Here is a 227,475-nt window from a genome sequence, read left to right as displayed (position 1 = left end):
GCACCTCATCTACCCATCTTTTAAACACCTCCAGGGATGATGACTCCACCACTGCCCTGGGAAGCCTCTGCCAGTGCTTCACAACCCCTTCCATGAAGAGATTTTTCCCAATATCCAATCTGCCCCTTCCCTGGTGCAACTCGAGGCTATTTCCTCTCATCCCATCACTTGTTACCTGGCAGAAAAACCAAGAACCCACCTTGCTACAAATGCCTTTCAGGGAGTTGTAGACAGCAATGGGGTCTCAGCCTCTTTTTTCTCCAGGCTAAAGAACCTCAGGTCTCTCAGCTGCCTCTCTTGTTCTCCAGCCCCTTCCCCAGCTCTGTTCCCCTTCTCTGGATGCGCTCCAACCCCTCTGTGTCTTTCTTGTACTGAGGTTCTCAAAGCTGAACCCAAGATTTGAGGTGCAGCCTCACCAGCACTGAGTCCAGGGGGACAATCCCTTCCCTGCTCCTGTGGTTGTCCCCATGGCTGATCCAAGCCAGGACGCTGTTGGCCTTCTTGGCCAACTGGGCCACTGCTTGCTCATGTTCAGCCACTGCTGACCAGCACCCCCTCATTCTTTTCCTCCAGGTCCAGACTCAGCCTGGCTAGAGCAGAGGAGAGCAGAAACAGCGTGGGGGTCTGTTTTCCTCTCGGCACAAAGACGGCCCCCATCACAGCTAATCTCAACAGTCCTGCCTGCTGAGAGAGGTCAGGACGGACCTTGCCGCGGGTAAAGAGCTGAAGTGATGGCTCAGCCCTTTACCAGCAGCAGCTCCTGGGATCTGTGCAACATCTGGATGTGTGACAAGTGCTGTTTTCTACCAGAGCCCCTGAGTCACTCCCAGATTTCTTGTCTCCATTCCCCGGGGTTTCTGGAAACAAACGGCGAGTATTTTTTGCCTGATGTTTTTAGCATTCACATGCCAGGAACTGACAGGAAAGACTGAGCACACTACTTTTAATTTTTTTTTTTTTAACTCTCAGGGAGACTTTTTCTACAGTAGGGTAATGACTCAGAACACCAGAGGAATATCGTTTTCCAGCCCGCTGGACGCAGCGTATCGGAGCCCAGGGTGGTGCCAGCATTTTGGTGGTGTGAGAAACCTCAGACGTGGCCAGACTCCCCCAGCCCTGCCAGCACCTCTTGTCATCCTGACCTTATGTTCCAGTTTGAGGGAAAAAGGGCCTATTTTTTCCTTTCTGTTAATTTTAAAGAGATAAATATAGCCAGCGAAGTGACCTCCTACTCCCGCGGACATCTTTAAGTTTAAAGCTGAAATTGTGAAATTTAGCAGTAGCTTTTTTTTGTTTATAGGCTCACTGTTTTGCTTAGCATGAGGTTATGTTGTGTGCCTTCAAACATAGTTAAATACCGTGAGGTCAGCTAGCTTTGCAAAACAATGTCACGAGCCTTTATCTGGCTAAAACCCCCTGTTTCCTAAAACATATATACCATCACCAAATCATAGAATCATATAGTTTGGGTTGGAAGGGATCCTAAAACCCATCCAGTTCCAACCCCCCTGGCATGGGCAGGGACACCTCCCACTGGATCAGGTTGCTCCAAGCCCCATCCAACCTGGCCTTCAACACCTCCAGGGATGGGGCAGCCACAGCTTCCCTGGGCAACCTGGGCCAGGGCCTCCCCACTCTCACGGTGAAGCAATTCCTCCTTATGCCTAGTCAAATGTTGAGCTGTCCTTGAATAACGTTTTGAATAAGATTTCCCAAATGCATATTTTTGTTTGAATAGACACCTAGCTAACTCTGGCCCATGGAACTTGCTGGGGCTGGATTTTGCCCTGACTCTGATAGGATGCCCAAGCCTGCACTTTTTTCACCCAGGACATAGGATCATAGAATCACCAGGTTGGAAAAGACCCATCAGATCATCGAGTCCAACCATTCCCATCAAACACTAAACCATGTCCCTCAGCGCCTCGTCCACCCGTCCCTTAAACCTCTCCAGGGAAGGTGACTCAACCCCCTCCCTGGGCAGCCTCTGCCAGTGCCTAATGACCCTTTCCATGAAATTTTTTTCCTAATGTTCAGCCTAAACCTCCCCTGGTGGAGCTTGAGGCCATTCCCTCTTGTCCTGTCCCCTGACACTTGGGAGAAGAGGCCAGCTCCCTCCTCTCCACAACCTCCTTTCAGGTAGCTGTAGAGAGCAATGAGGTCTCCCCTCAGCCTCCTCTTCTCCAGGCTAAACACCCCCAGCTCTCTCAGCCGTTCCTCATAAGGCCTGTTCTCCAGCCCCTTCACCAGCTTCGCTGCTCTTCTCTGGACTCGCTCCAGCTGGTCACTCGTGCAGAAGATGTTTCCCATAAGAGTACCTCTGAGGAGGACCCAAACAAGCACCACTGACCAAACCTGGACTGTGATACAAAACTGGCTTGAAATTAAGAGCCTTCCTAGAACTGTCCAAAGTTTTTTATTTCCCCTGTGGTTACTGCAGGACTAATAGGACACGTGTTTGTTAGCCTGCAGGAGGTTATTGTAGTGAATAATAATGGATGTGACAGCAACCCCAAAGTAACTCAGTGACTCTGAAGCAGCTTCCCAGTTCTCCCATGTCTTGCTTTAGTCCTCTCTGATTTCTGCCACACACAGAAGAATGAAAATAAAATATGATTGGAGTTTTATTCAAAAAAAAAAAGAAAAGAAAGAAAGAAAATTAAATATAAACTAGGCTGCTGTTTAGAAAAGACCTTGCTTAAAGGTTAGAGAAAGGAGCACAGGTTTCATGCTTCCTCGGAGAGAAGCTTTTTCCCAAATCTCAATGAAAAAGGCTGTGACAGCATGTCCGTGTGCTACCGAAAGGTGAATGGGCAATTCCTTTCAAGGAAGTCACAATGATGGTTTTGGAGGAGATGAAACAGGTAAAGATCACCAGATCACAAAATAATTGAGATTGGAGATATCTCCAGGTGGCTCTGGAGTTATCTAATCCTACCCTTCTACTCAAAGCAGGACTGGCTGAAGCAGGTGGTCAGGACCCAGACAACGCTTTAATTTCTTCAGGGTTGGAGACTCCACAGCCTCTCCTGAGAACCTATTGCCGTGTTCATCCACCTTCACAAAAACAAGTTTTTCTTATGTTTAAATTGGAATTTCCTGTATTTCAGTTTGTGCCTGTTGCTTTTTGTCCTGGCACTGGGCACCACTGAGAAGAGCCTGGCTGCATCTTTACGCCTTTCCATCTTTTTTTAGGTCAGACGGAGATAGGTCTCCATCACTGAAGATGAGCCTGAAGGTTGGACCTGAGGAGGATTTCTGTGGACAACCAAAGTTCAGGTTGCTAAAATGGGAACCGTCCCTGTCCCCTGATTGCACTGAAGCGCACAGCTTTTGCTTTTTATACAGAATTGCGTCGAGTCTGTGTAAGCAAAAAGGCAGTTCTGCTACCCAAGGGCTGCTCGCTGCCCCTCTGGTCACTCCTGCGACAGATTCAGCAGCAGCCACTGCTGCCAGAGAGCACAGTCGTGTCCCCAGGCTTTAGATCTCGTCTGTGACTCCATGAGAGCCCCCAGCATCGTCTTTTACTTCAGAGGGAAGCACAAAAGCCTTTTTGCCAGGTTATCTGGAAGAATGGTACCAGTGAGCCAAAATCTGCTCCTATTTCCTCTGGTAAAAGCAAGAGCAGTTTTACCTGAGTTTGGATTCACCCCAAAGCTGCTGTAGATGGAGGTGATCCCAAGCTGCAGCCCAAGGTAGGAGGTCCCTGGTCCCCTTCTGCACCTTCTGCTCCCCTCTTCATCTGGGAAAGGTGATCTGAGGGAGCAGGAGCTCTTGGCACCAGACAGAGCTGTCAACACAGCCTCCACATGCACCAGGGAGCACAGAGATGTGTGAGGGGAGACAGCAGAAATCAGAGCTGTTCAGGGACTCTTGCCAGAGCTTGGATAAGGACAATAGGGGCCGATGGCTCTTCCCAAGCTGAGCCCACGGAGGAGCTGCACAGCTTAGTGAACGACTGCAGTGCCAACGCTAACCACGAGGAACAGTGTGGGAAGGAAACAAGAGTCTTTTTGAGGATAGAGAACCGATGCTAGGCTGCAAGTATCTCATCATGCAAAGCTCATAGAAAATGTCTGCTTGCGTAGTGTCCTACTACCTCTGGAGAAGGACAGTTCCTCCATCCATCACCTTCTCAGGTGAGGCTGTGCAGATGAAGGGATGTTCCTGGTGAAGTAGGTTGGACCACCTAGGTGCTGCTTACTTTGTTTTAGTGCTTTCATACGGGGCACCTAGGTGAGGGAGAACAAAGGGACCCAGGAAGCTCAATTTATATTAGTTTTGCATGGATCCTCATATTCAGAGCGCAGTCATATTTACTCTGGACTTTCATTTCTTTGGAAAGAAAAACATTAGGTTCTGAGACAGCTTTGAGCAGTACTTTATCTCCTGGGTGGTTGTTTTTTCTTTGCCACAAGAGGCAGTTCTGTACTCCTAAGTGACATATCTTGTTCTGAGTATTTAGTGAAGTTCCATACGTTATGGAAAATGTTCCCTCAGCTATGATACACAGAAAACATGGTACGCAATTCCTGCTAGACCACTAGTCAAAATGCTCATTTGAGTCACCACTATGTCAAGCTTTGAGCAAAGGCTGGAGGATTTGGTTCCCGAGCTGAAAAACTGGGACTCTATTTTCCAGCTAGGTATAATGAGGTGTACCATCCCAGAGCTGGTTAGCAGTCTTGTGCCTTGCAGATCCAGCTTCTCAGGAGGCTTATCTATGAAACGGGCTCCACAATGACTAAACAGACAAAGAAATCACGAATGTATGAATGCTCATGCTGAAGCATCATGTAAGAGAGTCAATATAGAATCATAGAATCACCAGGTTGGAAAGCACCCCCTGGATCATCGAGTCCAACAATTCCTAACAATCACTAAGCCATGGCCCTCAGTGCCTTGTCCACCCATCCCTTAAACCCCTCCAGGGAAGGTGACTCAACCCCCTCCCTGGGCAGCCTGTTCCAGTGCCCAGTGACCCTTTCCATGGAAAATTTTTTCCTGATGTCCAGCCTGAACCTCTCCTGGCAGAGCTTGAGGCCATTTCCTCTCGTCCTGTCCCCTGACACTTGGGAGAAGAGCCCAGCTCCCTCCTCTCTACAACTTCCTTTCAGGTAGTTGTAGAGAGCAATATGATGCAGCCTTTCCAGACTCTTTGGTAAAGTAAGAAGTTCAAAGCCACTATCTGCTTGGAGGAGGTTCTCCACGTGAAATTAAGGACTGAGCAGCGTGGCTGCAGATCAAAATCCTCTCTGTAGGCAAATGTGCTCTGCTTCTACCCACCATGGTAAGCCCTGGATGGACACGAGTTAAAGCACAGCTCAAGCTCAGGAACTTGGTTTCAAGTGCCCTGCTGCGAGTTCTGGCTTTGTGGGGTCACCGACTGCCATAAGTACAAGCAAACCGATTACAGAGCCTGGGAATTAAATGGAGTCAGATCATCACTTTGATTTCCATGAGGGGAAAAAACTGCAGCCAGTTTTATGTAGTTTTTGAATATTTACACAAAAAGATATATTCCAGACATGGAGTTGGGCTTGTTCAGCTTTTCAGTTTGAGTCAAATTCCAGGTCAGTTGTAATCTTGAAAAGTCTTTCACCCCCATCTGCATTAAAGGCTGAACATACAGGTTGTTTCTAAAAATACTTGATATTTTCAAATAAATTAATCACTGAACTTTTGTATCAACAGTCAAAACCTATTGAGCAGCATCATTGCCTGGTACAACTGCCAAAGCCCTGCAATTTCAATGTTGACTCTACCACAGGTCATTTTAAAATACACAGTATGCTACAATATCCTTGAAGCTCACATGGGTTTGAGATGGCTGTAGCTGTCCTCTGGAGACAGAAACTAAGCACAAAATGTACCAGCCTGGGATGCACCAAAGTAGATCTGTATCAGAAAAATATGTTACTTGCTTCTATGACAACATTAGAGACATAGAAGAAATAAGACACTGTGCATCCCACACACTAAAGATATGGAGATGCCTGCTATCCCAAAGCGACCGTGAAGCTTTCTCATCAGCTTGAGGACTTAAAGGCTTAATGTTCCTTATTCAAACGTTTGCACGACTAAGATGTCTTAGTGCAGAGCACCATTGAGGCTGCTGTCGCTGCTGCTGCAGACTGACACCTGCCACCATGACCCTCAGGGAGTCTGGAGTCAACTGTAGCTGTGGTGTTTCTGATCTGAATTTTAAGATCCCATGAGCGTAGGGAGGCTGGGAGGAATGATATGATGGCTGAGGAAGCCTCTCAGCAGCCTTATCTTTGCTGCCTGAGTTATACAGGGAATAAGAAAATCTACTCTGCATTATCCATCAACATTATCCATCATTACCCATCAACATCCTGGTGCTCCGAAGTTCAAATACTATCTCTGCCAAAGACGGCCCTAAAAGCAAGGTCCAACTGCTTCACTTCCCCACCTGGAATGCAAAGTCAAGAGGTTTGGAGTTTTTCTTCTCCCCTTCCCCTCCTGAATCAGGATGCTTCGAAGATCAACTGGTTTGCTTGAACCTCACATACAGCATTAGTGTGAGAAGAACTTGAGGTAGGACTTCTGTGCCTGTGGGAAGCTTTGGTTTGAGCCTGACCTTGTGCAAAAACTGTCTGCAATTTTCTCAGCCTCCACAGGTGATCCCAGTGTCAGGTCAGGGAGGCAATACACCACTTTTGCCTCAACAGCATGGACCCCAGGCCCCTCAGATCCACCAATCAGCTTAAGGTTTCTCACCTTGAGGAGCTTGTCGCAGATGGGACTGGCTGAGACAGCAGGAGATGAGGTTCCTGGGCTGCCTGGATCAGGAAACCTGGCAGAGGTACTGAGGGCAAAGAGGACTCAACATGCTGCAGGGTGGCTCTAGACCAGCTCCATGTGGGATGCCACACTGCTGCTGCCCACAGGCCTGGGGGGGTCCTCTGAAGCTCTTAGAGCTTCCAGGGCACTACAGGCTTCGTGGTGCTCAGCTCAAGGCTTAAGATGACCTCAGCTGATGTCAGGGAGCAGCAGGAGGTTGCCTAGGAGAGGACATGAGACAGGAGACAAGAGTACCCACAGTGAACAACCTGTACCTGAGCAAGGTGGCAGTATCAGGTGACCACAGCAACAGCTTTCAACAGCTTCACGGTCAAGCAGAGCAGCAGGTCGAGGCTGGGGTCAATGCAGGAAGGGCAGCAGACAGCAAGGAGCACAACCTGGGGGCTCCTGGGCAGGTGTCTGTGTGACCCAGGTGAGAGCAGTCAGGACAATTAAAGCCCATTAACACCATCAGTCCTACCTGCGGAGGAGAAGATATGTGACTCCAGGTGGGACTCCAGCAGATGTAATTGGATCCCTAACCCACCCCGACACACACAGGTGTCAGCAGGAATTAAGGATGGAGTCCCACATTTCAGAGATGCTGTGCTTGCCTGACTGGGACCTGTCTTGTTAGTTCAAAGGACTAGGAGCTGTTTGCTGCCCTGAAGGCGACAAGTGCGTGGCTTGCTTGGGATGACTTCTCATTATCCTCTGCTGCTGCCCTCCAGGAGCTCTCAAGACGGGGAGGTTTGAAGGTAATGTACTTAATCGGTTTTCTGCCTAGTCAATGCAGTGAAGTGGAGGGTTAGTTTGTTATCGCTGTAAATCTTCTCCTTAGTTCTCTCCTTCCAACTCCACCTGAGCCAGTGGGAGTGGTGGGAGAAAGCTTCCTTTTAGTGGCACCTTGTAATTGTGAGCTTGGTATCTCCTGGACTGGAGAAGATGAAATCATTTGTGTTCCTGTCTGCACAAGGCTAGAAGCAATGCAGAGGAGGCAGCTTTAATTAAAACCAGCCGCCATAGATCATAAAGCAGCCTTATCGACTCACGGGCACAGTGCATCATGAAACAGACAGTGCTGGGCTGTGAGAAACAGGGATGGCCCAGAGTGTGACTTGTAATAACAGGTGAGGAGCAGCGTTATCTGGTACAGCATAAGCCTATTGACCCTGCTTCTTTCTTCCTCGCATGAGGGAGAGACCCCTAAACTCACCCTGCTCAATGATGTGGCTGCTGGCACCACAGATGAGTCCGTGTTTCTGCTGCAAGGTTCATCTGCTTGTCTTGTGGTTGTTGTATGTGGCTAAGGCTTTGGGTGCCCGAAGTCCTGGAGGCTCAGCTGCTCTCAGCCCAGTGCGTACATAGGTCTGAAACCCCTCTAGACTCCTGTTGTGTATGCACTAAATGATCCTGGGCATTTGCAGTGGTGCAGCAGTGTTACATATGAAGATATGCTGCAATCGTGCTGAAAGATAGTATCCAACAGTGTAAGCCAATATATGAAAATCACATTTTAAGAAGTAAACTGGCCTTTGGTTTTCTCTGCCTTCAGGCTAAGCCAGGCTGGAGGTCTATATTCCAATCCCGGCTGCAGATTTGCATCGCTGGGACCTGACCTGATGCTCAGCAGAGCTCAGACTGGGAATACGCCTTTGCTTTTCATTAGAGGTTTGAATTTGCTGCAAACAGCTAGATGTATTATTCACGAGTATCTCCTGTAGAAGCTACAGACCAGCTTTTCCTGGACTGCATTCAGTCAAACAGATTTCCATGTAGAAGGGCTATGGGGCTGAAAGGCTTGTGTGAAGCTTCTGTTAGCTCCACACTAAGAAACTCATGAAAGTCCCAATCCACAAAAGACTATGGAATTACTAAGTTCACGGCCTCCAGGAATTTGAAAATCATGAGTCAGGCCTCAGTCATATGTTTTATTTTCTTTTAACTACAAAGAAACCTCAGGGTCTTTATTTGCTTACTAGCTTCTGAACATTGAGTTCTTGTTCTTTAACACTCAGGCCCTCATAGCTGGGGCAAGAAATTTTCTAAATGAAAAGCCAGATTCTCTTGCAATAGCAGCCTTGTGGAAGTTGCTCTTTAGCTGCAAGTTTCAGAACTTTTTGGGGGTGAGCTAGATCCTCCTACAGTCTAACGCTACCACCTAATGTGGACCTTCTCCATATGGACTTGTATGGAATGCAGGTCATCAGCACTGATGTTAGGAACCAGCCACTGGTTTTAAAAGCTTCCTGAACTGAGCTTTCCAAAGCACGTCAGAGGGAATAGCTGTGTGAATGTCTCTGAATCACAGTTGTGAAAAAAGGGTGTTTCTTGCCTCCTGCTTGATCAGGAAGAGCCAGACCTCATGCAGTCTATGCCAGCAGCAGGGGCAAAGTGGCTGGTGAAGCACAGAGGTGCCCTCTGCTCCTGCTTTGGGATGACACGAAGCAGTTATTTTAATCCTAGGTCTGAACTGCTGCCAAGCTTTATTTAAAAATACATATATAAATATAAAGGAAGGCAAGCACGCAAGTCATGGGAAACTTCCGGGTACATTTTAGCCATGTGAATAATGCTGCATGTGTTTCCATTTATCCTTTGCTCCTCCGGTCCCCAAATATGATACTTTGGACTGATCTCTTCACTCTGCCAGAAGCGTCATGGCACGTGAGAGTGCAAGTGCCCAGGGACTGTATTTTTTTGGAGTATTGAGGTGCTGGATGAGTTGTAGCAGGGAAAATCAGGTGCTAGCACACATAGAGGACTCAAAATGTCAAATGTAGTAGTTTCCTAACACAAACCAACAGCTACATGGCTTGCGTCCTTCCCTTCAGCCTGGAGGGCAATATAAGCAAAAGAGGTTTTTCAAAATTCATCTGTTTCTCTGAAATGCTGCCCTTAAAGGTCCTTGTGGAAAACTTTGGGCTTCAAAGTGCTTTCTGGAGAAGGTACATTGCACTCATTTAGACCCGATGTTGGATCAAGTTCATGAGCCACCACAGTTGCATTTAGCCCTCCAGCGCTTCACTTGTCTTAATGTGAATCTCGCTTGCTGAGATTTTGCTTGAAAAGCTGATCTGCTGAAACCATGTCCCTGTTTGTGAGGAAGTGTTGTACCTCTAGACCAGTGTGAGCTGGGGTTCCTCCCGGGCTCACCTGGGTTTGGAGGCCAGTACCTAAGCCTTGGGATTTGCCAAAAACATCCAGCTTTGCTGACAAAGTTTTCACCTCAACAGTTAATCTCTCCTGCTGGCAACCATTACTGTTTATCCATCCAAATTGAATGTCCCTTCCTGGAGCATGTCCCTGCTAGAAGAACCTGGTTGGATGGGTCAGATGACCCTGAAAAACTGAGTTAGAGCTAAATCTCTGTATTGAAGGCTCATCAGGCTTTACCTCCAATGCGCAGCAGTCATGTTGTCAGAGACCAGGATCTGCATTTACCTTCTCTCAGAACTAAGCCCCCCAGCATTCAGCTTTAATGTTCCTCTGTGCTTAAATAGATTTAGGGTGTGAGGATCAGGAGTGCCACCTCTTTCAGGGCTGGCCTGGGTGTTGCAACTCAGGGTTTATAAAAACTCACCGTGGTGGCAGGTTGCCTGTTCTCAAATGACTGTGTGGCTTTTGGGAAGGATTAAATAAAGGTTGTGTGTGACAACAGCAGCATCACTTGGCTGTGGGGTTGTGAGCAGCTGGGCCAAGAGGAACAGGATTAGTGCCCGTGGGAAGCTTTCATCTGGAAAACCAAGCGCTGACTCAAGCAGCTGTAATGACTTTGTGCACTGACCTCTTGTTGTTGCTGACGGCAGGCATTCAACAGGCTGGAGATGCTCCTTCCGATGGGAGATGTTCCCTTCTTGCTGAGGGCAAGTGTAAGAAGAGACAGAGATAGGACAAGGAGTGGAAAAAGAATGGATGCTCTGTTAGCCTTTCCTCCAGTGCTAAAAAGGTTAAAACAAAGTTACGTGAGCTTCATGAGTACTCAGGAGATTCAGGGAGGGCACGTCATCTGGGATAATACCTTTCCTAGCTCTCAGGTGTAGTGGAGGTTGAACTCTTCTATATCCATGGGTTTGGAGCTGCTGTAGTCGGGCAGCAGACCGAGTTGCTGGTTGTTGAGTCTTAAAAGTGTTCTGTCTTTCTTTCATCTCCTCTGTTCACGTGCTTGGATGCTTCACAAGTGCCTTAAGGCCCTTTGAGGTGAGCAGGGACACTTACACTGTTTGAGTTCTCTCCAGTGTAGTTACACTTGATTTCAAAGGTGGAGTTTGGGTTTTGTTTTCTACTTCTGGAGGGGTTTCGTCCTCAGTAAAGGAGCTAAGTTTCTCATTTCTTTAAGAAGACAGCTTCTTCAAGGTGACAATTATGCAGATAGTTTCAGAGTTGTGAGGTTCCTTGTTCACTTCTAATGGTTTATCTGGCCAATGTATGACCTGTAGTGCTTGAGATCCCCTGCTCAAGCATCAAAAGGAGTCACTTTCATGCAACTCATCATCAGCGTGGGATTTGGAGACAAGTGAGGCCTGGTGCCACTTCCCTCTGTACAATCACAGTTTGTTACTCAGTTTGTGATGGTCAACAAGCAATACTGCTTTTATTCTGCCTTTTTAAAGGTCTGCATACCTTGTGTGAAAAGTGTTCTGTGCACATGTATTTTTATTTTCTCTGATCAGCCACTTTCTGGCCTTCACCTTTAAAGGGCTGTAAAATGAACCCATGTTTACAAGAGTGCTGAGCCGATACAGAGACACCTGGGTTTTGTTACCTTCCTATTTTAGGGACCTTTGGCAAGTTGCTTAGTTTCCTTTGACCTTCCTGTCTTCCTTGGCTTAAACACTTGGTGAACTCAAAAAAAAAAAAAAAAAAGTGCTGCAAGAGACCCAATTGTGTTGTAAATTATGAATGAAAAATGGGAATTACTTTAGTGGTAGTAGATGATTAGCATAGTGGGAATGTCTCCTGGAAATTTAATGGCAGATATCAAATGTAAAGTATAGTTAAAATGTACATAAAATTGGCTTTTCTATTCTTGCAGAAGTTTTAAGTGACTCCTAAAGCTAATGAATGCATATTGGGGGGCATAGAGACTTGCCTGGAATATCTTTAAATATTCTTGGTGATTGTGCATGTTCATGAGGCATGAAATCCTGAATCAAATATTTTCTAGTGATAAACAGCACGTTTGTCTTGGTGACCGAAGCAACCATGTAATTCTCCTGCTAAAGATAAATCTAGAGTAGGGCAAAACGGTGATATCATACTCCAGTTAGGGACCTGTATAACGGGCTGAGAAGGGCAGAGGACAGCCTGTTCTGCCAAGCAGGACTTGCTGTATCTCTGCTCTTGGACAGGGCTTGCATAGCCTAGTGACACGGATTATAAATGGTAAACAAGCCTCCAAATTCACAGGGTGCAAGCTTGGGTATCCCTTAAGAAGTTCTTTCAGGCTAGGAAGCACTATGTTTCAGGCTGGAGCACCTCCCATCCAAGGAAAGGCTGAGAGAGTTGGGGTTGTTCAGCCTGGAGAAGAGAAGGCTCACAGGAGACCTTAGAGCGACCTTCCAGTACCTGAAGGGGCTACAAGAAGGCTAGAGAGGGACTGTTTACAAAGGCTTGGAGTGATAGGACGAGGGGCAATGGGGATAAACTGGAGAAGGGCAGGCTTAGACTAGACAGAAGGAGGAATTTCTTTACTATGAGGGTGGTGAGGCCCTGGCCCAGGTTGCCCAGGGAAGCTGTGGCTGCCCCATCCCTGAAGGTGTTCAAGGCCAGGTTGGATGGGCCTTGGGCAGCCTGATCCAGTGGGAGGTGTCCCTGCCCATGGCAGTGGGGTTGGAACTGGGTGATCTTTAGGGTCCATTGCAACCCAAACTATTCTATAATTCTATGTTTAATGTGTAATTGTGTCCTGTGAGCCATTGTAGCTCACCTCTTCTTGCAGGACACTGAGCCATCCTGGGGGCAAGGACTGCTAGTCCTGCTGCAGTCTGTCTGGAGCTATCATTTAAGGGAAAAATTAGCAAGGGCTTTCAGATCCAGTGGCAAAAACAACTGTTTCCAGTGTTTGTTCTGAGCAAAGGTAGGAGGACACCATCGAATGCTGAGTATTCATTACTGGACCTTTGCTTTGCTGGTGCAGAGTTTAGAGATGCCTGAGAACAGGCTCAGCTTTATTTCTACATTTTGGGCACAAATTGTTTCAGAAAGAGCTCAGCCCCGTGCTTGTGTAATGAAACACTGTGCTGCCCTCGTTTGGTGTGAGAACCTTACTGGATGTCCCAGTTGCACAGCCCGAGCAGCTGTGCCTTCCTGAAGGGACTGCAAAACACAAACTGCTTGCTGCCTCGGTCTCCAAACTTTGGGCTGCAGAGACGGCTGTTATTACTGACAGTGCCAATTAGGCTTCCAAATAAATTATCCTGTATGGATGGTGAACAGCGCCACTAGTTACTAATATATGGCAAGCTGTATGGATGTCAATATAGGCTTTAAAGAGCCATTTGAGGTAGGTGTTTTATTCCTGGTGGAGCTGTTTCCCCCATGGACGCTTGGTGTAAAGCCTCTGTTTGCTCAGAGATTCCCAGTGAGATTTTTAATGTCAATATTTAATAGGGACATGGAAGGTGCATTTGATGTATGCATGACGAGGTGCTCGATTTGTGATACTCTCTAAGGAATCGAACAATTATTTCCTACCCGTAGCCAAACAAAACATCAGAGCAACACAATACTAAAATCTTGATGTGACCCCACTTCATAACAGACCCTAAAAGCCATCCACCTTTTCACAGACCAGTAGTCACAACTCTTGCATTATTTTATTCTAACTTACCTATACCTGCCTTGCCATCTCTTACTTTGCATGCAAGCTAAAGCAATAAATGAAAGGTGTATTAACAGAAAATCATCATGTGGGGATTTAGTTAAAGAACGTTTTCAATATTCAGCTAAAAAGAGCAAATGGGTTGGAAAATCATCTGAAAACTGGATGGTTTTACCTTTACTGGCATCAGTCAGCTCTTGAGTCAATAAATCAAACTCTCGCCAGCTAAGTATCTCATCGGGAGTGTCAGTAGCTAAGGTGCGAGGCTGTTCTTTGTCAGAGGCTTGATTTATATGTGTGGTGGGATTGAACTGATGACTTTGTACTCGTTAGGCACCAGAAGTCCCCTTCGGACAGTCAGATCCATCTGTTTTCCCATCTCTGCTGTGGTTTCCGTACTTGGTTATGTTACTTACCCTTGAGAACATTTCCTCTGAGTATTGTTCATAAATATTTCCAAGAAATCAACAAACTTTTGTTTGGCTTCTGTCTTTTCTTTTCTTGGTCTTTTTTTTTTTTTTTCTGGATAGTCTTCTAGCAGGGAACGTTCCTGCTCTTGGTCCTTTCAGCAGATTGAGAGGGAGGGGGTTATTGTTTCTGGGTCTGGGTAGTTTGCTTGGATGGCTATTGACTTTGTTGTTGTTGTCTTTCCCCTCCATTTTTGGCAGTCTTGGGAAATGGGTGGTTCTCTATTTTGTTGTCGGGGTTTTTTGACTGTTTGTGGATTATTTATACAGACAGGCTTTTGCAGGGGTGAGGTTTTCTTTGGGGTTTGCTGTTTGTTTGTAGGATTTGTTATCTCTCGGGCTTTTTTTTTTTTTTATCGGCTTTAGTTATTCTGAAGTTCAGCTTGCTCTTGGTAGCTTCCAAGCGGCTTGTGTGGCTGGTAGCTTCTGTAGTCTGATTTACAACCTAGAAGTGTTTTGCCTTTCAGTCCCAGGCTGCCCACTGCTAAGGGAGAATGGGGCTCAGACTTGCTTTCGTTCTTGAGAAACTCATGGACTGAGTCTATATTTCTGGGCAATGGAAGAAGGTGGTGGTGACTGGCACTTACAAAAGCTTTATTTTGCTTAACCAACCTGATTGCCTTCTGAGAAGAGGTGACCGAATCTGTGGGTGAGGGAAAGCAGTGGATGTCGCTTACCTTGACTTTAGCCAAGCTTTCAGTGCAGTCTCCCTGAGCTTTCTTTTATCCAAGTTGGAATGTTATGATCTGAACGAGTAGACTCTTAAATGTGTGAGAAAACTGGCTGGATCATTGGATCAAAGCACAGTGGTTACTACTGGAAGGCTGGTTACAGGTAGGGTTGCATAGGAATCCCTCTTAGGACCTGTCCTGCTCCTGCTTTGGGAAGGAGGTTGGCTAGAGACCTCGTGAGGTCCCTTTTGACCTGAATACTCATGTTATTCAAACAAGCCTAATTGGATTTCAGCTGAGGGGATGGAGATAGACTTTGATTGAGTAGCTGGCTTTGTCATTGTGAGGGGGGCCGTGGTGTTGGAAGATGTGCTGATGGACCTCATTGCTCTCTACAACTATCTAAAAGGAAGTTGTGGAGAGGAGGGTGCTGGCCTCTTCTCCCAAGTGACAGGGGACAGGACAAGAGGGAATGGCCTCAAGCTCCACCAGGGGAGGTTCAGGCTGAACATTAAGAAAAAATTTTTCACAGAAAGGGTCATTGGGCACTGGAACAGGCTGCCCAGGGAGGTGGTTGAGTCACCTTCCCTGGAGGTGTTTAATGCACGGGCGGACAAGGCGCTGAGGGACATGGTTTAGTGTTTGATAGGAATGGTTGGATTCAATGATTCAGTGGGTCTCTTCCAACCTGGTGATTCTGATTCTATTAACTTGGACCAAAGTGGAGCTTGAAAATAAATCTATCAAGGATTGAAAAGAAGAGGCTATGGGCTCACATGGGTCAGGATGTCAAGCACTGTTCGTGCCTTGCAAGCTGGGATCCTTTCCTCACCCATGCTGGGATCTCCCAGTTTAGAGACATTGACTTTTCATTTCCCTGGTGTTTATCAAGTCCTTATTCTGCTCCCCTAAAATACGTGTTAAAAAAAGTAAAAATAAGCGGGCAGTTACTTCAATACCTCCACAAATAGATGAAGAAATTGTATAAGCTGATTTGGCTCCTCTCTCCTTAAAGGGAAATAGTCCATGGTATAAATATGGAATTAAAAATAGTAGCAATTAGAGAGTCTCAAACAGTAAACTAGGAGTTTGCTGTGAGGTAGAGCTGGTTTCCCTTTTGTCTGTGCTTCTAATTTGAAACTTTTGCATCGGGATCTAATCTTAATGGTTGATGTTCAGCTTCTGGTTTTGTCATGCAAGTGAAATGCCGTGGGCCAGACTCTGGTATAAACTCAAATCTGCTTCAGACCTTTGCTGTATTTCTGTGGTTTATGTCTGTAAACTCTTTACACACGCAGCAGTGAATGCTTTTGCATTAATTGCTTCATTTGTTCATGACTGAATGATAAAGATGCCTCTAATGCCTGTAGATGCCTGTGTGTATGCAAAGAGGGACCTTGGCAGGTTAGAAGGTGTTTTCAAGCCCATCCATTCCTGTCACAGGCATTCTGGTGCTGCAGAGCACTGTGAAGGGTCTGTTTCTAGTCTGGTTTTGACACATTCTTAGTACAAATATGAAGGTTAATGGGTGGCTAGAGAAGAAGCAGCAGCCAAGCTCTCTCTTGAGTGCTTTCTTGTTTGGGCATCAAAGCTTTGTGCAAACCATGAAGGTGCCCAGACTTTCTAAGCACTCTCTCATCTACAGTCATCCATTATATTGGGTGCAAATCAGGATCTTGTGCCCCCAACACAGCACTTCCCTTCTGTGGTGGAGTCTTGAGCAGGGCTGAAGAATTGCTGTCGCCAGACTCATGTCTGGACCTTGTTGGGTTTTTTTTTTGTTGGTTTTTTTTTTTGCATTAGTAGTTGCTCAGTCAGATCCTTTCTAATGATAACATTCAATCAGGTACTTGGCTGTATATAGAAGACTCTGGACATGTGCATATCTTTGCACATTCATGGCTGGATGAATAGTAACCAGGCAGCCTGGATCCCTCTTTACTTGGGAAACACTGCATGATTTTTACTTACCTCCAAGCAGCACCAATTCAGTTGGGTTTAAAAGCAATTGGGCTTGGAGTGCAGTTGGCTTCTGAAACAGCTATTTTGGTGTACCCATTCCCTACGCTGCAGGCTGACTCAACCCTCTAAGCAACCGAAGTGTCTGTGTCTGTTATCATTATCATCTTTCCTTAACTTTTGCTTAACATCTGTGCTTATTCCCCAATGAGAAGGCAACCTCCTTGGGGCAGGGAATGCAATTCACCCGGAAGAGTTTAATTACCCCAAACACATTTTTCAGTGCTCTCCATTGGTGTTTGGCTTCCACAGCTCATGTTGGATGAAGCTATGGCTAGGGGAAACGGCTCTACCAACAGATATCATGTGTCTGGGTTGAAGACAGCACCTGCAGCAGTGCCGAGCTCCAGTGCTGTTCCTCATCAGTGATAGGACTGCAGATACTGTCCTGTGACCTTGTGAAAGGAAGAAGAAGGTCAGCTATGCTCTGGTGGATTTAGAGGATGCAGCAGAGTAAGCCAACAGTAAATGGGTTGCTGCAATTTTCCTGGCTGCCAACAGAGCCAAGGTGGGCTGTTCTCTGGTCTGCAAGTTGCTTTGACTATTGCCAATGCAATGTTGAAGCTCCCTCTGTGCACACAGAACAGACGTGGGAACAAACCAACCTTACGTGCTTTTGTTTCCTCTGGTCGTCCTTATTTCTGTTTGTAGGGTGGCCAGTCTTTATAAACAAATGTAGGAGGCAGGCCCCCCAAGCGAGGTCATGCAGAGTGACCCTGAGCGTGGGTAATGACCCTACGAAGAGATGTCCGTCCTCGGCTCCTGCCAGGAGCTGGGAACAAACTCATTCCCAGGACTACAGCCTGGGTGGGGACAACAGAAGACAGCACAAACCCTCTGCCCTCAGCAAAGCCCAAGGCAGCGCTCTGACTAATCTTGCTGGCATGCCAGGACAGACCCAGTTAAACCAGGACATCAGGGCACGTCAGTGATTCCTCAAGTTATGCTGTAGTTGAGCCCTATCCATTCTCCAATGCTCTTGGGGACTTTGCTCCTAGCCTTGAAGAAATTATGGACCAGTTTAAAGGCTTAGAAGAAGCATATATATCTCCTGTTGTCTCATTCTCTAAAGGGTGTGTTTAACTGACCGTGAGGTGGGCTAGAAAGTTCAGAAGATTTTTCCTATTGTAGATCAAAAGGGAAGAACTGAGTTTTTATTTAAAGCCTTGTCTCTGTGTCACATAAGACCAGCAAACATGAAGAGGCAACTCAGCCTGAGGTCTGAGGCACGAGAGATGTCTGGAACTATGGTCTTGATCCATGACACTACCGTCAGCCTGTTTTTTGATAGAGGCCTCCTGCACTTTGCAGCCTGTAAAATGTAGAACCAGCCCACCTCTGGGATGACTTTACCTATACTCTCACACTCTCTAACGCTACTTGCTCCAAGAGCTCTTGCAATGTTTTCCCTGACACTTAAGTCCTGTGCTCTTCATGCATCTCCTCCAGGCCTTTAGCTGAAAGCACAGCAACATCTCCTGGAACTGGGTGGCTATTGCAAGTTTAGTTGTCAAAGTGCTGTCCTTAAATCAATTCACTTAATTTGGGAGATTCTGGATTTGCAGGTACTGGAAATGGTGCAGGCAGAGCGTGTGTCCAGCACATCTCCCCAACTCCATGAGGAGCAGGAAGGGACCAGCAGCTGGAAACTGCCTGGTTATTATTCAGATGACCCTTGGGGAAGTTTGTCACACCTGATGAGTCAGACCACCATGACATGTGTTTAGAGGGAAACCAGGGAGAGAGTACTGGCTCGGTGACACCACACCGAAGGAGGCAGCAGGGATCCGCCCCGCCTAGAAGTGTGTGAGCTGCCAGATGTCTGGATTTACTTATCAAGGAACTGGCCTCCTGTAAAGGAAAGCAACTGGGGATATGGACCATGGGTATCACTGAAACTGGAACAAGAAGCCACCAAAGGAGGTTCTCTGCTCAGAAATAAGGAAAACTGCTGTCCTTTCCAGCTTCCAGCACTGGAGAAAAAGTCAGTTGTCAAAAGGACAACAATTGCAAACTCTGAGGAGATGTGACAGACAGCAGCGAGGTTGGGTAGGATCCGCATCTCAGCTGCACGTTCACTCTTTCCAGTGGCTGCACATCATGGTACAGCACCTCAGTACACACAAGCTCTTGGAGCAGACCCCAGCTGAATGGCATCCCAAACCCACCTGCAGGTTCCCTCCCTCCTTCTTCTTATAGAAAAAGGCAGAAAATACTGGAAGGGAGCTGTTGCTTTCATGGCTGAGAGGAAACTGGAAGTCCTGGTTGTCATGCGAGACCTGCATGGTAAAGAGGAGGACAGAGAGTGAGGGAGATAGGGTACTGTGAGGTGTACTCCGGCTTAGGAAGAAGGATTTTTCTGCTCGTGTAGTGCATCTGTCATTCTGCAACATCTCCTGTTGTCATGGAAAACTTCATTTTTCCCTCGGTATGGCTGGTCAGTGCCCGTCTCCAAAAGGTAAAGCCTTCGTTCATTTGCTTCATGGTATGGCTTCACTCATCATACATCGGTCACTGATGATTTTGTATGGTAAATGGTCCAACTAACTCACTGCCTATCCTCACTTTTTCCCCACCCCGACCTTATCAGAGAAGCTCTGTTGGCTGTGACAGCTCTTGTTGAAGACGTGCATATTAATAAAACAGCCCATGAGAAACTGGACACTTCCCCATTGAGTCAGACCAGCATTGTTCCCATTTTAATATCCTATTAGCTGCAATAAGTAGGATGAGGTATCTCCAAAATAAAGGTATCTGGAGGCAGCATGCGTGGGCAACACATACAGAAGCTCTCACCAATCTCCAATTAATTGGGGGATAAGTAAACTCCTGAAGCAGGAGGTGCTAGATCTTTACACTACCTTTGCCACTTAGGGTGCAATTTTGTTGGACTATTTGGCCAACATAGGCGTGAGAGGGGCAGCAGGTGGTCTTTGGTGAGACCACAGGCTGAGGTGGTTCAGGCAGCCAATACAATCATAGAATCATGGAAAAATTTGGGTTGGAAGGGACCCTAAAGATCACGCAGTTCCAACCCACCAGCCATGGGCAGGGACACCTCCCACTGGATCAGGCTGCCCAAGGCCCATCCAACCTAGCCTTGAACACCTCCAGGGATGGGGCAGCCACAGCTTCCCTGGGCAACCTGGGCCAGGGCCTCCACACCCTCATAGTGAAGAAATTCCTCCTTATGTCTAGTCTAAATCTGCCCCTCAATACAATGAGGGTGATTTTTTGTGATCTGGTGGCAAAGTTGGTGTTCAGACTGTGGTGGTCTGATGATGGGATCCATCATGCTGTGAACAAGCAAATCCTTCTTCCTACATTATGTCTGAAGGATGAGGAAAATCATTATTGCTTTCTACCTTTCTGGAGTCTTCTCCTTTTTTTTCTCTCTGTAAAAAGAAAGAAAGGTACCAAAACCAAAATATTATTAAATGAAACTTTAATTTTGCTTTTCTGCTGAAATTCCAAGAAATGTCATCATGAAGGCATGGACTTGGCCCAGGCTGGGTAGCTGGAAGCTGCCTGACCAGCAGCTTGAGTTTCTCGCTTCTTCTGTGCCTACTGTGTCCTAGGTGAGGGAAAGGAAGGGCTCTGTGTTATTTAAACATAGCTGTGTTTTTCTTGGAGAGCAAAATCTTTCCCCTTGTTCTAAAAATTAACCAACGGGATCTTGTTGCAGAAAAATATAAGAACTGGGGCAGGGAGAGCGAAGGTGGACGTGAATGTAGATTCCTTGTCTGATGCCATACAAAGGCGCTGCTTGTACTACAGTAAGCCCAGCAGCATAGCAGCCAAATTATTTGCTTAATTTTAGCTGCATCTCATTGCATCTTGACTTGCTAATTAGTATTTAAAGTGCTTGGAAAATAGTTTGGATGTATTCCTCCAGCTTTCATACTTGTCTCTGTTGCTGTTTCTCCCTCTTGCCCTGTGTCATCACCTAAGTAACATCCTTTCTGCTTCCAGATGGGTTGACTTCTCTAAAGCGGCAGGAAAACACAATCTTCTTTGCTTATTCATGCACACGGAGGGCTCTTATTTGCATGAGAAGAGATCAGGCTATGAAGTAGCTCTCTCTAAAGGCTGGGGAGAAGGGAACCTATGCTTTCAGGCAGGGAATAATGAGGCACAAATGTAAATAAGCTGATTTGTTGTTGTTCTGCAGTTACCTTGGGTTTTTATGCCCCATTTTCAGCACTGAAAGTGCTCTGTACAGCTGACGTGGAAACAGTGGGCTGGGAACACCATGGGCAGTCTCAGTTGGGTTTCACCAGGCAATTTCCCTGGTGATCTATGTCGGGACTAGCACAATGCAGAGGAGGATCTTCTGAATGACCGGATGCAAAAAATAAGTCTGGATTTCTGAATGAACACAGCGAGCAGCGTGGCTGCTGAATTGGGTACAGCAGTGACACTGGCAGGCACGGACAGGACAGCAACGGGGAAGGAGAAGACAACCCTATGCAGTGCTACAGACTAGAAGTCTGGCTGGAGAGCTGCCTGGAGGAGAGGGAGCTGGGGGTGTTGGTTGACAGCAACTGAACATGAGGGGGCAGTGGCCCAGGTGGCCAAGAAGGCCAGTGGCACCTTGGCTTGTATCAGAAACAGCGTGACCAGCAGGTCCAGGGAGGTTCTTCTCCCTCTGTACTCGGCCCTGGTGAGACCGCTCCTTGTTCAGTTCCTGTGTTCAGTTCTGGGCCCCTCACCACAAGAAGGATGTTGAAGCTCTGGAGTGAGTCCAGAGAAGAGCAACAAAGCTGGTGAGGAGGCTGGAGAAGAGGCCTTATGAGGAAGAGCTGAGAGAGCTGGGGCTGTTTAGCCTGGAGAAGAGGAGGCTGAGGGGAGGCCTCATTGCTCTCTACAGCTACCTGAAAGGAGGTTGTGGAGAGGAGGGTGCTGGCCTCTTCTCCCAAGTGACAGGGGACAGGACAAGAGGGAATGGCCTCAAACTCCACCAGGGCAGGTTTAGGCTGGACATTATGAAAAAATTTTTCACAGAAAGGGTCATTGGGCACTGGCAGAGGCTGCCCAGGGAGGGGGTTGAATCACCTTCCCTGGAGGTGTTTAAGGCACGGGTGGACGAGGTGCTGAGGGACGTGGTTTAGTGCTTGATAGGAATGGCTGGACTTGATGATCCGGTGGGTCTTTTCCAACCTGGTGATTCTATGATTCAACCATTAGCCAAGCGATTCATCGAATTACCTCTGTGAGCAGAAGAATTTTGAATTACACTGACAGGGAATGTTAAATAATGTGGATTTTTTTCGCAAGTAGTATGTGGCAGTTGTACAAAGAGTCAAAAAAACCCTGTTATTTCACAGTTCTTTTAGGTTTTTTGAATGTACCTGTCTGTGAGTATGCAGATAGTAACTACTAAAAGCCACTTTCAGAGGCAGCGGTTCTCAAAGCACACAGTGGCTCAGTTGCTTTTTCTGGATGATGTTTGTGAGGTTCTGCAAATGGAAGAAAAAATACTTTTTTGTACGTGCACAGTTCTAGGTATTTACTACACAGAGGCACTTCCCAAATGTTTTGTGAGAACAAAAAGCCGTTCCCCTGACTGTTTACAGATGGCTGACAAAGAATAAGTGAGAGGTCTGAGCGCGGCTGAACAGAGCAGCTGCTGAGAATTCAAATAAATGGTCTCAAACTCTGCTTTTTCCGCAAGCTTTGCTTTGGAAGGTGCAGAAACAAGACACGTCACACACTCACGCAGTTCATCAAAGGAGCAGGATGAAGGAAACCTCATCTCATTTCCATTCTCCCGCCTCGCTCTTTGAAATTTGATTTTGTAAGCGTTGTCATAGCTGAAAGCTTTTTAGTGTTTCAGTTCCAGCCACGGTCTCTTGGGCTTTGATAAGCTTTTTTTGAACTGAAAGGAGGTTGTGTGAACAATGAAATGAAGATTATTGCTTGCATCTGTGAGCCATGCGCACTGGGATGTGTCAATCTGTATGATGAACAGTGCACATATCAGCACCTTTGATTTTCCCAACATTGATTTTCATCTCTTGTGTATCCTCAGTGGAGTAAAGTCTGACTTTCCAAATTTTCAAGGCTTTCCAGATGTATGTGGAGATCACAGAGTAGATTGTCATGAAAACTCTGCTAAGGCATATGGAAAATAAGGAGAGGATTGGTGACAGCCAACATAGCTTCACTAAGGAAAAATTGTGCCTGATGAATTTGATGGCCTTCGACGATGGAGCTATGGCATTGGTGGATACAGGAAGAGTAAATGACATCACCTACGTAGACTTGTGCAAAGCATTTGGCACAGTTCCACACAATACCTGTGTCTCTCAGTGGATGAGGAATTGGCTGGGTGGTTGCACTTGGAGAGTTGTGATCCACAGCTCAGTGTACAAATGGAGACTGGTGATGAGTGGCTTTCCACAGGGGTTGATATTGGGACCAGTGTTGTTTAATATCTTTGGAGACATGGACAATGGGATTGAGGGCACCCTCAGCAAGTTTGCTGATGTCACCAAGCTGTGTGGCATAGTCAACATGCTGGAGGGAAAGGATACCATCCAGTGCAAGCTGGACAGGCTTGAGAGAGGGGCCTGTGTGAATGTCATGAAGTTCAACAAGGTCAGGGGTGAGGTCCTGCACCTGTACCAGGGCAATTCCAAGCACAATTACAGGCTGGGCAGAGAATGGATTGGGAGCAGCCATGAAGAGGAGGACTTGGGGGTTTTGTTTGATGATAAGCTGGATGCGAGCTGGCAATGGGCGCTCACAGCCCAGAAAGCCAAATGTATCCTGGGCTGCGTAGAAAGAAGCATGACCAGAATGGGTGAGGGAGGGGATTTTGTCCCTCTCCTCCACTCCTGTAAAGCCACACCTAGAATACTGCATTCAGCTGTGGAGCCCCCAGTATAAGAAGGACATGGATCTGTGAAGTACAGAGGAGGCCATGAAGATAATCTGAGGGCTGGAGCACCTCTCATACAAGGACAGGCAGAGAGAGCTGGGTTTCTTCAACCTGGAGAAGAGAAGGCTCTGGGGACACTTTAAAGCATCTTCCAGTACTGAAAGGGGCTCCAAGAAAGTTCCCACTGCAGTGTCCACTAGAGAAGAAAGAAAGAACAAATGGTGGTTGTACCCTACCACCTTGACACAACAATGGAGTGGACTAACAAAAATCTTCAATTTCATAGAACCATAGAATAGTTTGGGTTGGAAGTGACCTTAAAGCCCATCCAGTTCCAACCCCTTCCCTGGGCAGTGGCACCTCCCACTGGATCAGGCTGCCCAAGACCCATCCAACCTGGCCTTGAACACCTCCAGGGATGGGGCAGCCACAGCTTCCCTGGGCAACCTGGGCCAGGGCTTCACCACCCTCATAGTAAAGAAATTCCTCCTTCTGTCTAGTCTAAGCCTGCCCCTCTCCAGTTTATACCCATTGCCCCTTTTCCTATTACTCCAAGCCTTTGTGAACAGTCCCTCCCCAGCTTTCTTGTAGCCCCTTCAGGTACTGGAAGATCACTCTAAGGTCTCCCTGGAGCCTTCTTTTCTCCAGGCTGAACAACCCCAACTCTCTCAGCCTGTCCTCGGATGGAAGGTGCTCCAGCCCTCAGATTATCTTTGTAGCCTCCTCTGGACCCACTCTAACAGCTCCATCTCCTTCTTGTGTTGAGGATTCCAGAACTGGACATGATCCTCCAGATGAGGTCTCACAAGAGAGGAATAGAGGGGCAGAACCACCTCCCTCAACCTGCTGGCCCCACTGCTTTTAATTTTGATTTCAATTTGCATCCTCACTGTAAGAGGAATTTTTTTGAAACATTGTGATTCACTCTGCATCAGCTTAATTAATGTCTTAGGACAGAATATGACTAAATTTTGTCCAGCCTGCTGACATTTGGGTGAGAATGGGTGCCACATCAATCTATGTCCTGCTCAGAGAAGGGAGATCTTAGGGGTTTTGCTCTGCCTTTTGTGGACAACCATGGGGATGTGTTTCTTTTCTTTTGATTTCCAGGCACAGTAAATAACCAAAAAGTATGTTGTTACAAAAATCCTCAGAAGCAAAGGAATATATAAGCCTGAGACATGGTAAGCACCTTTCCAGACTAAAAGGTCAAGCAGGGGCGGGGACAGGGTCATCAGGCCAACTTCAGCTTGTTTGTGGGCAGAATTAACTGAGCTACAAATAGACAAAACGTTTTCATTTGTTGCATTTGGTTTGTGGACTTTTCTGTAATTCAGTACCAGCAAAAGGAGGATTTCTGACCTGAAATCTTGGTAGGGCTCCTGTCTGTTTTCTTGGGCAAAACCAGTTTATCCTACAGCATCCAGGAAGCCTGTGCTCCCATGCACAGCAGCGTGCGACTGCTGCCCATGCACTTGGTCAGCACAGTAGCCAGACTTCTTCAGGAAGGCGTGCATGTGTTTGGTGTGTGAGTTTTGAGCTGACAGAGGATGGCTGGGCTAAACTAAACTCAAACCCGCTCACGCGGTGTATCCTCGTGTCATCCATTCTTCGGATCTAAAGACTGATTGCTAAAGTGCATAATAATAAATTAATGGAGACCTAGGGGGACTTGGAAGTCAACTGTTTGATAGCACTGGTCTGCTTGCCCATTTTTCTGACAGTTTCCCTGTCAGGCCTTATTACATAGTCACTTCCAAGTCTGAGGGATGACAAAATGGATTAGCATATCCAAGCTAGACAATGTTGAAAACAAACATCTTTCATCTGCTAAGTATCCCCTTTTGGAGCCATCACCGTGCTGATGGCTGCAAGGACCTGTTGGAAGCCACACGCTTTCTGCTGCTTCCTTCTGCAAAAGAACCAGCGATGATGGCATTCCAGAGCTGAGACAGGTGCGTGCCACTGAGCTCTTACCCCGCGACTGTCATCTCCACTGGGCTTCTGCTCATGACCTTGCAGCCTACGTGCTGTACAGCTGGAGATAAGCAGCTTGGAAGTGCTCTAGGGCTTACACATTGCCAACCGTGATGACATGAATAACTCATAATACGCTGCAGTGCATTAATCAGCCAAAGAGGTAGAGGCTGTCGAGTCAGAGGTACGGTGCTCTGTGGGCATGAAATGCTGTTGTATTACATCCATGCTCCCCCTGAAGATAATAGGAGCTGTCTTGTTATACTGTTAAATTTTTCTTATATTTGTCTTGGATGAACTCTAAAAAATGGGGTTTCGATATCCATGTTCCAAGTGTCATCTTTGATGTGTGAAAATCTAGCCTTGGAAAACAGTCACGTTCAGTGGCAGCGCTGTGGATTTATAAGGACAGGGCAGACTCAGTGCAAGAGTCGGTGGCGTCTCCCAGACCTTCCAGTTTTACAGTTTGGGCTTTAAAACCTTGCAAGGTGCAGCAGAGGTGGCCAGGTTTAAAGAAGATAAGATTGAGCAGTATCAGAAACCATAGATTCACTATGAATATCAAGGAATTCCTACCTTGTGCAGCTGTGCAAGGTCAACCTAGCCTGCTTTGCTGTAACCTTGTCTCTGTGCTGAACTCGTCTTTCCTTCTCGCTTTCATGAGGCTTTAAGAGGATAGTATGACCTGGGAGGTATTTCTTGCTATTTGCCTTTCCACAATGTTAGCTGCAAGGGTGTCAGTGCCCAGCAGCTTTTCTTGCTGGCCTGTACTGTCTTATTCTTTCAGTCTTTTGTATTTATATGGACTTTTCAGCTGTCATTGCCAGTTCTTTCTTTCAAACAGATTGGGATTAGAACCTTGGTTGAGCACCTAAGAGGTGTATGTCAATACAAAGAGTAACCCTGCAAGCATTTTTGTTGACTCCATGCAAAACACAGTCTGGAGATTCACATTGGGTCCATAGTGCCTTGGCCCGCAAACAAATGCCAAGGAGCTTCACCTTCAGTAGGATGTGAGCTTTCCTAGACCAGCCCTGGTCTGCAGACAGATCTTCAAGATTTATACGCACGGGGTTGCAATCAAAGAGACAGGCCCCTCATCCTGTTCCCTCGGTGCAGTCAGTGGTTTTGAAGCGATCCAGGCTCAAAAAAGGAAGCCTACGGGCTGCTGGAGAGCACACTGGCCTGAGGGCTTGCATCAACACAACTGAGCAGCGAGTGACTTAGTGAAGGACCGGCATGACCTACATTTGCCGATGGTTAATCAGATTGAGGTTTCTCCACCCCAGGCTGAATATTGACTAAATTAGTCATGCTGGAACTTGAACTAATTCATTGCCGACCAACATCTGTTAATAAACACAACTGTAAATGCAGATTAAGACCCAAACCCACCTACAGGGTTCAAAAATAAGCCACAACTTAGAAGACAAGTCTGTCTAACATTAGATTGATTGTCAGTTGAGGTGCCATCTCTGTTCACTGACCGTTCCCAGTTGATGAGTGGGCTAAATCAGCTCGTTTGCGACAGCTTACATGTGCACTTCCGCTGTCCATCCTCCCCAAAGTGCCCCAGCCAAAGGAAGCAGACCATCGCCCACAGTAATTCGGTGTAGGTCAGCAAAAACTCACCACCCACAGATTTATGAACAGAGATTGGGAGCACAAGGCCACAAGTGCACTCGTATTTGTTAACACCATCTCTTTGCTGACTGTTGCCACATCTCATGTTTCTGCTGTGACTTGACATGTATTTGCAGACGTGTGAGCTACAACAGAAGTGATTTGCTGCAGGGTGCTTGGGGCATTTCCAATAGCCAGCTCTATGTGTGTGATGCTGGAGTATCCTTGTGTGTTGGCAGGCATTGGGATGGAAATGCTGTGCCTAGGAAAGGGCTGGGTTTGACTCTTGTGTCAAGGTCTTATGTCCTCCCCCACTGCTGGCACAGATATGCCAATACCGTGTTGTAAAGAACTCATCCAGACAATGTCTAATGCTCCCTCATGATAATACTTCTCGATACTGCTACCCACAGCACCTCAGCAGCAATCGAACATCGCAGAAGATGCATTTCAGCCCACTTGTGCAATTAGGCTTGCTCCAGCACCAACAGTAACAGACGTTTTTCTAGACAGAATTGACATTATAAATGAGTTGTTGGTTAATTTGCTGCTTTCTTAACACCATTGATCCTGTAACTACGTCCTTTGGCAGCAGTACCTGAATATAAACTACCCTGTAGTAAAATTGTAACTCTATTTGGATGCAGAGCACAGCCTTCTTATTGCCAGAATTTCAATCCTGTTAGGAGTTTCAGGGTTACTCATGCAAAAATAGCTTGTCTGGTTGAGTGAGCAGACGAGAGCTGTTCATCAGTTGTATGCAGAAGCGTAAGAACCCACCACTGTGAGCTGGGGAGCAGGAGAGGAAAATCCATCTTTTCAGAGCTGTACAAACCTGTCCCACAAGGAACTCCTCCCAGAGCTCAGGGCAATGCAAGTGGGCTCGTGCGTTAGCCCCAACTCCCATCATCAGCATTGGCTCAGCTTGGTCAGACCCTCACCCTGCTCCAATGAGACAAAGCCGAAAGACATCCACATGTGCTGCTTTGCTGAAGTCAACTAGCAAATTTATGGCTAGCTAATCATTTTGAGGACATTAAAATATCACGTTTTAACAGTCATAGTAGCAGGATGAGCCATGAGGGTGACGGTCTTCAGCTCAGTGGGTTTCAGTCTCTCTTTAAAAGGCTCTCCTCCAAAATTTGGGCAGCTATATTGGCTGAGTCCCCATCCCCAGAGGTGTGTAAAAGACAGGTACATGAAGTGCTCAGGGACCTGGTTTAGTACCAGATAGGTACGGTTGGACTCAATGATCTCACAAGTCTTTTCCATCCAAACAGTTCTATGAATTTGTGTTTGATTGTACCTGCTGCCTCTCCCATCCCAGCCCTACGGAAACGCAACCCATCCCCATGCAGATGTTGTAGGGAGCTACTCTTGGCCAAGCTTCTGGGTAAAAAATTAAGGAAAGTGGGTAAAAAGTACAGAAATATCCTTCACATGGAGAGTAGTCATGCAAAAAAAAAAGCAAAACAGGGAGTGTGAATTATAAAGCTGAATAGTGAGAAACAAGCCAAGAGTCCGTGTGGTGAAGCTGTTGAAGCAGATAGCAGAGCTGTAACACAGTGATGATTTTTCTCTTGAAGAGTTTGCTTTGCTCTCCAAGGGAGAGCATAAAGACCTTTTCTCACCTTCTTGTGACAAGTTACAAATGGAGGTTAAGAGGATTATTAAACTTGGCCACTCATGTCCACTTGAGGAATAAAAAAAACCCTTTAAAAACAAATCATTTCATGTAAGTAGGACAGTCCAATCTTTCTTCTTTCCCAGGGGTTTGGTTAAATAAATGCTTTTCTCTGTGTGGAAAAAAAAAAGAATCTCTCAGCCAGAAATCCCTGAGCAGCTGCAGTGAAACATATATACTCAGGTATATATATTTTTTCCTAATAAGTGTCTGCTTTTGATATAAATAACCCCCTCTCATCTATACCTGTGTGTTTTCATGCACACTCTCACACATAGAGACAGATATATATATATGTAAATATATATATATGAATATAGGAGTATTTGCTCCTAAAACTTAATGCAGCTTTTTAATTATGCGATGAGATGTAAATACTCATCTCCCAGGCTCATACCCATGGCTGAAATACCAGGTCTGCTCCCACTGGTGTAGTTGCGAATATTGAAAGGCACCTGCCTTGGAGCTGGTGCTGGACCTGTCTATGGATAGATCTTGGTCTTACACACTTCCAAGTCACTCCAACGAAGTTATGTTTTCTTGGGAGTGGAGAAGTGGGGGAATGAGATTTCTACTCCAAAGGAACATGCTCAGAGCACCAGGCCTTTAATTATGCAAAGAACCAGAGCCAGCTTCCTCCTGCCTTTTCAGATAAGTGGTTTCACTGAGAGATTACAGTGAGCAGGATTTGGCACCTGGCTCTGCTGGCATGAATGGGCTTTTTTTTTTTTTTTTTTTTTTTGGCCCACACAGACTCCTACCATGGAAATTTGTGCTTATCCAAGGATTCACTTTCCCATCCACAGTTGCCATGTCAGCAGATTAGTGCCTACAAAAGAACAGCAACCCTGAGCAGAAATTTAGCATCTCCCAAAGCCCGTGTGCTGAATCATAAGGATGCTTATTTGTCCTCTTCATCCCACATGGGAAAAGTTGGCTCAAGCCCCATTTCAATCCAGTCCCTCTGGCTTCAGAAGCTGGAAAGGCAGCAAGCGAACCCTCCTCCTGGGCTGAGTGTTGCTGGAGGCTGTTCTGCTGAAGAACGAGCCGGTTCTGTGTGTGTGAGTGATAACTGGGTCGTGGCAAGCTGTAGAAACCATCAGAAATTCAGCGGGCTACCTAATACCAACTTGGCAGCCTCAAAAAAACTTTCATTGCCTGATAATTAGACAGAAATACAATCTTGTTTTCCTTCTTTCACAACCTTGTAGTGGCTGGTTGTAGCAAGGCAGGTGTTAATCACAGCAAGGGGACCTTACAAGGGGACCCCTGCACTCACATGAATATGCGGAATGAGCCTTTGGAGACTTTGGGAGAAGCACAATCTAGTCACAGAAACTTGGGTGGAGGCTTTGGAAATTGCCTCGCTGTTGGGTTAATGTTGCTAATTGAAGTGAATGTTAAAGCTAATACAGACTTCAAGGGGAGCAGCTACCCCAAGGGTAAATCTTGAAGATAACTAGGATGCTTTCTCTGTATTTCAATGTTTACACGGCGGAAAGACTTCATAGCTGCGTATTTACTGTGACTGTACAGGAGGGAGAGTGACATCTGAAGAAACATATGCAGGCTTTCTTCTCCAAAGAGAAAATTGGATTGAGACAAAAATGACCTAAATAAACATTGGAAGATCATAGGAAGCTGTTCCTTGGAGGTAGAGAGGAGGAATATATACATGCAGATAAGGATTGTATGTGAAAGTTGAGTATTGTTCTTTGGGGAATTTTGATGCATCAAAGGAGCCTGATATTAGTCCTGGAATAACATCAGAAGAAATGTTGTCTGATGACAGTTTCTTCACGATGAGGGTGGTGAGGCCCTGGCCCAGGTTGCCCAGGGAAGCTGTGGCTGCCCCATCCCTGGAGGTGTTCAAGGCCAGGTTGGATGGGGCTTGGAACGCCTGATCCAGTGGGAGGTGTCCCTGCCCATGGCAGGAGTGGGACTGGATGATCTTTAAGGTCCCTTCCAATCCAAACTATTCTATGATTCTATGAAATAAGTGATGGAATTTGGGATTACTTAAAGGATATGTACACCATGGAGCACTGATCTCAGAGTGCAATTCAAACGGATAACATAACAAGACAGGTTGAGGCTAAATTTGGGGTTCATTGCAAAAAAAAGAAAAAATAAAGAGGCTTCTCCCTGCCTCCATTTTTCTTTGTGGGTTGGTCAGATTGTAAGGGGGAAAGTGCAGCTTCTGAAATTACTGCAAACCATCAATGAACCAATGGAAGCTGGTGATCTACTTATGGCTGAATTCTGACAGAAAGTGGATGGCATCCTGAGCAAACTGAGCTCTTTCCCGTGTGAAAATGGCATAAGAACTAAATACGGTGTCAAGATAGTGCTGGGTTAAACATATCACCTCGAGAGACACCACTGTGCTTTCTATGTGAATGAATTTACACTGCAAGTTACAAAGAGCGAATTAGCTTTTAAAAATAGGCTGGTGCACCTGAATTCGGCTCGGTTGCTTCTCCCCTTCAGCTTGGCTGGATGCTAATGCTGCATCAGGCAGTGGCTTGTTTTGTGTGTGCTGGTCCCATCAGTCTAAGAGGGCTTGGAGGAATCACTGAGCTGTATTTTTAGCTTCAGGTTCCTCTGGTTCTCATGCCCAAGCCTGACGGCACTGCTCTGTTTGCATACTTTAAGTGAGTCACTTGGTCATACGGGCTGAATTACCCTCCTGTGGGCCAGCAGTTTGGCTTCAAAAAAATGGAGGAAGCAAGCAAAATCTGCCCTGCATGGAGTTTCCTTTCATTGTGGCAATAACCTCTCCACCCCTAAATTCTGGCCGCACACTGATGCTGCGACACCTTTTCAATCGCGCTCTGAAGGCAGTGCTTGTCGTGCACATCTCTTTGGATATTCAGAAACAAACCAAAGGGTTTGGATGGCAAAGGTGTTTTTGTGATCTTTAAGGACCCTTCCAACCCAAACTATTCTATGATTCTATGCCCCTTTTTTTCTGAGCAACTGTGGCTCCTGCTTGGCCAAGCCAAGTCACTGAACATTTCTCTCAAATTCACCTGTGCCAGTGTCTCACCACTCTTATAGAGAAGAAATTCATCCTCATGTCTAGTCTAAATCTGCCCCTCTCCAGTTTATACGCCTAGTCCCTCGTCCTATCACCACAAGCCTTTGTGAACAGTCCCTCCCCAGCTTTTTTGTAGCCCCTTCATGTACTGGAAGGTCGCTATAAGGTCTCCGCAGAGCCTTCTCTTATCCAGCCTGGCCTCAGACGGGAGGTGCTCCAGCCCTCGGATCAGCCTTCTAGCTTCCTCTGAACCCGTTCCAACAGCTCCATCTCCTTTTTATGTTGAGGATTCCAGAACTGGACACAATCCTCCAGATGAGCTCTCCCAAGAGAGGAACAGAGGGGCAGAATCCCCTCCCTCGCCCTGCTGGCCACTCTGCTTTGGATGCAGCCCAGGACACGGTTGGTTTCTGGGCTGTGAGTACACATTATCAGCTCATGCCAAGCTTCTCATCAGTCAGCACCCCAAGTCCTTCTCTGCAGGGCTGCTCTCAATCACATCATAACCCTGTGCAGCCTAAAACTCTTGGTCTGCCAAAAAAACCTCAGCCAGCCATGTGAATGATTTTTGCATGGTTATGCCCCTGCTGGATTTATTTGCTGTTGTTTCCCCATCACCTTATTGTAGTTTTTATATATTATCTTCATGTTTATGTGCTACCTCCATCCAGCCCCCCATGGGCAGTGTGAATGTTCTAGCACCCTGGGCCGAGCAGGCAGTGTCCGACTGGGCAGCCAGAGCCAGGATGGCATCAGGGAGGATGTCAAGGAGCAGGAAAACCTTTCCATTAGTGATTGTAATGAGGAGATGTAGGCAAGGAGGAGAAATTTTCCAGGTGCCATAAGGGAAGGAGGATGCGCTGTAATAAGGGAAAGAGAATGGGCTGCACATCAGCATCTCACTATGGGCAGCGGCTGGACCAGCACCAGCACCCCGAGCTGTGCCCAGGACAGGAAGAACCACCATGACCTCTGTGCAACACAGGTGAAATCATCCATGCACACAACAGAAATACAGCTCCTGCCTCCTGGTGCTCGCACAGATCAGAGGCAGCTCAGCCTCTTTCCCCTGAAATGGCATTTACAAAAATAGAAAGCTGGAAATGCCGCTGCACGGCAGCTAAATATAGCCCCACCAACAGCCCAGTCGCAGCGCTCGCTCCAAAAACAAAGGCGGCAGAAAGGGATGCCCACCTTCCCACCAGATCCATGTGGGATGGAGGGAGAAGTGGCAGAAACACCGGACACAGCAGGAAGCTTTGCCAGGAGGACATTAGCTGCAAGCATGAGATGCACAAGCAGGGGAGTTGCTCAGAGCTGAAATCCTGGCTCAGTCTGAAAAAACAACTACAAAATGTCCCAGCTTTCCATTATGATCATATTTTCTTCCCTAATTCTTCTACGATGTGACTACAATCACTAGGGGTTTTTTTTCCTCAAGAATTATGGAAATGTATGAACCTTTGGCTGAATGATATGTAGTTTCTTGCCAGCCCTGATGCAGGGAAACAGTGCTGCACCCCAGATCAAATGTTGGTTGATGCTGCTGGCTAGGAGCACACCAGGATTTGCTGGGGCCAGGATGCTGCCACATTTTTTCCTCTTTACCAGAATAAAATGGGGGACACAGTTGGGCTGCTCTTCTATAGGGTTGATAATTTTGCCACCTTTGAAGAGTTCCCCTCCCAAAAAAATCCTTAATCATGGTTGTATGTGTGCCAAACGCTGATTTGGGGGGCTGATTCCCTGGAGGAGCAGAAGTGGAGAGGAGTTGATGTGATGTGACTCCCCAAAACGCCAGTGGAGGAGCTGGGACTCACCACATTTGCTGGCCATCGGCTGTGGTGGCTATAAGACATCTCCTTGAGTGAGGTCCACCTCTGGCTTGGTATCACACCACAGGAGGGACTTTGGGTCTGTTATAGGAAGCTTTAAGTTTGCAAAATCAATCCCAGAATTCAGTCTGCCTGTGCATGCCAGGCTGGATCTTCTTGTCATCTTGGGCTTGACCTTCTTGAGGATAAATGTTAAACCAGTCTTTTGTTATAGGTTTTAATGCTGTTTTATTCCATTCAGTAAATAGGGAGTCACTCAAGTCCTTCTTATCTTTCTCATCAGCCTGTTACTTTATGTGTTATTAATCAAAGAGCATCGGGACGCAGAGCTGAATACAGAAGTCCTGCCTGTGGGGTGCTTCACCAGAATATCAAAATTATGCACAAGCATTAGTGAGCTGTAAGCATTGTAATCCTATATAATTAGATCAAGAAATTTGACAGGGATGCTGCTCCTTTTTGCAGCCACAGATCTGAGAAACAGAGATTAAGGCCATGAACGTCTATTCATTTCCAGAGCTTAGTTTCAGCTAATGAGAGCTCAACTTTTCAATTTAATTCAATTTAATTGCTCATGCCTAGCAATTCAACTCCACTTCACTGGTTCAACCTGCTGTGGAAGCAATAGCTAACCCCAAAACTCTCCATACTTTGAAGAAAACCTCAATTTATGGGGCTGAACAGGAATCTGAAAAGGAGAACCTGTTCATAGCTCACCTGTGTTCCCACCACTCTCAAATGCAATGTAGCTCTTCTCCTGAAAACCTGAGAGTCTTTAAGTCCATCTTGAAATAAACTCATCACAATGATAAAGCTTTGCATCTCCTCGCTATTTGCTTCATCTCAGAAGCAAACCATGTGCATTAAGCAATGTAAAGATAGCTGTGAGTCAAGGTCTCCTGGCTGGGGCTTAGCACAGCTCCCCAACACTTGATGTTCCTGGAATGGAGAGCTGGGTGTTGACTGAGCGTTGCCTCTCTCAGCACTTGGCACTTCAGCCCAGGAAACTGGCAAAAACATTTACTTTTTTTTATCCCAGGATCATTTTTCTGCCAAGATATTCAGATCTTGTTGGGTTTTTCAACACCTTTCCAGCTTTGGTGGTTTTCTGCAGGATTTTCTGTACCCTTCTCAGATGGTGGCTGCTGTGGGATTTGCGCACACACAGTTTTGTTTGGGTCTGTTATTGATTCTGGCCCAAAAGATATCCCATGCATGCTAAATCACCTTATAGTGTCCCAGGGGGATAAATGCTGGGTTTTTAACTCCCTTCCTTTCATAGAAATTGCTTGGTGTAATGAGGGCATGGGACATGAGCGACAGGAAAGGGGAACAGCTTTTTAGAATCATAGAAATCATGGAGTGGTTCGGGTCAGAAGGGACCTTAAAGCTCATCCAGTTCCATTCCCCTGCCATGGGCAGGGTCACCTCCTGCTGGATCAGGTTGCTCAAAGCCGCATCCAACCTGGCCTTGAACACCTCCAGGGCTGGGGCTGATGCTGTTGTAGGGCACCTTGGGCACCCTGGGAAAAGTGCAGGGGAGAAGACCTGAAACTTCTGCAGAAAGCCGAAGTAGAAGGCAAATTAACTATCCCAAACCTCAGCCTCCATCCAAATACACTGTAACTTCAGACATCTCCTATTGGAGTCAACTTCTGAGCCTTGGACTCACCTCTGTTGGTGATGTGCATTGCTTTGATATACATCTCCGCACATCTATGTGTATACATAAACCCTGTTCTCTAATACCTCTTACAGCAGCAAGCTGTTTCTCTTTTCCCAGAGTCTCCAGATGGTGCTGAAATCTTCAGAGCTTTGGGGGTTTGTTTGTTTGTTTATTTTTAGATAACTTCCCACACTTGGGCCCTAATCAGGATGGCTCAGCCTTTCCATTTACCAAACAATCTCACTTTTAGCTCAGTTTTCATCCTAGCTGCCGGCCCCCTTCCCAAGTGGGTCTGCAATTAATCATCATGGTTTATTAGTAATGTTGGTACTGGAGTTCATTTTCTAAATCTCTGCTGCTCTTCCCCTTCCCAAAATAATTTGCAGTTTCCTCTGTGTTGCGATTTCAGTTATTTATTCACCTCCACATTGGATCGAGACTGAGTTTGCTAAGGAGTCTCAGCTATAAAAAAAATAAGAGAACTACTGATTTCATGTGCTGTTAGAAGAGCACTGCATGAATGCATATATTTCTCATTATTTTGGGGTTTTTTTTGTTTGTGTATTTTCTAAAAAACCATAACCTCATATTGTCATCGAATAGTTTGAGTTGGAAGGGACCTTAAAGCCCATCCAGTTCCACCCCCCCTGCCATGGGCAGGGACACCTCCCACTGGATCAGGCTGCCCAAGGCCCATCCAACCTGGCCTTGAACACCTCCAGGGATGGGGCAGCCACAGCTTCCCTGGGCAACCTGGGCCAGGGCCTCCCCACTCTCATCAGGAAGAAATTCCTCCTCATTTCTAGTCTAACTCTGCCCCTCTCCAGTTTATACCCATTGCCCCTCATCCTGTCACTCCAAGCCTTTGTGAACAGTCCCTCCCCAGCTTTCTTGTAGCCCCTTCAAGTACTGGAAGGTCACTCTAAGGTCTCCTCAGAGCCTTCTCTTCTCCAGGCTGAACAACCCCAACTCTCTCAGCCTGTCCTCGGATGGAAGGTGCTCCAGACCTCAGATTATCTTTGTAGCCTCCTCTGGACCTGTTCTAACAGCTCCATATATTGTTGAGTCTCATTTGGGGTCTCTAGAAATAAGTTGATCTCACCTCTGTCCTTGGAGCAAGCTGGGGTGGGGTTGAGCCCCAACCATGATCCCAGCTGCCTTGCAGCTCCTCTGAATGCAGCTGGGAAAAAGAATTTTTCCTCAAAACTTCCCTTTAGATCAGATGCCCTTTGGGTTTGCAACGAGTCCTCCTTTTCCTGATTGAGTTGTTAAACAGAGTTAAGAAGTCACAACCCTTCAGCTTTTCATATCCTGACTTGTCCTGCTGAAGCTACGTTCCCAATTATTTTCACATATCCCATTAAAGTTTTTGTTATCACCTCCTTGATTCTCCCCCTCTACTCTGCTCTGGCAAAACCTCACCTGGAGCCCTGTGTTCATTTCTGGAGTCCTCAGCACATAAAAGACATGGATCCATTACAGTGAGTCCAGAGGAGGCCATGAAGATAATATGAGGGCTGGAGAATCTCCCATACAAGGACAGGCTGAGAGTGTTGGGGTTGTTCAGCCTGGAGATGAGAACAATTCAGGGAGACCTAACAGCAGCTTCCAGGACTGAAAGGGGCTCCAGGAAAGCTGAGGAGGGGCCTCTCATCATGGAGTCCAGGAATGGGATTAAAGAGACCAGTTTAAACTGAAAGAGGGGAGATTGAGACGAGATCTTAGGAAGAAATATTTTCCTGTGAGGGTGGGGAGATCCTGGCCCGGGCTGCCCAGAGCCGTGGTGGCTGCTCCATCCCTGGAGGTGTCCAAGGCCAGGTTGGATGGGGCTTGGAGTCCCTGATCCAGTGGGAGGTGTTCCTGCCCACGGCAGGAGGTGGAAATAGATGGGCTTTAAGGTCCCTTCCAACCCAAACTGTTCTATCATTCTGTGAATAAATACCTTCATGTCGTGTCATCCCCAAATTTTTCTCAAAGCTTTTCTGTAGATTAACCAGTTCCTCTCATTAGCCCTTCTTTTTCCTTGCACAGTTTTTGGCTTGTGAGCTGACCTTCAGTTTATCCTGGTCCAGACCGTCACACCATGCTGATGAGAATCATATCACTTGCTATGGTGTCATCTGATGCCTGTGTTTCCATTTCCATGTGAATTCATAGAATCATAGAATCCCTAGGTTGGAAAAGACCTTTGAGATCATCAAGTCCAATTGTTTCTGATGAGATGGAGAAATGCCTTTGGGCATTTTTAGCTCTCTTCCAGGAGGCATCTACCTCTACCCAGCCTGGTGAATGGACCTCGGTGCCCAACATTGCGTAGTGTCTTCAGGATAAAGCAGGGGCCTTATTCAGAGTTGGGACCTACTGGAATACCCATCTCTGCTGGAAATATTTTGCCTGAGAGGTCCTAGAAATTGCATTTGTCTTTTCACAGTCACATTATTTGGTGGCATTTCACTGAGAGTGGAGCCTGGTTTCCATCAGTCCCAATCTGCCAGCCAAACTGGTACCTGGATGTGCAGCACCGCAGGCCAGACAATGGTATTCCTCCCTGGATCTCAGCGTCATTGGCTCCTTCTCACATGGTATTCTCTTCCTCTTTCACATCTTTTGCTGCCTTGACGCTTAATTAACTCTGTGCTTGCATTTAGTCTAACACCATCAATTAAAATAGGGAACAATAACATAGCGAAGATCAACCCTTGAATAAATCCATGAGTAACCTCCTTCCACCCTGATGCTTCCCTTGATACGGGCATCTCATGATTTCTTTCCTAAACAGAGTCTCATCTATCAGCCTATCTCATCTCCAAACCTATTTTGCCAGTATTTACAATTTCTCTCTGTTTTGATAATTTTGCTTTAGCAATAGCTTGGTCAGAGTATCAGCTGAGCCCACCCCATCTCAGGACAGCAATGATGATAAACCCCTGACTGGTAGCAATCTGGTTCTCAGGAAGATAAGCAATATGTTTTAAACGCCAGAGATCAAGTGATTTAATACTTTCCTTTGACCTTCAATTTTGGTTTTTCAGTAAATGAAATTTTCCTGGGAGGATGACCACTTCCTCTCTTGCTTTACTCTTTTCTGCAGAACGTACCATATTTTTAAGTACAGCAAGTATTTCTAGTCTCTCTTGGCCACTTCTTCTGGATGATACCATATTATTTATGTCATCTTATGTTCTTTTATATTAACTATGATCTTTTATGGCTAGTTTCAAGCTGGATTTTCCCCTCTAGCTATTTATTCTAAGCTTTCAAACAATGCAGGTATGAATCTAGGTGGCAGGCTGCAAGGTTCTGTGCAGGAGGTGAGCAGTTGGGATCGCCTTCAGGGGTCGACTTTCTACACAGCAGATATGATTTTATATCTTACAAGGTGAAATTAAATGAGAGTGAGGAGTGTGGCAGGTCTGGAGAAAACCACCGTGCTGGCTGTTCAGTTAGAGGATAGCTCAGTATCTGCTACACTCAGGCAGCAGAAGCAAAGCACAAGGGCCATCTAAAAGACTCTTTGGTGATGTTTTGCTGTTAACACTTGGTGAAGCTGCCCTTCCGTCACACCCTGCCTCCCTTGCTGAGGCACTGGGCTGGAAATACCAGCTGTGGAGAATCTGGACAGAGGGGAGGGATTTAAACACCCCAAAGGACATGGAGCTCTTGGAGCGAGTCCAGAGGAGGCCATGGAGATGATCCAAGGGTTGGAGCACCTCCCATACGAGGACAGGCTGAGAGAGTTGGGGTTGTTCAGCCTGGAGAAAAGAAGGCAGCGGGGAGACCTTAGAGCAGCTTCCAGTCCTCAAAGGGGCTTCAGGAAAGCTGGGGAGGGGCTCTTGATCAGGGAGTGCAGGGATAGGATGAGGGAAAACAGTTCTAGGCTGAAAGAGGGGAGATTAAGATAAGATGTTTAGATGCTAAGATTAAGATGAAGGAAGAAATATTTTCATCACAATGAAGGTTGGTAGGCCCTGGCCCAGGTTGCCCAGAGGAGTGGTGGCTGCCCCATCCCTGGAGGTTGAACACCAGGTTGGTTGAACACCAGGCCAGGTTGGATGGGACTCGGAGCCCCTGATCCAGTGGGAGGTGTCCCTGTCAGAATCACAGAATCACAGAATCACCAGGTTGGAAGAGACCCACCGGATCATCGAGTCCAACCGTTCCCATCAAACACTAAACCATATCCCTCAGCACCTCATCCACCCGTGCCTTAAACACCTCCAGGGAAGGTGACTCAACCACCTCCCTGGGCAGCCTGTTCCAGTGCCCAATGACCCTTTCTGCGAAGAATTTTTTCCTAACGTCTAGCCTAAACCTCCCCTGGTGGAGCTTGAGGCCATTCCCTCTTGTCCTGTCCCCTGTCACTTGGGAGAAGAGGCCAGCACCCTCCTCTCCACAACCTCCTTTCAGGTAGTTGTAGAGAGCAATGAGGCCTCCCCTCAGCCTCCTCTTCTCCAGGCTAAACAACCCCAGCTCTCTCAGCCGCTCCTCATAAGGCCTCTTCTCCAGCCCTTTCACCAGCTTTGTTGCTCTTCTCTGGACTCGCTCCAGAGCCTCAACATCCTTCTTGTGGTGAGGGGCCCAGAACTGAACACAGGATTCGAGGAGCGGTCTCACCAGTGCCGAGTACAGAGGGAGGATAACCTCCCTGGACCTGCTGGTCACACCGTTTCTGATACAAGCCAAGATGCCATTGGCCTTCTTGGCCACCTGGGCACACTGCTGGCTCATATTCAGTCGGCTGTCAACCAACACCCCCAGGTCCCTCTCCTCCAGGCAGCTTTCTAGACTGTCCATGGCAGGGGAGTTGGAACTGGATAGGCTTTGAGGTCCCTTCCAACCCAAACCATTCCATGATTCTATGATGCTACAGCCTTGGTTTTGTGTTTTCTAGTACATGGAGAAGTGGGCAACAATCAGTTTCCTGAACCCTCTACTGTTCAGCCTAATTAAGTCATGCAGTGCTATTAGTATGCAGGAAGGCTTAGCTGAGCCCCCGGGGAATTCCAAATCATGTTCTCTTTCACTCCATTACTTAAAAGTCAATTGTGATGGAACATCACGCCCCCCCAGCTGACCTGGGATATTGTGAAGCAGTCATATCAGGAGAGATGCTCCCTTGTCACAGAGAAGGGGACACCTCAGCAAACATCTCCAGAGGCTGCACTGGGCTGGCTGGGAGTGTGCCAGCAAGAGAGGATGAGGAGGGCAGGGGGACCTCGGGTCCATAGAAGGGTTTGGTATCACCTGCTTCTGAAAACCAGTGGCACGGGTAGAGAAACACCTTCCAATGCGTTTAGTTTCCATGATTTTCAATGCGTTCATCTGTGAGAATACAAAATTAATACAGCAAAGACATTTGCAGACCTCTAAATTAATGAGAATAACTGAGTTCTTGTGGCCCGTGTAGCTCAGGGCACAGAATTTCAACCTGTGAGACAGCATCACGCTGGGGAAGGGACATAAACCCAGTCCCCCACCAAGGACTGGGGGGGGGGGTGTCCCACCTTCCAGGCAGGAGGGTAAGGGTGGCCCCAGCCTCCGCAGCCCTTTGGGCCAGTTGTTTCAGCAGATCCAGGTCTGAATCTGCCAGCATCCATGAGCCCAAGTCAGGTTTTCTGATTAAACCACCATTTCTTCAGCCTCAACCGAGGCTCACATTTTTGCAGCATCATTTCAGCGTTCTGGAAGGGAAAACTGCCATCGCAGAGGATGCTGCTTACAGGGCTTCCCCCCCCCCGCCCCCCCCCTTTTGTTTATGAGAACCAGACAGAAGAGAGAAAGGGGAGTTTTGCAAAGCTCTGGCTTTCCCAGAAGTGGAAACCTCCTGCTCAGCAGTCTGTAAGCGCCCTCTGGTGCCTCTCTGCCCTGCAGATTATCCAGCAAACATCTGTGATTGCAGTTTGCTTGGGTGTTTCGGATGGTGGAAAGGGGGTTGACTGCTACCTTGCACCAGGAGGGCATCACCTTCCAGGAGAAAGAGCCTCCTCCGTAGGCTGGACACAGAGCTCTTGAGACCTTCTTCAGATTGTCCCAAGGTTTTGCATGGTCAATGGGATTGGGCTGGTGGAATTGGCTGGTACCAGTCAGTGCCTGGACTGGGGAAGGGAAAGGTATAGACAGCTCTTTGGAGACCATCTAGGCACCCCAGGAGAAGAAAGGGTGGCAGCAGGAAGGTGGGGAAGAAAGGGGAGGAGGGCAGATGGCACGAAGAGAGAAATTCGGGAGTAATGAAGAGAAGGGGCGCTATGTATGAAACACAGGCCAACAGCAGCAAACAACAGCAAAAAAATTGCTAACAAGATGACTACAGCAGTGAAAAATGGGGGGGGGAAAGCAGGAAAAAAGATGAGAAGAGCTGTTCAGGTTTTGCAAACTGAGCTTAATGACAAGACAAGAAACATGAGGAGAAGCTTGTAACTAGGTGGAATGCGAAGAATGATTAATGAGATGATAAGCCACCAGGGCAATAAATTATGTCAGCTGGGTGCAGAGAACAAAACAAAGAGCGTGTAGCTCATCGGGAGTTGGAGAGATCATTACCTCAGCCAAGCAAATGGGCTGTCAGTCAGGTTTGCTGGAGGTAGGGGCTGAGCCCAGGGTTCCTGCTCCCAAAGTGGGAGCATCTGAGAAATGAGGGAAAGAAACTGGAAGAGAGATTGATCCCTTGGGATACTCCGATATACAAGGCGCAGCTGCAGCTATTTTTGAAGAGTTAGGAAACCCCAGTTGTTCGTAATTACCTTCATTTCTCCCTGGGGGGGTACGTGCCAGCATAGCAAATTGCTGTCGGTTGACAGATTCTTTGTAGTCCTGGCTAGTGGTGCTTTGCCTGCCACGTATCTGCTGTAGCTGAGGGTGACGAGGCAGGACAGCGATGAGGGATGCACCAAATTCCTCCCAGCTCTGCAAAGTTGGGGTGGGATGGGGTGTGATGCAGCAATACAAAAGGCAGTGAGAAAACTGTTGAACAAGGTAAAACAGGAGGGAGATGAAGGAAAGCACACGTTGTTTAGTGGAAGGGATTGAAAGGGCTGAAGAGTCCAATGCTGTTGCTTTATCCTTGCAAAACTGTTGGGGCAATTAAAATGGAAGCAGAATAGGTGTAAGAAAAGTAGAGGTGAAAAGCCTGTTTCATTTGAGAATGTTCAGTTTGCAGGGCATGAATTTATCTTGGTTTATTTGCTTTGGCTAATGACTTAAGGAGGTTTTAAACTATCGGGTTATAACGGAGGACTGAAACATCCCAGAAGGACTAGAGATTAACAGGATGCTTGTTTATATAACAGCTAGTTGATGGAGTCTAGATTCCTGAAAACTACTAGGACAACCTATTAAACATGTAACTCCTACAGACCTGCAATTCCAGAGGATGATTGATAAATTCATACGACTGCTTATTAGGAAAAAAACCCACAAACATTTTACACTAAACAAAAGATCTTTCTTGGGTTGTTAACCCAGAAAAGAGAAAGATTCAGATCGTTTGGCTTTAGTAACATTATAGATATTTCAAAGTTGTGTCCTAACAAAAGATCTTGTGGAAAACCTTGCCTGGCTTGAGAAGGGGTTACAAGAGGAGACCCTGTGTTTCTTCCAGAGAATTCTAAAAACCAGAACTGTTCTGTAGGGCTGCTGAGGGCTTACTCAGCACGGGGAAAGGGAAAGTTCCAGTAGCTGCTTGCTGTCTGCCGCACCCGCGTGTTTCTTGGCCACTTCTTGCTACCACAGCTCCTCTTTATGCCTCTGACAAGGCTTCCAACTTCTTGGCTGGTGTTTTTTCACATCAAGTGTTCTGTGTGCATTGCAAACAGCCCGGCTGAATACAGGACAGTCTGGGTGATGGTGCCAGTAATGCCTCAAAGAAACATAGTTTGCATAAACCAAAGCAGGACACTCGCTTACGTAACCAGCATCGAGTCTCACCATCAAATCCACACCAAAACACCACTTTGCTTTTCTATCATTCTTTACTCAGTGGGGAAGCTTCAATGCAAATATCTCTCAGAGGAGAGAAAAGACCTGAAACAATAACCTACCAGAAAATTATACTCTTAAGATTTTTAAAACACACTTTTTGTTGGTTAGGGGTGATCAGTAACAAAAATCAAGCTGGGTTTGGCAAATAACGCTTGGAGAAAAAAAACCAAACTCTTTAAAAGATGGAAGGGTGCATGCTGTGAAATCTTCTGGATCGAAATAAGAGATAAAATATAAGAGTTCAGCTCTGGACTCCTCAGCACAGGAAGGACATGGAGCTGTTGGAGTGAGTGCAGAGGAGGCCATGGAGATGACAGGAGGGCTGGAGCACCTCCTGTACAAGGACAGGCTGAGAGAGTTGGGGTTATTCAGGCTGGAGAAGAGAAGGCTGCAGGGAGACCTTAGAGCAGCTTCCAGCACTGAAAGGGGCTTCAGGAAAGCTGGGGAGGGACTCTTGATCAGGGAGTGCAGGGATGGGACAAGGGGAAATGGGTTTTAAGCTGAAAGAGGGGAGATTTGGATGAGACCCATCCCTGGAGGTGTTCATGGCCAGGCTGGATGAGGCTTTAAGCAACCTGATCCAGTGGGAGGTGTCCCTGTCCCTAGCAGGGGGTGGAACTGGATGGGCTTCGAGGTCCTTTCCAACCCAAACCATTCCACGATTCTATGAATTTGCAAAGGTGTCAAGGCCAGATGTCATAGCTCCTGCTTCCACAGATGTCTCATAAACCCTTAAAGCAGAGTCACACTTGAATACTCCAGGCACAGTACCAAGACACTACAGATTTAGAAATGTTAGTGCACCACTAGTTCTGAAAGGATTCACTTCCAAGGGAAATCTCTTCCCATCTTTATTCAGTGCCTGCAACACCAGAGGCTCTGGTCTGTGTGCTGTTGACTTGACACACAGAAATACTTCAGTGGAACGTAAAGGAACAGCACAGCCAGCTCTGAACTCACTTACCATCCCCTTGTTTATACTGTAATACATTTGGGACAAACAGGGCAGAGATATTATTTATCCTTCTCTTTTTTTTTTTCCTCAGAAATAAAGAACCACCACAATCTACGGAGGCTGGAAAAAGGCCCGTATAATCATTTCTCAGTGGGATGCTTGGCTGAAATCAAAGCCTCCAGACACGGTTTCTCCAACTCGGCTTCTGAAGACTGGGTAAGCAGTTTTCAGTATACAGAAAAGAAGGCTTAAGTTATGCTCCTCTTTCTGTGCCTAGAAATAATAAAATGAAGATGAAAAGCCAAGCATCAGTCATGCAGCAAACTGCAAAATGGCATTTTTCTCCTAGAGACTGAAGCAAAAGCAAAAGAATTTGCTTCTGGGGTTAAGTGTGTGTCACTTAAATACAAATTCTGCAGCATACAGCATTTCTTACAGCCTTCTTCGCACACAACCAGCTCTTTCCCAGCACCTGCTAATGCTAGGGGTGAAGTATTTAACAGTTTATACCAAGGACAATTTACCTGGAGGTATGCAGTGCAGGAAAGTGTAAGATTTACTTTATGGAATAAGCAGCAGAGTACACGAGGTATCAATGTTAAAGTCAAACACAGCGTGTCAGGAGTCAGCACACAGGTAACCTTTGAAGGCAGCATGGCACTGGACCAAAATAAAATTACTTTTTTCCTCCATGAGGGGAGCAAGACTGAGAAAGAGAGAATTTTTCTTTGCCTTTCTTCATGACTGAAGCCCACTGATCCATGGTGTCCCCTTGCTGTATGGAAAAAGAGCAACTATTATGTTTCTGACTGTATCAGAACCTGCGCAGCCTCACGAGTGGCTTGTCCAACTACTCTAACGCATCCAAACAGTTGTCACCCATCCAAGCTCAGCCCACGCAGGATCAAAGTGAAAACTGCTAGAAGAAAACCTTTCTAAGTTGATAGCAGCTGCCATAGCTCTGACCCCAGTGAGCCACAGCTCGCTTGTGAGGAGCTGCCTGTAAGAAATGGTGCTTAACACACAGCACTGAGAAATATGACCAACAAAAAGATAACAGCACTATTGCAAGGGGCGGTATCAGAGGTGCTTGCATGCTCAGAGTAGCTTCCCAGATCAGCGAGGCTGCCATGGGCTCAGCAAATCCACTGCCCATGCACAGCAGCGTGTTCCCCACAGATGAACAACTTCCCCAGGCCAGCTTGGGCCCCCAGGTGATGGTGAAACCGAAAGAAATCATCGTCCCCTTTGCCAAAGGTGCCATGCAGAGCTCGGGGTGACAGCACACCCTTCTCCTCCAAGTTTGTTGTCAAAGCTACGAGGGCTGAGTGCATGCTGCAAGCCCAGAAACAGCCCAGGAGGACAAAGCAGTCACCAGACCAAGTGCCTGCAGAACATTTGCAGGATCAAACACTCAGCATCACACAGGATGCAAGGACCTTCCTGCCCTGGGCTCTCCCCACTAAGACCATTCAGCCTCCTAGTGTACTTGGCCAAATTAGTTTCAAACTCTGCAACCATGAAAACATCCACTCCAGCCACAGCGATGCTGGAGCTTCAATGGCCTTTCACGCCCAGCTTGGTTTTTTGGATTCTCTTGCATTCTTGCACCCACACTAAAAAGAGCTCTTGTGCTTCCAGTTTTGAAGGTGTGGTCCTTGGCCATGCAAATGTCATATGGACGGTTTTGTACTCCAGAGGCTGCTTCTGGGATGCTATCTGGAGACCCCTCTTTACTAGCCTACACTCCTTCTAGTAGCCCCTGGCACTGCTTTAGTTAACTTTCCCTGCGCAGGAAAAAAAAAGTTAAAATAAGGTATTTCTGTGGAAAAGCCTTTTCTCCAAAAGCAGGAGAAGAGCAGCAAGGGTTCAGAAATATAATGTGGGAGCAGCACAAACACTTCTGACAGGGTTAAGACAAAGACACTCTGTACATAAACTACAAAGCCCTTAAATTAGCATCAGCATTCTTGGCAGAAACCCTTAAGATGTACCCTTAGACAGTATTTACAACAGGGGTAAGCACGGGTTTATTCTGTTAGGTGCCTGGATGGATACAAAGGAAAGACTAGCTTTGGAAGCATCTCACAAGTACCTTTATTAGTCAGGAGCCATCTGTCTCAAAAGCGTGACCCATTTCATACTTAAACGGCATTTCATTCCAGTGCAGCTGCTCAGGCCACTGCTTTCCCTGAACAGATGCTTGGAATGCAGAAGGCAGGCTTTAGCACACGCCTTATTTACATACATCAGTTCCTGGATTTGTTTAGGTTTGAGGACAGTGTTCAAGAAAAGTCTGTTTGTCTCAATCATTTGAAAAGCTTCTTTCTTTTCTTTCTCCATTTTTTATTGTCCACGTCTTCAGTATCATCAGGAGGATCTGGAAACATGAGGCCATCAGTGATTTTATAGTAGACTATTGTGGAATCTGTCTCAACTATGGCCAAGGTAACTGACAGTGGGGTGTCGGGATCGTCCTGTGGGAGAGACGCTGTCTTCAAGATTTCTCTTATCCTAAGAGAGGAAACAATGGGTTAGAAAGGAGGCCACGACCACCTAATGGTGGCACAAAGCTAGAAGCACACCATTGCTATTTTTATTCAGCCTGGTTTTATTCCGCAGATTTGTCTTCCCTAAAGAAAGTATGAAATCCATTCCAATAAAAATCCAGAAGTCATATAATTAAGCAACAAAATCAAATAACAAAGAATCTTATAAAAGTATCCTCAGTTACATACACCTCCACTGGAAATAGTTCCAGACAAGCTTCTAAGCTTTGCTTAGGTGTACTACTGTGCGCGTGCCTCAACCACCTTTCCACTACCCCAACCACAGCATGGCAATATCTAATGGCCTTGTTTTCATTAGATTAAAAAAAAAAAATCTAATTAACACGCTGTGTTCAATTAGAGAACGAAATAATTAAGACTTGTTCCATTTGTAGGGATAAGCCTTCCAGTCTGCGTGCTGCAGTCCTCTGCCAGTCTGTGGAAGACCCAGGAACTGAAGCCAGGTTTCTCTACCTCCCTGTCTAGACTAGAAGCCACAAGACTAATGCTCCTCCTCAAGGCAGTCAGCATAAATAATGTCTTCCTTAAAAATTCAGGACAAAGTTATGCAATTTTTCCTGTTCAGCTTACTTTAAGACTAACACGCCAGTTGTTTTTCAGTTCAGAGCTGAGGACAACACTGACTCCTGGAGTCCTTGTGTTATGGTTCCACCTGGGGAACAAGTACTGAGGAGCAGAGTGCCTGGGGCAGAGGAATAATATTCTACATGTCAAGTGTTTCCACGGGGAGCTTTCTCCTTCACCCAAAGCTTGGGTGCAAGAGAACCCATCTGGGATTGCCAGGACAGGTTACGCTCTAGGGAGAGGCTGTCTGCACCACAGGAAAATATCACCCCTCGCTTCACGTGCCCGAGATCTCATTCAGCAGAAAACATGCATTTCTGAAGCTGGTCACTGTAGCTGAAAACACAGCTCTTTCTGAAAGCATCAGCTTTCAAACTTCAATCGTCATCTTCCTTCCAGACCTCTTTGATCCTTTAACAAAAGCCAAATGCAAAGCGGCAGAGAATAAGCAGCAGCCTGGAAAGCCAATGCTATTAAGCCCGTGAGCCTCTTAAGTATCCATCTGTGTTCTGAACTGTTCATAACTCAGCTTGGCTAAGTCGGTAGTGCCTTTTCTTTTGCTTTCACTACTGTCCCATAGATAATGTAAGGCAAGGCGATACAATACAGTTAGTCATTTCATGCAACAGGGATACAACGGCTGTGAAAAGCCATATTCTGGTCCTCATGCCATCAGCACTTTTTGTAACAAGAGAACAAATAAGCAAAGAGATACCGTACTGGCCACTGACAGAAGAGAGACACCTGCAAAAGACCCGTATTTCAACCAACGGGACATTAACTTCTCTGCTCCCTGCCACCTCGGCACTGCTTTGTCTGCATGTTTTCTTGGCTGCTACCCCAGCCCAAGGTCCTTGCTGTGGAAACGCTAACAGCACCGTGGGTAGTCAGCACAGTGGAAATGCCAGCTGGCCTTCCAAAGCTGTAGGTAAATCACAGGTGGAGGTGCTCTGCAACAATGCCTCCAAACCAGCAAGGCCTCCTCAGTGAAAGCTGCCTAGCAAGAGGGACCATGTGGGTATTAATATCTCTCTTTCTCCTGGGATAAAAAGCTAAATAAGTGGGCACAGCTACCCGGGAGAGATATTTTGGGACCCAAATAATGCAAACTTGTATTAGCATGGACAGTCCCCCATCTGGAAGCAGAGTCAGACTGTGGCTTGTCCTCATCCATCAGCTAGGGCAGAAGCTCCTCACATTTTCTTCAATAACTGTCATGGTTTCTCTTCCTAGTCTATTAGGGGATGGATGTAACAGTGAGGCCTTAGGTCTAGGTTTCCTGTCACTCGTGATTTCATCTTAAACCATCAAGCACAGATATCTGAACCTTTCTTTACCCCTATTTAACACTTGGAACTAGAAGATGCACCATGATCCCCAAATTGGCTAGGTCTTGAAAATGACACTTCTCAGCATCCCTGACTTACTTCTCAGAAGACCAAGTTTCAGGCTCTCTGTAAAGAGCAAAAAGACATGTCATGATCTCAGGATGATCCACCAACACTGCTGTCCAGAGAGCCAGCGCGTTCCACTGGGCACGAGGAATCGGCCTCTATCACCATAAAGAATTACAACTGCAAATGCACGACTCTGCTCCTCTCCCTTTTGTCAACATAGGCAGCCTCAAAAGAAGAGCTCCTATTCATTCATACCACAATGAGTCATAATGCGATGCAGCACATCTGTGGATAAGGAAAAGGGTCTTTTTCAAAATAAGCTTTGGAATTCAGGAAGTCTGTATCGGACGCCTGTGTTTCCTCTCTCCTTCCCTGAAGGCATCACTGTTAGCCTCTGCATCCAGCATGTTCACAAAGCTTCTCTGCAGCAGCAGACATTTCAAAGGAGTCAGAGAACATCTGGGTTTGTGCTGCTTTCACTGCACTTGTTACCTGCCATGAACAGAATGCTGAAATACTGCAGGAAAGGTACAGCTTTATTAATCTTTTTGATGTATCTTACACTGTCTATGGAAAGCAAAAGGCAAAAGGTGTTCTTGGCCCTCTAAAATTCAAAATAATGCATGTTTGACCTCATAAACAAGGCAAGAAGCCTTTATTTCAAGAAACACAGTCCCCTAGGCTACCCATCTCACACAACAGCTGCATTCAATGACTACAATGAAGTCCCAAACAAGAAGCCCATATGTTAACACCTCCCCCCAACAGAGCCAGCTGACTTCATTTACTAAGTTAATGGTTACAGATAAGCTCCTTAATGACCAGTACATCTGCTATGCCACGCAAGTGATGTGAGTTATAAAAGATGGCTTTTACTTAAGTAGAGGTGGATTTAATGTTTCTGGAAGAGTCAAATATTAGAAGCCTCTAGAACAGAGGAGCTTAAGACATCGAGTATGTTGGCATCCTCCACCAACAGCCTCAATAACCTCCACCCACCAGCATCCTGACTAGCCTTTTTCTCCTGAGTCACAACTGTGTCAGGATGTATTCTACAAACATTGGTCCCAGTGATATCATGGGGTCCAGAATGACTCTGGTTTTGGTTCCCCATTTTACAGGTTGTGCTCCAACAGTGTGAACCACACAGGAGCCCTGATACCAAGCATTTGGCATGGACTGGCTCCACCTGGTTCCTCCTTTCCACCAGGCACTTGGGTATGCCCACTCCACTGGCTAAACATCAGGTTTTAAGTAGGACACAGAGACTTGACATGAGAAAAGATGCAGCTGAGAAACAGTTAATACTGTTCTGCAGTGTCTAAATAAAAGCTTAGCACATTTTCAATACAGCCTCAAGTAAAGCCTGTGGTGGAAGAATGCACTATTTCACTTTGCCACCTCCTGAAGGACGCTGTACAACACAACACTTGATCACCTTTGGAGAAGTTCATCCACAGCCTCAGCCTCATTCCTCACCTCAGCCTGGCTGATCCTCAGGCACAGCCAACCCCATGCACGCCGCCTTCTTGGGATTTATGCCAAAGACTACCTGGCAGAAAATAAAAGGCATCCAGAGCCCCAAGAGAGCTCACAGAACAATGAAGCATGTGTGCTGCTGCATGCGCAGTGGGAAGCCCGAGACCAAATACCCTGCAACCACTCCTCTCCCTTCTCTTCCTCCTCCTCAGGAATAAAAGACATTGGATATTAAAACCAGCAACACCAAAGCTTTAGGTTTCCCCCACAGAAAGGTACGTCTCGAACAAAGGCACTGTGACAGGAAAACAACATACATAAGCCAGGGGTATACAGACACCAAAAGAAACACTAGAAATATTTAACTCCCATCAATAGAATAAGACTAAATATATTTTTAATAAGAATTCTCTGTTGCAATTCATACAGACCAACGTTTTCAGAATAGCTTGAAAACTCATCTTTAAGAACTGATGGTGTCCACGTGCTCGCTGCCAGATACAATCTGGTCCCTCTGTGCCCAATGCAAGAAGGATGAAGCCCTCAGTTCCACGTAGGAAGCAACCTCACATTCACCTCACATCACTGGAGACGAAAAGGATTCTCCTTCACATGTTTGAGATGAACATCATTATCTAAGAATAAGAGCTGAATTTCTAAAGCCCTTTACATCAGAACAGGGGCTTTTTAGACACCTACAGACTACAGTCAGTAGGGATTGCTTTTTTCTACCAGAGAATTAGTCATAAGAACAGGCTTCACTTACTTAACATCACACAAGGACCGCTGCAGCTAAGGTAACTGCACTATGAATGTCATCCTGCATGCATCTGCCTTTACTGCCGCATTCAAACTGAATGGTGACACTGAACTTACCTGGTCCTCTATTACTGTTGCAATTAATAGCTTAAAAACAGAACCAAGGAATCCAGACAAATCCACCCAAAGAAAGAAGGGGAATGCCCCATTTTGTCCCCTCTTAATTTTTTATTAACAAGTCTTTCGTACTAGGTAGGCCTTCAACACATCAGAAATCCGTACCATCTTGCCTAATGATCCACTCCTAACAAAATGCTTTTGCTCTGGAGAAAGAAACAGAAAACGACCAGTGAACTTCAGGCAGCTGTAGCTTGAGGTTTTAACTGACTGTCCAAAAAAACTAAAAAAGAACAGCATCATAAAGGAAAGATAACATGGGCAGAAAGCTTTGTGAGGAAAAAAGAAAAGAGTATTTCAGTGACCTGTCCCATGCAAGTACCTCTGAGAAGCAGCAGACACACTGAAAGCTCAGAGCAGTTTTATGGAGGGTGCATAGTGCTCCATTGAGCAGAAATGGAACTACTGCCTTCCCTACCATAAAAGCCAAAGGCTTTCAATCTGCCCTTTATACTTGGATGAATAATTCATTGCAGGCTTGGCCAGCCCCAACAGCTCCCTCCCCTCTATGCAAGGCAGGGCGGGAGAGTCAACACAAGCTGGTCTCTGTACGGCTGCAGAGATCATAACTGTGCAAGCCAAGTGTGTCATTGTACCAGGCTTGTTCAGACAGGCCCTGCAACAAGAGGACCAAGGCAGAGGGAACCTCTCATAAAGTACACCACCTTGAATTTAGCCAGCACTACAAAAACAGGGCAGCACGGCTCACTGTCAGGAATGCTGCTCCAGGGATGGCTGCAGGGCAGGTAGCAACTCAGGGCCTTGAAATATATGGGAAGGAGCACATGTTGGTGGTGTGAGGTGTAAGTGGACACCACTGTTTCTTGGGATTTGCTTCCAAACTACAGGAAGGTGGAATGCGAGAACAAACTCATGTTTTTGTAACAGAAAAAAATAACAGCAAAGAAAACACCACATGCCTCACTGGTCAGGAAAAAGAATTCAAACCCCAAGAAATATAAAGTCCTTTTATTCCCCGGAAGCTGGAAAAAAAGGAAACAAGACAAATTATGCAGAAGGAAGGAATCAGAATCCAGCAAAGTTCTACAAGATAGACCATCTATAGGACGTTCACTCGTAGTACCGTATAACCAAGTCAGCCACTAATTCCATTTTCAATGTATGAGTAAATTCAAACAATGCTTACAGCAGAAAAGCTACTGACAAAGCTGTGAAGAGATCCAGCCCCTAACTCTCTGGTCCTTGAAAGGATTGAGGCTTTCAAGGCTATCTAGAAAGTCCAGCTGTCAACACAGCGTGCTCTCCCTGCACTTGCTGAGCCTGGTTTATGTAAGTCATTTCTGCCAGCTTTGAAGCAGGACTACCTGCATTTACCTGCTTCATCCCCTCTGGGGGACCACAATTCTGGAATGGACTGACAATTAGGTACTTGGTGTGCACGAAGATATCGTCTGCAGCCCTGAAGAGCAAACAGTTCCCCGCCAATGGATCCGTGAATTCCTCCTGCCAGTATGAATCGCTGCTAAATTCAAAGGTGTACAAACACAAGGTTCTCCAATCTCAGCCAGCTCTGTGTGGTTGAGAGCGCGGTCCAACACAGACATAAGTTGCACCTTATTCTCCAGGTCTTGACTTCAGAGAAAATTCAGCAATCTTCATTTTAAGAGCACACAGGCACAGCCTGAAGCCACAGCTCAGACTGTACGGGACTGCTGTTTGCATTGCTGGTCACTTGGCCCCAGACCCTGTCAGTCTGTGACTCGGTGAATTACTGAGCAACCCTACCCTTGCAGGGCAGGATGATCAGCTGCCATCAAGCTTTTTGCAGAAGTGGACAGTGAGCTTTGGCAAGCAGAACAGCTTTTGCCCCAAGCAGTTAACTGTCACGCATAAACTTGGTGTGATGAAACCTTATAATAGGCCAAAAAGCATTGAGCGGATTGGTTTGGTTTTGTTGGGCACTCGTATTTATCGTTTACTTCAGTGCCTCACTCGTAATTTCCTCAGCAACTTTACTTCAGGCTTTTAAGGACACACTCACTCTCAGCCGAGCTGGCATCTTCACGAGACACCTGGGAAGGCAGAGCTTGGCTGAAGTGGCTTTGAGGGGAAAAGGACCCCTTGCAGCCCCTACCCAGGTCTATTGGTCATGCAAGGAAATGCTGCCCATAAATGCTGCCATTTGCAAGCAGCTTTTGCAGTCCGCACACCTCCAGGCCCAGCAATGAGGACAGTTTCCACCCTCCAGTGGCTTATTTTCAACATTAAGTGAGCTGCACTCACTTATAATCCTACCTCTTCCTCTGCCTTCAGCAGGTAACAAAAACCCCAAAGCACTGCTTTAAACAGAATGGCAAAGTAGCTAAGTACACAAGCTTCCCTGCCTGCCTATAGCTTGGTAAGTTAAGTGAGAAAATATCATTTAAGACAGCAGGAGGCTTCTTAGGTAGCTGATATCAACAACAGCAACGACAAAATATTCATCACCGTCAGCACAAAGAGGCAGTGGTACTGTAATACTCTTCTCAACTCCTTTTATAGGATGCCTTTTTAACGGCCTCCCTCCACTCCATGCAACTTTGAGCTACAATTATTGTCCATAGACCCTGGTTTCTGCCCGCTCTTCCAGCAAAGCAGCCAAGGAGTTGGTGCTGTCCTTTCTCTACGAAGACAGACCACGCCCCTCTGATCAGTGGTGACCTGCTAAGGAAATGCCAAGCGTACATCTGCACACGCACGTTCAATAACACAAACACAAGCGTACACGATCTTCCTGCCCAACAACTTTGATGGATGTTGAGCACATAGAGGCTTTAAAGGACTCGCCTGGCATGACAACCTGGTATTCAGCTCATTTTAGTGCCCATACGCTCTCTGCTGTTGCTCTGTAGCAGAACCTAGTCACAAACTGTACTTTCAATCAATGTGATGCATTCACTCTTTGCTTCTCTAACACACATCCTTCCAGTAAAGGATTCCATCCTCACTGGTGCCAGCAGCAGAGCAAACAGTATCACCACAGTACAAACACAGTCAGAGGCTCCAAATGAAAAGCTCCAATGAAACAGTAAAAGATAGGACATACATGCAGGGCAATATCTCACTGTCATTAAAAGCCAACTAGAACACACTGGCTGGCCTTGATCCAAAGCCAGGAATCAAAGTTTCCAGTCTAGGTGGAAACCTACTACATTCAACAAGCACAACAACTCAGCATATAGCCGTAATTTCTCAAAGATACCACATCTTAATTTGCTGCCTTCTTTTCCCATCTAAAATCTAGTTTAAACCATGAATACCAGTGTGTCCCTTTCACACACATACGGTGATCTGCTTCCTGCAGAGAGGCCAAATGACACTCAGCATTTCATCCTGCAAGACCTCTCAGCAGCTTTCCTCTGTTGTGGAGATCGCACCATATTTCTCTGTTAGCTCACAGAGTTTCTTCCCCTCACAAATTAATTCTTCTTTAAGATACTCTCCTAGGAAAACACAGAGCAGAACTAAGACTGTTTGCCAGAGACCAATCTGTCATTTCTAAAACCTAAAACAAAGCAAAACCACATTTAAAAATAAAGCACATTTAAAACATCATTCCTGGACTGCACACACACATCTGCCGAGGGCAATTCATTAGCAACTTACTGCTGCATCAGGCTGCTGCCAACAGAGCAAGAGGAAGGAGCAAACATGAGCAAGATCTGTAATCCAGCCTCGAGCTTACGCTCCTACCAAGAGCAGGGACAGAAGAAACTGAAAAACGCACTACCACTTGATGCAGCTGGAGCAGCTCAGCTCTTCATAGGCATCACAGTAAGTAATGGAACACACCAGCAAGAGAAGTTGGCCATTACCAGGGAGTAAATCATACTGGGTGCTTGAGGCTGCACCAAGGGCCAGTTAAAATACACTGTAAAAATCGCTGAAGTGGAATTTCTCTAGGCTGCAAATATCTGTAATAGCACAAAGGCACAGCTGTGTTGTCCTCCATTTGAGAATACTACAAAAAAGCAGCATAAAAACGTTCAAAATATAAGCAGTGAAGGTCTCGCGTTCTAACTTTATCTCTCAAACACATACTTTGTTATCCATTGTTATCTCCTAGAGTACATGCAACTTCTAAACAATAGGAAGCATTTATCAGCAGGAGTCAGTTGCTGCGGGAAGCTGACATCAAACCGTACCGCTCCCAGAGAGGGAGAAGCACAAACTGATGCAGCTTAGAAAATTAAAGAAATCTCAGCCTGGCATGTATGTTTGCACCACCCAAAGTAACTCAGCTCACAGGCTGAGCTACTGCTGCCCTCTAACCCTCCTTTGTTTCCTCCCCCTTCCCCTCTTGAGCAAGTCATCAGCAGCCTGTTAAATACATCTGTTCTTTGTTTTATCGCGTTGGTAACGTGAGCCAAATGCTGACCACATCCTCACCTCTCATGGCTTAACGATACGTGCACAGGTACCGGCACCATCACTTCCAGACTGTCCTGTTCTCGTTGACGAGCGTGTAAACATACGAGCTGCAGATCTGCTACTCCAACATGCTTCACTTCATGCCAGTTTTTCCCTAGAAAGGTTCATCATCCATGAGAAGGAACAGAATACAAGTTTTAAGCATTCAAATATCAAATCTGGTATTTAATTTCATGTCTTATGTTCTGTTTTCTCTCCTCACAGGAGGTTTCCCATGGTGGACAACTACCCCGCTCACCTGTCAAGTTGCCCTTCTGAGAAACACTCCTGTTAAAAAAAACATGGGAGCAGCCTGCTGACTCCAGAGCTACACTGACCAATGGTAAGTAGGGATCTGTCTTTGTTTCAAAAAGGCTAAAAGAAGACAAAAAACAGTCTTTGCCATCTGCAGCATAAAACAGTAATCCACACCTCAGCATTGTCAGTACCCCAAACTGTGAAGGAGCAGGTGCTCAGAGCATGATCAGCGATGATACACAGTTCTTCTCTTCCGCTAAAGGGACAAGTTTTTATTAGAGAACTACAGGAACCTTCTTTTAAAGCCTATTAAGGCATTTTCTGCAGACAATAACAGACATGGTGCTTTCTGACCTTCCCTGACCTTGAGAATCGCCTGCCTCTGAGAGGCACTGAAGTATTTTTATTAGGTTGGCTGCCTGCCTAGGCTGAGTCCATTTTCAATAAAGCCAACCTGGGAGAACCACAGGCAGTTTATATATCACATAACTCTGCTCCACTCTTACAAGACACCAGAAGACTCCACCACATTTGTCATAATTATTGCCATCAGACTTCCCAATTACCTTCTTTCCAACAGCAAGCCTGTCCTTCCCAGAAAACAGTATCCACCTCAGGCCAGCACACGTCAGCTATTTGCTAAATGACAATCAGTTAACTTTGACATTAATTTACAAATGAGGATGCTGTTACCATCACAACCACTGAACTTCTAACTTCACCTTTCTATGTTCCTTTTCCCTCCCCTATTCCTCTTTTGCTTTCTTACCCATGCCGATTGTCTTTGCCCTGGAACACGTGCACTTGTAACCGCTGGACAAAACGGGCCCTAATCTTTGTAAAGTCTCTAGGTAGGCACAGGATGGAAACCTTCATTGCCAAAATACCACCTGTTTCTTAGGCAGCCGTCACTGCATTAAGTCTCAAAAAGAATGCACCAGCCCAGGTTGCCCAGGGAAGCTGTGGCTGCCCCATCCCTGGAGGTGTTCAAGGCCAGGTTGGATGGGCCTTGGAGCCCCTGATCCAGTGGGAGGTGTCCCTGCCCATGGCAGGGGGTGGGACTGGATGGGCTTTAAGGTCCCTTCCAACCCAAACCTTTCCATGATTCTATGACTTTTGTAGGAAAGGTCCTGCTAGCAGTGCACAAGCTTTAGTAGCACTTTAAGGTGAATTAATACCTTTGTTAACCCAGTCACTTAATTTAATTACCTTCCAAGAGGTCCAAGTACACCAGAAACGCAGCATAGATTTGAGTACTGTCAGATATATCAAGAGACATCATTTCTGTGAACTGAAAGTCAAAAAGTAACATTGGTGAAGGCAGGCAGAAGTTATATTAAGACTGAACACAGAATCTGTACAGCTGCCTGAGCTACTGAGTCTGAAACTAGCTTCAAGGACTAACAGGCAATTAAAGAACAGGGGTTGTTTTCTGACAGCATCGTAAGAGCTCTTTTTTCCACATTCCTCCTATTTTGGCCCTTAAGAAAGCAAGCCGAATAAACAAATAGGTGAGGAATTACAGCTATTTCTGGAACAAACCTAACTTTGTGGAGAAGGGCAATGAATTTTCCCTGTTTCTGCTGCAGAACAGCAACGCAACATGACAACCAGATTAAATACCTCTGTGCTCTCAGCACACCGAAAATTAAGATTCCCTGCAGAGGACTTGGGGTACTGGTGGATGAGAAGCTCGACATGAGCCAGCAACGTGGCTCACACCCCAGAAAGCCAAACATACCCCGAGTTGTATCAAAAGTAGCATGGCCAGCAGGGCAAGGGAGAGGATTCTGCCACTCTGCTCTGCTCTGGTGAGACCCCACCGGGAGCCCTGTGCTCAGTTCTGGAGTCTCAGACATAAGAAGAATATAGAATCATACCACAGTTTGGGTTGGAAGGGACCTTAAAGATCGTCCAGTTCCAACCCTGCTGCCATGGGCAGGGACACCTCCCACTGGATCAGGCTGTCCAAGGCCCATCCAACCTGGCCTTGAACACCTCCAGGGATGGGGCAGCCACAGCTTCCCTGGGCAACCTGGGCCAGGGCCTCAGCACTCTCGGAGTGAAGAAATTCCTCCTTCTGTCTAGTCTAAATCTGCCACTCTCCAGTTTATACCCATTGCCCCTCATCCTATCACTAAAAACCTTTATGAACAGTCCCTCCCCAGCTTTCTTGTAGAGAAATATGGAGCTGTTGAAACAAGTCCAGAGGAGGCCACAGAGATGATCAGAGGGCTGGAGCACCTCCCATCTAAGGACAGGCTGAGGGAGTTGGGGTTGTTCAGGTTGGAGAAGAGAAGGCTGCAAGGAGACCCTAGAGCAGCTTCCAGTACCTGAAGGAGGTAAAAGAAAGCTGGGGAGGGACTATTTACAGTCTTGGAGTGACGAGAGAGATCTTACAGCAGCTTCCAGGACTGAACGGGGCTCCAGGAAAGCTGGGGAAGAGACTCTTGATCAGGGAGCACAAAGATAGGACGAGGGGGGAGCGGTTTTCAGCTGAAAGAGGAGAGGTTGTGATGAAATCTTGGGGAGAAATGTTTTCCTATGAGGGTGGGGAGGCCCTGGCCCAGGAAAGCTGTGGCTGCCCCGTCCCTGGAGGTGTTCAGGGCCAGGTTAGATGGGGCTTGGACAACCTGATCCAGTGGGAGGTGTCCGTGCCCACGGCGGGGGGTGGGACTGGGTGGGCTTTGAGGTCCCTTCCCACCCAACCCCTCCGTGAGGCTCAGATCGCGGTTTAGGCCCCGGTCCCTACCGTGGGGTGGGTCACCATCCAGTTGCGCCCACGCCGCCCCGGCTCCCTCTCCATGCCCTCCCTTGTGCAACCGCGACTTCGCTCCGGGCGGAGCGCGCAGCACAGCGCCTTCGCTCTCCCCGCCCCCCCAACCAGCACCACCATGCCCCCCCCCGCAACCGCGGCGGCGCCGATCGCGTTCCGCCCGTGCCACGTTCCGCCCCGTCGTACACCCTGGCAGTCCTTTGCTCTGATCTGTGAGGTCTCGTTGGACAATGAGTGCGAGAAACGGCTTTGTAAGCCAAACTGGAAAGGGCAAAGTCTTCGAAGCTAAGGATAAAGCAGCAAAAATGGTTTATTTAAGGTGCTTTGCAGGTCAGCTGAGTCAGGCACTCGAGATACATCGAATCATAGAATAGTTTGGGTTGGAAGGGACCTTAAAGCCCATATAGTTCCACCCCCCCTGCCATGGGCAGGGACACCTCCCACTGGATCAGGGGCTCCAAGGCCCATCCAACTTGGCCTTGGACACCTCCAGGGATGGGGCAGCCACAGCTTTCATGGGCAACCTGGGCCAGGGCCTCAGCACTCTCATCATGAAAAACTTCCTCCTTCTGTCTAGTCTAAATCTGCCCCTCTCCAGTTCATACCCATTGCCCCTCCTTTGTCCTACCACTGTCCTACCACTCCAAGCCTTTGTAAACAATCCCTCCCCAGCTTTCTTGTCGCCCCTTCAGGCACTGGAAGGTCGCTGTAATATCTGCTCGGAGCCTTCCCTTCTCCAGGCTGAACAACCCCAACTCTCTCAGCCTGTCCTCGTATGGGAGGTGCTCCAGACCTCTGATCATCTCTGTAGTCTCCTCTGGACCCATTCCAACAGCTCCATCTCCTTCTTGTGTTGAGGATTCCAGAACTGGACACAATCCTCCAGATGAGCTCTCACAAGAGAGGAATAGAGGAGCAGAATCACCTTGTCATCTGCAGGCCACATTTCTTTGGATGCAGCCCAGGACACGGTTGGCCTCTGTGAACACACACTGCCAGCTCATATTGAGCTTCTCATTGACCAGCACCCACAAGTCCTTCTCCGCAGGGCCACTCTCAATCAGATCATCCCCCATACTGTATTGAAATCGCAGATTGCCCCGACACAGGTGTAGGACCTTGCACTTGGCCTTGTTGAACCTCATGAGGTTCTCATAGCCCCACTTCTCCAGCCAGGTCCCTCTGGATGACAGCCTGCCCTTCTGGTGTGGAACTGCACCACTTAGCTTGGTGCCATCTGCAAACTTGTTGAGGGTGCACTCAATCTTGCTGTCAGTTATCATTAATGAAGATATTAAACAGCACCGGTCTCAGCATGGACCCCTGAGGGACACCATTTGTTATGGATCTCCATCCGGATATCTTAATATGACCATCCAACCAATTTCTTATACACCAAACCATCCACCCATCAAATCCATATCTCTCCAGTTTAGAGAGAAGGATGTTGTGGGGGACCATGTCAAAGGCTTTACAGAAGTCCAGATAGATCACATTCGTTGTTTTTCCTGGGAGGGAGGAGGCCACCAAAGAGAATCTAAAGAGATTTAGATTCAAGGTATTGTTATTAAAAGCATCTTGGACTGCTTTACTTAGAAATATCCCTGACTTCCAGAGAGAATATAGTTTGTCTGATGCAAAGTGTCCCAAGTCTGGATCACTAGCTCCATCTGTCTTGGCAGCTCTTTTGACTGATTTCAGACACTGACTTAAATGAAGCCAGACCTGTCTCTTACTGTATTTCACATAGCTTCAGGCTGGTGTCCCTGCGCAAGAAAAAAAAAAAAAAAGAAAGCCATATGCTGTTTTTAACAGATATACAGAGCGTATTGTAACATCAGGTGAGGGGCTGCGAGACCCTTGCTAGGATGCTGTGCACGTTCTGGATCAGGCTACAGCAAGGAACATCTGGCTGCCCTTGGAAACTGACAGCTACACTGATTAGAGGAAACACCAGGTAGGATCTCAAGATGGTTAGATTGGTGCAGAGCCTGGTGAAAAATGAACAGTTTTGTCTTTAACCCTTCTTATGAAGTAATAATGATTAAGCCTGTAAACAAAGCATCGATGAAAATGAATCTGTGTGTACTGAGTGTGTACTGGTGTGTGGTTGGCAGCCACACAAAGTCATCTTGAGGCCAATCTTATTTAAGCAATTTTGAGGAGGATTACCAGTTTAAAAAGCACTGGTTTAGCCAGCACTCCAACTCCCCAGGCACAAAAGTTTTTAAGGAATGAAAAAAAAAAAAAAATCCAGTCTCTGAAACTTCCGTGGAAGAGTTGGCAACAGGGAATCCCTTGGAAAAGGCTATAGACTTGTCTGTAGATTCTTGTAGGTCCATGTATGAGATATGCTTTATCAGAAGGACAGATCCTCTGTTTTCTCCTGCATGGGAAACACATCTAAATTAGAAGGAAGCTGCCTCTGGGAGAATCTGTTGCCTGCCAAACTGAGTGAGTGTGACACTGCCAGAGACAGTTCTCACAGCTCAACTGTTCTTGCGTGGTGTGGATATTTAGAGGAGGCTGAAACAAATTGCCTGAATTTCTTTTTGTGGGGCTTACATCTGTAAAAAGCTGTTTCTTCCTCAAAGTTAGACTTTTTTCACCACATTGTCCTGTCAGAGCAGGATTGGGGCTTGGCTTAATAAAAAAAACAGGATATAATTTTGGCCATTAATAAAGCAGTCAAAAATGTATATAGATTTATTTGTATATGCACATAAAGATATATGCATTTATAGGGGTAAGACAGACACGAATTGTAAGGGTAACTGTTGACCTGAACTTTCCAAACTTTCACCCCTGCTGTGTGGCTGGATGTATGAAATGAAGCTGAGTTGACTCCTTTCTCTCATGCATGAAGAAAGATCTCATGTTTCAGGCATCTGCCCCTCTCCAGGGTGAGGACCAGCTTTTTCTTTTGTGAACCAACACGAGGCAGCCAGCAAAGTGAGTTGTGTGAGTGGGGGAAAAGGCATTTTGAATAGAAAATGACTGTTTGTGGGATGCTGCTGGAGGCACTGTGATTGCCCCTGGCAAATCGTTATGGTTTTGATGCTGTTCACAAAACAAGAAGGGTGTAGTCTGAGAAGAGTTGAAGGCATTTTTGGTTTCACTGAGGACAGCAAGAGCTGTGCAGGCTAAAAAGCACACTCAGCTTTCTGCTGACGTGCTGGTGGCAATGGTGCCTAACTGGATGGCACCTTTACACTTCTCTTTGCTGTTAGGATGAAGCCATGGCTTTGCAGTCTCTGCCTCCCAGCTCTTACTTGTTATAGAATCACAGAATCACCAGGTTGGAAGAGACCCATCGGACCATTCCTATCAAACACTAAACCATGCCCCTCAGCACCTCGTCCACCTGTCTCTTAAACACCTCCAGGGAAAATGACTCAACCCCCTCCCTCCCTGGGCAGCCTGTTCCAGTGTCCAATGACCCTTCCTGTGAAAAAATTTTTCCTAATGTCCAGCCTAAACCTCCTCTGGTGGAGTTTGAGGCCATTCCCTCTCATCCTGTCCCCTGTCACTTGGGAGAAGAGGCCAGCACCCTTCTCTCCACAACCTCCATTTAGGTAGTTGTAGAGAGCAGTGAGGTCTCCCCTCAGCCTCCTCTTCTCCAGGCTAAACAACCCCAGCTCTCTCAGCTGTTCTCATAAGGCCTCTTCTCCAGCCCCTTCCCCAGCTTCGTTGCTCTTCTCTGGACTCGCTCCAGAGCCTCAACATCCTTCTTGTGGTGAGGGGCTCAGAACTGAACGCAGGATTTGAGGTGTGGTCTCAACAGTGCTGAGTACAGAGGGAGTAGCCTCCCTAGACCTACTTGCTTCTGGGAAGAGATAATGCCTGCTTGGCCCTGACCCTGCTCTAACTTGGTTCTACTAGCTCTGGGTTATAGGTGAAGGGAGCACTCGGTACACAGCCCGTGCTGTTGCACCTGCATCTGCAGTGGAGGCATGGCAAAGAGGAGGTACGAAAGGTACCTATTTCTCAGAGAGCTGCTCCATAGCCTCCTAAAAATGGGGTTGGGACCCGGCTTGAGCATCCGGCAGCTGGCAAAAGCCAGCTGCCATCCCTCCACGTCAAGCAGAGTTCAGCAGCGTTCCTCCCCATCCTCCCAACGTGAGCGGTCCCGTGGGCAACAGTGGCTTTGTGTGCTCGTGGAATCGGCTGGCTCCTGCAAAACCCTAATCACTTCATACAGACTACAAAGCCGCTCCTTCTATTTGGTTAGTGAATCCAAGCATAAAAGCAACATGTGGCAAACTAACCATGAAAGAAAAGCCTCATTAATGTATCATTCTAGAAGGACAATTATAAATGTGTTGCGAAGGGCAAGCAGGAGTAAGTTTTCATTAATTGTTGTGGAAGGTGCTTACAAATTGTAGAAACTTCTCAAATTTTTGTGTAGATGATTAGACCTCTGGAAATTCTTTATTGAAATTTACTGTGTTCCTAGGATGCTCCTTTTTGTCATTTTTTTGGGGAGTCATCTGATCAGGAAACTGGGACAATATAATTTGATGTGGGTAATAAATTGTGTTCTATGAACAAAGAACACTGCAGACATGAACTATATATGTGCTGCAAACAATTCCTGATGAGATTATGGATAATTAACAAACAATTATTCAATTCCTATGTTTCTTCCTCTGAGTCTTGCAACAACACAGGCAACAGCGCTGCCTGTGGATCTGTTGAGGTTGGAGGAACTACACACTCACAGTAAAAAACATATATACCATGATGGGGCCCTTGGAGTTCATTAGAGATTTCATATTAGGAAGGGTTTAATGTGCCTAAATCCTGTTAACTTCTAAGATAGCAGTGAATACTCTGCCCCTTGTAAGAACATGACCCAATAATTTTAATTGCTGCAACATTTCTTCCTTCCAGCTACCTTCCAGCTGGGGTGACCGCACTCCGCACCTCCCTCGGGCAGTGTGGGATGGGTACTGTGCACGAGGCTGCTCCGCACCGGCATTCCAGGGTGTCTGCAGAATTCTTTTGACATAAAAGCGTGAATTAACTTTTGTTTCCTAACGGGTGGGAAGGAGGAGGGTGAGACATCTGGGAGTTTCACTAGGATCTGGGAACTGTTAAGTGGCATCTGGGGGAGTTCAGTGCAGTCTAAGACCAGCTCAGTGGGGCCAGGGGACTGTTCACAGGGTGTGGGGGTCTCAGTGTGATCTGGGAGCTGTTAAGTGGCATCTGAGGGGGCTCAATGGGGCCTAGGGGTGGCTTGGTGGGATCTGGGGGCACTCAGTGCAGTCTAAGAGCTGCTCAGTGGGGTCTGGGAGCTGTTAAATGGCATCTAGGGGGGCTCAGTGAGGTCTTTGAGCTGTTAAGTGGGGTCTGGGGTGGCTCAAGGGGGCCTGGGTGTGGTTTGGTGGGGTCTGAGGGGGCTCAATGCAGTCTAAGAGTGGCTTAGTGGGATCTGGGAGCTGTTAAGTGGCATCTTGAATGGTTGGACTCGATGATCCGGTTGGTCTCTTCCAACCTGGTTATTCTATGATTCTACGATTCTATGATTCTATCTTCACCTAAGTGGCAAACAGAAATCTCTGCATTGGCATCAGCGCTTGCTGGGCAGGTTCTGATGGGAACTGCCCAACAGCTCTTCCAAACCTAAAACCAGGTGGATTAACGGAGGATTTGTAACTTACTGGGACCCACCTTGGCCAGGTGTGTGCAGGCTGGAGCCACCTGGGGGATTAGTGGATACACCTGGCTGGCCCAGCACTGCGGGTTTGCACCTTGTCCTCACTGGGCAGCCTGCAGCATGGCTGGGCTGAGTGAGACAAGCCAGGCTGGGCTGTCCTGTGCTGAACCAGGCTGAGCTGTGCCAGAGGAGGTGGGCTAGGCTGAGCCGAACTAGGCTGAGCCAGAGGAGGTGGGCTGTACTGTGCTGAGCTGGGTTAGGTTGGACCAAGTTGTGCTGAGCTGAGCCAGAGCAAATGAGCCAGGCTGGGCTGAGCTGAGCTGAGCCAGATGAGTTGGGCTGAGCCAAGCTGAGCTGAGCCAGAGGACTTGGGCTGAGCTGAGCCAAGCTGAGCTGAGACAGAGGACTTGGGCTGGGCTGAGCCAGAGCAAATGAGCCAGGCTGGGCTGAGCCGAGCTGAGCCAGATGAGTTGGGCTGAGCCAAGCTGAGCTGAGCCAGAGGACTTGGGCTGAGCTGAGCCAGAGGACTTGGGCTGGGCTGAGCCAGAGGACTTGGGCTGGGCTGAGCCAAGCTGAGCTGAGCCAGAGGACTTGGGCTGGGCTGAGCCGAGCCGAACCGAGCGAGAGGAGCTGGGCTGAGCTGAGCTGGGTTGGATTGGAGTGAGCTTGAGCTGTGTGCAGCTGAGCCAGAGGAGTTGGTCTGGGCTGACCTGTGCCAAGCCCGAAGACCTGGGCTGAACTGTGTTGAGCTGAGCCAGAGGAGGTGGGCTTGGCTGTGCTGAGCTGTGCAAAGCTGAGCTGGGTGGGGTTGGTCTGAGCTGTGTTGAGCCAGAGGAGCTGGGCTGGGCTGAGCCAAGCCAAGCTGAGCCATTCTGAGCTGGGTTGAGTTGGAGTGAGATGTGTCCAGCTGAGCCAGAGGAGGTGGGCTTGTCTATGTTGAGTTGAGTTGGGCTGAGCCAGAAGAAATGAGCCAGGCTGGGCAGGGTTGAGCTGAGCCAAGCTGAGCCAGAGGAGCTGGGCTCGTCTGGGCTGAGCTGAGCTGGGTTGGAGCCAGCTGTGCCCAGCCGAGCCGGGGGAGGTGGGCTGTGCCTTTCTGAGCCAGAGGAGGGCTGAGCTGAGCCGGAGGAGGTGGGGTGGGCTTGGCTGGGCTGGGCTGAGCCAAGCCCAGCCGAGCCAAGCCCGAGGCGGGGTCTGAGTCTTTCGGAGCCAGAGGAGGGCTGAGCCGAGCCCGAGGCGGTGGGCTGAGCTTCGGGAGCCCGAGGCGGGCCGGTCCGAGCCGTGCCGAGCGCTCCGGTGCCGCCGCAGCCGAGCGGCCGCTCCGCTGCCCTCATGGCCGCGCCCCGCGCCCCCCGCCCCCCGGCCTTCCTCCCCCTCCTCGTTCTCCTCGTCCTCCTCGTCCCGCTGCCGGGCTGCGGGGCCACGCTGCCGCCGGAGCCGCCGGAGCCGCCGAGCCCCGAGCCCGACCCGGCTCCGCTGCCCGAGTCGGCGCTGCGGGCCCCCGCCGTGCTGCTTGCCCTGCTCGCCCGCAACGCGGCGCCGGCGCTGCCGCACGCCCTGGGCTGCATCGACCGGCTGCGCTACCCCAAGGGCAGGATCGCGCTCTGGTACCGCACCGGGGGGGAGGGGGGGGGGAACGGGGGGGGAAAGGGGGCGGCTGGCGGCGGGGCCGGGCGCGGGGGGAGCTCTCTGGCAGCGGCGGGGCGGGAGCTCCATGTTGCCTGCAGCTCAAGGCACCCTGGGTCGGGGGCTCCTCTTTCCCCTTGTAGCTCACGTACCAAGATTTGGGGTCTTCCCTCTCCCCCTGCAGCTCGGGCATCAAGGTTCGGGGTCTCCCCTCTCCCCTTGCAGCTCACTTATTAAGATTCGGGGTCTCCCTTTTCCCTGCAGCTCAGGCACCGTGGGTCAGGGTTTCCTTTCTCCCCTTGAAGTTCACTTACCTAGATTCCGGGTCCCCCCTCTCTCCCTACAGCTCACGTACCAAGATTTGGGGTCTCCCTTCTCTCCTTGCAGCTTACGTATCAAGATTCGGGCTCTCCCTTTTCTCTACAGCTTGCATACTAAGATTTGAGGTCTCCCCTCTCCCCCTGTGGCTCATATACCAAGATTTGGGGTCTCCTCTCCTTGCAGCTCACGTACCAAGATTTGAGGTCTCCCCTCTCCCCCTGCAGCTCGCGTAACAAGATTTGGGGTCTCCCTTCTCCCCCTGCAGCTCAGGCACTGAGGTTCGGGGTCTCCCCTCTCCCCTCGTGCTCACTTATCAAGATTCGGGGTCTCCCGTTTCCCCTGCAGCTAAGGCACCAAGGTTTGGGGTCTCCCTTCTCTCCTGCAGCTCAGGCACCGTGGGTCGGGGTCTCCCTTCTCTCCCTGCAGCTCATGTACCAAGATTTGGGGTCTGCCTTCTCCCCTACAGCACAGGCACTGTACATTGGTCCCCCCTGATACAAGAAGTGGTTCCTGTTACAAAAAGCGGAATATTTTTGATTTAAGCTAAAGCAGAGTTAAGTTTCATGTAAGTAATTGTATTTTTTGAAATACAATTACTTTTGAAAGTTAGACAACATCTCTCTGAGGGCAGGTTTTCTTTCAAACACTGTTTTTCCAGGCACTGTTCGTTCTTTGGTGGTGAGAACGTCTTGTGTTTGGTGTGATCTGTGCTGAGCAGAGGTGTCTGCTGCTGAAACCACCTCTGTTTGCAGTCCCTCCCCATCTCAAATGTGAGGTCAGGCAGAGCTCTAATTAGCAGGAAGTTTTGACTGTTGTGAAGTTCATAATAACATTAAAATTAGTCCTTGGAAAGTACTAGGATATGCATAAGATTTCTGGGAAAATTTAAATGCACGTCAATGGGAAATCTGTTCTGTCCCAGCTCTTGTCTTGCTGCATGTGGTTGATGGAGATCCCTCCCTCGTGTTGCCCAGCCCTGATAAAGGATGCTCGCTTTCTAAAACTCCAAAATGGGCCATAGAGAGTTTAATTTGCCTGTGTTTTTGGTATCACCCCCCCTTCTCGGAGGGAGCGTGCAGCTGAGGCGTGTCCCCCGTCAGATCCATGTTGGAACTGGTCAGTCTGCCTTGATTTATAAGGGTGGAAAAGAAAAATCTTTCCCTCTCAACCTGGTATAAATGTTAGGTGGAATGGGAATTGCTTGGAAAGACACAAACCGCATTTTATTTTTAAGTGTCCTGACCGTGTAAAATAAGAAGAGGTGCGATAGGGCCTGATCCAAAGTTCACCAAGTCAGCAGGGAGAGTCCTGTTAACTGAAAATGTCAAGAAAGTGAATATTTACTTGGCATAAATGAGTGAGGGGGTGACCCCTACCAGGTCACATTGCTGATAGTGGTGTGTCCATAAGCAGACACCGTCAAGTGTTTCTGTGTGTGCTTCAGGAATGTAGCTGTTGATTGTCTTCAGCTGCTCTACAGGTCATTGCAGAAAAGCTGTAGCTGGTGTAATCAGTGCATGGCTTTGTCTTTTTTTGATTTTTTTTTTTTTGTTCCTGTTGAAGCTAGGTTGCACGAAGCAGACCATAGTGTCAGCCCAAATGTAGTGTGTCACATAAATATGGACTTAGAAGCTGGTGTGTAGCAGTGGGCAAATGCCTGACTCATCTGTGTGTAGGTCTGTGACCCTGCTTTCAATTGAATCTGTAGGAATTTTGCTGGATTGGAGTTCATCTTATCAGATATGTGTGATAGTAGATATTAGCAGACCCTACCTACAGACTCAGCCGAGCTTGGTGGTTTTAAGATGTAGTGGGAGCTGTAAGTGCAGACCTGATCACCAAGGCGGGGACCCTGAAATGCCTCTTGCTGTACAAGTGCAGAGTAAATGTGGGGTTTTTTTAAGTCTTGCAGAGCATTGGTTGGCTCTACAACTCTTAATCTATTGCTTGCATTATCCTTACTTCACTTAAAGTCTCTGCAGTATTGTGTGAAAGTATTTGTTCCTGAATTAAGTGTAAGATAACTTAAAATAGGCTAATATTAAGAATATCACTCCATTTTTAAGAGGATTCTGCACAGTCATGAGGCATGGGTAAATTGCTTTTGAAGATCTCAGGCTTTATAAAATGAGAGTGACTAAGATGTCATGGAAGTTCTGGGTTGTCACCAAGAGTAAGCGGTTCTTTGGAGAGCTTCACCTAAGCTCCCCCCACAAGACTTTAGCTTTGTCAGAGCTGGGGGTGCTCAGGCCACAGTGTATGCCCCAAGAAGGAGCTCACAGATGGTACCTAGCACGTCTCTTGAGAAGAAATAAAACAATACTGTCCGTTTCTGAAAGCATCTCACATTTCGGACTTTGTACCTGACAGAGTCCTTGCAACAGATAAATCCCAGGATTTGCCGGTGTCCCTGTGCCGCTGTGTTGGTGGGACAGCTTGGTGTGGTAGAGAGTGAAGTGGTGGTCGTCAAAGAGTTGCATTCCTTCGTTGCTGCTTATATTATACTTCAAAATTTTCTTTTGAGTGTGTCAGTATTTCAAAATGCCCGAATGTGGGTTTTGAGAATGAAAATTAAAAATGTGTATCACTGAATTTGCTTTTCGTAGCCTATATCAATTATTATCAATCTTTGTTAGCCTGGTAGTGAGCAAAAGATGTGCACTGGGCAGTCTTGTACTCCCTTCTTCCCTTTGGACTTGCTGGCTACGAATGACTGGAGCAGCCCATTTGGTGGGAGGCCAGCTGGCACGTTGTGACCCATGTCCTTTCAGGTAAAATGCTTCCTTCCTTTCCTCCTCCCCCTCTAAGAATCAGGGCTGCATCCAAGCTGCCTCCTGGGGCTGGTCCCTGGCTTGTTCTAACCCCAGCCATCCTTGTCTAGGAGAGTGGACACAGGCCAGTCATCCCAGGATTGTGTTAATGACTCAGTGGTGGGAATTTCTGTGAAACAGCACTCGGGTCTTTGTCCTGGCCCTGCTCACCTTGTCTGTGAGCCCTTGGTGCTGGCCCTGCAGGTGGGAACAGCAAAGGCTCCTCATCTCAGCAGGCAGAACCCTGCTTCCCTGTCTGCTCTTCAGGCTGGTGCTTGTGTCATGCTGGAGATGACAGTTGTCCCTTCTTGTGAAGGAGGAAGGGGTTGCAGCCCTCCCCTCAGGTGCTTGTGGAAAGCCTAGACAGCGTTTGGCTCAGAAATACATAACGTTGTGAGGAACAGGCTAATGCCCAGCAATGCTAGAGCCTTAAGATGCGGCTGCTGGATCTAAGTCAGCTTGATTTTAGCTCGTGTTCCCCTCATGCTCCTTGGGTGACTGTGCTTGGCATGTTTATTAGGATGGGCTGGGCTCTTGTCAGGGCTGCATCAGTGACACCTTGCTGTGAACCCAGCTAAGCTGAGTTGGGAGACTTGGGCACGTTAGGAAGTTTTGCTGCTTCATTGGCATTGGTGTCGGAGAGCTGAAAGGGAGGGAAAAATGTTCTGCTTTACCTTGGACAAAAATGAGTTGGTAGTCAGTGTGCCTTAACCCTCTTGTGGGTGGTTTGAGGTGGTTTTTCTTGCTTTGAACATCAGCAATGCTGACTCTGTTTATTTGGGATCCATCCAGCTATAGGTGAGGAGTGTTTTGTTGGTCAGACAGGTTCATCTTGACTGTAGTGGGCAAAGTAAAAGCATTTGTGTTCAGCAGTTTCGTGCTGGCTTCACTTTCCTTACCCTTGGATTAAATGATGGGATAGCAAAGAAGAGTTGTCTGTAATTTCATCTTTAAATACCTGCTGGTTCATAGCTGTGGGCCTTCTGTGCTTTCGTCTTCTACTCACCTGGGGATTAAGTATCTACATAAATGAGCTGGTGCTTGGAAGCAATGATTAGGTGCTTTTGTGCTTGAAAATCTGTGCCTGCTTTACAAATTAGAGTATGCTTATATTTCAGCAATGATAACATGAACCACAGGTGAGATCGGGGGAAAGCTGGAATAAATCCCAGATGAGAGATCAGTGGGTATACTGTGACGCTGGCTCCAGCAAGCCAATGGTTTCAACTTAAAAGAACTATTGTAGCTGAAAATAGAAGCTGATGAGATCAGTAGAATACTGAACTCTAATAATTATAGTCTAGAATTAGCAGATGATACTCTATCTGAGCACTGTCTTATCCTTCTGTGATTTGCTCTTTAAATGTGAAAAATACCTAAGATAATTTCTGGTGGGGTACAGGGATCATTTGAAACTTTGACGGGTGTTATTACTCACTGGGAAGCGTTGGCTTCCAAATGTGCTGTTTTCTGCCCTTGTTTCCATTTGTGCAACAAGGTCTTTTTAATCTTCGTGGTCAGTATTAATCACTTAAGAATGCTGAAGTTCCAGTCTGACGTCTCTCTCTCTTGCTTCTGTCCACTGGTGTTTTGCATCTATTGAAATGTGCTGTGATTTCCACATGACAATATCAAAACTTAAGTTTTAGAAACAAAATCAAAATTTCACTTGGCTTGTCTTTTAAACTTGTGGGATTTAGTTTCCAGTTCAAATCTGTAGGCATTTAAGGATTATTTATTATATAGCTTTAATAACATAGATGGGGCTCACATGGCCCCAGATCATCAAGCTGATGATCCTGTTGTGCAGGAGGCTTCATAGTCTTTTTTCCAAAGAACTCGTTTTTAAGTGACTACACCAAAAGAGAGAATGGAAGTAGAGCACTTCCATTTCCTATCTGGGGAAACTGGGCAAGAAAGGACCACAAGATTCTTGAATTTATGAAGACCAGAGATAACTGATATTTCTCGATTCTTCTTTCTTACTGAGGTTGCTTTTACTCTAAAGTGTGGTAAATTTATGTAAGAAATGGAAAACCAGGGAAGGCTAAAGAAATGATCCCATCCCAATAACTTTCTTTTTTGGCCTTTGGATCAGTCTCCCTCATCTACGGCTTGGCAAACTGAAGCAAATGACATCATGAAATTGTTCAGTAGAAACATTTGAAGGGAAGCCGAAAATTGCTGCTGTGCCTCACTGAGGTCTGCGTGGTGAGACTTAGACTGCTCTGCAGCTAAAAACTTTGCAGTTCTGCAGAGGAGCATCAGCTGTGCAATGTCAATTTGCTGGGTAGCGGTTGTTTCTTTATTTTTCCTGCTGCGCTCACAGATTGCCCGATTCTGATGCCTTTTGTCGTTGAAGAGCATCTTTCCTCACTCTTTATATTAGGAAGGACTCGTTTTCGAGATATTTAAATATGTACAAAGTAGGTGTGAGGGGGTTCACCTCAAGGGGTTCATTCCTGCCCAGGACAGGATCTCACTTGATCCGTGGCTTGTCTGTCGCCCTGGGCTGAGATTCCTTATCCAGTCGAGGCTGCAGACTGTCGGGGTTGTGTTCTGTCAGATCTTCCAAAGCCTGTTCCAGTGTCGGGGGAGGAGGGAAGAATGGGAGGCAGCTGTGGGAGTGTGTCAAAGGACCAGCTGCAGCCAATATTTGCTGTAAAGTGATTGAGTTAATTTATCCCTTAAAAAAATAAAAGGCAATTTCACTTGTACATTCCTGGCATACAAGCTGTTTCAGCTCCTTAACTTCTGGTGAATCTGGAGCAGGGATCAGTTAGGTCTGATCTGGGGGTAGCCTGCCCAACGCCTGCTGTGTCATCTTCTTATTTCGAGGACAAAACCCTCTTCCCTTCCACAGCGCTTCTCCAAATGGATTGTCCCAGGAGCAGTGCATGAATGTCCTAGAACACCAAAGGCTGGAAGGCGCATCTGAAGACTGTCCAGTTCCAACCCCTGTTCAGAGGAGGCTTGGCTGGAGCAGGCTTGTGTGGTACCATTGCATTTCAACGTCTGAATATCTCTGTGGACTCCACAACCTCTGGGCAACTTGTTCCAGCAACATAGTCACAGGCAAGCTGTGTTTTGGGAACTGGTGTCAGCTGGGAGTGAGTCTTGCAAGGTGGCAGACAGAATCACTAGACTGGAAAAGACCTCCTAGATGATCGAGTCCAGCTATTCTTATCTGCCACTAAACCATGTCCTTGAGTACCTTGTCTACCCATCTTTTAATACCTCCAGGGATGGTGACTCCACCACCTCCCTGGGCAGCCTCTGCCAGTGGCTGATGACACTTTCTGGGAAGAAGACTTTTGTGATAAAGCCAAATTTGCATGAATCATAGAATGACCAGGTTGGAAGAGACCCACCGGATCATCGAGTCCAACCATTCCTATCAAATGCTAAACCATGTCCCTCAGCACCTTGTCTACCCGTCCCTTAAACACCTCCAGGGAAGGTGAATCAACCACCTCCCTCCCTGGGCAGCCTGTTCCAGTGCCCAATGACCCTTCCTGTGAAAAAATTTTTCCTAATGTTCAGCCTAAACATCCCCTGGCAGAGCTTGAGGCCATTCCCTCTCATCCTGTCCCCTGTCACTTGGGAGAAGAGGCCAGCACCCTCCTCTCCACAACCTCCTTTTAGGTAGTTGTAGAGAGCAATGAGGTCTCCTCTCAGCCTCCTCTTCTCCAGGCTAAACACCCCCAGCTCTCTCAGCTGTTCCTTGTAAGGCCTGTTCTCCAGCCCCTTCACCAGCTTTGTTGCTCTTCTCTGGACTCGCTCCAGAGCCTCAACATCCTTCTTGTGGTGAGGACCTTTTATGTGAACTGTATTAATGCCTGGGACTGAAAGCCTTCATGTACTGGGTCAGGATTCTCTAAAAGCAGTTCCCTGGTACACATGGCGAGCAGAACTTTCAGAGCTGCCCTTCACCGGCGCTCACTGTTGTTCTGTGCTCTGGGGTTACAGGGTACAGAGAGGACCGAGATGTCTGTCAGAACCTGGAATTTCCTTCCTGTGGGATGATGTCTCAGACTTAATATTACTTCAATATATTAATGTGCATCTCATTTCCTTTATTTTAGTGAAGCATCGTGTACATTGATGATGCTCATTGCCAAGGGTGGATTACAGATAAATGGGGCCCATATGCATCAAAATTCCAAAGAAAGGAACAAAAAACTTGTTAGCATTCTCTACAAGGTGAGTTTTTGGCCATCTCTTGCCAAAATGGCCAGCTCTTTCAGACTGGCACGGGGTTAATAGGCTCATAAGTAAAGAAAAAAGGACTTTCTATTAAAAAAGTAATGGAACTGCACAATCTGATTCATTCAGTGCCTGAATCCAGTTTTGAAACGCTGAAGTGCTTGGTTTTGTTGATGTGTGTGTGCCTTTCAGTCTTTCTGTCTGATGGCCTTGGACCAGAGTATTTTTGTTACTATAGAGTGAATCCAGTTTTCTTCCTGGAGGGTTAACTGGGGACCTAGTAAATATGTGGTGATCTTAAACTTTTCCCAGCTGACTGTGGAACTGGTATATGCTTTCAAATGGAGTTTAGTCACCAAAGTTGTCTGAGAAGCACTTTGGTTGTGATAATCAAAGAATCATAGAATCACCAGGTTGGAAAAGACCCCCAGGATCATCGAGTCCAACCATTCCTATTAAACACTAAACCACGCCCAAATGTTTTGTAATGTAGCTTGTTGAGCCTCTTCTTAATAGATGTGGCGCTGCTAAATGAGTATCTGCATTTCATACCAGATACTCAATAAGGAGCTGCGCTGCAGAGGATTGGAATTTTGTTCCTTCAGTATTTCTGCTGCTGGGAGAGTTGATTGCTTGCTTGAGATGAGATAAGACGTGCTGGGAAATGAGCCCCCCTTATTCAGTAACAGAGGCTGATCTGTCTCACTAATTATTTACATAGTAAATACATCTTCCCCACTCACTAATATATAATTATAGCATTTGGAAAAACAGTATGAAACATTATAATCTTGGTTTGGGATGGGAGTACCTTTTTACCAAAGTCTATCTTTGCTTCTTTTCCAGGGACTCTTAAAACACTGGCATTGGAGCTGTCAGCTTCAGTGTTATCCATGCTGCCCGTAAGGTTATGGAAGTGAGCAGGTTTCTTACTGTTTCCCTTTCATTCTGTCTGTATACAGTGATAGGAATCATGCACTTCTTTTAGACATAAGCAGATTTTGAGCCGGACCAGAAAATGCATTAAGTTTGAGGCTGTCTCCCTGGGCACTGGGGCTCATGAGGATTTCACGCTGAGGCAGAAGATATTTGGAGCCTATGTAAACTGCAGCACCATGGCAGGGCTCATATAATCACTTTAGCGTGAGTTTTCTGCTCCAGGAGGGACTGATTTTTAGTTTTTAAGATTTTTTTTCCTGTAAGGAAGAAAAATAAGGTTTTATTTATGCCCCACCTCAACAGGGTACAGGCTATTCTTGGTTCTAAAAAGGATATTTTGCTCATTTTTGCTCTTTGATCCTTCTGCAAAGGGAAAGTTATGTGTGGCTGCAGTTTGCTTTGGCAAAAACTAGATTGCATTAACTGGGAAGTGTTGGTTTATATCCCAAAGCTGATAATGGGTGGTTAGCTCTGCAGTTAGCAGATCAGAATCTTGGTTGTGCTACTCACTTAACAGCTGCTCTTAAAACGGGAACTGCCTTGTGCCTTTGGGGTAGAACAGGAATTTGAGGCTGTCGTATTTCCAATCATTCTTGTCCTTTCGAGGTACCTAGCAAAATTAGAGGAAGAAGCTGTTTTCTAGCATTCATCCTTTGAACTTAGGTGTTAAACTGCCAAATTCCAGTGCTTTTATTTTTTTCTTGCCTGTTTACTGGTTTGAATCTGTGAATTATTCCCCACTAGACTTGGGCCAAGTGAACTTAAGCAGGTTCCCCTGCTCAGACTCACGTACAGCTCTGTTGCTACGGCGGTCAAAATCCATCTTGTGGCAAGTCCTAGAAAGAGGTAAATTTGGAAGGATGAGCTTTAGACGACCAGGAAGAGCTATGGGAAGCTTTTCTGCTCCTATAGTTTATATCCAGGAGGCAGAGAGGAACACGTCTTACAAGGTTTTGCAGCAAGACTCTTCTCTCTTAATCATCAGCACTTGGCAGTTTATGTGAGGTTGCAGAGATATTTACATCACCTTTACATTGAAATAATAAAGCAATGCATTTAAGTGAGATGAAAAACTCACTGGAGAGAAGCCCCTGTGGTTTTGTGTTTGCTGCAGAGCAAAGAGCAGGTGTGTGTAACCTTGACCTTGGCTGCGCTGCCACAGCCTGAGGCTGCTGGGTGCTGTTCTCCCTGATGCGTGTGGTCCTTGACTGCCTCGTTTTGCTGTCTACCAGCAGAGAGGTGATTTTCTAGGGGAGTTCCCTCTCCCAGCTGCAGCTCTGTGTGAGAAGATAAATAGATGTCGCAACAGCGATGCAGGCCATGGAGAGGAGTGATGGAGGTCCTGCTGCTGTTGCCCGTTTCCAGTTCCCATGGGGTGTGAAATCCCAGCATCCTGACACTTAACTGCTTGGTGGAGTTTCAGTGCTGGGTTGCGTATTTAACACTACTAACTCCCCTCGAGTTGTTTTTTGGAGGGGTGTATTACTGCTCTTGAAAATTCTTCTTAAATGGATAGTGTCTGTTCTCATAGTCTCATAGAATTTGTGATTGACATCATAGCCCATAGAGGCAGCGACAAAAAAGATTTAAAGTTACATGTACCAGTCACTTCACTAGAATAAGCAAGAATCCTAACAAAAGAAGGCATATTGAAAGATGAAAAGTCAGGGTGGGCAGTGTATGAGTAGTACAAAGGGTGTTTTATTATTTTGGAAAAGAACAGAAGCTGTACTGATTCTCATTTCTGCAAATGGAGGGGTTAAAAGGAGTGATCATGTCTTCAGGAACTGGTGGCCTGTGGTTTATTTCTCTGTAATTCTTGTCTAGAATTGGCTGGAATTACTGGTGAGGGTTGGGAAAGGGGGGTTGAAGTGCCTGGTTTATAACTGGTTTCTCCAAGAGTGTGTTTAGTATCGCTGTATTATCAATACAGTATTACGTTGGTGTTGGTCTTGGCCTTGCGTGGGGAAGGTGTGCTTTTCTTTTTAGGTGCTTGGTAGCTGGTGAAAGAGTGGTGGGAGAAGGTGTATCGGCTGTGTGCCGTTGGGGAGGGTGAGTGGGAGAACCTCCAGAACAAAGATCCTGAATCCCAGGTTGCAAAGAGGGAGGAGTGGCTGGAAACTTTGCACTCCAGCAACACAAGAAGCTCCTCGTCTGTGGTTCTGCAATTGCACAATGGGTATGGGACTTGGAGAATGGGTGAGGAGGAAGATGTCTCACCAAGGACTGCTGAACCTCAAACAAGTGTCTGCATGAAGGAAGAGAGGGTGATAGTTATCAGAAACCATCTCCTGTGGAGGATGGGGACGCCAAGCTGACCTGGTGTCCTGAGATGCTGCAGGGAGACTGCTGAAGCTTCTCCAGCTTTCTGGTTATGAGATACTGCCAAGATGACCTTGAGTCCTGAAGGTAACATAAATAAAGCACACGGGGGTGTGAAGGATGTTTTCCTCTGTCCTTTCTAGGAGAGAAGAGGTAGTTTTATTTATGTACACACCCCTCCTGTGCACACACACACCTCCTTTCAACCTGTGTGATTCTGTGACATTGACTGAAATCAAGGTTACTGTTACCGGTAAAGGCTGAAGTTTGTTTGGGGTTTTGAGTTTCAGATTCTGTAGTGCCTGCAGGGCTAAGAAAGAGTCAGTGTTGTGTGGTCTGGTTTAGTGTTGGGTTTGTCCCCTCGCTAAGGTTACGGTCTGGGGAAAGATGAGGCTTGAAGGGCTATGCTTGTCACCCAGGTCTGGATCAACCACAGTGACCAGAAGGAATCAGACTTGAGGTTGCAGTATGTATTTGGGAGACAAAAGCTCGAGGAGGCACTTCTAGGTGGCTTCCAGATAGATGAGAGAGGCTGTTGCTCCTAACACAAGACAAATACATTGGTTCTTAATGTGGTTTTGATTCCCCAGGCATGGTCATGGGTAGAGTTATGATCCGAGTTAGAGTCTGAGGAGAGAGAAGGTGTGAGATGTTGGCAGTATTGTTGTGTTCTGCCCTAGCCGAGAGAATTAAGAAATGCCTTGGTGTCCACAGGGGCCAGCGCCTTATGTTTAGTTTTCTGCACGGACAAACAAGAGTTTGGAAGTTTAGTTCTTGGCAAGCAGGATTTATTGCTGAGTTGAGCAGGGCCCACAGGTTTGGGGAGAAGCACCACACATTTGAGGTGATGCCTTATGCTCTGTTTGACTTCAGAGTGCCATGTGCAAGTAGGATTATGAAGGGATCAGGTCATTTTATATGTGCTTGGAGAACATAGAGTTTTGAGGCTGTTAAATTCAGTAAGGCATGCAGGCCTGGAAAGGGGTTTGTGATCAGCAGGAAGGCAACACCTTATATTGTTATTTATCAGCTTATCTGTAATTTCTCGTCGTGGCTAGGAAGCGTAACTGTTCCAGCACTCCAGTCATGCTGCTGGATTGTGCAGATCCTGCAGAGTTAAGAGGGTTGTTGTCCAAGGGAGACCAAGGCTTTGTGTCCTTCTTTTACAGCTTGGAGAAGGTTTCCAAGTCTAGAATACTTCTGTTACAAACTCAAAACAAATTCTTGTTTGAGAGTTCCATCTCGCTGCTGGATTTTGGGAGCAACAGTGTTTCTCCTTATTTTAGTTCTGCGTTTGTCAGTATGGTGTGTTATTTTTTGAACAAGTTTGCTAGTTCCAGTTGAAGCTGGTGTTTGAAACTACTGCAGGTCCTGTAAAACCCAGCAGTGGGGATAGGAAGAGCGCTGGTGTCAGTGGGCAGCAGTGTATTCTGTTCTGATATATAGAAGGGGCCTCTGCGTATCATAGGTGGAATAGCTTGGAGGCTGGCACTCAGGTTGTGAAATCTAAATATTCAAGGACCTCTTTTACTAGCGAGTTTTGCAGGCTTAAAAAGTCAGGAGAAGGAATAGTGTCAGTAGTGGCCGATGCCTGATAATCTTTTGTATTGTGGGAATGATTCCTCCCTTGGTGAGGATTTGAATTGAAGTTACGTGTCAGGAGTGGAAGAATTTGAGAACTCAGTTACTTCTGACTGGTCCAGATCCTACAGATGCAGGAAAGAGGCTTATATTGGTGGAACACGTCTATTATGATCTTTTGTATAGACTGATTGCCCTGGATTGAACTGAGGTTTGGGGAGGGATTGTGGTTCGGGGTGGGATTTGGAAATCTGAATTTGCCCCTGGATTCTGCGTGGCTGGCAGAGTTGGGAAGAAGGCTAGTGTTGACTTGAGTGCATTGCATTTTATTATCTGTTAGCATATGTGTGGAGGTTCTGGTAATAATTCCACTAGAGTTAATGTCTGGAACTCTATAGCTTCTGTCCTTTGGGTTGGTTCTGTCTTCTTCAGTGCTGTCAGATGGAGACAAGATGTCGGTAGAGGGGAATTACTTCTGTTCTCTTTTGCTGTCCTGAACAGATTGGGTCAGTTTGGTTTGGGGAAATTCAAGCTGCTCCACAGTGAAATACAAGCAGATTAGTTGGCTCTTGCAGGCTTAGCAAGGGGCTTGTTGCTGATAGGAGCCAAGTGCTGCGTGCTTTTCTGTGCTGTTACTGTACCTGTCTGCAAGCTAGTTTAGGGCCAAGGATGGAGAGTGCCAAAGCTCCAGGCTTCAGTGTTCTGTAGAGCTGACAGTGAGCTCAGGAGCTGGTATGGTCTGATCCTCTATTCACAAAGCAGGGCTTGAAATGAAAAGGGCAGTCCTGGTAGCCCTTGGGAAGAGGCACCAGGGTAACCAGTTCTTGTAACCAAGCAAGGAACAACAGAGTAGTAGAGCAGCGCTATGTTCATTTTTCCCAATCTTATGCTGTTAGATTGACTTGACTCACTCGCATAAATCAGTCTCTGGATGCTGCTGATGTTTGCTCCAAATGATACATGCTGCTTCAGTAGGAAGTTCTGGTTGGAGTTTCCATTTGGCTGTCCCTGAGATGACTGGCTCCAGGGTGCTGTAGGAGCCTACACAGACTCTTCTAAATAGGTTAGCAGAGAATAATTATTGCTTTTGGGTCCTTTGCCTTTACAAATATTTTTTTCCTCCAGCTCTGGCTGTTAGAGGCTTTGGTTACACTCATTTTTCAAAACACTAATCTGAAATAAATTCAACGTGTGTGACTGGAACATGAAAACATCGCTGCTGTTAAATACCTTTTCTTAATTTATGATTTTATTACTTGAAGTAGAATTTAAATGCGAATTATTCTTAAGCCACAGAGTGGGCTTGTGATAGATGTTTTATTACTCCTAGCACATGCTTGCTTTTCCCCCTGCTTTATATCTCACACAAGTTGTTGCTTCCACACAAAACCTTGTCAATGAGTTGTTGTTTCAGACTAGTGAGCTCATAGCTGTCTGCTGGCAGAACTCTGCTCTGACTTCATACAAACTAAGGCTTTTGCCAGGGTGTTTTGCCTAATATCCAAGCCTTGAAGGAAGCTGCATTTTACACAACAAGCGTCCAGCTGCTATCAGTGACGTTTCCAGCAGCTTTGACTACAGGCATCACATCGGGCTTTTTGGACCAGCCTGTCTTGATGTATGTGGTGCAGATTTAATGGGGGAGAAATGTGTGTCCAGAGCTAGACTGGGGCTAAGGAAAGCAGTAATTTCTTCTCAACAATGCTCAACAAATTGCAAAGGCTGTGTAGTGGTGTTGGGTGACCCTTATGCCTGTGGAGAGCTTCAGTCACCTTCAAATCTGCTATATTGTCTGCAGCGTTTCTTGCTGCCCTCCAATTACAGACTGCATCCTCATTTGAATGCAGACTGTCCGGCCACTGCAGAGCAAGTGAATCTAAATCACAGATGATAACAAGCATAAGTTCAGTGTACCACAGAGGAGATTTGCTGTGGAGAGATGCGGTTCAAGTCCTTCTCAATTATTTTTACCTCTCCAGTACAGCGTGATCTCGAAGCAAAAGCAGTTGTATATTACGTCTATCGGCAGTAATTGCTCACCTGACAAATCCAACCAGCTCCCGTGGCAGAATGTGTGGCCGAGTTGGTTACTGCACATATGCTTTTGGGACAGCCCACAGATCAAGAAAAATGTCTGGTTATAGCAATTTGGGCACATAACTGGACCAAAACTCCAGCCTTTCGTGCTATGGAGGATGTGTTTCTTCTAGATTTACTGACCTGTCTTATTTCTCCCAGCTCTCTTGAACTGACAAGGCAGATGGAGGGTTGGAACTAGATGATCTTTAAGGTCCCTTCCAACCCAAACTATTCTACGATTCTATGGAGCTGTAATGCTGTGCTAACTCTGGCATAGAAATTACGAATATACTTGGAAGAAACCAATTACAGAGCCAAACTCAGATTTCAGCTTGCTAGATCTCGTATTGGGTTACATGATCAGAATAGGTTAATGAAATGCTTGAAAACAGAAGTTCTTCCCAGCTGATACAGTTGGTGCTGAAATGTTGGGTTTGGAGCCTGGGAAACAAGGACTGTTTGCTGGAAACCCGATCAGCAGCCACGTAGGCTCTGAGCTGTTCTTGTTACCTGCTCTGTCAGTTCTCCCAGGCAGTGACTCATTGTTTGAGAGCAGAGTGGTTTCTCAAGTAAGACAGAACAAGTCTTCCATTTTTCCATGGGGAAATCACAGAATCACTAGGTTGGACAAGACTTCCAGGACCATTGAGTCCATCCATTCCTATCAACCGCTAAACCGTGTCCCTGAGCACCTCGTCTACCTGTCTTTTAAATACCTCCAGGGAAGGTGACTCCACCACCTCCCTGGGCAGCCTGTTCCAGTGCCCAATGACCCTTTCTGTGAAAAATTTCTTTCTGATAGCCATTCTGAACCTCTCCTGGTGGAGCTTGAGGCCATTCCCTCTTGTCCTGTCCCCTGTCACTTGGGAGAAGAGGCCAGCACCCTCCTCTCCACAACCTCCTTTCAGGTAGTTGTAGAGAGCAATGAGGCCTCCCCTCAGCCTCCTCTTCTCCAGGCTAAACAACCCCAGGTCCCTCAGCTGCTCCTCTTGTTCTCCAGCCCCTTCACCAGCTTTGTTGCTCTTCTCTGGACTTACTCCAGAGCCTCAACATCCTTCTTGTGGTGAGGGGCCCAGAACTGAACACAGGATTCGAGGAGCGGTCTCACCAGTGCTGAGTACAGAGGGAGAAGAACCTCCCTGGACCTGCTGGCCACGCTGTTTCTGATCCAAGCCAAGATGCCATTGGCCTTCTTGGCCACCTGGGCCACTGCTGGCTCATGTTCAGGCCCTGTCAACCAACATCCCCAGGTCCTTCTCCTTCAGGCAGCTTTCCAGCCTGACTTCTCCTAGTCTGTAGCACTGCATAGGGTTGTTGTGCCCCAAGTGCCGGACCCGGCACTTGGCCTTGTTAAACCTCATGCCATTGGACTCTGCCCAGCGGTCCAGCCTGTTCAGATCCCTTTGGAGCCTCCCTACCCTCCAGCAGATCAACACTTCCACCCAGCTTAGTGTCGTCTGCAAACTTGCTAAGGGTGCACTCAATGCCTTCATCCAGGTCATTGGTAAAGACATTGAACAGGGCTGCACCCAGCACTGAGCTCTGGGGACAACACTTGTCACTGGCCTCCAGCTGGATTTAACACCATTTCCCACTGCTCTCTGGGCCCGTCCAGCCAACCAGTTTTCCACTCAGGAGAGTGTTCACCTGTCCAGGCCAGAGGCTGACACTTTCCTAAGCAGAAATTACCTGATTCCCATTATTTAATTTATTTCAGATATCCCTCTAGTGTTCAGTTACTTATGTGACATGTGGGCTGTTGGGTTGCAGCTGACCTGGCATGTCAATCGCTGCTATTTTATGGATTTCAGATGAAACTCTTGGTGGATCATTTGAAATGCTTCAGGAAAAGGGCCATTTTCAGATGAATACCAGGAAAAAAGGGAAGGCTAGGGTTTTCTTTGAGTGGCAAGCAGATAGTAGGTCAGTTTAAGTGGCCTAGCGGGCACTTTTGAATGTAATTTTAAAGAGATTTTAAAGGTTCAGCAAATAAATGTAAATATGCAATTAGGTTTTGGGTTGTCTCGTATGTCACTTCTCCATGTAAAACCCAAAGTCTTCAAAGCCAACCCGAGTTACTTTACGTGAAGTGGATATTATTTCGTGCTACGTAAAGCAGTTGTTGATGTTATCTGCTTTTCCCTGCTGTAGCAGTGGGATTGTGGTTAGGACAGAGGGAGAGCCTGGGATTGGCTTCCTGCGTGCTCAGCTGAGGGTCTGTGGGTTTGTTGTACCTGGACTGTTGCTTTCTTCTCTGCTCTTTCACCGCTCCCACAGCAGCGCCTTGCGATGGGTTTATCAGGTATTCCAAAAATGCAGTTTTCCAGCACTTGAACTTGTCTCCAAGCCCCAGGGAGCTCAGATAGCCGGGCACAGGAACACTGCTGGCCGAGGGCTGTGGTGCGTGCCAGGGCATTTTGGGTCAGCACGTGTCCCGGCTGGGACAGGCACGTCATGTCCCTGCAGATCTGTCTGGGAGCCTCTCCACTGATGTTGGAAAGCACTTTGTCTTGTGCGCTTTATCCACTAGGAATGGCTCTGTCTAGGCTGTGAATCTTTCCTATTGGAGGTAGCACAGTTGGGAACTGCATTCTGCAAAATAAAGGCAAACATATTTTACTAATTGCCCAGTCCGTTTACTAGTAAGTGGCTTCTGAGATTAAGTGTGTGCTCATTTCCTTTCTTTATCTACGTCCAAGCAATGAAGGGGAAAACAATTAGTTCTCCTCAAATCATGTTTGTGGTCAGGATTGAACCTTAAGTAGTTAAATAGTCTATTTGCTTTCTTTATGTGCAGTTACCACACTTGCTGATGCCAGGTTCAGTGATTGAAGCTTGTACCTCTTGGTACCAGTGTTTGGAATTTAAAAGTAGAAATGCTTTGCTTACCCATAGCTCTGTTAAGCAATGAGATTGTTGATGGTACAGTGTTCGTTCAGAGAATCATGGTAGTTATCTGTTTGAGGTGACAGAAAAACAAAGGGGTTTGCCGCCTGAGAGCCAAGTGAGGCAGGAAAAACAGAGGTTTAGCTGCCTGGTTTGACAGCTCGCTTCTTATGACAGCAGCACACCCTTCAGAGTGTAAGAAGATGAACTGTGGTTATTAAACACACTGAGAATCACAGCTTGCTGCTTCCCGCGCCCCTTCTGCCTGCAAGGCTGGGCTGGGGAGGAATCAAAGGTATGATTTGCAAGGTTCAGCGAAGGAAGCAGTTGGAACTGGGGGCCAATAGATGTGGGCTTGATGTTCAGACGCTTCAATAGCAGCAAGTCATGCTTAGCACTGCAGAGGCTGGACCTGAGCTCCTGGGTAGAGTTCATCTACTTCATTCTCAAAACTGTGTGAATTTATAATCTTAGAGAAGTCTGGGTTTGATTTGACAGGTTATTTTTTTTTGTTTGGGGTTTTTGGGGAGGTGGGGTTGATTAGTTTGGTGGTTTTACTTTTTTTTAAATCCAGTCTGAGTACTTCACTGCTTTAAAAAATAAATCTAGAACCGCATCTCCAAAAATCCAGGGGGTTTTCTTTTTTACAGTGGTGAAGGTAAAACACTTAGAAAGGAAGAGAGAATTTCTTTGAGTTTTTGAGAATGTCTTAAAAGCAACAGAGGAAAAGGTGTTCTTGAGATTGCCATGGCCACAAATTTACCACCAATCTGACAAATACTTGGTGAATGTGTTAAGTAAACTAGTCTACAAAAGCTGAATATCTGTAATTTATTTCAGTGCATATTTTGGAAGGGGTGTAGGCTTGTTTTATTGTTCCCAGCCCTGACACCCACTCCTATGTTCGTGACATGAGAAAATCCATTCATTTCTCTGCTGTTTTTCCCTCTCTGTGATGTGAAGCTGTGATGCTGCCTCAGTGCTGTGCTCCGGAAGGTTGGGACCTTTGTTGTGGCTTTCAGGGGCCTCTGGGCACACCCTCTACCCTGTCTGGTTCTTATTGCCTAGCTCCCAGAGACACTTTAAGGATGAGTACGCTTAGCCATTCAAACTGAGAACACGGTAAAATCCATCTCTGATCAAAATTCAGAAAAATTAAATTGATAGGTTGACTCTTTTACGCTTGCAAATTGTTCTTTGTCTCCCCTACCCCTGTTCAGAACCATCTCAGCAAAGACAGTGTTGTCACCTCTCCAGCCATTTCTTCACCTGCAACGTGATGGACAAAATTACAGACGACATCCAGGAAAACTCTCAACTTCATGTGTAAGGGTTGAATATTCTTTTTCCTGCTTGGCTGCAGCGGTTGTTTTTCTGAACTCTTGCTTAATTATGTATAAACCATTTTCAGCCATTTGCCTGCAAATATGACATAATCCATTTATTTTGAAGTGCTGTACCATTCCATGCAATTCAGAGAACCTCTGTTTTCCAAGTCTAACTGGCTACTTCGGAAAGGTTAGCCCAAAATTATGCAGTCTCAAGTTCCGTGCTGGCTTCGGCAAAGTCTGACTCTAAAATAACTTCCTGATGACTCTAAGGTTTAGCCTGTTGATGAAGGCAAAATCTGTCATGAACTGTTCTTGGCCAAGTGAAACCTGCACCAGCAAGAGGATTGTGGAACACACTGTGTTTACTTGCTGCAAACTGGCAATCAGTCAAGAGAAATGTACAGTCTGATATTGCTGGATGCTGTGTATGATTAACTTAATCCTGTAGGCATACAGAAATTATGCATTGGTTGGGCTATTAAACTGTCCCAGGGTTGCTTATTCTGGGAGGGAAGGGCTGCTTGTATCACCAGCGTTAATGCTTTGGTTTTGTGCTTTTATTGCTGATTCCTTGATCCTGGAATACGGGAAGGTTGCTTCAAACTGTTCCTTTTCAAGGGAGCTCTGATAATCCCTGAAAAGGCAAAAAATCTTTTATTCCTGACGCTGTGACTAACCAGTGTGCGTTAGCCTTTAGCTGTTGTGTATCACAACCTGCATCCCAGTCACAGCCCTCGCTGGTTCTTTGTGTCATTGGATGGTGGCAGAGGTCAAGTCTAGCACAGCTGGTGAAGAGGAGGGTCTGCTAACTGTTCAGAAGATGAACACCGAGGGAGAATCAGGCCCCAGATGTCAAATTTAGTTTAACAGTGCAGTGAAGATGTGATACGGCAAAGACTCTGAGATTCCTGGAGTCGCTGAAGTGCTGAACAATAGCTAACAAGGCAACCTGACTCCCAAACCTTTCCCTCCTACGCTTACTCTACTGCCTGGGTGAACCTCTGCTCTGCTGTGGAGGTGGAACTTCTGTCGCTGTTTGCCATTTGATCATTTGGAGACAGTCACTAACGAGCTGGAGCCATGTTGAATGTTGGATTTATTTATTTTTAATTCTCCTGCATTACTTTTTCAGTATGGTTCTTTATGATGTTAATGCAAACGGTAAAGCTAGTGCACACGCCTTGAATTGAAGACAGGTTGTCCTAGCCTGCACCCCTCGTGTCCTTTCATTTCCTTACCATATGGCAAACAGCAGCATATTGGGATATATGTCTTGTGATAATTTTTTTAGCTGTATGTTCAGGTTCCTTCATGCGGTTCCCATCAGCAGCAGCTGTTGTAAACACTTTGGATATCTTTGGAAGAATCTGGAGATAGTGTTGGGTGGATTTCATGCCTCAGTCTTCCCAGGAGCATCTGGTATACAGCTAAGTTTTTGCTATTGTGTTTTGAAGTATCTTTAGTTGGTTTTGATACCTGGTCAGATTCAGACCTGTTGTGGAAAGTGGAAAATCTTTTTGCTTTGGTGGGGAGAGATGTCAGCCCTATGACTTCCTGGAGGGCTGTGTTGTTTCCCTTCAGCTGTGCACTGAGTGGCTGAGAACACGTCCCAGCATGTGCCAGTGTTAGATGCTTCTATACCATGAGGTAAATGATGCAAATCCTGTGTCAGCTGTGATGCAACTTGCCCATGAGATGGCATCCAAAGCTCTTGTCCTGGCTGTGGGCCTGTGCTGTCTCCAGTGTTCACCTGGGGCTGCGAGCTCGTAGACCATATTTTCTCCTGATTTCTGCTAGTGGGTTCCTGTTCATGCTCTGGGTGTCCAGGCTGGCTTAGGGCAGTGCTGGGACATGTTGTGAGGAGGTGGGCTGGCCATCTGCTAGGCGTAGCCTGGTGTGGAAGTGATCAGTCCTCTTCCTTGCCTTGTTTCATGCTGTGCTCGAGGCAAAGGCTTTAATTGATGTGCCTTTTAGCTGTAAAAGCAAGGATAATATTTCCCTTGTGTGCAGACTCGAGACAAATCCTTTTTAAATACTGTTCTTCCAGAGCCATTGGAGTTGTCACCCAGGTGACAACTCAGGACAGGTCTGAGGCTGGTGCTTTGTGGTGTGTGGAAGAGCAGATGCTCTGGCAGCAGGAGGAAGGCTGGGCTGCGATGGTCCGTGGTGGGGACGTTACACAGAGGAGCTTTCTAGGCCAGCGCTTGCATCCTTCATGAAGTACAAGGCAAAAACCTTGGCAGTTCTTCTCATTGTGAGGAATTTGTTACAAGTCCCTGATTGGCTTTTACTTGCTGTACCTCCTGTCCTTATTTGAAAAGCAGATTCCCTTTTACCACTTTCCATCCCAAAGGGTGCTCACTTGCCAGTAGAGGGGCTGTAGAAGAAGCAGCCAAGAAATTTTCTTCTGTTTCCACTCCTCTGTGTCTGTACTAAATGTTATAAGCACCTGGGATTTTATCATCCTTACACGTGCCTGTAGGCACCCAGTAATTCACAGCCCTCCCAGGAAAGCAGGGGTGTTTGTTTTGTGCCCGTGCCAGCCTTAATCTTGCATTGTAAGAATAAATAGAGGTTATTGTTAATGGCTTGTTGTGCTGAGATTAGGCTGGGGATCACACAGTAATGTTTTAGCTGGGGGCATCGATTTAGCTGGGGGCATTGGTGCTGATCCTCTGTGCATAAGTGAAAGGGGAATGGTGTTCTGTCAGCTGAGCGTAAACCCAATGTGGTTTTCCTGTGGGAATGCAGATGCCTGCATAGCAAACTGTGACTTATATCTATGTGAGTCTTTTCTTTTTCTTGTTACCTTTCAGAAACACCCTAGCAATAATTCTCAGATGCTTGGTGATCATGGTCTGAAAACTGCTGGTCTCAAGCCATCCTGAAGTTGAATTCCTTTGAAAATGTCTTACTAACTTGGTCTGCTTCTGTAAGTCTGATACCCAGTACATCACTTCCACGTACTTGAGATTCATCTGCTCTAGTAATTGGGAAGGAATTACCCTTCCTGCCTGGATTTAGTTTATCTTTGTATTCCGTATCACCCACTCCTGGTGGCAGCATTACAGATGATCACAGAATGGAAAGAGATTCACATGTATAAGCAGTGAGGGAAAACTTAATTAAATTGTTGAAACTGCTTTTGCCTGTGCAAGCCAGGCCTGGAGCTCTGCCTTGGGGTCTAAACATTTAAACTTGGCCAAGCTCCTCATGTGAGAGCGTGGCGAAGAGAAAGCTTTGCGTTGTACAATACTCCCTGTGCTTTGACAGCAGTGCTGGGATTTCTCCATGTGTCTGTGACGATCTGTTGATCTGGTACATGCTCCTACCACAGCCTCCTCTGTGCCCAGACAGTAAGTCCTTTCATGAAGGAGAAGTGCAGAGTCATATTTCTGAGTGCAAACTGGCCAGGGGATTTATTTGTAGTGTCGGCTTGGCCAAGCTAATTTCTCTCAACAGCTGCGCTGCGAGTGAGCCACATGGAGATGGAGCAGGGGAGGTGGAAGCTAACACTTGTGTGTACAATGCCAGCAGACAGGAGAGAGCTCTTCATCCAAATGTTGAGCATCCTCCACTCAGTGTCTTTCAAGATTAAACACTTCCATAGGATGGTGCAGCAGAATTATCATTGAACGTCCTGGGGTGGGAGGGACCCTCAAAGATCATCGAGCCCAGCTCCTGTCCCTGCACAGGACAACCCCAGCATTCACGCCTTGGGGCTGAGGGCATTGGCCAGATGCTTCTGGAATATTATCAGGCTTTACTTCCCTGGGGAGTTGTTCCAGGGCTCCACCACCCTCTGGGTGAAAAACCTTTTCCTCATGTCCTGTTAGGACTTGCGAGGTGGTGACTGTCTTCCCTTGTCTTCCCTATTATCAACTACCTCTCTCTTTTCTCTCTGCTTCTCTCTTCTCTCTTTTTCTTTTTTTTTCTTTTTTTCTCTGTTTCGCCCAGCAGATTGTCTGTGAGACAGCGTTGCCAGCGTTTGAGTTGTGGTTGTTTGCTGTAATATCAGGTTTTTATACAGTTTTCCTGTTCGTGCTCTGTTGCTTCCAGGTTGTTGGTTGTTTTGCATCCAGTGTTTCAGGATGTGCACCTTTTTTAGTAAAATATTGTTTATGCTCTCCTCCTGGGTGATTTGTGTTGCTCTGACATTGATACAAGAAGTGGTTACTATTACAAAAAGTGGAATGTGTTTTATTTAAGCTAAAGCAGAGTTAAGTTTCATCTAAATAATCATATTTTTTAAACTAAAGCAGAATATCCCTCTGAGAGCAGGTTTTCTTCCAAGCACTGCTTTTCCAGGCACTGTTCGTTCTTTGGAGATGAGAACATCTTGTGTTCAGTGTGGCCTCTGCTGAAAGATGTCTTCTTCTGAAACCACCTCTGTTTGCAGTCTCTCCCCATCTCAGATGCAAGGTCAGACAGAGCTGGAGCCAGCTCTAAATCAGCAAGAGATTTGACTGTTGTGAAGTTCATAATAATATTGAAATTAGTCCTTGGAAAGTAGTAAAATGCGCATAAGATTTCTGGGAAAATCTAATCACACCATGTCGGTGGGAAATCTGTTCTGTCCCAGTGCTTGCCTCGCTGCACATGGTTGATGGAGATCGCTCCCTTGTGTAGCCCAGCCCCGATGCTCGCTTTCTAAACTCCTTAACATCAATGTGGTCTTAAGAAGCAAGGTATTCTTTCATTTTGGTGCCATATACATGAGGGGATTGTTCCACGTAGTATGCTTGCCGATGGTTGTGAGTGGCTGTTACTTATACATAGAATCTATACATATATGTATTATATTTCTCATAAAAATTATGCATATTAATCACACTTCCCAATACTAATTATAATAGGTGTCCTCCCCCTTGTGCATGCTCCCCACAGTCCTTTATTGAGTCCAAGCCCTGCAAAGCATCCCCCTACCCTATTTTGTTGGCGTTTGGCCTCCTTTGAAGTTTCCATATAAGGTTGAAAATAAGGGTTATCTTGACCTCCCATCTTTTTTGGCTCCTGAAGTACTGGCCAAATGCTGGTGTTCTGCAGTCCTCGATGCTTTTTCCATTGTTCTATTCTTCAAGTATGACAAAAGGAGAACTTAACTGTTATCTAATCTAATCTTAAGAATTAATTATTAGTACAACACCACATTCTACATAGCAGCTTGTATTGGTTTGTGCAGGGGTACCACGTTCTGACTGTCTGGGGGGGGTTGGAAGCTTGCACGCCACTTAGAAAGTCTGCAGGATGCTGAGCACGCTTGAGAGCCTGTTGTGTGCAGCACAGCTTGGTTTTGTCCAACATGCTGGTACCGTTCTGTGTGCTAGCAGGGATTCACAGCAGTTTGGTTACATTGAGTTTATACCTTTGCTTTCAATAGGACAAAGTCTGATTGGGAAAGGGATGGAGGCCAGGGGCTTAGTGGTGTGTGTCAACATATCTATATTGTGTATGCTTCACCTCGCAGCTGCTTGAAGGGAAAACTTCCACTTTTGGGAAGTTAAATAACTGGAAACTACTGAATGGAGTGAATGGCTTTCCTCAAAGATCAGAAGGCTGGTGAGCTCTAGGCTGAAGGTCACTGGAAGTGAAAAAAATCCCCGGTGTATTTCAGTAACGTTTGTGTCAGGCTGTATATAGAGGTTGGAATTTCCAGGGAGTCTCTGACTGATGTGAAAATATGAAGTGCCATCGATTTTCAGTGACTGCTTAACTTCAAGCATCATCTGCCCTCCTATTTCTCTCCTTCCGGAGGCAAAATCTTTGAGTAGCTAAGCATCCTTTGCCACTTTGATTGTTGGAAGAACAGTTTATGGCCTGTTCTTACGTTTCTCTTGCCATACTTTGAAGCAGACCTCTTCTACAAATGCTAAATATGGGGTTAATCTCAGAAAACACTGTTTCTAGCACTCATTGAGTTCTTCCTCTGTCATCTTCTGGTTTGGGTTGCAAATCATTGTGTTCCTATTTTGTATTTCCAATGGTCTCAAAGAAAAGTTGGCTGAAAACCTTTGGGAAGAATGTCATTGCTATTGCATACTGGCCAAGTTTTCACATGAAAGGGTCAATTACTGTGTAAAACTCACTCCAGTGTCACACAGAACATCCCGCTGGTTTCCAGATCACGGAGCAGATTCTCAACTGGTAAAACCCCAGAATTTTCCTTTGCTCCAGAATGAGCTTGGTGTGTTTCTTGTTACTTCTCAAACTCCTCCTAATTAGTTGCATGATTTACAATATTCTGACTCCATTTCCCATTTTCCTACATTGTTTCTGTCAGCCTGCACTGAACAAGCAGTGGAAAGTCACTTTTATTTACAGCCATTTAGTTGTACAGCATTTGGAATACCATAGAAGGTGTTTCTACGTGTGTTAAAAATAACTTTGATTAAGTTTTGTAGGATATAATTAGAATGACAAAAGTAAGTTGTGGAGAGGAGAGTGCTGGCCTCTTCTCCCAAGTGACAGGGGACAGGACGAGAGGTAGTGGCCTCAAGCTCCACCAGGGGAGGTTTAAGCTGGACATTAGGAAAAAATTTTTCACAGAAAGGGTCATTGGGCACTGGAACAGGCTGCCCAGGGAGGTGGTTGAGTCACCTTCCCTGGAGGTGTTTAGGGGATGGGTGGACGAGGCGCAGAAGGGCATGGTTTAGTGTTTGATAGGAATGGTTGGACTCGATGATCCAGTGGGTCTCTTCCAACCTGGTGATTCTGTGATAATGGAAAGGAAGTCATATGCCATATTTTAAGTCAGGAGTTCCTAAAAATAACTCACCTGGAAAGGCATGTTCTTAAACACTTTGGAAGAGTGGAGCACACCTGTCTTAGCCACATAACTGGTTAAGCTCAGCAAATCCTGTTCTCTCCAGGCTGGTGTAATCCTGAAATAAGTATTACATTATTCTTTGCCTGCCTCAAACAAAGATAAATCAGTTGATCTGTACCAGTACTACAGTATGGGCAGTGGCTTTATCCTCGTCTCCACAGAAGCGATGCCTTGATTTGCAGTAGTAACGGCAAATTTTGACCTTTCACGTGAGCTAGGAAAGGAGGTGAGGTTCAGGGAAGGTGAAGGAAGATGTAGAGAGGCATGAGGCCTCTTGGTATGTTGTAAAAGCTACTTTTACCTTCTGAAAATATGAATGTTGTCTATGTAGGACTGTCAAGAGTGCGAGATACAGCTCTGGATGAAAGTGGTCGTTGGGTGACATGGGGCTGGGAGGCAGGCACTGTGTGCTTGCTGATACTTGTAGGGCATGGTTATAGCTCCTCAGGGAAAAGGGGAAAAAAAAGGGGGGGGAAAACACCACTCTGAATTTAAAAAGTTAGCCACCGAGTAGAATGACGTTGGTCTGCCTTTACTCCTGGTACTGGGCATCTATTGTGATCTAAACCTTCTTGCCTGGAGGGGAGGCAGACCGGGAGCCTTCCACTCATTCTTCTGCGAGCTTGGTGCAGAGACTGAGAGCTTTTCAGGTGTTCCTGTTTTGGGGCACCCTTGGTCAAGTGGTAATCTTGAACAGCTGCATTAGCTGGTTTCTTCATTTGGTGGGAACAAGCTATCCCTTCAGAAATTACAGCACTGCTGCGTTTAAGTCCTTGTTTGAGCAAAGTGATTTCCAAGGCCAGTCACAGCCCTGATCCTGCATGTGTGAGATCCCCTGGGCCTTCCTTCTGGGAGTTGTTCCCTTGAAGCCAGGCCTGCCTGGAAATATTCACAAGGCCAGATGTGCATTTGTTTTGTTTCTTCTGAAGTGAGGTGTCCACGGGGAAATGTAAAGCAAGATGAAGAAGGCACTTGAGACTGAAGTGGTAGGATCCTCCTTTGCATGGAAAGAGAACTCCTCTTACACAAGAAGCTAGTAAACGTGGTTTACCATCAGCCACAAGCAGCCCTAGCCTGATGGCTTTTCTGGGGAGATGTTGATAACCCTGTTGTGTCTGTGTCCACTGGGCTTACGCACATACCTGTTGTGGCACCGCACTGTTGGAGGCAACCTGCGTGCAGATTTTGGGGACTGAGAGACAAAGTCTAGGAGATTTCTTGAGGAAGTTTGGAAAGAGCAAAGGTGCTGGTGCGTACAAATGTATGTCCACACCTACACGCATCTGCGAATCATTGACTTGGACTTGGAAGATTATTGAAGGTTTTAAAGTCGCTGTTGCTGCCAACAAAATCCGTTATCCACAAGCTGCCTATGGGCACGGGGGAAGGAGTTAGAGAAGAGATATATTTGTCACATTCCTGTGCTGTGAGGTCCCATTCTTGTATGGCTGCCCAGCCCAGAGAGTGTTGCTGTTCTCATTGCTGGCTCCTACACAGCTCCCTGCCACTGATCTGGTCTCGGACCACCTCGCTGCTGGGAGCTGGCATCTTGGGGAGACCAAGTGAAAAGAATTAAAAGACAAAAGAAAGTCCTTCCAAAAGTCTGTCCTTAATTAAGGAAAACCCTAGAACAAACGCTGAGTTCCTATGGAGCCAAAAAGCCTTACGCATACGTTAAGATTTTAGCAACTGAAATCCTTAAGCAGTTCTTTGAACTTGGGCCTGAATGTTGAGGTGTTGTTAATAAAGTGTGTGAGCGTAATTGGGCTAAAATAAGTGGTGGTGAGGAAAGTTTAAATCATAGAATCATGGGATCATAGAGTGCTTTAGGTTGGAAGGGACCTTTTAGGTCATTCAGTCCAATACTCCTGCAGGATCAGGGACATCTCCCATGGGATCAGGGCCCCATCCAACCTCACCTTGAACACCTCCAGGGATGGGGCATTCAAAGCTAACCTAGGCCAGGGCCTCACTACTTCACTACTCTCATGGTGAAGAAATTCCCCCTTATGTCCAGTCTAAATTGGCTCCTCTCCAGTTTATACCCATTGCCTCTAGTCCTATCACTACAAGCCTTTGTAAACAGCCCCTCAACATGGAATAGTTTATAACAACTCCACTTGCTCCTCTGTGCTGAGGGAGGATGTTTCCACAGCTAAAATGAAACACCAGAGTTTGGGAAATGGGGGCATATGCCCAACTGGGTGCTGAACAGCTCAAGCCATGACTGAGGCAGTAAAACCTACCTCCTTTGGGGTGGGTAGTGTGCTGTGGTCCTCAGGGGGAAAGAGATAAAGCCATAGCTATGAAACCTTTGTCTCGGGCTGTTTTAATGGTGCAGCAGCTTTCTGCTAGTTCTCCGCTGCCTTGGGAGCCTCCCCCTCGCTGGGTTTCTGAAGTGTTTTGAATTTTTTTTCCTACCCTCTAGGTTTCATGCCTTCTCTCCCGGTCTTTCTCAGTGTACTCTTTCCTAGGCAAGGCAATTCATCACTGGATCACTGTGGAAACTGCCAGTTTGGTGGGTTTTGTGTTTTGTTATGGTTTTCCAAGTCTGGCAGCATTCAAAGGAAAAGGCAAGGAGAAATGACTCATCTGTTACTTTATTTGCCGCTTGTTTTGGAAAATCTAGATCCAAATTTGAATTTGACTCCTATTAGGGCTCCATTGCTGGATTTTATTTGTTTATGTTTTTGGCAGGGCTGTATTCACACCCAGAATAAGCACGATTTCCAGTCAGCCTCTGTGACACTGAGCGCGGCTCGCTGCTCAGACCAGGGAGCTCTTTGAGCTGCCCAAAGTGACTGAAAGCCCAAGGGTTTTGCTGCAGGATCTGAACGATTCAGAAGCCTCTAGTCAGCCGTACAAAGCTAGAAGTCACCTCCTGTGCTCTGTTCATCGTATATGGTTTGTGTTATGGTAGAAATCATTGGACCTCTGCTACAACTTGTTAGTAAAGGCTTGTGCTGGATGAAGTAGTGTGGCGTTTCTGCTGCTTTTGGGCTTTGAAATCCCTGGTGTTGCCCCAGAGCATCGCGATGACTCCCTGTGCTGCTGCTGCTAGCTCAGGGCTGAAGGTTGTCATGAGCATGCTGAGACCTGCTCTGAGGTCTGAGCTTTCTTCTAACCCTGTCAAAGTGTCTTGGTGAGGCCAGCTTTGGCTATGGTCCTTGTAGCAAGAGTTTGAGATGCTGCTCTGCTGAGTCAAAGACCAAGCTGTTCGGTGGCAGCAGCTTTCTGTCTCCAAGACCTCAGGTCTCTTCCAAACCTGGTTATTCTGTGATTCTGTTCAGGCCCAGTCAACACGGGTTCACAAAAGGCAGGTCTTGCCAAACTAACCTGATCACTTTCTATGACAAAGTGGCTCGGCTGCTGGACAAGGGAAAGGCTGTGGATGTATCTTCCTGGACTACAGTAAAGCCTTTGACACAATTTCTCACAGCATTCTGCTTCGGAAACTGTCAGCCTCTGGCCTTGACAGGCACACACTCTCCTGGGTGGAAAACTGGTTGGCTGGCCGGGCCCAGAGAGTGGTGGGAAATGGTGTGAAATCCAGCTGGAGGCCAGTGACAAGTGGGGTTCCCCAGAGCTCAGTGCTGTGTCCAGCCCTGTTCAATGTCTTTATCAATGACCTGGATGAAGGCATCGAGTGCACCCTTAGCAAGTTTGCAGACGACACTAAGCTGGGTGGAAGTGTCGATCTGCTGGAGGGTAGGGAGGCTCTGCAAAGGGATCTGAACAGGCTGGACCACTGGGCAGAGTCCAATGGCATGAGGTTTAACAAGGCCAAATGCCGGATCCTGCACTTGGGACACAACAGTCCTGTGCAGCTCCAGACTAGGAGAAGTCTGGCTAGAAAGCTGCGTGGAGGAGAGGAACCTAGGGGTGTTGGTTGACAGAGACTGACCATGAGCCAGCAGTGTCCCAGGTGGCCAAGAAGGCCAATGGCATCTTGGCTTGGATCAGAAACGGTGTGGCCAGCAGGTCCAGGGAGGTTCTTCTCCCTCTGTACTCGGCACTGGTGAGACCGCTCCTCGAATCCTGTGTTCAGTTCTGGGCCCCTCACCACAAGAAGGATGTTGAGGCTCTGGAGCGAGTCCAGAGAAGAGCAACGAAGCTTGTGAGGGGGCTGGAGAACAGGCCTTATGAGGAACGGCTGAGAGAGCTGGGGTTGTTTAGCCTGGAGAAGAGGAGACCTCATTGCTCTCTACAGCTACCTGAAAGGTGGTTGTGGAGAGGAGGGTGCTGGCCTCTTCTCCCAAGTGACAGGGGACAGGACGAGAGGGAATGGCCTCAAGCTCTGCCAGGGGAGATTTAGGCTGGACATTAGGAAAAAAATTTTCACAGGAAGGGGTCATTGGACACTGGAACAGGCTGCCCTGGGAGGGAGGTGGTTGATTCACCTTCCCTGGAGGTGTTTAAGGCACGGGTGGACGAGGTGCTAAGGGACATGGTTTAGTGTTTGATAGGAATGGTTGGACTCAATGATCCGGTGGGTCTCTTCCAAGCTGGTGATTCTATGATTCTAGGTCTCCTCTGACCCAGACTAGACGGATACCCTGATGAGGTCTTATGCTTGTGGGAGGTAACTGGAAGGTGGCAGGTCAAGTGACCTTGCCAGAGCTGGGACTGAAACGCCACATAAACCAGGAAAGTTAGAGCTCCGCAGGTGAACTCCTTCCCATTCTGCTTCAAATGTGTGAGGGCTTGGAGGGGTTCAAGGTCCGGCCTGAGTATTTGGGTACCTCTGTTGGTACCAGTTGTGGACCACATGATACAGAAATAGGCATTCTTTTTGAGATGTAACCTCTCTCTGCACACTTTATTGTGGCTCTGCTTTCTGGAAGATGGCCAAGGTGAGCTTCTGGTGCTTTTGTCACCAGTTTCTATGCTACAGTTGTTAGGAGTGATCTGCTAACAGGCTTTCCATTGACTTTGGGCTTCACTTTGGATGAGACCCTGCAGATTTAGGGCACGTGGCCAACTTACTTGTTTCACTGGAACTCAATATTGGACTATATTCCATAGCAAGCCTTGTGGGTAAACTGAATTTCCGGCTGCAAGTGGAGGGAAAGACAGACAGACAGACAGATAGCTAAAATGGATATCTCTGGGTTTTCCTGGGCTTGGTTACATGCCCAACTCGGTCCTGCAGCATGCAGAAGCAGCAGGAGCCTAGAAAAACCATGGATATCTTCTTCCTGTGAGCCATTCTTGATGCCACCGCAGCCATCAGCAGCATCCTGACCTTTGTCATCTGTGGTGAGTGCTTGGCAGGGTGATGGACGAGGCAGGAAAGAATTCAGGAGCAGTCAGCTTAAACAATGCAGATCTATTCTCTATGTCAAATTTTTTGCTGTGTAGCTTTAGACTGGGTTGGGGGCAGAACCCAGCACCCCCCTCAAGCCGTACAGCCTTCGAACGCTGCCAGAAAGGGAAAGGATCCTCCTCACAGCTTCAGTTATTGAAAACTACCTGCTTCCACTTCTGCCCCTGTGTTGCAGCACACACTTGGACATGAAGTACTGTTTGAAATCCTGCCTCCCTCCATATCTCTTTGCCAAAGGGAAGAGTTGGAAAATCACTGCGGGCTTATGGCCAAAGAGTTTCCCACAGCTTGTGGTACAACGTGACCTGGGCTCTGACAAGCCAGAGCCACACAGTGTTGGTTTTGTCCTGAAGTACTTTTCCTGTACAGATGGTGAAGGTGAAAATTTTCTTCTCTGACCCAGTGCTTGAGGTAAATAAACTGTAAATAGCTTGGGGGAGAGCAAGCTGGGATATGAGGAAGTAAAAGGGTGGTATTTTTGGGGGTGGGGGAGAGGAGGAGAGCCATCAAAGCCTGAATTAACTCCCTCTTGCAAAAATAGTTTGAGCAGACATTATCAGGCTAAAAATATGAGCAGTCTGTAAAAGGAGCAGTTTTCCTCCCGTGCTGCTACTTACATGTTACCCAATTAAAACAGTAGGTGCTTAATGTTGTGCTTAATTTTCCACTATTCATGGTACCTGAGTTTTTTTTTGGAGGGGGTGCTCTGCTGGGCATGGACAATGAGGACTTGTGTCCGAGGTAAGACTACTGGTTAAAGCCAAAGTAAATATTGAAATGGTTATAGTTTTGCCGACACAAGCCCCTGTGTGAACATTCTCACGCAAACTTTTCTAAAATTTAACTTCTATTTATTGGAAATGGGTTTAAATCCGAGAGGAAAAAGCTGCTGTGGTACTGGAATAGCAGTGTCCATCTAGAGGTCTGTTCCATTTTAATAAATTCAACTTTCTTTTCAGGGAGTGGTAGGAATTTAGTATTTTTTTCCCTGTTACTGCACCAGTCTTTCCCGGTTGTGTCTCATAGGCTTTACGTTGTAAATCTTGCAGGAGACCATTTTTTCTTTAATTAAATTCTAGACATTGTTAATGAGTTTTTGAACATGAAGTCACCTCTTTTTTAGTGCAAAGGTCGTTGATGTAACCTATTCCTTTTGAGAGAAACCGCCTGTTAAGGTCGTTTCCCCCAATTACTGGCTGCAGGCAGAGTATTGGCTTTGAGTTGAGAGTTACCTGGAGGGAATCTCTTTGCAGTGATGTAGGCTGGGGGGCAGCTTTACTGAAAAGGCTCCAGGGGTCTGGTGGACCTGTGGTGCACAGCAGCCTGAACCCAAGCCAGCACTGTGTCTTCCTGGTCATCTGCATCCTGGGCAGCAGGAACATGGAGATCAAGGGGAAGGGTTATTCCCTTTTTGTTAGGCACTTGTTTGACTCCGTCTGGAATACCTCGTCTGGTTTTGAGTCTCTTGGTGAAGAAAGATGTTAACAAGCATGAGCACGTCCAGCAGAGAGCCATGAAGACGATGAGGTGTTGGAGAGTGACGGATAAGGGTTACACTCCTCGCCAGCCAGCTCCCCTTCGTGTGGCCTTGCACTTAGCATTTCTTCTTGTAGCTCCTCCTTGGTCTTAGTTGCACAAATGCTTCAGACTGTCCACTGAAAAGATGGGACTGGAACCTGAAAGGAAATTGTAGAGAGGAGGGTGCTGGCCTCTTCTCCCAAGTGATAGGACTCAAGCTCTGCCAGGGGAGGTTCAGACTGGATATCAGAAAAACGTTTTCACAGGAAGGGTCATCGGGCACTGGGGAAGTGGTTGAGTCACCATCCCTGAAGGTATTTAAAAGATGGGTAGACAAGGTGCTCAGGGACATGGATTAGTGGCAGATAGGAGTGGCTGGACTCGATCATCCAAGAGGTCTTTTCCAACCTGGTGATACAATAATTCTGTGAACCTGACGTGGCAAAGGAAAATGCTGATGGGCTCAAACTCAAATAGTAGTACTGTGCTCACCAACCTGCTATCAAAAATATACCCCAAACCATCTAGGCACGGCCATAGACTAAGGGTCATGGGGTCTGCTACAGTGTGTTCTTGATGCGCGAAGTGGAGCTGCATTAAGGTGACCCGCTCTCTTCATCCCATCAAATGTATTCCATTGGCCAGTAAGGATGAGAGGATGTAGTACAACCACTTTTCCAGGAGAGGCAAGTGAGGAAGGAAGGTGACATCTGTGATATGGCTCTCATCATCACACTTACTTGCAGGACATGCAGAGAAGACCTGTTGGTCTGCGCTGCCTCTCCCCACTTGTGCTGTTTTAGGAGAGTTTGGGCAGACTGGAATTGCTTTTCTGCAGGTGTTGGAGTTAATGCTTCACCTCACCTCCTAGGAGCTTTTTCCAAGTGCATTCAACCCAGGACACTGCCAACACAGCATCTTCCGTGACAAAAGAAAGAGGTTTAAGAAAGGTGTAAGAAAGCTTGTCCTCAGTTTCTTACATGAACGCTCTGATCCCATGGCCTTATCTCACTGTACCAGACATGACACAAGTGCTGGCTGCTCTGTCCTTGTGTCTCAACACTTCCTGATGGTCATCACCCAGGGAAGGGACGGTCACTTTTCCAGAACTGAGGAGATGTGCACCATGGGCAACAGACCACTGGTGGTGGATAGTGAGATGTGCAGTTGAGAGAGCCTTAGCATCTCAAAAATGGATTAAGAATGAACAAGGTCCAACTGGTCCACCCATCCATTCCTTTAGCAAGTTTGCAGACGATACTAAGCTGGGTGGAAGTGTGTATCTGCTGGAGGGTAGGGAGGCTCCAAAGGCTGGACCGCTGGGCAGAGTCCAATGGCATGAGGTTTAACAAGGCCAAATGCCGGATCCTGCACTTGGGACACAACAGTCCTGTGCAGCTCCAGACTAGGAGAAGTCTGACTGGAAAGCTGCGTGGAGGAGAGGAACCTGGGGGTGTTGGTTGACAGGGACTGACCATGAGCCAGCAGTGGCCCAGGTGGCCCAGAAGGCCAATGACATCTTGGCTTGGATCAGAAACGGCGTGGCCAGCAGGTCCAGGGAGGTTCTTCTCCCTCTGTACTCGGCCCTGGTGAGACCACTCCTCGAATGCTGTGTTTTAGTTCAGGGCCCCTCACCACATGAAGGATGTTGAGGCTCTGGAGCGAGTCCAGAGAAGAGCAACAAAGCTGGTGAGGGGGCTGGAGAGCAGGTCTTATGAGGAGCGGCTGAGAGAGCTGGGGTTGTTTAGCCTGGAGAAGAGGAGGCTGAGGGGAGACCTCATTGCTCTCTACAATTACCTGAAAGGAAGTTGTGGAGAGGAGGGTGCTGGCCTCTTCTCCCAGGTGACAGAGGACGGGATGAGAGGGAATGGCCTCAAGCTCTGCCAGGGGAGGTTCAGGCTGAACATTAGGAAAAAGGTTGTTATGGAAAGGGTCATTGGGCACTGGATCGGGCTGCCCAGGGAGGTGGTTGAGTCACCTTCCCTGGAGGTGTTTAAGGGACGGGTGGACGAGGCGCTGGGGGACATGGTTTAGTGTTTGATAGGAATGGTTGGAGTCAATGATCTGGTGGGTCTTTTCCAACCTGGTGATTCTATGATTCTATGATCCGAGTTAGAGCACTGAAGTTTTAACTGTGTACTCAGCTTCCTGAAGCCCCGCAGACTGTGTTAGAGCATAAGTGCTTATAGCTGGGAGTATCCTGATGTGCCTCTTGGGGCTTGAGGAGTGCTCACTGCCCATGGGAAGTCCTGCTCATATTTTTATTCGCCTGTTTTTCTTGTGCAGGGGTTGCTTAAAAAGAAAAGGGAGAGGAAGGGGGGAAAAATGTGTGCCTGTTTTTTCCATACGGGGTATTGCAAACGCCTTAGCTGCTATGTTTTCAGGAGGGATATGTGAATTGGTTCAGATATCACAATAGGAGTATACGCTGACTTGTTTGATCGTAAACGTGGATTGTTCTGAAACTAATAGTGACAATTGCTTCTGGGAGCGGCTTGGGTTGTTTGGGTTGCTTTTTGGTTGGGGTTTTTTTTGAGGCTCAAAGCTGGAAAAACAAAGGTTTGCCAAATTGCTAGTCATAGGGGATGTTTCATCCAGGGTATGACAAACTTTATTGCCTTTGCGAGCTTCTGGGCTTAGAAATGCTGCTCGGTGGATAGTCCTGGAGACTTCAGTCCTTTATTTGTGCCAGAGTTTTGTCTCACCAGCATCTTTGTAAAGGTCCATTGGGATGTGAATTTACCTTCTCCGTAACACCCCCATTACAGCCTGGGCAGTGCAAGGCCCTTTTTCTTCTGGCAGTTTCCTTGTGAGTAGATCTAGAGGTTCCTCCAGGCTCCCATTTGTGTCTCGCTTCTGTCTGGAGGTCTTCTGAGGTGGATTTTGTCAAGGGCATGCTTGGGCAGGATAAAGGAACATCCAGGGCAGGATGGAGCAGGATGAAGAACCCCAGGTGTGGAGGGTCTGGGAAGCTCTTTCCCTAGGCAGCCCTTAGCGAAGGGTGAGATCAGGTAGCAGCAGTTTTTGGTGTGCTGTGCATTCCCTTCTCTCAGGACAGTGGTGTCTCCAGGCAGTAGAACTTGTGCAGTCCAACCTTACAGGAACTGGAGGCAAAAACATGATAGGAGGAGCATCCTTGAGCCTTCTTGCCTTGCCTAGGGAAGCCAAGAAGATCTAACCACTGAGGACAGCTGGCTTTGGAGGGCTGAGTAACTCTGTCGACTTGCAATCTGCAACTTTAGGGTTTCTTCTGCTAGTTAGAGTTTTGGACTTTATGGAGCAAACCTGAGTGATTGAAGAAACAGCATTCTCTCATGGTGACAATTTTCTCTGAGGTTGACTTGCCTATGTTTTTACTTTTTTCTTGTCAAGGAAATGTTTTAATTTGTGAATTTTGGGTTCCATGACTCATCCCTGCAAACAGCTCCCCTGCTTACGCATTTTGGGCTTGTTTGTGTACAAACCCCCTGGCAGAGGCAAAGGAGCAGCCAGAGTAACACCAAGACTACAACGTGATCTCCACACAGCTGAAGCCTCCCCTTTCCCTCCTCAGGCTGTAGCAAACCCCTCCGTGTCTCCCCACTGGTGCTACGCAAGGTTAGAAGGACCGGGATGAGGCTTACTGAGGGAAGTGGACGCATGCATCCAACTTTGCGGGATTTGTGTGCTTATTTTAAGGGTTTACAGGATCTTTATGTCTAGCCTGGACCTGGCAAAAAATACAGTGAAAGGTGGTCTTTGACATTCTTCAGGATGGCTGCCATCACCTTGGCTTGGTTTGTGCAGTGCCTAATTGCAATGTGGTCCCACTGTAGAACAGGAGCTTCTTGGAGCAACTGCAACTCCAGTGATGACTGTGAACAAAAACTCCATTTTCACAGTTCTCTGGTATTTTAGGAATTTCAGAGCTGTTGTTCGCTGCCTGTGCAGCTGGAGTGTGGGAGGAAAGCAGAACAAGACTAGTGAAACGCGCAGTGCCTGTGGGAGGCTCAGCAAGCGTGCAAACACGTGGGCTTGGGTGGGTGAGCCGTCATCCATCGAATACGTAGAGGAGGTTTGACCTAGTCCGTTCTACAGAGTCAGCACTGTGGCCGCTTCAGTCCAGTTAAATGTCCTTGCAAACTAGGTTCCAGTGCAATCTGACCCAAGGATCTTGTTCAAAAAGCAAACCCTGACGTTGTGACTAAACCCAGCCTTGCTCTGTCATAGGAGAGCAGTTAATAGCAAAGAAACCAGCCTCTGTTCACTTGCTGAACTTTAAATGTTTATTGTTTTAATAGACAGGAATAAATACTCAACAAATAAGCTTCTTGTCCCTAAGTGACTGTGTTCTTCTGATTATAAGTAAGCTTAAAATCTGAATTCTTGATTATTTTTTAATTTAATCCAGGCTAAACCCATTGGATTGACATCTTCCCATTGCGTGAACTTCAAAGGGTTCATTGCCTGGTTCTTGTCTGGAGGATCATAAAATGGCTTTGCATTGAGGTGTTTTCCTGAAATAGCTTGGAGTAGCTCTGGAGTTTGGGATGTGCCCCCTTTCTCCCTTCACTGTGATCTCTCCTAATTACTGGTGTCTCTGGCTTCAAGTTAGGGTGGAGGATGCTTGGGAAGTGCCTTTGGGTCTCTAGAGCAATTCATAGCAGTTGATGGCAGCTTAGCACGGCTTTCCAGCACCCTCCCTTAGGGGCATGTTTCACACCAACTTCACTATCTCTCCATGGGACCTTTGGGAGTGTTTATAGAAATCTAAACGGATTGTAAATTCATGGAGCTTGCAGAGCTGTGGCCACATCCTACCCTGGGGCTGTGCTTTGCTGCCTTTCTGGCCAGGAAAAAATGAGCAGCCCTTTGGCTTAAGGGAATTTGCTGCGGGATCTGCTGTGACCACGCCAGCTGCCAGGTGCTGGATGTGCGTAGTCCTCATTGCAGGGTAACGTGTGCTGCAAAGGAGCAGCTGGGATGCGACTTGGCTTGCCCGAAGGCTCGAGGATCCCAGGCGGAGATGAGCTTGTGGCTCCTTCGGGAGTGGTTCCACATGATTACTGTCAGAGAATTGGAGCCCTGCATCCTCTTCCAGTTTGCGTAGCTACACTCCTCATCCCTGAGGGAAAAACATTCTTCAGATGCTGCTTTCAGGGGGGATGGTGAAGGCTGTAGGGGAAGCAGGTGGGTTTTTCCCACCCTGTTGTTTGAGACTGAGCGCTGTTACAGCCAGAACATAGCAAAACAGAACAGAACCCACACCGTGGGTGGTAGAAGCCCCATTCCTGGGAACATTCAAGGCCAGATTGAACAAGGCTCTGCGGAACCTAATCAAGTGGAAGATGTCCCTGCTTACTGCAGGCCCTTAAGGTCCCTTCCAACCCAAACTGTTTTGTGAGCTGCACAAAGCTCCTCCAACTTGTAACCTCTGTGTCAGGAAACAGTTTTGTTCGTCTACAGGAAAGCTGGGGAGGTGCCCTTGATTAGGGATTGCAGGCAAAGGGCAAGGGGGAATGGTTTTAAGCTGAAAGTGGGAAGATTTAGTTGAGATCTTGGGAAGCAAAGTTTCCCTTTGAGGATAAGGAGGCACTGACACAGGCTGCCCCGTACCTGGAGGTGTCCAAGGCCAGGTTGGATGGGGCATGGAGCAACCTGGTCCAGTGGGAAGTGTCCCTGCCCACGGCAGGGGTGTTGGATGGGCTTGAAGGTCCTTTCTAACCCAAACCATTCCATGAATCTGTGAAACAGTAAGAAAGCAAGCTGTCTCTTTCTGAGCCTTAGCATTGCTGCTTGCTGGCTGTAGCAGGGTTGGGGGAAGGAGGTCTGATGCTGATCCTAGTGTGTGTCGAGCATCCTTGCCTATGCCCACCACCTCCGTGCTCGGCTTGGCCATACACAGGGCAGTTGAGGACTGTGCTAACTGCAGGTCACATTCCTGTGCTCACAGCCCAGCCGTGCAGCTTAAATGATGGGCGTGCAGGACGACAGAGCAAGCAGAGCAAAAATCCTGGTGCTTCTGGAGACGAGACCTTTGCACACGGGCATTAAGAACAGAGAGTTCAGTTCTGGGCCCCTCATCACAAGAAGGATGTTGAGGCTCTGGAGTGAGTCCAGAGAAGAGCAACGAAGCTGGTGAGGAGGCTGGAGAACAGGCCTTATGAGGAACGGCTGAGAGAGCTGGGGTTGTTTAGCCTGGAGAAGAGGAGGCTGAGGGGAGACCTCATTGCTCTCTACAACTACCTAAAAGGAGGTTGTGGAGAGGAGGGTGCTGGCCTCTTCTCCCAAGTGACAGGGGACAGGATGAGAGGGAATGGCCTCAAGCTCCACCAGGGGAGGTTCAGGCTGAACATTATGAAAAAATTTTTCACAGAAAGGGTCATTGGGCACTGGCAGAGGCTGCCCAGGGAGGTGGTTGAGTCACCTTCCCTGGAGGTGTTTAAGGGACGGGTGGATGAGGCGCTGAGGGACATGATTTAGTGATTGATGGGAATGGTTGGAGTCGGTGATCCAGTGGGTCTTTTCCAAGCTGGTGATTCTATGATTCCTGTGGGGCAGGAGGACATCAGCAAGAGGGGAGTGGTGTTCAGGGATGCCGGCAGTAGGGGGATGCTCTGTCTTCGGGGGGAAGGGGGGGCTCTGTTGTGCCTTGCTGAAGACTCGCACAGCTATGGAGCCGCCTCGTGTTCTGCCAGGAGCTCAATGTGCCTGTAAGAAATGCCTCTGTTAGACTCAGTTACCAGCTGGAAAAAGGCAAAGGACCTCTACCACGTGTTGACAGGGCTTTTTGTGCTCTCATTTTTCCAGGGTGGCCACTGACCACAATGTTGATAACACCACAGTGATCCTTAGAGAGTGGCTGAAGAACGTGCAGCACCTCTACCACGATGTGGAGTGGCGGCCGATGGAAGAACCCCAGTGAGTACCACCCTGAGGGCGGCCTGAACTTCTCTGGTGTGTAGGTCAAATTGTGCAGGTTTTCTATTTTCAAACCAGGAGATGTACTAAATGTCCAAGCACTAAAATATGGTTTGTTTTTTTTTTTAAATTTGGTCGGGTCTGTCACATTAAAATTGTTCTCATGGAGACCATAAAAAGGTCTCAGACTTCTGTGCAGCAACTCATGCAGAACTTATTTTCCATTCAGATGTTTAGCATCTGCAGCTGTTTTCTTTGCATGGTAAACAAATCACATCAAAAACTACAGGGAATAAAATCTGTCATTCTATATCTGCAAAGAAAAGGGATCCTAGCTCGTTCCCACAGTGTCTGTGAAAGCTCTGTCCAAGACATCAAATAGTCGGGAAGTTCTGAGCCAGAGAACTAGATTTGCTTCAGCAGATTGTAGCTTTGCATGTCTTACGTGATCATTGCTTTGAAATACGATGGTTTAAAGAGAATCCCTTTTTAAGGGATGATGGGCAACACCTATTTATATGCACAATGTCAAAGCCAAGGAATTGTGTGTTGGGTTTTTATTGCCTTTTTTTTTTATTTAAGATCAGCTGATCCTTGTTTTGTTCTGTTTCTTCTGTCAGGGACAAGTACATAAATTTCCCCTTTCTTTAGGCTTGCTTTGACTTTCAAGGTCCTCAGTGTGGCAGTGGGGTGTTTGTGGTCCAGACCCACAGGGAGTGCTTGTTCTCTTGACTTTATTAATCCTTTCATTGGAATTGAGTTTTCTAAAACTTGGCTTTTTGAAGTTCTGTAGAAAGTTTTTTTAAGCTCTCTGCTCTCTCACTGGCACTGTTTCAAAGACCTGGGTTGTTATTCCATATAGGACTCTGTCCCTGAGTTTCCTTCCATCTTTGTTACAGAGCATTTGCTTTTGGACCTGATCCTGAAAATGGAGGCATGCACATAACTTCCCTCACATGATAGGGCTCCAGGGGTTGGGTGCTGGGTGTTTGTAGGTTAAGAGCTGCTGACGGGATGTGTTTGCTGTTACTACTAATGCCCAGACCCTGAGGGAAGCCGAATTGACTTCGTCTTTACCTTCTCTGCTCTGTTGATTCTGCTGGACTTAACGAAGGTGTATTTATAGTCTTAGAGCCTGGCAGAGGACAGATGACTTTCTGTGGGAGGGCTGGATCGTAGAATCATAGAATAGACTGGGTTGGAAGGGACCCTAAAGAACGTCCAGTTCCCCCCCTCTGCCATAGGCAGGGACACCTCCCACTGGATCAGGCTGCCCAAGGCCCATCCAACCTGGCCTTGAACACCTCCAGGGATGGGGCAGCCACAGCTTCCCTGGGGAACCTGGGCCAGGGCCTCAGCACTCTCGGAGTGAAGAAATTCCTCCTTCTGTCTAGTCTAAATCTGCCACTCTCCAGTTTATACCCATTGCCCCTTGTCCTATCACTCCAAGCCTTTGTAAACAGCCCCTCCCCAGCTTTCTTGTAGCCCCTTCAGATACTGGAAGGTCACTATAAGATCTCCGTGGAGCCTTCTCTTCTCCAGGACAAGTAAATGAAGTAAACCAGGATGAAGTAAACCAGCTCAGTTTGCTGCAGTGGGGTAGGCTCTGCCTGCGCCAGGCAGGGCGTTGCTGCTGCCGCAGAAACTCCTGGCTTTGGTATCGGTGTTTTGCTCATGGCTGTGTGGTGGGCAGGAAATATTGCATCACTGCTTGTTCTCCAGTGCCCTGGGTATACATGCCAGTGCGAAACTTGAAGTTATCCTCCCTCCAGACCTCTCCTGGGTTGCCTGAGGTGACTCTAGCAATGCTTTTCTTTTGGAAAAAAGACAGTAAGGGAACTTCTTTTTTTTTGATTACTGCAATAGGGCCCAGACACAGGTTGCAGTCGCTTTTCTTTTTCTTTGCTAGGTCTTACCCAGAAGAAATTGGGCCAAAACATTGGCCAAGCTCCCGATTCACTCACGTGATGAAACTCCGACAGGCTGCCCTGCGCGCTGCACGAGAGAAGTGGTCAGACTACATCCTGGTAAATACAAGGTTTGATTTATTAACTGCCCTCAGGCCAAAACTTTGCAGGTAGTCAGTCTGATACTTCAGGCTGTCAAAGTTTCCTCTCCATCGAAAGACAAAGCTCTCTGCAGTGCAATGCTGTTTGCTGCTGCTTGGTCTGATGGGAAGAGATTTTGCAGGCAGGCATCTTTTCCCATCTCGTAGTTATGTTGCAGGGACAGCCGCCCCTGGCTTTACCTGTAACAGCGATGTGCCCCAAGGTATCAAAACCACCAGCTTAGCGCCTTTTGAATTTTTTTTGCCAACCTCATGCCTCTGGTTGCCTTTTCCTCAACAAAGTGTCAGGGGACACGTATCATTTAATCTAATAGCAAATTGCTTTTTCCCTTCCCCTCTTCCTTCTCTAGTTTGTTGATGCAGATAACTTACTGACCAACCCAGAAACCCTGAACCTGATGATAGCAGAAAACAAGACATTGGTGGCACCGATGCTCGAGTCTCGCTCTCTCTACTCTAACTTCTGGTGTGGCATCACCCCCCAGGCAAGTGATTGTGTGATTGGTGACTGTGCAAGCTGTGTTTTCAGAGGCCTCCTGCCTCGTATCTGCGTAGCCGTGGGCATCATTTCTGTTCTGTGGGCTTTCCCATCTTCTTTCATAGTGTCCTCCTGAAAAGAAGCTGCTGTAGCTCTGAGCCTGCAGACGAGGTGTTAGCGTGTAGTGAGGATAGTGGTGTCATGCAGTCGTGTCAGCTTGTGCCTCTCTCACTGCTGGCATCCCCAGTCTTGGGTGGGTATCTTTGGGAAAGGACTCTGTATTTTTCAACAATCTGGGAATAGGGTTAGAGGGGGCATTACAATCCGTCAATGTTTTTCAGGCTTTGTTTTCTAATCAAGCTGTTGGTATGAGCCAAGCAATTCAGGTTCTGCACTGGGTCTGCAGGCACATACCTGAAACTCGCTTCCTTTAATTCTTCACTGGAAGAAGCTGAGTCTGGAGGAAGCTGAGCTTGCTTAGCCAGAAGTCCTGGGAAGTGATACAATCCCACTAACTAAAAAAAAAATACTCATACACACACCAGAATTTATCTAAGGTGGTTCCATATGTTTGTGTAACAGCCTATAAACTTGTGGTGCATAATTTTAGACTAGCTTTCCTGTGCCATGACACTAATCTGAGAGGAATTTACCTTTCTTTCTGCAGCTGTCTATTGTATATGGGTTATTTTTCTCACAGGTTAACAAGATTTATGTAGTGGAGCAACACCCTTTGCCCTGTAGGGAGAGCGTGTGGTAAGCTATGTACTGAAAGGGTTGTCGTGTAAAGGGCGGAAGTGCTAAGCCTAGAAATAAAGTTTTCTGTTGCCTTTTCAAATCAGATATTCTGCGGTAAGTATTGGATACAAAAATGTTGCATAGTGGAAACAGCATTTTTAGAGCCAGGACGAGGTTGAGCTCTCACTTCACAACTTGATCCACGTCACCGCGGTTGGCCTTGGCTGGTAGATGAGCGCCCAACCAGTCACTTGCTCACTCCTGCCCAGCAGGATGGGAGAGAGAATTGGAATGAGTCAGGGGCCCCTACCCAAGCTTTCCTGGAGCCCCTTTCAGTACTGGAAGCTGCTCTAAGGTCTCCCCAGAGCCTTCTCCAGGCTGAGCAAGCCCAGTTCTTTCAGTCTGTCCTCATGTCGGAGGTGCTCCAGGCCTTGGGTCATCTTTGTGGCCTCCTCTGGACTTGCTCCAACAGATCCGTGTTCTTCTTGACATGGGAAGGGCTTCCACAGTTCAAGCTGACCGAGTAAAAATAGCAGGAAAAGGTCCTGAACTTTCCCAGTGCTTGGGAAGTAAATATATAGATAAGATAAGTGAAGGTGTGGATAAGTTTACTTTTTGGGGGGAATGTACCAGCAGCAAATGCATCTTGCAGAATTTGATGAAAATAGCTGCTTGGATCAAAAGAGACGTCCCCACTTGATATTTTTCTTCTCTCTTAGTTGCTGCTGGTTGTTTCTCAGTCCTTCGTACTGTCAGCCTTGCTCTCCCTGGGGACTTGGGGAGGGAGGAACAGCTGGAGCACGCCCTCATCTCCAGCTTGGACCAACAAGCCAAACCCAGCTCCAGACAGTTTGACATTTAGCTCTTAGGAAGCTGACCTTAGGAGAGCACAGCACCAGTGCTGACAAGTTGGAGTCTTACTTGACTGCACATGATTTATGAGCAGTGAAATGCCACAAAACCCCATAGTGAGTGCCTGAAGAAGAAAAGATTAGTTTCCAGCATCTTTCACCTATGGGCATTCTCAGTTGTCTGTTGACAGACGAATGTCTTAACACTTCCTTCAGTGGGAATGCTAATAAACTCACTACCCACTCACTCCTCCTCGTGAAAATCAGGCTGGCTGTGTTTAAGATACCTGGTTTTCACAGTATGGTTGGAGGGTGTCTGCAGGGCAGAGGGGAGGGTGGACGGGTGCATGAACAGGCAAATGCACATTACTGCACTGCGTCCAAAGCAGTAGGACCAGCAGGGCAAGAGGGGATTCTCCCCCTCTATTCTGCTCTGATGTGACCCCACCTGGAGGCCTGTGTCCAGCTCTGGAGTCCTCAGCACAGGAAGGACATCAGTCTGTTGGAGTGAGTGCAGAGAAGGCCACAGAGATGATCAAAGGGCTGGAGCACCTCCCATACAAGGACAGGCTGAGAGAGTTGGGGATGTTCAGCCTGGAAAAGAGAAGGCTCTGGGGAGACCATAGAGCAGCTTCCAGTACTGAAAGGGGCTCCAGGAAAGCTGGGGAGGGGCTCTGGATCAGAGAGTGCAAGGATAGGATGAGGGGAAATAGTTTTCAGCTGAAAGAGGGGAGGTTGAGGTGAGATCTTAGGGAGAAATGTTTTTATGTGAGGGTGAGGAAGCCCTGGCCCAGAGCAGTGGTGGCTGCCCCATCCCTGGAGGGGTTGGATGGGGCTTTGATCAACCTGATCCAGTGGGAGGTGTCCCTGCCCATGGCAGCGGGGGTTGGAACTGGATGGGCATTGAGGTCCCTTCCAACCCAAACCATTGTATGATTCTACGCAAAACCAGGGTAAAGTGGTTCTGCAGTGATTTGCTCGGCTGTTGCTAGGGTGCTCATGGAAAATAGAACACAAAAGTAACTTTAACTTATTTTAGTGACTCATCATTTCTGTGAAGGCCAGAATCTGCTCTGGATTCAAACATAAGCCATGTTCAGATGTCTACTTGGCATGTTAGGACTTTCTCTCTGAAGGTAGTCATGGATTTATTTCCCTATCTGATAGCTTTAGACAGCTTGCGCCTGCAAAACCAGCTGTGAGCTGCACAGTGTGGGTGTTGCACCCACGGAGCTGGAAGGCCAGCAGAGCCTCTGAGAACTGAGCTGACTGAAGTGCCCTCCCTCAGAGAAGCTCTGTGGGGAGCGCTCAGGAGTGGGTGTTGAACCTGCTTGCCCTGCAGTGGAAGAAACGAGGCTTCTTGTACCGCTGATGGAGATTGAGATGTTGCCTTTGCTGTAGTGAAGCAAATTGTTGTTTTAAAATTGTGGTCAGAAATTGTAGGTATGTGAGATAATGAATGTTCTTTGTGCCTTTTGAACTTGGATGCTCAACAGCTTCCAGGATCAGACCTGAGAGTCCACGTGCAAAAAAAAACAAACAAACATTTCTGGAGACCCAAGGGTAAAAAGTCTGAGATTGAAGCTCTGTTACAAGGAAGTTTTGCAGTGGAAAGGCTTGGATTTCCAATAGCTGCTAAAAAGGAGAAAGAAGGCCAAGCTTTAACTCTTGGGATGGAGATTATTTCTAAATACTTGACTGAGCCCTTTCCAAAAGAGAGGACACTTCTGAATCTGAGAATTTGGTGTGGATCCATCTCTAGTGGGGAGGTCTAAGGGCTTCTGCTAGAGAGCATCTACGAAACAGAAGTTTCTGGTAACAAGCAGCCCCCTCCTTGTGTCCACAGGGCTATTACAAAAGGACCCTGGACTATCCCCTGATTCGGGAATGGAAGAGAACAGGCTGTTTTGCTGTCCCGATGATTCATTCCACGTTCCTCATTGACTTGAGGAAAGAGGCCTCTACCAAGCTGATGTTCTACCCCCCGCACCAGGACTACACCTGGAGTTTTGATGATATTATGGTCTTTGCCTTCTCCAGTCGCCAAGCAGGTATGTCTGGAGCCTTTTCTGGGGAGGATTCGTTAGTAGAGACATATCCCCACTTTGAGTTCGCTGGCCTTAAAGTCCTGTGTTGACTTTGTTGGCGAGTTAAGACCCTTTCCTCTTTGGAATCTGGTCAGGTATAACCAGCAGCGGTGACCGGCAATGCAGCTTTGAGTCACAGCTACCTTTAAAGGACATGGGAGCTGTTCTTGGGGTAGGAGCAGAGTTTCAGAGACAAAGCGTGTGGCATCCGCCCTTGGTCTGTGTCACAGCAAGACAGTAGTGAGCAGAGGGGAATGATGGAGAGTGGAAAGCCTCCTCAAGTTTGTAGGTAGGGTATCCAAGTCGCTACTTCTAGGAGACTCCATAAGGAAGGGGGCAAGGGCAAGAGACCGTTTTGAAACATAGCAGCCCTTGTGCCAATAAAACCAAGTTGCTTACCCACAGTGCTGACGAGGCTTTGCTTCATGGCAGCTCAGCAGGAATTGCCTGAGAGCTGGGAGGGTTTCACTTTGGGTTAATTTTTTTTTTTTTTGAAAGCAAAATCAATGCAGCTTTTGGAGGAATGGTGTGGAATCTGCAGGGTGCACTGAGAGGAAATCTCTTGCAGGCCAGAGCAGGTTAGAGTTGGTGTCTAAGCAGTAAATCTCTGCTTGCTTGACGTCGTATCACTGGTACTTAGGGAGAACCAGCCGAGCACTGAGATCCTTGGGGCACAGCAGAGAGAAAACATGTACCACTCCAGCTGGTGCTGGGGTCAGCGTCTGCTAGGCACTGGGAGCGTTTGTGAGGCTTGAAAGACAGGAGTCTAAGTCACCACCTCAGTGTCTTCTTTTGCCTGAAATAGCTGCAAGTGTTCGCAGGGAGCTCTGTGTGTCTCAGAAATCACTGTCTCTTAAGGGCATGCTGCCGCTCATAGATGCGGTGAGGATGTTTAGTCCCATTCATTTCTGGAGAATGGATCTAGTGGGTGTTCTGTCTCCTGCAAAATCCTGTCTGTCAGACCTGTTTGTAGCAGTGTCAGAATTGAAAGGAGATCCTGGAAAGAATGTTTTTTTAATGGCCGTTTCTATTGCTCTTTGCCCTGCTGTGTTGAAAAGGGGAAAGTTCCCAGCCTTATAAAGGAAAAAAATGACTGATGAAACCTCATGTGTGCTTCTGTTCAGAGCTTGATGGCTGGTTTTGTTGGTTTACTGAGGTGAGTTAGTAGGGAAAATTTGTTTGTGGGTCCCCTGAGCGATGTGCAGCTGGTGATACTTGTCCTCTCTCTGCAAAAGAGGTGAAGTTAAGGTGAGAAGGAAGAGCTTTTCCTCAGGGAACAACAAACAGAGAGAAAGTGAAGGAGTATTGTTTGTTGTTGCTGGCAGTCACTTATGCAGAGGTGACAGGCTGAGAAAGCTGCCTTTCCTACCATTTCCAGACCAGCACAGCAGCCACCAGCATTCCTTTTGGTGATACTTCTGGTTTGAAGTTTTTGACAGCACTGAAAAAGAAGGTGTTGTCTTGGCAGACTAAGTAGGGCTTTTTAGAACTCAGCTACAAGAGGATGAGGGGCATCAAATGAGAAAGGTGAATGATAGAGGAGAGGCAGCAAGAGCTCAGATTAGAGCCCTTAGGGGGCAGAGGCGAGAAGTGAACTTGCAGGGCACCTTTGGGGCCCTGACTTTCAGAGCTGGGGCTTGGGTATATTGGCTCCAGAGGAGAATTGAGGTTTACGTCTGGGTAACAAATCCTTCAAATCTACCCACTTTACTTGTTGCCTCTGACAGCTCTCCCGGGAACGCAGCATCCAAAGAGTGTGGCAACTGCACTGCATTAGCTCCAGCTGCTGAAGAAATATTTCGGATTCACACCCATCATTTTTTCCTTCCATCCTAGAACACTTTGCTTTTTCCAGGACTGGCCCATGGCATGAAAGGCTTTGCTTCAGCAAAGCCCATTGATCCACTCAGATTGTTGGCTTGTATCTTGAGCTAAAAGGATAAAAGGATGACATCCAAGTTCAGAATTTTGAAAAATGTATGGACTTTGTGGTAAATTCCTTCTAGGAGCCATTTCACTGACTTCCCCGAAGTCATAAATTATTGTGGCTTTGTCCAGGCTGAGCACTGTACTGAAAGGTGCAGATCAAACCATCAGTTTTCATCAGCAAATCTACTGCTCGAAGCAGCTGTTTTGTGATGTTCCAAAGAGACTGTCCCACTTCTGCCAGGAAGATGTGGCCTGTGGTGGAAGAATAAAATTCAGTACGGGTGTCTGTTTGACAGAGGTGGACCCTGTAGAGCCCCTTGGACTCGTGAGGGAGCCCTTAGCCAGCAAGATCTCCTAAGCTTCCTCGCAGCTTGAGGCTCTGATGGCCTAGAACCAGCCAGCAGGAAGGTCCGGTCACAGGGATGTGGGGGAAATCGAGGTTGCCTAAACATGGTTGTGGATTTAAGGCATGGCTGTGAGTCCCGGTTGCTGCCTTACAAAGGCTAACGATAACACAAATATCTCTAGGCTTTTCTGTCCCTTGTAGAATTTTTTTATTTTATTATCAAAACAGAGCTGGAGAGCAACTCCTCCTTCTCATTTTAAAGTAGCTTTGCTATTTTAAAGTAGCTTTTATCCCAGAAGGAACCGAAATACTGGCAGGATTCTGTGCGGATTAACTGTGTTTAAGCCAGCGGAAGGTAAGGGCGGAGATCAGTGAGCCAGATAAGATTAGTTGATTAGATCAGTGCCAAATCTATTAATGTCAGCAGGTAGTATGTTTTATTCTACCATTTACCTAAATTGCAGCTGACAGCTGAATGTGTTTGGGCAAGCAGTGTAGCCAGCAATTTGCTTGCAGAACTTAAAATGGTAGAAACACTGGGGTCATTAATGCAGACAGTTCTGCTCTGCTAAAAAATACCGGGGATTAGGAGGACTAATCCATGAAAGCATCAACACACCAGGTAGTGTCTGCTTTTCCTTTATTTCCTAGAGGGAAGAGGTGACTGTGCTTGTTTCATTAAACAAAAAAGGGGGGAGGGGTGGAAGAAAGTTTGTAGGTTTGCCTTTTTCTTTAAATCTGCTTGACCAGTTGTATGGGTTCTGGCCACTTTCAGACTGTGGTTAATTAATAAAGGATCTTACCAGATCTCAGTGCAAAACAACGGAAATATTTTCCCCTGGCTTCTCGGGATGTGGCTTTGGAGTGTGTTGCCTGATATGCCTGTGTCCAGTTAGAGCTGACAGTGAGCAAGCTCCTGGTCAGCCCAGAGCAGGGTGGTTTTGCAGCTCACACCTTGCTAGGATGTTCCCAGTGAACAACGTCTCTCCCTTGCATAGGCATCTGCTTGCAGGAGAGGGTTTGCATCTTCTCTTTGTTTCGCACCTTCAGATTCAGCTCCTTGAAGGAGCAGTTGCAAAGGCTTTTGAGTAGAAGGATGTTGTGTTATCACTTCTTTCTGAAAGCATCTTTTGTTCTTACTGAACAAAAGTGTCTCTAGGATTTTCCTCTTATCTTCAGGGTACTGTAAAAACCAGTCCTGGAGAGGAAAGGGCCATGTTTGGTGATAAACTGGGCACTTCCGAGATGGTTATCCTTTGTATTCCTCAAAGTCCTTTGCCAACATGGGTGAAAATGTCTTTGTTTTCTAGCCAAAGCAACCAGAAGCAGGAAGATGCTTGACTGCAAAACCCAGAGTGAATACCTCGCTGGGGACATACCCTGCAGCTGTACCCAAGCCTTGGGCCTTACAGCTTCATCCTGTGTGATCCCAAGGGAACTGAATGCCTGGGCCCCCATTTACCCAAAGCTGGCGTTCAGATTTGGCTCCTCCACCTGGAAGAGTCACTCCATATTTCTTGTGGTCTGACAGAGAAGCCTTGCAAAGCTCAGACAAAAGTTTCCATTCCCCCGTCACCACGGTGGGTTTGTTGGAGTTTTGTCCTCTCTGAGGCTTCCTTCTCTGGTAGAACCACGCTCCCAGGGTGATCCCTGCCTCTCCTTCAGCACAGCTGCAGGTGGGATCCCCTTTGGCTCTTGCGATGGCCATTGCATCACCGTATGCTTAGGGTGAAAACCTGGTCCTGCTCTTGACTCCAGGTCTGCGGAGGGTTTGTGCCAGGTCTGAGCAGTGCTGGTGGGTTTTGAGAGTTGTTGTACCCCCACTTACCCAGCTGTGTGTCTCAGACGCTGCTTTTGCTAAAGGCTGGGTCTGCCTCCTGCTGTATGATTTGCTTTCGTAGCATGAAGGCAAAGGCCAGAAGAGACCCTGTCTCTGGTCTAATAGGAGGGTTCCCAGTCTCTCCTAGGAGAAAACTGATAGCAGATAAAAACATCTGCTCTTAGGGAGAAGTGGAAATGAGTTTCATAGGAGAAGCCACTTGCTGCCGGCAAAATGAAACAAAAAATTGCACTGTGATATGTTTTAATTGTTTGCTTATGAAGCAGAACTTCTTGGGACTGAGGCCCTGACATAAGTTTGGTTGTGGCCACGTAGCCACAGAGTGGTGAAAGACCTGGTTTCTGTTTTTCTGTGATCCCCAGGAATACAGATGTACGTCTGCAACCGTGAACACTATGGTTTCCTTCCCATGCCTCTGAAATCACACCAGACCCTACAAGAAGAAACGGAGAACTTTGTGCACACGCTGATTGAGGCTATGAGTAAGTTGGTGTCCCCTGCTGTGATGGGAACCCCAAGTTAATGTTTGCAGAGCTGTCCTGCCAGCAGCCCAGCTCTCCTCCCCTTGAGACTCTGCATCCTGATGTGACTGCTTTCCTACTGTTTTAATACACAGCTTTCCATTTTCCACTGCTTTTGCACTTAGGGATGTAATCACTTCAGTCAGGTCTCAAAAGCCCTTAACTTCTCCAGATAGAATGCAACAATGCACCTTCAATGTGGAAAGGGCGCTGCAAAACCTTGTTTTTGTCATGAGCTTTGTCTGGCAGATGGCTGCTGGCTTCTGCTTTGCAACACAAATGCTTCTTGATTTCTACACCAATTTCATATCCCAGGTCTCTGGGTCTTTCAGGCCCACTGATGAAAACACATGCTTATACGGTATATCAGCACAGCTCCTACGTGAGGGTAATGCTTGCGATCTCTCCTCTCTTTCAGTTGATCGTCCTCCCATTGAGCCTTCTCAGTATGTCTCTGTTCCTCCAAAGCACCCTGACAAGATGGGATTTGATGAAGTAAGGAACCTATTTTGCTGTCAGTGTCTTTGTTGTCCTGTTCATCACCTGAAGGACTTCGGTTCACCCTTCACCCAAGCTTCCAGCCATTTCCTTTAGAGTATATTATCTTTCCACATAGTTAGCTCTTTCCTGATAACTCATCTTTGGACTTAGACTGCTTGCAAGAGAAATTAGCCCTCCTTATTTGGGGAGAACTGCTGAGCTCAGGGAACCAGAAGGGAAAGGGCTGGAGGAGTATTCTTTCCCGCTAGCATTTGCTGCAAGGAAATGAGACCAAGCAGGTCTGTGGGCACTTAATACCTGTTACAGGACCCCTGATGAGAAGTGCAGGTTTGTGCAAGGACAGTGCCCAGCAAGTCTTGGGGCTGCCTGTCTTGATGATATGGGTGTTCTGGTCCAGCCAGGAGGAGACGGCAGAATTGAGGCTGAAAAGCAGTTTCTGTAAAGCCCCAGTTCTTGTGTTGTTTCCTCTACATCTGAGACTGCGGAGCAGCTTGGCAGTCCTTCTAGTCTAGTCTTTTGGGAAAACTCTCCTGCTTTCCAGTGACAGGAGGGAACGATTTCCCTTATTCGAGAGATACTGGAGAGCCTGCAGCAGCTGGAGGAGCCGGGCTCTCTGCTATGTACGTCCTGGAGTGAGAGAAAATCATGCCTGATGTCTCCTGACCATGGCAGCTTTCCCTCTGCAGCATGTTTTTCTGCTATGACCTTAAGTAAAAATTAACTGGAAGGATGGTTGCTGACTGAGACGCTGCAGAAAATCCTCCCCCCGACTCTGCCTCACGTTGCAGAGAGCAGGCACTGAGGAGAGAAGGCTGGAGAGGCATCTGCTGTGCTTTCATTAACCAGTGTCTAAGTTATTCCCGAGCCAGCAGCCCCTGTGGGTGCAGCTGCCAGGGTGGCAGTGGCACCGCTACTGAGGGAGTTGTGGGGATCAGGGCAGCCTTTGTTTTCACGGCGTATTCTGCTACATCTGTTTATATGACTCGTAAAATCTGAACCTGATTTGGCTGTGTGTGTTTGAGCATCTGTGTTCAGGACACAGCTGGTGTCGGCTTTTTCCATGTTGTCTTTTGTGGCTGCGCTTTATTTATCCAATTCATTATTTTTGCATTTGTACTGACCTAGAATTTGATCTGCTTCTTACTGGGATGAAGTTTTGCTCCACAGGCTACAAGGCTGCACTTGTCTGCCTGGGACTGAAAAATATGCCTGACTCTCTGCAGTTTACCTGCAAATGAAGATTCAGCCCTCTGCCCTCCACCACCGAGTCTGTGTCCTCAAAGCTTGGGCTGAGCCCTGTTCCTGGTCTGGGCTCTGTGTTTAGGCTTTCTGCTCTGGCAGGAGAAGCAGCAGATTTTTGGTGCCCAAACTAATTGCAAAAAGCCTCTCTTAGTGCCGTGTCCTTGTACTTGGGTGGTGGCCCCACAGATTATCCTAAATACAGGCAGTGGCAGCATCGTGGGTCAGTGTTCCTCTGGGACAGGAGTTGGAGATGGCTTTTGTACTCTGTGTTTAACATAAATCGAAACATCTGTGTATTTGGAGATGATAGGCTTGACTGCGGCTGGTCTCCTGTCACCTTAATTCATCCTTGAAGAGCAACTTTCCTCTGTGAATGCTGATAAAAAGTAGTTGTTAAGAGAACGAGCCTCTAACCTTTCAACTCAAAACCAACACCAAGGTTTTGACAAATTCCAAGCAATCTGGAGTGAGAACATACCTGGTAGGATCTGCTTTCCCAGTGGGGCTGCTGGGTGGGAGCGGGCTGGCACTCCCTTTAATTCCTCACGCCCGAGCTGGGAGGCTGATGTCTTTCTCTTCAACCCAGATTTTCATGATCAATCTGAAGCGTCGGAAAGACAGGCGGGATCGGATGCTGCGGACTTTGTATGAGCAGGAGATCGCAGTCAAGATAGTGGAGGCTGTGGATGGAAAGTGAGTTTCGACTGGGATTGCTGTTGTGTGCAAAGAGTGGGTTGTGCTTAACTGCTCACCACCATCTCTGCCCCATCCCTGGAGGTGTCCAAGGCCAGGTTGGATGGGCCTTGGGCAGCCTGATCCAGTGGGAGGTGTCCCTGCCCATGGCAGGGGGTTGGAACTGGATGATCTCCAAGGTCCCTTCCAACCCAAATTATTCTATGATTCTATTCTATGATCAGCTTGGGTGCCCTGACCTCCCTTCTGGTGGGGAAGGGCAGGTGCAAAGGAGAAGTGACTACCACCTAACAGCCTGTCTGGGGCAGTTTTTGCTCCGTTTCTTTTCTGTTGCAATTAGTCAGCCTGGAGAGAACCAGGGCGGTTTGGTTCCAAATAGGATGAAAATCAGGTTAAAATCGCCCTGATTTCTGTGAATTGCAACACTTGCACGCAGTTAAAAGGAGTCAGCAGTTATGTCCTGGGGAAGATCGTCTGACCTAGTGCAGTATACAGCATTAACCCTGACAGCCCTTCCCAAGCTTACTCCGAGGTGTGTTAAGACCTTTCTATCATGAGAAATTAAAGCAGAAATTTTAGGCCTGGGCCTTGCAGAAGGGCCTCAGGGACCTTGGAACCCACCCGCCATCTAGTGGTCCTTGAGACTTGGGTACCCATCAAGACCAATAGAGGAATATTCCAAACCCTGATGAGGTGATGGACCCACCAGAAGTCATTGCCAGAGTTAAGGGTGTGATTTGTCACTTGATTTAGAAATGTGAACCAAGAAGGTCATTTTTCTTCAGGTTTTGGAGCAAAACAAGTGCAGGACTTTCTTGAGATGTGGCTTTTCTCTGTGCGTGACTTGAATTTACTTGTCTTTAAAATGCTGATAGCTACTCTTTCTTTCCCAGAGCTCTGAACACGAGTCAGCTCAAGGCTCTCAGCATCGACATGCTCCCGGGTTACCGGGACCCGTACTCCTCCAGGCCACTAACCAGGGGAGAAATCGGCTGCTTCCTCAGTCATTATTACATCTGGAAGGAGGTAAGGAGTTTGCGGGTTCCTCGGCGTTTCTGCAGGAAGATGCTGGGAGTAGGTGCGGTAGGAAGGCACGCAGCCAGTCATAGGGCAGAGCATCGAATATAACACCAGTTTCTGTAAGTGTTGGATGGAAATGTTTTCCTTGGTTTGTAGGCAATCATGCACAGGGGGGTCTTGAACGGAGTGTTCAGCTTTCTCTTCTCTGCTTTCCATTTGCCAGCAGCTCCGAGTGGTTTTTTTACCAGAATAGTTTAATGACTGGTTTTGCAAACTGTCCAGTCGCCTGCTCGGAGCAAGTGTGCTTAGGAGGAAGACAAGAAGGTTTTGAAGAATAAAGGGTGTTAAAAAACCCTTCTGGTTTTGCGTCTGGACTGAAGCAAGTTCAAGTGGTGCTGCTGGTTGGCTTTTTTGAGTTGGCTGTATCATGGATGTTTGTAACAGTCAGGGGACCTCTGTTTACCCGAGCCGAGAGATCTTGTTTGGGTGGTAAAGGGCACAGCTTCCATCTGTCCCTCGTCACCTGGGGAGCAACACTTGATAGTATCTGGGCTGTGCTGGTCAGAGACGCTGGAGTTACACAGCCCAACATCAGCATAGAATCACCAGGTTGGAAGAGACCCACTGGATCATTGAGTCCAACCATTCTTATCAAATACTAAATCATGCCACTCAGCACCTCGTCCACCCGTGCCTTAAACACCTCCAGGGAAGGTGACTCAAATCCCTCCCTGGGCAGCCTCTGCCAGTGCCCAGTGACCCTTTCTGTGAAAAATTTTTTCCTAATCTTCGGCCTAAACCACCCCTGGTGGAGCTTGAGGCCATTCCCAGGAGGGGATTATTTCAGGTAAGGTGTGGTGGAAAGACTTGGTGCTAGAATAAGGCTGGAAAGTGGCAGCAGTTACCCAAATGATAGGAATGGTTGGACTCAGTGATCTGGTGGGTCTCTTCCAACCTGGTTATTCTATGATTCTAAATGCAGACAGCTTCTGCCCTCAGAGGTGTTCCTGCAGCTCCTCTCAGCAGGACAGGGCATCAATCCAAACAGCCTAGAGCCCATGGAGTGACCGGCACTGAGAAGTCAGGCTACACTTTTGGGCTTGAGACTTCTTTATCACCAAGTCAGATGGTAACATGGGATCCTAGACGTAGGATGCCTTTGTCTGCATGCTTACCAAGTTGTCAGATCGTCCTCCTTCTCTGGCTTCAGGAACATTTTCTTCCAACAAAGATTTTTTTTTCTGAACAGCAGCTTTGGCATTAATGGCTTCTGCACGTTCCTCTGAGGAGGTGCTTGCTGTGGTCATGCCAGATGGTAGCTCACGTGCTCTAGATGGTGCAGCGTTAGGTGGAGGGGTTTTCTGGGTTGCAGATGCTCAGCCACAGGATGTTTTCAAGACTGTTTTCACTGTTCCTTGCTGTCCCTCTCAGCTGAGCTGTGACTCTGAGAGTGGTTCTCCAGTCTTCCTACCTGCATAGTCTAGAAGGCAGTGCCAGGACAGGGTAGCCCCAACAATTTCAGGGTGCAGGGAGGGGCCTAGATGTGCCACCACGATCGCGTCTGAACCCTCCTGTTCCAGGTGGTGAACAGAGGACTGGAGAAGACTCTTGTTATTGAGGATGATGTGCGCTTCGAACACCAGTTTAAAAGGAAGCTCATGAAGCTGATGGATGACATTGAACAAGCCCAGCTGGACTGGGAGCTTATGTAAGTACCTGGCCCTCAGCTGTCTGGGAACTCCTGGACACGCAAGGGAGGACGTCAGCAGTACCTGCTGGGTCACGGTAGAAATCCAGGTTAGCACTGGAGAGCAGGGGAAGGTGTTAGAGACTTCTCGGTGGCTCTTCCCGTCAGGACAGTTCTCTCTCCTGGGCCCAGCTGATGCTGGAATGCCCATTGGGTACCATTCCTGCCCTTTGTGGGCAGTGTTGGTTCATCTCCACAGAGTCTGGAGGTGTTGCTCTGATAGAGGAACTGACACTGCTCAGTCCTGGGGCTTGGACCATGGCATCTTAGCTCACTTGTGAAGTCTTTCGCAGCTAGACCACCCGCTGGTTTAAGACACGGATGTTGAGGATTGGTGCAGGTTAGAAATCATAAGCCTGGTCAGTGTTTACGTCTTGGATGGATCCTTTGCCCTTCTCTGGTTGACGTGAACAGTCATGTGGTTCCCAATTGCTGTGAATTCACTTTAGTTCTAATTCCCTTGGTCTTTTCACCCTTCAAGCTATATTGGCCGGAAAAGGATGCAGGTGCAGGAGCCTGAGAAAGCAGTTCCCAATGTCATGAACCTGGTGGAAGCTGATTACTCATACTGGACCCTGGGGTATGCGATCTCTTTCCAAGGGGCTCAGAAACTTATCGGAGCGGAGCCTTTCAGCAAGATGCTGCCTGTGGATGAATTTCTGCCAGTCATGTACAACAAGCACCCTGTGTAAGTAGGACGCCTTCATTACTCAGGTGGACGTGAGCTGGGTCTTCTGAATGATCTTAAGCCGGGTCTCCCCCTTCTGTAGCCTGGCCGATGGGGGACAGGGCTGCTCCTTGTGCTTTTTGGTTGTCATGGGCCAAAGGAGGTGACAGAGCTGCTGCAGAGGGCGGTGGCCCTGACCCGATGCTTGTGGGCTGGTTCTGAAACACTTGGCTGTCCCTGGTAGCAGGGGCTTGGGTTGTGCCGGTTACGCGGGGCTGTAAGGCACGCGACTCTGGCTGTAGAGTGTCCAACCCCACCCCAGCGACCTCTGCTCCCCGGGACCTGTTTGCTCGGTGGGTTGGCTTTTATCTCACGGTTACAAGCTGTGAGGAACATTGACTCTGTTACTGATGGCTTTTCTGTCCTCCTCAGAGCAAAGTACATGGAGTACTATGAGTCCAGAGACTTGAAAGCCTTCTCGGCAGAACCCCTGCTTGTTTACCCCACCCACTACACTGGGCAGCCAGGCTACCTCAGCGACACAGAGACCTCTACGATCTGGGACAATGAGACCGTGTCTACGGACTGGGACAGAACGCACTCCTGGAAATCCCGGCAGCAGGGCACGATCCATAGCGACGCCCAGAACAAGGATGCCCTGCCCTCCCAGTCATCTCTCAACGCGCCGTCCTCCAGGGATGAACTATGACTGCCTGTGGCCCCCGGGACTCTGTGGACAGCTAAGCCTGCCTCACACTTTAGCTTTTGACCCTTCAAAGTTGTAGAACAGCTCTTCATCTGGTCTTCTTCCCGCTGCTTCACATGGTGGTTGGACCTGACTGTTCCAACTCAGCCAGCAGCTTAGGATGGGCTGGGAGATGAAGGAGGGAGAAAACAGATGTTCCAGACTGGCAGAGAAAAGGCAGAGGTCTGAACAAAAGCCCTTGCAAGCTTTTGTAAAAAAAAAAAAATAATAACATCGAATGACGTCTTTCTACAGTTCCTTGTGTAGAATACCGTATTTATAAAGATTAATATATAGAGGTGTGCAAGAGTTAATATCTTTCTGGATAGCTGTAGCTGGGCTGCTGTGTAAGTGTTACTCCTTGTAGGGTTGTAGGCTTTTATAACTCTCTTCACTGGGAAAAACTGCAGGCAAGTGCTTGGGTTATTTGGTTTTGTTTTTCCAAGGGAATCAAGATGGTTTCCAAAGATGTTCAGTGCCCTGGAGCAGCACTCCTTGTCGTGTCTTCTCCCTCCGCACGCTTCTATGGAAAACTGCTGCCACCTTCTGCTCCACAAATGTCAACCCATCTAAAGAGGCCGCCTGATCCAGGATTGGCGTCTTGGAAGCAAGCAGAGAAAGTGAGGTTGCTGGTGCTGTTCGAAGGGAGCACAGGAGTCGTCAGTCCACACCGTGTCCTGCCTCACCCCCTGCCTCAGTTTATTCCTTCGGTAGGACAAAGCCTGACAGTCTCTTTGCAGGCCTGTTTAATTAGGACACAAAACCAAGTGCAGGATTTCTAGGACCTTCAGTTTCTAGAAGTGTTGTTAGAAACTGTTTGACACCATCCTTATAAAACCAAAAGAACCTACAGTTATGTTACTGCTGTCAGCTGTACAGTCCTGAAAGAATTGTGTGACGCGGGGACGGAAAGGCAACTTGTCTTGATATTTCTTCATGTGAGGAGCAAACCTTGTCTTTTTTTTGATGAGTTCTGACGTATTTGCTGTTGGCTGACATGTCAGCAGAGCATGAAAATAACCCAATCAATTACTTTAGATGTTCCTCAGAGGCCAGGTGATTGTGGACTGCAGTGCTCAGGTCACTGGTGGCACAGACACCAGCCTGAAGGCGGCTGTTGCGGTGGGAGGATGCCCTCCTGGACTTGGAATTGAGGGACTCGCCTGCAGGCAGCTCTGTACGCTTGAGTATGTGTGGTTGGGATTTTTTTAAATTGCTGGTTTTTAATAATTACTGATCAATGTTGTGCTTTCTGCTAAAGAAGATGTATTATTACCTGTCAGCTGGTCTGATAATACATAGATCCTGGTGCAAGATGAGCACCTGTGTGTATTTTTGTTGGGTGGGAGGAGCTCTGGCTGGGAAAGGGCAGCTCGAGAGTCTATCAGCTGCGTCGCTGTCATAGTCACTCGCCATATAAATGTGCCTGTCGTGTGGTTACTGGCTGGAAGCCGTGTTCCTTCTGCTGTCCAGGCTGGAACAAGAGCCCACGGGACATGGTGAGTATGGCGAGAAGCTCTGCTGTGGGCCACCACGCTCAGCCCGGGTCATTCCTCCCTGATAACCTCTCTCGTTTCCCCTTCAGGTCTTGCTTTACTCCTGGCATGTCTGACCTGGCTGAAGCACTTGTGAGCATGGCAGGACTAGAGATGTTAGCAAGAAGCCTGCAGTGGCCTTCAGAAGCAGGCCTTCTATGAACTGATGAGCACCCAGCATAGCGTCAGACATCACCATTCATACTGTGAAATGCACGTGCTCCTGAGTCTGGCAGAACAGGAGGAGCCAGCACTGGGTGGGTGAGTCCCTTTGGCTTGGTATCGCTCCTCCAGTCTAATATTCTGGTTATCACTCCATGTAAAGGCTCATTACAATTATTCTGTGTTTATACATCACCACCACGTACCTGTCCCACCCTCACGTGCTTTGTGTTCTGTTCAAACCCTACCTCCACGTCTAGGAGAGAGACCTCTCCCCCAGCCCACGCTCTGGTTACCACCCCTTCCTCTTTGGACCTGGCCTGATCCCATTGAAGGCATTTTTCCATCTCATCTGCTGCTCCTCACTTGGTTAGGCCTGTGGGGGCTGGAGAGGGAAGGGGCTGGGATCGAGCATCTCCGCTGCAGCAAAGATTGGCTCCAGGCAAATCTTAATAGAAAAAAGTTTATGCAAGAAGTATACAAAGATTACAGGTAAACAATTAAAAAAAACCAAACCTTTTTCATATAGAACCTTTTGGAGAGAGTAATTTTGAAATCGAGAACATTCAACTTAATATAGACATCCATGCAACCTGTGCACTGCTTCACATCGACGCTCTACAGACATGAACGCGTATGTACACTGTGACAGTGAGCTCAGAGTCCATCCTTCAGGGAACGGGTGAGGGTTAAGGCTCAGCTCCAAACTCACCTCCTTCACCTTCTCCATGAAAATACAATGGGAATTCTTAAACGAATTCTTAAACTAGGACCTACCTGGTGCTCCTTGTAAACAGCAGTGATAAATCTTCATGTAGCGTAAAACGTGGTACAACCCAGCAATGGTTGCACCAGGGCTTTATCACTGATTGTCAAGGATACCTGAACCCAGTTTGGAAAATTAGTGCTACAGACCGGGTGCGGATAAAGGCCCAGGCAGGTACGAAAGGCAGTATTTGTGTTCGTTTTAACTAACACCAATGTGTCTCCAAGGCAGCCTGTTCAATCAGGGCAGCTTACAATCCAGTGTCTCGTTTCTGGCTTTCTAAAGCAAAACCTCTCACAGTCTTTTCCGGGAAGCCTGGGTTCTGGGAAGAGACTATAGAAGTACGTTGTTGTTTAAAGTTTCACAGGGAACAGATGATTAACTTCTTTATTCTGGCCGAAAGGATGTGCCACATCAGGAATTCATTTCAGACGCACAGACTGAACATTATGAAAAAATTTTTCACAGAAGGGGTTGTTGGGCACTGGAACAGGCTGCCCAGGGAGGTGGTTGACTCACAGGTGGACGAGGTGCTGAGGGGCATGGTTTAGTGTTTGACAGGAAGGGATTGGACTCGATCTGGTGGGTTTCTTCCAATCTGGTGATTGTATGATTCTATACTGTCGAAGTCCCAGTCTGTCGTGTCTGTGTGTGTCCGTCTGTCCGTATCTGGCTGACAAGGTGGAGAGAAGCGTCGCCACTGCAGCTCTGCCTCAGAGATGTTCATGGTGGAACAGCGAGGCAGGCGCCTGCAGCGATGCTGAGTGCTGGCTGGTGGCAAAGCACAGCTCTCCTGGCTCTGGTCTCCCTCACAGCATGATTTTGCTGGTCCTGCTGCCCCAGTAGCGCCGTCTGGCCCCTGCGCTGGGGAGGGTCAGACTGCACCGGCTCCTCATCTTGACTCGTGCATCACCTGGAGCCTTTTTGCGGAGGACAAAATCAAACGCCGCCTTGGTGTTCATGGCGTAGAAAACGTTGGCGTTCCCTGGGATGACGAGCTCTGCAAAAGAGGGACCGGAGCAACCGTCAGTTTTTCAGCGTTGCAGGTAGCAGAAGGAAAACCAGGAGAGACCTGGGACTGCGCGCACAGCAGCCAGGCCGCGCTGGGCCCCTTCCCTTATCCTGCTGTGCCTCTTTGGTGTCGTGGTTTGTTCACAAGCAGGCAGACACTTGTGGCGTCTGCAGCAGCTGCCCCCAACACGGGAGGGGGGCTGCAGGAGTGAGGAGAGCCTGTCCTGGCAGCCGGCGCAAGGGGCTGCTCCTAAAAGCTCTCTGGGCACTGCCCAGAGGCATCAGTGCGATCCCTGGGGAGCCAGAGAGGGAGCCGCTGCCCCTGGGACAACAGCTCTGCAGGGTCTGCCTGGCAACCCCCGAGTGAGCTCTGCTTGCGTAAAGCCCTGTGCTGACAGCCGGGAGCCACAGGGCCTGCACCACCGCTCATCGCGAGGGTTTGCTCTCACTGGTGTTGTGTTTTACTCTTCCCTTCCAAATGCAGCAGAACCTTCCAAGCAGCAGCAGTGTTCTGCTTCTCTACCTTTGTCCTCGGAGATGACCTGCACGAGCTCGTAATCCTCAGGTGCCTCCGACTCCAGGCTGTGCTTCACCATCGCTCTCCGGATGACAGCGGGACCTTTGTCTTGGCTGGTCAGCTGGAAGAATTAGAGTTGCAATGAGACATTCCGCTTATTCAGTCTACAGAATGATTTAATAATTAGCCTTTCTTCAGACCACTTAGGTTTGGGAAATTTCAGAGAACCAAAAAAATACGATGGATCAGTACAGGACAAAACTGCACACGCCTGGTGAGTCAAGGTCTTCCTTGGGCCGCAGTCCCTTAACCTGTGGGCATGGTTTGTAGCATTATAACACAGTGTTTGCTAACTTTGCAGAGCTGCCTTCTTCAAGCCCAGCTCCGTCCTGCTAAAGGTGTAACGCTTTGTTTAAGCAACCCCCTGTAATTTCTGTTGCGTTCTGCATACTTGCAAGATTTTTCCTTAAGCAAGCAAAGCAAAAAGCAAGAGAGATCAAATTTAAGTAAAATCCACTTTCAAATTTAACAAATTCTACATATTGATACCATTATTGACACTCCTGTTGGGCCAAGAAAAGGGGTTTTTTTTTCCTCAAATGTTAGTAATTACACAAAATCCGCAGAGCGCTTAAATTTACAGCTCTATCACTATAAAGTCAGATTTATAGGAATTTAAGGAGTTGTGAAAGAACAGCTCACAGTAAATATGCTCTGTGGCTCTCGGGTGAAAAGAAACTGCCCTGCACTGCCATCCTGGTCGATGCTGCTAATGATAATAGTTTAGGATGTGATTGATTGTGTCGCTAAGTGTGAGAACCCCCTAGTGGGTCTGCTTGGAGTTTTGCTGACTGAGAGAAACAGTATGGCTCAAGGAGAGCTCTAAAATTTCTTAGCGTTGTCTCTACCTTTAATCCTGTCCAAAAAATTATCACTGTAAAGCACCATCCCCCACCAGCAGCTGCAGACTCGGCTATTGCTGGGGTGGTGGCAGCTCTGGGGGGAAATGGGCAGGTTAGGAATAAAGAGCAAATTCGCAGGGGAAGAGCAAGGAGGGTACGTTCTAATGTCCCTCATCTGATCAGCCACACGTGCCCAAGGGGAAAAGGAGCCAGTGGGAAACAGAATGGTTGTAGATACTGGTGTCATCTTTAAATTACGCACCCGAAGGGGTTTGGGGAGAAACAAACAAAACTCTAGCTAAATCATTATTAATTACCATTAAAAATATAGGACTGAGAATGGATTTGTGTTTAACTTCTGCTGAGTTGCAGAAGGGCCCAGGGACCAATTTGAGCTAGAATTTAAGAGGTGGCTTGCCTGAAGAAGCACTGTATTAACTTTTGCATGGAGAAGGTATGAGGCTGGGAGCTTAAATAGTAAAAGGTGCAACTGCATGAGAATTCCCATATTCCAAGTCCTCTCCCTGCAGAGGCGCCCAGTCCAGGCTGTAATAAACTGTGTTAGAGAACCTAGGATTTAGCGCAGATAGGACCCTGGGATGCATGTCTAGATCCTTCCAGTTCCCAGCACATTGGTGAATTCACCTGGGAACTTTGGAGGGGAAGGCTGCAGAGAGCGAGAGCTTAAACTCTGACAAGGAGAACAGGAGGGGCTGTTTCAAGTCCTTGTCCTCTGTCCGGCTGTTCAGCTTTATCAAAGCACACAGCCTGAGCAGCACATGGAGACAAGGAATATCTCCAGGAATAAAAAAGGGAACGCCTTTAGCCAAGGTATTGGAAAGACCTTTCGAAGTAAAGAACAAAAAGGTGCGTGGTTCAATTGTGTCAGGAGGCTTGGCAGGTTCTGACAAGAGGAGATGGCCCTGTAAGAGTTGTTTAAAGCCGATGAGCAGGAAAAGAGCTTCCAAAAAGATGTATTCTCTGGCCACTGACTAACCTGCACTGGCTTTTTTAATAATGTAAATGGTAAAACAGCGTAAGGACGAGCCCTATGAAACGTGATAGAAACAATGCAAGTGTGTGCTGAGACTGGGATTAACCCACGGGAATACAGGCAGAGACTGGATGAGCAGCAGTGATTACAGGGGAAGACTCAAACAAGCTTTATTAAAATAGAAAGGGATAACCCACCACAATTTAACAGAGCACTGGCCATCAGTTTATTTGTGGCTCAGGCATCCCCAGACATCCAAAAATACTTTAAGAAATATTTGCCTGATTGGCAGAGTTAAAAAAAAACCTTGCAAAGGATTACTGATGTATTTCTGTGTTTCATTCCCTTTGTGTTGTTGATTGTAAAGGGGCAACTGAAGTTGTTTTAAAACCAGTCTGTGGTTCTGCTGCTCAGTGTGTGACTTTGGGACAGAGCGCACAGGTTGATCGTGCGGAGTCTCTCTGTTCCACAGAGTGCGATCAAAGAAGTAGAAGAACCTCAGGAATGGTGGTTCCTGAGGTTCTTCTACTTCAAACTGCTGCGGGGGTTTACAAGGATGCTGCAATGGACCCAAGGACCTTCCTGTCCTATGATGCCAAAAAACCCCACCTGGGGGAGTCCTCTTGGCCTATGGAGAGCGTGACTGCACACATGGTGATGTTCGGTACAAGATTTGGTGTGCACAGGAAAGGAAAATGCTACCCCTCTAAATTATACCTAGCCTGAAGATCTTGGTTGAACATGCCAACCCAACGCTTCGGGGGGCACCTACTGCATTTGAATATAAGGCATCTAAGATCTAAGCAGTATACAAAGGGATTGAAGTGTGTTCCACAACCTAAGAATTTCTCGTGCGCGTGGACCACTATGGCTCACAGAAACAGGATGAGGAAATCCTTATTTACCACAGCAGTGGAACCAGTCACGTTGTGGAACTGGACCAAGAAGATGAATTGCTCCAAACTTGCTGATCATACAGGGTTATGGTTAACATAACATATGGTTAACCAGAAACCTTTATCACGCCTTGAGAAGGACACGTTTGTGTCACAATTACGCTGCTTCCTAAGGCAAAGCAAGGTTGTTCAGAGGTGGGGAGGCCTAAAAAAATATCCCAAATGAAAAGACAAAAGATTCTTTTTAATGTGTAATTGTTTGACTCTTTCTGATTGTAATGTATTCTACTGATCCTTCTCTTTGAGAAAAAGATGGGCATTGTTTTCCTCTAAAAATGGGATGAGGTTGCCTGTGTCCTGCGAAAGGAGAAGGGAATTCATGCTCTGGTCTAAGCTGCAGGTTTCTTTTACTGATTCTACACTTATGCCTTGCTGATGCCAGGATGATCAGGATGCAAGATCTGCAATAGGTGTAACTGCCCCACATCAGGGGAATATGAGTGGCTGTAAAACAGATCTGTTACTGATCCTGCAGACATTTAGACATATGAGTAACTGCACACCTTGTCCTTGCTAATGCGAGTACATGCTCAACAGTACGGAATCATAGAATAGTTTGGGTTGGAAAGGACCTTAGAGATTATCCTTAAGGTTGTGCAGGACTGACCTAGGATGTGTTAGGAGGACAAACTTCTCAGCCTGTGTGGTTGAAAAGAAAGAGCTTTGCCTAACCTTCAGCGGAATGTATTGCATAAGCATATTCTACATGTAAAGTCTTTAAAGAGGTCTTTAAAGAAGACTAGAGTCCTTAGGTTGGCTCTATTGTACTAAGTTCAACTATGGTTATATTTTACTGTATTAAATTTCTGCATAAAGATATAGTTAAATGTTGTAGATAGATGTAAGTGACCCTATATGCTATGTTTAATTTCAATTACTGTGACATTTACATATTTTGTAAGTTCTCTGCCTTGTTTTAACCCTTTCAGGTTATTTTATTAAGAAGATTCTCATAAGAAGTTTTAGATTTGGTTGTTGGGATGGACAGATTGACCAAAGCACTCTGTGGGCCTGCTAAATACAGAATTCTTATAAGAGAGTGGGCCAGACACATACATTATAGATGAAAACAGTCTACGTGATTCTGTAGTGGTGCCTGCCCTGCCTGATAACCGCACGGGTGTGCTCTAATGGTCTGATACCAGCTCGTATCCAGCCCCTTTGCAATGAGTTGGAATGCACTCTAGGGATTCCAGGTCTGTATCCCTCAATAGCATTTCACTATACTCCATCATTCTTGAAACCAAGAGGGCATGGACAGAAGAGAGGCTGCTGTCAAGTACTGGTGTCACCTGTACAAGCAAAGGGCTCTATCCTGAACCTCAGAACTCAGTGGGAGGCATCCCTCAGCCTCCTCTCAGAGCCGCTCCTATTTAACGTGACAGCCAGTAACTAAGTACCAGGTACTGCTCAATACTAAACACAGGATTTGTCACACGTGGTGGTTTTCTGGTTCAAGACAACAGAACTGCACTAGAAGAGACAGCAGTAAATGGCAGGGTCTGCACTCTGAGCAAACACTGAGAGGAGATGCTGTTCTAGCCATAAAAGCGCACGTAAATAGCTGCTCCATCTGTTGTTTGCAGACATCAATTAATCTGCAGTCTCCTGTGATAAATACTTTGATATCCTGCAAAGATTTTTGGCCTGGTAACTGGGTTTATTGTCTGCTGGGGAAGTGCTCTGCAGCTGGAGCAGACACGGGGCTCCCTCCAGAGCCTTATGCAGGCATAAGGAAAATTTGCCTTGCCAGTAGCCAAATCTGTCAGGCCCCTGGGGCACCTGCTCGCTGCAGTTTGGGGAGGTGAGACCATTAAAATCACAAGGTGGCCAAAATGTGCCAAGAGGTACCCTGTGTTTTTTCTCCTGCCAGGCTCTGAGGGACCTGGGGTGTTTGCTCAGCAGCTCAGTCTCCATCAGGCGCCTGCAGCAATCGCCTGCGGGCAAGTCACAGCAACCACAGTCCCACCCAGGCCCTGCACTCCCCTGGCCATTGCCCGGCACTGCTGGAACCCCTCCAGGGACCCCCCATCAAGGAGAACACCTAACCACTGCTTGCGCCTGGTCTGGCAACCTGTGCTGCAGAGAGAAGCCGTGTGTACAGGGCCCTGTTTCCAGGATCCAGCTCATGGACAAGCTTCTCCAGGCAAAATTTGGCACAAGGCGTCTTGTGTCAAAACTCACACATGAAGTCCCAGCTAAAGAAAAAGACCAGAAACTTCCACGAAGATATTTTCAACCCTCCCATTCATACCATGGTCCATACATTTTGGACTGTAACTCTCGGCGTTTTCCCTTTTGAGCCAGGTTGCATCGGTCAGCTCAGCAAACACGTGTTTGCAAAACTAAAAGCGCATTTGTTTAAGTCACCCTGGATGAAAACATCCCCAAAACCATTTTGCTGTTCCACACCACTCACTAGGATGCTCTTGTACAGGTTCCCGATGTTGTTTTCTACGCTGATCCGGATGATGCACGAGTCTTCATTCTGCTGGTTGTAAACAGGAGCCGGTGCTTTTGGGGCAACACATGTCAGCGAGACCGAGCCCTTGTCACCGTCGTCGTTCTGGTCGCCCCTGTCACCCTCATCATTCTTGTTGCCACCGTCGCCCTGGTCACCCTCGTCACCCTGGTCGCTACCGTCACCCTCGTCATTCTTGTCCCCACTGTCGCCCTCGCTGCCCTCGTCGTCCTTGTTGCCCTCGTCTTTGGAGGACAGCGGGGAAGGCCCTACGCCTAAAGATGACACCCTGGTGGAATATGGGTCTGTGGGCTGGGTGACGGCGGAGGAGGATGGTTCAGAGAGCTGCACAACAGAAAGAAAGAAAAACATTGTCATAAACTGGACATTTTGTATGTCTGCGTGTGTCATTCTGGAGGAAGAACGTGAGCAAGCAGAAGGCAGGTACAAAACCTCAGTCGCTTGTGCTCTTCCTGCAGGCAGGCCGTGGTATTCTTGGCCTCCAGAAAAAAAAGAGAATATCACTTGATTGATTTTGCTATTTTAATGAAAACTTTCCCATTTGGTGGGGCGGACGCTGCACCGCTTGCTCTCAGAGGGATAAGGCCAGGAGGTGGCAGCAGACAGAGCAGAGATAACCAGGTTATGGGGCTGGGATGGAGCAGAGGCCCCCAGGGCCACCATTGCTCCTGCACCAGGTTGGAGCCTTTATGCAAGTGAAAATGAACACGCGCCTCCCTGCCTGCCAGTGCTCCTTGAATACTCCTTCCTCCTTCAAAACTGCCCTTCTCCTTCCACAGCTGCTCAGGGTTTTGCATTTCTCTCCATCTGTTTGGCTCAAAAACTGTGGAGAGGATCTTCCCTCTCCAGCTTGCTTAGCAAAACCAGCATAACAACCTCTCCAGCTAAGCAGTTTAAATTATATATAGATGCCCACACCTGGGCCTGCCTCCTGCTTCCTTTGGTTTTAGAACATTTAGTACAAGTTAATTTAAAATATCCATAGGCCAAAGCCCAGTATGACACTGCAGCAAAACATCCCTAGAAAGGGCTGCGACCACACAGTTAACGCAACTTAGTTCAAAAGGGACGAATCTTCCTGTAGGAACGACATCCCCGTGGATCCCTCTGCTGGATCCTTTCTGATGGTTTCCTGCCTCTATAGTTTGTCTCTCGGGCAGGGAGCAGCGCAGGCCCAGCCCATTTGCTCTCAGCAGGGACACCCGCAGCCTCAGCCTTACTCTCGTCTTGCCGTGGGGTGTCCCAGCTGCCAGCGCGTAGGGCTTGGCCTTCTCTGCAGAACGAGGGATTCCTGCCAGGCTGGTTCAGGGCCTCCGTGCCAGACACTGAGCCAGGCTGCACGTGCCGAGCGAGCCGGAGTGCGACAGGACAGCACCGCACCCCAACTTCCCCGGGGGGATTAAACTGAGCCAGGTGAGGTCTTTGCCATGGCAGCAGAGAGCTCACAGGAGGGCAAACCCGCAGGGCTGCACAGCTCTGACCTTGCCTATCACTTGGTCAACTGCAGCTGCTCTGCCTTCCCCAGGGTTGGGATGTTGCTTTCCCATCTAGAAAACACTTTTCCCAAAGTGCAGGAGCTGTTTTCCCGTGGCTGGGCTTGCTTTGGTGAGCCCACAGCTGCAGTTTCTTTTCCAGCTACAGCTGACTGAGCACAACAGACAAGCAGCAGGCTGCCAGCAGCAGAATAACCCGTCAAACCCGAGATATCCAAGGAGGAAATGACTAGTTGTTGATCTTACTCCTCCTTCAGCTGATCCCATTGCCCCTTTCATCTGTTTCCATTTGTGGGGGCTTATAAATCCTCTGTCCATGGCACTGTGAATGTCACACTGCCGTGTGCCACCTGCAAGCGTGACGCTTAGGCTCTCACCCCAGGCTCAAAGGCAGAATCGCCGCTAGCCTGCCCCTGTTCCTCTCAAAAAGCTTGATGAGGAACTGAAGGAAAAATTAACCTTGTGCTTCCCCAGGGCCTCACCTTAACCAAAAACACTGCTAGGCACCACAAGAAAGTCTGGTTTTAGGGAAGGAGAACTTCAGTCTGCTGTGTATCTCAGCAACATTGAAAGGATAAAAACATAGAAAGCAAAAATCCTGACTGAATTGCTCCCATTTTCACAAATGCATTTCTAGAGCCTCTCCATTCCATGAAAAGCCGTTGCTCTAGCAAAAACCAACAGGGTTGGGGACAAGCATCACGGGCCGTCCCGCAGCATCCACAGTCTCTCACGGGCTGTTGGTGCTGGCGACAAGGCCCAGGCCGTACCTGTCTCTGGGGCTCATCAGGAGCACCGGTGGGAGCGGAGCAGATGTCCTCAGACTCAGCCTGATTGAACTCGGATGATGACACACTGGCTGAGTCTGTGCTTTCTCCAGAGATCCCACCTGGAGCCGACTTGGGTTGTTCTTTGCTGGGTGAGCTGCTGGAAACCATCTCAGAGCCTAGAATGAGCCTAGTAGAGAAAACATAACAGTCAGTGGAAGCAGAATAGAGCTGGGATGAGCAGAGTTGACACTTAGTTCAAAAAACTTAGCTATTCTTTTTGTTTCCTATCCCGAGCGGCCTATTGTTTTCATTTCCTCTGTGTTTACACGGTTTGTCAAGAGAGTTAGTTACGCACTAACACGGTGCCTTCTTGACCTAGCACCAGGCCACATTCAGAGCAGACACCCAGGTATCACAAACAAGACTGCACTTCAGTCTGCTCAATCTTCAGGCTCGCTCGCCAGAAAGCGAGTGATCCTAAACCCAATGCCTTTACCCACCGAAGGCTGAGGGGCAGGTTGGAGGCAGGTGGCTCACTCCACCACGCTGCTGTCACACCCTGGAATCTCAGACCCATGCAGTCACCACGAGGGAGCAAAATGCTGCCTGAAAGGCAACACGTGGCCATACACCAGGCAAAGGTCTTGAATAGGCAAGTTTATCCCCAGTGCAAATTCTTTCGCTCAATAAAGATGCCACAGATACCGGTTTCTCTCTTAAGAGTCTGAATGGACACGTAGGCAAGGAGGAGATGACACGAAGGTGTAAATTATAGGCTCTCCCTCTCCAAGACTCTTTCTAAATGCAGGTCAAGTAAATTTAAAGGAGTGTCAAAGGAAACAAACTTGCATAATATATAAGGTAGAGAAGCAAAGATAATGAGATGCTATGTCAACAAGCAGTTCATCATTTAAAACAATTTAGAGAGGTGTCACTCTCTGTTTCCAGGATGAATTACACCAGTCTTTTCTATGGTATTAATTTGCAAAAGACAGATAGAGTGCAGATGAAACAATTCTTTAGACGAAGACTGCACAGTGCAAACAAACTCCATACAGCAAATTACAATACTGAAACACAGTTCAGATATGAATAGAATGAAGCCTGTGCTCCACACAGCTTAGGCACACGCCTAGGAGACACAGCTGAGACGCCACTGCGAGTTCTGGCACGGTCACCTTCAAAGCTCAGGTTCTTGTAGCTCATCACCAACAACTCGGCTGGACTAATTGAAACACTTGACAAACAGCTGCCCAGAATTTTTAGTGTATCAAAACTCAAAGCTCTAGATTGAAAACCTCTCCTTTCAGACCCAAACCTGCAGTAGTGCTGACGTGAACTGAGTGGCTACAGGCTGTTCTGAGGGTACCAGGTACAAGAACCAAGCACGAGAGGACAATTAAGAGCCGATAGTGCTGTTAAATTAATAATTTCCCTCCTCTTCTTCATCATGCCACTGGTATAAGGGAGTCCTTTCATATCTCCTCTCGCAACAGGTTTAAATTTCTCACCTTTAACATACTTCTATGTCAGTCCTCGAGCTCTGCTTTCATTTCCCGCAGCTTTCCCTGAATTCCTGCTAGGCTACTGCTTCCCTTGTCTGCTTAGCTCTATGCCCTGTTCTCCACCCACTTCCCGTTTGAATCTCTGTGGTATTACAATAAATAGGATCATGGCTCCATGATTTTTTTCATTCCCTACCTTGAAGGCACATTGTTTCTATTAAGAAATGCCTTTTTGTTAACCTTGATTTTCATATTGAAATACTGCAAGGAATTTTTGCACATGCGTAGCAAATTAGAGTAATAACAGGCCAGACTTTATCCTCATTTACTCAGTTTTGCTGGGAATTTGTTACACAATAGATATTAAATTTACAATCCACCACTAAAACTCAAACAGCATCCCTGGGCAACATGTGCCAGGGCCTGACCACTGTCACAGTGAAGAAATTTCCCCTTCTGTCTAGTCTAACTCTGCCCCTCTCCAGTTTATAACCTTTTCCCCTCGCCCTATCACTCCAAGCCTTTGTAAAATGTCTCTTCCCCAGCTTCAGACAGAAGGAAGCCTTTCTAGCAGACGGTGTCTCCTTGATGTAACACAGTGGTCTGGATCCCCAGCCAGGTTTTTCAGTGGTGAAATGAGTACTGCGTGTTCAATTTATTCAGGTTCATATTAACACCCCAAATGCCCTTTGCCCCGTGGTACTCACAGGCTGAACCTCTTCACCACGCTCTTGCGAGATTTTGGAGGGGTGGCGCAAACGTCAGCAGCTGCTTCGATCTCACTTGCACACCTGTAGCTGCAGAACAGAGGGCACTGGGTTAATTTTTACAGACAACACTCTTAGTTATGTATCTCAAAGTAGCAATATTCAAGAAATTTAAGACACATTCAGTTATTCCCACTTCACAGAAGGTTCACAGAGAGGAGCACTGCTCTGTCTATGTTTTACTGTGGTGAATGGGATATTTCATCCCTTTATATTCAAAAACTAGTGCCATACCAAGAAAATGCTTAACATATGAATCTTGGGTAAGATGATATTTTTCCCAGCACAATGAATTATGCATCTGTGCACACACTCTTAGCACAGCAGACTGGTATTCACATACCTAGTGGAGATATTAAAATGCTATAAATAAATTGTCCTGGGTCGGTCTAGCAGCACGTGCAGTAGCAGAAAACTCAGCAGGGCTGCAAAACCCACTTTAAATGCCTGGAGACATTTATCTGGTGAGCACTCGGCAAGCTCTGCGTTGCCTTGGCTACCCGCTGCCTGCATCCCGCAGCCGAACGGCGAGTGCATCTTGACATCTTCTAGGATTGTCTGCTGAGCAGCTGTCTGGCCGTACAGGCAGCCCAGACACAACAGACTTATCCTATTTCAAAGTCAGAAGCATCCTTACCAATCTCACAACTAAACCCTGCTACGTGTTCAACAGTTTTTCTACAGCTGTTTAGCAGAAAGCAGATGTATTTCTCCTCACCTATTCCTGTTAGGATAGCTAAAGTCTGACAAAACCAGGCTGCAGGTGACTGGGGGTTGGAAAATCCTGCTCTGCCAGCTGGATGGAGAACCTACCTCTCGTCCTCGGTCAAATGCTCCTGTCTCCAGAACCACCGGATGAAATTTTGGTCTGGTGTCATGCAGTAGTTGTTACATGCAGACTGTAGGAGCTTGATTTGGGCAATTACTTCGAATTCCTATGAAAATAAACAACCGAATAGGAGTTTTAATCACAGAACATGACAAAGCCAGACACATCCACAGACTAAGTACACGCAACAACAGATTGTTGCGGTTTGAGCTAAATTAGAGTCAGTTTCCTGACTCTAACTCAGTCTTGCCTAAGTAACTTCAGTTTCTGAAAGCAAACTGCATGTTTTCAGACAGTTTCTCCCTAGCAGTGATGACACTGGGATGCACAAAGGCCAATGCTCACACTTATTCCTGTAGAAACCAAGGCCATCCTCGAGCTGGTGAAAAGGGCCACCCGTGCAGGGACAGGTGACCCCAACCTGAACAACCATCCCATATCATACTCGGGCTAAAACCCTGGTCACACATCTGAGCATTCCCAAATCCAGTTCCTGAGCTCAGCTCCCTCCTGGCCACGGACCCTTTCCCTCGTGTCTGCTCTGCGTGGTGGCGTATGGTCATCGAGGGGTGGGGGTGCAATCTCATGTATTTGTGTATATTTTATTGCTTTCTAATTATTTTCATCATTATTATCATTTCATTAAAGCAGTAGTTTTAGTTTCCAACCCACAAGTCTTTTTCCTCTCATTTTCCTTTCCCTGGGGATAGGAGAGAAGGGAATTGGAAGCTCAACTGCACGGTTTTAGCTGCCAAAATTAGCCAGATCAGAGCTAATTCATGACACAGATGCAGGACAAACTCAGTTTGACCTGAAGTTTACTTCCAGTTGAGTAACTGCCTACTTCAAGAACCAGTTTTTCAAAGAAGTGAAGTCTCCTCCACGCCCACATCTGTAACATGCACTGAAATGCAAACATTTTGTCAGACAAGCGCAAATAAGACAAACACAAGGAACTGCGCTTCACCACCGAGCTTTCCCAAGGACCAGCCAAAGTGCGATGTTGCTGCAAACCCACCAAAGAGCAGCACTGCTGGCTGTTCCTCTAGGAACAAGGGTAGCAAAGGGTCACCAACTCTTCAGCTTACCCTACCAGGGCAGCTCAAAGAGAAGAGCTGCACTTAAGTGGCTCTGGGGCAGCAAGCAAGGTAATTTAGGGGTGTCTGTGATGAAAAAGAGCCTGATCCTCCCTGTCTTTGCATATTGTGCACTTGCACTTGCACCAGAGGAATACAAAATGCTACCTTTCATACACGTGACTAGAATCCCCTGCCCTTTTGTAGCTCCACTTGCACACTCACTTCATCAAGCTAATTCTCAACCCTCCCTCGTGTGCGAGCAGGTTATGGAATTGGGATGCAGGAATGAGGGTGAGTACTTGGTTCAGAGGGCTGCTTTGCCACTGGGTTGTATGAAGCTGGACTGATGACCACAAATGAGCTCGTGTTTTGTGTTATTAGCATCCCGAGCTGTGAGTTACACGTACAAGGTGAGTCCAAGAAGTGGTCTGGAGAGCTGGGAGCAGTTAAGGGAAGGAAATAGCTCCATCACAGGCAAATGGAAGGCTGCTTTCAGCCCAGAACAGGTCTTTCTTCGTGAAATCACATTAAAAGTAGCAACTATAGCGTATGCCTGGACAAACGGCCTTGCCAAGAGAACGCTCTGGAAGAAGGCGCCACTACACTAAAAACCACGGAACATTCAACTTACCCTTCGCCTCTTCTCAAAATTTATCAGGCCGCCCTGTTGGAAGGAAAGAGAAGGGATCAGAGGAGTAGAGCGCGTTCTCAGTTGAATTTAATCACAAATGAGATGAAGGAGCAAGGTTAATGTAAAGCACAGACCTGCCCTGAGCAAGGACCTTCTAAAAATGCCTGTTTCCAGGCAGGGAGGATGTTTACAATTCAAAACATTGCCCCGAATTACCTCGACATAGTCTGGAAGGGCTGTGTCAAGCATGACGAGATCGGTGAGGAAGGTACCAAGATAAGGTACCGTGCCCTGCATCAATCCCTGGAAACAATCAGAGCAACAGTGAGTTAATTGACTGAGAAACAGTAATAAAAGTTGCTTAACCAAACAGCGGTCCTATACATTATGTTTTCTCTCATTGCATCATTCTCAGTATCTAATCTAGAATTTAAATCACGTTCTAAGGAAAGCAGGATGCTCTCGCAGATACTGCCAAGTGGTTTTATGCTACAGTATTGCCATCATACGCCGAGTCTCATGGCGGGTCACCAGGAGCCCCTGCAGGGACAGGGTCCCTGGGTTGCTGCTACAAGAGAAAGGGCTGGGCAACAGTCCTGGCCAGCCTGCAGAAGCAGTTTCTCTCTCTGCTTCATTCCAGTGGGTTTTTACTTAAGGATGTTGTTATGCCATGTGACAGTCAAATCAAATGACAGGTTTTTTCCTCTGATAAGTGGCCACCTTCAGCCCATTCCCCAGCCATTCACTGCACTTTAATAGTAATTATTCACATTTTAAACTTTCTAGACTGCCAGCAGTTGTAGCATTCAGGTTGCTGTTACACTCGTGAAGGAAATACTTGGTTTTGCCATGCAAAAGGATCTGTATTTTTTCCAGTCAAACAAACAGACAAACAAAAATACATATTCAGCACTTCCGCCTCCCAGATTTCTCTCCCTCTGTCCTTTCAAAGCTTTGCTAACTTTGAGACAAAAGCCATTTTCACCAGCAGACTGGAAACCAGACACGTTCTACAAAGCAATCTCTGTAGAAATCTGTGCAATTTTCCAGCTGGTATGACTGAAGCTTCATGAGCTTGTTTAAAAGTAAATGGGATTCCTGCTCTGCCCAGAGCTAATTTTCTTTATCACAAGAATTTCAGTATTTATATTATGTATTTTACTACATGAAAACGGAGTGGTTTCCCTGTATTTCTCTCTAAAGGGTAACAAGAGTAGTTAATGGAAGTCTTTCTTGTAGGACAGAAACAAGATGGTTGAAAATGATGAACGCGTGTATATATTAATTAATTACTTCTTAGCCTTTTATACAACTTGAAACTAAGGCCAAACTCTTGGCTAAGCGTCCATCTCCAACAGGATGGGAAGTCAACACAAGCAGGGATGGGAGCAGCTGGCTGCTCAACTCCATTCTCCATCCTGCTGGAGGGCACAGGGGACCAGATCGTGGCCCCCACGTACGTCTACTGAAACCTGAACTCTTTGAGCATTCCCAGCACCAGGTCACTGAAGGTGGTGCCTTGCATATCCATTTCCCCCAGCGTTTCGGTACCCAGGCAGAGTGAAAACCCAGTTGGGCTGCACTAAAAACCAAGGCTGTTCCACCTTGGCAGCTCAGTGTAGGCCACACAGGTTGATCTGGGGTCAGCACAAATCCCACTTTGTCACTGTTTATAAATACAGATGTAAGCACGCGTGGGAGCATATAGAATCATAGATTCAACAGGTTGGAAGAGACCCACTGGATCATCGAGTCCAACCATTCCTATCAAACACTAAACCATGGCCCTTAGCACCTTGTCCACCCGTGCCTTAAACACCTCCAGGGAAGATGACTCAACCACCTCCCTGGGCAGCCTCTGCCAGTGCCCAATGACCCTTTCTGTGAAAAATTTTTTCCTAATGTTCAGCCTGAACCTCCCCTGGCGGAGCTTGAGGCCATTCCGTCTCGTCCTGTCCCCTGTCACTTGGGAGAAGAGGCCAGCACCCTCCTCTCCACAACCTCCTTTCAGGTAGTTGTAGAGAGCAATGAGGTCACCCCTCAGCCTCCTCTTCTCCAGGCTAAACAAATACAGTACTGTCATCCAAAGCACAGGAAAAAGAGAGCTTTGGGCACAGATTACAGAGACAAACATTCTGACTGCATATTCAGTCTAAACCTTTCGGTTCCCTTGCTTTGTACCCATTGATGTAATTGTTTTGCTGGACAGAGGGCATGTTCAAGAGCATCACCTACTGCACACTTGCTTTGTTAAACACCTTTCTAGATTTTACCACTTCTCCTATTCAGCAATTCAGGTTAATCATGTTACAAGTTCAAAAAGAGGAGGAAAAGGACCCCAGATATACCATATCTTTTTGAACTTGCAGTCGCTTCTGTGTCCTTTTCTGATTCTCTTTCACACTGCTGTCCAGATTCGCAAATTTGGATGTTCCTTCCTGTGGGTTAAAATGAATTAAAAGCAGTTAATGGAGGAGCAGAGTGGTAAGCTGGCAACTAAGTGTGAAATAATTGCAAATACATTTAAACCGGGCAAGCTCAGCCACCAAAAATATTTGCTGTGCAGGTACATGGGTGTATATGTACACGTGATTCTCTGGAATGGGGACACAGACAAAATCCCACAAGGTGACCATAAGGGACTTTTTCTGCAAAACGACACTACTCTGGCCAAAGCTGCTGAAAATCTCCTGAGAGGTTACATCAGAGAGCTCCGTTATACTTCAGGTGTCCAGATGTTTCTCTGAATTCCACCCTGACACTCCTGACCTCCAGATTTCTGTTCGATTTCCCCATCAGGACTGCTACAAACAGACATCTCTGCCTTACGTAATGCTTTGTTTTTTCTCTTATATCGCAACACGGTGATCCAGCAACCACCCTCTGTGGCCTATGGACTAACCCAAAACCACACAGGAAATGAAAGCAATAGGTTTTCCTCTCCACAGTTCAAGCTTTCCTAGGAATAGATGAGCTATTTCACAATAGAGCTGTAGCCTTTATTTCCCTAGATCCATCCAGAATGCTGGGTGCGACTGTTATTTTTTCCAGCGGTCAGAGAGATGAGACATGAATCAGTATCAAGGTCTTTAAGAGGCACCAAACAACAGCCTCCACTTGTCAAGATCCTCTCATTACGACGATAACTTGTCTCAGTCACAGCTAATGACCAGATTGCTCAAACCGTACTTTCCTCATTGGCTGAAAAACAGGAGCAAATGAAAAAGGAGCATTTTCTCGGCATTTTCAATATAGCGAAAGGTAAACTGAGATTCTCGAACAGCAGCCGGCAAGCAGGCAGGGACAGAAGCTAAAACTGCCGGTCGCAGCAGAGGTTCTGTCTAGGGATGAGACTCTGTGCCAGTAAACCTGTTTCCTACAGCATTTTGTCTGCTCTACACTTAAATTTGCAGGATGGATAGCAAGGTCAAACACGGCTTCCCTAGAGAGACTATTTATAGTGAAAGAAAACAAAGACTTTAAGGATTTAGCGGACATAAATCCTTCAATTGTTGCAAAGCTATCCAAGATGAGAACTAGGAGAGAGGTTCTAGCTCTTCTGTGGAATTTTTCTCCTCTTGCTGCTTTCAAAATGTTTTGCAAATCTACTTAGGGCAGCAGGAGAGTGATTTGCTGGGAGCCAGGAGGTCTAGGCTTAGAGTTGTTGTTCTGTCTTTTAACATTTAGTTAAATAAGCTGTTCTGAAGACACGTTTATTATTGTCTCTCCGGCTTTAAAATAGAGCTACAGATACTGATACAAGGACGATAAACAAAACAGACCCACTGGTCTGGATGTGCTCACCCATCATTCCTGAGCAAAACACAGTGTTTCAGATATCAAGGCAAAGGGGTTGGGTAAAAATGCCAGATAGACTGGATAGAACTGCCAAAAAGTAAACTGGTTAGCCAGTTTAGAGAAACTTTTTAATGTAGACTGAAAAAAATAGCCACAAAAATTCCTTAGTTTCTACAGAACTTTCCCTGCTTATTCTTCTTCACTCCTTCCAGACTCCTGAGCTTGTTGGGGTCCGCCTAGGAGAGCACCCAAGTCAGACAGAGCCTGCTTTGTTGTCCATCTGGCCACACACAGAGCAGGAAGCCCGTTCCTTCAGAATTCCCAGCCCTGTTTTCTAGTTCCAAGAAAGGTAGGGGATAGCTGGAAAAACATCTTGGTTTAATTCCTGAGCTGAAGCTAAGTGGCGTTGTTCCAGTGAAGTCAAAAAGCGCTACAGTGGTACCACCCAGTTAAGAATCTCATTTGGAGCCGCTCTGCGTTCACCAGTGCAAACCAGAGCCTTTCCAGGCCTGCTCAGGGGGTGCCGAAGCCAGCGGCTCATTGCTTGACAGAGTGGCGTAAAACCAAAGTGCTGGTTGGTAACTCACCTCAGTGGATGCCGCTGCGCAGTGCCTCTTCACTCTGGTTTGTGGCTCCAGGGCTACCAACCACAGGTACGAAACGGCGCACACAGCTATTCCTGAGCCAGACATCGCTGTGCTCACGGGATTGTTACCAGTTCCCTAACTACAGCAGTGTGACAGCCAACCTGAGGGGCTCCCAGAACCACTCTCTTGTCCACACGGGACCGGGTGCTGCTGCAGTTGCTCTATGGGGGCATCGCAGCTCAACAGGCTAACGCTAGCGTAGGTTCTTTCAGGAGCAATGAAATCACCTCTCATCCCTCAGAAAAGCACAAGTTTTCCAGGCCTATCTCCCCTGCAGCACCACGTAGCGTTGTTCAAGGGAGATGAGCTTGGGCAGCTGGTTAGAAAAAGGGCTAACCTCAGCTCTGATTGAGATCATAAGCCTTGTGACTCAAACTAATTCTCACCTTCATTAGTAGCTCCCTAGTTGTCAAATAATTGTCATGATCTGAGAAGATCTCAGACAGCTCTTCGAACATCACCAGTAAGTCCCTGTAAAGACAAGATTAGCTCGTTCAGCTGATTAGCAAGCACTCTAAACCAGATCAGGTTACTATTCAGCTTCCCCACCCCCTCTCATGAATCAGTGACAGTTGGGCATATAAAAGATAACGCCACCAAAATGTATCCAGTGAGATGCTGCACATCCACTAAGAACCTTTCTGGGACCTTCTGGTGCTCCCAGTAAAGTCACATTTTATTGTCAGCATCAAACATCCGCAGACCCCAAGCAGGGTTTTCAATCACACTGTGGAGTCTTGTAAGAAAGAGGATAAATGGATACAAAGGAACAGAACAATAGCTGTGAGAAGTATCCTGACTACTTAATTTTCACCCTGTTCCATGCACTCTGGAAAGCAGGATTTAAGTGTACGAGTCCCTTCCTATTACCCAACACTGGAAACACAAGATGGCAATGTTTTGATCAGGAACAGGAACACGGGGCAGCGGAAGGGAAGACCCACCTCCCACTAGGGGAAATGCACAAGTATACTGCGTGGCAGAGTGGCATTTTTCATTTGTTAATCAACGGCAAAGGAAAGAAATCTATTCTTCTCACACTGAACGAGTAGAACGCCTTCTTCCCTACCCAGCCAATTCTGGTGGGTGTCTGGCATGCAGTAAATGCCAGTATTCCCTTGTAAGAAATACTGTCTTCAATATGGATTTGGATTTTGTAGTCTGGGGATATGTTTTAAGGAAATGTCAGGGCCAGGATAGGATTAATAAGAGCTTGTAGCAACCTGGACCTCCTCCAGCTTCAAGGGAGAAAAGACAACAGGCAAGTATCATGGTGTCCTTTTGTTGACCTACCAAGACTGGTGTCCATGAGTTGGTCGAGGAGCTAGTCCCATAGTTTTTCAAAATAGATTGTGGAAGATACAAAGGACAGAGAGATCCAGTATCCCTGAGGGCAGGTTGTTTCCTCCATATTTAACACAACCTCACAGCAGTCAGACCCAAAAAAGGGGTCTGAGCCTCACAGGAATGAGAAGTTCTTCTGAGGGACAGATGTCCAGGAGGGAGCAGAATAGGCAGACTGAGAACAACAAGATGAGAAGAAAGAGCATTGAGCCTTCATTTGGTGCTAACGACAGGAACAGAGCGGGAGGCTTACTTTGGAACACAAGCCCAGGTCTTCTTCAGCCGATAGATGGGGCTGGACTGCAGTGCTGAAATGATGGCCTTCAAGGAAGAAAAATTCTTCAGGATCCTACATTCCTGTGAAAGGAGCGGTTAGAAACACAGGAGCATTAAATGTCAGCATTACAAATATGCTAGCGCTCTTCTTTTGACCAGTGTCATGCTCGCTACACATTCTCACTGCTAACCAGGCAGCTGTACAAATAATGAGCATCAGAAATATCACTCCCTCCTTCAGCCACCAAACGCTTTATGAGCTTTGGCACTTACAGCTTGTTTTCCTCACTTTAATGTACTCGTGGTGCTGTTGCAGTGTTACAGCCTCCAGTTCACCCAGTAAAATAAAAGTGGAACCGAGTTCACGAAGTCAGGCTAAAAAGCACAAATGTTACACTTAAAAAATGCTCCTTATAGTTCCAGTCCCTCTTACTCTTAAGGAGAAAAAAAGGGGCTTTGCCTCTTCACATGTGGCATTTAGAATGTAAACTCTCAATCACCTAAAGAGTCAATGAAAAATAAAGACAAGTGAAGGAAATAACCTGATATTCAAGTATTTGTACCCAGTTAAAGAGAAGAACCTTCCCAGCTTTTCCAGAGTTGAGATCAGAACCTAGCAGAACTACTGGCACAGTGGAGATTCTTAGGCAGATTCTATGGCAAAACCTTCAAGGGAAAAAGAATACTGCAAAATTTAATTCTCAAAAAAATAGCAGAGATTCCCAAGAAAGCAGATGGAAGCAAGGAGGGCAGGGAACAAGTCTGGCCTGTGACTCTTCAAGGAACCCCTGTCAGTCTGCTGGTGGCTCAGGAACCAGAGCCCGGGCACAGTAAACACGAGCTCTCACTAATGGGTATTTGCACGTGAAGCAGGAAAAACACAGGGCAATCTGACCGTCACACGTAGATGAGAATGTATTCACACTACAATTCCACTTCTGCAAACTTTTATGTGGCTGATTATTACACTAACAATGCCGATTGTGTAAAGGATGCTGACAGTGAAAACAGACATTATGTATTTCCTTTGCAGGACTGAACAAATGTAAGGCAACCTTAGCAGAAACAGAAGTCAGACCTTAACCTGCCAGCAGCTCTGTCGATGAGTTCATAGAATCACCAGGTTGGAAGAGACCCACCAGATCATCGAGTCCAACCATTCCTATCAAACACTAAACCATGTCCCTTAGCACCTCATCCACCCGTGCATTAAACACCTCCAGGGAAGGTGACTCAACCACCTCCCTGGGCAGCCTCTGCCAGTGCCCAATGACCCTTTCCATAACAACCTTTTTCCTAATGTTCAGCCTGAACCTCCCCTGGCGGAGTTTGAGGCCATTCCCTCTTGTCCCGTCCCCTGTCACCTGGGAGAAGAGGCCAGCTCTCTCCTCTCTACAACCTTCTTTCAGGTAGTTATAGAGAGCAATGAGGTCTCCCCTCAGCCTCCTCTTCTCCAGGCTAAACACCCTCAGCTCTCTCAGCCGTTCCTCATAAGGCCTGTTCTCCAGCCTCCTCACCAGCTTCGTTGCTCTTCTCTGGACTCACTCCAGAGCCTCAACATCCTTCTTGTGGTGAGGGGCCCAGAACTGAACACAGCATTCGAGGAGCGGTCTCACCAGTGCTGAGTACAGAGGGAGAAGAACCTCCCTGGACCTGCTGGTCACACCGTTTCTGATCCAAGCCAAGATGCCATTGGCCTTCTTGGCCACCAGGGCCACTGCTGGCTCATGTTCAGGCCCTGTCAACCAACACCCCCAGGTCCTTCTCCTCCAGGCAGCTTTCCAGCCTGACTTCTCCTAGCCTGTAGCACTGCTCTACAATCAACTGAACAACTAAGGCAAGCATGTTTGCTCCCTTTTATTTACCTAAAAAACTATTTTTTGTGCAATTTAGGAGGCTGCAATTAACAATGTGTGGTGTAAGACTGGGCAGACAGCACGTGAGGCAGGTTGGCATTTAGGCTAAAGACCAAAGTCAAGATCATGTGGGAGGACTCACAAGACCTGAAAGCTATTTTTGCACAGTTTGGGGTCAAGGCAGCCACATAGCAGCTCTTCTTCAGAGACCGACACTTTTGAGGAGGAAACCTTCTTCTCTTCATTTTCAACTTGAAATTCAGGCTGGGGAGAACATGGATTTAGAGGCACAAATTCTTAGCGTTGCATTTTTTTTTCAAATACAACACTGGAGTTTGGACTGGAAGACCCAATTTGGAACCGTCTCGAGTTAACTGCACATTAGATAATTTAAAGCACATTGAGAAGTCAATATTGCTTTCTCAATGATTTAACTAAGTGCAGACGGAACTTTAGCAAGCTTTCATTTGTACATAAGAAAAAAATTTAAGACAGCTTTGAATAACTTTGTTTCATGCTGTGTCCTTCACAAGGGGAAAACAAGAAAGAATTCTGCGCAGAAGCAACTTGGATTTAAAAAAATTAAGTGTGACAGGATAGTAATGATTTCATTTTTACTTGTTATTTTTAAAGAAAATATTGTGTGAGTGGAACTGGCTGCTTCTGCGCAGAAGCCTTAGGTCTACATGGAGCCCGGAGAACTGGCAGTCAGAAGAAGTATTCAGTTTATCTTGTAAACCAAGCAACTGGATTCAAAAGTTATGAACAGATAGCAAACGTGGAACTCCATGCTGCTAAGTTACAGAGGTTGCTGTCAGTGAATAACTGCCCTTTAATGAGTGGATTATCTTCTAATTCAGGCATCTAACTATTCTAAACACTCATTTGCATGCACAAAGCAAGCGACTTTCTTCAGAAGTGTGCAACTAAGTACACATGCAAGTAGCTGTTCTACATGTGCAATTCATTTGTAGTGCGTGCACATGCATTTTTCATGTGCTCAGCTAAGACTGGAATGTTTAATTATGTGTATTAATTACATAAAGGGAGAAGCACTGAATCAACAAAGCTCTCCATGCACAGAGAAGTATGATGAGCCTGTCCTGGCTTCCTCAGGCCTCCCCAGTGCCCCACGATGAGCAAGAAGCTGCTCCGTACTTGCACATCCAGACTGCAGAGCAGCCTGCCCTGTAAGCGCCCCCTTGGCCGGTGCCCTCTGCAACCTCAAGACCTGCCCACAGAAAATAGGCACCAAACTTCCTAATCCATTCACATGGGCTATAAAGCAGCCATCAGATGGTAAAAAAAAAAAAAATGAATTGACGTAAGTGCTAAAAGAGAGGTGAAAGACTACTTCCCCATAGCAGCTTCCTGAACCATGCCCTTGCCGCAGCTCAGGTGCCAGGACTAATGATACTGGCTCTGGAAGCATGGAAGTGCATTGTCAGGGTTGGAAATCCTCTCTTTGGCTTGAGCTTTTCAGGCTTGCTTATTTTGTATAGCTCCAAAAGAATCCATGTGATTCTTAAGACCAAAGTCAACACACATCCACATGAAAGTGCTTCAAGGTTCTCTTCAAAAGAGAGATCTAGTTTAGTGCCAGCTGCCAAGTGCTCAGAAGGGGAGTTAAAAAGATTATGGTAAAATATTAAAGGTAAAATCTAAGAAATGAGCAAACTAGAATTATGCTCAAAACCCTTTCACGCAAAGATTAAGAAACACCTAATCTGCTACAAGACAAAGGAATTGAAGAAAGTAAAAATGTAGAAGAAAAAAATTGAAGAAAGTAAAAGCTATGCAAGACAACAACAAAGTAGAAAGGTAAGAAGATGAGGAGGCTGGTGTCATATTGTAACTCTAGTTGTTTTTTCTGGTCGCTGCTTGCACCTCTCACCCCCTTCAAAACAGCTGGTTTGTGTACTTAACGTAAACTGCGAATAACTCAAATGACTTTTCAGCCTCAAGAATTTTTCAAAACAAAAGAGTACAAACAATAATTTATTTTTTTCCATGTTTAAGAAGCTACTACTTCCTAGAAGTAAATTAGCTTTGTCTTCACTGACTTAAGACCTTGTATTTACTGTATTTTCCTATATACACACACACATATATAAAGGTAAGAAAATACAAACAGTAGTGCTGTCTTCCACCATATCTGATTCCAGCTCCCACAGTGTTTGTAGACACAGGAGAGGGAGCACGATGCTCGCTGACCGAACACAAAGGCAGGTAAGCACAGAGCTTGTTCTGACTGCCTGCTACCTACACACACTGCCAGTTCTACTCCATCCTTGGTAAAATTTCCTCTGAAAATAGGTCTAACCTTTGTCTGATATCAACCATCACTTCATTTCTTTCACCGATATGAGCAGTATTTTCTGCCTAGGGAAGAAACCCGTCTGATTTTGTACCTATCTTCCCGTAAATGGTACATTATCAGGAATACAGCACTCCCCACCTGCAAGAACACAGTATCTGCACTCTCAACCCAGCCAAGAGACAAGCATCGAGCCCATTTCTGTGGTGGGGAAGGAGCTAAGGAGAGGAACGGCAATACTTCACCTACTCTTATGAACAAAATCGGTCACAACCAGTAAAAATTAGAGCTAAGATGTTCACTGGCTTGGGACCAATGCATACATCCCCTCCCAGATCCTGCACTCCACGGCACCCACACATTGAACAGCCTAGAATAAATGCCTTACGTGTGCAATATAAATCCACTTCTCAATGATCTTGGCTCTTTGCTGCGTTTTGAGCTCTTTGCCCTTCAGGATAGTGCTGATCACACATTTGGTAACTGTATTGAACTGTGAGATGGTGGCTCTGATGGTAGATGCCAGGTGCTTGTTCTCTTTCTTATCCCTTTGAGACCAGATGCGCCCCAAGCAGTGGTAGGGCACAACATTCTTGAAGAGTTTCTAGAGGGAAACAGAGGTGTGTAAGTCAGCAGGATTCTCTATTGTCTGCAAAAAGAAATGCATATTTACACTACAAATCGGATCTAAGTCTAATATGTTTCTAAAAGGTTAATATTGGTTTTCTCTTAGTGCAAAATATACACTTTAGCATAATCTTTACAGGCTTGGATGCTCTAAAAGAACTGTCAACTCAATAGCATGGAGAAAATAAGAGAGACATTTGTATCAGTTGCAGAACCTTGGGGAAGATTTTATATATAATGATATTTTGAAGGAGACTGATAGAGACAAACCAAACCAGAGCACTGCAGTTGAGAGTACCTGCACATCTTTAGGCCAGACAGCAATATGGTCAAAATATGCTATTTGTTAGATGTCAACTACTAAACTTTGCAAAAAAAGGCTACACTGTACATGTTCACACTTTTTTTTAAGAAGGACCCTTCAGAATAACTCAAAGAAAAAGCCCAAAGAACAAAGTTTGGAAAAACAAGCAGAGCTGTGGTCATATCATCACAGAATGGTTTGAGTTGGAAAGGACCTTAAGATCATCTAATTCCAATCCCCTGCCATGGGCAGGGACACCTCCCACTGGATCAGGCTGCCCAAGCCCCATCCAACCTGGCCTTGAACACCTCCAGGGAGGGGGCAGCCACAGCTTCCCTGGGCAACCTGGGCCAGGGCCTCACCACCCTCATGGTGAAGAAATTCCTCCTAATATCTAGTCTACATCTTCTCCTTTCCAATTTATAGTCATTCCCCCTTGTCCTATCACTCCATGTCTTTGTTAATGTCTCTCCCCAGCTTTCTTGTAGCCCCTTCAGGTACTGGAAGTTCACTACAAGGTCTCCTCAGAGCCTGCTCTTCTCCAAGCTGAACAACCCCAACTCGCTCAGCCTGTCCTCATAGGGGAGGTGCTCCACCCCCATCTTTGTAGCCTCCTCTGGACTCATTCCAACAGCTCCATCACCTTCTTATGTTGAGGATTCCAGAACTGGACACAATCCTCCAGGTGTGTTCTGTGTCCCAACAACAGACCTGTTCTGGAACACCATTCCTATAGCAACATAACTTGTAGGAACAATTTGAGAAGCCCAGCACTATTTCCTCTAGCATTTCAAGCCGTCCGTGTGCTCTACATACCGCATCCATGTATGTCAACTGTTCTGCCACAAGGTCTTCTTCAAAGAGAAAGAATTCTTCCAGATTGTCGATGTCTAGCTCCTCTTCATCACAGAGGTTACTGAGGGAAGCGTTATAGAACACAACTGTCCAGGGTAGAAAACAGAACTCAGTAAATTCATACAGCAAACAGTGAATCAAAGCAAATGTTGGTCTATTTTAAAGCACCTCTGTATATTTTATAGCAGAATGACCAAAGACTCCTGTCTGATGTCACCGACCCACTGTCCTGCATATTTTAGTGAGAAAGATGATGACCAGAAGATTAAATTTGCAAAGAAAAGATGGAAGAAAAAAAAATAGAGAGAAGTGAGCTGTTCAGGGTCCCTTAGCTGAGGAGTGGCTTAACCCTTTGCAAACCATTCTTCTGGAAGAAAAAACACCATCACCCACCAAGATGAATTTTTTATTAGCATTGTAGAGCTTTGTTAATCTATGTTAATCTTTCCCATGGCAGGGGAGTTGGAACTAGATGATCTTTAAGGTTCCTTTCAACCCAAACCATTCCATGATTCTATGATTCATGTTTGACTATAATCTGAAAAAACATTGAACTGCGAAGGGACAAGACTAAAGTTATATCCCCAAAATGTTGCAGTAGGAATGCTCTGGTATCCAGATTTAATCTCCCATATGTAGACATAAAAGGTATCAGATTTTCTGGGCAGCATTTTGCCTTCACAAGGCTACATGGACATTTATTCCATGTTTATCTCAGCCTCCCTCTCTGGGAGTTTTTTTTCCCAGGAAAGGGAATATAGTAGTGAGTATCTACAGCATTCATCTGAATGAGAAGGGGTTGCACAGATGTTCCCATGTCCCCTTTTTACTCCCACAGGTTGGGAACAAAGCCACGTTAAAAGACAAAGAAACATGCCCTTGTTTCCCATGGTAGAGAAGGAAGTCAAACAGAAAATCCCTGAAAATAAATCACACAATGGTTTGGGTTGGAAGGGACCTTAAAGCCCACCCAGTTCCACCCCCTTCCATGGGCAAGGACACCTCCCACTGGATCAGGCTGCCCAAGCCCCATCCAACCTGGCCTTGAACACCTCCAGGGATGGGGCAGCCACACCTTCCCTGGGCAACCTCACCACTCTCATGGTGAAGAAATTCCTCCTTCTGTCTAGTCTAAATCTGTCCCTCTCCAGTTTATACCCATTGTCCCTCATCCTATCACACCAAGCTTTTATAAACAGCTCCTCCCCAAGTTTTAGAGTGGTCACTTACATTATCAGAGCTCCATCTTTGTTTGTTTCAGAGAATGCTTTCAAAACTCTTAATGTAACATATGCAATTGGGACTCACTGATGATTACTGTTCTGAAACATTCATACTGTGCTATGGATTTACCATCTGTGGTCCTAATCCTACAGTTTGATTTGCGGAATCAGACCTCCGTTCTGTGCTGCCATCAGCCACCCCGGCAGGTCGGATTGCAGGACCAGATTACATAGATAAAAGCTGTTCTCAGGCCTCAGCGCTTGCAGCTTGAGCAGCCAAAGCGCATGAGTCAGAGAGTGCAGACTGAGAAGGGATGCGTGGTTGCCCTCACAGATGTCAAGAGGGCAGCTGGGCTCTGAGAGGGCTGAATGGATCAGAGCTATTTGAAGATGATGAGATACTTGAGTTCAAGAGGATTCTGGCTTCTTGGGCAGTAGGGATTTCTATTCTATGCTTCTCTGATTCCCTGCAGAGCCCACAGGTTAATTATGTTCTCCTCCTCTTGTATTTTAATTTATTTCTCCTCCTTTTTTATTTTAATTAACAGCCTCTGTTCTGCCACGATTTGGAAAATGTTATCATTCAAACTGAACCATCTGTAACTCAGAGATGAACCTCGTTAACTGTTACTTGAGGAAACAAATGCAGAAGCAGAGCTGCTGGGAACTCCTGGTCACTTTGAACTCCAGTCAAACCCAAATATAACTCTTGGGAGCTTGCTTTGTTTGACCTGTGGGAACCAAACCCAGGAAAGGACATCAATAGGTGTATATCCGCAATCCTGTCCATTTACCTGGGCTCAAGGAGGAAAACGCCTCGGCTCTGTGTGCCACTCCTTTTTACGTATGTGTTAATGGCTGGATTAATTTGGGATTTCACAGTATTATGCATTTACATGGTATTTCTGGAATATCCGGCAGACATGATTTTTATGGGATTAAATGTTTCTTTTCTGACATTTCCTTTATTACATGAGTTATTCCGTCTCACCCCTCTACCGAAGCTGGAAGTTGATTCTAGTTCTCATTCACACACTACGTGAGCTCCTATGACTTTTCGGCTTGCGGCAGAGGAAGCTCTCTGAGCAGGATAAGGGTATGTGTCAGGCTTGACGCTGCACACAGTGCACTTGTGTTACTACAGGTCACTATTGTTCAAGTAGAATGTGACCTCCAATAACGTAGGCTTTTCCTCTGTCCTTGGCTACCAGCAGCTGGCCGCTCAAATAGGAAAAAACAGCCGCAGACGCTTCCTTTGACATGAAGGTAACTAGGAAGGAAAGCTTCATGGCAACAGGTTTGGTACTCAAGCTGGATTTTGCTGTTTGTTGGTTTAAGCTTTTCTTGGGGAAAGAGGGGAGTTGAAATGAGAAGAGCAACTAAAGAGCAGTTGTGTTTGATTCTAAGACATGGGAAGCATGCTGATAATTAACAAATCAGTTGCCGCAGCAGCCTAAAAGCTTAGGCTTAATTTTAGAGAGGTGCTGGATTTCCCAGTCCAGCAATGAATGGGCAGAAGCCCCTACATCGTACGGCTCTTTCACCTTGCACAGAACTTGCAGCTGCACGCAGGGATTTAAAAAAAATCCACAAACACCTTCACGTGAAAAAAGTCACTGGTGAGCCTTGTGGTATTGTCAATTAGCGTAAGAGTTAATGAGATGCACCCCACATTACTCCCCATGATACCATACAGTCTGGGAGAAGATTAAAACAAACTTACTATCCTGTTCCACTTCCTGGTTCTGGAACCGCTCCAAGAGGTTCTGTGCCCTCTTCTCTGGCTCAGAGCCAGGCATGTTAGTCTTCAGGTAATCCAGCAACTTCAGCAAAGAAGGATGGTTGGGGGGCTCTCGGAAATCCTCAGAGCACTGGTCAAGCCAGGCTCGTAAGATTGATGCTATTGCACTAAAAGCAAGCACACAGAGAGAATGCTGGTTGAATGCAGCACGTATTGATATCGCTGTATGTATCTGTACCTAATATAACAATAAAATCACTGAGGCGTTCATACTCTACGTGAAGGCAGTATTCAGACTTTTTTGAGCAAGGAATTCAATTTCTTTTTTTTTAAGCATGGAATCTTATTTTTCTGCCAGGGACTTCAGTGAAGTTGCTCCTGATTTGCACTCCTGCAAATCAATCCAGTTATACCTCTAAATACAAACTAATAGAGAATAAAATCCATCTAAGATATATTGAGATCATTCTATTAAATTCAAGGAAGGAGAAGGAGAAGGAGAAGGAGAAGGAGAAGGAGAAGGAGAAGGAGAAGGAGAAGGAGAAGGAGAAGGAGAAGGAGAAGGAGAAGGAGAAGGAGAAGGAGAAGGAGAAGGAGCTATTGCAGTTGAAAGAGAACCACAATAATCACCTAATCCAACTGCCGGACCACTACAGTGCTGACCAAAAGTTAAAACATGGTATAAGGGTGTTGTACAAATACCTCTAACAGTGACAAGCTTGGGGCATCGACCTCCTCTCTAGGAAGCCTCTTCCAGGGTTTGACCACCTTCTCAGCAAAGAAATGCTTCCTAATTTCCAGTCTGAACCGCCCCTGGTACAGCTTTGAACACTGCCATGTGTCCTGGGATCACTGGCTCCCAGGGAGATCAGCATTCAGCTGATACAATCGGTCCCTTACAATTTCAGTGTCCACAAATGGAAAGTCATGGTTCCTGCACTCATAGCCCTCTGACTCGGGGGAGAGGGCAGCCCAAGGTCTATCTATGCTATAAAGGATTGAGGCAAAAACTGCACTGAACGCCTCCGCTTTTTCTTTGTCCCTATTAGTCAGATGGCCATCGTCTTCAACAAGTGTCAGCCCGATGTTTTCTTTAGACCTCCTCTAGCTATTAATATACTAAGAAAAGCTCTTCTTGTTATCTGAAACAACACTGGCCAGGTTCAACTCTAATTGAGCTTTGGCCTTTTGTGTCTTCACCCTGCATAAATGAACCACAGCTCTGTACTCTTCCTACAAAGCCTGACCTTGCTTCCAGAGATCATACAGTTTCTTTTCCTCTGGAGCTCCACAAGGGCTTCCCTGTTCAGCCAAGCTGGGCTTCTGCCCATTTGCTTGGCTTATGACATGTGGAATTGCCTGCTCCTGTGCTTTCTAAAAGGTAATTCCTAAAGACTGACCAGTGCTCATGGACTCCTAAGCCATCAAAGCAGGTTCCCAGGGTACTCCACTAAATACCTCCGTAAATAGCTTTCAGTTTAGTTTCCTGAATTTCAGGGTAGCAACTCTGCAGTCCTTTTTTCTTTTTACACTGCAAATTTTAAACTTAGCCACTTCATGATCACTACAGCCAAGACAGTTCCCTTAGCATCACATCCATCACAAGTCCTTCTCTAGTCACAAACAGCAAGGCCAGGAGGCCACCTCACCTATGATAGGAAGTTATCTCCTACAAACTTCATGAACTTCCCAGACCTGCTCGCCACAGCAGTATGACGTTCCCAACCTTTGTCTGGGAAGTTGAAGTCTCCCATATGGATAAGGTTAGCGATCCAGCAATTTATTCTAACTGCCAATAAAATAACTCATCGAGGCTATCATCCCACCTGGGCGATGTGCAGCAGATGCTCACTACACCATCTCATTTGTTTTCCATTCCTTAATCCTTGCCCAGAGGCTCTCAACCACATCATCCCTAGCTGTAATGGCTGTGCAATCAAACCTCTCCCCAACACAGGGCACACCACCTCCACCTCGCCTGCCCTGAACAGCCAGTAGCCCTCCATCCCAGCACTCCAACCGCAGGACTCATTCCACCAAGTCTCACCAACACCAACAACATCTTAACTCTAAGAGCTGACCAACACCTCTAGTTCAGCCCGTTTGTTTCTCACACTGCATGCATCAGGGTAAAAGCAGTTCAGATATGGTCCTGAGATCTCCATGCTCCCAGAAGCAGCGTAAAGGGCTGCCACCCTTTGGCAATACCATGCCAACCCTTGGCTCACCTACTGCAATTGTGTTTGCATCCCCTTCCCTCATCGAACCTAGTTTACAGCTCTCTTGACCAAGCCCACCAGCTCACACCCAAAGCCCTGTTCAGTCAAGCCTCTACTTGTCCACGTGTACCTCGCCTTGTGTGTCCCACCACTGCTTGATGCCACCACTGCTGGTGCTCCTCATGCTGCTCTGGCATCCATGGCAATCAATAACAGAAATAGCCCTCTCCCAAGTACATAACACCAGCAACTCGGATAAAACCAAATCATTTCCTATTACTGGCACTCGTTATTATCCTGTTTCCCTGCACTGCACTGTGTGTCAAGCTGGCAAAGCAAGAAGTGCAGGTTACCTTGGAGTTATGCTTTGTTTAATCAGTTGAAGTATCTTTGCTTAGCTGTACCGTGACTGTGTTTGAGTAACTACCAGACATTATGCACACAGTCAAAAGCAGAACATAATTTCTTAATTCTTGTGTCAGTGGGCAAACTGTGACGGGTGAGACTCCAGCACTTGCTCCATTATCCCTTCCTGGGAGGTTTTGAGAAAATAGCAGAGAGGAAACAAGGTTATTTGTGGCTCTGTCAGTGTAGCAGCTTCCTGGTGGAAATGTTAAATCAAAAGCTTCCTTCTGAGCCCTTCCTCTCATCAAACCCTGCTGCTGATTGTGGATCTGCTGTCTTGGTAGAAAGCCCGCCCATCCCTCGGGTTCTGTGAGAAGCAGTCTAAGCCTAAACCCAAACCCCGTGAGCACACAGTTAGTGAGATTGCTTCATCGGCGAGGATAAAACCCTGCTCGTGACATGTGCGGTACAGGCAGTGCCCAGTATCAAGACTGAATCACAGAATCACTAGGTTGGAAAGGACCCACTGGATCATCGAGTCCAACCATGAAGTTGGCTGAAGCCCAAAGACAGACCGGTCTTGCTAATCTTAGGATGAAATGTATAACAGAAGCATATCAGCAGAATCTGGGTTTTACTCTTAGCCCAAAGACAAGAAATGTCAAATTATACCACACAAGAAAATATCTTGGTCCAGGAAAAGGATGCTTAAGGAGCTCTGAGAGCGTTGGATCTCGTTCAGGAAAGTTATCCCAGATCTTCCCTGCCCATAGCAGGGGGGGGTTGGAACTATATGATCTTTAAGGTCCCTTCCAATCCAAATTATTCTGTGATTCCATGATCTTGTAGTAACAGGACAAGGGGCAATGAGTATTAACTGGAGAGGGGCAGATTTAGATTAGACATAAGGAGGAATTTCTTCATGATGAGGGTGGTGAGGCCCTGGCCCAGGTTGCTCAGAGAAGTTGTGGCTGCCTGGAGGTGTTCAAGGCCAGGCTGGATGGGCCTTGGGCAGCCTGATCCAGTGGGAGGTCTTCCTGCCCGTGGCAGGGGTTGGAACTGGGTGACCTTTAAGGTCCCTTCCAACTCAAACTATTCTATCTTCTCAGACACACACAGCTAAAAAGACACGAGTTGCAGATGGGACAATTCTTCTGCAGACTGAGGGGGGTGAGGGGAAAGCAGAGCTGGTTAATCAAGAGGGTTTCCACCCCACCCGAACTGGAGGGAACTGAACTGTTTATCTACTTTTCTGCTTTATGTAAGTTTTAATCCACACCCACATGCTTGATTGATACTTAGACATCACACAAATGTGTGCCTCTGGGAATCCCTTTAAATCCTGTCTTTGCAGGGATTTTTCATTTCTAGCTGATTTCATAAGAAAATAAGACCTAGAGAAATTATGCTATAGTTTTCCAGAAATTACTTACAAAATCTTTGATACATTTCAACAAAGTGCAGAAAAGCTGCAAGAAGTCTTTTCAAGACAGAGTCAGTCCCCCAGAGGAGGGTGAAGAGTTCACAGCCATTACAGACACTGATTTTTGCCAGCAAAATCTTTTCAGTCAAGAAGGGAAATAGGAAAGAGAGAAAAGGTATGCTGTGCCCCGCTCACCTCCTATCACCAGACTCTTTAACTGGCGTGTCAGGGAGGGCAGCTTGCTGCAAAGGAGCTGGAGAACTGCCCATATCTTCCAGTAGCTTCACATGTGCTGCCCTTGAGAAGAAACTCCCTGTTCTCGATAGACAGATAGGAACAGGAGCTTTCCAAGATCTCAGGCAGGAAAGAAACATCACAGACTACATTTTTCATGGGTTGATTACAAGCTATAAATTTTTCCTTTCCTGCCTGTAAGAATCATGCAATAGTTTGGGTTGGAAGGGACCTTAAAGATCACCCGGTTCCACCCCCTGGCATGGGCAGGGACACCTCCCACTGGATCAGGCTGCCCAAGCCCCATCCAACCTGGCCTTGAACACCTCCAGGGACAGGGCAGCCACAGCTTCCCTGGGCAACCTGGGCCAGGGCCTCACAACCCTCATCGTGCAGAAATTCCTCCTCAAAGAAATAACTTCATAATGTTTAACTCCTGTCCTGCCAACTACAGACTCTGGGCAGCAATGCTTTCAAGTTTCACACCTATCACAAAGTCGTCTTGTTTCCAAATCAGCTTTGCTTAAAGCCCATCTCTGAAGGTTTGTCTCCAAAATCTATCTACTGTTAAGTGGAAGGAATATATCAGATGCTGTTGTTTACAAACTGGGAACACGGAACTCCTCATCTGTTTGCCCATGAGCTACCACAAACCATGAAGAACCTGTGGCAGCTCTAAGTCTACCATCTCTGCCAAGCTGAGCTAGCGGCGTGCAGAGGAGGCGGAAAGGAGGTCTTCCTATAACACAGCCACAAGTGATGCAATAGGTTACATGGAAATTCTGTGGAGGCTTTTCTCAGCTGGGCAGACGGCTATAATGCTGATCCTGAAGGGGTCTGCATAGGAACTAGAATGTTTCATAACATTTTTTGCGAAAAAGGCAAAAGCAGTGTTTTCTTTCCCACTACAATTCTCTCTAATATTGGGCAGAAAGGAGTCTCAACAATTCAAGAGAATAAGGAGATCCTTAGCTGCAAAAAGAGATGAAATGGCTAGTTTCTTATGAAATTAAACAGGAACATGCAGGAAACTATCTGCAATTTGCCAAACTCATGCTTAAGAGACTCAATGGAATCATCTTTAGAGGGCTATTCCCTCTCCTCCATTTTCCATGCAATTGCTGTCAGGCTTGCTCACACAGATTAAATCAAACCAGCTGTATTTTCTCAGTTTGTCAAAAAACAACACAGGCAGTTAAATCTCAGCTTTGAACCAGGGGCAAAACGTATGGAAACTGCAAGCAGAGGCCAACAGAAGGGCAACTTCTGCCACCCAGCCCATTTACAAATAACATGCTGACAACCTCCAGCAAGCAATCTGCTCTCCTTTTGATTTGGGAAGAACTGGCAGAAGAGTATAAGGGGGTTTTTTTCTCATCAATGTGAATGTGAAGTCAGTAATGGACCAGTTCTGCTAATTGTTCTTTGTTTTAATTGAGATGCCAATCATCATTTTTCTTTACACTTCTAATTACTCTTTTTTTGCTTGGTATGGGTTGTTTTCATAACTCTCCCACTGCATATCCTGCCCTGTGTTTGACACTGCTTCCCATGTAACCACACAGGTTTCTGGTGTTGTTTTAGCTTAATTTGCTTTACTGGAATGAATGAATGAACGCTGATTGTTGCTCTCCCAAATGAATCCTAACCGCTTCCCACTATGGATTTCTCAGGCGTCAGAAACTTCCAGCCAATTTTCCTCCATTGACTCACATGCCTTTGGTGTCTCTTCTGGAGTGCAATGGTTTGGGACCCGTTTTATTTCTACAGCATTGTAACTGTGCGCGCTTCTAACTTCAGTAGGAAACAGAAGACAAGTTTTCTGTTGGTCTAAATGCACAAGAAACCACAGGACAATGCTCGTTTATCAGTACGAGAAACTCCAAATGTTGTAGTATTGCACTGAAGATTTTGGTATTTGCTATTTTAATGCAGAAAAGGAGGGGTAAACATGCAAGACATGCCATGTGGTAACTGAACAGCTCCTTTATTTTCTTTATTTCAAGTGTTCTACCTAATTGCTGTGGAATGGAACAAGGAGATTCCAGTTCAGCTTCGAGTTGCTTTGTCTGCGGTTTTCAATTGTGCCACATTCCAAGTTTTAATAACAAACAAATCCCACATTTTGATAATAAAGCAGACGCAACTAGGGGCTGACATTCAAGACAACAAAAGTAGCCTCGAGTACTCTAACTCATTTCTGTGGCCTGTCATTCAGCAGAGGGAGAGCACCACCAGCCTACTCCAGACCAGCAAATCAAAGCCAGTAGCAGAAGGAAACCCCAACCTTCGGTGCCAAGAGGGGGCTTAAAAGGACTTTTCATGTTACGCAAGTTCATTTAGGATTTAAAAGCCACAGGGTTGAGCTGTGGCAGCACTTTGGATTGAAGGAGAGGAGACTGAGGGCTTAAAGCTGTTTACTTTTTGTGCTACAGAAACTGTTTCTGCTTCTCATGTAGCTAGTCCAACTCCAGGATGAAATCTTCCCTTTTACAACACTGGGAATATGAGTACAGGAAAAAAAATAAAGATAATTAAAATTTCCACTGAAACCTCCTGTTGCAACCAGGAGACCAGTTTTCAAGTTCTATTGCTTTCTCTTTAGTATCCTTGAGAAATAGAACCTAAACGGGGATTTAGAAGAGCTCTTAAACTCATTGTTTAAGCTCACTGTTTGCAGCACAGGGTTTCCTTTTTGTCCCCTTTGCGCTGGCTGTGTCTCAATGGCTATAAACACAAGAGGTATTTCTACACACAGGGCAGACGGCACACTTTCCCCTCTCCCCGCAAGATTTACCAACATGCCTAAAGGGTATCTTTAAAGAAAATGTACCAGTGTCAGACCCTGGAAAGCAAACAAACAAGAAGTCAGGGTCTAAGTCCATGGACCACCACAGCAACATTGCCTGCCTCCTGAAAAACCTCTCCTGCAGGTAACCTCAGGTTCACAGTACTATATTTTTGAGCGAGGTCTTCAAGTAACTAGATTCAATTAACATTAAACATTAAACTAGTCTTCTCTGAAGGCAAGCACTGTGGACAAGCCTGGATTGCCAGGCTGGACATTCTTCTGTGTGTGCTGAACAGGAACGAATCACTTCTGGGAATTTCACTGATGGAAACCTTTAAAACTCGTGGCAACAAGCTCAGCACCTTTTATCCGTGCAATGTAATGTGCTGCATCAGCTCTCCAGGTCTCACAAGCCTAGCAAGTCATCTCAGCATCGTGGCCTCAGCGTATTATTCAGAGACATCTTGGATTCTAGTGAAGCTACAGACCTCCACACATCCAAGCAGCTACGACATTTTATACTTCGAAGGCTTTGTGGTTCTTTCTCCATCTCAATCAGCTCCAGACAGGAATTTAATGCATATATTTTGGGAAATGTCCTGCTCCTTTAACACATCACCTCCTTAAATTCATGGAGTCTGTGGTTAGAGTAGAGCTATCTGCCAGCAGTGAGAGCACTCAAGAGATTAAAATTAACACCCTTTTTCCATAGGGGAGGGAAATAAGGCAAAAGTTATCTCCCAGGCCATTCTGCATAGAAAACAACCTTTCAACAGGGAGTTAAAATTTAACTGAGGAATTCTCCTGCTCTGAAGAGAGATCACGGGGATCAGGTCATTGTTTCACACATGGCCATTCCAGGAGGACACAAGTCTCCAACCGGCACTGGTTGCTTTGCTTGCTGATCGCCTTCCCCAAATACAATAAGGTGCTTGAGGTCTCCTGGACGTGACTCTCTCACTGAAGTTTCCCCATGACACCTGGCTGGGAAAGTTTGTAGAGTCTTCACAACAGACAAAACTAGACCAAGCACTTAATTTCTTTCCGCTCTACTTTCTTTCCTCGTTTGCTTTTTGGCAGGTGACAGGTACCAAGCAATACAGTTGAACCATACAACCACACTTGTAAACAGAACCATAACTGAATTCTAAACATGAACTGTAGAGAATCTGTACATGTGCACCATCATAGGGACCTCTCTAATTCTTAACAGTACTTAGTCACGCTGATAATTTTTATTTGTGTTTAACGTATGCATGGTTTTACTCCAAATGGTCACATTGCGGTGTGCTATATCTACTCTTTTCTCTGTGAAAGTCAACAGAAGCCCTACGGTAAAAACCACGTAGTGAACAGAGAACTCCAAAGACAACAACAGCAGAACTGCGATTAGGAGGCAGCTCTGCCCCAGTCCAACACAGAAATATGCAGAACTGAGAAACAGCACAGGCCATCTTGTTTATACGATGCAAGGAAGAACAAAAAGAGGAGGAGACAGAGGGTCAAATAAGTTACTCCTTACAATCCTCTCAGCAGGCAATTAAGAAAGGCATGGTATCATAATTCTGAAAACACGGGCTGAAGTCCAACTAACTCAGACATCTGACTGGAATATCTGATCTTTCCTAGACTTTATTCTTCTGTTACTTGCAATCACAAACTGTTCAACTGAATGAAAGGAGGGAGAACTGCACAAAACAAACTAGCGATCATGAAAAGCTAAGGTGGGTCATGACAATAATAATAATAATAATAATAATAATAATAAAAGCTTAGAGTCAGACAAGCAAGTTTTTTTGAGCACATAAAACTTTCGAGGCTGCTCAGAGCTTACTCATCACTTCAAGGTCCAAACCACCCGTGTAATTTTAAAGTTACACAATTACAGCACGATTGCTTGAACTGTGTCAGAAAGAAAAGGGCAAGAACAATCAGAAGACGTTTTCTATGAGATGTAACTGAGTCAGATCCCTGCTGAAAAATAATTGTTTTGACCACTCCACCAGCCCAAAAATTATAGGAATGATGCTTAAGTGACCGGGAGAAATTCCCCTTGGCAGAATAGGTCCTTAGAAGACACGTTTCTGAATGTAGCAGAAGTGATCTCAGGTCAACCACTACTGTATGTCACTGCAAAAAATGTGAGAAGTAACTGCTGGCGCAGACCCAGCATTTAGAGACACAAGGACAGGTTTACAGCTCACACAAGTCTCTCAAATGAGGCCGTGCCACAACCACACTCAAACCCTTGCGCAGGACTTGCAGGTTCTGAGCTACATGGACACAGGGTGAAACATTAAAACAACAATAATATCAAAATTACGTATATCAGATATTTTCCTTCTCAAAATACATCACAAGTCTATGCTGCAGGTACAAAAAACACTGAGAATTTCAACATCGGAAGCAGTAACTTGTGGGTTTACACTGCACCACATGACAACATTCCTCCCATACAAACCCTAAGGTTTCACAAAACCCCTCTCTCCTTTCAAGGTCCATGAGTTATTTAAGGAGCCACACACTCATCTCCTGTAGTTGTCATTAACTTCCATAGTATTTCTTGTGTCAAAGCAGTGGAAATCTCTTATGAGACCTCATCTGGAGGATTGTGTCCAATTCTGGAATTCTCAAGATAGGAAGGAGATGGAGCTGTTGGAGCAGGTCAAGAGGAGGCTACAAAGATGATCTGAGGGCTGGAGCACCTCCCATACAAGGACAGGCTGAGAGAGTTGGGGTTGTTCAGCCTGGAGAAGAGAAGGCTCTGAGGAGACCTTAGAGTGACCTTCCAGTACCTGAAGGGGCTACAAGAAAGCTGGGGAGGGACTGTTCACAAAGGCTTGTGGTGATAGGACAAGGGGCAATGGGAATAAACCAGAGAGGGGCAGATTTAGACTAGACACAAGGAGGAATTTCTTCACCATGAGAGTGGTGAGGCCCTGGCTCAGGTTGCCCAGGGAAGCTGTGGCTGCCCCATCCCTGGAGGTGTTCAGGGTCAGGTTGGATGGGCCTTGGGCAGCCTGATCCAGTGGGAGGTGCCTGATCCATGGCAGGGGGTTGGAACTGGATAATCTTTAAGGTCCCTTCCAACCCGAACTATTCTATGATTCTAATGGTTTAAATTGCATCTCTATTTCTAAGGTCCCACATGGGCTTTTAAAGCATCTGAACTGTCCCAACAGGAGCCTGATGAACACAGCAGATCTCTGGCCACAGACCTCAAGCTTCCCCATGAGAAGTTTTTCCTCTGAGAAATACAGAGTTAATGGTAAGTAACTATATGGCTTTCCTTTTATTTCTCCAAGTCATACAAAACTGAGAGCACAATTATATCGTGTTTCGATTCTATAAGAAAAGAAGGCAAATGCAATTATATTGGAATTATCCCAGACCAGAGAAAACCTGAACTACTAGAAGTACATGTTTCACAACAGGACTACAAAGCCAACCTCTATTCAAGATACCATTAATCATATCTAAGAGACAAGTAGCCAGAGCAACCGAGAGCAATGGAAATTTTTAAGGCAGGAAAGTGAATTCACATTTATCCAAGATCAGTTAAAACACGTACACCTCACAAAGTACTTTGTTGAGAACTTCACTGGGGATCTTTCTGTAAATATGTGGTTGGATAACAGGTATCAAATTCAGACATAAAGGGTATCTTACGAGGGCCAAAGGGCCAAAAGCAGCCATGCCAGCTGAGTACTACATCAGATACACGCATGAGAAGTTGTGCTACCCCAGAAACAGGACCACAGAATCCATCCGTTGGTCATCCTTGACTGTGAAATGGTGATGATTACATGCCAAGGGGAAGACAGCATCGATGCAGCAAAAAGCAGCTGGGCGGAGAGTATAGGATAAATCGCGTGTATGTCAGCAGGAAAACAATTCCATTATAAACAGTAAAACAAAAATTACAGAATCATTAGGTTGGAAAAGATCTTTGAGATCATCAAGTCCAACCGTACCTGTCCATTAGTAAATCATATCCCTAAGCCAGCCATCTTAAATCCCTCCAGGGACAGTGACTTCACCACCTCCCTGGGCAGCCTCTGCCAGCGCTTGAGAACCCATTCAGTGAAGAACTTTTTCCTAGTGTTCAATCTGAACCTGACCTGGCGCAGTCTGAGACCATAAACATGCTCTTACTAAAAGCTCTTTCACTTGCACGCTTACCTCTAGGCATAACAAAAAAATGATGCGTTTTGCTCAAAGTCTTGAGTGACGCTAACATCAAGGTGTCTTTCACCCCGTCTTCATCAATCTTATAATTAAGCTCCTTTGGGTCCATGAAAAGGTGGGGAAGGGGGATTAACTCCATTTATTAATTTATGGCGGTGAAATTATCTTCCTCATCCCAAATATAAATCCTTGACCTACTTTGCAGGAAAGGTGCTGCTTTAGCTGGACGGTACCCTAGAGCTCATTCTGGATAGGAGTGTGGGAACCCGCTGGCTGCCTCTCATTGCCTCTGCTCACTACAGAATGCTGCCTTCTTGGTGCTTGTGACCAAGTTTTAACCACCAGCTATGGCAAAAATGGGAGAAAAACCTTGATAGCTCTCCGCTCTGCCCTCCAGGAGAACTGAGCTTCCATGTCAAGTCTCATGGGGCAAGAGGAACAGCCCAAACCAGTGCTTGTAGCTTTCTGTCCTTGCTAAGGGCTAAAAATTAAATTAACAAGTGATAACATTTTGTTTCTAACTAAAGCCTTTGAGAACCCCGGATCATTTACAGACACTAATTAAGCTCTACATTTCTTCTGCAGTCAAGCAAGCAGAATTGATTGTGCTTTCAGAGAGAGCTATTGAAACACTCACAGCCAAGGAGCTTTTACTAATTTATCTCTGGTGGTTAAACAAAACAGTTTCCACGCAGATAACAGAAGGCAAAGCAACCCCCCTGCATAAGGACTCAATTCAGAGAACGCTGGACAGGAAGGCGTTTAGTGTGTTAGTGGCACATTTCTGGACTGGGGATACTGGAATCATTTTAAATCAGCCTCGAAAGCTCCCATCCCCAACACACGGGTCATCAGAAAAGCAGGGAGGTGAGCAGTGGGAAGGCCAGGCCAATTATTGAATAATAGAATGGATTTTTAATCAACAATCTACCTGAAACGCAGGAATGAAAATACTGCAGTGTATTTCTGAGGCTTGACTGGACTGTGTAGCTCATGATAGAAAAACTCAGTGTATCTCTTCCACCTCAAACTGAAAGGAAACTAAAGGCTTCTCCACTTACACCCTGAGAAACTGCTGCCCTGATCGAAAATTTAAAGTTTTCTTAACTGGTAGAAGCTTAATACAAAACCAATCTTCAGTAATGCTGAAGTAATGCTGAAGAATCAGGCATCATCACGTTCTGTAATCACATGTAACGATGCAGCTACATTCACTGCCACGAGGCGTGCAAACCAGAGATGAACCAGATGTCAAAGTACAAACAGTGATGACCTAAGGCACATTTTACACACAATGTCTGAAGATAAAGCACGGTTTCATACGATGCTAGGAGGATAACCACACCACTTTTTTCCCCATTCAAACTGCATTTCAAAACAGCTTTGCTATTTTCTTGCAAATCAGGATCATTTCAGAATATAAATTTCACTCTAAAAGCAACACTGTAAATCACAGAGGCACTAATGGCAGAGATCTATGCACACACCCGCTGCCTGAAAAAACCTCAGCTTTTGTGGGCAGACACTGTTGCAATGCACAATAAAATCAGTCATAAGCAATAAACCATTAACTGCTATGGATAAAGCAGGGGAAACAAGCATTCCTGGTTTGTTTAATTAACAAAATATTGTCCTAGATGTGTTCATCTCATGTTTAATTCTGAGACGATTTCCCCGATGGAAAGATCTCCAGGTTATATTATTGCGTATGTTAGGAGACAGTTGATATTTGGCTGTAAACAGCTTGTTTGAGCAAACAGTGCTGTGAGTTTTCAAAGGAGACAACAGCTACGCTGCCCACGTCCTCACCCAATACCGAATCCTGACTGGGGCTCCCCAGACAGCGCAAACCACACTTACGTTTGAAGTACTGCACTGGATTCAGAGGAAATCTGGCTTCCATCTTCTCCACAGCTCGATGTTGCTAGATTTCCATACCTGAAAAATGAGATGGGTGTTTAGAAGAATATCCACTGAATAAAAACATGGCATAATTCACATTGACTCATAGAATAGTTTGGGTTGGAAAGGACCTTAAAGCCCATCCAGTTCCACCCTCTGCCATGGGCAGGGACACCCTCCAATGGATCAGGGGCTCCAAGCCCCATCCAACTTGGCCTTGAACACCTCCAGGGATGGGGCAGCCACAGCTTCCCTGGGCAACCTGGGCCAGGGCCTCCCCACCCTCACAGGAAAACATTTCTTCCCAATACCTCATCTCAATCTTCCCCTCTCAGCTAAAAACCATTACCCCTCATCCTGTCCCTGCACTCCAGGGATGACATCAGTTACCCTTCCCTTATCCACCCTCCTTCAGTCACAATCTGTCCTCATTGAAGCCACGCTGGCTGTCATCAATGACCTCCTTGTTCTCCATGTGTCACAGCACAGTTTCCAGGAGGATCTGCTCCATGATCTTGCCAGGCACAGAGGTGAGACTGACAGACCTGGGGTTCCTCTGTTCTTCCTTTTCTCCATATTTAAAAATGGGCATTGCGTTTCCCCTTTTCCAGTCTGTAGGAATACACCAGACTGCCACAACTACTCATGTACGATGGATAGTGGCTTAGCCACTTCATCCACCAGTTACCTCAGGACTCACGGATGCGCCCCATTGGGTCTCAGGCACTTGTGCACCTTCAGGTTCCTCAGATGGTCTCACACCTGATCCTCCTATGATTCTATGCTTTGTGCCACATTTCTGCCTGCTGGCCCAGTGTTCATGATTACACTGATTACTCCAAAGCCTCAGGAGGGAGTTCTCCCTCACTAATTTGTCAAGGACTGTCAGAGATGCTCTGTCTTCCCCGCAGAATGAGACACGGTTCAGTACCTGAAGCCATTTGGGAACTGTGCACACCTGCCTATGGTACGTACATGACATGACACTGAAATATCAATAATCCTTTTCTTTATCTTCTCACATTACATTTTTGCATTGGAAATATTTAGTTCGATGTGCTGGTCAGTGTTTTGTGCCCTGCAGCGTGGGGTCCTTTCTGTCTCTAGTTTACTAACGCAAAGGGAATACACTTCCCTTATATACAAGTATCATTAACAACTTGAGTGTTTCTAGCTCAAACTACAATTATAGAATCTAACAATCCAGCAAATCATAGAATGATTTGAGTTGGAAAGGACCTTAAAGATCATCTAATTCCATCCCCCCTGCGATGAGCAGGGATGAATCTAAGGAACTTGTAGATTATTCCATGTAGGAGAAAAAAAATCTAGAGAGACAGCCAGTATCTTCCAACCTAACGTGTTAAGGTTGGAATATTATAAGGTTGTTATTTATATGACGTGCCTTGCACACAGCAGGAATCAACCAAAACACTTTCCTTGCTTGCAGCTCCAAGACCCTTTCTGCCGGTTTTCACTCCATCCTTTCCTAGAGCAATATTCCAATGCACAAAGAGGCTCTAAGACAACCACTTTCTCCAGTACAGCTCCCATTTCTGCAGTATTTGTCATTCCTTCTAATTCCAAGCATGATTTCACACAAAGCTTCTAGGTGGCAAGTGCCCACTTGCGCCAAAAACTACTGACACAGTTGTCACGAGTGGGAATGGCCTGTGGCCCTGTGAAAATGCCATTGGGAATGAGGAAACCACGGGCAGAACTCCAACAGCGCCAAGCAAAACCTCTTACCTATGTAGGCAGCGCATGTGCCTTGAAGGAAGGATTATGCACTTCCTTTTCCAGGGAGCGCCTATTGTACAGCTCCATAAAGAATTTCATGGTTCCTTACAGGCAGCTTTAATGAAGCCAGACAGAATAAAGCAAGCTGATTTTACACATTCTGTGCTCAACTAATTGTGTCAGGCACCTGCAATTAGTCAGAGTAGTTAGGAGAACAAGTGCATCTTAAAGCGTGGCATCCTAGTAATGTCAGACAGGGAAAACAGAGCGGAGTGGGCTGTCAGTCCAGAAGGTTCCCGTCAAGAATTTGCATTACATTCCAGTGCACTGCAAAGTAAATCCAAACTAATACAGGCAAACAAGAAACCCCTCTGATAGCAGCTGGAGGTCAGCTGGGCTCACTTAGCCTTGAGAGTAGTGCAGTAAGACCCCGCACGCTCTCTGAATCAGCTCATTGGAAAGCAGATCTTGCATCTCTGACCACATTGCAGGTAGACATATCAAAAATTATTTGCTCCAGCTGTTAAACCACGACTGCTTGATCCCAGCAGCTTAGTCTGACCGATACATCATCTCATTCCACCCAAGTTCCCACATCACTTTTCTAGGTACAGGTGTGTCTATTCTAATCAGTTCTCTTAAGCTTCCTCCTCATGGCCCATGCGCTCTGCCCTCTGAGGGTCTTCTTCAGCGGTCTCTGGATGAAGGCCACAGATTTTCCTCACAGCTGAGCTTTTCAACTCCCCTTCTTGCGTATGCTCTTAGACTCCTTGGACCCCTTTCAAGGTTGCATCCTGTCTAAATTGGTTCTTCTCCCTCTTATCATTGCACTAGTCCCTGTTATCTGGCTTAATTAGATACAGTCACGTTCTTTCCCGTTCTTTCTAATTGCAACTTTGCTAAAATTCCTTAGAATTCCTTCCTGAAGTACCCAGGCACAAGCTAGCTGAAAGTTATTATTCAAGCTAATTCTACGTTTCAGTTCTAAAATCACAAAAACTATACATAATATTAAATTACATAACAGGTTAGCAACTTACAACAAATAATTTCTTCCTTCAGGGTCCTTGGAGACTGAAGTACATACAAGATCACCATTCTTGCCAGTGCAATTTCACATAGCTAATCCAAATGTTTGAAGAAAAAAGCCACGTAGCTAAACTGACTTTGGTGCAAGAACTCACTTCTAAACATGCTGAATGACACCTCGATCCCTCGGGGGTCACAGCGAATTGCTACAGAAGCCTCTAGAGAGGAACCACTGCTCAGTACAAGAACAGCTGTCAATCTTGTTCTGAAATGTTTTGGTCCATTGATGGCCTCTGTGCTTTCTCCTATATGGTCCAAAGCAATTTTACACCCTGCCTGTGGATCCTCCTGCTGGGATCAGCGTGACTGAAGCTGTAAAAGTGAACAGATACCTTCTTTCTGACTCAGCTATTCCTGAACTCACCACTCAATCCTTCCTGCCCTCTCTCAGTCATACCCTGAAAGCTTATTACAACCCAAAGTGAACGCAGTGAACTATTTGAGGTATTTCCCACTGTTTTACTGCAAGGAGGGAATAAATCAGAGGAGCCTTAAGAACAAAGCTTCCAACACTTTGCTAAGCTGAAGTGTAAAGTTTAACCTGTTTCTATTAGATTTAACTCTACTGGTTTCAATATTTGCGTTTGCAGCTCTGTAAATTGCATTTCCAAATACTATAATCCTAGGCAACACCTCATCTTACCAAGAAGATACAGGAAGAGCCTAAGGGGGATAGAGAACTATGCCAACACCTTCTCGGTGGAGAAAACCCAGCACAGAATCAAGAAGTGCTGCTGATATAACTTATGTTACATGCTATGACGGCTACTCCTGTCCTGTTGCTAAAGGGAGAGGATTTCACTCTCCGCTGCCATCTGCCAGACAAGATGATTAAAACGCATCTTAGCCAACAGACAAAAGACATTTTTCCCCCCTGGAGGGAGAAATACGCTTCAGCTTTTGAATAACAATTACATTTTTATATCCATTTTTCAAAACTTGCCGTTAATTCTTAAAGCAAGATTTATTGAGATGCCTCATGGTGTCACTGTCCTGGTGTTGCATGAATATAAAACATGTATTTGCAGAACATTTGGCATTTGCATCTAAATCCCACTAGGGATACACACCGATTTTTATAATACAAGGCTATAACAGTAACAAAGAGCAGGCAATTTTCTGTACAAGACTGGAGAAGCGTGTAATGCTTTGTTGCACGTCCAGATGTAAACCTCTGCCCATCTCTCTGAGCCAGAGCTCTGCGTGCACAAGAGGCCATAAAATATGGGTTAGGAGGAGTTAATGACACATCTGATGTAAAGAGCAGCATTTCTGCAGGCTTGCACTGCTCTGTTCTCACCAGCTCCTGGACAAAGAGCCATTCACTCCCCGGCCTTGTATGAATGCTTTGCATACAAAAAGAGACAGGAGAAACAAAAGGATCCTGTAGCCCCCAGAACTTTTCGGCTTTGCTTGGTGTTTGGAAAGTTATAGACTCCACTCAAAGGGCCTGACTAAGCAAATGAGATCAGAATGTAATGGGCAGTACTGAATATTTAAATGCTGAAAAACAGAGTAGAAAATGCACCCCTGCATCTCTGTTAAGAAGGGAAGGGAAGAAGAGGGAGGAAAATGCATTCAAATGACTCAGAAATAATAATAAGAAAAAGAGGTTCTCTGCAAACCCCCCAAACAAATCCCTAAATAAGTCTTGTAAGCCTCAAAACAAGTGACTTGGAAGCACAGGTACTTGGCAAGGAGCTTTGAATTATACACACAGAGTCATGGAAATAAAGTCACTTTTTCATCTGAATAGACAGACCACCTGGAATACAGGAACACCACAGAGGAATGAACAGATGCCACAGCAACAACAGTGAGCCCAACACTATGTAACTACCATTCTGAAAGCATAGCCTGCTACCGAAGGACCTGCTCCCTCAATGTCCCCCTCTCTACCTTCACTTTCCTGTCCATCAAGCCATCCTCCAGCAGAAAAAATGAACTGAAAACATAAAACTAACTTAATATTTGCCGTTGTCATCCAGCTCTGGCTCTCCCATCAAACAGTATCAATTCCCTTCTCTAAACTCCTTGAGATAGGGACCGGTTGCTGTTTCCTATGTGACTGCGCCAAGCACAGCGTGGCCCTGCTTTTAGGTGCCACCATTGCAAGGAACATGATTGCCATGACAAAATAAGATATGTAAGAGAGGAACCTGGCCCGCTTCTGCTCTCCTCTGGACACCTAAAGCTCTTCAGCTTCCATCGCATTTGTGAGCGATCACTCCACAGCACACCCAGTCCTGGGGATACTGGAGGATCTCTGCGGAGGCATCCTGCGGTTCTCCCACCCAAAAGGGGCTGTGCTGTCCTTTCCCTCTCTCCAGGAACTTCCATCGAGTGTTTTCACATAAAAATGTCAACAAGATTTTTTTTTTCTTTTAAATCTCCCTACCCACTTCTACCAAACAAAGAGAAAATACCAGTACACAGAGCATTAAAGACTTGGCAGGTTTTCAAAGCTGCCTCCTGCATTTAGATGCCAAACTTCCACGAATGCACAAAGATGAAAACTAAGCTGTTTAAAATCAATTACAATCCATTTCTTTTCTTCTTTTTAATGCTTGCTTTTCTCCAGAGGACCATACTCCACGGCTGCATGTAAATCATTCTAACTTTATAGCTTAGATTTTACCTATATTTCGTCCCAAGCTGTAAAATTCTAAATTATCCATGATATTCAAAAAGCCAAGAGAAACATCCATGGATTCCTAAACACGACACTCCTTAGATTTGTGAGGAGGGAAGGAAGTGGTGACCTCCTAGGATTTCCTGTGGATTCTATCATATATTACAAAAGGCTGGGGATAACGCTGACGAGGTCAGGCAGCCTACATGCCTCTCTTCTGAAGGAGACGTTATAACTTGTTCCAAGAGGTACACAAACCAGCGAGATCAGAATTGGGCCCAGAAAGAAAGTTCTGTTTTATGGAGACTTTTCCCTGTGCTTTCTTGCCCTCTTCTAACATTTTCACCTCTTTAAAGCAGCGTCAGAGGAGGAGGGCAGGGCCGACCTCCTTAGAGTCATGTACACTCCTGACCTGCTGCTGCTCTAAACAACTGGACCGCCTGAACTCAGATGGTGCTATAAATATTAATTAGGCTATTAGTTTGAAGGAAAGCCACAGTATCTGCACTTCCCTTATTCTCCCTTCCTGTCCTCAAAGCCAAGAGGATTAGAGGACAAGAGGATGTCCCACCTTAAAGCAGGGCTTCTACTCTGCCAGCACATTACAAAAACCCAATGGGACAGGAACTCGATCTCTTCCAGACCACAAGGACACAGCAACCCACAAGTCTGGCCCAAGATCCTTCCCCTCAGTCAGCAGCCAATGAAGCAGCGATTAACAATCACATTGTCTTTAGAAGAGGACACCTATTCCCCAGTTCATTCCTGCTTGAGTGCTTCCTCCTCCCAAATTCCTGATCTTTGAGTATCTGATTTTATAACTTCAATGTTTCACTAATTTTGTACGTTCCTGTTTTTAGGTTGCTATGGTCCTTTTCATGAGGGGAAAATATGGGAAGAAAACAGAACTGTTTATCTAGTGGACTCTCTAAACTTCAGTATAAAAGCAAGATTCCCAAAAGAAGTTTTCATCATCCTCCTAACAGTGCAGTTAATCAAGTTCAAACATTATAATGGCTAGAGATGAAACATCACAAACCAATAAAACCTTGACCAAGGCTAACTGACTGTAGGATGGGCAGCTGTTTCCATGGACTAGCCCTTTGGTCCAAACTCCAACCTTAAAATGCTTCAACCTTCAATTACAGAGAGATTTAATTATTTCAGTAGTCACTGAAGGGCTGAATTGAGGATCTGAACATGCTTTCCCATGCTTCATATCATCCAGAAATCCTGCAGCACCCACAGCTTGGCTTTGTGAGCAGAACCACCCATCGAATCCAGCCAGGCGAGGTGACCAAGAGGAAACAATCCAGACACTTGCACGTGAAATGATCACGTGTCCCATACAGGGGTTACAGACACAAAGTCATCTGTGGAGAAGCACGCAGGAGGACAACACGGCCCAATGCTACAAGATCCCTTTTCCTGGTCCAGCCCAGGGGCTCTGCAGAGACCAAAGGGCCAGCCCTACACCAGGGACCCGAGGCAGCCTCCCAGCATCAATAACTTCTCCCCACAAACATCACACTTGGGGGATTCACCCAGCCCAACAGGTTTGAGAGTAGATTTGAAACTTGCTTGCCAGACATAGGGATCTTCTACAGTTGTACAAATTAAATAAGTGGAATAAGTATGAATTGTTCTCTGCGTAACTGTCTTCTGCCTCCTGAGGACAGCAAAAATCAGCAGAGACGGACACGAAAAATACGGATGTATGAAAACCCAAGCTGAATTCCAAAACTGTCGCTGTGAGTTAAATCTTCTCTCTCTCTTTGCCCCAGGACACTCCTCAGTATCCGCATCATGGTCTGTTCCTCTCACTGTTTTTCTTTACCACCTTTTGACAGCAGAGCGTCTTCAGGGTGGGGGCTGTTGCAAACAATTCTAGGCATGTTTGTACAGTGATTTGTAAAATGAGGTCACAGTCTCAGGTGGGACATTAATTTGTGTTTCTGAAGCATCTCAGTAAGAGAGGAATAAGAACGGAAACTACTGAAAACCAAAACTCTGTTGAACTGGGTGGGGAACGCAGCCGGTTTGGTTCCTTAGCAGTCAGATGCGGCTTTCCTTGCCTGGTGACTATGCTTTACTGAGAGTTGGGATGGGGGAGGAATGTATTTACACATGTTATGTTTATATTAAAATGCTGAATTTTGCAGTATTCTTGACATCTGCCCATCAGGTTACTAAGCCCCGGTCCGCTATAAATAACGGAAGAAAATCCTGACAACACGCCCCTATCATGTAGATGCTGGCTCAGTTTCCATTACATATTGGCTCTTACCTGTTAAGGAGAAGCTCCAATACTTCGTTAGTGGAAGAAAATGTCTTGTATGTCGACAGAAAGATACTGATGTAGGTAAAATCATTGTCCCCAAAAGATGTCAGAAGGTTCTCCACGAGCTTCTCCAAAGTGCCTGCTTTTATAGTCCTGATCTTGCAGGTTTCATTCTGGCTAACGGTGTGTTCTGGAGGGAGCTCGTCCTCCTCCACCTACAAAGTTGAAACCAAGGACAAACATCAGACAGAAGCTCCCCGACACACCTTTCACAACAAAACACTGATTAAGTTCCAGCTTCTCACAGGAATATCTTTAGTTACTACTAAACAATGCTGTTAATTTTGGCTCTCCCAAGCATCAAATGTTGTATCAAATAACAGAAGGCTTCAGTATGTTTACCTTTAAGATACTTTTCTGACACATTCCACAAAATATTTTATAGTCTGACTGCTATCAAGTCATGTTATGACCCCATCATATATAATTATCTAAAAGAAAAGCCATTGTCTCACAAAGAACAATATTGCTTGAGGGAACACCAGTGGTATTTCAGTGTCTCACTTAACTTCTGAATAGACATGAAAACCAACCACAACTTTAGCATCAGCAGCAGCGACTCCCTTGCTGAAAACAGCAACACAGAACACACACAGAACCTAGGGTCACGGACACATTTGGATGTGAAACATTCCACGATGCTTTTGCGAGGAGAGTGCCAAAGTAATCTTGCAAACATGCCTTTATAATATTGCAATTTTCTCTTACAGTTCCCGTTTGGCACAATATTTGTCAACAAATCCAGGGTGTTGGGGGTCTTTGTTTTATAAACAGCATTTGTTTTTAATGCTTGCAGCCTGCTTTGAGTCTGACATAACCGGAAACATTCCCTTCAAGTCCACCACTATTCAGAAGACAGGTCAGGAGATTTTTTTTTTTACTAGTTTAAATACTTATTTGTTAGGTATGTGTGATAAAAAGCTTTACAAACAGGATTATATATTTTAAAAAAAGAACATTAACAAGAGCAATCTAACAGCATATCTCTCTTTGGGGGAATTCTGGCAGAAGAGTGTCCCTGTGCCTGTAGGAAGCCTGGAAGGGGCAGCAGCATCTTGCAGGATCAAGACACAAGGCCCCACCATGGCACGGGAGGCAAGCAGAGGTCCTGGGACACACGAAGCAACTGCAAAGTGGCACCATTTCACGTGCAACTTAAGCCACTGCAAGAAGCATCCCCAGAGGCTCTTTTCTGCCCCTCTGCCACAAGAAAGGGGGCTGGGAAAGCAGTCCAGCCAGCACCGAGCCCTTCATCTCCCTCGGTGGGATCAGCTTGAGCCAGGCGAGCCGCCCAGCCTGGCTCACCCCACAGCTGCAGAAACACCCGCGCTGACCCAGGGCAAACAAGCTCGGCTGCAGGATGTCAGACGATCTCGGGAAGCACCGCGGGTTTACATCTGTTCAAACAGACCGGAGAATTACAAGCTGGGTAACTCTGTCTTATGTCAGGAACCCATTAATGGCTTTTCTAAGCGCCAAACCCCACCAGCAGCCCAGCACGAGGAATGAGATCACACCAGAAAACCGGGAAAAGCTTTGTGCTATGGATCTTTTGGCTGCTGCAAAGAAGCTTTATGCACCTGACTTACAGGTGTATCTGGAAATATATACGACACCACCACTACAGAAACCCTAAAAGGATCTGTTATGACCGCTACGGATCTTCTCCATTCAAATTTTCTCTTAGAAACCCTTGCTCAGAAGGAAAAAACAATATTGACTATTTCTGCTGACTTTTTATCTTATAATTAAAGTATACTTTTGAAAATAACTAGTTACACAATACAACTGCTTTCCAACAGGGAAGCAATTCAGCATCGCTGTATTAAACTACTCATTTTCCATCCAGCGATCTCACCCCGCTCACCGTGTATTCACTCACAGCCATATTCTGCTCACTGAGTGTAAAAACCTGCCATCCACCAATGCGACTGGACCAAACAAGGGAAGAATATGCTTCCAAGATTGATACATGCACACAATTTTCTGTTAACTGCAACACTGCAGCTTGCCCAAGACATCACATTGAGAGGATGTTAACATCAAAGAAATGCCAAAGCAAAACATAAAACAACCCCAAACCCTGAAAATCTAAAAACGAGTTTGGCAGCAAAACATTCAACTGCTAGAAATCATTCGAAGAGACTTTTAAGGATTGTTTGTATTATTTTAGCAATTCTGCCTGTAAGTTTAAAAGGAAAAAGTCCTTGGCAGAGGAGCTCACTAACACACTTTTGGAATAAGACACTGTGGTCTGAGTTAGCACGCTAACAGGAAACTGCTCGGTCTGGATTTAATCAAGAGGCCATCTCTGCACCGACAGAACCAGGCTACCCAAGAGCAACAGAGGTTTCATGTTTGCTTTTGTGCTGCCTGCTCAGAGGAACACTATTGCTATTAGATGTTGCAAGTTCTGACAGTGGCACACTGATCACTGTTATGTGGTGCCAATTAAAGCCACCAGTGGTTTTGGGCACCAAAACAAGCAAGGCTCTCCAGCTCCCTCCATTCATCCACAACCAACCCATCCTGCAGTTTAACAAAGGTGCTAGACCCCAGCATCAGTAAAGTTTGTCTTGATCCTTTACAAGGTTGAGAATAAACAAACACGGCATTTTATAGTCAGATTTATCTTATGTTTTTAAATAGCTTCACTGTGATTTTTCAGGCAACGGACTGGCCTTGATAACGTGCTAGTGGACCTGCTGAGCAAATGGTTTCCTACCAAACAGATAACATCTTCCAAAAGCAAACGCAGAAAGATTGAGCTGGGGTATATTTCTGTAAGTCCTGATCTGCTGAGGCTGTGCAGTCACCGCTCTAGTGGAATTCTAATGCCTTTACCAATCCTCAGCTGTGCGGTACCTTCGGAGTGACCCACTCTCTCTTGCACCTATGCGGCACCAGATATCCAGCTCCTGCTGAAACAGGAGAGCTCGATGCACACCAAAACCACTCGGGCTAAAATGCTCCCTTAGAGACAAACCGATCCCCAAAGCCAGCAGCAAAAGGCTGGTCGGAAGGAGCCGTGCTCCGGTTCCCAGCTGGTTACAATGAAGGTCCTGACCCTGCCCGTCCAGGCTGGCTCCTGAACACCCCCAGGCTCACTGGCTCCCCACGGCGCTGCGAAAGGGCACAAGAGCCACACGCACAATTGCAGGATGTGGAAAAGATATGAGTATCAGCATAACATCCAACAGACGTCTTCTCTTTGCCACGGCCACCAACACAGGGCCACAAACAGCTACGTGCCAACCTTCAGTGGGATCACAAATGAATTACAAACTCCACCATCTCCTAAATTAACGATACATCCTAGCAAGAGGGAATAGAGGCTCAAGTGAGAAGGACGGTTCAAGCTCCAAGTAGTACAAAAACAGCCTGCCACCCAAATTATAACGTGCAGAACTGTAGTCGTTATTTCAGCAATATCACAGGAAACAATTGGTTTTACCCCAAAAAAAGCCCCCACTGGTCTGCAGGTTTTTTTCCAGTGCAAATATTACCTGTCAAGATTCTGAAAATGAGAATCATGGAACGAAATCAATGTAATTGTTTTTCATTAGGTACACTGGAAAAAAAAATACCAAAAGAAAACAACTGGGATGAAAAATAAGTCAATGAGATATCAAGTATTCTTCAGGCTCAGTCATTTCAAACTTGAACACTTTGGTAAAGAGCTGTTATACCTAGAAATTCTGAAAAATTACTTTTGGGAGCACCCAACTAATGAGTGTCTCTTAAACTGCATTTTTACTGATTTTGAAATATTTTTAAATGCTTTTGTCCTTCCTTGAAATGTACAGCTTTTCCAGATGGGCAGTCTTCCACTCTACCCATTTTTATCAACCTGTTGGGCCCTATGCTGGAATCAAACTGCCTAAAGGGCAGTAACTTATAAGTTAACTAAAAATAAAGCACTCTAATCAAGAATGACCGCCTCATTTCACCGCTTGCCTAAATGAAAATCAACTTCAACCTCCTGAAAGTAGGAATAAGGTGCTTTTTGTGATTTTGCCCTTAGTTTTTTTGATCTTGCTTTCTCACACACAGACTCTCCCGCATAAGCCTTGAGAAAGCAAATAAATAAAAAGGGGGAAAAAAATTAAACTCATGGAAACATTATGGTTCAAATGCTCCAGAAACCCAAGCATCCATAACACCAGTCTAGCAGAATAAAAACTGAAGGCAACCTGCATTTAACTACAGTCACATATCACTTAAAAGTAGCTAGACAGATGGAACAGAAAAGCTGTTTGAAGAATAACCGGATTCCAAAGAAAAACCACACTAAATTGAAGTAATAACATTTCTTTGAGGTGCTACGTGACTCCTATTTGCTTTCGTCATATTTTTTAAAGAACTGCAAAGATATTAACAACTTACTCCACACAGTATTTCCTTCCAATAAGGATCATAATCATAGAATAGTTTGGGTTGGAAGGGACCTTAAAGATTATCCAGTTCCACCCACTCTGCCATGGGCAGGGACACCTCCCACTGGATCAAGCTGCCCAAGGCCCATCCAACCTCGCCTTGAACACCTTCAGGGATGGGGCAGCCACAGCTTCCCTGGGCAACCTGGGCCAGGGCCTCACCACCCTCATGGTGAAGAAATTCCTCCTTCTGTCTAGTCTAAATCTGCCCCTCTCCAGTTTATACCCATTGCCCCTTGTCCTATTACTCCAAGCCTTTGTGAACAGTCCCTCCCCAGCTTTCTTGTAGCCCCTTCAGGCACTGGAAGGTCGCTCTAAGGTCTCCTCAGAGCCTTCTCTTCTCCAGGCTGAACAACCCCAACTCTCGCAGCCTGTCCTGGGATGGGAGGTAATGAACTTCATACTCATGCCTGCTCCCTTTTAAGGGGCGAACGCCAGGCTGTCCCTTACGAGTACTGACAGAGCAGCCCCATGGCAGCCGACAGCCCCGCAGGACTCACTCCAACTCGCACGCACTGTGCGGTCTCCCCTGACCTGTCCTCACCATATGAGCACTAAAAACCACTCTGGGAAAAGTGGGAATTTTGCACTAGCAATACAACTTAACACACAAGAAAGACAAGTGACTGGACTAAGCTTGTCAAAGTGTTTCAGTCACTGCCAGGGCAGGTCCCTGGCCACACACATCCCTGCCTTCTCCTGCCATGCCAGCAGGATTTCAGAGCCTTGCATCCCACCACTCTCCTCTCTGTTCTTCTCCACCCTGCAGAACTGTCAGCCTGGAAAACAGCCTGCATTAGATAAGATTTGGAATTTGAGGCAGAATTCCCACCCTGGGAAGCCGTGGCTCGGAATGCAGAATTTGGGTGGTCAGAGGTGGGATCACTTTCAGCCTGCGGACTCCAGGCAGGGTGGATGCTTGCCTTTGCCAGAGGCGTTGCTTTTATTGTACAGTGCATTTGGAAATAAAACGAAGACAGAGCTCTCTCCACTTCGCTGACTCCTGGGTTCTCATTCTGGATGCTGCTGGATGTCAGAATTCTGCATGTTGACCGCACCGAACTCGGAACCCAAAATAACTTTACTATCTCTTTCCTGTGATCTGACAGCTAGGGGTATTCCTGGATTTCCAAAGCCCCACCCTTTTCCTTTCCTTTCTTACCACACAAATAACCATTCTTGGCAGCAACCCAGAGTTTCCAGGACCAATTAATTCCATGGTCATTATACAAAAGGCACTCTCACTTCCTAGCTGGTATCTCTCTGAAAAGCTGGTGCACAGTAACAAAAGCTGTGGGGCAGATTGAGAGGTAAAGGGGGGAAAAAAGCCTCTTACAGACACACTGTGACTGGGTTCAAACCCTTTCACTCAGGCACCTTGCAGCTACTTAAAGTCATTCTGGGGAAAATAAGGAACAACAGACAGAGCAGGGGCTGAGCTCTGCATTCTCACCCCTTCCCAAGTTATGCAAATTCTGACCCATTTGGGTATCAGGAGCTGTGTGGCCTTGCTCTAAAGGAATCAAAGTGAAAGGAAGAAAGCCTAATTTACACATCACCTCTCGCTACATGCATCTGGAAGGGTTCAAGCAAGTGCATGAAAAAAACCTGCATCTCCAGACAGGTCTACATTTAAGTAGCATTGTCCAGTTCTTACAAACTTATTCAGTCATGGGAACACAAATTCCTCTTCTGAATTTGGTCCACTTGGAAGCAAAGGAATGCAGCTGTATTACTGAGGGAGAACCAAGTCCTCCAAGAGTTTCACCACACAGCACACAAGCTTTTTAGAGAGAACAAAATTTGCCCCAACAGTTTAGCCCCAAATCTTCTTCCCTAACTATCTTGTACAATTTATACACTTACCTTCTCATTGCCTCCTATCTACAAAAAGTTCCTTCTCACCCTAATGCTCACCTCCCTGGCCAGAAGAACTTTTAAACAAAGTCAACAAATGCCCTGCCACCCTCTTCTCCGACATACAGTCTTCAATGAGTTAACTGAACCTGAAACATCAGATTACTTAAACCCTTTTCATTTTGGTTTGAGCTGTTTCATAGTTCTACAGTTCACCACAACCTCATTCTCTCATAAGCATGCCAGGGACATATAATTTTCATAATACGTCAGTATGTATAACTATTCTCTTTGGTGGTTTTGATCCAACACTGAAGCTTGGCAAGTTCCTCACTCAAAACAGAAAAGCAAGAAAAAGAAACCAGTATGTCAGGTAAGATTCTTGGTCAGGTCCATCTTGCACTGTTTGAGGAGCAGCTGTTATCGCATGACATTTACTAGAAGCACTCTGCTAAAACCAGCAAACAAACCTGTCCCATATATAAACAACTTTCCAAAGCTCTTCTGCATTAGAGGAGAACTCCTGCTGTAGAACTCAGCATCTTCATCCAAGTGTTACTTACTGTCTCCATGAGAGGAAAGCTCTACAAAGAGTCTTTCAACTTGCAAGCAGTCAGTGATTAACTGTCAAAACTAATAAAAGCTCTTACAGGTATGGATTGAGGGTCCCTAAGAGAGGAAACAAGCAGCTGAGGCTGTTCTCCTGTGCCTGTAAACAGTAATTACTCTCTGCTAACAACCTTTGTCTTCTCTTCCTCACTCCCCACACTCTCACTGCTTCCAGCTTGTCCTGCAAATTTGTAGGTGCCAGAGCCTGCTTAGAGTTTCCAGGCTGAGTTACTTAATGAGAACGATAAAGGAGAAAGGAAGAAGTGCTGGGCAGAGAAAAGTAGTGCAAAAGATGCCAGACAGCTCAAATGTTTCACCTGGCTCTGAAGCACCTTTCAGTAACCCTGATGGGAATACCACACCTTCCATCTGAGGAATACTGAGAAGTTCAAGCTCATAGAACAGCAAACATTGTATTTACGTACTGAACACAAACCTCAATTCTGATTATCTGAAAACACAGCATCATCAAGCAGAGTTTCTACCATCCACCACCCCAGAAGTTAATATCATCCATATCTACAGAACACTAGACAAACCAGATCACACAGCCAAACACACATTTGGTCACCACTGAGCTCAGCCAGAACTACTGGCTGACCTTTGAAGACGTGCAGCTATTTTCTCTGCTCATAGATTTTAACACATTGCAAAAATTTTAGCTGCACAAAGGAGAACATCTGTTAACTGCAGATGGCAGGGAGCTGGTCTCCTCAGGTCTCACAGGAGGAAGAGTCTGTTCTGGGAGGTCCCCAAAGGTGGCTCAGTAGAGTCTTACCATTCCAGCCGTGACCTGTGTGCCTCAGTTTTTCCAGCTATGGAAGGGCAGATTTGCACTGACCTCCTCTATGAATCACTTCAGAGTCCATAGATGACAAACAGTCTACAGAAGTAAGCAATATAATTTCTGCACTGAGTCCGCACAGCAGATGTAGACCACCAAACCAGCCCAGTTTTGTTGCAACAAGCACACACTTGAAATGGCAATGGAAAACACGACAAATCCATACGCATTCAGCTCAAAAGGCCAGATCCCAGCTCTGTTCTTTGTAAGGTCTGCTGTGAACTCAAAACCAAACCATCTCTTCCTGGAACAAAAGCTTCTCCCCAGCTCCTCCTCACCCACTTTACCATCTCTGAAGGAGTCACCTGCCAGTGTCACCCAATACCAGTCAGTCTGGATCTCTGGATGAGACACCAGAGAGTTCACACAGCCTCAGGTTCTGCACTGTTACCCAGTGACTGCAGAATACTGTCACGAGCCAACAACCAAGGGCAGTGCAAGCAAAGCGCAGAACAAAGCCATGCAGGAACAAACACTCCAAGAATGGAATACTGTCAAAAATCATTGTGATATTTAAGCTACATGACATGCCGATGTGCGCTGTAAGCAGTCAGGTTGAGCACACATAATGGAATTCACTTATTAGTGCTTACATCTCCTACAGAAGCTGAAAACATGATATGAATGGCTAAGGCAAAATGAACATGCACATGTATTCCTGAGAACCTACATTTCTCAGGTCAATAAGTTCAGCAGCTTAGGCTACGTCACTAACCTAGAAGCACACATTAGTCCTTTTTCACCCTTCCAGGATTCCTTTTGTATGCAATCACTGAAGAATTTTATACAGGGCAGACTGTATAAGCCAGCAGAAGTCAAGTTACCCAACTCAATGACATGTGACAACACTGTGGTCTCTACTCAGAATACTTTCTCCTATTTAAACTATTTGAGATTTCAAAGACCTTCCTCCCCATGTCACCCACATCAATATCCTCCCACATATAAAAAACAACTGCTAAACTCATCATCTGAGCCCATAAATAACTCACAGTATGCCTTGAAATCGAAAGCCTTGCTCTTCCAGTTTTTGTATGTAACCCTGTCCCAACCCTCATCATCTCTGGGCTCACCCACCTCAATGCTTATGTTGCAATAATGGCAGAACTGCAATCTTCATACTGCATCCCCTCCCACCTCCCTAATTCCCTTTTTTATTGTTATATGACCCTTGATTCCTTTGGCACAAGGTTCAATATCACAGGATTATCTCCAGCCTAAGCATATTTTGATACCACTTACTCTGCTACGATCTCAGCCCAATGAAATCATCACCACGGAGGCTGAAAATTCTCCATTATCATAGAATAGTTTGGGTTGGAAAGGACCTTAAAGATCATGCAGTTCCAATCCCCCTGCCGTGGGCAGGGACACCTCCCACTGGATCAGGCTGCCTAAGGACCATCCAACCTGGTCTTGAACACCTCCAGGGATGGGGCAGCCACAACTTCTCTGGGCAACCTGGGCCAGTGCCTAAACACCCTCATAGTGAAGAAATTCCTCCTTAGGTCTAAAGGCACAAAGAACATTCTGTACAAGACAACCGGCAGCACTGCTGAGCTCAAAATGGATTTAAGGATGCCACAAGTAATGTTTCTGTTGCATAATAGCAGCACAAACGCATGTTACGTAACTCCAAATGGTTTTATTCATCCTGATCGTATTGTTGGCTTTCCTTTCACACTGTAAAGCTCGCTCCAACAGTACACAGAAATTAAAATTACACCGACGCAGGAAATCAGTGTAAACTGCTACTGCACTCAGTATAAACAACAAAGCAAGAGTGACAGATTTTAAGTCTGAACAGCTGGAAAATAAAATCATAGGCGTGGGGAGATCAAATGCATTCTGACAGAGGAGAAAGTATTTAGAAGACTGGTTCAGATTTTAAAATAAACTGAACTTGAAACATAAGGTATTTCTGTGGAAGAAAAAAGACCCAGGAAACGTTGTTAAATGTTTCATAGCAATTATGGTGAGCAATCTCCATTGCCAAGCTTTTTTAATCTTTGGTAAGAGAAACAGGTTAGCAGTAAGTAAACATTTTGATGACCACAGCATGAATACATACCTAAAGTACAGCGTAAACGTCATTTCAATGGCTGTCTCTTTTACTACCTGTTGAAATTGGAGGAGAACGAACGGAGGGAGCTTTAGACCACACTAAGGATGAGTGATCAAAAGTTCAATTTATTGATTTACGGTTGCTTCTTTTATACAGTGTTTAATTAGCTTATACATATTGCAAAAGCTTAGCTCGTGATTGGTTACATTTAATTAGTTCATACATATTGCAAAAGCTTAGCTCGTGATTGGTTACATCCACCTGTAAAAGTTGCAGTTTACTATGCTAGCACAGCTATGCTCTAGTTTGATTTCCTCCCCAAAATGTTCTTGCTTTTGATACTAATGTTTCTGTTTAACCAGCATGGCCCATATTTTACAAGGACGACACGTCCTTGATACCTCTTTCTAAAAGCCATTGTTGTAAATATGTCTCTACAACTACCCTTTGTTTTGAAACTAAGAGACCTCTCCAGGGTGGAGCCCAAGCAGAGAAAGCAGTAATAGTAAGCGAACGTTACCTAATATTAAGGGTTATCAGCTTGAACATTTATTTAAGTTCTGGAAGAGTCCAAAAATATTAGTTCGATCATTAGTTCAGGCCAAACTGCGTTTTGTCTATATAATATAGACATCACAGGGGATCAGATTATAAAATCTCTTAGGATTCTTCTGTTGCACACAACCAATACAGAGAGAGGAGTGTCTCTGTACAAATACAGACCTGTCTTGATGTGCCACAGTTGCAATGGCAGCACCCTCGTGTCAATTCTATGGGTTCCTTCTCTGTGGCACACTCTGCGTTCCATATGACAAGCTGCAGAAGCAGACGGCAGCTAAACACACCGCAGCCTTACACCAATCACCACCTTCACGCAACGGCAGCACACGGCCACGAACCCACCTCTTGTGACCCAGCAGAAAGGAGCACGGGTTGCATGAGCTAGCATTGAACCCACTGCGGACATTTGCATTGCAGTTTAAGAATGCTGTGTTGGAGTTGAACTTAAATCCTTAGGCAATGGACACAAATCAAAACACACACATAATTATGTGGAAGTACTGAGTCAGAACGCAAAATAAGTATAGCTTGCATGGGGAAAGAAAGAGCAAAAAACGCCAGGCCTTATGATAAAAGAGCAATAGTCCCCATTTACTGCCCACTCTTATTTTTGTCTTGGGCTGTTGTTCATTCACCCATCAGGAGTTCAGAGCAGATCTCTGTTCTTCGCCAGCCTGTTCAGACTCTACGGCCACCTGATGTTTTCCAAACAAGACAACTGTTTTTGCAGGAAGAAGAATGCAAGGCTCGTGGTTTAAGTAAGTGTGCAAGAGTTCATTCACATTTTGTGTGCTGCAGGGAGCCAGCAGAGCAAGAGCACAGCCAGAATCCATCAGAAGCACTCAATGGGAGGAACGCAAAAGCCTAAGATCCGACTTCCAAATTAAATACGTTATTGTTAGTTATAAAACACTGCCAACAGTAGCACAACGGCTGCCACGTCAAAACGTAGGACACCATCCCTGCCCTGAAGGGTTTTCACTCTGAAAATACAAAACATGCTGCAGGTACAGCTAGAGATTACCACAAACAAAGCAAGCAGACAAAAGGATGCATAGGCTTATCGTCCTAATCATTTTCTTGTTGTATTTGCATGTAGTGCGCAAACTGGCTTCCAAACACACGTCAGGAACATTTAGCAAACTCATCTCTTCTGCACTGAAGCCAGCAGATCGTCCTGAAGGGTGCACTGAAACGTCATTGGCATCCCAACACCAATAAAACTTTGAAATGTTACCAACTTGATCTGATAAGTTTTATCCAGGTGACTGTTATAAAGTCAAAATGGAAACTCCATACGATTCAATGCATGCAAACTTTTTTGCAACTTTATGTGGGGCATAAAGGAAATAAAGGAGGAAATAAAGTCCTCAATACCTCTAACACGATGGTCTATTTCTGCTTTGGGACATATAGATACTCAGAAGTTTTGATCTTTAAGGGTCAGAAGGAGCCACAGCGATCAAGACGACTAAGCTACTACGTGAGATAGATCACAAAGCCTTCAATTTGAAACCCAATAGCCATAATTTGAACACATCTCAAAGCATTCAGTCATTCCATTTTTCAATCGTTCCAAGACCTCTCAGTAGAAAATGCTGCTTTATAATGAAAACATGTTTTATTGCACAAAGAGCCCACAAACTCCCTGGAAAGGGAGAATCAGCTATTGGCTGGGAGAAAGGTTGAGCCTTTGCGAGGAGAAAGGCAACTGCACAAAGCAGATGAGGGGGTGGGACGGGAAAGGAAAATAATCCCTTACACTGCTTTCAGAACAAAAAGGTGGGAAGGACGTAAGAGGAAAACAGATGAAAGAACAGAGTATAATAACAAGATCACTCCACAAAAGCATTTTAAATGCCTCCACTCCATTAGTGCCACAGTGACCCAGTGGTCATGAGCTGGAGACCCAGGCAGCACTGGAAGCCACTGCAGTCCACTAGGACGCAGCAGCCTGCTCCACAGGAGAGACACTGCCTGGCAGCTCCTGGGGTCTTGCCGGAAGGCTTTAGGATGGAGGAGATAAGCTCTAGTGTCTCATCCAACACACTTGCTCTTCACAGAGAGCATTAGAAGAGTCAAGCCTCCATAGCTGCAAGAAGAGTGTATCACTCTCCAAAATTTCACCAGTAAAGATGGTACATAGAACAATAGAATCACAGAATAGTTTGGGTTGGAAGGGACCTTAAAGATTACCCAGTTCCACCCCTGCCATGGGCAGGGACACCTCCCACTGGATCAGGCCGCCCAAGGCCCATCCAACCTGGCCTTGAACACCTCCAGGGATCGGGCAGCCACAACTCCTCTGAGCAGTCTGTGCCAGTGCCTCACCACTCTCACGGTGAAGAAATTCTTCCTTATGCCTAGCCTAAATCAACAGAGTCCCAGGGCATATCAGGAGGATCTTGCTCAGCTGGAGAACTTCTGTTGTGTGTTCGGTGCGGTAGAAGAGTTCTCCGTCTCCTAGGTTTGAATCTGTGCAGTTGTATTAAAGCACAAGGGTTTGCCTCTACACTCCTCAGACCACTAAGTCTCAAAATGAATCGTAAGTACATTAGAGGTGAGGAAATTAACACAAAAAGCTTCACACCTAAGGTAGAGGCTGCCACAATCTCATTTTGGTGGCCAAAGCTTTTAAAGAGGAGCTACAGTCTGATGGGCAACAGATGGCTTAGGCAACTACATGTAGAGAAACATAAGAGGCCGGCAAAAAAAGTCTGTTGAAAGTCCTACCCTCAGAGGTCACAGTGCAGCACACGGATCAGAGCAAGGTTCTGAAGGGTCAGAGTAGGCAGAACATTAAATCTTTCAGCACAAAGCTTGGAAGCAGCAACAAAAAGCAAACAATTCTGCAAAGTATAAATAAAGGGTACTGAAGCAAGTCAAAGGACATTATTCTTCCACTGCATAAAGGGTCTGATGAGACCACATGTAGAGTCCCATGCTCTCTTCTGGCTGCCTTATTTTTAAAGTGGCTATTATGAAGTTGAATGGGTAAAGCAAAGAGCAACCCACGCAATTCCTACATTTGCAGAGTCTAAAACAGCAAGCTGCAAACTCCGGTTTTATTCACGGAACAAAAGCAGGATCTGAGGTCCCAGTGTCCTCACTGACCAGAAGGAGGGCAGGGCTGCTGGAAAACAGGCCCACGACAAGCTCCCACACTGTGTTGCAATATGGCCCTAACATCTTCTGGACATTAAAGTTCTCAGGATTCTTTTTATGTGTGCCTGTATTCAATTTTATTCTGCCTCGTTAAATATTTGCTACAAACAAATTGAAACCAGAACTTTATAAACAGCAACACATAATAATTGTCATTTTGAACTAAACTACAGGTTTTTCCCTCTGACAATAGCCAGAGGCCATAGAGAAAGGTGAAGAAATAACACCCAAGACAGAATCGCCAGTTTAAAGGGAAAGACTCTTCTCGGCTGCAGGTGGTGTTTGTTTTATACCTCAGTCACAAAACGCTACACGTCTTGTACTTTAAATCTCAGATAGCATTCATGCACTTATTATTTATATAAATGTCTGATCTTTCTGAATTAGACTCAGTTGGACTAAATTACTTTTTCTAGCAGCAAGTCCTTCAGGTTAATGACATACAATGTGAAGCAACACATTTCTGTCTCCTCGCCTTGCTTTCAAATCCACCAACCACTCCCTGGAGATGAGGTGTCTCTCCTCCACTCGCTGTTTTAAATGCCTTCGCTACATCCTGCTATTCACTGCTGATATCAGGCCTCAAGCCTGCAAAGACTTAACAGGATTATTATTGCTAACCCTGCACGCCAACCCTAGCTGCACCCAAATTCACCTCACCTTTTCAGTGTCTCCAAACAGCAACAATCCTTTCCCATCTAGGAGTCACTTTTCCAGTTTCCTTCTCTTTGAGATGAGGGAAACAAGCATCATGAATGAGCAAGGTGCTATTGTAATCTCCTTAGTAGTATTTTCTAAGCTTTGCTTCATTCCCTGCTTCCTGGCTATAGCTTAGTACCCAAGCTTGCTTTCCAACTGCAATGGGCAAATGCTTCCACGGAACTCTGGACCCTTGGAAGTCCTGGTCTTCTTCCCAAGTGGCTTCAATTAAATCCCTTCTGGTCTCAAATGGTTTCAATGTGCTGCTCCGCATTGTTAAGCAGCTGCTCCTTGTGGCATATATGCTACTTGTGGATAAGATCTCCACATGATAACACTATGAAGCCACTAAATAAATACTGCCATGCAACTTTGACAGCGAATCCATCTCCCCCAGGACTTTTTCTAATGCTTCAATCTCTTTGGCAACCTCAAAAACAACCTCTTTAAAGTCACATTGTCCCCAAAATACTTTTTATTCCTCTCTTTCCCTCCTCCCAAATAAAGGGGAGCTCTACCCAGGCAACACCACTGCTGCTGAGTTTTAAGCCCCACTCAAACCATACTTCTATACAATGTTATATTACGACATACTTTACATAGCCTGTCGGGTGAAAATTTGTGGCCATGCTTTGAAAGTCATTTGGATGAAAGACGCTGTAAGAATTCAAGACCATTATAGGTTCACTTGCATGTATTTGCACTTTCCTTCTAGTCCCTAAATTATTGGTGGCACACTGCTGCGCTGAACCAGACAGCAGCTGTATTCGGGGGCCAGCACGAGTTCATCTTGGCCTAAGGTAAAGTGATTTTTATAAACAGTAAATGGATTTCTGTGTCCAAAACACAGAACCCCTCACTATAGTTTTAAAACTTTATAAAAAACCAAACCAAACCGAAACACATTTTCATACATCTCAATAAAATTCTTATTGCAGAAGGTATGAAAGCATAACATAGGCTTTACAGCTGAGCCCACAATGTAAGCCTGCAGGCTGGGGAACCACCCATGAAGAACTATGAGAGCTTGTACGGCCCGTGAACACAAAGGGGCGGTATTTTGGGGATGAATCAAGAGCAAAAAGAAGTTCTGGGAGACTGCAGGAGCAAACCATGACAACTCCCTGGAGACAACTGCTGGTCAAGTGCTCAGCCCTTTAGGAATGAGGTCCAGATGTATCTGTGTTAACCATGAGAAGATACAGAAAAGTATGCAACTAAACCATCCTGGGGTTCAGAGAATGGTCTATCAACTCAGGCCACAGCCACCGGGCAAAAACAGCTTTACTGCTGCCTGAGCAATCCGCTACAAATATCAGACATCAAACGCAAGAGGGACACACTTTTTCTGGTGTTAAAAGAAATAAAAACTCATTTGTATGGAGATAATGTCTTAAAGTCCCTGATACTATCTTACTGGGGTGAGCTTTACAAGATCCTACAGGCTGGCTACACAAAGACAAGGAAGAACAGGCTTCACACTGAGTTAGCATTCATTTACCCCTTTCACACAAGGTAACTCCACTTTTTTTCAGGGGGATAGGCTGTGATCTGATCATTTTGTGCTCCCTTCTTCACGCAGCCAGACCCCTCACAGTGGTGGCCATAGAAAGCTGGATAGTTAGAAAAGAGATTCCTAAAGCAGTAGTAAGAGATGCAAGTTCAAAGCGTGCATTTACACACTGTCACTGAACATATTTTTAATTAGGTTTACCAAAGCCAAATTTAAATCCAAGCGTGACTAATATGCTCGCAATGCTTCAGCCTGTTTCTCAAATCAAAACATCAAAACCCAAACTGTAAAACTAATGGTTTCTCCAGGGCTATTCTCTTATTCTCTTACAGCATCTCAGTCCAGTTCGTGTGCGGCTTCTCCCAGGCTTTCCAATGACACATCACCACATTCCTTGCCAACACTACTTTAACCCAATAACTGACCTAGATCTTCTAGCATTCACAAACAAAATGCCAGTTTCTTCGCAGAGCAAGCTGGTTTGTTTGTTTGTTTGTTTGCTTTTCCTTTCACGTACTTCTTCTTGAAAAAGAAAGCAAGATAATTGTTGAACCTCAGGAGGTTCAACAAGGGCAAGTGCAAGGTCCTTCACCTGGAGTGGAGCAATCCCCAGTTTAAGTACCAGATGGGGGATGATGTGATTGAGAGCAGCCCTGCAGAGAAGGACTTGGGGTGCTGGCTGATGAGAAGCTCAATATGAGCCAGCAGCGTGCTCTCGCAGCCCAGAAACCAACCGTGTCCTGGGCTGCTTCAAAAGCAGCGTGGCCAGCAGGGCGAGGGAGGGGATTCTGCTCCTCTGTTCCTCTCCTGGGAGACCTCATCTGGAGTCCTGTGTCCAGTTCTGGAATCCTCAACATAAGAATGAGATGGAGCTGTTGGGACAGGTCCAGAGGAAGCTACAAAGATGATCCGAGGGCTGGAGCACCTCCCGTACGAAGACAGGCCGTGAGAGAGTTGGGGTTGTTCCAAAGAGACCTTAGAGCAACCTTCCAGTGCCTGAAGGGGCTACAAGAAAGCTGGAGAGGGACTGTTTACAAACGCTTGGAGTGACAGGACAAGGGGCAATGGGGATAAACCAGAGAGGGGCAGATTTAGACTAGATACAAGGAGGAATTCCTTCACAATGAGGGTGGCGAGGCCCTGGCCCAGGTTGCCCAGGGAAGCTGTGGCTGCCCCATCCCTGGAGGTGTTCAAGGCCAGGTTGGATGGGGCTTGGGCAGCCTGATCCAGTGGGAGGTGTCCCTGCCCATGGCAGGGGGTGGGACTGAATGGTCCCTTCCAACCCTAACTATTCTATGATTCTATAACATTCAGTGACAGTAGCAGCACGATAATTAAGATTTTCCAGTTCAAGGAGAACCTCCACCATGAAAGAAGCAGAGCTTAAAGATGAGCATCCTGGCTATCAGAGGGATTCCCAGTGGAGATGTATAGTACAGTGCTGTTATACTCCTACGTGTTGCAGACAAGCTGAAAGTACACCCAACGCCAGTTTGCACAGACAAGCAGACTGGCTGTCAGGTTTCTGAAATGCAGTCACGCAGCCAGTGCCAAACCAGAACAGTGCAGCCCACACCACCATTTGCTCAAGAGGCCTCCCTGCCTCTCAATATTCCACTTCATATAATGATCATTAGGGAGAGATGCCTCTGCCTGTGTTTCTCTCCCTAGTTCCATGTGGCCTTACAGAAGTATCCTACAGTCTCATATTAGTGTTAATAACACAGTGTGATTAAAGCACTGTCATCCTGTCACCCTCTGACAGCTTGGAAGGGAGGTTTTAAACCCAACCAGGAGCATGACACTATGCTACAAAGCCGTTTACCCTTCTAATTATGCATTTTGTATTTAGAACTGGGAAAGGAGAATACAGTAATCTTTCAGGCTTCCATTTTAAAACTCATAATAAGCTCAAGTTTCATTTTTGAGTGTCTGTTCCACACACAGCCTTTACCCAGCTGGTGACCACAACAAAGGATGCTACTAGGGACATCCCTGGAGCAGAGATTTGTGCCTGAACCAGGAAGTCAGGAGAAAAACACTCCACAAGAAGTCGGTAATAAGGGTTATGACGCTATGGTGCTGGTAGGCTCACACCTGAACGAAGGGACAGGAGGAAAGAGCCCACTCATAACCAAAACGCAAGCTGACTGAGATGCCAAGGTTTTCTTTTTGATAACTATGTACCTGTCCACAGGTAAAATCACAGAATCATAGAATAACCAGGTTGGAAGAGACCCACTGGATCATCGAGTCCAACCATTCCTATCAATCACTAAACCATGCCCCTTCTACCTCGTCCACCCATCCCTTAAACACCGCCAGGGAAGGTGACTCAACCACCTCCCTGGGCAGCCTCTGCCAGTGCCCAATGACCCTTTACGTGAAACATTTTTTCCTAATGTCCAGCCTAAATCTCCCCGGCAGAGCTTGAGGCCATTCCCTCTCATCCTGTCCCCTGTCACTTGGGAGAAGAGGCCAGCACCCTCCTCTCCACAACCTCCTTTCAGGTAGTTATAGAGGGCAATGAGGTCTCCCCTCAGCCTCCTCTTCTCCAGGCTAAACAGCCCCAGCTCTCTCAGCTGTTCCTCATAAGGCCTGTTCTCCAGCCCCTTCCCCAGCTTCGTTGCTCTTCTCTGGACTCGCTCCAGAGCCTCAACATCCTTCTTGTGGTGAGGGGCCCAGAACTGAACACAGGATTCACGGAGCAGTCTCACCAGTGCCGAGTACAGAGGGAGAAGAACCTCCCTGGACCTGCTGGTCACGCTGTTTCTGATCCAAGCCAAGATGCCATTGGCCTTCTTGGCCACCGGGGCCCCTGCTGGCTCATATTCAGTCGGCTGTCAACCAACACCCCCAGGTCCCTCTCCTCCAGGCAGCTTTCTAGACAGACTTCTCCTAGTCTGTAGCACTGCATAGGGTTGTTGGGCCCCAAGCTCAGGACCGAAAATCATTCGGTTCTCTCTGAAACACCTCCTATATACCCTCTTCGTGCTTCTCCAGCAACTGATAGGCATCTTTCACCACGCAAAATCAATGTCAGCACAGCCCATCTTTCTTCCTTCTCCATCTCCAAGACAGTTCCTTGGAGAAGACAGCACTCAGCGCAGACAATAGTGCAACCCAGTTTCTCTAGAGAGCCTGTCAGCTCCTTGGGATCTGCTTCTGCCAAACACATGGTCAGAATTACACCCTGGCCTTGGTCTGAGCGGTCAGGACAGGCTGCAGGAACCCTATTCCAAAGAGTCTGATTTAGCCCAAAAGGGATCAACATATGCTATAAATCAAGAGACAAAACAACAAGCTGCAGCAAGGAGAAAGATCAGCCAAGTCCTTGCCTGCTGGTTGCACAGGAAACTACACTTGATGAGCACATCTGGGACCCAAAAGTAAGATGAAAAAGAAATTGCAGAGCCGCCTCAGAAGGGCACATGGGAGGGCAGGAGCAGGCTCAGAGAAAATTTGAGGTTTTTCATGTTCCAAAAACGTTGATGGTTCCAGGCACCACTTAAATCTCAACCCATATTTACGAGCTCAGCATTAGAAAGAAAAAACTCCAAAATGAAAGCTCCTTTTCTAACATATTGTTCAAATCAAAGAGAAAGTTATGTCCTAGGACCTAACTGGGATACAGATTAGTTATACAGACATTTCTGTAATGTTTTTCTGACCAAACTCTCCAACACGAGCTTCCTGCCAATGTATTCGACTGTGGAGGTGTTTAGAAGCCAAGCTTGTGGTCACATGCAGTGTGCAGAGCAAGACTCAAAAATCATTTTTAAAACACCACAAAATTCTCAGAAAAGGTAGTTATCAAATAATGTCGGTGTTAAGAAAACCCCAAAATATTTAATGATATATCTGGCACTTTTCAGCTTTTCCCCTGTCAGAATTTTGAATGTATTTGAAGTGCCCTTCTACAGCAGCTCTTTTACAGTTTTGGAAGAACACGTTCTGCTATACACCCAATGTTACGGCATTAAAGACACCTTGAGACAAGTCATGTTTTGAATCCATCTCTGCCTTAGCAAACCCCAGAGCCAGAAGTTTAGCTGTGGCCAAGAAAAGGAAAGCAGAAAGACGAAAACCACATATCTAAAATCTGCTCTAGATGTGTAATGAATGGCTAACTAAACCAGGCCATACTGGCCATGAGAGAACACGGTACTTCTTTGTTATCTGGATATTTAAGACTCAAAGGAAAAGCAGTCTGTGTCATCCATCAGTAGAGCTTGAGGATTGGCTCTCAAAGCTTAGCAACCATTTAAGATGTGGAAATACAATCCCTACAGGCCTTCTCCAGTGCACGAGGCTCAGGGAACTCTCCTTCCTGGCTGCATTTCCCGAGACCTGTCCCAATTAAAAACTCCAGAGGCAGAGTGCAGGTGTCTCCTTCACTCCTTCACAGATTTATCTGGACACTGATAGCAAAAACATTTGCAGGCAGTAGGAAGCCTTGCCTGTCTCAAAGGCTCATTCCTCTCTGCTCCTCCAGATTCCTCCAGGGCTGGACACTGGTGGCCCACCCCTCCCTAAGTGTTGGAAGGGTGAAACAAAGCACTCCAGCTGGTTAGCAAGGAGGTCTACAAAAGTCACTTCACAGCATTTTAAAAACTTGTTTGCTCTTCATTTCCTAATCTTCGTGTCCATCGGTCCCTGCCACACCCCCACCTTTCACCACTCATTTTCCCCAGTATTGTATCCACTCCATTCTTCTTACACCAGTGTTCTCCCTCCTACAATTCCACACTAACATCCTCTAGCACCTCTGCGCTACTCTTCTGCATCCACATCTCCATATTCCACTCCCAGTGCCAATGCAGACACCTGCACAATCAAGACATGCTCCATCCATCTGCTCCACTCCTTACTTCCATCTGCCATTCTCTCGCTGCATCTACAACAACTTCAAAGCCAAAATTCAACAGCAACTGCCCTGTATACTGGTCTCTCCAGCAGCAGGAGAGATCGGCACCACTATCTACCTTGAATTAACCAAAGCTTTATGGCCACACCTTTTCTTCATCACTCTGGATGAGGCCATGGGGGACTTCTACCACAATGTAGCTGCTCGGCGTGTTCCCCTCTATAGTCTCTCTTCTCTGGACTCTCCTCTCTTCTTTCTCTTTCTTCTTTCTGGTCTCACCAGTGCCGAGTACAGAGGGAGAAGAACCTCCCTGGACCTGCTGGTCACGCTGTTTCTGATACAAGCCAAGATGCCATTGCCCTTCTTGGCCACCTGGGCCACTGCTGGCTCATGTTCAGGCCCTGTCAACCAACACCCCCAGGTCCCTCTCCTCCAGGCAGCTTTCCAGCCAGACTTCTCCTAGTCTGTAGCACTGCATAGGGTTGTTGTGCCCCAAGTGCAGGACCCGGCATTTGGTCTTGTTAAACCTCATGCCATTGGACTCTGCCCAGCGGTCCAGCCTGTTCAGATCCCTTTGCAGAGCCTCCCTACCCTCCAGCAGATCAACACTTCCACCCAGCTTAGTGTCATCTCCAAACTTGCTAAGGGTGCACTCGATGCCTTCATCCAGGTCATTGATAAAGACATTGAACAGGGCTGGACACAGCACTGAGCCCTCCAGAACCCCACTTGTCACTGGCCTCCAGCTGGATTTCACACCATTTACCACCACTCTCTGGGCCCTCCAGCCAACCAGTTTTCCACCCAGGAGAGTGTGCGCCTGTCCAGGCCAGAGGCTGACGGTTTCTGAAGCAGAATGCTGTGAGAGACTGTGTCAAAGGCTTTGCTGAAGTCCAGGAAGACCACATCCACAGCCTTTCCCTCATCCAGCAGCTGAGTCACTTTGTCATAGAAGGCGATCAGGTTAGTTTGGCAAGACCTGCCTTTTGTGAACCCATGTTGACTGGGCCTGATCACCCGGTTCTCTTTCATGTGCTTCATGGTAGCACTCAAGATCACCTGCTCCATGACTTTCCCTGGCACTGAGGTCACACTGACAGGCCTGGAGTTCCCTGGGTCCTCCCTGCGACCCTTCTTGTAGATGGGCACAACATCAGCCAGCCTCCAGTCCAGTGGGACTTCCCCAGTCTTCCAGGACTGTTGGAAGATGATGGAAAGGGGTTTGGCCAGCACATCCACCAGCTCCTTCAATACCCTTGGGTGAATCCCATCTGGCCCCACAGACTCTTGCAACAAACTCCCACATTTTCCCCTCAAAAATGCAACTTCCACACTGATGATCTACCACAATCCTCCCCTTTGCTGCACACTTTCTTGCTCTTGTATTTCCTCTTGGCTTATAAACATACAATTGCAGGATGCTGTGTGCGGCAATCAAAGGAAATTACTTTAGAATCCTCTTCACCAACTGATCCAGCTCCAATGTTGATGCTCTTGGGTCCTTCGCTTCCTTCACTCTTGCTGGAGCAGAAGTCCATTACCTCATTACTCTGATGATTTGAAGCTTTCTTCTAATTGCTGACAATTCGGACACGGGTCTGTAGCTGGTGTGAACAGTGCTTTTCCTTCCATTGTGTTTACTTCATGTTTTTATAGGTATTAATAGCATACTCTCTAAATCTTAATTTTCTTAGCCTAACTAAGCTATAGTCTTCAGATTATAACCTGATATATTTATCATTTTCTTGATGATCCCAAAACTCCTCTCCTGTCTCCCTTCCAGTCTAAATCAGTTTTCTCAAAAGTAACCAAAATTGCAGACTGAGCCCCAGGACACTCTACAAGGAGTTTCGTGCTTCCCACTTCTGCTGGCAATGACCTAAAACAACTGAGCATGACATTTCCATTTCCTGTTTTGTAGGGTATTTGCATCCTCTAGGCGTCTTCGTCCTCTTCTAGCTCATCAGATTTTGTCAGCGTCATTCTGCCTTCCTATCACCAATCCTAATGAACACCCGACCGCAGCTCAAACACAGGACCAACCACGCAGAGCTCCCAAAGGCACTTGTCTCCAGGCCAACAGTCCCGCTCCTAGCCTGAGCTGCCACAGCAGCTCTTCTCCAACAGGTCCTTCAAAACAGAATTCCTCAGTCTCTTCAAAGTATAATTTCAAGAGCAGATTTTCAAACAAACAGACAGATTAAATCCACAGCCCTTTTGAAATCCAGAAGATCAGTTACCTTCATGAGACAAATATCTTGTGCCTACCTAGATCATACCACCGCTACCCCAAATAAAGGTACCGCACCTACTGTTCCCCAGTTGTACAACAGCATTTCTGTCTTGAACAATGAATTAAAACTCCTTGCTGCTCAACTACCCTTTCATAAACCAGCTCCCTTATGGTTTTGAACTAGACACTACCTACCAGCTGCCCAGCAGGGGCACACTAAGCTCTTAAGCAGAGACACAACTTGAAGACCTTTGAAAACCCCCTATGCCATTGTTACCATCAACCTAGAGGTTCATCTTTGTCATCTTTATAGAAAATAGGCAAACATTGATTAAGGTTTTTTGGGTTATACATAGCATAACTGCAACTCCTACCTCATTCTTTCTGTGAAGCAGGCTTGTTTTTCTGTTCTAATACAGCTGACAAACTTTGAGCTGTTTGGTTTCATTTGCTTGGTAAGGCTTGACTTTTGGCAACCCTTACTTTAACTCTCTGATACAGCTTTGTCTGCTGACAAGAGTTCTTCGCTATTTGTCAAAGTCTGATCCTAAAAAAAATTCTTTTTTAGATGATTATTCCTGCACTCTCCTCTGGAAGTCTTTTTCCCCTTGTCCAAGCCAGAAGCCAAGGTGGCATTTGCCATTCTGACTTCCAAGGTCACACATTCAACTACCTGAACTATGTCACTTGACATCATCTAACACTTCCCACAGTCCCCAAGCGGGCCACTGCACAGCTCAGCATCGCCCTGACCCACTCTCCTTACCTTTCTACTGAACATAATCATGTCCTGAAAAGCAGTTTAAAGCAAACCCCACTGCTGCAGCAAGACCTCTTACTGGATGCATCACTCATACTTGATGAAGGAATTGGCTGGCAATGGTATCTGCTGCCTCAGTTCAGTTCTTGCCAGCTGCCAAGAACATGCACTGACCCCAGCAGCCTTAAACAACCCCCCTTGCTTGCCTCTTTGCTATTTATACCATCAGTCATTTTCTTCCTGTGATACTGTCTTACACTGTTCTTTCTTTTCTCTTTCCCTCTCTGTAAGGCCCATTCTGCTCATCCCTAGCCCTGGTGCATCTTCAGCGTGGCATCCACTGGCATTTGGCACAAACATGACAACCAGGCCCATGACCTTCACCAGAAAGACCTTTTTTTCCTTCCCTCTTTCTTCAATTTTGTCCACTCCATCATCAAACAATTCCAGTATTTCATTTTAATCCCATTCTACATCTGCAGTCCCAGCTCTTCAAATTCTGCAGCCTTTGCAAAGGAACTCTTGAACAAGTTCCAAAGTTCCTTTCCTGTGGTCCTCTAATCCTTTCACCTGTCCAGTGGATCCCATCCCACCTCACTCCAATTTCTCTTGCACCTTTTGCCCCCCACAGGCCCATCACTCTCTTAATCAAAGTCTCTTTCAGCCTTTCACCTTATAAAAATTCCCCCCATCTCTCCACCTGCTGCTTTTTCCTTTCTCTTTCAATAAACCGTTTACTTTTCAGTTTACTATTTACAATAAATCACTGACTGAAGTTCATCACCTTCTCCAATGCCATTTGTACCCTGCCAGCAGACTGCTCCTGGCAACAGAAATTCAGATGTTGAGCAGCTGATCTACTTTTACAGCCACTGTTCTTATCTGCTTCTGGCTACGGTATGATTCAGCTTGTCTCTGTTTCATATCATGGGTACCTGGCTTCAGTTCAGGATCAAAAAACCTCGACTCTTCACCTGTCTTTTCTGCTTTCTTCATAGACAATAACACCATCCTGTCTGACTGTCAGGGTGCCAGCCTCCCTACAGGCTGTCTTTACATCCTCAGATGTCATTTTTCAGGTTCTTTCTGTCACAGTTTTAAAATACAACCTTTTCTTTCAGGCCATATCATTAAAATTCCTTGCTGTACTCTCAAACCTTCTATTCTAGTTACCAATACACCTTTTTCCTCTAGCCTGACGTAACACCATTCAAAAGGATACTGAATGTCCACTCAAAAGCCTGTTGCAGAAAGCATTCTCCTCATTCCCTCTTTTGAGGGTGCCATACATACACACAAATCTCTACTTCTACATCCTTCTCTCTCACAAAGGAGTTAGGCCACCTACCTCAGTTTCTACTGCCTTCGTGGCTTGCTCCTTATGTCTCCATCATCTGCATCAAGATCACGGAGACCTCCTAAGGTCTACCCTGGAGATACCAAAAACCACTTCATTTTCAATAAATGCCTTCAGGCTTTTTCCCATTGAACCTACTGCGTTTGGGAGGTATTCTCTCTCAACATCTCCAGAAGGTACAACTGGCTTTTGAAGTTTTGTTAAGACTCTCCATTGCCTTGATGTCTACAAATAACTCAAGAAAACCAGGCTGTTGTAAAGCTGATACCAGTGCCTCGGATACCAATCACCAACTGAGACAACGTGTGTGTACAGACAAGCCTCCTTTGATACTGAGTCTCTAAGTTCTTTTTAGTCAGGATAGTGCTTTCATGCAGTTATCTATCACACCACTGAGCTGCTACTACAACTTTTAATATTTCATAACACTGTTGCACCTAAAGTCTTTAGTACTGAGTGACAAAACCAGCTATTATTGGCATCATTTGCTGTCTAATATTAAATTCAAAGTGAAGAATTTCGCTATTTACACAAAAGCTTCACGCTTCTGGAAGTTACAGAACTGCCAACGGCTGCATAAGCCACAGCCTGTTTGTCTTTTTCTTGTATTAATTGTAGAAGCTTGAAACACAAGAGACACACTTACAATTCCTCAGCTGTAATCTCACGATTGGCTTTGAAACACATTGTGCTCTCTGAACTGGGCCAACTATTCAAGAACCCTGGATGGGCACTTAGGAACTAACCACTCTGGAACCGCTGGATCACCCCCTGCTCTGATCCCACACAACATTTAATGGGCTTCTGACCCAGCACCTCCTTCCCCACAAACAGGGCTCAGTTCTGACTTGGAAAAACTAACACTAGCCACAGCAAGCTAGAAGTCCCTTCCGTGACCTTGCACTCCCTTGTCCTCCTATTAAGATCGGCACCATCAGCTGTAGTGATGACCTCAGCAACACACCTGCACTCTTCCTTTGAGGATATGACCAAGATCTGGCAACCCCCTTCTACATCTATGGAACAACACAGCTGAAACAGGAAAAAAAATCTGCTTTTCCAAAGTATGCTTATGGGATACAGATACATTCGACATGATCTCCACCTCTTGCACAAAACCACCAAATGGGAAATCTACAGGAGCTCAAAAATATTTCTAATATTTTTCCTGGTAAAAACAGGAGGCAGAGATGGGAAATGTGCCACTCAAAGGAAGCAGATTTGGAAATATCTGTTCTGATTAGAACTCTATGCACTTCTTGGAAACAAGGCAAGGGGAGAGTCTAAGCAGGACATGCAAGACAGACTTTCCTTATCCTCCTTGACTGTGGTTTCAGCACTGCTGTATTGTTTTATGTCATGGGACTTTGCAGGAAAACTATTTGATCTAAATCTCAGGGCACTTTCAGAAGTCTTTAAGATACCAACCTGGACACTGCATCAAACCACGTTCTAACATTACTGCCTTTGATCTCAGAGAAAAATGTATAAACATAACAAATAGTATGAAAGTTACAGCCACCTCCTGAAAATCTGACTCAAACTGCTACAGCTGCACTGATTCCAATCAAGCGAGGACACTTTACCAGCTGGGGACTTGGCCTGACAAAGGTGAAGGTGCTCAGCCGAACCTCAGATTGAGTGTCTGTGCATTTAAGTTCATTTTACTTACAGCTTAAGCATTTTGCTTTGAAATACACCCTTGAAAAACAATCCAGAGCTGTAATTCTGGCAGAAATGCAGACAATTAATTTCTCATCCAGCTGAGAATGCAGTAAGACCCAGACCTATATTCACTTAAGTTTTGAGAAACTTTCTGCCAACTTTTCAGAGAACTCTCTTAGTCAAAATACCAAGACTAGAAGACTAGAGAGAGGTTCCCAACAGCAGAAATGAGCCACAGCTCAGTCTGAAACCGCTATTAAATGTTCAGCTTCCCAGGCCACAAGCAAAGATCCTTATTTCTGTGCTACCATCTGATCCACAGCCACAACTGGTCAAATTTTACACACCGAGAAAGAGGAAGAGTCAAGGCAAGGAGAGAGTTATTTCAGATGACCCAGACAGACAACTTGAGCGTTTGGGGGTTTTTATAGAACAGTGAGAGCAAGCAGTGCTAGAAGTTAATATCACAATGATTTGCATGGCGTTCAGCTCCCTGAGCAGGCTCCGAAGTCCACGAGCTTTACTTACCCCGAGCCATCTGGCTCCTTTGTTGGCAGCCTGCTGAATCTGCACTCTTCTCAGGGTGACGTGGTAGACAGCCCCCTCTTCTACCTCTTCGCCTCCATCCTGAAGTGTGCTCTGCCGGGGCAAGGACAGAGGGGAAAAAAAAAAAAAAACAGAGAGTAAGGAAGGTTTTCCCTCTTCTGCTAAGCACGATCTATACCAGATGCTTCGCGCACAGGTGAGGGCAGAAGGTGGGTTGCACAAAGTAAACACAACAAGCAAAGCAACCCCGGGTGCTTTTAGGTGAAGGAACGCTGGAGATATTCCTGGCGAGCTTTCGAGATACCCTGACTTTCCATTGGACTGTTTTTCCTAGACCAGCACATATTTTAAATAGTTGTATAAAGCCTTTTCTAAGGAAATCGTTTGGTTTTGATTAGCAGCCTTCTCTTCCCTCCCCCTCCCTCTTTTCTAAAGCAATTAATCTCTTCGCCCTTTCACTTCGGGAAGGAATCGCTCTTTTTCAAACTCTTGCAACTTGGAAGCCAACAAGCGTTTAAAACAGAACACGCCTTTATTGTTTTGGACAAGAGGGGGGCTCGGGGTTCGCTTTTCCAAAATCTCAAGCTGCGGAAGGCACAGAATCGAGGCTTTAGAAGGCAGAAACGAGAGAGAGGGGAAGGTGCGAGGCTGGTGCGGGAGCGCCCGCATCCCGGCGCCGTGCCGGGACGGGGCACGGGGGTTTCGTTACCATTTTAGCTCTCCACAGCAGTTTCATCCTCGGTGCCTCCCCGGGGCTCGTCGCTCCCCGCTGCCAGCGCTGCTCCCCGCAACCGGGGACCTCCGAAACGGGGGAGCCCCGAAAAAGGGGAGCTCCGAACCCGGGCAGCCCCGCGGCCGGGGAGCTCCGAACCCGGGGGAGCTCCGACCCTGAGCTCCCCCCGCAAGCGGGGAGCCCCCGAGGCGCTGCCGGAGCGAGCCCCGCAGCCGGGCGGCTGCCCCGAGCGGGGCGAGGAGCCGAGCCCGGCGGCGCTGGGACGGGCGCTGCGGAGGCGCCTCCCGGCAGGGCGGAGCCACGGGCCCTGCCCAGCCCTGCCTGCCCCGCTCGACCCGGGGAGGGGGAAGAGGGAGGTCAGGCGTGAGGGAGGGATTCTTTTTCCCCGCGTCGGCCTGGCAAGCTGTGGATGTCCCATCCCTGGAGGCGTTCATGGGACAGGATCACAGAACGGTCTCAGTCGGAAGGGACCTTAAAAATCGTCTAATACCAAGCCCTGGGCACACCTCCTACTGGATCAGGTTGCTCCAAGCCCCATTCAACCTGGCCTTGAACACCTCCAGGGATTCCCTGGGCGACCTGGAAGCCTCCTCATCATGAAGAAACATTAGAAAAAAAATATTTCACAGAAAGGGTCGTTGGGCACTGGAACAGGCTGCCCAGGGAGGGGGTTGAGTCACCTTTCCTGGGCGTGTTTAAGGGACGGGTGTACGAGGTGCTAAGGGACATGGTTTAGTGTTTGATAGGAATGGTTGGACTCGATGATCCAGTGGGTCTCTTCCAACCTGGTTATTCTATGATTCTATGAAATTCCTCCTTCTGTCTATTCTAAATCTGCCCCTCTCCGGTTTAAAGCTGTTCCTCCTCGTCCCATCGCTCCAAGCCCTTGTAAAAAGCCCCTTCCAGCTCTCCTGGAGCCCCTTCATGTTCTGGAAGGTCACTATAAGGTCACCCCAGCACCTTCTCTTCTCCAGGCTGAACAACCCCAACTCTCTCAGCCTGTCCTCAGATGGAGGTGTTCAAGGCCAGGTTGGATGGGGCTTGGAGCACCCAGATCCAGCAGGAGGTGTCCCTGCCCATGGCAGGGGGTTGGAGCTCTATTACCTTTAACATCCCTTCCAACCCAAATCATTCCATGATTGTACGAGAGCCCCAGACCAAGGTTTCAAGGCCAGGTTGGATGGCACTTTAAGCAATCTGATCCAGAGGGAGATGTCCCTGCCTGTGGCAGGGGTGTTGGAACTCACTTATCTTTAACATCTCTTTCAACCCAAACCATTCTAGGATCCTATGAACTTATTTGCACAAATTTATCAGGTGACCTGTTGCAGTGACCCTAGTGCAACTGTTGGGTCTTGCTGTCAGACCACTTCCCCACCTGCCGGAAGGCAGACTCCCAGGGCTTTCCTCCTCCTGTCTGTGTGAGCCCTGCAGTGCCAGGGCAGGACTCCCCAGCACAAGTCTCCTCCTGCAGACAGCGAGGTGCAAAGAGCAGGGACAGGGTGTGCAGGGTGTGCAGGTAACTAGGGGATAAACAGCAGAGCCCCAAAGAGCAGAGACAGGAGCTGCACACCAGAGACATGAAGAGGAGCCGGGCTGAGCTCCTGCCTCAGAGAGAGGAGGCTTAGGGTGATGGAAAACTGTGGGTGTGGGGAAGAATTCCGTCTCATTTGTTCTGTACAACTGGCATGAGGAAGCAAATAATATTTTCACCTGTCTGAGCTCAAGAGAACAACTCCTCCTATTCAAGAAAAGTTTCTCATACTGATTCTGTACTCTATAGTCCATTATATTTCACACCTAATTCTTCACATATGCTAAACCTATAACATCCTTATTTTTCTCGCATGGGTGTCCCTTGCCCACAGACAGACCTGTATGAACCAAGCCCACCTCCTCTGTACCAGCACGAGCTGCAGACGCCAGGATGCTAACACGAGGACCTCAAACCACCCTAGAAACACTTAAGTTGCCTTTTGAGCTGTCTTTAGTTACCTGTTTTATTTTGGATTCGTAAATAAAAGCAGAGAGGAGCCAAGTGCACAAATTGCTGTACAAGTCAATGAGGGAGGTAAGAACTGAACCAGAGAGATCAGGTTTCCTCAACCTCGGTGCTGGCAGCCAGCATATTAACATGTTTGTACACAAGTGTTACTGCTAATTATCTCAGGAGCAGAGCTGCTTCGGAGACTGTTAGCACTTGCAGCTGTTAACATGAGGAAGAATGAAAGCAGGGAGCACTATTTTAAGCTACAAAACCAAGGCTGAGCTGTGTTGTCCCGGGTGAACCAATCTGGTTGTTCACCAGGCTGCACATTTAGTTTATTTGTGTAATACTAAAGTGATCCAGAATTTGTTGAGGCTGCTGCAGACCTCAATAATCTGACTAAAAGGTATCATAGCACAGAAATCGAAGCCAGGCTTTTCCAAAGTCTTTTGTCCCGTTTTCCCTGTCATAATTTTAACTGAAAAAAACAAGTCTGCATTGGGTAGCTACCCCAGCAGGTGAGCAAGCCATTTCAGAACAAATCACTATTGAACGGGACAAGCACAGGTTAGCACGATATCCCGATACAAGAAATAGAACAGCAAAGCCAAGTAATTAATCTGTATTGAAATGAAAGCTTATCGTGGCAGGATGTTCTGGTGCCACAATAAGTGTGACTGTGCCACTGCTATTCCTTTGGGTGGCAGTCACCAAAACCCACCACTTCCTTCTGTTTCTTTAATAGCGAGAAAGTGGCAAGGAGTTATTAGTGGGAAGGAGCACACGTATTTGACTCATTTGAGCTGTTGAATCACGCATTTTACACTGGTACTTTAGGAACACCTTACAGAGAGACAAGCTCAGGACTTTTCTCTAAAGGCAGAGTATGAGCCCTCTCATGGATGATGTTTCTGAATCCTCTCGGTCACTGGCAAGTGGCAGAGAGAAGCTCGGTCAGGAAGGAGTGCCAGGTGAGCTCAGCCAGTTTAGCAAGAAGCAAAAAGCCACCCTAATTTTTATGAATTAGATTTGCTATTAGTCACAGTCCCACAGTTAGACTATTTTCCAGATCATTTTTAGTAAGATACGGTGCCCAGACTTTGTAACATTAGCCACAGGTACACCCTTCTGAAAATTCCACCAAAGGAAATCACAGTGACAGGTTATGGGACAGGCAGGAATCATAAGATAGTTTCGGTCGGAAGGGACCTTAAAGATCATCCAGTTCCAACCCCCTGCCACGGGCAGGGACGCGTCCCACATTTAATCATCCTGCATTTCATTCTGTAATATATCAAATTGCATCCTTCTTTTGTAACAGTATTGTGAATTCACAGGTTGTCTTTCATCCTAGTGAGCTGCAAGGGCTGCACAAACAAGGTGCTGTCCAAACACGGGTCATGCCGGGACTGCTGAAGGAACCTGCGACACACACGATGACATGCAGGGCAACAGAAATTTTGGCCAATGATGATGGCAACAGATACACCTATTTTACAAGAGCAGAGGTATACACACCCTCCCAGACTGGAAGTTTCATACAGTCTACATCGCACACAAATGCTGCTTTTCACCCCTAGATCTCAGCTCTGCCGACATGCAGCTGAGATAGCAAACTGTTGTCAGCTGGGTTTTTCCAGCATCATCCACCCTCTGCTGCCACGGGTGCTAAATACACGTGTGAAGGTGTATGTACTTCAGAGGCAGGTATTTTCCAACTCAGTGGATTTCTGAGTAAGCCTTGAAGATGATAGATTTACAATGGGATATTTGGATCCAGAGTGTCCTCTGGCAACTGATTCAGGAGGCAATTATCAGAGTTAGCCTGAAGGATAATTCATGGTCTATGTCTATGCCCCAAGGTTAAAAAACGCTCCAATATTAAAATAGTCGGCCTTTGTAAAAACCTCCAGTATTTACTGGATTGAAATCTTAATCTACTTATTTAGTTTATGTATCCTTTAAATTAGTTTACATGATTAAGCTTCTAGAAACTGTTTCCATTTGCTCCAGAAAACTGCAAGATGGCCAGGACAACACAGAGTGCAATTTAGTCCAACAAATTAATTTAATCATCGAATAGTTTGGGTTGGAAGGGACCTTAAAGGTCACCAGGTTCCAACCCCCTGCCGCGGGCAGGGACACCTCCTAGTAGATCAGGCTGCCCAATTTAGTCTTCCTTTAGCCCCCACCTAGTATGCCTAGTTCCAGCAAAGCACGTAAGCTGTAGCTTTACTTTAGCAGGGGCTTAAAACAGTCACATCAAAGAAACTAAATTCTTAGGATTCTTTGATGAACTGGACCTGAGATCCTGAAACTGAAGTGAATTGTGGGTTCAAAACCTCCATGGGGTCGGGTCTGCTCCCTACAAGAATTCCATCAACCATTGCATTGCAAAAAGCCCAGCAATCACTTGTTCTGTTGTTTTTCCGTGGAAAATTGTTTATCCAAATCCTCTGCTAATTCCAATATTTGGATTTTTAAGGTTCCTTGGAAGTCTGGATTTTGCTGTCTCACTTGGAAAAAGGGTATTTCTAGGCTGGGGTGGTATCTTCGTTAAAGCAGCTGACAGGGGATGGGACAATGTTCTCCAACATAGTGTGACTTTCTTATGCCACAGCATCTACTTCTTTCCAGCTAAACAAAGAGGTCAGTTTAAACATATTGCCTCTTTGGACAGACCTCGTCCATATTTATATCAACAGATCTCATAGCTACAATGACCGTGTTACATGGAATACAAGAAATCTCTCTTGGACTGGTAGAATCCTTCAATGTGAATGAAAAGTATTGTACTGACTACAGACATAACAGAGGGACCCATTTTAACTCCAGCTCCTGTCATTAATTTCTACCAAAACATGCGTGTCTGTATGTATACATAACATGCATGTATTTATTTGGTCTCTCAGAGAGGAAAGATTATGCTCAGTCTAGGCTCCTAGAAATCTGCCTTATACCCAAACACTGAATATTTAATACTGGAAAAGAGGAAAAGCGTTTGTAACTTTTAACTTGCTTTTAGTTGCATTCTAAGACCATCATGTAGTGTTCAGCTGCTTATCTGAGACCAAGAGGCAGGATCAGAACACACAGGAAAACGGGAAGACAAAGCAGGCTCTGATTGATGTGAAAGATGTTCTGTAAAGATTTCAAGGACCAAAGGGAGCATGAAAAAGAAAAGGAACAGCCTGCAACTCAGTTCAGAACTGCTGGTTTGCTCTTTCAACAGACTTTGATCACAGAACCGATCTGTACCAATGAACCGTGCTCACGGTCGTGGTGTTGAACATTTGGTTCTTTCCAAATCACATTCACATGCAATAACTACGTTCCTGCCATAATCAAGCCCTGTGCCTGCCCTTTCTACTGAAGCAGAGTTGTTCTTCTAATACATAGGAGCATGAATTCCTTCCTCCTTGCAACAAGAAAGAAATACAAGTCCACTCGTGAAAGCAACTTTACACTTCTTGCAGTGAAATTTTTATATTTTCTTATATAAAAATATAAGAAAATACTTTGTGGTCTGGAAAGTTCTCAAAGTGCAGATCACTGGCCACTTACAGCCCAACAAGAACTTGCCGACTGTCCACAGAGAAATAAGTTAGTCACAGAGTGATGGATTTTCTGTGTTTTCAGCTGTTGCTACAGCTGGCACACAGAAGCTTTCATGAGAAGACAAAGCAAAAGACCTATAAACCAGCTAGAAATAAAGAACAGCCTTACTGCCTCTGCTGGGGGCCAAACAGAAGGAAAGAAGGAAGCAGAAATCAGAGACACCCAAATGAAAAAATATTTGGGAGAGCAAAGGAAAAGGACGAAGTGGCTGGGTGATAAAAGAATTATCCCAGATAGCTTCTCCAGGAAAGACACCGCACAGCTTTACTGACAGGAAAGAAGCCAGGTACCAGGGACCTGCGTGCAACTTAGTTTCACTGGGAAGGGATGCCCCGGGGAGATGGGTAAGAAAAGCACACAACTGTCTCATTTTTTTTCCAAAGAAGGGAAAACACTCCTTGCATTATAAAAAATGTAAGTTAGACCACAGTTTCAAGATGTTGCTTTCAATGGCAGCACCAGCTCAAGCCATTTCCACTCCCTGGTTCTTGGTTGTGCCAGGGACTGGGACTGTTTGCATGTTGGATACACTAGATGTATCCTAGGAACTGTGTCTTTTCATTAAACTTTCTTCCAATATTAGCTTTTTTTCTTTCATTTTTTCTAAGAAGCAATGGCTACCACCCCAAGGGCACTACCTGCACATCTAGAAACTGTCAGTTAGAAGAGAGGAGTCCACAAGACAGTCTGTCTGTTCATCCTGTAGAAAAGATGAGAATCTATCATACAGAATAAAGCCCTTCCAGAGAGACAAGATGAAGTGCACAGGAAGCACATGCCTACAAAAGGAAATAAATACTGTTTCTATTAAGACCAGCTCATTAATTATTACATCTGGTTTCTTTATGACCACCTTTAGTTCTTGCTTTCCCTTTCTGGCATCCACCCTCGGTCTGATAACTCGCAGGTGGCTGCAGGGCAGTTTTTGAGGGTGAAACTGCTTTTAAAAAAAAATCACACACAGATGAGCCACAAACGCTACAGAATGCAGAGACTATAGAAATGCAAACACGAATCCGTTCTGTATTGTGTTTTAATGCCTGTGGATTCTGAGTTGTAGCTTAGCTGCAGCACGATCCTCACTAGTTACACATGAAAATCACCTGGCAGGGTTCCTTTACATTGCATCCACCTGAGCTCCTGCATCCTGCTCAGTTACACAGTTAGTTTGCCAGGGAGTGTGTTTATCATTCAGTGCACAACTTCATCTAGGCTGAAGGTCCTTCACAGCACCAAGCACCTGATGCAGGCAGTCACTTCCATCAGTACAGGGGTGATGCTCTGCACACGCTGCGTGCTGATGTAGAGGGTGACACAGGTAGGTCAGGTCCTCCGCCTCGCTCTGAAAATAAGTTAACTTGGCTATTTATACTCTTTAATCAATGAGATGCACTGTCACTACAGGTCAGCCAGTAAGAAAAACTGTTGGGATCAAAAATTCAATTTAAATTTCGAACTACTAACTAATCAAAGCAAGGAAATATTACATTGCACACCATATGTCTGATCTTCCACTGCCCACAGGCTTTACAAACCTTTCTCCTGTGCAAAAGGGAAAAAACAACATTCCCTACTCAGTCTGAACAGCGTTGAAAGATGTAAGAGACAATGCAGTAGCAGCTCAGTAAAGATCCAGATACACAAATTCATCGTAATCTGTCTTCGCTGACACTAGAACTAAGTAGAGGCCTTCAAGTAATTGGAAATATTTACCAGCTTCATTGTAAAATGCAAGAGGAAACGCAGCAGAGCTCCCATACATAAAACTAAATTAATGATTCATAAGGCTGCATAATTAACTTGCTAAGTCAAAAAAATTATGCAGTTAGGGAAGCACATCCAGCCTTCCCTTGAGCTCCTGTTTCACATGTGACTGCAATCAGATAGGGACACACTGTTTCACAAACTCTGCTGCCCAATGGGATACAGCATGCTTTTGGATAATCTCGGATCTAGGTGGCATATCTCCTTCAGGAACAGCAAGTCCTTAGGCTTCCACTTGCTAAGGCTTCAAAGCAATGCTGCTTGCGAAACACAGTCACATCACTGGTAAACTCCGCCACCTGCAACATCCTATGGAGAAACAACAGCGTATTTTCCTCCCTGTCCCCAGAGCCTTTTGACTCAAGAGGAGCATAAGTAAGTACTTCAGAGCCTGGTCTCACACCTGCATCCTACTCGCTCTACAGAAACCTCACTTGCTTCTCTGGAAACCTGTAGGGGCTGAGACAGCAGGTCCCAGGAACTTGAATCTCAGGCACATATATTGCAAAACACACACAAATTTCTCTTGGGCTAGAGGGCTTTCTGAGGGCTTCTGTTCCTCTTCCAGCCCCACGTGTCCCTCTGGCTTCACAGCAATATCCTTCTCCAGTTTTGTGCTGTGTAGCTACCCAGCTGTTCACAGCAAATCCTCTTCAGTGCACCCTTCACAAGCACTGAAGGAAGAAACCAACCCCCTAAGTGCGTGCTGAGGACATGGTTTTCGTAACTCAGTCAAATCAAAGCCAAAACTAAGACACTTCACAGTTATGGCTGTTTCAATGCCAAGTTTTAGCACGCGCTCCTCAGCCACTCACGCTGCAGAGCTGTTCGAAAGAAGGCAGCAAAGAGTCTTTATGGAGGGGAAAAATAGTTTTCCACTCTCCTCATATTCACACATGGATGAAATGTTTTTGCTTAAACTTTCCAAAAAATTCACCTTTGAGCAGAGTCCAAGGCCCTCATTTGAACAATTTGAAAACTTTCTGGGAAGAATAAATACTTTAATCATATAGAAAGGCATTGCTGAATTGCAAATCTGACTGTGGGTCATTCTCCTGATGCCAATTTGATTGCTCCTAATTTATATTGTCATGAGACCAGAATCAACCCCCTAATCAAAATTATGACTCCCTTCTCCAACAAAAAGTTATGGAAGACTGAAAAGAGAAGGCTAACATATCCAGCAAGCATTATATACCTATAAGAACGGTGACAAAAAGAATGGTGCTACAAAAGAGCAGACACCTCCCCCTGGATCAGGTTGTTCCAAGCCCCATCCAACCTGGCTTTGAACACCTCCAGGGATGGGGCAGCCACAGCTTCCCTGGGCCTCCCCACCCTCATAGTGAAGAAATTTCTCCTTACATCCAGTCTAAATCTGCCCCTCTCCAGTTTATAGCTGGTATAGCAAAAATAGATTATACAAAGGACTCAGAGTCCAGTATCTTACAGTCATGCCCACCGATGCTACTAGGATGTAGGTTACTAGAGTACAACCCATTTGAATTAATGTAGATGATTTCTTATTAAAAACTCTGTGAGATTTTGGGAGCAGTGCGCCTCAGCATCCTCAGCTGAAGAGAAATTCCTCTTCCTACTTGTGCTCTTGCTACTCAGCTGCTGCTCTAGTCCCTGTATCGCTTCCTTCAAGAAGTGCTGCAAGTGACTGATTTGCAAGGGAAAGGTGACAGGATTAGAACCACAGGCTGCAAACCCTTCAGTACTCTCTGGGATTACCTTATTTTATTATTATTATTATTGGCACACTGTGCTCAAACAGCAAAGACATTCATTTAAGGATACTAGTTTCTATTTCCAGCTCTGTTGCATCTATTTTTATTTGAACTTATATAAAGACAACATTATCAACCCAGAAACAAAAGACAGGAAGGAGATGGAAGTCCACGATGCTTGAATCTCCAGACAATATCAGGAAATGGCCAGTGTTTTGACAATTCCCCCAATTCTCTTCCAGATGATCTTTACTGAAGAATTAGACCAGGTCCAAAAAACAAAATAAAAACATAAACAAAATTCCCTGAAGGTGAAAAAAATTCCTCTTGTATTCAGATACCAGCAGAGTGGAAAATTTTAGAGAGAAACCAGGTCTAGACCATTATGTTAGAAAAAAATTACCTATATCAGAACCAGAATGCAACAGTGACTTGTCAGTAACAAGATGTAACAAGAACAAATGATTCCACGTTCATTTGCAGAAGGCCCATTGTCTGCCTCCAAGAGAAATTACAAACAAGCAAACAAGTAAATCATTTAGTGCATTTTATGATCGATGTATTAACTTGGCTCAGGCATTTTCAAAGTACCCACCATAGTGACAGCTGAACGTGGCACACAAAGGCTATGTCAAGCCTCACATCCAATCCACTTTGGACATCTCCACAGCTCAGAGAAGAAACATCCTTTAGCTTGTATGTTCCTCCTAAGAATTAATACATGAACATAAAAGCCCAGACATATTAGAGAAAAGTTGAGAAAACCAGCCAACAAACATGCCAAGCTGTAGATCAGTTTTGTGCTGTTATGAACAAGCATCCAGCTTACCAGCAACGGAGCATTACTTAGCAGACTCCAACCCTACCCATTTTATTGGGATGATACTACTAAAGATGTATTTTGAAGTTTTTACATAGACAAGATGAAGCTGAAGTCAAACATACTTTTTCCTAAGTAAAAACCAAAGAAGAACATCAAACTTGGCCAAGGTTGAACACTGTCACACAAAAGTTCGAGCAGAAGCCAACTGTTTTGTTCTCCGGAGATCAGCTGGAAACACACCAATAAACAGGATGAAAGATACTCTTTTCAAGGGAATATCGTGAACAGCAAATTAATTGTGCAATATGTTACTGTGCTCAGGGAGATAAACTGGATTGGAAATGAAAACCTGAAATGGATAATTAGTAATATTAAAAAAACCTACTAAAACACAGACAAAAAAAGTTAAAGGAATATTAAATTCTTTCCTTTTGGGTTATAAACTGAGCATTGATAGGATCCACTGAGGAACTTTCCATACTCCATAGCTGCCAACAACTGAACCTTCAGGAGCTTTATATGCATCACACAGGCAATGTGTAAACCTTGATGCCTTCCACATGACAGGAACGTTGCAGCATCCTCGGCAAATGAGCTAAAATATCCAGTCTTTCATCCACAAATAATTTCTTACTTGAAACTGCCTCACTAGAGAGGGCTATTCCAACTGCGAGGCAATTTTTTAGTAATCCTGCTGGAAAGAATACCAGAAAGCGTCAAATACAACAAAGGAAATATAAATCAAATACAATAAAGTGACCACCAGCACACTGAGGACTGGAATAAACCACCCAACAGCAGCACCAGACAGCATCAGGTGGCAGTATGCTCCAGGCATCATGGATTTATCCTGGATTAAACCTACAAGTAAGAAGTGAAATGACACCATCTTGAGGTCTTTTCCAACCTGGTGATACTATGATTCTATGATTCCCCCAAATGGATGTCAATTATTCCTTACAGCTTGTTTTCTTAACCTTTCTTTTGCAACACAAAAAGAAAGCAAAGAAGCCATAGTATTATTCTCTCTCTCATTTTTTCTTTTAAAACCCATGATTTTAGGCTTACTGGAGATCACGAACAGACGTGCTTTTATCACCATGGCGTGGCATGATGCATCAGTTAATAATTTGGCACTCACTTAAGAGAAGGAATTCTGCTTATTTTTTCTTCCACTAGCTAGTCCAAAACCAATCGCGAAGTTGCACAACCCTCCAGCTTTGTTTGAGGAGCAATAGTCAGAACTGAGAGTCACAGAAGAAGGAAGGAAAAAAAGAATCCTAGTCCTCCTTTCTGGCTAAGTGGTTTTATGTTAAAAAGCAAGACTTCGGCAGAGAAAAACACTGGTCTGGCTTCCCCAGGCCCTTCCAAGTGGACTCCAGACTTATTTCTTTCCCTCTCTTCCTCCCCCAACCCTTGATGACAGGATTTGGCAGGAACTTCTAATTAAAAAAAAAAAATCCAGACTGCCTTTGTGCTACCCCAGCAAACCTCTCTGGGGAAATGATGTTCTTTGCTCAGCAATTCCTGTTGAGCACAGAGTGCCAACACGAGGAAAACAGCTGGAATAACTTCCTATTCTCCATTCAGGGCTGGCAGCCTAGGAACAAATGCTTACAAAAAGAAGCAGAGGCAGAAACCAACAAAGAATCATTGACAAAGAAACACACGATGACTTTTGTAAGATGTTATTTTCAGCTTATTTTCTAAATGAAGGCATTCAGTCCCTCACAATAACGCAGAACTGGCTAACAGCTTCATCTGACTACCACCAAGGCTGTGGAAAAGCTTCCTACCAAGGGGCAACCAGAACAACAACCTTAACGAAGAAAATGGGTCTGGTGTAAAGCCTCTGCAGGAACGACCTGAGCCCTGGGCTCGAGCAGCGCTCCCCACAACAGCTTGAACCTGGATGCAGCCTCCAGCAGCGGCAAACGGCAGCAGCAATGCGAAGGAACAGGCGTGCATTCTGGATTGGCACCCGACACACATCTTAAGACAAGTGATCCAGGCAGCAATCACACCACACATCACGATTTTATCTCCTTTTGCGTTTTCTTTGAAGAACCTCCTGTTTAGTCCCTGAAAAGCCTCGCCTTTACATACAAATAGCTTTCTGTATTCCAACACCTCGATAACTCCCAATAACTCCTCAAGCACCTTAAAAAAGAAGATATTGCAGACATCATTACTTTTTAAGTCTTGTAGTTATGTCATCCTCATTTTGGGGAGAGAAGAGCTTGCCAGATGGCATTGATAACTATGTGGCTGAAATCATAACAACTGTCATCCCAACACATACGGATATTATCCAGTTTAATCTGAATGCCAAGAGATTTACTTTAAATCCCTTTGCACTCCATAGAAAAGCAATTCTGACTATGCAGCTATCACCACATCTCCCCAGGCTTCAGGATTATTTTGATGTACGTTATTTTTTTCCTGAGTAACACAATGTGCATGGAAAGCCAAGATTTAATCCCAGGATTACAGCCACGAAGTCCTGCTAGTCTAAATCGGACTGCTCCTTGGGCTTTAATTTGAAAATCCATATATTACTTGCTAACTTCCTTACATTTAAATCTCCAGATTCAAAGCATCTGAGATCATAGCTGGGTTCTGGAACAGACTCAACAGTTAAATCTCCGGGGAAGTCAGACAAGGCTGATAATTGGGTTCAGACAAGGTTTGGTTTTTACTACGCTGGTACTGGGTAACACTCCATCCTTGCATTTTCCCTTTTTTTCAGCTTTGCTCCTTTCTTCCTTTTAAGGAAAGGTGACCTTTTTAATTGCCTCTTCTCACTAATCACATCGAGATAATCCCAACTAACTAACTAACCCTATACAATAGCCTGGCTTTTAATGGCTTAGCGAGGTGGGGAGGAAGAGAGGGGAGAGCATTTCTGCACCTCTAAAGCAACAGACTACGATTTGAAGGTCTGGCCTTTTCCTGAGGCTGTGTCAACACAACATGCACACCACTCGCATTTGAACGACAGGATGGCTCCCTTTCCTTCTCTCCCCACCTCCTTTTCTTAAATTACCATGGATTTCCAACCTTGCTGCCAGCTGTCAGCCTACTCAGTGGACAAATGATAGATTCCTCTGGCTCAGTCTGCAGCTGAGGGACAAGGAAAGCAGTTCATCCAACAATATTTATAAGAGGAGAAGGGAAATAAATATTCCAAAGTAATATTCAACCACTTATACAACTGTTAATTAAGATAAAACAACATTAAAACAAAGTACCTTGCAAGGAACACACGGGGCATATAACTTGCCTGTTCCTACATGTTTAATCAAAGGCAAAACCACCACGCCGTGTATCCCATTCAAGCTCTGACTCGTCTCAGGATCAGGATAGAGCACTAGCCATCTCCCACGATACTCACATGGCAACAAACATTTAACCTGTGCTAACCTGCTCTCCATAATCTTTGTTGGGCTCCTATGCTTCTACAAGAAGGGAGTGCAACACCCAGATTAAATGCAGATATTAAACAGGTATGGTGAAAAAAGAGAATCCACAGCAAAAATTAATTAGTCTCTATGGGAGACAGACACCAAGAGGGGATGGAGTCCCTCTTCAGGACTTTATTGCACGCATTGTGCTGGTGAAAATGTTTCTTATCTAGGTCACTGCTTTACCTTTTCCTGCTCAATTATTCAAGGAATTGTTTTACAGCCTCCTTTGATCTAGGTATCCAGGCCAGCAACAACCCAGTGCAGAGTGGGGCAAATGGGATCTTAATATTTAGCAAAGATCACAGAGGAATTTTTCCAGTTTGTCATCTTTCCATTGCAAAGAAAGATGCCATTAAAACTGAGAGGGCACCAACACAGCAGTAGCTGAAGAAGAACCCCAAGATAAGCAACTGCTGACCCGTCTGGGCCTTACCTGAGGCGCAGCAATCGGTGTTTGTTTGCCGTGTATATTCTACCCAAATACCTGAAAGTTATTAAGCAAGGAATTGAGAGGATGTGACAACTGCAAAACGATGCTTCATTAGACCTGAAGCTAGAAAGGCATTATGTATATGTTGAAGAAGAAACTCTACGTCCAGAGGTTTATAAGTCATAAAACTCCTAACTGCAGAGATCAGAACCTGATGAGATGCTGGGAAGGATCAGCCTTACTCTGAGGGCTCAGCTGGCTGACTCTTTAAAACAACACGGAAGGAATTAGATCAGCATACTCTTTCTTTTTCAGCTTGATTTCCCTTGTGCTCCTCCAGTCGCATCGCCTGTCACCCTCTTTCTTGAACCAGTGGATTCAAGCCAGGCTGAACAGAAATTTAAACTGCTGTACAGTCGATGGAAATCCTCTACAGCAGGAAAGGAGGAAAGGCTCTTCTTACTGATAAAAATCGAGTTTTGAAATAAAACTAAGACTCTCTGAATTTTCAGCCACCTCCTTCTTTCCCAGCACAGATCAGTCTGAAACTTCAATTAGTTCCTAGCAGATTATGGTCTTTCTTCCACCGTTCCCTCCCTTCTCCAAACCAGATAAAGTAAGCGTGTCACCTAGCAGATCCCACACTCTACAAGGAGCTGTGTCCGTGTTCCCACAAAGGAAGAAATCTCTTTATTCATGCTCACCAGGAAAATACACTTGCTTCTTACACATCTTATGATGAAATGAATCCATACAGCAAAACCAGTGTCTAATCCCATGTCAGACGCTATAAATAAACATATCGGGACTCTTCCTGCTCCAAGGAGTTAAGTTCCACATCTGGAGAGCACTTTGAAGATATCAGAGTGAAGGTATACAGAGATATTACATAATTGAAGAGAGAACAAAAGCAACCAGCAGGTTTTCTTCCATGTGAAGGAACTTGTGCTTTGCTGTCACAACACAAACCATATATTGGATGGAAGTCCAGGTTTTCCATGACTCACTATGACACCTGGTCCAAACCAGAAACCAGCCTCCTTCATCCTGTGCAGGGCTCTATTTATTTTCATATTTTGAAACAAGTTTTATTGTCGTGTATTTTTACTTTACTTTCCTTGTTTAACAAGTCTGTCTTAATTGTCTTGCTTCTTAGTGGCAAAAACAATGCAGATACTTAGACTGCTCCTTCTCCTGCTAAATTCAGAGGGAAAAGGGGGAAAAAAATCACCTGCACAGGAGTGTTACAAAAAGTATGGGTGAAAAAAAATGCCCTTTTCAAAAACTTGTCTTAGAGAATACAGGAAGTAAAAAAAAATGGTTTGTTTTTTGGTTTTTTTGGTTTTTTTTCAAATGCATCTAACCTGTATTTAGGGCGATAATAGAAAATACGTTCATGGAAAGTAAAATGATGCACTCCAGTACTACAGAGCAAAAATCTCCCCACGTCCTGTTCACAGCAAGTGATCCAATGCCCTGTACAAGCAGAGAAACTCAGACACAACAAAATATTTCTGCTGCATTCCGGACTGGTACCCAAATGGAGACATGGCATTTTATAAACTGTTATCAAGCACTTGTACATATGACAGAGAGACAGAAGAGAACAATTAAGTAGTGGCCACAGCTCACCCTTAGCTTATACCCCCTTCTCCAGAATAATACATAAAAATCAAGGATCAAAGCACCAACACCCAACAAGCACACCCAAGGTATTCTACATTGTCTTTGCAAGTGCAATTAAGAATTACCCAAGGTATTCTTAAGATCTGATGAGAAATCCAGACACAGCTCTGCTAAAGCATTTGAAAACCTAAACAAAAGGAAAACTGCCATTTTCAAGCATTTCCCACATCACAGTAAGATTTTTCTCCCACTCCGGGATACAAAAGCCTGAGCTCTTTGTAAAAGGCGTGATTATCCAGATGTACATTTTTCTCAATCAAATCTGTTTCAATTTCTCTTTTGGAAGGCTATGGTTTTACACTACGTCCTCATACGGCAGCGCATCAAAGGGTCGTACAGAACAGTGAGTTACCTTCAGCTATGATCTGACTTTGGAGGCAAACCATATGGGCACAAAGGACCTGCTGTTAACTCCAGCACAGTCTGGGACATTACAACTTGGGGTTTGTAACATTTAGTACATTTGTTACATCCTTTATCAGGCCTGTTCCTATATCATAGATTTTTACTGACTTGAACATCCCGAGGATGAATATTACAGAGTAGGAACTGAACCACTGGCAGTTGAAACACCGGGATTTACTCTCTTCATGCAAAAGCCAGGAATAAATCCTAGAAATATGGGCATGCAGATCATTGCTGTAGCCAGTAGGCTCAGTTGGCACTCCTCTCCCTGTAAGACCTTCACAGTGCTACCTGAACAGCAATTAGGAGCTAACAGCTGCAGAAATGTTGATTTACAATTCTATTTTTCTGGCTACTGTACCATCTATGTTATGCAGTGCAGTCTCAGAGGGAAGTCTAAACCCAAACGCTAACCTGGGACATGAATTCCTGCCTCCTAAGGCCAGAGGCCTCCGCCCTGAGAGTTTTTATCCACCTTATTAACCTCTCAACCAGATGCAGCGAGGTAGGCAGCAGAGATCAGAGCCTCCTTTTCTGCAGAGCTTCTGCCAAGCACGAACCTTGAAAGCAGAGCAGGGTGTCATCAGGAGAGCACTCTTGTGTCACTGAGAAAAGAAAAAGCATGCAGCTTTCCCCCTTGGCTAGTGTTTCCAGAAAAATTGCACACAAGGAAAGAGAGTCCTTTAGGCACATTCCCAATAGACATGTCCTTTGGGACTGTGATGAACGAACTAGGAAATCAGCTGCCCATCTCTCCCAGCACACTCGATACTGATGAGATCCAGCCCTCCTGTTTGCGCTGGGAAAGGGGTAACATGTTTACACCACACTGACTGCCTTTTCACCACAGTCAGCAATCAGCCCCATACACAGCTCTTGTATAGGACAGAGCCATTCCTCTAATTCATCTATCGGGGCATTGTAAACATGCTTTCGGAAGTCAGCAGAGCCATACCAGGAAAGAATTAGGCTGTTATTTCATACATAAGCAGCAACACAAAATGAAAAACCCAAAAACATCCAAATATAATAAACTGCGTAAAGAAACATGGTCATTAAAAGCAAGCAGACAACAACCATATATATATGAAAAAGTATGTCTTGCTTTCTCCTATATGGCCTGACTCCATTCAAAGGCAAAGCTGCAAGAAGCAGGACGAGTAAGCATCACACATGAATCCAATGTTGATACAAGTAAGAATCACACTCAGGTTAGAACCACAGCCAAATTGGCTGCTGGACCCTCAGCTTCTGGGCAAGACTTGCCCACTGCTGGTGCCGTGTAATTCCGTCAGCTAGAGGTGAGTCTGGATTCTCCAAAGTATCTGGAAGTGATCTTTTTCGTTTTTTGCAGATGTGATGCTGATCAGAGTTCTTTGATCTGTTTCTATAAGGGCCAACTCTAGGGGGGACGTGAGAAGGCTACCAATAATGTTTACATCTGGCTTATGCTACAGCACATCTGGCCTGTAATGCGAACATCTGGCACATAGAAGCATCAGGGCACTGGAAGAAGCTGCTGTTCTGGGGAAAGTTAGTCTCGCTGCTGACACAAAGCAGGAAAAATCTGGATTTGTTTCCTGGCTCAGTTGGTAACTTATCTGTACCTTGGATTCCTGCTCTATACACTGAACATAAAGGGTTCTGATTCTGTCACACCAAATGCTGCTGGTACACTGACTCCATGCACAGAGAAATGCACAGTCTATTTCACATAAAAGTGTTTCAGAAGTCCTGAAACAAGGGCTATACAGTGGAACAGGTCATCAACACTTTGAAAATAATCTGTTGTCACATTCAATATAAAGAAAAGATAACAAGGCATTCCTGAAGATTCTCCATCTAAAAGACTAGCAAGCAGTAAACCTCCTAGAGTGTCTGAAATACCTGGACACAAGTATCAAAACTGGGGCTTTGAGGCATTTTTAACAGAACCAGAAGCAGGAAGCAGTGGACTGCAGACCCACAAGGCTTAATTTGAATAGATAGCTTCACTGCTTATCTGATCTACATCTGCAATCTGAGCTTTTTGAGGGTTGCCCACCACCACCAAGTATCACACCAAGCATCACACCAAGCTGAGAATCATCATAGGATCATAAAATAGTTTGGGTTGAAAGGGACCTTAAAGCCCATCCTGTCCCACCCCCTGCCATGGGCAGGGACACCTCCCACTGGATCAGGCTGCTCCAAACCCCATCCAACCTGGCCTCGAACACCTCCAGGGATGGGGCAGCCACAGCTTCCCTGGGCAACCTGTAACACAGGTAACCTCAACCAGTTTAGTCAAGAAATCACATAGGCAACAAAATGAAGTCATACAATTCTGGCAGTTCAAGACTGACAAAAGGGAGAAGGGAGCAGAGCAGGGAGAGGGAGGAGGCTGCCATCCCGTAAACAGAAGGCACTCCATAGCCAGCGATATTCTGATGTTTCCCTGTATCTTTTCATTTACTTTCCTGCTCTACTTTGCCCCCTTCTCACAAGCTAATCGACAGTGCAGCTAACACAAGATAGCATGAAACTCAAACTTCCCGTTTCCATCTCAGTAGCAACTATTCCAGGAAATGCCTTACTCACCCCTAAATGGTTCTGAAAACCAACGGTTTACATCACACAACACACACATATAGAAGCAGGATGCTATTTCGTACTGCAATTTTCACTGGATCGAGAGATGATGAACAGAATTTAGGTAGTTTACCTGAGTTTTAACCAGACTAAATAAGAGACTTTAGGGCTGTGCACAGAAACAGCTTCCCCTAGTCAACCGGAAAGCGTGTAGAGCAGCCCTACACATATCTGAGGAGCCTGGGTGAATTCTCATCATCCATACTGAATGCACGACTTTATTCAACCATGCCACTAAAGAAAAAAATGGCTCTTTTCTCATAAAAGGGAAAATAGCAGAACCCTGAAATCACGTCTTCTAGGCAGCCTCCCAAGCACACTTTATTTTCATTGACTAAAATAATGCCTAACAATAGAAATTGAAAGCAGGTTTTTCCTACACTATAAAAAGTCTTATTCCATTAGAGACTAGCAGATCTTAAATCGTACTGTTTAGCTAATACTCATCTCTGCACAGTGAAGGAACGTAGGCTATCTAAAGAGAGAAATACTAACAACTCTCTCCACTCTTCTGCTTTTTTAACGACTAGATTAGAGATGGAACTGGCCCCAAACATCAATCTGAGCCCCACCAAGCCATTTGGAAACATGCACTGCATAGCTCTATTGATTGGTTCTCTGACTGTTCTTACATAATAAATAATCCCCAAAAGTCACAAAAGTTGTAGAGGCTGTTTGGAATGCCCAGGCTCAAAGCCCATAGTTAAAACATCCCCAGAAATCTCTGGGTATTCCCAAAGATTGCCTAATTCTAGCCTCCTCTTTCTTCTTGCTGACATACAGCTAGCATGTGTCAGACTGTTTGATATGATTCACCAGGCAGCTACTTTGTAGGGGCGAGCTGATAGGTGTAATCATCCTTTATTGCGTTAGCTAATTTTGATTTGCCTGGCTTATACTGCAAAGTGAGCAGAGTCACCACTCAAACAGGGGTTCTACCAGTGTAACCCCATTTATTTCTAAAGAAGGGCCGTGAATTAGATAAGTGGAAGTGAGATCAGAGTTGGACCAAATACTGGTTGCAGTAATCTACATGTACACAGCTCAGAGTTCTTACAACAACTAAAAAGAACATTTCTGCCTGTCTTCTGACACTTAGGCAAGTAGTGGTAAAACTTTCTCTGGCTCCATGCTTCTGGAGCTTCACTAGCTCTACGGATCTTTCACTAAAGCAAATCCATATACACATGAATCGCTTGATTCTAGACTTCAAATTATTTTCTGAGTGGATATTTTCTAAGAAAAAGATATTTTCTTGAGTCCCAAGAATCATCTTTGCTTTCAGTGGAAAGATGATGCTGCATGGCACCAGCAGCCATTCAGTAGCAGTTTTCAATCATTTTTTTGTTAAGTTTCTTCTTCCTACTTACTTCATGTGTTTCAAGTGAATTGCAGACAGCTTGTAGGCCTGCTTCATTTTTCACTCCTGTAAAAAGTGATAGAGAACCAAGCTCAAAAGTATCGTAGATAGACAGACAGAGAGATAGACGGAGTCCCTTCTCTTTCCCTTCATCTCTAAACTTACACTTTGGTCTTCTATATTTTATGTCTATAAACACAGGCTCTTGGCAATCTTGCTGGCTTTTTCATAGGTTGAGAGAAAACCTGTCTAGTTGGGTGACTAACAAAGCACACTGAGACATTTAATATAGTAATATGGAAACATTTCTCTACCTAGAATCTGTAGCGTGACAACACTTGGCAAAATGGGATTGGTTTTTTTTCAGCAATCAAAAAGAAACCAAAATCTTGCATTACTTCATCTTGAACTGTTCTGTATACTTCTTGCTGTCCTAAAGTTTAGACTGGTCACCCTGCCTATTGCATTTAAGCATTCCTTACTTATCATTCGCTTTACAGGTTGCTTTCTGCTATGGGATTTCAGCGCAGGAGCTGGCAGTATCTATCATGCCTCCAACGTGACTAATGAGGAGACAACTCAACTTTGAAGTGGAACAGGAGCAATACTCACTCTAAGAGCCATCAGGAGGAGAGAACTCCCGTGTTAGGAAGAGATGACTAGGAAGAGTATAGGAAAGCCGCTGAAAGGAAGAGAGAGACATCAGGAGGAGGATGAATGCGAGCCGCTAATTCACCCAAATGGATGTGACGGCATGAATCTCAAAGTTACACAAAGGCCGTGAAATATGAAGGAAGGCTGCTGGCTTTTCCCTCTCTGTGGCACTTAGAGCTTATTCTCGACCCAACAGTTTCCTGCTTTATTCAATATGGACAATATTCTGAAGGCAGCAAGCATGTGTCTTTAATTTTCTCTGGTTTTACTTCTGTCCAATCCAGACAATTATACATACATATATTTAAAACAATGTTCTTGTCTTCTCTTCAATATTGATTGGAAATAATCTGAGAGAGTTTTCGATCAGCTAACAATTAAATGTATTTTTCATTTTTATGGTCTATATAATTCTTAAGCCTGTGAATGTATCAAAACAAGGCCACATTTTTCCCATAGGCAAACACAGGAGTAACTACAGTGACACCTCGGTTACATACAAAACTTGGCAAACCACTAACCAAGCTTCCAGCAATTCATCCTTACACAACAACTGGGAAAACAAACAAACAAACAACTAACACCACTATCAACACACAGAGTTCCTACTAACATCTGGCAAATCAACAGGTAAATAGAGATGGAAGAAAATGTCCCCACTAAAGAAAACTCATCAGCGTATCTCACCTGCTACCTGCAGAATGGTTCAGAGCTGGCGTTTGGGGCAAAATTATAAGTAATGTCAAAAAATAACCCCAGGAGTAATATTCTGCTAGGGATAAATGAGACCCTGTAGCACCATACAGACTTCAGGAGGCCTGCTGCCTTTCAAATACGATTTCATATTGAGTTCTTCAAGATCACAGATGCTCTGCATCAAAGTTTTTGTGATCATCCCTAGCCTGTCTACATACCAATGTGAAGGAAGCGGAAGGCAAGCTGCTGGGCTTTACGCTGTTTGCTGTCAGAGGCATCATCAGTTTATCAGGGAATGGAAGAGGTGCAACTAACCTAACTTTGTGCTTTTAAGTTCTGCTCTGAATAGACAGACGAGGGAAAAGTATTTACTTTTAGACATAAAGACACAGAAAGGAAAGCAATAAAAAAAAAAGGTAGCAGAGCCCTGGCAAGCTCTCTGGGGGCAAGGGGATGAGATCAATTTGAGGCTGGACAAGACAGGTGAGGAAATTCTGGTGGAACAGTTTTGCAAAGGTCTGACTTTCACATGAGCCAAACAGGAAACATTCCGAACTCGGGACTTAAATCCTCACTAATCTTTATGGCCCAGTGGCAGAATGCAAAATAGCAGGGAGCTGTGGAGCCAGCGTTTCTGCAGTCCTAGATAACCCAGACTCACGTGTTTATTGAACTTGAGACTGCTGAGCATAAAGGCAAGTTATGCCACAACAGCTCAGGTTCCAGCTGCCTGTGGGATGTGTTTGTTAGCAGTCGGGGTTACCAGTCGGCTCCTTCCTGCACTTCCTCTGCTTCTTACATTTAAAACCTTCAGACTGCACAAGGCCACTGAGTCTCTGGCTGTTTAAGGACCATGTGACCCCTCTGTACTTTGAACTCAGATAAACTTCTTACTGAATGAAGTCATGTGTAAAATGCCTTCCAACAGAGATTATTTTGAATGAAGTCGTACTAAGAAATGCAACAGAATTTTAACACTGGTATTTCAGCAGCAAAAAAAGGAACCATTCTTGTACCGAGGGCAGCGCTTGGTGGGAAGCACCAGATTGCCTCATGTAAACAGAACTGCACTTGAAGGAGACTGTGGAAGAAGATCATGGTTTGGTTTGGGGAATAAAAAATCATCATACTTCCATGTAATCACATGTCAGAAAAAATAGCTTTTGCCTAATTGATGCATGCAACTTTGCCTCCTAAAGACACCTTCATAAGTCATAGAATAGTTTGGGTTGGAAGGGACCTTAAAGCCTGCCATGGGCAGGGACACCTCCCACTGGATCAGGCTGCCCAAGGACCATCCAACCCGGCCTTGAACACCTCCAGGGATGGGGCAGCCACAGCTTCCCTGGGCAACCTGGGCTATGGCCTCACTACTCTTTTTTTGAAGAAATTCCTCCTCCTATCCAGTCTAAATCTGCCCCTCTCCAGTTTATACCCATTGCCCCTCGTCCCCAACTTCTTGTAGCCCCTTCAGGTACTTGAAGGTCACTCAAAGGTCTCCTCGGAGCCTTCTCTTCTCCGGGCTGAACAACTCTCTCAGCCTGTCATCCTGGTATGGGAGGTGCTCCAGCCCTCTGATCATCTTTGTAGCCTCCTCTGGACCCAAGCACAAGCAGCCCATGGTTAAATCAGTAAAACCAGTATCAGGTCCAAACTGGCCATGTTGGGATGAAAGAATTTCTGTCTGGTTTTTAGCTTGAAGAGATACTAGGTTTTAGCTAATATTTAGATTTTTAAAAATCCACAGCCCTGATTATTATCCTTTTTTCCCCTAGAAGCAGAACATATGGCTTGGATCCTGGCTAACTTCCAACCTGACTAATTAAGCACTGACCACATTAAGTTTCCCCTGTGGTTTTAACTGGATAAAGCATTCCTCTGCAGTTCCTCCTGTGAACATTTCTACCTTGGTGTGCAGCACTATTAAACAGCTCCTGCCCTCTGCCCCAAAGATGCCTGCATTCTAGTAATAAGTGAAACCATTTCTTAAAATAATAATTATACCGTCTTCCCTCCTAATATAGCTGGGAGGGACAGGGATGTAACTGCCCCATACCTGGAGGTGATCAAGGCCAGGTTGGATGGGCCTTGGGCAGCCTGATCTAGTGGGAGGTGTCCCTGCCCATGGCAGGGAATTGGGACTCGATGATCTTTAAGGTCCCTTCCAACCCAAACCATTCCATAATGCTATAGTTTTAAGATTATTATTATTAGACATGATCTTCTACATCAGCATGATGTTTTTATGCAGTGAAATCAATAGATGAAGATTGTATTTCTCCAAACAACTCCAAGGATTAAAAGACCCGCCCTTAGTACTGTTCAACATATTTTAAATCAGGCATTTCTTCTGAGGATTTGGAAGAGCCCATGAGCTCACGAAGGGCTGTATGTTGAAAAAGGCTAATATTACAGAAGATGTGCTCTTTCCCCTCAAAAACCATGGGTAAATGAGACAAAACAAAATAACAGTTTAGATATCTTGCTTTTATACCAGGGATCCGACTGTTTTGATTGGTGTGTTGCATTTGAAAGATAAAGAAAATGAAGCAGAATGGTCCACTACAGGTCTGGAAACCTCAAAGCACTTCACAGCTGCTTAGTGCTGATAGGAGGTACAGGAGAACCACCTCATAACCAACATCAGAACCCATCTAGGTACCTGATCAGGTAAAATTCTTCCTGTCTCACAACCAGGGCCGCAAACACTGAAATCAAGATGAAAATTACCAAAAGGGAGAAGTTGCTTTCATAGAATGGTTTGGGTTGGAAGGGACCTTAAAGATCTTCTAGTTCCAACCTCTGTGCCATGGATAGGGATGCGTTTGAGTGCCTTAGCTTTTTATTAACCAGCCTGAAATCGTCTGAATTCCAAATTTCAGACTTACATAAGCTACTGCCTTCAGCTAACTACTAATTTCTGCAGCATCTCCTACATCTGCAGATGCATCAGGATGGCTGTGACACATGAGGGACTCTGAGTTCAAGCCGATGCTTCCATCAAACAGCATAAAACGTGAACCCAGCTCTGGTGTGCAACATTGCCATCATGTGGCCAGCCCCGCTCTGCAAACCTACCAGCAGCAACAGACGGAATGGGAAACTTGCCCTTATTTCATGGCTTTTCTAAGGTCTTAAATAACATTGGCAACCTACAGGAGAAGTGGCGGGGCGTGATAACTCTCCTGTAATGTCCTTCAACAAAGAAAAACACTCTATTCTTCAGCCCTGCTCTTTCTTATGTTAGGTAGCAAATGCATTTTTCATTTTCTGAGACAAACCACTGTCATGATAAGGTTGGAAAGCATACCATACGTTACAGCAGAACACCTAAAATGTACAGAAACATTAAAAAATGACAAACAGAGCACTTCTGATGTCAGGAAGCCAATCTTTAGAAGTA

At 46.1% G+C, this 227,475-nt stretch overlaps 3 protein-coding genes and 1 long non-coding RNA gene across 5 annotated transcripts; 2 read left to right on the top strand and 2 right to left on the bottom strand.

Annotated features, from left to right (window-relative positions):
* Window positions 1–46,289: 46,289 nt before the first annotated feature.
* TSEN15 (tRNA splicing endonuclease subunit 15) lies at window positions 46,290–58,883 on the bottom strand. Its single transcript, XM_069862333.1, has 4 exons — window positions 58,794–58,883; window positions 57,251–57,332; window positions 55,763–55,898; window positions 46,290–46,941 (listed from the first exon to the last, which is right to left on the bottom strand). Exons 1-4 carry the CDS (start codon window positions 58,845–58,847, stop codon window positions 46,737–46,739), a joined length of 477 nt encoding a protein of 158 aa, XP_069718434.1. The 5' UTR covers window positions 58,848–58,883; the 3' UTR covers window positions 46,290–46,736.
* A 7,031-nt stretch (window positions 58,884–65,914) lies between these two features.
* On the top strand, window positions 65,915–123,986 carry COLGALT2 (collagen beta(1-O)galactosyltransferase 2). The gene is made up of 12 exons (XM_069862331.1): window positions 65,915–66,080; window positions 105,034–105,144; window positions 107,054–107,171; window positions 107,563–107,697; window positions 111,126–111,330; window positions 115,844–115,963; window positions 116,421–116,497; window positions 118,332–118,438; window positions 119,332–119,464; window positions 121,039–121,166; window positions 121,687–121,893; window positions 122,305–123,986. Exons 2-12 carry the CDS (start codon window positions 105,131–105,133, stop codon window positions 122,579–122,581), a joined length of 1,521 nt encoding a protein of 506 aa, XP_069718432.1. The 5' UTR covers window positions 65,915–66,080; window positions 105,034–105,130; the 3' UTR covers window positions 122,582–123,986.
* Window positions 123,987–124,692: 706 nt separating this feature from the next.
* On the bottom strand, window positions 124,693–203,024 carry RGL1 (ral guanine nucleotide dissociation stimulator like 1). Of its 2 annotated transcripts, XR_011337849.1 has the most exons (19): window positions 202,795–203,024; window positions 202,068–202,178; window positions 174,855–175,063; window positions 167,065–167,142; window positions 153,987–154,171; window positions 151,002–151,126; window positions 149,643–149,858; window positions 145,059–145,162; window positions 143,848–143,932; window positions 141,365–141,454; window positions 139,233–139,319; window positions 139,017–139,049; window positions 137,291–137,412; window positions 136,418–136,507; window positions 134,206–134,392; window positions 131,880–132,266; window positions 126,615–126,729; window positions 125,092–126,080; window positions 124,693–124,762 (listed from the first exon to the last, which is right to left on the bottom strand). XR_011337849.1 is itself a non-coding variant. In XM_069862323.1 (18 exons), exons 1-18 carry the CDS (start codon window positions 202,819–202,821, stop codon window positions 125,890–125,892), a joined length of 2,442 nt encoding a protein of 813 aa, XP_069718424.1. In that variant the 5' UTR covers window positions 202,822–203,024; the 3' UTR covers window positions 124,779–125,889. The 2 variants fall into 2 exon arrangements, 1 of the variants encoding a protein (XP_069718424.1); XM_069862323.1 differs by lacking the exon at window positions 124,693–124,762 and having other exon boundaries at window positions 124,779–126,080.
* On the top strand, window positions 162,201–163,329 carry LOC138723380 (uncharacterized). Its single transcript, XR_011337854.1, has 2 exons — window positions 162,201–162,740; window positions 163,037–163,329. It is a non-coding gene; the product is annotated as an uncharacterized lncRNA (long non-coding RNA).
* Window positions 203,025–227,475: the final 24,451 nt, after the last annotated feature.

Source organism: Phaenicophaeus curvirostris, chromosome 8 (assembly GCF_032191515.1).
Source record: "Phaenicophaeus curvirostris isolate KB17595 chromosome 8, BPBGC_Pcur_1.0, whole genome shotgun sequence".
NCBI lineage: Eukaryota > Metazoa > Chordata > Aves > Cuculiformes > Cuculidae > Phaenicophaeus > Phaenicophaeus curvirostris.
The sequence above is the reverse complement of the archived record's forward strand: the minus strand, read 5'-3'. Positions and strand labels throughout refer to the sequence as shown.

Coding starts and splice junctions, on each gene's coding strand:
- TSEN15 (XM_069862333.1), bottom strand. CDS start 58,847: ATGGAGAGGGAGCCGGGGCGGCGTGGGCGCAACTGGATGGTGACCCAC. Junction 55,899..57,250: donor GTACTTGGACCTCTTGGAAG/GTAATTAAATTA, acceptor GAACCTTTCTAG/GGAAAAACTGGCATGAAGTG. Junction 46,942..55,762: donor GTATCGTTAAGCCATGAGAG/GTGAGGATGTGG, acceptor TTCCTCTCTTAG/GATAAGAGAAATCTTGAAGA.
- RGL1 (XM_069862323.1), bottom strand. CDS start 202,821: ATGAAACTGCTGTGGAGAGCTAAAATG. Junction 132,267..134,205: donor CTGATGAGCCCCAGAGACAG/GTACGGCCTGGG, acceptor TCTGTTGTGCAG/CTCTCTGAACCATCCTCCTC. Junction 126,081..126,614: donor GGTCATCTCCGAGGACAAAG/GTAGAGAAGCAG, acceptor CCTCTTTTGCAG/AGCTCGTCATCCCAGGGAAC.
- COLGALT2 (XM_069862331.1), top strand. Junction 107,698..111,125: donor GGTGTGGCATCACCCCCCAG/GCAAGTGATTGT, acceptor TTGTGTCCACAG/GGCTATTACAAAAGGACCCT. Junction 115,964..116,420: donor CACGCTGATTGAGGCTATGA/GTAAGTTGGTGT, acceptor CCTCTCTTTCAG/TTGATCGTCCTCCCATTGAG.